Here is a 243,001-nt window from a genome sequence, read left to right as displayed (position 1 = left end):
AGTTTTACTTCTTTTCCTCAATTTCAATATTTCAAAATATAAAATACTTGCAGTGCCCCATATTTTGTCTCAAAGTCTTGGAGAATATGCTGCAACCCTAAAGTCAAAGTCCTGTGCTATTGCATATGTGCATAGTGGTTTGAAAAATTTTCAGCCTTTCGCTTGCAAAGCAATCAGGAAAACAAAACAAGAGCACATGCAGTAGTTTTACTCACAAGCCCTTGAGTAGCCAGTGGCAAAGCTGGACAATGTGCTAGTGAAGGAAACAATGAAGGAGTGCTGCAGCAGCTGGCAGCAACCAAAAACCCTCTTGAGAGATGTCAAGAGACATCTGCAGACATCTGGGTTCCTCTATGCTCCATCAAAAACTCCAAGGACAGCCCCCTGGTCAATAACTTTAGCCAGCGTACACAAATATCTCTCAGTCCACTCACATTATGAAGCCCGTTAAAAAACACTAGAACCACCAAAGTGGGTCATTTTGGCCCTTTTGCATTTTAAAAATCACATAACTCTGTTAAAATTTAAAAAAATTGTCTTTTCCTAAAAATCAGATCACAGTATTCATCAAATAGTGAATCTTGGGGTGTGTGGGATTGAAAAGCCCATTGTTCATCAGTGCTGTTGGTTTCAGTCATTGTGCAAATGTACTGTTTATAAGTTTGGGGAAACCTGCAGTCAGCTGAGACTGAAGAAGTCACCTGGATGAGTGATGAAATGTTTCCAGATTAACAGAATCAACTTTTTGGGAAACCATAGCCCCCAACTACTCCCCAGCACCAGTGAACTATCTGAGGATTAATGCTGTTTTCCGCTCTAAAATGAACACGCTGTAATGTTTGGACATGCTTCCCGAGTCATTTGGAAAAGGCATGCTTGGGTAAGAAACTTCTGCCATATTTGGGGATTAATTTACAGTGGAGATGTTGATTCCCGTGGAATTGTGAGATTATGTTCGCCACACTACATCTGCCTGAGTGTGATAAAGCAGTAATCCGCCCAGCCTTTAGCTGTGCCAGGGATTCAAGTCTGACTCAGGGGTCCTCATGCTTCCGACATACCCTCTCTGCAGCTCTCTCATCCCCTCACACTCTCTTTTGGTGATTACTTTAACCAATACGGCAGCCAAGTAAGTCTTCCTTACCAGAGTAAGAGTCTGACAGTTCCCTTCAATGCTTCAGTGCAGCACATTTAAGCCTACTAAATCTAGAAATTCATGGAGATGGGTTAGTAAAGCTGTTACAGTCATTATTTTCTTTTGTTTCAAATTTGATAATGCTTTAGTTAAATAAGAGGAAGACAGTCTCTTTAGACACAGCTGTACTATTCATTCAAATTGCAGCAAATACTCCAGCTCTTGGCTGACACAGCTTTGTTATTTGGTTTAGACAAGCAAACTGCAGTTCCTTAATTAGTGAACTTCCTGGGAGAGGTGCTAGTCTCGTAATTATGGTGTTTTGGTCGGATCATAGCAGAGCAGCACCTATATTTTTTCCCTGTTTGCAGCTTTTGTGCTGAGCAATGCTAACTAACTAACAGATAAGAGATTCCTGTTGCTCTATTAATCAAGTACTCACCAAGAAAAGGAATGCATAGGTCCCAGTTTGAGCTACTTCAATGCATTTGGCATTTATCCACTATGAGAATAATAAAAAAAAAGAAGAATTATATTACTTAATATCTGTGAAAATCTTATTCACATAAAAAATGTGGCTATTTCAAGTCTCTGGCATTAATTATGTGATATATATTGTTAGTGAGGAGTTGAGTGAATTTGCTATGGAGGATAGAGCCAACTCTTGTGCACTTATGACGAGGCCTGAGCTGCAGCCTCCCGCTAAAAAGAAGAAGAAAGAGTCAGCTGCTTGCACATGTAGAGTCCCTGTGGCACGATAGACTCCTGTAACACCTCGAGCACACACAGATCTCAGCCCCTCCACCAGCTGGCCATCTCTGTATCCCACCTCTTCTCTCTCTCTGTGCACTTTAACCTTCCTGCCTTGGTATATATAGTCTGTGTGACTATCAGAGTTCTCCTGGCAGCCATCATGAAGGGTGCAGTCTCGATCTGTTTCCTCTCTCTGCTGCTTTTGCAGGCCACAGCAGGTAAGATTCAGAAGCAATTTGGTAAAACTTGCTGTTTTAGGTGAGCTGGTGCACCGTGGGCGTGAGAAATGTTTGTGTACAAGTACCGCTGATGATTGAAATGGTGATGTGGCATAAGTTTAGAAGCAGGGTTAATGAATGGTTAATAAATAGCACCATATTTGACTGCTTTGTCAGCTTGATACTTCAATGGTTCCTCAAAGATTCAGAGGATGGCCAGAAATGGCCTGTCATATTATTGAAAACAGGCTGTCCTGTAGGTTTTTGTGTCTATTGTAGGGTCAGTTTGGCCACAAATGGCACTGGCTTTTAGAGGCAGAGTACAGCACCACCCAAGGATAAGGATAGACAGACAGAAATGTTACCCCAGCCTTTCTTTACCACCAGGCTAAGCTATTTAAATCTGTCCCAGTTTATAGTTAAAAAGCTGGCACGTGTTACAGAGTTGTGGATTTACCTGTCTCTTTCTAATGCTCTTCATTATTAAATCAAATGTTTCATGGCATACTGGAACAGCCGTCACTTTTCATGTATGAACAAATCGCGTTTGGGCGAGTTTCTGAAGTTCGGGATTATTCAAAGCCGTTCGGCCTCCACTGTGGACTGACAGCATGTCAGCTGTCCTAATGCACGGCACCAGCTGATGGAAAGTCTTAGTCTAACCAAGGAGACGGGAACGGCCACGTGGGAGCCTGAATGGACGCTGAGCTTTTTCTGCACGCGCTAATTCGGTCTGTTTGCTTCATTCTTCGGTTTCACCTGCTACAGTCTGAAGAATGACAACCATAACACCAAAACAACATACATCCTAACTATATCAAAGGGCACCCATGGAGCTGAATGTCACAGCGAGCTGATCACCCATAACTGCGCCCAGATTACCCATTCTAAAAATGCGGACTGGTCTCTAGGGCTGGACTAGCGCGGGTATTGTTACCCTTGTCTGTCACCCCTGTCCGTCCTTGGGGTGGCGTTCAGCTCCACAGCCGGGACCCAGGCCTCCATATTCCAAGCTGCTGTCAGGTGTCTAAGATTGGATGGGCTCCTGAAACCCAACCCCAAATCCCCCCCCCCCCCCCCCCTCCCTACAGCTCCTCCCTCCCTCCTCTAGACCCTCTACCCTCCCCATCCCTCCTGAATCGTCACCCCTCCCAGTTCCATGCTTCCCTTTAGACACACTGCACAGCTGCTGCACTGTCACAATCATAATTTATTCCCAGCAGTTGGCCTTTTAGGGACATGCATTCTCCAGGCTGGAGGGGCCGGGCCGTGGCTTGCAGCTCAAGCTTTCGAAGAGCCCTTTTTTGCAGGCTCGTGCAGATGTCTTACGGTGGCCCCCTGTCTGTGAATATTTTCCACAGGCATACTGTGTATTGATTTTTGCTGCAGAGCTAAAAAGGACTTTATGTTGAAATACCCCCAGGGTATGGCAACACTGAGTCATGAACTCTTTTTGTCTCGGTGTGTAATTATGGTGTTTTTATTTGGTTCAGTCAACTCTCAGGAATTCCACTGAACTCTACAGGATGGACACGAAGGTGTAACCGCCCTCGAAAGCAATGTGGTGTTAATATGCTATCATTTTATCACAGGCTGCCTAGCATACAGATTTATTAATCCACCAGAAAATCTTATATCCTTTTAAAAAAAATACACCTGAAGGCTGCATCAGGGCTGACATATTAACACAGAAACTGATCATGTCAAATCTTATGGAAAAAGCCTAAAGCGGCTGATTGCATGGCCAGCATTGATCGCCTTAGCTGATTGATTGGAGTATCCACATTTTGATATAAAGCAAGAACACCAAATGATGCAAGTCATCTTTTAAGCTTAGATATCACTCGGCTGATGTGCAGCAATGTGAACATCTTATAAACCAACAGTAATTTTTTTCTCACCTGACATTAACATGCAGTCATTAAAAAGCTAAAACTTTTCACGAGCTATGTTTTTGGCAGCGTAAACAAGCTGCTGGAAGTTGCAGGTTTCTTGTGTGGATGTGACACTGCTCAGTGTTGGCATGTACTGAGAAACATAGGCTCTGTAGGCAGAGAATGTTTTGTGTGAATGGCTACGATTGACCATTCAAGGACTACAATTGTGTTTGTTACATTATAGCAAACTTTTGGGTAAACTGTGAAGAGGCTTAAAATTTCACTTTACTATCTAAAGTACCTTGAGATTGGTAAAATTGTAGTGAATTAAAACAGCCGCTGGTGCAAATGTAGAAAGATTACTTGTCTAACAGGCAGCGCTCAGAACTTGAGAGTCAGCAAAAAGGACAAAAGTGCTATGTGTAGAATATTTCTGCCCACATTAAATAAGCACTAACAGTTCTTCAGCCGTTTTGGTCCTTCAGACTATTTCTTCACACTGCTGTGTTTATAGTTGGTGGCAATACTATCCATCCTCACTCAGTAAAAATATCTTTGGCCTCCTCACTTTGCAGAGGGGAGACACTGAAAGTTAAAGGAGCACGGTCTCCATGTGATTCTCCTCTAATGGCACGCAGGACATCCCTAGGCTGGACGTAGTGCAAGGGACACGCCAGTCATACTCGGTGACTTTATTACACACGCTTCCTTAAGACGAGCCGCGCAGCCCCAAGGGCACCTGACGTCCTTTCCTGGCTCTAAAACAGGCGAGCAGGGACTGAGGCATCAGATCAACACTCCAGCGTAAAGCGCCTTTGCCCTCGAACCTTTCTTTGAGCCTGTCCCTACCCTTGATGCAACCCCCCCGGTACTGTTTGGTGGCTTGTTCATTATTGTATGACATAGTAAAACTAATGAAAAAAAAAGAAAAGCAATAACAGTGATAATTGCTAAGTGATAAACACTCAATTCCATTACTTGTTATATTTTCAGAAATTTAATTAGCGCATACAAGCAAAGCCACGCATTTGTAGCACATTTAAATTTACATGCATCATGCTTTTCACTTGGCTAGCCTGTGTACTACACAGTCAGTTTGTAGGGTGAGGATATCTCTAAAGTCTCCAAACTGACTAACAGTCAAAACCTTAAAATAGGCAGCAGTCATTTTGCCACCCCTCCTCTGTCCATCTTCTGACCCATTGTAGGGCTATTTTTGACTGTGTGGGAGTACGAGCTGCAAGCAGTGCCACCTGTTGCCATCTGTGGTATCTTCTCACCACACCCTGCACAGCTGTGCTCTCGCACCTCTGACCCTCACCGAAGGAGGAAACCGGCATCCTTATAGGCTGGCAGCAGGCTTATTTTCACATTCATCTGCTTTGGTTTAAGTATGTTTCCTGCCTTTCTGAAATGGGCACTAGTGAGAAAGTAGTTTTGCTTAATTGCATTCATGAATTTTAAATGAGAGCGGAGGCACTTTACAAGCCATTGGTCATGTAAACATTTTTTCTTTCTCTTTAAATTTGACTCGAATCATTGCTTCTCGGTGGATCTTTCTGGTGGAAACATTCTGCCTTCAGATTAGGGCTGCTTGTGCAGGATAAATCCTTTAACTGGGGTTTCCAGGGCTGCTACCCTCATCATGTTCACTTTAATTCAATTTACTTCGACTGTGCTGTAAGCATAATATGATCCCGGGGGTTCCACAGTTATACAGATGGTCATTATATACAGGCACATATCAGCACGCACACAATCTCAACAAAGTGATTCTTTGCCCTCAATAAACATGAAGCTATAATTTTGAGTGAAATACGGACTGATGTATTAAAGGTTTATTTATTCAGATAATCAGTCATGAAGGAAAATATGCTTGATATACATTGAAAGCATAGCAGTTACATTTTATCTGTTCAGATTCCATTAAATTGAATATTTTACACTGTACTTATGGAAGAAAATTACATGGAACATTTACATGTAATCAAATTACTTAAAATCAGCATTTTGGGCATAAATATTTATTGAGTGTTTGGAAAAGACCACAACATATATCAGGATAATCAGAGCATAGATTAAAGATGGATTAAATTTATCTTCTTTAGTCAAAAGAAATTAACCTTGTGGGTTAATGTAATTAAATAGGAAAGCGAAGCATATTTCAGGCTGGTTTCCAATGGCTGGTAGGTCATAAGAGATCTGCCTATAATTGCCGCAGTGGACGGCTTAGATGTTCAGCGGGATGTACCGACGCCACCAGAATGTTTCTCCAAACTGTGGTGCGGTTGTGTGGCAACGAGCTCAGCGAGGACAGGGTTCAGCTCCCCTGCCACCTTCAGGGTTAATTTTGAGCACTGATGCAAGGCCCACTGTCCACGGGCAACATTACCTCTCTGATCTTTGCGGAGCTCTGTCCTAATTAGGGATCGACTGGATTGGAAGGTGTTAACAAGTTCACAGCCGCTAAGGCCCTCTCGAGGAGCTAGCGTTAAAAGACGTGACTTCTCTGAGTGATGAGTCAAGTTACAGAGGCTTTAGCAATCCCTGTAGTACTGCAGTGATGGCGTGTGGAAGAGATGGGATCTGGTCATCGACAGCCACTTTAGTCCTCAAGTGGAATCACCCTCTCTGCCCTCTGGTGGGTTTCATCAGAGGGCACATCCCCTCTATTTTGCAATATGATCACATTCTATTCAAAACTTGTAACCTGCTCAGATAACCGGAGCTATGTGGCTCAGATTCAAATGCAACCAAGCGGTCATGGATCACAAACAGATGACATCACTTAGTGGTGTTCTAAAGGTCACATGAACAAAAGCAGCTTTGCGCAGGCTGTAGTTGTTGTCAGAGCTAAATCCGATTTATTATAAAGTCGCTGTGGAAAAAAAGTTGCAGAAGGTTTGATGTAATTTGTCTTTAACATGTTTAACATGTGTTCGAATAAACACTTCTTCCCTAAATGCTTGCATTTTTCCAAACTGCCAAACCCAATGAAACAGTGCTCCTTTCGCCTCTTTGTGTTTAGTGCATATGTGCACTATATATTATTAAACTTGGCAGAATCAAAAATGAAGAAGTGTATTATATACATGCAAAACACAGTGGTTACGCCGAGCAATATTTTCTTTACTTTCCTGAAATGCAAACAAATAAAATAACCAAACTAAACTAAGATAAAAGTAATGAGCATATAAAAGTAAATAAAATAAAACAGTACTCTCTGTACAAAAGGGTAAAGTGTTGTCACAACATAGGAAGTCACATGAGTTCACATTACTGCATCTCTGCTTTCATTGTGTTAATCCACTAGAATAAAGACAGGGCACACTTGCCATTAGGAGTTCACACGCAAGAAATGAATGTAATTTTTTATTGTATGGGCTGATTAAGGAAGGCTTTCTGCCTGATACTATGTAGCCACATACAATATATGGGTTAGCAGTGTTGCTCGTACCCTCCTTTTATTCTGGCTACTAACCTTTTGGTTTCTCTTGTTCTTGCGTCGTGCCGGCAGAAACATTACACAGGCTTATTTTTAGCAGGTTGACTCGGTGAGAATCAGCACTGTGTCACTGCCTCCACGCAGCAAAGGAGAAACCTTTCGGGTTTCAGTTAAAGCCCCAGAGATTTGTAATTTCGGGGGTCTTTTGTGGTCGTTTATTGTTTTTGTATGTGCACATACTGAAATGCTCCAATTGGATTTCTGTGATCAGAAAATGCGGGCTGCATTTTTCATGAATGAGAAACATTTATATTGAACTCAGTTCATTTCAGTGAAAGAGTCGATTTACAAGCCTCGAGGCTCATAAATATAAACATAAGTTTGCTTGAGGCTTGTAAACAAACAGGCCTTCGGATGATTTTACTTGTCATTTGATGCAGCGTTGGATTCATCCAAAGCGACGTGCCATTCTGACGCTTGGCCAGAAACACTAGAAGTCATTCACCACATGGCCGGTGGCTTTACTCGAGGCTGTGGCGCAGGATGCTGCAGCAGCACTGCCCTCTGAGGGGGTGATGTTTATCAGATGTTTAAAAGAACATCTGCTATGTGACTTTGCTCTGCAGTTTTGGTTTTGACATTTTAAAAAGGAGGCATTTTTAAATATTATTTCTGAAAGAAAGCTTTCTGTTTGAGAGAACATTGCTGATGAATATGGTCTATGGTGACACCAGAGAGTTGGAGGAACTATAGTTGAGTTTTTCAAAGAATATTTAAGTCACCTTCTGATTTTTACTCACTCCACCCACAACTTACAGCCAATCAACTTTCTCAAAAAGTGTGTCAGTATCTGTGAGAAACGCCACTTATTTCACAATAACAGACGGACTGAGAGGATCTTACATTATTCAACACTGTACATGAAATGATGTGTCTGCAGTTCTAGTCTGGAAGTTTTTTTACCTTCCCATTTGAGCACCTCTGCTCTACCCCCAGTCACTTTTTCAGGAGCATTACATAAATGCCAGGATACGATTATTTCTTCACAGACACCAGCTGAGATCAGAGGGTTGTGCCGCCAGCGACTGAACCAACTTTTCATTCTTTTTCTGATCCTCTGTGCAAGTGGTGTTAGTTTTATATAACTGCAATAAAATTGTGTATTTTTACTGAGAAAGTCAGGTAAAGTGCAGGCGATTATATGAGCTTATATTCATTTTTCTCTGTGCTGCTTAAAACATTTTGAACTTATCAGCGCCAGTAAACTGAATTTGCTGGCAGAAGGTATGCATGTAATTGGTTTAAGAACAAGATCAATATTCTGTGCTTTCCACAGTCTTATTTACAACTAAATGACTGCAGTTAATAATTCAACACTCTTAAATACCTTTAAAATTCTTTAACAGTTCTGTTAAGGGGGTGTCTGGTAGCTTGGATGCTCAGACCCATAAGCTCCCAGGGCATGGAAGTGTGAACCAGGAAGACTTCCCAATTGCTGCTATATATATCTTGTGGCAGGTTGGCGTGTGGGAGGCGTTGTGGAAGGGGTCTGTACTGAGGCCTGGGCACACAAGGACAGGCCTCACAGCCTGATGAGCCTGTGATTGGTGGATAAATATAGATGAGAAAAGACAGAGGATTGCACACCATTGTCTCATGTATATTATTGTTGGGAACACTCAGTCCGGCTTTGAGTTCTCCTCCTCGTCTGTTACGAAACCGGGGAAGTCCCTCTCTCTGTCAGTCTGCCTTATCTTTGCTGTTGTTATATAGCCCGCGCTGATGCCAAACACATGTCTTTGTTTATTTTCAGCATTTGCTTTCTAAATTAAGACCTGATTGTACTAAGAGCTGTGATCTAAGTAATCCGACATGTTCAAAAGTGGACATGACTGGTGAGCAAATATTTTCTCTTGGTCATTCTTTCTCTCTTACACACACGCTCATACACGGACATGAAACAAGCTTATAGCTCAGTTAAAATGTGTATATTGACATGCAGGACCTACATCTGAATGTAAATGCTAACTTAGCAACTATATTCCATTTAAAGGGGGGTTGGTTAGAATGTCAATACCTTAGATGGGCTACTATTTAGTTCACTTAACCAACAGTTGGTGTGTCAGTTGAGAGCTTCTACTACATCAAAAAATATTTGCCCTCAATGAATAGTCATGCAAAAAAATGTAATCTAAAAAGGGAATATTTAGATACTAATAACTACAAATCGAAAGTGTTTAGTTGGTGGATTGTGCGGGGGGAGTTTAGGTGCTTTAATTTCCTAACTTCACTTGTTAAAATCTGAAAATACAGCAAAAATCATTGAATTGCTGATTTTATTTTTTTTTGTTTTCTTCCATATAATGCCTTTATACAAGGCTCACATTAAAACATTTTATTTATTTGCATCCACTACAAAATCAGTCAAGTCTTTCTTTTCACTGATCTTTGGCCAGACAGACCGTCATGTAATAGCAAAGCTTTAATAAACATGGCATGGCACCTGTCAACAAACCCAGTGTCTGCTTCTTTATTAAACTGCCGTTGAACAAATCAGACCTCCCATGTTTATTTTCTTAAAATATCAAGCTGGCCATTTAAGGCATACGCTGAGGTCTTGAAACAAACTGAATTTGCTGTTGATGTTTGTGATGTTTCTGCAGAAGAAGAAGAAGATGTTACCTCCGTCCTTAGAGACAGATCTCACATCGATGAGACGCTGCGGCTTGCAATGGAGGAAAAAGCAGGAGACTATGCAGGTGAGGATTGAAGGTGAAAGAGGCATGTTACAAATCTGACTGCTTTAATTTTCTTAATTTTTTTCCACCTGATTTCCCTTTAACACTTTTGGGGGAGCAAACTAAATATGACAAGTCAATAGGATTTTTATGCTATTTAAAACAAACAGTGTATCCAAAGAAAACACTGTTTACCTTATTTACCTTACTAACATCCTTTTGATCATCTCTGGTCTCCTTTTTCTTCAGCGGCTCTGGAGAGGTTGCGGAAGATCTACCATACGTCCATCAAGCCGATGGAGCAGGCCTACAAGTACAACGAACTGAGGCAGCACGAGATCTCAGGTATCACCGAGCTCACCGGCTGCAGCTTCACTTTGCTTCACTTTCTCCTGTTGGTGTGGAGTTTTCTGTTTGAGTTGCTTTAGTAACTGATTTGTTGACTTGTTTGCAAAAACACAGCATCTTTACACCTCCAACTGATGCATTAACAGCAATATGTTCTCCTTTGGAAATTACCTGTAGCCTCTCTTTATATCAGGTTTAAGGGTGGGATTATAAAAGTAAGAAGGGTAGTGTCTTTTTTTACCCCTTCTGTTAAACATTGCACTGTTCCCTGTTTCTTTACAGTGGACTCAACACTCCAAGCTGTACACTGAACTGCCCAGAAAACCCCACTTTCCTACAATGAAATAAAGTTATCGCCCTCTTGTGGCTTTTCAGGCCTGCATGCAAAAAAAAAAAAAAATCAACTTCTATTTTCAATGCATATGTGCGTTTTAAAGATGGGAGTAAATCCCCCCCCCATCACCTGACTACACGGGCATGTCCTCCATCTGTTTACAGACATGTTTGACACTTCGCAGGTCAAATATGGGATTAGACTCCAGCCTGGATCTCCCACCTGTTTATGTACATTTTTACTTTATCCCTCCATGTTGCTTGTAGAAACATCACTCCCTCACTGAGCTTTCCTCCACCTCCTGTTTCCCTTCACTTCTCTATACTCCACCCTCTCCTGTCTTCCACTCATCCCCATCCCCTCCACTCCCTCTTCCACCCATCATCTAACAGCCTACCCGGGAAGAACCCTGGGGGACTCAGCCACAGGTGGGTGTGGCCAGAGCTTACCTGTGCATGGCAGTGCCTGCAGTGCTCAGCTCTTTCTTTTCAACCCCTTATTTGTCTTCATACATTTGCCCTGAGTGGGTTGCAAAATTTCAAGCACGTTTCACTTTGGACGACACTCGATATGACTGAGGTGTAGTCAAAAGTGATCCATGGGTGAAAGCTTCATTTTACGGAGAGTGAATAAAAAGAGAAGTAAAAACACTCTTAACATACTTTAAGTGTGATAATGTTTAAATTGCACATTATTTAAACTTTTTTAAAAATGACTTACCATTACTTTGTAAAAACAATATATATATATTTATATAAATGGGGTTGCATGTGCAGCTTTGGTTTTAACAAAGGATACAGAGGTTTGAGGAGGGGACACTGGTGGGAGAGGGTGGTCAGTGTTCAGCTAGGAGTGAACTGGTTTACTTTTTCACTTTATTTTTTAATATTATTATTTTTTATCATTTTAAATTCCAGTAGCACCAGGAGTGATGCTTAATGTCTGCTTTTTTGTTTATTCTTTCTCCTTTCCCTTTTTTAATGCTATTTTTCCATCAGTCAGTTGCATTGTAGTACATTGCACCCAGCCACCCAAACACCATGTCCACTCACAACAGCTACGAGACACACAGCTTGTGCTAGACCCGTCGAGTCTCTTTGTCAGAGTATAAAACTTTATCGTGTGTCATGAGATTATGGCTCCTGCATTTTAATGAATTTCCTTTATGCTATTAAACACCCTAACAGCTTTACAACATGTTTCTGTCCTTCCTTCTTAAGTCTTGTAAAATGTGCCCTGTGCTCTGGATTGGCAGTGCTGTTCAGATGTGCTCTTCAGTGAAAAAAATAAATAAACAGATATGCAGGGAGACCTTTCGGATAGATGGTTGATTAGATGACTGGCTAGATGATGATTTCACCACACTGCTGATAATTTAATCAGTGTTGTTTCTTCTTGCCCTAAACAGATGGAGAGATTACCTCCAAGCCCATGGTGCTATTCCTGGGACCGTGGAGTGTAGGAAAGTCCTCCATGATCAATTACCTCCTGGGCTTGCATGACCACCCCTATCAGCTCTACACAGGTACCATAAAGATGTTATTTTTTATTTTGTAAATTAGCAGTAAATAACGTTAAGTTCTGAAATCCAGCGCTGATGGGGGGAAAAAAGGCAAGGTGAAAAGTGCAGTTGTTGCTAAATCTACATCAGATGGGGAGTTGACTGGAGAACTGGGTGCTTTACATCTTACTGAGGTTCAGTGTGTTTTCCCATCTGCTTCTCCTCCACAATGCTAATCTCTTCCTCTCTTCCTCTGTGATGTCCTTCTGCAGGAGCTGAGCCTACTACCTCTGAATTTACAGTTATTATGCACGGGGAAAAGATCCGCTCTGTTGAGGGTATCGTTATGGCGGCTGACAGCTCGCGCTCCTTCTCTCCCCTGGAGAAGTTTGGTCAAAACTTTCTTGAAAAGCTGATTGGTATTGAGATGCCCCACAAGCTTTTGGAGCGTGTGACGTTCGTAGATACACCGGGAATTATTGAGAACCGGAAACAGCAGGAAAGAGGTAAACTCAAGAAGCTCGCTCTCAGGTTTTGATTTTCAGAGACCACAAATCAACTGCGTATAGCTCTTTATGACCTGTGCTTTTCTCCCATTTAGGCTATCCTTTCAATGATGTCTGTCAGTGGTTCATTGACCGTGCTGACCTGATCTTTGTCGTGTTTGACCCCACCAAGCTGGATGTTGGTCTGGAGCTAGAGATGCTCTTCAGGCAGTTGAAGGGTCGTGAGTCACAGATTCGCATCATCCTGAACAAGGCTGACAACCTGGCCACCCAGGACTTAATGAGAGTTTACGGAGCGCTCTTCTGGAGCTTAGCTCCCCTCATCAATGTCACTGAGCCTCCCCGTGTCTATGTCAGTTCCTTCTGGCCATATGACTATGCACCTGACACCAGCCGGGAGCTCTTCAAGCGAGAGGAGATCTCTCTTCTGGAGGATCTCAATCAGGTGATCGAAAACCGCATGGAGAATAAGATTGCCTTCATCCGCCAGCACGGTATCCGTGTACGCATCCACGGCTTGCTGGTAGACCGCTACGTCCAGACCTTTAAAGAGAAGATGAGCTTCTTCAGTGATCCCGAGTTAGTCTTCCAGGAAATTGTAGATGACCCAGACAAGTTTTACATTTTCAAATCCATCCTAGCCAAGACCAACGTCAGCAAATTTGACCTGCCCAACCGCGACGCTTACCGTGACTTCTTTGGCATCAACCCTATCACCAACTTCAAGCCTCTGTCAGCTCAGTGCTCCTACATCGGAGGCTGTCTGCTTGATAAGATTGAGAAGGCAATCACCACTGAGTTGCCTGCCCTTCTGAGCAGCATTAACTCTGGCAAGCAGCCTGGCCTGTCCTCCTGCGAGGCCACCGGCTGTGGTGAGAAGCCAAAGAATCGTTACCGAAAGAACTGAGGAACACAAAATACTCTAAAGGTAGAAAGGAGAAGGTGAAGGTGAAGAGAAAGGGTCTGGTCGATGCCAACCCTGCTTTTTGTCAGAACGCTTGTATCACTAATGGAGACAGAGGCGAGAAGATGCTTTTTTCTTTCCTTTTTTTTTTCTCAGGAGTTTAAGGGGAGGTGCATTTAATGTCCGTAGGATTGAAAGAGATAGCGGGAGGGGTCATCGATAAAGGCAGCTTAAGGATACAAGTGCTGAAGAAATGAGAACATGCCTCTCTCCCTTGCACAACCATTCTGGACTGTCTGGGACTTTGGGATTGGGAAATCAATGATGTGAATAAAAGAGGAAATGGGAAAGATTAAATGAGAAGGAATAAAAAGTTTAAATCCTGAACAAAAAAAGTCAAATACCAGCTCCCTTGTATGTGAATAAAGGAAAAAAGTGGAAACAGAAATGTGTGTTGGACAACTTGTGAGAATTGCATTGCAGCAGGTTAATTCCACACGCTTCAGGAAGCTGTTTTTGAAGTAGCCCCTTGTGTGGGTGCCACACAGAGCTAGACATCCAAACCTTTGCTTTTGAATTAGATTAACACTGCATGTTCGACATCACAAAAGGTGCATGCATTTTCTCTCTGACACAAGCAATAGTCCCTTGTGTTACTGACACCTGCAACACATGTGGCTGTTTTTTTGTTTTGGTTATTTTTCCTCGTAATTTTGTATGCTCGCCAGTCTTGGTTGTTGACAACCTCTGAGAATAGCAGGGGTCAGGGATCAAAGGTCAGAGTCTTCAGTGCAGAGTGGGTGTGTTTACTCTGCTTGTAACTGTTGTTACTCTTTCTTTGTTTTTTGTTTTTTTTTGTTTGAGTCTATAAATTTGCTTTCAGCAGAATTTAAATGCTGTGTTAGCGTTTATTTTCCCCTCAGTGATAAGCTTCTCAGCCCTTTCTTTTAAGTGATCATAAAAAAATAACATATGAATGAGGCTCTAATATATATATATATATATTAGAGAGAGAGATATTTACACACACACACGCACACACCTCTGCTGCAAAATTTTGAAAAGTGCTGCCAAAGTGTGGTCGATCTTTGCAGATTTCCCAGCTTGCAAAAAAAAGAAAATAAAAAAATGTGAGATGGAGGTAAAGGAGGACTCATGAGTTGACCCCTGACCTCTATGGAGAGAAGGAAAGCAGAAGGTAGCTTTTACCGCAAGTTCCTGTGTACTGTGCCTCAATAGATGTCCTAAACACACTTGGACAGTCTGGGCATTGAACAATGGATATTTTGCTTATTGGCTTCAGCTTTGTGGAGTCTCTGCACACCTTAGCATGTTATTTCTTTTTCTTTGGCTTTATAAGTTGTAAAAGACAAAAGATCAAATGTGTTAGGGTTAGCAGCTTCTGACAGAGCCAGGCTCGTTGCTTCCAGTGTGGGTGCTGAGCTGATTCAGTATATTTTTCCAAATTTTTTACAAGAGTGCTTCATACACAAAGCCCTAAATCGTAAAGAACAGGTAGGTGGTTCTAAGCTAACCCAACAAAAAACTAAAGTTGACTCATGGCCAAGCGCACTTCCTGTTTCCTCCACGTGTCCTGCCTCACTAACACCCCTGCTGCTTTTCCCAACTAAACTCTGAAGCATGATTCAAAAGAATATAGCAAACATAACCTCCAAATAAGCTTAACTTTGATTAACTTTTCAGTTTGAGTGTAAGTGCTGCACAGGGTGTTTAGTATGTTTACACTGCAGATTCAGAACATGGCCACTAGAGAGAGCTGTGTAAAAAGAGGAAAGAAAATGCAGACCACTGGCAAAAGTTTATAGTGGGATTGATCGCTCAGGCTTCGTAACATTAGGTGCTTGCATTTTATTTATTTTTTTGTGTACTTGAGTGTAATTTATCTTCATTTACCTGTGAATTAGATATTGAATGGATGTGCATCCCATTAAAGTAGTTGTTGATTCACTTTTTTTTCCTTTTTAAAAAAAATATTTAAGTTAATCTTGGCCTAATTTTTGCAAGCTTGACCATCAAGAATAAAGATTTCTGATGGACCAAGCAGTGAAACTTTGTGGTTATTCAAATAAAATGATCAATCTTTGGACTCAAACAAGAAAATTTGCTGAGATTACATCTTGGACTTGCACATTTCCTGTTTCTCCATCTTGTCTCCATACATTTGTCTGTATAACGTCTCGCTCTGTTCCTTTTGTCTCTCTTACACCAACATCTGAACAGGTCTGATCTCCCACTTTTTGAAAGCATGCTTTTTGTGTTCCACAGCTGCAATGCACCAACAGTTTGTCGTGACTGTGGGAGTGAGGGGGGGGGGGGGGGGGGGGGCATGTATGTGAGTGTGTCTGTGGATGTGTGTGTGTGATGTAAATTGCCTCAAGTTTTGACACATGCACCAAAATCCCCCTTTATACAGTCATATGAACCCACGTGAGCTTCTCTGTGAGTGAACTCCAACTCTTCTGCGAGCGTTGAAATATTCGCAGAAGATTAAAACTGATACAGTGGTTTATGAATAAATCAAGAGAATTCCAGCTCACCACTTTAAAATCACAGTAAATGTTCTTATTCTCCCAATTAAAGACAGAGTTTTGTTTGTTCCCATGCACGAAGGTGGAATGCAAGAAGGTAGCGCGGTTCCCTCTGGGGGTGCTTTCAAAATACAAAATACAAAATAAAGCTCCTTGCTGACTACAGAGGCCAGCTGCTTAATATTTCTGTCAGGCTGCTGAATAAATAAATAATAGAACATTAAACCTGCAGGTTCTTCATTCAGTTTGGCTGCACACTCTGTAGCCTTCATTTCTCATAGTCTGCCTTAAATGAAGTATTCAGAATTAGATATCAGTGCTCCTATTCTGCTGTTTATTTGAAGATACTCTGTATATATCCAGGTGTCTTCTAATTAAGACTTCTTCTACTCTCATATTAGACTAAATGTAGTGTCCTTAAATGATAAAGTGTTTATTCTATTATTTTTAATGGTATAGAGCAGCAGAAAAGAGAGGAGGGTAGGGGGCTTTGTTCACGAACTGAACATATGGAGTTTCGCTGAGTGCCATTAAAAACATACATCCCCACCCCTTCCCTAAAATGCGTGCTCGCTACATTTCACTCTATTGCTTTTTATCAAGTGCGTACACGTTCCTGCACTGTAGCCCTCCCCTCACTCAACCCCTCTTTTCGCCTACTCTGCTCGCAGCGTCAAGTCGATGGTGACCATCAAAACGGAAGAAGAGAGAGGGATTTTCAAAATAGAAGATCGTTAAAAGTAGATTCTTTTAGCGTGTGTAGAGTGAAGCTCCAAATTGGTTGACAAGAGCCTCTAAGGAAACAGTCTCTTATGTATGGAAGCTCGTTTCCGCCAAAAATAAATAATAAATAAATACTAATAATAGGAACAAGAAGAAGAAATAGATACATTAAAACAAGTTTAACATGCTGCTACTGCTACTACTGCACATTCACCCAATGTGTATATATATATATATATATATATATATATATATATATATATATATATATATAATATATATATATATATATATATGTGTGTGTGTGTGTGTGTGTGTGTGTGTGTGTGTGTGTATATATATATATATATATTGTTTTTCCTCTACCCCCCCCCCCCCCCCCCCCCCAATTTTTTTGCACATGTCGAGGAGCATGTCAGGCTACATTTCACTGTGTGTTATACTTGTATAACTATGCATGTGACAAATAAAGAACCTTGAACCTTGAACATAAAACATAAATTTGAAAGATGCCACTTATAGGTAGAAATTTGCGTTTTGCAGTATTATCTTAAGTTTTCAACTTACTAGATCAAACTTATGAGAAAATAACTTAAGAATTTGTTTTATAAACTCTAAATTCTACAATAATAACCTGAGATTTTGACTTATGGATAGCATTTACTTTTCTTTTCTTTCTTTCTTTCTTTTTTTTGTTGAAGCTAAAAAAAATTTTTTTAATTTTATTTAAACACACAAAATAAATCAAACAAACAACAACAACAACAAAATCCCGAAAGAAAATAAAGGGTCTGAATGATTATGGGTTTACTTAAAAACCACAAATTTGTTTGCTGAAGCTTTCTTTTGTAGTTTCATGCTAACAGAGTATTTTAAGGTGACCCTATAAAAAGGTTGTTGTAGAAAGTATGTGTTATATTGACCATGTAATACATGCTAATACATGGATTATTATGACTCTGTGCCTTTTTTTAAACAACTATAAAAGGCACATTTGGGTTTTTATTTTGAAAGGAGAGAGGGGACGTGATATGGTATTTATTCTGGCGTCACTTTCTTTCTTTCTCCCTCTTACACACACACACACACACACACACACACACATACAAACACACACTTCTCTCGGCTGGACGGCTGGAAGCGCACAGAGACAGAAGATGGTGGCGGCTGCTGCTGCCACCGTGTTGCCCGCTGCGCCTGGATTGCGCGCACAGCGTTTTTGCGCACGTGTAGACGCCGGTGCGGCACACAAATTGTGATCAGATAACCCGGTAATAGGATCATTCTATCTCTCACTGTGGACGGCACAAGGGATGGAAAGGCAGGACGGTGCAGCAGCAGCCCTAATCTAGCCTATCATTTGAATCTTGAATCACCTGGAGGTATGACGATATTCTTTGTATCCTGCCCAATTAATCAAAGTGGCCGTATGAAGGCAGCGCTGTGCTTTAGCCTGTGGGACTGTGCTACTGGGGGGAGTGGGGAGGAGGTGTAGACCTTTTAATTAGCCCTACTTTCTCCGGGGCTTTCGTCGTCTGGCGATTACAGGGGGGACCAAGCTGTCGTGGGCAAACTTTACTTCATATACCAGGAAGGACTGGACTTCACGCTGCCTGCTCCAGGGGTCTGTTTGTCTTCGCAGATTTCCGTCTGAGACACCACACAGCCGGGAATGGTCAGGATATTAAGACAATCTGGATATTTTCCTTCTTGGGGCGCACTGACGATGAATTGGCCACAGTTTGGATGTGAATACCAAAGCAGCGCTAACAAAACACTGATTTAAGACTGGCTGGGCTATAGCCTTGAGAGGCGCGCGAATCTGTGGAGTGGTCATTGCCGTCTGAGCTCTTGCAGTAACGCCGAATAGTTCATTCGCATCGCATCTCGCTCCTGCAGAACTCCGTGCACAAAATATCTGCCGAGTTCGGAGACGCAGTGACTGTGGAGACTCTGGAGTGGAAAGCCAGGCGAGGACGGGGCGCCGTCCATGAGTGTGTTGGCGATTAGGCCCTGCGGCAAGGAGCGTGGGGGTATAAAAATAAAAACTCAAGTGGCATGATCCCTGTATCCGGTGTTAACCTACGCCTTAATTTTAACCGCTGACCTTTTGGATCGACACAGCAAACGACAAAAGCTCGAACCACTGCGTCCGACTGGCCCTGGATGAAGTTTTGCTCAGTCATGTAAACTTCACATGGTTTAGTTCACTTGACATCGACGTGTATGGAAGTACAAGCGTGGGTAACTGAGTGGATAAGCGGAATTGGACACGCACCAGCAATGAAAGCGGGCTGAGCAAACACAGAGTACAAAACAACTTGACAGAATTTAATCTGGGTTTTTTAGACACATTTTGAGAGCACCTTAAAATAACTTATCCTCTCAGTCCTATTTGTGTGTGTATGTGTGTATTTTTCAGCATTTCCCTGTACTCACAGTATTGTGTAATTCTGTCCGTTTGGCCAAATAGTTTCCAATGAATGAAGCAAAGAGCTGGCTGCCTCGGCAGAGGAGGCACTGGGTGAACCTTGCAGTTTCAAGTGCGTCGAGTCAAAACATCGGGAATGTAGAGGAATGCAGGGATTGACGTCAAGAATGGCAGAAATGAACTACTCAGAAACTTTGGATGGTCTGCTGGTGTTTCTGCAGCCAGAGCACAGAGTGTGATTTTTCTCTCAAACTTTTTCCCCAACCCTTCCTTTTTTAAAAAAAAAAATTCTAAAGATTGAACAATCATACTGTGTGGCCACAACTTTTTGCCTTACTTCATTTGTGTTTCCCGAGAAATAACTGTGCCTTCTGCCTAGTTTTTGGGTTTTTTGTAATTTTTTTCTTTTTGATAGATTAGAAGAAAACATGGCATCCCCCCAGCATCAGCAACTGTTGCCTCACAACACAGAAGTGAGCTGTGACTCAAGTGGAGATGGAGGCGTATCGGTGAGAATTGGCAGTAGTGTCAAACACAAGCATGGAGGCGGGCCGCTGGGTTCAATCGGGGGAGGCTTCATTGGTGGAGCCAAGCACTGCAAGTACAGCATTTCCTCTAGCTGTAGCTCTGGGGAGTCCGGATTGAGGAGGCCGGTGGTCAAGAGTTTTCGTTCTCACAAAAAGATGCCACAGCTTTTTGAGAGATCTGCCGGCCATTTCTGGGACCCAAAGTTTGACTCTTCTATCCTGGAGGAGGCCTGTAGAGAACGGTGTTTCCCTCAGACCCAGAGACGCTTCCGTTTTGTGCTTTTTTACCTCCTAGCAGCTGCTTTACTCTGGGGAGTTTACTTTGCTGCCAACCCTTCCCGCTGTGATAGGGTTGCTTTTCTCGTCCCCACTGCTTCCTTCCTCCTTTTCTGCTTCCTCCTCTTCCTCTTAACGTTTACCAAACTGTACTCTCGCTGCTACAACCAAGCATCTCTGCTCCTCATCCTTGTAACCTTCATACTGACCCTGGCCCCCCAGATTCAGACATCTGGCTTCAAGGACCCTGAGTCTCCAGCACCTACACTTGATGTGGAAGAATTCAGTGGAATAGGGCCCACATACAACATGTCATATGAAAAATTTGTGGGAGATAGCAACTGGTGTCCCTGTCTTTCTCCTGTAGGCACCTTCTCCCTTTGCATTGAGGTTCTTCTGTTGCTATATAGCGTCCTCCACGTTCGTCTCTATGCCTCTGTCCTCCTTGGGTTTCTCTACTCCATCTTTTTTGAGAGTTTGGGATGGCTGCAACTGACTCAGGTAGGCGAGAAGTGGAGCTTAGCCGCCCCATCAGATTGGGATACTCTAAGGTGGTTGGGCCCAGCAAAAGCCTTGCTTCATCTCTGTGCTCACGCCATCGGTATGCACCTGTTCATCATGTCTGAGGTGCGGTCGCGGAGCACCTTCCTTAAGGTCGGACAAGCTATCATGCACGGCAAAGACCTGGAAGTGGAGAAAGCCTTGAAGGAACGAATGATCCACTCTGTTATGCCCAGAATCGTGGCTGATGAGCTCATGAAGCAGGGCGATGACGACATAGGTGATCATTCTGTTAAACGTTACTCCACCAGCGGGGCTGCTGCTGCCATCTCCAGCCCTAAAAACAATAAACGCAAGAAAACCTCCATCCCCCGAGGCCAGATCATCTTCAGGCCCTTCAACATGAAACGGATGGAGCCTGTCAGCATCCTTTTTGCAGATATTGTGGGCTTCACCAAAATGTCTGCCAACAAATCTGCTCATGCCCTCGTTGGACTTCTTAATGACTTGTTCGGACGATTTGATAGACTTTGTGAGCTCACCGGCTGTGAAAAGATCAGCACTCTAGGAGACTGTTACTACTGTGTGGCCGGGTGTCCCGAGCCCCGACCAGATCACGCCTATTGCTGTGTGGAGATGGGCCTGGGCATGATTCAGGCTATTGAACAGTTCTGCCAGGAGAAGCGGGAGATGGTGAACATGAGGGTGGGAGTCCACACTGGCACCGTACTGTGCGGCATCCTGGGCATGAAGCGCTTCAAGTTCGACGTTTGGTCAAACGATGTCAACCTGGCCAACCTGATGGAGCAACTAGGCGTTGCTGGGAAGGTGCACCTATCACACGCCACTGCCAAATTCCTGGATGAACGCTACCAGCATGAGGACGGACAGGTCATGGAGAGAATAGGACAGAGTGTGGTGGCTGACCAGCTCAAAGGTAAGTGAGAAGAAATGATAAAGTAGAGTGAAAAACATTTGTTGCTTTTCGATCTGCTTTATTGTAGATTAATGCCGATGAACCGACAGCCAAAGTCGATGTGTTCTAATACTTTTACCCTACCCACAGAGGAAATGTGTGCTCACGCCAGCATATTACTATTTCACCCTCCAGGTGAATCAAAGCACTTGTGAGGAAGCATTTGCATTGGTCAAGGTCAGAACGGAGTTTAAGCATCATGTATTATACCTGATGGGCTGGCAGGGCTTTGAGTGTGTTATCAGTGCCCTCTGTGGCACTGGTACTATGTGACTCTATCACAGACAGACGCCATCTTCTTTCCCGTCCTTCCCTGCTCTTTGTTCTCTTCTTCAATTACATTGCCTTCCAGACGTCCTCAGTGTGTTGCGTTCCCGTTACCTTGCCCTGAACCTCTGGGATTGCTTTACAACTTAATGCAACTGTCACCTTTTCTAAAAGAGATTTGCCTGCAGCTATATCCTCAGCCCTCTATCTTGTCTTTTATGCTGCTCGACTGGAGGCTTTTTTTATATGATGCATTTATGCAAAACGCCTCAGTGTGACTAAATGTTGGCTTAACTGCTCTTCTCGTCATTTAAGGCTTTCTGATCCATTATCAGCCATTGTAAGTGAAGTGAAAGTGTCTGACTAAGGTATTGCAGATGGTGTTCATCTGCCCTTTTGAATTAGCATTTTGGGTTTATTTTTGCTTCACTGTGCTGCCTTGAAGGCTGCATGTCAGATTTTGTCCAGTGCATTTTAGGCAGGAATTAGTGTGAGCACAAATTAGCAATTCAAATGTAGACATTAATAATTTGGGCGCATAAATTATCAGTGTATTTATATACACATCATTTCCCCCCAGAGATCAGTGCTGGGATCAGTCAAGGAAAAGGAGCGACTGAAAGTGCCCTTTGTTTACCAGGCGGCAGGGCCGATTTATAGGCCTGCATTTTCCTCTCATCTTTTAGATTAATGAGCGACTACCACTCTTGCTCTTATGCTTCTTTTATTTTTATTCTGAAGATAAATGTCTTATCCAGAGTGCTATCGCCCTATTCGCCTCTTCTTTTCCCCTTATTCATGCCTCCTTTCATGCCTCCATCATGTATTCACTTCCCCCCATAAGATTTATCTTCATCCTGTAGGTTTCCTATGCCAGTGACAGAGCTGGCTGTCAGGAGAGAGTTGTTCTCCAGCGCTGTAAAATTCCCTCCGCTGTCTAGCTCACTCTGTGTAAATCTCTTGGGTACCACTGCAGCCAAGCATGGATTGTGTCTGAGTCTGGTTCCTGTTGTTTGACTCAGAAGTAAATTTCTCCGACCTAGACAGCGATCGCCGTCTGGCTGTCTTTTATGTATCTTTGAAGCACTTTTTGAGTTAGTGTAATGTTTTAGTTTCTGGGTTTTTTTGCAATTGCACTATAAGTTGGAGGTGGGTTTCTGACCAAAACGTGCCTACTTCCAAGTTTATATCCTCTTATTTATATCGAGCTGCTTTTAATATAAGCTGTTTATGGTTCATTGTAAAAAAAGGAAGGTTCATACGGAGGGCAGCCACGTGTGGACAGTTGAGTTTTACAGCTGCGTCCTGTTCCCTCCTCAGCTCTAAACCTCAGTAGTGAGGAGTTTTAGGAAGAAAGTGATGAAATTGGGGCCGAGTTTGCATCCTGTTCTTGTAAGTAATGCGGATATTACAGTTTATTATGAGCCTCTAATTGTTTTCGTTGCACTTGAGACACCTTTGACAGAAATACCTGCTACTGTGTTTCTAAGGTGACGTGGCGATGCCTGTCTTATCTAGCAAGGAGTCAAAAACCTGAAGGTGTGTTTTTTCTAAGCAAAACAAAATTAAATCTAACAAAATTCAACAATAATCAAATATTAGTCTGTAGAAATGCTGAAAAATATCATGAAATTAGTTTGGTCAAGGCAAAAGTGATGATCTGCAACATCAAGTTGCAAGTCTACCCCTGAAATATTCAGTTTGACTGCCACGAGGAAAAAAAAAGGAGCAAATCCTCACTTTAGAGGACATATAACAATTAAATATATATTGCTCATACATGTGAGCAACTAGTAGTTACAGCTGTCACAAGTAATGCCCACACTGCTTTGGATAGTTAGTGAAAACACTTCTGATAGATACTCTTATAATGAAAAAGATGGAAAATGATTGTTAGTAACAAACCCGCAGGGATTTATCATCTTAAATTGAAGGTCCCTTCAGCTTTATAGAGTTTCTTAGTAATCTTTGGAGCTGTCACAGCTTTTTCAGAAGACGGGAAGGCATGTGTTTTCAACCCAGTAGCTCTAAAAACCTACTGCACAGTGCCTGCTCAGCACCAGAGAGCAGACAGACACAGCAGAGCCAAGTCTAATGACCCACATTCATGGGCTTATTTATATTGGTCAAACTCATGTTGTCGCCATTCACAAAAGATGCAGGTCCAGTCCTGGGGGCACTACATCATGTCCATGTATAGCACTGCCCACAATCCTTCCAAAAGATGCTGGCTCCAGATCTGGATTCAAATGTTAATCGCTTCTAAGCTGGGCCTATCTCTCAAACAGACAAACAATGCCTCCCTGGCAGACAATAACTTTGCTGTATAACTGCTGGGTGTGCAAGTTCACCTCGGTGACTTGACTTGCTGCACAGGTGGTATCCTGTCACGGTACCATGCTGGAATTCACTGGGTGAATAAGAGCAACCCATTTTCTTACAAATGTTTGTAGAGGCAGTCTGCATGCTTAGCTGCTTGAGTTTATACACCTGTGGCCATGGAAGGGTTTGGAACACCTGAATTCAATGATCTGGCTGGGTGAGTGAATACTTTTGGCAAAATATTGAAAGCCAGTGATGTGCTTTCCCTGCTCATGACTGTGAAAGGGTCTGCCTGGGTGTGAAAAACTCTGCAGATGTCTGGGTACCCTCCAAGTTGTTGTGACAACACAAACTGTCCTACACAGCCACCAAACTACAAGAGCACCAACAGTGCGTGTGTCCTCAAACAAAACTCCACCCTACTACATATTAGTACGAAGAGAACAACTACTTGTGTCCAAAAGTACATAAATGAATGTTTTTTAAAAAAAGAAATGAAGCAAAATGAGAAGCAGTTGCTCCACTTCACCTAATTTGAACCTCTGATAGCTCTTTTGTACAATAGGCTCTTACCAAGAATACTCATTACAGCGTTCTCACTAACCAGCTGCCTCAAGGTTTAGCATGTTCGTGACCTTTTAATAAGTCATATTGCTGAGCGAAGCTGTGTCGGGCGGCTACGTACAGCATTACCTTCTCTCACCCTGTTTTCATCTCTGTGCCCTGAGGGAGATTTCTAATTAAGCAAGACTGGGTAATCTCCTTGGCTAAAGTGATTAATGTTAGTAATTCTCCATCGTCATATCTTCCCTCACTGGCCTGTTGTTATCCCGACCACGGAACGCATCGGCCGTCTCCCTGCCAGCCCTTTTTATCACAGCAAATGATATTGATTGCTTATAATGAGGCTGTCATAGCCGTGTGTGTTTGTGATGAGGAAACAAGGGAGACAACAGCAACCAGACAGGGTTTGATGTCGTGTAGATATCAAATGAAAATAACCAGGGTTTGTATGCAGAAGGCAACATGTCTCTTTATTTTGTGAATTTGTAGCACCGCCTTTACCCCTTGCTAAGAATTACGTTACGGTATAATTGATTTTTTTTTAGCAAAGACCAAAACCAATTTGCAAAATGTCTGTGTCTCCAGCTCTATTAATATCCTTTAACATTTACGAGTTATTGACAGTTATTTTTGTTTTGGTTAACTCGTGCACATGTACATATTAGCTTTCCCATGTCTGTACCCCTGTGCTGTTCTATAGGGAGCTACGGTCACTCAGCAAATTGCACAATATTTCCTTTAAGCTCAGTGGAAAATTACTTACAATGGTTTCTACCTGTGACCTTGACTGGGATAAATGAGGCTGGTTTTGTGGTTACGCTTAGAGAAGCAGAGAAAGAGAAATGAAGGTGAGAGAGACGATGAAATGCATTTAGCTTTGGTCCTGTTCTGCTGGGAGAGACCTGGTTTTTGACCAGCGGATATTAGTAGCTTAATGAAAGAAAAGAAAAAAGAAGAAGCAGAGATACATCTCTATTGGCTCACTGTATTTTGCATTCATTGGTTTCAGTTTTGAGCTCTGGAGTGAAGCACACATAAACAAAAATTGTCTAAACACATTAAAACCACTGTATTTTACTGCCAACGCGATGTGGACGTGTGTGTGTGTTTGTTTGCGTGCGTCCACTGCCCTTATACTGCTGTACTTGACAAAAAGTTAAATGGTTTGGCTTTTTCACCCTAATATGTATACGCAGCTGTCTTCTCCCCTTGCCAACAACAAAATACCTGGCATAATTTCTGTCTAGCCTCTTGAATCCAAATCAGTATGCACACACAGCATTCAGCCCTACAATTGAAAGACAGGGGTGGCGAAAGTGAAGTGGGCTGCATTTGAGCGCTTGGTGGGGTTATGAGAGGCATACATAGGGCTATAGACATGCTAGACTGTTGTGGCACAACTGTTAGGAAGGTAAGTGCGTTAAATAAGGGGTAGGTAGTAGTGGACTGAAAGTGGGACAAAACTGCACAGAGGCAGCCAGGGGAAAGCTAAGCTGTTATACAGTTTTACAGTGACCAAGCAGAGGCTAGAGCACCTTGGCTTTGCATGGCAGATGCCAGGTTGGCCTAGGGAGTAATGGCATAATACATCACATTGTTTGATATTGTACAGCACATATTATAGTTCAGCACGGCATGGCACTCTAGCCCCCAGAAATGCAATCTCACCATTTGTCATCCTTGGCCTTATCATACTGAACAAGTCTGCAGAGCCTCAGGGTGTCAAGCTCTGCAAACACAGGTCCATTGTGGCAAGGTTATTGAAGGAATATGATGTGGTGATTAGCTGATTATTTCTTCTTTTTTTTAATTGCAGCAATCATTTCGATAATCTTCTGTGTCACACTGTTACTCTGCAGGATTAAAAAACGAGAAAAAAAGCTCTTTTCGTTCAAGAGAGTTGTGTAAGCAAGGGAACTGCTCGCTGTTTTGACCCAGCAAGCAGTAAAAGATTGAGGAGGAGCTGTAATGAGCTTCTGGATCAAGAGCAGGAAAAGCAGAAAACATACTAATGTAAAAAAAAAAAAAGAGCTCAATGAGCTTTCATTTAAGCTGATACTGTGGGAGATTTTTATTTATGTTCTGAAAATCCATGCATCCCCATTGTGATACGCCTCCTCCTGACAAGTGTCAGAGGACCCTGTAGACCTCTCAGCCCACCTATAGGGGACAGCTGTCCTGTAGACTCAATGCTAAAGTGTCCTACCTCTGTCTGTTGTGACAGAGATGACCCAGGGCGAGGAGGATGAGAGGACCTGATATCAGCAGCACAGCTGTCTCCGTGATAAGACGCTGCACTTGCAAGCAGCTGACATGGCTGAGCCTGTAGAATACCATGTGATGTACCATGTGATGTAGTATGTGGAGTGGAACATGCCTTGTTTCATTTTTAAATTTAAGGTAAGGACGTCAACTCAATAGTTTTGCTTACAAAGTATAATTCGCAGGTAACATTTTAATGGTTACATCGTGGATTTTTAATGCTGTGTACTGTAAAAGCCATCCTGCCATGATATTGACTCGATATAATTATTGCAGAATAAATGTAGTGTTTTGTTGATATTGTTAAGGTGACAAGAGTGACTGCTTGAGTGTTTGTGCGTCATGTTACTAGTATTTCCAGATTTAATTCGCCAAAGTCAGGGATAATTTATCAATTCTTTTTCGTTCCTTGTCTCTGGGAAAGTGGTGGGAAATTTTCCACCTTCTCCTAAAAACCTGTTTTTGAATCACATTGTGTCAAAGTGCTTGATTTGTTCAGTAGGAGTCAAAAATATGAAATGGAGACCTGCTGTCTGTTGCAGGCATTGTCATTTCTGATCATACTGATGTCATTGTAGGATCTGTTTTGGTATAAGACGAGAGCGGGCCTCTGTTTCAGCTGCTTCATTAGCCACCATTAAACTGGAGGCTTAATGAAGGTAAGCTAATGTAGTGGAGCCATGCATTGAACTAATGTGTGGAGGTGTTTGTGGACAGATTTGTCTATAATTAGTCCATAACTCAGGAGGTTGTGAGTAGTGGAGGATGGAGGGAGTGCTGATTTGCAGGACTGTAAACATAACTTTATTGTGTGTTACAACAATGTTCTATAACTATAATGTAAACAGTTTTGATACCTTCTCATACTTTTTGCATTTGGAATATTTATTAATATCCTAAAGTAACAACCTTGTAGAAGACCAGAGATAAAGCTATTTATCTATACTCACAGGTTACTTTGGTACACCTATTCAACTGGTTGCTAATGCAATTATCCGTTTAACCAGTCACGTGGCAGCAACTCGATGCATCTAGGGATGTAGATGTGGTCAAGAGGACGTACTTCAGTTCAAACTGAGCATCAAAATGGTAAAGAAAGGTGATTTAAGTGACTTTGAACATGGTATGGTTGTTGATGCCAGACATGTTGGTCTTAAAGTATTAAAGAAACCGCTGAGCTACTGCTGCACACAACCATCTCTAGGATTAGAGGGAATGCTCCAAAAAAGAGAAAAATATCCAGTGAGCGGCAAATCTCTGTGCTGAAATGCCTTGTTAATGTCAGAGGTCAGAGGAGAATACTCAGACTGCTGTGATAGGAAGGGAACAGTAACTCAAATACCCACTTATTACTGAGGTATGCAGAAGAGTATCTCTGAACGCACAACAAGTCAAAGGTTGGAGCGGGTGGGCCACAGCCACAGAAAACCACACTGTGTGTCATGGATTTATCCTTCCTTGTATTAACAGTTCAGTCTTTTGGTGGTGTAATAGTCTAGGGAATTTTTTTTTTTTTTTGGGGGGGGGGGGGGGGGGGGCTTTAGTACCAGCTGAATATTGTTTAAATGCCACAGCCTAACTGAGTATTGTTGCTCCCTTTATGACCACAGTGTACCCATCGTCAGCAGGACAGGGGCACCTCCAGAAATTATTCAGAGGTGCCCATATAGGGGCCACAAATAATATTGGGGTGGTACACCAAAAACAGAATTTTCAGTTTTAAATGTGCTGCTGTCAAATATAGGTCACTTGAAACATATGGCAAAAAAGAGAGAAAGAAAGACTTATATCACTGAAAACAGGTACATATGAAAGCCATATGAAAACAAATCCATAATAATCTGTTTTAATTGATTGATTGATTGAAAACAGATCACCTTCAGATTCTTATCATGGATAAGTAGACAAATCTGCAGCATGTGCTGTCATGTCATTGTAGACCAAAATCCCAGAAGTTTCCAGAACCTTTTTAAATCTGTTCCATGAATAATAACGGCAGTTTTGAAGGCAAAAAGAAGTCCAAACTAGCAAGGTGTACCCAATAAAGTGGCTGGTAACACAATAGCTTGTAATAATGTAAACTTTCTTCAACACAGCCAGAGTTTTTAAAGCAATCTTCTGGCTGTTTTCCATGATTGCATGCAGCAAGCCAATCTGTTACGTGGCAGGAGTTTTCACATATGCAAATGTGCTGAGAAGATCAGTTTGTATATTTCCCTGCATTCAAAATGTTCCCTCCTGCAGCGAAGAAATAATAAAATAGAGCAGAATGGAAGCACGGAAAAGAAATAGCAGCAGAAAAAAGGAGAGGGCATGCAAGAAAGGTATTAAAAAAACGATCCAGTGAGAGACAGACAGATGGATAGATTCCTGTTTTGTTAATGGCTTTTGTGTGTCTGTATTTCATAACACCAACCTGAACACAACACATACGATGAAGACGTTACATCTCCATGCCTGTTAGGAGGAGGATGAGAGAACCAGACTTCCACTTAGTGTGGACAGCTGAACACTCACTGCAGTTATAGTACTTTTTGCCTAAAGTATTATCTGTGTTGGTCTAATATTTCCACGGCCTGGGTGTCAAAGCAAAGACACTAAAATTGACGTCTTGTACGTAATTTGCCGAATCCTGCCTGCGACTTCTGGTAGAACATTGCTATTTGACGCCCTGGTATACGCACTCGCACACATGCGCTTTGCTCCAGCTGTGCACCCTGGGCCTGCAAAGGCTAATTGCCATGGCAACGGGCTATTGAAAGAGGTGAGGGTCAGCTGGCTCTTTTTAAATGGAAGGACAGGTGATTTGACAGAGAGAAAGGGTCCAAATTGACTCCATTCAACTGAATTTCTGGCTTTCATATTTCGGTCAAAGCAATGCGAAGACTTATTTTTGTGCGAGTCCAGCAAGAATAAGACAAACACATGCGGCTATACTTTACTGTCTGAGCTCTAAAGGACACCTACGCAAATAGATTACACACTCCGAGGAGCTCAAAAATTCATACACCCTGAAAAAATGGAAAGAAAGTTAAACAAAAAAAAATCTTTCTTTTTTGTCTCTCTGCAGCTGTTGCTATCCCACTGTGTGCTCTGTGTGGTTGTTTATTTAGATCTCTGCTGGTACACTGCGAGTTGTGAGCTGTGTTATCGGCCTAGGCTAGCTTGCCTCGTGGTTCTGCAGACGCTCTGGTGATAAATTGTTATCATGAGTCACCGATGCATCCTAAGCTTCTTCCCCCCCCTTTGTGTTCAAGGGTACAGAAAATGCCAGCACTCCTTTTTAATAGATGCACACCAGCCTTTACTGACACTGACAGATGGTGCTCACTCTTAAGGTGACACACAACACTCAGTCCACCCACAGCGCACCTCTCAGTCACAAAACACCTACTTTTGCAATTTATTTATTTATTTTTTGGTTTGAGCACGCTAAATGCAATCACCCACACATACAGCCACACCCTTTCCATGTTTGTAGTGCTGTAGTGACTTGTTAGTGTGCACAGCGGGAGTGAGTGTGTGATAGATGGCTATATGAATTATGAATGATGAAAGATGACGGGGAGTCGGTGCTTGCTTAAGCCTGCTACCGTACTCAACATGCACGGATTGATGGAGCGCGTTTGTGTGGGCGTGCTGCATGAAGTAAAAAAAAATAAAAAAATGTTTTCCTCCGTTTGAACTTGTGGGCATATTTGGGTTTGTGAATGCACAGCGGTGAAGTTCTTCATTATTAGCAGCTGGTAAATTCACTTTAGAGTGTCTGAGGCCAATTTTAGCTCTCTCCTTTCAGTGGATGCGGAAGTATTTTGAAATGTTTGTCTCTCACACCCTTCCTGTGTTACTGTTAAGGACATTTCTGTAATATTTTTGACCTTCCTCTTGAACCATTTAGGTTTTTTTTTTGTCACCCTTGTCTCACTTTTGTGTAATGATTTTCTGTTGTGTAATTTTGTCTTACATAATTCAGCAGTGATGTGCTTTAACTTTATTCAAAACCTGCAAAATTAAGTTAAAACTGACTGTTATCTTCCAGTTTACGCACAGTATAAAAACATCAGCAAGAGTTTGAGCTGTCACCTGAGAAAGCTTCTTGCCAAAAACAAAATAAATCAGTTTATACTTGAGAAAAAGAACTGTCGATGCTCACAAAGCAGGACATAGATATACAAAAGTGTCAAGAACTGGAGTGAGAAGTATCACCAAGAAATTCAAAGAGAGCCACAGAGTACAGAACAAGCCTGGCAGAATTAGGAAGTGAAAGATTTCAAAGACTCTGGAAAGAAAACTAGTGAGAGATGTGTCTAAAGACTCCAGAACAACTGCCAAGACATGAGTGAATAGCTTAGCCAAGTCAGTAATTGTAGTCTGAAAGAAGACAATCACTGGAACCGTACACAGGAATGGACTGCAAGGCTACAGATAAAAAAAAAGCTCCACTTCTGTTGGAGAGACACCTTCAAGCCAGACTGAAGTATGCAAAGGACAACCTGGAGAAAGATTATAGATACTGGTCATATGACATGAAACTAAAGCTCTTTGGCTGCAGAGATGCTGCTTATATTTGGAGAAAGAAGGGAGAGATGTACAACCCAAAGGACAGCATTCCCCACGGTGAAATGTGGTGGTGGAAGCGTTATACTGTGGGGACGCTCAGTGCATCTGGAACTGGGAATCTCATCAAGGTAGAAGGAATCAGGAAGAATGAAGACTATGTGAAGAAAGCAAATTCTATCGTGTATCCTCATCATTTCATCAGTTGAATTCACGAGGCTTAACCTAACAAAGAAATGTCAAGTTGGTATTTGTTCTGTTTGTCTGATACAGTCATAAATATGAGCTAACATAATGTCAACTGTAAAATCATTTTTGGCTGAGCTAGTACGTCAGCCACAACATTAAAACCAGCTGTCTCAGACTGCAAGGAGGCTGAAACACAGCGATCCAGGTTTGAGTCCGAGCCGCTCTCCCTCCCTGCTTTCCTATGGAGGAGCAAAGAGAATTAAAAAATAATGTTAACAAACAAAAACACCTGCCTAATCTTTAGTAGCTTCACCAGGCCAGAACAACGTCCACAAGACTGGATGTTCCAGCAACACTGCGTCTTTCTAACAGGATAATTAATGTGTAATTAAGTGAGCACCACAGGCACAAAGGAATGAACTATTAGGTTTTGGCCTCACAGGAAATATGACTAAGATCAGTGAAATTAGTATGAAATGTTGTTTTTAACAATACATAACTTCCACTTCACAGTAATAATTTTTTAAGTGTTTAGTGGTGGTGCAGTGACTAGTTTGTATCCACCAGCCAGCTGATGTTTTTTACTGTGGAGTTTGCGTGTTCTCTCCAGGTACTCCTGCTTCCTCCTACAGTCCAATGACACGCACAGAGTTGGGTTAATTAGCGATTCTAAGTCGGCCGTAGGTGTGAATGTGGTGTGAATGGTTGTCTGTCTCTCTCTGTGTGCTAGCCCTGCAACAGACTACCAACCATCCAGGATGGAAGGCTGCCTTTCACCTAGCCCTCCTGCAACCCTGGATTCTATACATGGAAGAAAATGGATACGGAGCAAAAAGCATCACCAATGTTTCCTTAAACTGCCGGTGTTCCTGGTCTCTCTGGTGTATGAACTGATCTCCCAGCCTTAGCTTCAGGTTTTCCCCTTGGCTTTAGTGTGGTACAGTCCTTCTGCATTTATCAGCTGCTCCCCCGTACACATACTTCATAGCCCCAGGGAATTTCTCTGCTGTCACCTTTTAAAGCTGTTGCTGACTTACAGCACATGTGTGTGTTTGTGTGTTAAGTACCTGATATATCCCCAACAGAGGTCATCCCCCTTTGTTTGCTGCATAACTTTCAATAAGTTATGCAGCTTATTACTCTTACTCCATGCTTCTTTTTTTCAGTTTTTCTAACCTCCATCTTGTTGCTGTCTCATTGTTGAGTCAGACTGCTGCAACTGCTGTTTTTCAAATGGCACCTTCATCAACGCTGTGACATTGCAGCAGTGTTTATCTTCGCAGCCTCCGTATCAAACTGTTCCTCTTCACTGAGATGTGAAATGCAACACAACTGTTAATTATGACACTTGTTAAGAGGATGTAGAAGCAAAAGCATACATGACTTTTGTGTTTGTCTCAGGCGGTATACAGTGGAGGGGTTTCTGGGGTAAGCTGAATTTGTAGTTAGCATCCTCATTTACTTTTGCTGTATCACTTGCCTGTTCTAGTTAGAGAGCCCTCAGGGGAGCGGCACAGTGCTCGGCAGAAGATCCAGCAAATTTCCGTCATCAACCCCCAGTGAAGACACCATTAATCAAAATGTTGAGTTAGCAAAGTTTGTGAGACAGCTGGCGCATGAAAGGGAGGGAGAGGTTGGCCTCTGTCGGCTGTTTGCTTTGATCATTTACCCGGAGCCACAAATGTGGTCGCTGTTTAATCAATAGGGGAGCGCTGCTCATAGCTGTGGGTCAATAGCATCTCTGGCTGAGATAGTTCAGCCTGTAACGAAATCGAATTTCAGTTATGAGACTGTCTTCTGACAATTAATTAAATGTGCAATTTTTCATGGATGTTGGCATTTTATTTGTTTTATTTAAGAGAATGGATGAAGAGAACTGAGTTTCAGACAGCATATTTTAGCATCATATTGTGATAAATAGGAGGAACACCATTAGCTCCTAGCACTCAAACAGCACTTTTCACAGCCAGGAGGAGATACTGGAGGAGATACCAGCATGCTCTTGTGGTTTTGGGGATTTTTAGGTTTTCTCTAAGTTTGTATTTTTGATTGTCTTTGCATTATCGTCCTGTATTCTGTATTGCTGTTATTTAGCTTAACGTTATTTCCCTATACCTGATATGCTTTCCTTTTGGTGTTGTTATTTAGTTTTCAGCTTCTGTTCGATAGAGCTCCTAGTCTTCTGTTTATAGTGTTCTTCTTGCTCTTCTTGTATTTATTTAATTTTGTACCTTTAGTTCCTTGGTTGCTTTAGTTGGTCATAGGTTTGTTAATCCCCTTTTTAATTCCTGTTCTGTGTATTTGTTTGTCCTTTGTCTCTGTCAAGTTTGCTTCTGTGATATTTTCTTTTCCATTTTGACGGTCTATGCCGCTCATGTTTTGTATTTAGCTCTGCTTCCCTTGTCTCATCTTCTGTGATTAGTTTCAGCTGTCCACCCACCCGTTTCCTCTCCCCTCATTACCTGGTGTCTATTTATTTGCCTTACCCCCCCCCCCCCCTCCCCCGAGTTCTTTGTTGCCTGCTGCCTCCTAGTTAGTTGTAGTTTTGGATTCACTATCCTACAGTTGTTTTGTATTTTGTGAAAGCTCACCATTAAAGCTGTTTATGATTTTCAGTTTGTCTCCTGAGGCCTGCATTTTGGGTCTATTTTCTGCCTGCCATGCAGCCGTTTCACGGCAGGTGTGGCGACTTGTGTATTTTAATGACCTGCAGAGCTATGCCATTAGAAGCATGAGCTCCTGGTAGGGACGCTCATGCTGGACAAATCAAAGGGTAAAAGTCAGACAAATTTGAACTACCTCCCCTTGAGGTAAAGGCGTTGATCAGAAAATAAAAACTGGGGATTGCCAAGATCCAGGTGCACTGGCAGGGTACAGGGAGTCATCAATGGCCTATGGTTCTCATAAAGCGAAAGGGCTTAGACAGGCAAACACTGGAGGAGATGGGGAAAGCGTTCCAGGTTAAAAAAATAAAATTAACAAGAAAGATAGTTGTGCCTAAATCTACGCAATTTTTCTCACTGCAGAATATTGGACTTCAAAATGTTTGACTGCAGTCGGGCATTTAGCTTCATTCATCACATTACTGATGTCTTTCCTCCTTGAACACTCGCCTACTCCAAAAAAACTGCCAAAACATCTGCTTTCATAGATGTGCTCACACTTGCTGATGATCAATTAATCAAATGCATTTGGATTAGCGGCACCTGATTGCTACTTATCCTCTTAATTCCTGAAGAAACAGTACCCACTGTGCAGTGTACCCACTGCTTCTGCTCTTTGGTTTCTGTTAAATAAATAATGCCACATTGCAATATGTCATTTTTGTTCATCCGATGTTTATTTCCCTCATTTTAGATCCTGGCATGGGTCAGACGATTTTCTTTTGATATGTGAAACCTTGAAAAGGGGTGTATGTGTGATGGCTGAAAAACTTAAAAAGAGTTAAACAAAAAACGTGTACTGGAAGGCTTGCAGTAGTGTGACTTTTCCTAAAATAAAATAAAAACATGAATCAAGTGCATTATCTGTTGAAACACTTTGGATGGTGCGTTACATCAGTTCACCTACTTAACCTTTAACAATGTTCGTTCGTCAGATTTAAAAAAAGAACATTAAAAGCGTTTCCATAAGAAAAGCTTGCACATTTGGCTATTTCTGCAGCGTAGACAGACGTGCTGAATGGCAAAGAAGCCATATGGTCACCATTATGTGAGCAAGAACGAGGGAATTACCTTTCATTGTGTGTGTGTGGGTGAAGTGTGAAATGTGATGAGGTAAAAAGCAGAAGATGGAAAGTGAGGCTGAGCTTTTGGGACGATGTCAGTCGGAGTGCTTCTTTGTGGAGAAGAGTGCTCTACGCCGATGTGGCGATGAGGCAAGCGGATATCGTTGTGAACACAAAAGAACATGGAGGATATTTGGATTTGTGACAGAGAGCGAGAGAGCGGGCAAGTCAAAGAAAGACAGTGAGCTACAGCAAGACTGACAAAAACAGGCAGAAAATACAGGCCACTGTGCAAAGGAAGGGGGGTGTTAAGAATTTTTGAGGGATGTCAACTGTATCTGCCAGTAGACCGCGGCAGCATGGGATTGTCGGGGATGGAGGGATCGTAGGCACAGAATACAGAAAGAGTGCGGAGAGCGTAAGAGACAGACACAGCCAAGCGAGAGTCAAGACTTTGGAGAGATGTCAAGTGTTTCTATTGTTGTTTTGAGTGAGCTGTGGTAGGGCCCGACTGAATTCAGGAAAAAAAAGGAAAGCCCAGACCAAATGTGGAAATTTAGTGTTAGTGCCACCCCTGTGTGGAACAAAGAGAAAGGAAAAGGATATTAAGAGATTCCAACGGGAAGAAAGGCCTCAGAATGACTTGTTGTGCTGGGACAGTGTGTTTGTGTGTAAGCAGAGAAGTACTCGGACGTGAGTCTCAGTATAGTGACATATTTTTGTCCTGAACCTGGAAAGCAAATGCTGAGAAGGCCCAGGTGGTGTGCAAGACCTGCTGTTTCTTCTTCATTTTTTTTTTTTTTTTTTTTTTTTTTTTTTGAGTACAGGCTTATGTAACTTGTTTTGAGAGGTCACGCTGGTTATCTAGGGTTGAGAAAAACTCTGTTGATTTAGCTGGGCTTCACTGAGTTTGACGTGTACAAGCAAGGCACAGGTTTATTTGTATCCCCGTCTGCAAAACGTAATGCTTGGCACTGATAATGTGTTGTTGTTGTTGTTGGAAAGACTGGCAATGTGCAACACATGCAGATGAGAGTGATGATTTTGCTTGACATGCTTGCTTATGTATACAGTGGCGGTTCCTGAAAGCAGCAGCCTCGTGAGCAGGACAGTAGAGTGCCCTGTCCTGCATAAAAACTACATTCTGCACTTTTCCAAAGTCTTGAGCCACTCCTGATTTCTCGTATCGTGCTTGAAAGGAGCCAGACTTTATTCAAATTTTTAATTTAGTTTTTAAAGTGGTCTCAAGCAACAGTTCTCCAGGCTTTCTGAAGGTCTTTTAAAGTTTTTCTTTGCACATTGGCTGGTTTTTTTGTTTTTTGTTTTTTTATACTCGTTTTCACTCCACTCATTTCACTGGTTTGTTAGTTTGTTAAGCTTCTTAATGTCGCCTATGAATAATACAAGTGTACAAATGTACACATAACAGAAAACTTAACAAAAATACAATTTAAAATTGATTCTGAGGAACTTTAAAAGCCTGTTGGAAAAACGTAATTTGTTCACAGTCCTTTAGTTGACTCTGTGAGCTATTAGCCAAAACTTAGCATATCTTGTCACTGTGTACATAAAAAAAAAAAAAATTGAGGAAAGTGATCGAGTGCAGGATAAAGAAGATTCATCCCAAGCAGCAGCAGGTGAACAGTGTCAGTCATGCTGTTGAGAAAAAAGAAAACTCCAACAAAGACCTGACACAGGACCTGAGAGATGCATCTGACCCTTCAGTTGATCCATCTACTGTTCACTGAAGCCTCGTCAGAAATTGTCTCAGTGGAAGGGTGGCTGTCAAGAACCAAAAAAGGAAGTGCTGTGTGCTCGAAAAGCTTATCTAGAAGTTGCTCTTTGGTAGGGCAGATGCAAACTCAGTCCTATTGACTCTTAAATCTTCATCACGGTCTGATGAAAAGCCTGATAAAGTGCAATATATAATATAAAATATACTTATTGTTTCAATAAATCGCTGCGCTTATTTCCCATTTCCCATAATGAAATCTGGGAAGGCTCAAGACCTTTGCATAGTACATTATATTAAATCGCTAATCAAATGTAATTGTCATGATTCGTTGTGTGGCAGGCGGGAGGACCCAAAATGCAAAACTCACAGACACGGGGATGAACTCAAAAAATCACAGCTTTAATGCTGGAGAGGCAGAACGTAGGAAATACAAAACTAAACTGGGAAAACTAAATTAAAGAGAGACGAGGGCTCATAAATACACAGAGGGGCACACAGGGGGTAAGAGTCACGAAGGGAAAACACTTAGGGAACAACACAACAGGGCAACTCAGGAAACATGGCCTAAGGAACGAAATACAAAAATACAAGGAACTAAGAATACTGGGCCCACATGGCCCAGGACCATGACAGTAATTAAAATCTTTTGAAAAGTTTTACCACCATCTCTGCTTTTGCAGAATTCTTAGATTGCTATTCAGGATATTTTAAGTACTATGTCTTTCTGAATTCTCTCTTATGTCTCTGAAAAAGCAGACTGCATTGATCTGCTTGCAGATCCCAGCGTAACTGAGCACCCATGGGATGCGCCAAAACAAGCCAGGTCCACTGAGGACCAACTAGCAACCCAACTAAACTGCCACTATTCCAGTGCCAGACCTCCCTCTGGAGGGCTAGCATCTGTGCTGCGATGCATCACAGCTGTTTCGGTGGACCGAACGGGCAGATACAATTCTAGAGATGTGGTTTTAGTGTTGTGGCTGATTGGTGCACGTAGTTAATGGAACAATATTTAAAAAACCTGGCCTATATATTATTCAGAAGAGGATGTGTTATTGGCAAAGTCAGCATGTGAAACAGCCCGCTCTCTTTAACCGTCTCTGACATTCTCTGACAGAGGAGGAAGTCTTTCCTACCTTGACATTGGAAATAATTCTGCCTACCTGTCCTTTAAAATCTCAGAAGAAACACTGGCTCAGCACAACTAGAAGGCCACCACTTACTTTCCTTCCCGGTCTCCCATGGATGCTGGGCATAGAGATGTACGCAAATTCACTGTTCTCCTTTACTGACAGATATGACAGCTGAGTCCCTGTGGGATTCCTTATGAAAAATGCATACACGTCATTTATGTTTTCTGACTGAATAGGTTCACTCACATTTTTTTCCTCTTTTTAAACTAATCTCTACCTCTTATGGCTGTCCACTTCACCAGAGCAATGACATTCTTCCAAGCAGCCTGCCATGCCGGAAAGATTTCCTGTTGTTCCTCCTGCCTTTACCGGGGACAGGATGTACAGAATATCTCTGGACGGAGACACAGAGGAAGAAGGAAGGGACGCTTCTTATTGGTAGTGCCAACATGGCATGGAGAACTGCCCAGCCTAGCAGTGCTAGTTACTCTGCACCACCTGTTCGAATGCCCTCCTGCTCAGATACCTGGCCCCGGAAAGTGAACCTGTCATTATGGAAAGATCAGCCGCATGATAGGTTTGTGTGTGTGTATGTGTGTGAGTGTGTGTTTGTGTGCTGATTCCAGTAAATCTGCCAACACTCCTTTCCTCTTTGCTGCCCTTTGTGTTCGGTTGCTTTTAATAAACCTCCCTGGGACTGCAGCATTGGCTTTTGAGTCCCACTTGGGTTGCAAATGGAACTTGAAAGCAAAAGGTGTTGCTTTGTGATAAATGTCCAGAACATTTTATATTTATGGCTACTGTACCTGTTGCATTCATGTGCTATTTTTTTCCCCAATGTGAATTATCTGTTCTTCTTTTCTACTTTTGTATATCCCAGTGGGGAAGCAGGAGGGGTGTTTTTCTATGATAATGATTTGCCTTTCTTTGGTCCTATTCCCTCTATGTTCTGCTTGTTGCATATAGGACAGTGTAAGAGTGTGTGGCATCTATGCTTTTTGTTACTTAATGTTCGCATTCCAATTTAGTTGTCCTTCTCTTTGCACAGATGGATACATTAAGAGTGCCTGAAATGACCACCGCAGTGTGTTTGTGTGCGCGTGCTCATTCATCGTTTTTTTTTTTTCTGCATGTTTTTTTTGGCACACCCAACCTCTGCACTGAGACACTCAGAGGTGGCTATTGTCCCACGAGAGCTTGGACGTGCCATGAAGAGGTGAGAGGAAGGGAGGAGTAGGGCTGATGATGTTATTTGTTTGCAAAGTGTTTTCTCATTTCACCCTCCTCTGTCCTGAACAAAAGGGCTTGGAGAGGGAGATAATGTAACTAGGCTCTCATGGGGAAAGGTTATCTACTGTTCCCTGTCAGCTGATAGCAGAAGACAGGACACTTCAAGTCCCATACCGCCCAGAGGCTGCTGCTAATGATGCTCTTCTATTAACCCAAGGTCATGGGAGATGTAGAAGGGCCAGCACAATCACATACCTGCCTAAGAGACTATCAAACAAATGTACATAGAGTGACAGATGTACTGAAACCTACACAGCAGGAAAGAATCAATTGGATCTCACAGTTTCCTGACCTTTTATCCTGCCACGAGGACTTTAGAGTGCAGCTATACTATGAAGATATTGGACCCTATTAAATGAAGTGAGCTATGTATCCAGCTGCTTATCCGAGCCATACTCTACTGGCTGACAGTGCAATTTCAGCTGCTACAAGGTTAGATGACAGATTGTCCTCAAGTGGTCAGGAGCAGGCACACAAAGCTGCATAAAATCTCGTGTGACCACACTGATAACATACTTGGAAACTTTGCCAGCCTGGGCAGTTTGTTCATCTTGCTCCTCTTCTCTTTTGGCTGATCGGAGGTGTGAGTTGGTTTGTATAATTCTAATGACCTTGAAAGTCAATATTTGATACAAGCACCTTTATTCTTCAACACAGCCTGAACTCACTTAGGCAGCTTTCTTCTAATTTCTTTAAGCAGTCTTCAGGAGTAGTTCTCCAGGCTCCTTTAAAGACATTCATTTATTTATTCATTTTTTCTGGGTTCATCACCCCATCAGACCTGTTGTCACCGATTTTCAGTCCAGGACTTTTGTAATTTGGCATACCTCAGCCTTTTTTTCTTTTCAACTCTTTCTCTTGTATTTCTATTAATGATCCTTTGGGAATCATGTTGTTGTGGCAAAAATATATTCACAAAAGATATTTTTGTGTCAGGCTGTTAGTAGCAAAGTGCCTAAAGATTTGCTACGTTATCTGTCATATTTAAACACAACACTGGTTCATCCTCTTTAGCTAGGTCCCTTTTTTATGCTTGAATATTTCAGAGGTCAGGGTTAAGTGGCTTAACAAACCAAAAAACATTCCTCTGAAAATGGTTCAAAGACTGGAGTGAAAACGAGTGAAAAAGCAGTCCAAGGAACTATTGCTATAGACCATTTTTTAAAAATTACATTTAAAATTAAAAGTAAGTCTGGCTCCTGGGAAGCAAAATATAAAAAAAATAAAATAGAGGCTTAAATTGAAAATGGTAAAGAGACAACTTAGCCACATCAAAACTGAAACATTTTATTCTATTAAAACAAACAAATATTTGAATTTGTGTCACGGTTCTGGGTCATTTTGACCCAGCTTTGTCAGTTTCTTATATTTTGGTATATTTCTATATTATTGATTATTATTCTAGGTTTAGTTCAGTGTCGGTCTGCATCTTTGTAAATTGTTTCTTGCTTCCTGTTTTACTTTGAAGGTCCGTGTCTGGTGTCGGTGTGTTCAGTTTTACCTGCTTCCTGTCTCGTTAAATGGTCTGTCTGTATTTGTATAGCGCTTTACTTGGTCCTAAGGACCCCAAAGCGCTTTACACTATACACAATCATCCCCCCATTCACGCACACATTCGCACACTGGTGATGGCAAGCTACATTGTAGCCACAGCCACCCTGGGGCGCACTGACAGAGGCGAGGCTGCCGGACACTGGCGCCACTGGGCCCTCTGACCACCACCAGTAGGCAACGGGTGAAGTGTCTTGCCCAAGGGACAAGTGTCCTTGGGACCGAGACTGTCGGAGCCGGGGCTCGAACCGGCAACCTTCCGATTACAAGACGAACTCCCAACTCTTGAGCCATGATCGTTAGCCCAATCCCTCCCAGCTGTGTCTCCCTGATGTTTTCCATTCCCTGATTACTCCCCCGTGTATATAAGCCCTGTGATTCCTTTGTTCTCTGTTGCGTCGTAAATATCTACTCACCCTTACGCTATGTGTTCTGCTACCTGTTTTGCTTGCTTGTTAGTTTATATTTTCCAGTTTAGTTAGTCTTCTGTTCTATCAGCAGCCTGCAATAAAGCAGTTTATTCCGAGTTCATTTTTGCCTCCGAGAGTCCTGCATTTTGTGTCCTTCCTCTCTGCCTGCCTGCACACAGCCATGACAATTTGATGCTAGAAACACATTTAACAGTGTCGGGATAGGAGCATGTTTGCCTCTGTGTTGCATCACCTCTTCTTTAAATTTCTAAACTAACAGACCATCTGCTCTAGCACAGAAAGAAAAATATGTGTCGCCCTGACTTTTCTGAAGTGGAGTGATAATGGATCGATATTCTTTGCACTGGCAAACCTGCTCTCTCTGCCTTTTATCTTTTCTGTCTAGTAATTTGTTGCTACACACATTTTCTGTCTTGACATACCTCATTATTTTTAATAAGCTTTCACAGTATTTGGGAATAGAGGCTAAATGGTCCAGGGATTTCTGTTAAGATGAATTTGGGTTGGTTCCCATAATATGCAGTTTTATTATTACTCAGCGGGCGCCTTTGCTTTTACTGCGCGATTTGCATTAATTGAGAGTATAAATATATTAATAAATAATGAAAATCTGGCACTCTCTCTAACTCAAAGGCTCCCGATCTGGGTTGTGAAAATGTCAATAAAAAGGCAAGGCAACAATTACACCACATTTCTCCACTCAAAGTCATTTAAGGCATCTTCTACTTTACCTGCGTCACTCCAGGATGACTTGCGGAAGTTGTGAGAACACTGCATGTCACTGGAACTCATTTCTGCTTCAGAGATACTGATGAGAAAGGATAAAAGAAGACAGGAGAAGCAGAAAGAGAAGGGGAAAATAACCTAGTTGACCCATCAGCAGAAGCAGAAGACGGTGTGTCATAATGGGAGGCAGTGTAGGATTTGATTAGCAAACTAATGAAATCAGTCATGCTGCGTGCGAGTGGTGTGTGTGTGTGTTTGTGTCTCTGGATCTGTCTTTGACACACAGTCACTCTCACACACTCACTCTCGCACATTTTCATTTTCGGAGGCAGTCAAAAGCTCTCCTCAGTTTCCTGCTGCCTCTCCTCATCTGCTGTGCCATTCTGCATCACTGATGCGGGGAAATGGTTCATTGTAACTGCTGTTTACCGCTTTCATTTCCCGTCCTTGAATCTCATCCACCTGACTATCCACCCAGCTACAGTGAAGTCATCCATCTATACTTCTGCTTGCTTTGTGTACGTGTGTTTTACTAAGTGTGTAGGCGTTTAGCGATGCTGTTTTTGTGAGTGTCTCATAAACGGTACATCGATCTTTTTGTATGCATTCTTATTTTTGTGTCTTGCTTCTTAATTCGTGTGTTCATCTTAAACTAAGACTTTGTTCCCTTGTGGCATACGTGTGGTTTGTGTGTGTGTGTGTGTGTGTGTGTGTGTGTGTGTGTGTGTGTGTGTGTCAGAGAGTGGAGCCCCAGGGTGGCTTAGCAGAGCCAGTGGCAGGCCTGTCTGAAGTACTTAGTGCATACAATGCTCAGAGCCTGAGGCTGCAGCTTCACTGACAGTTAAATTATGTAGCTAAGCACACAGTTGCAGGTACTAACCTATGCTGCTGACAAACACAGATAACCTGTTAGTGTGGCTATGACGTGTCACAACAGCAAAGAGTTGCATACAAATACACATAACTTGCAGGAGTAATGGAAATGGACATGTTGATAGAGGCAGGAGGAAGCAGGTGTTCAAATATTTGGCTGTTTCATGGTCAGCGGAAAGGAATACATGAACACCCACACTTACATGCACATGCACCCATATTACGCATATATGAAAGATTACATTTCTCATTATGGAGAAGGTGAAGATCAAGAAGGAGAAATGGAATTAATTCAGAAATTGCTATACGGAAATCCTTCCTCGGGCTATGGGGGAATTGGTGAGAAATTCAGTGGTGTGAAAAAGTGTTTGCCCCCTCCCTGATTTCCTATTTTTTTATGTTTGTCACACTTAAATGTTTCAGATCATCAAAAACATTTAAATATTAGACAAATATTAAAACGTAAAATGCTGTTTTCACATGAAGAAGACATGATTGTGGGCAGGAAATGGGACTCTTGAAAGAAGTTTTACTTGTTTGTATATATCAACTGGAAATGATAGATATAGCATTGGGACATTAACCATTACATTGTGACCCACTAGTTTAGGTCTGAAATGTTTCTTTTTGGTTTATTTTGGGGGTTTTTCTAGTTTTGGTAAAAGAAGTAAACTTTTTCAGCCTCTGATGATGTCACTTGGTATCAAAGTGCTAGTCTTTTTCACACTGTGTGTATTGAAATGACAGAAATGCAAAGACCTGCACAAATGCATCAAAAATGATGATAAAGTTTTGTAAACGTGTAGGGAAACAAAAAAGGATCATGTCTGCAAACTTGAATTTTCCAACTTTGCATAATTCTCTGTGGGGATTTATTCTGGCCACAAACCCTCTGCTGACTCCTAAAACAACTCCACAACTGCCTATACTTTTATCCACAAAAGAACAACTAAGCCCAACTCAGGCCTTTTCCAGTTAGATCTGGGAATAAGAACTGATCTGTCAGTGACATCCTCTCTTTATTTGTTTCCATTTCTCTCTTCAGGCCTAAAGACCTATCTGATTTCTGGCAGGAAGATGGAGGCTCATTCCGTCTGTACCTGTTCCCAAATAGGATTAGCTGGGACGGAGCAAGCAGATCCTTGCTGTCCCACGTCCAGAGTGCACACGCCTGATGGAGCCCCTTCGGCCTGCACCCTTCCCCAAGACAGAGCCAAGGTAAGTTGCTGTCTCTAAGGGAATCAGCTTTGTAGTTAAATATATAAGTATATTTTCTTGGGCTCATCTATCATTGTACAGCTATATCACCTGAGGAAGAACACTGAGCTCTATGTTCTGTCACAATCTCTTCGATGTTCATCTTTGCTCTGTGTTTTTGTGTGGGCGTATCAGGAGCTTTGATAAATATTTTCATTTTTCTTTTTGCATGCATTGAGCTTTCTATTGTCTTGTGTTAAAGGAGCTAAAAAACAGAATTGCTTTGATCCACACCATGCAAAACATCCATATTTTTTACATAAGCTTAACCTTGAGCATATTTGTTAATTTACCGCTTCATATTTGGTGCACTTGTATAAAATATGCTTCTGTTTGCATGGCACCTCAGTGCATATTAAATTCTAAAGAGTATGAATCTAAACAAAAAACACAGAGATATTGTCTAATCATATTAGTTATGCAACAAAAATGCAGGCAGCATTATAGTGCTGATCGCATACAGTTCATAAGTATTTGGCTGGTGACACAAGTTTGGTCATTTTTGACTTTGTGCAACCCCACAGTGGATTAAAAAAAATTAAACAAGCGAAGTGTGACGAGATGCAGACTCCCAGCTTTAATTCATGAGGTTTAACAAACGTAAATCATATCATTGTCAAAGTCTGTATTCAAAGACACCTTCTTTGGACAGATGAAACCAAGATTAATGAGTGATGAAATGTGTAACTGTGAAATAGACTCTAAAGCAACATCCGGGAGACAACAGCTCACAGTTCAGAGTTTATTGCACTGGAAGGTTTTTTTCACAGGGATAAGTGCTGGAAAGAGTCTCTGGTAACTCAGAACAGCAACTCTAGGAGAGAAGAGATGAGAGTTACTTCCAGTCTACGGCATGGGCGAGCACCAGAGTAATGAGCTAAGTGAATGTTTCAGAGTTGCTTACTTGGGATGGGCGCGGAACGAGCAGTGGGGTGAGCCACTGGTTAGGTGTTGGGGAAAAAAATCTAATTGACAGGAGGGTGAGCAGGCAGGTGGTTCGAGAAGGTGTTGGATATTCTGGAAAATTCTGAAGAATTGGATATTCTTTAATGGCCAAGACAGTCATCTGAGCTTGGCCCAGTAGAGCTTGCTTTTCAGTTACTGAGGACAAAACTGAATACAGAGAGACACATAAACAAGCAGCAGTAAAAGCCTGGCAGAGCATCTCAAGGGAAGAAAAACAGCATGTATTGTAGACCTCAGGCAGTCATTGACCGCAAAGGATTTTCATCCAAATATTAGAACAATCTTTATATTCATAATAATTTTAGTTTGTCTGACTGCGTATAAAAATGGCTGTAATTCCTGAACAGTTAATTCGGTACTTTTGTTAAACGCCTTAAATTAAAACTGAAAGTCTTGGTCCTTTATTTAAAATCCCCTATGGTGGTGTACAGAGGCAAGACTATGAGAACTGTGTCATTGTCCACACGCTTATGGACCTACCTGTGTGTCCATCGCCGATCTTCTCCTTATTTCTGCCTTGAAGGGAAATTTTCACATTTGCCAAAATTGTACCGCCATAACATACTCAGCAAAACCCTTAACACATCATTTTTTTTATTAATTAGCCTCAAAAACCTTTACTGCTGTAGCATAAATTCACCCAAATTAATCATCTGTTTGCACCCCGCGATCTCTGCATAGCTCTTTTATCTCTACCCGGACAGGTGGAGAGTGAAGGTGCAGTAGAGAAAAAAGGAAGGCATGTGAGTGGTAGAAGAGGTAGGGCTGGAAGGTGGGGTTGGCTTCTCATCCCAGTATGGAAATGAGTTAACTCAAGCAGAGGGGACCTTGGAAGTACTGCCAAAACCTGTCTGCCTACCACTGATCACTTCTTCATTTGCAGCTTTTCATCTTCAGCGTAGCTCTCACACAAATCTGGATGAGTCTCACACTGAAGGATAAGACATCTTAGAAAAAAAAAAGCTTAATAACTGTGAGCAGGTGAAAGGATGAAACGTGAACGGCAGGCGTAATCACAAATGTTTCCATGTTTTTAATGTGACAAGTAGGTGTACATTATTTGCCATCTCTTTGTATTTACATTGTTTAAGCTACACAGTACTACTTTATGGCACCTTGTGCTTCTCTGTGTCATGGTCAGTCATAGCACAACAAGTATCACACAGATCTCTCGCTCTCGCAGACACACTCGCCTGAAAATAAAGACCTTGAGCCAGTGCAGACCTCCTACACACAACTTGTTAACTCTTTTATTGCCATCACTGTTTTTTAAACATTGAAACATACTATCATAAGTGTTTCAGAGTTTGTTAGATTAATTTAAAACATGTTAGCGTTCCTGCTTTGCCTTTTAATGGCACATTTTAGCTCTTTTGCCCTCACAGCAAAGCTGCATCACACCGACGTATCTTGTTGTATTTTTATCAGCTCGTATGCTCTGCTTGATCTGCGTCACTTACTTCATGAATTCTCTTCCTTTCTTCTCTACTCCCTTTCCTTCTGTGTCACCCGTCTAATCACCCCACAGTCCCCCTGTCTTTCCTGCAGCGTGGCACTGATAGCAGGGGAGGATCAGGTCCTGGAAGAAGGCATGGTGCACAATGGCTGCCATGACGACCACAAGACCAACAGTGGCAAGGTTAGCTAGTTGATACCACCTTAACAAAACAGAGAAAACAATATTAAACAGTCAAAATGTTATTTGTCTGACTTTCACATTTGGAAAGACTCATAGTCTAGTCTACTTTTTGTCATTATGGTTCTAGCAAATATGGGCACATAGAGATATTTCATTTACACATACCCGGCAGCTAAAAAAGGTCTCAAAAATAGTTCAAAGAAGTAGAACTCTATGGGTCCCAGATGAACTGTGCCACAGAGACAACCATTTAAATTGGTGCAGCTGAAGCACAGCCTGTAACTTTCATATTTCCTATTCAGACTCCTTCATACTATTTCTGACCCATTTCCACAGCCACATCACACGTTCTTCTTTGTAAAGTCGAGTACCTCTTTCACCTCTTCACCTCAGGATGCCTCAAATTTGAAGTGCTCCCCAGTGATTTCTGCAGGCTGCAACCCCAAGGCTTTAAACGGGTTGCTTAGTCCTCGATTAGAAGCTTTGACCAACAGCCAGACGTCACTGTGTGAGATGCTGCAGGAGAAGGAGAAGAAGACATGGAGCGGAGGAGCCATGGGGATGGATCATTCAGCGCTCTTACCTCTGCGATCCAAGAACTTCAGGGAGAGGAGTGATGCTCACTTTGTAGATGTTATCAAAGAAGATAGGTAATCCAGCATTAACAATATGCAGTAGTGGCGTACTGTATAAATACATGGGCACCGAAATGAAGAAGAAATGGTCAGTGCATCATGGGAAGCCTCTCAGCACACTGAGTCTTTAGCAACATAATTAAGGGAGGCTTCAGGCCCACATGATCCAGCCCAAACTATATGCTTTATCAAAAAGGAAAGTTTTTAGCCTTAAAAGTAGAGACAGTGTCTGTCTCCTGAATCCAAACTGTGAGCTGGTTCCACAGACGAGGGCCTGAAAGCTAAAGTCTAATAGTTAAGTGCTCACATTGTGGTAACATAGTACTGTGAGGTCTTTAAGACATGATGTGGCCTGTATATTCAAGGTTTGTGTGTAGAGGAAGCCAATGAAAGGAATCTGGAAATATGCGAGAATATGATCTTCTGGATAAGCAGAACATTTTTCAGGAAGCTTTTAGAAGTAAAGTTAAACAAACAAGTAAAGCTGATCTATTAGGCACTTTTCATAGACTATCACAAAGTGTTATACACAAAATGACTAAAATAAATAAGAACACTAAGTGCCATAATAGCCAAAAAGGATATAATAAAACACAATCTATTAAGAGCCAATGTAGAGAGTATAAAAGAGGAGTAGTGTTGGCTCCTGATAGACTCCAATCAGATAAATATAATTCAAACCAGTGCAGAGCATTTCCTTTAATGCCAGTGCTGCGTTCTAGTTTAAGTCATAAAATGTTCAACGTCATCAACAGTATTTAATGCAACACTGAAGTCTAAGAGGACAAACACACAGCAATGTCCACAGTCATAGACTTTAAGAAGGTCATTAGTAACCTTTACTAGTGCTTTTTCGGTGCCATGGTGAATTCAAGACTGTATCCATTCCATTTAACCATTCCTCTGCAAATGATCACATAACTGATTTACAACATTCTTTTTGAGAATCTTTTAAATAATATGAATATTGGAAATCTAATTGGATCAACTTTTAAGCAAAGTTAAAGGCCTCTGGTGGGTAGCCAGTTAGTAAAAATAAATAGAGCACTTAATGGTAAGACTTCTTTGAACAGCCTTCTATGAATGGGGTCTAATAAACACACTGATGGCTTGGATGAATTCATTATAAAGTTGGTTAGGAGAGATTAAAAAGCAATAATTGAACAATTAATACATTTTAGCAGCGTTTATAGTTGCTTTAGTTAACGATACATTTGTGGGAAGGCTGTGAACATATGTTTTTTCTTTAACATTAACATCTTATTTGTAAAGCAATGTCTGAATTTCACATTTGTGCTCTCACGTGCACCTCCATTGTCTACAAAATGCTGAGGGTTCCAGTGAATGTGTGAAAATGGCTGAAAGTACTTGTAAAATGTAACTTTGTGTGTCTCTTGCAGTCTCATGAAGGACTATTTTTACAAACCTCCAATAAACAAGCTGAGCCTCACCTTCCTGGAGAAGAGCCTGGAGTCTGCGTACCGGATAAGCTACCAGGAGGAGGTAGGTGTTTGTGTGTGATGAAATGTTGCCTAACATAGTTACCTTTGGTCTAGCTAAGATCTGAGAGTCATTCAGATAAGCACGCATAGTATGCTTGCTTGAATTTCTATATATTTATCTTAGCTTGTTCATGTTTTCCTCTTTGTCTGTGTCTGGTAGCCCGATAGTGCTGCGTTATGACCAGACCGCTCAAGACTGCGGCAAAGGGAAATCACTGCAGGACCTTAGAAGCAGTTTAGTTTTAGGTTGTGATGTCCTCTGCTGGTGTATCATAAGAAGTGCATCTTAAGGACATGGCTGCTGCTGTTGCTACAGTCTCATTAACAAATAATATGTAACTAATCACAAATAAGATTTATTGAAGCTTGTTAAATTTGTAACATTAATTTTTATTTCTTTTTTTCATTCTATTCAAGGGGGATCCAGCTTTTTTTTGTAGTTGCTCTGTGGTTAAATTTCCTAATATACCACCAGTATTAAGACAGATTTCCTCTAACACCTCATTCTTATTTATGAATCCCCTTCACGCTACCTTAATAAGCATATTTTTACGATTATACTCTTTCTTTTTTTCTTTCCTGCCCTCTGTTTCCTCTTTTCCCATCCTCCCAGGTCGAGACCCAAGCAGCGGTGCAGACATTTGCCAGCCCAACATTCAGTTCTTTCCTGGACATGCTCCTGTGCTGTTTAGTATTTCTGGCTCTTTCATTGGCCTGTTTCCTTCAACCGCTTGTTACCCAGCAGAACCCATCCACACCGGCACTCATTCTCACAGCTGTAGCCACAATTTTGGAGGTCCTGGCTCTGCTGATTGCCATACGGTGAGATACTGAATGCAGGAGAGGCTCAAGCCAGTCAGACATTATCAGAAAGTCTTGAACATATTTTATTAAATTAGGAGTGCAATACAAAGAATAGAATAGATTTATATTCCCTGTTAATAAAAACCAAAACTTTGAGCAGCTCTAGGTGGGGCAGCAGTATAAAAATAGACAAGAAATATGGAAATGAACAGATAAACACAGTGAGATAGTATATACAGAAATAATAGTGCAACATGATAGTAGTCGTATGGTACTGTAAGCACACCCTACCACCCTCACCAGCTGTTGTAGTCCTCACCACACTTGTTGACTGATAGAAGTTTGGCCATCAGGGGATGAGAGAGGTGAGTATGCTCTAAGATCCCAACAGACTAACGCCTCTTATGGGCCTTCCCGACTTGGCAGGAGAGGTGTGTGGTCCAGGTGAGGGCAGCCTAGATGTGCACACATCATCTCTACTTCTTTCTCAAGTATGTTGAGAGAAGAATTCTTGGTACGCTTGGATTTTCTGTAATACCTTATCATTGGGGCATTATAGGTTGTTGGCCCTGCGTGAGACTGGTGGCCTGTCAATGCTGTACCCTACCTCTTTCCCCCTTGACCCTGATAAGGATAAGTGGAGGAGAATGGATGGATGGTCCTTATCATTTCCTTGTTCTTTTTAAGAGGGAAGAGATAGTAGAGACAGTGGTACTCTTATCTTCAAGCTGTGTACAACCCATCTGAGGGCTAAGTCCCAAGCTGATTTTTGGAACTTGTCTAACGCAAGAATTGAGTGGGTGCTTTGCTCACCTCAAAGTATATTTAAAAGATGACCAGGAGGAGAGACAGAAGAAAAAAATGTTGGCATGGTTAATATTGGACTTACAGGTAAAATCTGTGCAGAAAGAAAATGTATAGACCCTAAAACAAAAAGAGAGAGGAAATGTTTCCATCTATTTCATATATAAATCAGCCCTTTAATAATTATATCTGCAGCCAGTTTATTAATCAAGCTGGGATCACATGAGAACACATAAAACTATAAAATCTCTCACATGTCATCTGTATCAGTCATCATTTTCTGGGTTTCTTTTCTCTCCAGGATGGCTTTTTATCTGGACAGTGTGCTGACCTGCACTCGAGTGCTGATGACGGCCATGTCAGGCTGGATAGCACGCCACTTTATAGGAGCTGTCCTGGTGTCCCTGCCTGCTGTGGCAGTATTCTCCCATGTCGCTTGTGACATGCATCACTCCATTCAGGTGAACTAAAATTTCATGTTTATTTTATGCTTTTAAAAAGGGATCTTTAGAGTATTAAATACTGCTACTGTTGTTTGATCAAGTTCTGCTTGTCTTACTTCATCGTTAATTATGTCTTTAACTGCTGTATGCAGTATGTAAGAAGTATTGTAGTTAGTATTGTTTACAGTATGATCTACACCTTTTTGACTGATATTGTGTTCTGTCTCTTGTTTTCCTAGTTTACCATGTTCATCTGCTGTGCTGTCATCATAGCTATTATTCAGTATTGTAACTTCTGCCAGCTCAGCTACTGGATGCGCTCAACACTAGCAACACTGGTGGGACTGGCACTGCTGGCTTTGCTCTTCAGCTCCCCCTGCAGGTATGAGATGCATTTATTTTACTGCGGAGACGTCAATAAAAGGAAGTAATAGTTTTGCTCTTTACAACCCATGCAGTATTTTTTGGCATGGTCATTTGGTCAGTTCACTTAATTATAAAGGATAATGTGATGATGAAAATTTCAAGGAGGGAGGTCCATTCAGTCAGCTTTTGTTTATTTCTCATTCATAATCCATAGAAACACATACATCTCACTTGCACTTAACAATCTTGGTCTCTTCGATAATAAGCTCATGGCGTCATTATACGCTACATGAAGTTTCCGTAAACTTGCTTTCCTGGAATTCACCTACAGATGTGCCTTAAAGTCTGTACATGCATTAAATTTACATAAGAGGATGTTCACTTGTGCATACATCATCAGACATTCCCTATAAATGTCATTGTCTGTCATTTGATCTTTAATAAGATATCCAACATACCTGACCTTATATTATCTGATGGTTTAAACTCTGGAAATCTTTGGTGTTTGCCCTCTTTGGTTTACAAATCATGACAGTACGCTTGCAGGCATTACATCTGATGTCATGTTCCACAACATAACATAACATGTGAAGGAGCTGCTCTAGACCAGCACCACTAGGACTAAAGAGCACAAGACCATCTCCATAGATAATATGATTGACTAGCAAATTGCCAACCCTGCACCCAGTTTTTACAGTCATCATCACAAAGATTAAACAAACTGGGACAACATTTTTCTTTGCCTAACTCGACTGCTCACTGCAAATGGGGCTGAAATGGTGTCTTTCAACATCTGGTTGCCACTTCAATAAACTCTCACATTGTATTTAGCACCCTTCTTTAACTCAACTTGCAAAATAGGGTGTGAGCGCAATCCCCAAATAGTTGCCACAAGAAGAATTTGTTAGTTTTACAGTGATTTACAAAAGTCGTGCTGTTTTCTAAATGTGGTCAGGTTCATTTCGATATCAAGCGCAAAAATTAAATATCGATGCAATTAACAGTAAACTGTGTGTCTTAAACATTAGTAAATCGGTTTGCATGTTTGATTTAAATGTTCTCCTCCCTATATTTTGCACCCTGAAAAATGAACTCTTGGAAATACATACATAACAGGGTCAGTCGCAAAAATCTCTGCCTCAAAACTTGTGAGGCATCAATGACAAACATAAAAACTAATGAATTCTTTCCTCTTTACAGTTGCGTGCCATTTCATGCTATGAACAAGTATAATGTCCGTGAATTGAAATCATTTTTGATGTTCTTATTTCATGAATTAATGTTGCTTCTGCTTTTTCTCTTTCAGTGTCACTAAGAGTCTGTTTTTCTGGTAAGTATGATTATTGTTGATGTTTTGAAGTGCATTATTTCTCACTTCTCATTTCACATTAAAACTGGACAAAAAGCTTCAACTGAATGGGCTCGGTTATTATTCCAACCAAGCTCTTTAATCCATGTCAGCTTCCTGCCTACTTCCTACATTTGTCTCTCACTATCAAATAAAATTAAAGATAAAACAAGACAAAACACACTATGCCTTCAACAGATAGTGATAGTGAACTGAGATTGAATGGGTGAAATAAGGACACCAGCCAGACTCTAGGCTCTCTGCCACTGAGGTGCTCTGACTTTCTATTCTGAGCGATGGCAGTTTGATTTTGGTGAGATGCATTGAGTTTATAGCAAATGCTGCATTTGGTTATTTGTAATCGTAACAGCTGCACTATTTCTTAAAGTATTCTAAACTTTCCTTTCCCTCTTTCTTCTCTTTTTTCTCTTTCTTCTCTTTCTCAACCAGGTCTGATGGCCAGAACAACAGCAGCAGCAACAGCAACACCTCCATTGTCATGTCTGACAGCCCACTGGAACTTGACCCACAGACCCACCCACAGGACCTTCTCGGCCGTGAGGCCTGTGTGGCCTTTTTCCTCCTCCTTCTCTTGGTCTGGTTTCTTAACCGTGAATTTGAGGTCAGTTACCGTCTGCATTACCATGGCAATGTGGAAGCTGATCAACACCGCATCAAGATCCAGAACATGAGGGACCAGGCCGACTGGCTGCTACGCAATATCATTCCCATACATGTGGCCGAGCAGCTCAAGGTTACCCAGAGCTACTCCAAGAACCATGACAATGTGGGTGTAATATTTGCCAGTATTGTTAACTTTAGTGAATTTTATGAAGAAAGCTATGAAGGAGGTAAGGAGTGCTATCGTGTCCTCAACGAGCTGATTGGAGACTTTGATGAGCTCCTACGGAAGCCCGTCTTTGCTAATATAGAAAAGATCAAGACCATTGGTGCCACTTACATGGCAGCAGCAGGACTCAACGCTCAGCAGTGTGCAGATGCAGCACATCCTCACGCCCACCTCCGAGCTCTTTTTGAATTTGCCCTTGAAATGATGCGTGTGGTGGATGACTTTAACAAGAACATGTTAGGGTTTGGCTTTAAGCTTCGTATTGGATTTAATCACGGGCCTCTAACAGCAGGCGTAATTGGCACCACCAAGCTTCTTTATGATATCTGGGGCGACACGGTCAACATTGCCAGCCGCATGGATACCACAGGCGTGGAGTGTCGTGTCCAGGTCAGCGAAGAGAGTTACTGTGTTCTTAGCGGCATGGATTACGAGTTTGATTATCGCGGCACAGTTAATGTCAAGGGCAAAGGTCAGATGAAGACCTTCCTTTATCCTAAAAGCAGCGATAGTGGCCCGGTGCCTCAGTACCAGCTCTCAGTCTCTCCAGAGATCCGAGCACAGGTGGATGGCAGCATCGGGCGCTCACCCACTGACGAAATTGCAAGCATGGTCCCTGCAACCAGCACCACTGCAAGCAGTACTAATACTATGGTACCCAGTGCCAGCACTGGTTCCCCTAGTACAACAGGGCTTACTCACGTGAAAGAGGTAGATAGCCGTGAAAGACGTCCCACTGCAGAAACTTCTGCTGCCAGGCGATCAAAGTCTCACACTGGCCTGACATCTGTACATATAACCAATCTTGAAGGACCCCCTTCTTTGTCAGAAAACAAACAACTTATCATCTCAGCCCAGCAGGATACATCCCAAAGGTCAACAAATCCCCTGAAGGATATCAAGAAGGACAATTGCGAGGATGAAACTGGCGGTAATGTTGGCGAGTTAACCAGACTCTAGAAATCGTCAAGTGTGCCGCTTTCATCATCAATCCTCTACCCTTTAAGCTCTCATTCCTTCCAGCTGGCATGTGTAGAATCACTGTACATTTGGTCCTACTTCAGTTGGCGATGGAGGATGTGAAAAGACCCCAAGCTCTCGCCTCACCAGCCAAGAAGCAAGTTGTTTTTTTTTGTGTGTGTTTGTGACAATATAGCCATTTTCACACATGCACTGCAGTACATAATTTTTACTAGACATTACCCAATTGAGCTGCATATAGGAGCACAAACATTTGATCAGACTTCAAATTGGCTTTCCACAGTAAGCTCCTTATAGCACAAAGTGTAGGCAATGTCCAGTTGGGCCTGTGTAAAGATAGAAAAGGCACTTATCCTGAGAATTCGTGGCAAAGGATGGACGTTATGTGTCCTGCTTCTTGCACATGCTAAGAAAGCAGCACCTTCATCTAAACCAAAAGGAGTATTTCCAGCAGCGTGAAGTGGACTGTCACCTGCAGCATGTGAGAAGGGACAATTGTAGATGTTCTGGTGGGATACAGTGGGGCAAAAAAGTATTTAGTCAGCCACCGATTGTGCAAGTTCTCCCACTTAAAATGATGACAGAGGTCAGTAATTTGCACCAGAGGTACACTTCAACTGTGAGAGACAGAATGTGAAAAAAAAATCCAGGAATTCACATGGTAGGATTTGTAAAGAATTTATTCGTAAATCAGGGTGGAAAATAAGTATTTGGTCACCTCAAACAAGGAAAATCTCTGGCTCTCACAGACCTGTAACGTCTTCTGTAAGAAGCTTTTCTGTCCCCCACTCGTTACCTGTATGAATGGCACCTGTTTGAACCCATCATCTGTATAAAAGACACCTGTCCACAGCCTCAAACAGTCAGACTCCAAACTCCGCCATGGCCAAGACCAAAGAGCTTTCGAAGGACACCAGGAAAAGTATTGTAGACCTGCACCAGACTGGGAAGAGTGAATCTACAATAGGCAAGCAGCTTGGTGTGAAAAAAATCAACTGTGGGAGCAATCATCAGAAAATGGAAGACATACAAGACCACTGATAATCTCCCTCGATCTGGGGCTCCACGCAAGATCTCATCCCGTGGGGTCAAAATGATCATGAGAACGGTGAGCAAAGATCCCAGAACCACACGGGGGGACCTGGTGAATGACCTGCAGAGAGCTGGGACCAAAGTAACAAAGGTCACCATCAGTAACACACTACAACGGCAGGGAATCAAATCCCGCAGTGCCAGACGTGTTCCGCTGCTGAAGCCAGTGCATGTCCAGGCCCGTCTGAAGTTTGCCAGAGAGCACATGGATGATACAGCAGAGGATTGGGAGAATGTCATGTGGTCAGATGAAACCAAAGTAGAACTCTTTGGTATAAACTCAACTCGTCGTGTTTGGAGGAAGAAGAATACTGAGTTGCATCCCAAGAACACCATACCTACTGTGAAGCATGGGGGTGGAAACATCATGCTATGGGGCCGTTTTTCTGCCAAGGGGACAGGACGACTGATCCGTGTTAAGGACAGAATGAATGGGGCCATGTATCGTGAGATTTTGAGCCAAAACCTCCTTCCATCAGTGAGAACTTTGAAGATGAAACGAGGCTGGGTCTTCCAACATGACAATGATCCAAAACACACCGCCCGGGCAACAAAGGAGTGTCTCCGTAAGAAGCATTTGAAAGTCCTGGAGTGGCCTAGCCAGTCTCCAGACCTCAACCCCATAGAAAATCTGTGGTGGGAGTTGAAAGTCCGTGTTGCTCGGCGACAGCCCCAAAACATCACTGCTCTCGAGAAGATCTGCATGGAGGAATGGGCCAAAATACCAGCTACTGTGTGTGCAAACCTGGTAAAGACCTATAGTAAACATTTGACCTCTGTTATTGCCAACAAAGGTTATGTTACAAAGTATTGAGTTGTATTTTTGTTATTGACCAAATACTTATTTTCCACCCTGATTTACGAATAAATTCTTTACAAATCCTACCATGTGGATTCATGGATTTTTTTTTCACATTCTGTCTCTCACAGTTGAAGTGTACCTCTGGTGCAAACTACTGACCTCTGTCATCGTTTTAAGTGGGGGAACTTGCACAATCGGTGGCTGACTAAATACTTTTTTGCCCCACTGTACATGTGTGAAAACGGCTCACAGTTGGCTGATGTTATCGAGAGTGGAGGGTGGACCACAAAGATGGTCTTAGGCAGTAACGCACAAGAAAAGGGAAAATGTGACAGCTGACTCTGGACCTTCTCTTGCCTGTCGCAGATCCCATTATCTGCCATTAACTTATTTGATTATCTTTAAACCTTTAATCTTGATTATTTCTTTCATATGTCTTTTTAAGTGCCTTTAGAGTAGAATATTATGTAGACTAAGCCTTTATAAATAAGGGAATAACAACATAAAGGGAAAATTGTAAATTAGAAAGCTTTTTGGGAAGAAAAGCTTTGCTTTTGTTACAGGTTTACTTTTTAAACTATGTTTTGCTATGATAGTTTTGCCTTTTATTAAAAAGAAAAGCAACAATGTGTAAAACATCACAATATGTGACAAGCGAAGGGCAAAATTATGTACGAGTAAAAAAAAAAATGCACCGCACTAAAATCCTGCAGAGCCTGTGTCCATGTTGTTCTTGAAAACCAGAAAACGCATCAGGAAAGGCACAACGGGAACAAATCGGTACAGGCTAAAGGCAGACGAGGCTGAGCTGTGAGTTGTCGAGTGAGTGTATTGCTCTTATGCAGTGTGTGTCTGTATAGTAAGATCACTTAGGCTTTAATAAGGGGAGGTGCCTATGAGTTACTCAAATGACTGAAACTGCAGGTTTACAAATAGAAACTTGTTTGCTGATGTGGCAGCTTTTTCTCTGGCCTCAGTTAAGATCTTTGCATTGCCTCAGCACTGAGGCATGATGGTCTAAACTGCATTTAATCAGCATGCTCGCAGCATCATAGGCTAACTGCTACTAGTGTTTGTGCCCTCTGCACATCCAGACTCTTGTAGGAGCTCAAACTATCTAACTGTGTTTAGTGAGTATTTTAATGGGTCCTACAAGATGCTGGCGTACCTATAGAGTGTCTTAAATTGTGTCTTAATTTCTTTTTTTTAGATGGATTAGAGAATAAAACTGCCTGGGTTAGCTATGGATTACACTGTGTGTTAGTTGATTGTGTTTTAGGACATGGATGATCAAAGTGGAATGTCACAATAAAAATGTGTTTAATAGTGTTAATTGTTACACAAAACTTGAACTTTCTATCTGAGGCGTCTTAATCTACTTTCTGTTATCTAAAGGACATTACTGGATGCAAACATCTGGACACTTTTACAGCTTCATACTTTCAGTGACATGAAAACTTTACATAACGGCATTGTAAATGCAAACGGCAGTGCACCAAAAGGTATTTCATAGAAGGGTCTCTGTGCTTTTCGCTTTCCCTTTAATTTTTTCTATCTATAATGTCAGAACAGTTTTCATCTCTCTTGCTGTTACATTTTCTTTCTTCTGCTGTTTAAAAAAAAAAGGATTGTGTGCTCAGACGTAAAAATGGTTTCACCAGTGCACCATTTCTTGACCTGAACTCAAGTAATAGAACAAGCGTTGCAAATAAAAATAATTCATCATCAAGTAATTTATGTAAGCTGCTGCAGCTAACAACACCTTAATAGTTAAATAGTTTGCTCGCATTGTTTTCTAAGTGTGGAGTTAGGGTAGCTTGTGCCTTTTAAATTTAAACATGTCATATTTTAAAGTTCTGTTGCTTTTCATTTCTCAAGACACTTAATATTGATCAAAATTTAAAATACTGACGCTTGTGCTTGAATCATTTAATTTGATAAAATATTGAAAGATGAGATTTCAGCAGTGCCTTTTCTTGACATGTATAAGTAAATATAAATATGCCAAATATGTGACATTATTTGGATTTATTGCGGATTTTAAATTCCTTTTTCTCTTTTATTTTATAATGTTATAATAATTTACTTATGCAGTTGGTTTAAATGTAACAACAATGGTTTAAAAGGGAAAATAACCTTCCTTTGCTTATGAGCACACAACCCTTAGCACCATTCCATTTTTTTTGGTTTTTTTACACTGTAATAAAGGGAATAACCATTACTGTTCATGGTTAAACACTTAATAGTGGTCATAATTCTTGAGTGTTGAGCTACCTTTTAAATGGAATTTTCCTTAATAATTTTGATAAGCCCTGTTGAATAAGCTGTTTGTTTGTTTTTTACTCTGAACAGGTGAAAATCTGAAAGGTGTGTTAACTCACACTTGACATGCCTTCTTTTTCCCTTGTGTCACCGCAAACATGAGCGCATCTTTTGATTTGCTGTGATTTAATGAGATGTGAGTGGCATTCTGAATCAGCAGAATGGCACAAATATTAATGCCAAAGAGTGTCATTGCCATCTCTTGGATTTTCTCTTTTTGTTGTCTTCTTAATTTGCAGGTATTTTGTGCACACCTTGTAGTCATCATATACTAACTGGTAAAGGCGCTCATTTTTTAATGTGCGGTATGCCTTTATATTGTATAGTATCTGAGCATTTTCTAGAATTTATATAAGCGCATGTATTAGAATATTACTTGTCTTAAGAACTGGGTAATTTTAACAATGTTGGAATAATACTTGCATGTGTGTTTAAAAAAAAATGTGTGCATTTGTAAAACTTTGTGATTGTGTGTATTTTGGAAGAGATGCTCCAATCCTAGCAGGAATGTGAACAGTGAGGCTTCAGTTGGTAGAGATTTAAGTTCCTTTTTAATCCAAACTAGCCAAATAAAACTGTGGAGACGTTGCAAGACCTCTCTGGTTGGTAGTATTGAAAAGTAGCCCGCTGTCGATCCCTCTAAGTTTTAAAGGGGGCCTATTATGCTCTTTTCTGGGTCATTATTTCGATTTTTGCACTCTAGTAAAGTAACTTTGGATGATTCACAGTTCTTTATCACCTTTACCCTACGCTATATGGACACATTACACCTACAAGAGCTGCTCAGCCATGTAAACTGATTTCATGAAGCTCCCAGTTTACAGTTTTTGTGCTGATGTTAATGCAAGAAGAGGTTTGGGACTCTGCAGTTACTGAGTCAGCAGTAGAAAGTGTCTGAAACCTGAACTTTGGGCTTAAAGTGAATTTTTTTTTCTTTTGTACATCAACCTCATTATTCAAAACTTTTTGGTTAGTGTGTCTGATATTGTAACATAAAACAATTATATATGAGAGAAAAGAAGAAAAGCATAATGGGTCCACTTCTATGAACTGTTGCTTTCTTTGGATATGTTTTTGTATATAGCACGCTAACAGGTGAAGTTAAATTTAATAATAAATAAAGTCAGTTGCTGGGAAATGTTGTCCTAATGAATTTATAGCCTGTATACTACCAGTGATAGATTGAAACAATAGACGTACATGGTACAAGTTTTTGTTTGTTTGTTTTTTACTTTACACTTACCCTCAAATGTATTTCATAAGCAAACTGTGTACTTTCTAGTCCAATGCATTTAACTGAGTGCAGCTTTTTAATTATATTTCTTAACTGATTATGCTATCCACCAATACAGGCAGCTACAAGATTTCATGCAACTTAAACATTGGTGCATCGATACACATTTATAACAAAGACATAAGCTCGACTGTGTGCTTGGCTAGTACTTCATTGTAGTTTTCTGTTTTCTAGTTAGTTTATATATATATATATACACACACTCATACTCTGAAAGGTGCTTCTTCCCAAAAATTAATCATCTACTTTCACACTTCACAGAGAATCTTCACTTGATTTTTATATAAGTAAGTAGACATAAGTTTGATGGGATAATATGTAAGTTTTTAAAACCTTTCCTGTAAGCACCAATAGTCACATACTGGTTTATCATAGCTTGTGTACTTGATAGTGTATTCGCTAAAAGTAAAGGCTGCTTTATCTGTTTCTATATAACAGTGTATAGCATTGACTCGCGTTTTAGCCTGCGAAATACAAAAAAAAGTTCCATTTCAGGTAGCGACTGTTGGGTGTTTGAAAAGTTTGAAACAGGTAGCTCGTTTTTTCTGTGTAATCCACCCCTAGAGGCAACTTCTCGTACGTCCACATGACGCACGGTGGGGACACAGGTTTACGTCAGGGCGTCAGCGCGCCTCCCCCCTCCCCCCACAGTCTAGCTGGGAAGAAAAAAAAAACTTTTTTGTATCGGAGGAATCAACAGCCGCCATCTTGACGCGGCTCATAGTCTGGATTTCGGGGGGAGCATTAAATTAAAAAACCGATCGGAGCCACACGGAGCGGACTCAAACGGCTTTTTTCGTGCAGAAAATCGAAGCGTGAGCTCTTCCGATTAGAAATAATGCAAATATGTGAGGGCTAAGTGGGGTTTTGTCGTCTCGAAAGCCCTCTGTATATTTGATTTCCCTTTTAGAGAGCGCCGCTTCTCGCCGTATCGCCGTCCCGAGACGCTTTATTTATCGGGAGACAGCGACCAGAAAAATAATCCGTCTCATAGAAAATATTTTTCGAATTTTGATCTTTTTATTTAAGCCAAAAACGGAATTTATGGCTGCTCGTTTCGACTGCGAAAAAAATGATTCTGTGCGGACGTGAAATCGGCGATCTGCGGAGAAAGGGATTCGCTTATGCTTCGTGCCATATTTTATGATTGATTTTTATTTATTTTTCTCGGACTGAAATAATTTTTGGACGTGATTATTGAGGATAATTATGTGGGTGTTGGGTGTTGGATTATCATGGGGTGATCTTAGGTGGCGAAGCGTGGCGCTGTTGCCTATCTTTTGAAATCCTTTTTCTCCAGGCGGCGTTTCGCCAGTCTGCCAGTCAAAGAAAAGGAGGAAAAAACTGTTAAATTGCTCCTTGGCGCCTAACAATACAAGTGACCAGCGACTGCAAACCGGGGGGCGAAGATTTGGACTGATTTCTACTTTTATTCGTCGGTGTCTTTAAGCGCTTGTAATATTTGCCGACGAGGATGGCTGACAATCTTATGGATGTGGGACCCCCCACTGCAAAGCGACCCAAGATCAATTCACCTCCCTCAGGATCAGATGGCCCAGGTAAGGACAGGGCATTGTTTTTAGTGTACCTGTTGTGACGAAGGTGTAGTAGTAGTAATAGTGGTAATCACAGTTTTCAAGCTACACTGTGCACAGTTTGTGCCCCTCAACAGAAGTGAACGCATCATCTATGTACAGGAAAGCGGTCACTTGAGCGGACTGCAACTTTTCACAGGAAAACAGCACATGGTGATGTTATAGGAATAGTTTGCTTTAATCTATAGATCACAAAATAATGGCTGTAAAAGACAAATGGCGTAAAAGGGGCTCAAGCTCAATGCATTTCCATCACACGAGGTTTTCAGCTGCTCAACAGGCAGAATTTGCTCCCAACTTTTCAACCTTTGTTGGGATAAATGTTAAATGCCTAAATTGTGTTTTATCATCATAATATATCTTAAGATAAGGAAAACTACAGGGCTCTGGCAGCACTGATGAAAATGCTGCTTCGGTGTCTGGAGTTGAATCGCACTTTGTGTCGTGCTCCTTGACACTGGAGCCGTGCAGATTCGTGACAGCACAAGCTGTTGATAAACCTGCTGTTTGACTGAGTGATAGTCGGACTGCCAGTGAAAGATCAGGTCTTCCTCACATGCTGAAATAGGTTTTTTGCTTTAAGTTAGTTTAGAACACGAACTGGACAGCAAACTTTTCTGCTGTTTTTTCTTCTTCAGGGAAGCATATTTGCATATCCTTTCCTGTTGTAAAAAGCTATCATGGGGAAGTCTGAGGCGTTTAGAGGGTAGCCCAATGGTCTGCCTGTTAAGCGGTGAAACCTGAAGAGCAACTTTGCTGATCCTACTCGAGAAAGGACTTTCGAATAAGACGGAAGGACTTTTTTTCTTTCCTTTACACGGCATGCCTCCTCCTTACAGGTTATGTCACCCTGTGATTTGTGTTTGTGGTTAGGAAAAGAAAACATAACAGTCTATTGGCTTGTTTGATATGATGAGCTTACTTTTTATTTTTGTCCCATTAAAATAAGAAACGAACGCATGACTATAGTAACAATGCAAGGATTGCTTCGCAATTACATGGGGACTTTTTAAACTTGAGGACATCCTTTCTTATTATGTCTCTTTAAGGTACACCTCAAATAGTCCAGTTGTATTGAAAAATACACTTTTGAATCAGAGCTGTGGAAAAGTAATATGCACTATTTTCACTTTGCTGAAAAGCTACTGCTGCAGAAGTACTCTGTATATACTTTCCATCTGTATACAGTGTAGTTGTCTACCAATTTAAGCCTTGATGACGTTAAGGGTTTACTCGTTGTAAGCATCAAAAAAGCATGTAGGGTCTTATTTCAGTGAAGACTTGCATTTCATTGCTGGGTTTGCATTAGTTAATCGATTCCTAATAAGATTCCTAGGTAATGCTAAGAATCTTAATCTTCAGGTGGCTTATTAAGCTGAAGCATCAATTTTCAGGAATATGTTGAGCTGTCAAACTTAGAATGGTGAAATGAGCTGCTCATATATTAAAATGCATGGCACTAAGGTGCTACCAAAGATGTGAAGGGGAAAGAACACAGCATGTTGTGGAGATAAGCAAAAAGAAAACCACCAAAAAATACACTGAGCAGAAATTAGGTGTAGCTTAAGGGGAGTGATAAAACACAGTCGGGGTTAATGTAAAAACTAATCTCCAGGTCGCCTACCCAGAAGGGTAGCGGGAACCTTCAGATGTTTCTAAATCTCCCTGTGGGAAGCACTTAAGTAGAGAATCTCTTTAAGTTTGAAATGCAATTTTTTTTTGGGAATGCTCAATAAGGTTTAAACCCATGTAGGTCACCCACCCAGAAAGGTGACCGAAACATTCGCTGGGCAATAAAGCAGCCCTACCTGGGGCTTCTTCCTCCTCCACTGCAGTTGGAAACTATCTGTTTTAGTTGATGTTCACACAAAATGTATGTTTTTAATAAGCCATTGTAGGATGTTTAGTGTTTTCCACAGGAGCAGTAGAGATGCAGGTAGATGGTTGCGCACCCATGTTTTCTTTAAAGAATTATTAAATGTTATGTTTCAAGAGGTGTCCCTTTGCATGTTTAAGTGGGGCTATATGTTAAAAATAAACAGGGCAATAATGAGCTGCATCTTTCGGATATTTCTGTTCTGCTGGTTGGATTCAGCATAAAGATTTTGCTCAGCAGCCACCGGGGGTTTGTTGCAGGAGCGCATCAAGCATATTTCCACACTCTTTGGGTTCTGCTTAGGGTGGACACCCCTCCCCCTGACCAGGAGGACCACTGCAGCAGTGCTAAACAGCTAACCCTCATATTTCCCTGGTTTAAAGGGAAACATGAGGGTTAGCGGTGTAGCAGGCACACAACTTTTAAATTAAGAGCAAGGCGATCGTCCACTAGTAAATCAATAGAGGAGCGTGTCACTCGTGGTGCAACACTCATTTTCTCTCGGAGACCTCCTCTAGTTTAAATTGTGGCATGCTCGAGGGATAAAGACCAACTTTAAAAAAACGATTGTTCTGTTGCTCGTCAAATAAACGGAATTCATATTAATTCCAAAGTAAATTGTGTGAATGCAGTCCATTCAAATTTCAACGCTAATTACTGACTGATCATTTAAATATTGTGGGGCTTCAGCGTGTTTGTCCAAATCATCCTGACTGTTATTTACACATTATATTGCCGACTGAGTCACCTTGGTAACTATTATTAGTAGTTGGGCCGATAGGAACGACATCACCCTATGCCACATCAAGCCAACTGTGTACAGAGCTGATGTTCACAGGCACAAATTAACAAAAACATCAAATACTGCTAATGTGTGACTTTTTTGTTTTTGTTTTTTCCCCCATGGTGCACTACTCTCTTGTCAGTATGTGCCTGTGGCTTCAGGCCAGTGTCGCTTGTTTTCATTTGTATGACTGAGTGGGCGTGTCAGCACCACAGGCAGTAGCAGCCATCTTCAATCCTACCGCTCACCTAACGGGTTTCTCTCTTCCTCTTTCTGGCCTCGGTGTCTAGGAGACTACCAACTCCTGGGTGTATTGGTAGTAGAGATGGCACGATACCACTTTTTTATGTCCGATACCGATACCGATATCATAAATTTGGATATCTGCCGATACCGATATGAATCCGATATAGTGTTTTTTTAATCAACAAAACTGTTTTTTAAATATCTTGCTGCATTTTGTATAAGTTCATACTCAAGTTTAAAACAACAACTACACTAAAGCTATTCTGTTATACCTGTATGCAAAAAAAATATTTCATAGTTCAGCAATACTGATCAATCTAATAAACTTAGACCTACACCATCCTCCCTATTCTGGTATTTTAAAGAGTACTTAGCGTAAATATTAAGCAACCTAACTAATAGGGTTCCAACTCCCAGCAACAACAAAAATAAATAAATAAAAAATAGGGAACCACCCCTCACGCTCCACCTCATGATGCTTAATCGACGTAATCAACCTTAATTTGATGCAGTGTGAAAAAAAAATTGCACAGAAATCAATTATTTTTCAAGAATAATTAAATAGATTCAACATCTTTCTTCAACAAAATTGCAGACTGCACAGATGGTACCTTCCCAAAGGAAAAAGTACTATAGCTTACTAGGGTATATTAGACTTAACAGTTACTATATACAATAATGGACTTCTATACATTTTACATCAGATTAAAACTTTGGGTGTAAGATTCAGATAAATATTAAATAATTAAAAGCTCGACATTTTAAATGAGAATAAGAAAGAAAATTATGTCTTTGTGCCCCCTTTTCCCTGTTAATGCCCTATCGGCCCCCCTGGCTAAACTTTGCTAGATCCGCCCCTGCACAGTTACCAGCCGTCAGCTACGTAGAAAAAGATCCTGGTGTAGAAAGTAATATTAAATAAATTCTAACAACAGCTGATCAAGCTTAAACGTGCTGCTGTTGTTCAGCCGCTGGTTTCCTCTTTCTGGTGCAAAGTGGGCCAAAAACAAACAAGAGAGACGGACTTGCGACAGAAAAGCCGATCAGCTGATCATTAGCAGTTTCATGATTGAAGTAGCAGCCGGAGAGCGAGAGGCAGTCGCTAGTTAAGCTTAACGCAGGAATGCTTTACAAACATTCAGAGATGGACTTACACACTTGCTTTACTTCTCTCGGGGATAACTTTGTCAGAGATGAAATGCCGGGTTGCTAGCGAAGCTCCACATGCTATCCAGACCACCGACAGGTCCCGCATGCCACAGCCGCTCTATCACGTGATGCATACTGCTCCGACGTGCTAACGTTCTGAGGTGAGTTATGGCGTGTTGCAAGTTTTGTGAGGTGCTTTCGTGATATTTAATGGATCGGATTACATTTTTTATTTTTCTCCGATATCCGATCCAGTAATTTAGGTCAGTATCGGACCGATACCGATACGTAATATCGGATCGGTCCATCTCTAATTGGTAGTGTTCAAGAGTGCTAAAATGTGCTTTTCACAAACCTCTGGATGTGCTGGCTGATGTCTCGTGTGGCGTAATTGGTGGAGATGAGAAGCAGGTGTGGCACTGGATCGCTAAAATCCTCTGAGAAAGTATTTTCAGCAGTTTAATTCATTCAGTTCCTTGCCCCAAAATTAATAAAAAAATTTATATTTTGTGATCTTAGATCGTTTTGCCCAGAAATTTTCTTGTCCATTTCTCTAAATGGTTGCGGTTTTTATAAACACACGGCCGCAAATGATTGCAGCCCCAGCTTTACATGTTTCGTGGGCAGCTAATTTTGAACATCTTGAAATCATCATAGTTCTTATAAAACACCATATTAAAATTTTTACAGTTGCAGTGCCACTCAAATGAGTGGAAAACAGCCCACTCGCACGTTTTCTCTTCACATACAACAGTACGTTTCCTATATTTCTTTGTTTCATCAGTTCAGAGGTTTTCTTTGATCATCATACCTAATTAAAAGGGAGCAGATTGTCATATTGGTCTTTTAAACAAGATTTAAATGTATAATTAACATAATAAAAATAATTGGTACAGAATACATTAACAACACACAAACAGTGTTTTGTCAGAGGTCATACAAGATGTTAGTAAGTATCGTGCTCTCACTATGTACCTATAATTTTTATACAAAAAACTTTGGCGTATATTCAAATAGAAATCTTTTAGAAACAAGTTATGTCACTCTGCAGCCATGTTGGTAACACCTTGGGGCAGTTATTTAGAAATAATAAGAATAAGCCTCTAGGTGTTGTGTGCCATGGGTTTTATGATAACAATGTTACAAAGGAAATGGCAAGAATAAGCAGCCGAATGAACCCATTGTATGTTCTTTGGCCAGTTTTTTGAGTGTGTGCAGTAAATAATTTTTCCCATACACCCCTGTTAAGGTCTGCCCTTTGCATTGCTCACACTCTAAAGCCCCTTTTCCGTTAGTACCTACTCAGATTGACTCGGATCGGCCGGTTTTCCATTATGATCTAGTACTACCTAACCACATGCGTGGTTGTCGTCATTGCAAAGTGTTCGAGCGTACTGCGCCATAATTAATATGCGACATGAACGCTACAAAAAAGGTGGACGTTGAGGCAAGAATATACCTGCAGCTCGGTCTGTGGTGGGTTTTTTTTGGGTTTTTTTTTTCCTTCTTGGTACATATTTCCCTCGTTGCCGGGTTTCAAAATTGGCAGTTTTAACTTTCGTGAACTTAGATACTGAGTAGACTCTAATGGAGAAGGGCCCTTGTCCACTAGTAACTACTTGGGTTGACTTGGCACAGCTTGAATTATTTTTTAGGATTTTCCATTAGGTGATGGTACCAGATACTTTTGTAGTGCCTACTCAGCTGGAGTTCCAAGTGATCTGAAAATTTTATGTCAACAGACTGCATACCACGGATTGGCAGAGGTGCCATTTGATGAGTCTTGAGAGTGTCTCCTTCACGGAAATCAAAACCGCCATTTTTAAAAACCCGGAAACGAGCACAAAAAATACTGACAAAAAGCCGAGCAGCAGGTACACCATTACTTCAACATTCTGCTTTATTGTGGCGTTTGTTTGTTTGTTTGTTTGTTTTTGTTCTTTTGTGCCTGTCCCGTTTGGCTCTTTTGCCATCAGAATTGTTGTCTAAAGGCAAAGAAAGATGCCCAACGGATTTACTTTACCAAATTGACCATCCCAGCCTTGCCATAATGGTCCATTAGATTCACCTTTTATTGTTTATTTTATTTTCACTTACTGAATATGGGACAGACTTGACTGGGGGAAAGAAGGGGAGAAAGAAAGAGGGAAAGAGAAACAGCTGAGAAGAGGGACGGGGGAGAAGGGCAAAAACCAAAAACCAACAGAATGAGCAGAAAAAAAAAAATGCATATATCAATCACCTGGGTCACCTGCTGAGAAAGAAAAAAGAAAACAAGCAGAAGAGAACAAGAGTAATAGAATAAACAACATCACAATGATATATGGGAATATGACAGTAAATACTAAACATTATTGTGCAGCACATAAGATCAACAGAACACAGTGTGCTTTGAGGTAGGAGCCAAAAAGGGTGTAGTTTGTGGGTGTGATCACCCGTGTGTACACCTGTGAGCATGGACGCGTTTGTTTTTTGTTTTTTTAAAAGGTTCCTTCATGTAATGATCTGCTAGAGGGTGTGGGGGGGCCACAGCCCCGTCCTCCAGGGCATGAAGCAGGTATGGAGGAGATCAAAACTCCAGACATCCAGAGGCCCCCAGAACACAAGAGACCAAGGAAGACCAACAGAGGGGCAGCCGCGCCACTGTCCCAGAAAGAGCTGAGGAGAGTCCCAGATGAGGGCTCACTCAGCAGCCGCGGAGCAGAAGCCAGGGGGAGTTGCAGTGACGCGCCCGTGAGCTCCGCCGGCAGCCAGCCGTGCCTGAGTGACCGAGCCCCAGGCCGAGAGGCCGGGGGCACCCCACCTCCGAAGTGGCCCGAGCAAGCCCCAGGCTCCAGGCCCCGATAAGCGGCCGCCAAGGAGTGAGCCGGTGTGTACCTGGACGCCCACCCCCGGACACAAAGAACCACCAACGCACCGATGTCTGAGGGAGTCCGCCACTGGCAGGGGAAGTGGTGGTAGGGGGAGATATTGTGGCGTTTGTGTCACATACAGATAACGTCACGGGACTTTCGGCTGTGTTGCTATAATGACCCCATGGACATTAGGTGGTAAATGATTGTAATGGAAAACAACCAATACCGGTTTGAGTTTTGTCCAACCTCCTCGCTTTGAGCCAAGTAGGAACTAGTAGACAAAGGCTATATGTGGGATGTCCAAGGCAGCAAGCTGAACTGAACAATGGGCTTTGGCTAAAATTTTCATTTTATTTTATTTTGTTTTATTTTTTAGTCAATGTGTGTGAAGAAGGCAAAATTGCTCCATTTTCCTCATTTATAAAGTCTTGATTTCATTGTTGGTTTATGTCATTTTTTTATTTTATTTTATGTTTGTATTTATTTTTAAAGAGCTGTAGTGGCTTCATAGTGTAGTGGTTTACACAATTCCCTAACATCCGTCATTCAATTCTGCGAGGAGAGACGGATCCCTTTGCAAAAGGCATCCAACGCTACCCGCTGTGGTGACACCTTGTGTTATCTTTTAGTAGCTTTTTTATTAAGGCAGTATTCGCATGTTGTGGTTGCCAGTGCCGCAGCATACACGATACATTTGTCGTCAAACTTGGTGCACTCCAAAGTTTCCTCCCTTTCAGGAGGTTACCTACCTTAAAGGAGGAACTATAGGAAAAGCAGCTTTTCATATCAATGGTCACTAAGTCATAAAAACTGCATTTAGCGAATTATCTGATAATAGAGAAAATTGATAAATGCCAGATAAAAAGTTTGGTAACTGAATAAAAATAAATCTAGAACCTCCTGCAGTTTATACTTCCACTCCACATGTGCAGTTTCACAACGCAACTTTAATTTACAACAAGTCCAACAAAATTGAGGCCTCTCATCAGTGTTTGAACAAATGCCATGCTAATTGATGGTGTATGGACAAAGAACAAAGCACAAACGCAGGTCGGTTCCTGCCACAGAACATTGGCTGAAAAGGCATGCAGTGATTGCTGCTACAGTTTAAGTTACCGCAAGAAACTTGTTAACTTGTTGGCGAACTTGGGTTCTAATTCACTCACATGTTGCCTGCATATCTAGATTAGATTAGGTTAGATAGAACTTTATTAATCCCTCGGGTGGGTTCCTCTGGGAAATTCGATTTCCAAAAAAAAGCACAGCACCGACAGAAGTTACAGAGTTACAGAATATTTTATATATATATATATACACACACACACACACACACACACACACACACACACACACACACACACACATATATATATATATATATATATATATATATATATATATATATATATATATATATATATATATATATATATATATATATATATATAAATAAATACAGAGACAATATAAATAAAATATACGAAGGGGATAAAAAGAATAAATAGGAATAAAAAATAAAAATACAAGTGAATTGCACATTTCAAGTATTGAGGTCTATTTGCACCATTGACTATTTACAAAAGTGTTGCACAAAAGGTATTTCACAGTGAGGTGAAGAGGCACTACAGCTTAGTTGTTCCCCCCTCCTTTGTCCTCCTGTTTCCCCTCCCTCTCCCCTCCAGAGAGGAGTTAAACAGTTTGATAGCGTGTGGGACAAAGGAGTTTTTAAGTCTGTTAGTTCTTGTCTTTGGGAGAAATATCTATAGCTGATATAGCTCTGCTGTTTATCCAGCGTTAGAAAGACGCCCCATATCCACATTATCATGTTGTTGTTTGACTGCTTTTTGCAGCGTGGCGTTCTTTTCGTGCTGATGTCTTTTTACTGTCTCACATTTTCATTTTTTTCAGAAAAGTCGTCTTTCCTTGTTTCGGCCTTACATGCGTTAGGCACATAACCATGTTGGCTTGGAGTGATTGTGTAGATAACAGCTGAACACATTTTACAGTCTTTACTTCACCCCCTCTGCAATTAAAACAACAATCTTGTGACTTTACTGATTTTGGAAATTATTGCACTTAAATGAAAGGGGGACAAATGCCCACACAGCTTTGAGCCATCTAACGCGAGCTTGCCTGTGATTACCTGTTTTCCAGAAATTGTAATCTCTTCGCAAGAACTAATGACACTGTCTGTATGTCCTGATTTCTAATAAGCATTTCTATTGTGCTATATTCCTTTTTTGATGAGAGGGGACGCTTCAGATCCAGCTCAATTTCTACAACAGATGCTGGAACCATCTTAGCTGGATGCAGCTGCTGTTTATATGACCCAACACATTGGTATAAGTCAAATTTGTTAAGTTTGCAATTAAAACCGTTTTTGGCTATTTTCTCTTTTTCATAAAATGAAGCTGCCAGTAGGGCAGGGCAGTATGACCAAAAATATTTATCACGATATATATTTGAAAATTTGCGATAACGATATAACTGACGATATAATTGACGTGAGAGAAAAAATACTTTACAACTCCACAACTTTATTACTGCAAAAAAAACCATCAATGTATTTTCACTTAAACAAACAGCTGTTTTTTATGTGCATTAAAGCTAAATAAAAATTTAACAGTGAAAATGCTAATTCCTTGCCGACCGTTTAACCAAAAGGCATTTCCAGTGGAATTTGGCCGACATATCCTGAGCATAACCATGTATAATATCCACAAAACTTAAAGAGGTTACACACACACACACACACACACACACACACACACACACAATATGGTAATAGAGTGGGGCAAAAAAGTATTTAGTCAGCCACCGATTGTGCAAGTTCCCCCACCTAAAATGATGACAGAGGTCAGTAATTTGCACCAGAGGTACACTTCAACTGTGAGAGACAGAATGTGAAAAAAAAATCCATGAATCCACATGGTAGGATTTGTAAAGAATTTATTTGTAAATTAGGGTGGAAAATAAGTATTTGGTCAATAACAAAAATACAACTCAATACTTTGTAACATAACCTTTGTTGGCAATAACAGAGGTCAAACGTTTACTATAGGTCTTTACTAGGGGTGCAACGATATTCGTATCGATATTGAACCGTTCGATACAGTGCTTTCGGATCGGTACGCATATGTATCGAACAATACAACATTTGTAATTTATTTTATCAACTTTCCTTCTGACGATGCTGTCTGTGTTGAGCGCTCAGTGAATCTGCGTTCGACTACTCCGCCTAGGCTGCACTGTCGAGCGCAGATCCACTGAGCGCTCAACACAGACAGCATAGTCAGGAGGAAGAGCGCAGGGCAAGCTAGCTAGACAGAAGTTAAGCTCTCCTTGCAACATGGACCTCCCCCACCCTCATTCAGATCTGGCGTTTGGAATTATTTTGGTTTTCATGTGACGTATGACCCTGAAGGTAAGCGAGTCATGGACTAAAGTAAAACAGTATGTTGGATGTGCCATGGAATGCTTAATTACATTGGTGTGAACTAGTGTGTTAGCGCAGTTAGCTCGTTAACGTGTTGGCCGTCTAGCCCCATGCACGGGGCGATCGGCGGTAGCTCGTTAACGGAGATTTGCCGTGTTGTGGCGTTAAGGTCATTTCAACGAGATTAACCTGAAAGCACTAGTGGGAACACAACGAATATGACTGCACATTTACGCCGACATCATCCTAGTGCAAAGACAAAAACAACAAGCATGCTACTAACTTTAGCCGAGTCATTTAGACAGCTGTTAGCACGTGATTCTCCTTATGCTGCTGAGAATATAGCCCAGAAGAAGCGGATAGTATAGCTTTTATTTTGGAAAGAGACATTTCTCTGTAATAAACTCTCTTTTCCAAAGATGAGTGATTCCTCAATCAGATACAGGGCTTGCAAAATCGCTAGCCCGACGTCCCAGAGCTAGCGATCTTTCCAGTCGGGCTACAAAAATCTCTCTGCCCTGCCCGTCGGGCTATTGTAGGAAAAATATATGTCAATGCTTTTGCATTCTTTCAGAAATGTAGCTGGGTAATTATGTCATTGGCATCGGTGAGCCACTGTCAATATGTGACATATTGAAATCGCGTTTGAATTTGCGCTTGTTTTTTTGCTTTCACTTTGCAATGACAGCACTGATCTGTGAGTGATGATAATTTGTGCACCAATTCCTCTGACATCGTCTTATTAATCGTTAGCTTACTATGCAAACATGACAAGTGAAATCTCCCGCAGCTTAAACATGTGAGAGGTTGATCGCGCAGAGAATCGCTGAGCTTATGTGAGTCCGTGTGTAAAAGTAGCAGGATTTATATTTCAGCTCTGCTGAGCCAAATAAGACAGGTCGGGGTGAAGAAGTGACAGCCAAAGAAAAGCTTACCACAAAACGGAGAAGTTATGACAAATGAGACTATAAGGCAAAAAGAAAGTGCAGCTTTATGGTTTCATGGACAAAAGAATTTCTGTGGCTGCAATATGACGAGCTAAATAACCAGGGGTGCACATAAGTGGTCCGCAGGTGCGCATTCGCTGTCAAAATAAAAAACGCGCACAAGGGTTAGGGTTAAATTTAAAAACTGTACTTTTGAGTTAAAATATATATTTATAATTTTAATAAATGACAAATTAAAAAGGCATGAACATTTTTTTGTATCGAAAAAATATCGAACCGTGACACCAAAGTATCGAACCGAACCGAACCGTGAATTTTGTGTATCGTTGCACCCCTAGTTTTTACCAGGTTTGCACACACAGTAGCTGGTATTTTGGCCCATTCCTCCATGCAGATCTTCTCGAGAGCAGTGATGTTTTGGGGCTGTCGCCGAGCAACACGGACTTTCATCTCCCGCCTCAGATTTTCTATGGGGTTGAGGTCTGGAGACTGGCTAAGCCACTCCAGGACTTTCAAATGCTTCTTACGGAGCCACTCCTTTGTTGCCCGGGCGGTGTGTTTTGGATCATTGTCATGTTGGAAGACCCAGCCTCGTTTCATCTTCAAAGTTCTCACTGATGGAAGGAGGTTTTGGCTCAAAATCTCACGATACATGGCCCCATTCATTCTGTCCTTAACACGGATCAGTCGTCCTGTCCCCTTGGCAGAAAAACAGCCCCATAGCATGATGTTTCCACCCCCATGCTTCACAGTAGGTATAGTGTTCTTGGGATGCAACTCAGTATTCTTCTTCCTCCAAACACGACGAGTTGAGTTTATACCAAAAAGTTCTACTTTGGTTTCATCTGACCACATGACATTCTCCCAATCCTCTGCTGTATCATCCATGTGCTCTCTGGCAAACTTCAGACGGGCCTGGACATGCACTGGCTTCAGCAGCGGAACATGTCTGGCACTGCGGGATTTGATTCCCTGCCGTTGTAGTGTGTTACTGATGGTGACCTTTGTTACTTTGGTCCCAGCTCTCTGCAGGTCATTCACCAGGTTCCCCCGTGTGGTTCTGGGATCTTTGCTCACCGTTCTCATGATCATTTTGACCCCACGGGATGAGATCTTGCGTGGAGCCCCAGATCGAGGGAGATTATCAGTGGTCTTGTATGTCTTCCATTTTCTGATGATTGCTCCCACAGTTGATTTTTTTCACACCAAGCTGCTTGCCTATTGTAGATTCACTCTTCCCAGTCTGGTGCAGGTCTACAATACTTTTCCTGGTGTCCTTCGAAAGCTCTTTGGTCTTGGCCATGGCGGAGTTTGGAGTCTGACTGTTTGAGGCTGTGGACAGGTGTCTTTTATACAGATGATGGGTTCAAAACAGGTGCCATTCATACAGGTAATGAGTGGGGGACAGAAAAGCTTCTTACAGAAGACGTTACAGGTCTGTGAGAGCCAGAGATTTTCCTTGTTTGAGGTGACCAAATACTTATTTTCCACCCTAATTTACGAATAAATTCTTTACAAATCCTACCATGTGGATTCATGGATTTTTTTTTTTCACATTCTGTCTCTCACAGTTGAAGTGTACCTCTGGTGCAAATTACTGACCTCTGTCATCATTTTAAGTGGGGGAACTTGCACAATCGGTGGCTGACTAAATACTTTTTTGCCCCACTGTATTATGTTGAAGCACGGCACGTATTACTCCGCGAGGCTCCTAACTACGGTAGCCATAATTCAATTGTCACAGCCAGTTATTATGAATACAGAATTTGTGAAAAGACGAAATGATTAAAAAAAATAATTCCCCATGTCATGCAAAAACACCCCTTTTGCTTTACAGTGGGATGAAAATGGAGCCTTTGGGGAACAAGATCTTTCTAGAGGAAGTAAAGTTCACAAGTTTATAGTAGGGAAACCTGTTAAAGGATAATTAACAGTTGATTTTGTCTCCATTTCACTCATGGTCTCTTCATTGGTTTGTTTTCGGCAGCATGAAATACTTTGCTTTTAGCGTTGGCTCTCTGTTACACAACCTGTGGCTGCAGTACATGTTTTAAGAGGCATACAAGTCCATCCATCCATCCATTTTCTTAACCGCCTATCCCACCTGTCTGCGGCCAAATTATATTCATTTAATTAGGATGTTTTTCAAACACTTGCCATACGTAAAGCCTTTCTAATGGTTATAGGGGAGCTTGTGTCCTTGTGCTTTCATCTGGTTTGCAGTGCAAATTAATTACTTAATTACACTTAATTACTTTGATTTTCTCCATACACGTTTATCCAGGTTTCTTATAAATCTAATGTTGCTTTAGTACTGCTGTAATTGCTCAGATTTTTTTTTCTTCCTTTGTTGTTAGGAGAAACTGAAGCACTTTACAACTGTCTGCTACCAGATGAAGAGAAATTAAAGATTTTAATGTGACTGCTGAAAACCTTTTGGGTGAATTATAGCCGATCGTAGTCTGTCGTCTCCAGAGAGAATAGTGTGGGATGGTGGAATTCTCTGAATAGTGGTTACTACCATTTCCCACTACTTGGCATGTAGTAGTAGTAGTCTGCTTCAGACCGTACTTTTTATTTTTTGGATATGGTCATCATATTGAAGGTCTTAAGCGAGGCCTGGGTGCTTGCTCTTTGCCTACACCTAGTTCACATAGTTTTCTTGGTCCACCAAGTCTTATTCCTCTAACCTTAAGCTTACCTCCGGTATTTTATTTAATGTTTGTGACTAGAATATTTAAGCTTTTTGTAGTATCTGCCACATATCATTGAGGAACAGGTTTGATTATACTCCAGTCGTAATTACCTAGTGGCCCTAGACATTGAGCCAGGCGTGCGTGCGGGTGTGGTTGTGGTGCTAGTAAAATGTTTATTGGCTGGCGTTCACAGCCACGCTCACGCCCCTACGTTAAGGACCTTGGCATAAATGCGATTTGGACTATAACCTTCATTAATGTTATCTGTGTGTTGAGTATTCATGTTTACTCATTCTTTGCACCACGAGTGCTCTGAGTTTCAGAGCAAAAGGTCCCCTCTGTATGATTTATTTTTTATTTTTTTGTACCCAGTGTTACTGTAAGGTCACAGCTGGGGCTGTGTTACTTTATTATTTTACTTTTAAGTTTGCTGTGTGTGAATGTAAACATTGCAGACATGCAAGAGTTCATCTGCAGTTTAATTATTTTCTCTGTTCAGCCTGATTGTTTCTAAACTGAAGGTTAGTCGGTGTGAAATTTCAGAAATGCCCGCTAATTGTCTAAAGTACTCACTCACCTATACAAATCATGGAATTCAGGTGTTCCAATCACTTCCATGGCCACAGTTTTAAAGTCAAGCACCTCGACATGTAGACTACATCTACAAACATATGTGGAAGAATGGATTTCTCAGTGAATTCCAGTGTGGTACCATGATGGGATACCACCTGTGCAACAGTTCAGTGATGAAGTTTTCTCACTACTAGATATTCCACAGTCAGCTGTTAGTGGTATTATAACAAAGTGGAAGCGATTGGGAATGACGGCAACTCAGCCACAAAGTGGTAGTCACATAAAATCAGAGAGCGGGGTTACTGGATGCTGAGGTGCATAGTGTGCACAGGTTGCCAGATTTCTGCAGAGTCAGTTTCTACAGACCTCCAAACTTCATATTTGGAAGAATGGCCATCCAAACCTTACATCACCAGTACAATGCTGAGCGGCAGATGCTGTGAGTAAAGCATGCTGCAGATGATCCGACTATGTAATAATGGAAATGGGGCTTTAGTTCCAGTAAAAGGAACTCTTATCGCCTCAAAGACATTTTTGACAATTTTATGCTCCCACCTTTGTGGGAACATTTTGGGGATGACCCATTTCTGTTCCAGCATGACTCCTCAGCAGCACATGATGCAAGGTCCAAAAAGACTTGATTGAACATGTTTGGTGTGGAAGAACTTTACTGGCCTGTACTGATTCCTCATGGATCACCTTTGGGATGAATTAGAGCAGAGACTAGGAGCTAGGCCTTCTCATCCAACATGAACATCTGTTCAAATGCACCTCTGGAGATTGGTCTAAAATTCCTAAAAAACACACGCATAAGTTGAAGTTGTGAAAACCCCCTCAAAGGACTCTACATATGCTTAAAAAGGAAAAATGATTAGGTTATTGTTTTGTATTTTTATGGCTCCATAGTCTAGTGATTTTCACGTGCTTCTAACAAGCAAAAGATCCCCTGATCACTCCCAGGAGGGAGACATCAATCTCTTGAGGGTTGTGTCACAAAAGGCATTCGGTGGAAAAATCTGCCAAATGAAAATATGTTGAGCCACCCACTCTGGTAGCCCCTTCTGATTAAGAGAGCAGCTAAAAGTACCTTTTATTGTTCAGTAACTTCCATGAAGACATTGATTCACTCTAAACCACTATGTACTTTCCCCCCATTGTTTTCTGAATGAATGAATATATAAATAAATAAACGAAACATTGCTGATTTCCTTTTTTTTGTTTTTTTTTGCCTGTCCCGTTTGGCTCTTTTGCCATCAGAATTGTTGTCTAAAGGCAAAGAAAGATGCCCAACGGATTTACTTTACCAAATTGACCATCCCAGCCTTGCCGTAATGGTCCATTTGATTCACCTTTTATTGTTTATTTTATTTTCACTTACTGAATACGGGACAGACTTGATTGGGGGAAAGAAATTGCTGATTTCCAATAAAACCTTGGACGATAATGGACGATATTTCTAATGTAAAAGAACAGAGCTTCTATACAGCAGGGCTTGCAAAATTTCAAAATCACTGGTAGCCCTTCGGGCAGGCACTCTTCGGTTTTTGGTAGCCCAAAATAAATTTAAGTAGCCCGAATAAAAAAAGAGATAATTTTTATTGTATAATATTGTAAAGGAAACAAAACATCAATCAAAAAAAATTTGTTAAAACACAAATTACAACAACTGTATAAAAATGGCAATCATCAACTCAAATATCTGGTTTTAAAAGTTTCTGTGAACTTGTAAGAACTGTGTGGAACAGGGGTGGGCAATCCCAGGCCTCGAGGGCCGGTGTCCTACAGGTTTTAGATCTCACCTTGGGTCAACACACCTGAATCACATGATTAGTTCATTACCAGGCCTCTGGAGAACTTCAGGACATGTTGAGGAGCTAATGCCCTCCATTTCACTGCTCTTTGTTCTTGTCGGGGTTTTATGATCCAGGTGTCTTGAACCTTTCAAGAAAACATCCAGAAATGAATAGACTTGTCAGGGCAAAAAGATTCAACTGTTTCCCCATTAATGGAGAGTTGCATGCAGTCATTTAGTGTTTCAGGGTGTAGAGAGGTACGATGTGTTGTCTTCACTCAGTTCATGCAAGAATATCCTCTCTCACAGATGGCTGTTGATGGAATAAGTGTCAGCATTAATTTCACCACCGCTCTTTATACACAGTTTGTGCGATTGCAAAATGAAAGTGAAAGCAAAAAACAAGCGAAAATTCAAACGTGATTTCAATACATCACATATTGAAAGAGGATCATTGATGCTAATGACATAATTACCCAGCTAAATTTGCAAAAGAATGCAAAAGCACTGACACATTTTTCCTTCCTATGATAGCCCGACGGGCAGGGCTGAGATAGATTTTAGTAGCCCGACTGGAAAAAACGCTAGCCCCGGAACGTCGGGCTAGCGGTTTTGCGTGCCCTGTACAGTCAGCTAATAACTAACTGGTAGCTTATTGACTAATTCTTGTTTTCCTTTCTCTCTTCTTTAGATCTTGTCTCACTGTTTGACCTGGAAAATGACCTTCCTGATGAGCTCATACCCAATGGAGACTTGGTAATGGGAATGTCCTCTAATGGTGGCCCAGGTGCTGGTCCTGGTCTTAACTCAGTGGTTCCTGATGCTGCTGCGAAGCACAAGCAGCTGTCTGAGCTCTTGCGACCGGGAAGCTCAAACAATTTAGGAGGTGGCCTGCCACAAGGAAGCATGGTGGGAAACCAGCTAGGTGGTGTGCATGGTAAAAATACACTAGGGCAGGGATCCCCCAATCACCAGTCTCCCCAGGGCCAGAAGGGAGGTCCAGGACAAGGCAATGGAAGTGCAGGCATGGGCTTCAGCCAGCCTATGGGCCAGGTTCATGGTGGCATGAGCCAGACAGGACAAGTGATTAATGGGGCTATGGGACCAGCAGGGCGAGGGAGACCTGGTCTTGGCATGCAGTACCAGGGCCAGCCCATGCAGGGGACACAAGTGGGTGCTGGAGCTGGAAGCAGTGTGGTGGGAGATGCACTCACACAAGGAGGGCCACAGATGGGTGCGCACAACACGATGAGTGCACAGCAAGCAGGAAACATGAATAAGGTAAGGTTTGAAACTCTGCTCAGCTAACTTGAATACCATATTTTTCAGATCATAAGGCCCGTTAAGCGAAACAAAACAACCAGATAAGTCAAGCTTTACTCAGCTCATTTTTCTTGCTTCCTCCACTTCCGTACCATTGATTCATTAATGTTGAATTCTCTCGCAGCTGCTCTGTTCACATGTTTTTGCAGTATATTAATGACTAACCTCGTGTTGTGAATGGATTATTTTAGCTGTTCTCCTGACTGAAGTTTGGTCCGTTTACAGCATCCTGCCATGCGATTGCATTTGTCGCTAACCCTCACATTAACTTTTGAGTGGAAAAAAGTTATCATTCATCCTCCAGCTTCACTATCGATATAACGATATGTATCAGATGACGATATAAAAACGTCTATCGTTTCATTTTACGCTATTGTTTGTTTCGTGGTGTCGCAAAATAAACTGTTTATGGCAATATTTGCCACTACAATGACCAATTGTAGTGGCAAATATTAATTTCCTAAAGTTCTCTCTTTCTCTTATATTTAATATAACCACACTACGGACGGACAAGTGCCTGTTTTTATGCGTTGTCGTTAGCAACAACGACAGTAAAACATCGCGTGTCCGCTTGTTTATTTTCCACATAAACCTTTCACAATAAAGCTCAAGATCCTGTTGAGACTTTTCAAAATAAACTGAACCATGTGAAAGATTATGCAGTGTTTACGGATGAGAAGCAAAAAAAGAGCCGTCAGAACAGGCTTTTCCCCGCAGCACCCTGTGTAATAAATACTCACAAAGAAAACGGCGGACGTTACAACGTATGTCTAAAAATGTATACACTCGAATCCAGGTACATGACGTGCAGCTGGAAACACTTCACGCAAGTCGAGCTGCCCGAGATTCACTTGAATTTACAGAAAATGATAAATTTTTGTGATTTATATCGTTATCAGTAGGGCTGCTCAATTAATCGAATTTTAATCACGATTACGATCTGGGCTTTCAACGATCATTAAAAATGACTGAGCCGATTATTAGCCCCTCCCTCATTTATCCGCGACACCTTAAAGGCCGGTCCGTGAAAATATTGTCGGGCATAAACCGGTCCGTGGCGCAAAAAAGGTTGGAGACCGCTGATTAAGAGGACCCGAGGGAAGCTCGGAAAGCTAAGCAGAAGTTATTTGGAGAGGAGAGTGACTGCCGTTGGCTGAAAAGAGAGGTTAAAAAAACTTCAGTGGTGTTGCACACTATTTTATATTATTTTTTAAAGTCATTGTTAACCCTTTAAAGCCGGTCAGAGCAGCACGCTCCGTTTTGTGTAACTATTTTTTAAATCCCTGTAGAACCTGAACCGTGTAAGCTAGCACAATAATTTGTTTTGCATATGAAACCGGAGGAGTTGTACTTACATCTTATGCCATCAGCTTGTCCTTGGTCACGGTTTCCTTCCACATAAAGTTTTGCAAAAATTGCATAAAAAGCGCTTGCAGGAACAAAAACATAATATTCCAGAAACACGCTTTGCCGATCCGATCAGCTGTTCGTAACACTTCCCACAGTGAAACAGACATCAGCACGAACTGTCGCATGTCCGCCTTTTCCTGGCCGAAACCGGAAGTGACGTCATTTTCGCGGAAATTGTAGTTTTTTACTTGTAGGCCTTAAAAGCCTATACTGGTCATGTTTGACTTTTCTGAATAGTTGCTGGGATGCTTAGAACTCGAATTGCACTGCTGGAAATAGTTTATTTTGATGCACATGCTGTTTTCTTTGCAAATTTGCATCATAAGATTGTTTTTTTGTTTTTCCTGCAGTATATAAAAATTGGTGTATCTCCAAAATAAAACTATGAAGACACTCAAAATAAGTTTCCTGTTATTGTAAACTATTTTTTGCAACTTTTTTGTATTTAAAGCTTTGAGGGATAAGCCTCTTAAATTTCTCCAAGTAGAAATATATGTAAAAAATACAAAAAACGATTTTCAATTTATTTGTAGTTTATTGCACCTTTTTTGCAATTAATGTAGTTACTATGGACTTAATGCATACATATTATTAAAATATGGGCTATAACAGTTGTATAGCAACTTGAAATGCTCCCACAAATGGCACTACAGCATGTAAAAATATAATATAAGCTCTGGCGGACTTGGTTCTATAGTAGGTCTTAAAGGGTTAAATAAATATCGTCAAATAATCGAGATCTCAATTTCAGTGAAAATAATTGTGATTATCATTTTTGCCATAATCGAGCAGCCCTAGTTATCAGGACGATAGACGTCCTATTTCAGGATATGAGATTTTGGTCATATCGCACAGCCCTAACTGTGTTTATGTTATGCTAACATAGCTGTGTTGCTAGCGATCATGCAGCACATCATTATATACCAGCTAGTCCAAGTCCAACCCTACAAACGTAACTGCTGTTTAGTTTTCTGTCTTCATTTATGCTGGAAGTGACAGCAGAGCTGTACGTTTTAATTTTTTCAGAAATCTCTGTCAGAACATGCTAAATCATGTTTGGGTAGAAACTAGCGAGCTAACTTCCTGCTAACTTCTAACTCGGTTAAATTTAGCAAATTCTGTTTTCATGGATGCCTGAATGTTAAACTTTATTGTTCCACCTGGTAAAGCAGCAACGCTGATCATTTTATTAAAGATCAAAGAATTTAGACCGTTTTTATCTCTCAATGATGTTGCAGTGTTCGTTTGACTTTGGGACCTGAAGCAGAGTTTACACCCACACTGTTGATTTTTGAGAAAATTAAAGGATTTTAAGTGCGCCTTATAGTGCAAAAAATACAAGTACATACATTCTGAATAGGAATTTGTTGACACAACCAGGGCAAATGTGACGAGACCTGAAAATTGTGTCATCGTACTTCTACAAAGCGAGTCAAAGTTTGTGAATGAAAAATAATTTCCATGATGTGCTGCTGGTGCAGTTGGTTGTGATAATCTTTACTTTCACAGACTTTGAAGTGCTCATTGTGAGAACATGTCTTTCCTTTTGTCTGAGAGCTTTGCGGTTTGACAGGAAACCAGGGTTAAACCAGCAGGCTAGTTCTCACTAAGATTATTTGAACAGACATTGCCACATGAAAAAAAGCCCCTCCTTTCCTCATATAGACACATACGCAGTAATATAGGACTGTTTGTGTTATTTCATTGTTTAACAACGTGCATTGCTTTGAATCTCTCTTATATATTATGTCATTTGTACGAAACTGAAACTGTCACCTTTTGATCGTACTGAGACACCATGATTATGTTTGAGGTGAGGAAATGGGGTAAGAAGAATAGGTCGATTTGAACCAGCTTGTGAGCAGTATGACATGCGATCAAGAAGTTTTGTGATTCGATTTGTAAAAAGGAAAACGTACTGTACCTTATTTCAATATGGCTGCTGTCCTCGCCATAGTTGTCTACTTGTGGACCGAGTGTAGTCTGATCAAATTGTTGTGATTTTTGTGAGGAAAAAGGTTAATTTAAAGTAAGATTTTTTTTTTTAAATTATTTTTGTTTCTTTTGTTTGGGCAGATATAGCTAACACAATTTTTAAATATGGAGCAATTTTTATCTTTTTGACCAAACAATTCATGTGAGCTGCAAGTAACATAGCATGATTATTTGAATTTTTTTTGAAAGAATTAAATTGAATTGCCATCATACAGTAAAGTGGCAATAGACAAAAAAACCTCCACTTTAAAATAATCAGTTAATTTTAGTACAGCATTTTTACATCTGTCATAAACATTTATTAATCAGACTGTAAATACTTAAAGAAGATAAGAAAATTAGATCCACTGAGAATGAGGGGAAAGAGTCGGTGCTTCGTAAGGCCGCTTTTATGCTCAACACACTCAGCACTGCTGTTTCGGAGTCACTTTAAGTAGCCATGCACCGCTGCCGCTATTGCTAGGTTGACAATATGTCAAGTGTAGAAGCTAAGAGATTAACAGGTTACACATAAGGAGATTTTGACTTCTCAAATCAATGCTTCCGGTTTTGACCTCTTCTCTTCCTAAATCAGCGGTGATGTGGCAGTATTTGTCTCCAGGTGTGTGCGAAGCCACCACTTTTATTATGGTGTCTTTCCTCAACTTTGCTCGACTTGCAAACAAAACTTGTTAGCGCTGAAATGGAAGAAGTTGAAATGTGAAACAAAGCGTTTCTGGACCCTTTAAAAAAACGTTTTCTGCAGAAGTTCTCATGTTTTCCAATTGTTGCTGCAATCTCCCACTAAGCCATCTGGAAATCTTTGTACTCCTATCGTTGAAATTCATGTAGAGACCAAACGGCTCACGCTCTCGTGTCTCCAGCCCAGCTGTGCTGCGCGGGCCAGCTTACAAGCTAAAACAACACCAAAGCGCACTGCACGGAACAACAGAAGCTGTCACGTCATTTTTGGCGCGTGCCACCGTTTGCAGGCAATAACTGCCTGTAATACGTACAGATCATCAAGTGGGGGAATCCATGTGGGAGGCAGAATGTGTGAATGAGAGAGCGGCAGCAGGAAAGCATCTGTGTCTCTCTGTGTGGAGAAGGGGGAGGGGCAGGCAGCAGTGCAGTGCTCTGCTCAGCTGTTGTGCAAGCTTTGTGTTGTCACCTCCTTTTTTTTTTTCCTGGGCAAGCCCTGCCCAGCAGCGAAAGCAAAGCAGACTGCTGCTTTGGCCACCACAGAACAGCGTCAAGCAGAAGCAGCAGAACGGTTCAAGTTGAGGGTATCAAAGGGAACAAAAAGCTAATGTCGGCTGTGGTAATAAATGGTGGTCGGAGCTCTTGATAAGGAAGTATCTGTATGTGTGGCCTTAATGTTGTGTGATCAAGTCTGTAAATTTTGCTCCTGGTGAAGCCTGCCAAGACGCGGGAGATGATTGAAACTGAAATTTCATCAAAAAAAAAAAGGAAATATGTAATTTTAAGAAATTGAAATAAGCTTCTGGAACACTCTTTTAAGAAGATGTCACACTTGCTGGCTAATAAACGAGTGTTATGTACCTTGAGCTAATTTTCCAATACGCACACAACTTTGGTAACATAGATACTGAAGAGTATTTGTAACCACATGCTTTTGTTCTTGCAGCTGGCACACTAAATTGTCATTTTAATTAGTTCTACTTTCACTTGTTTTCTACAAAACACGTTCTCTGGGCGGCAGTGTTAATCGAAGCTGCAGATTCATTAGTTGTAATTAGATTACTATAACTTATGGACACGTCAGGATTTTCCAAGTCTGCTGCCAACACGTCTCACCAAAAGTTTCCTTCGTTGGCTGGGAAAGCAGGACGGTCTTTCGGTCTCTTCATCCATCTTCATTTTGTTTGGGATCATTTTCTGTGGACGATGGCGCAAATAAATATGGCCAACCGTTTAAAATCAAATGACTGATTGTCCACATAGTGGTATGTGGAGTAATCACTGGTGGGGGAAGGGGTTTAACCAAGAGGAAATGCTGAACTGTGTGTGTCAGTGATTAGTTCGGCTCGCGAGTTTTCATGCAAGGCAGCTAATTTCTGTTTACCTTCAGTCAGACGGAAGACAAATGATTCGTATAAAAATCTGCTGGTTTGAAAAACTGCATGGAGCCCATGCTAGCTCCTTCACACAACAGCATTTACAGCTTTTTTTGTGTCATTCCCTGTTTCCCTGTGTCTCCCCACAGTGGAAGTGAAACATGTGGAGTAGAGTCATAAAGCCAAACACATGGTTGAATTAAACTGGAATTATCCTTTAATGTGACTTTTCTTTACTGGGAAACACTGATGAGAAGACTGACCATCATTTTGTAGACTTTGAAGGATTTGTTTTTTACCTGCGCTTTCAACATAAACAAAAACAACAACGAAACTTTATAACAAGCGGCAGCAGCAGTGCTCCTTTTCTTGAAAGGAGAGTGCTTGAATTTGTTCTGTGTGTTCGTTATCAGATTAACCTCCTACGGTGCCCAGTAGGAAAACTCTTCTTGGGCTCCTGTTGACCTTCATTGGATTTGCAGTGTATGTTACAGTCTGTCCCATTTGCAATGAGACACAAGTGAGTGGAGCGGTAAAGGAGCTGTCCACTATGAGGGTATGCTGCACGATAGGTCTTCTAACTAGCCTGCATCCTGTTACTCACTGTAGATGCCGATCCCAGGAGCTCCATTTAGCCAGCAGTATGGCCAGCCTGGGGTGCAACAGATGGGGGCAGCGGGGGTCAACGCCCAACAACTGCAGAACAAGACAGCGATTTCCAACAACCTTCCTCAGTTCCCTGCTGATTTGAAGGGAGCTGGGAGTGTGCCAAACATGGTGAGTGTCCATCCGTTGTTTAAAAAAATAATAAACGAGGGTAAACGTCCCAGGCTTTAGTTTAAAGTTAGTTTGTCCTTGCTGCTACACATTAAATTCTTATTTTAGCTTTTTTACTCTGACACAACTTACTGAGCCCTTCCTGAACTTGTACCTGTTGGCCTGGTTTCAGCGTTTTTTCCACTGTCATCTTCCTGTTGTGGAGATGAGCACCAGGAGCTAAACTTCAGCAAGTCTGTTTCAGCGTACTTACAGGGAAAGTGACTCAGTCCTAGTAGAGCTGTTGCTTTTGACTGGTCAACCACAGCCGTCTGTTGTTGATCATCAAACAGATGTGACGTTGCATCTGGTTTTGTAGGTCAAGCAGGGACAGTAAAAACAGTGTTTGATAAACCGCGTGGTCTGCCTTACAATGCATTTCGTTGCACTTATGGTTATTGAGCATTTCATGTTCTCCACTGTCTTCTGCATTGCTTTGCACTTTGAGTATGTCAACACCATGAACCAAGTTTAGTTGCAGGAAGTCCCCGGGCTTCGCTGTTGCCTTTTTAAAAAATGCATCCAAATGGTTTAAAGCGCACCTCTTCTAACTTGGTGCTATCCACCCACCCTAATGCGTACTGTGGCTAATTGGGACTTCATAGATGGACCTCTCACTGCTGCCACTGGTAAGAGAGGGAGAGAAACATAACAGGAAGTTTATTTCATGCTTCCAGCATGATGGCATAGTAGCATAAGTTTGTTCTCATTGAGCAATGTATGTTAGTCAACCCTTATTACTGACCATAAGTGGACAGCAACCAGGATAAGAGGTTAAACTGTGTGAAATGGTATTTGGAGGGTTCTTTGTTTTTAAACATCTTTGTAGATCTTACAGTCTTTTATAAGATTTTTGGCAGTGTTGGCATGGTAGTTTGTGAGGTCGGGGATGGAGGATGGAACAAAATTTGTTTTCTTTAAAGTATTTAGTGTTGGAAATAAATCAACTTTTGTCCAAATTTAGTGAAGACTTGAGAAAGAAAGGATGACTTTTGCTTTAACTTGGGTTGGGTGTTGAATTTTCCAGTCACAGCACGCCTTAAAGTAAATCTTCTGTAGCATTTTAATAACCTTAATTAGCTTGAGACTATTAATTGGCCCGTTGAAGTTGAGTTGTTTTAATGTTATCATTAAAATGTTATCAGTAAGTGATCATTCACTTACAAACAAGAAAAAACAGACGGGGCATTTCTTTGGGTTTTTTTTTAATTTTTTTAAATTTTTTAGTTGGAGTTTAATGTAGCTGTGCACTAGCAGAGATGGTAGGTTAACTCCTGTGTATTTGTTGGTGAAAGAGAGTATGTGTGTGAGGAGGGTTTGCAGTGTGGTGGGGGAAGATGGGTGCGCTAGTTTTTATGTGTGTAAAAACAGATTAAAGTTGGAGGAATTATATCAGTGGGGGGAAAAACTGAAAAGAATAGACTCCGGCAGATGACTTACGGTATTATTGTTTTAACTGTTCTGTCCCCTCATGGTCAGTAAAATTATTTTTTTGTGTGTGTGTGGTTAATGCTGGAAATGGGAAATTGTTTCACTTTCTCTCTCTCTCTGTTCATCTGGTTCTCTCTGAACACGCTAATGTCTGCGACGGAAATATGTAAGCAGAGGCAGACATATTTGTCCCTAAAGTTTTGTCACTATTTTGCATTTTCCCTCATCGTCATTCCAACATTTTGTCATCTCCTTCCAGGAATTTGCTAATATCTGCGATTCCTTACAGTGGGGGCAATAATTATTTGATCCCCTGCTGAATTTGTAGCTTTGCTCACCTATTAGAAATAAATGTCTCTAATTTTTAGGTAGTTTTATTTTAAATCGAGAAAGAATATCAATCGAAGTCCCAAAAAAATATGACACACAAGTTATAATTTTGTTTGCATGTCAGTGAGTGAAATAAGTATTTGATCGCCAAGCAAAATTTGGAGAATGTGGGAAAACCCTTGCTGGCAAACACATGCGTAAGATGTTTTTGTAGTTGGACACATCTCAAGATTTAGGTCCACTCTTCTTTACAGAAACTTTCTAAATCCTTTAGGTTTCTCAGCTGCCGCTTGGCAACTCAAAGCGTCAGCTGCCTCCACAGATTTTCTGTAAGATTGAGCTCTGGAGACTGGCTAGGCCACTGCATGTTCTTGTAGTTGGTCACCAGGTTTGGCCACATCTCAGGAGGGAATGTTCTTCTTCTTTAGCCCCTCCTTTTTGCCTTGGCAGTATGCTTTGGGTCATTGGTCGTGAATGGGTCTTCTAAGGTTACAATCTTCAGTCTTCTGGCTGTGGGAAGCTTCTCAGTAAAGATTTTATGGTATTGGCCCCTCAGTGTGGTAAACTTGTCCTGTAAACTTAGCAGAAACACAGCCTCAAAGCACAATGTTTCATCCCTGACTGTGGAGAGGTGTTCATTGGGTTATACTTAGCATTTCTCTTCCTTCAAAGATGACAGCTCAAGCTAGCAAATTTAACACGGGCTTGTACATGTGCCTTCTTGAGCAGGTTGTCTTTGAAGGTGCTGATTACAGTTTGATTGATTACAGCATAGTGTGTTGCTAATGGTGTAATGCTTGGTGACTGTGGTTCCAACTGCCTTTAGATCGTTGACAAGCTCCTCTGTATTTTTGGGCTGATCCACCATCTTTTCTCATCATCATCCTCAATCCATGAGGCAAGAGCTTGCATGGAGTTCCTTAACGAGTACGAAGATTTATTTTTCTTCCATTTCTGATTAATCTCACCAAGCTGCTTCTTGATGGGTCTTGCAGCTCATTGCAGCCTTGTGCAGGTCGACAGTCTTGTCTCTGACATTCTTTGACACTCTTTGGCCTTGTCCATGGGGGTACAGACGATAGATTGGGGGGAAAAAAAATGATTCTGTGGAAATCTGCGTTTCATACACTTAAGTTGTAATCAGGAGTATCTGCAAAAGACTTGTTGTAAAGGGAAAAAAACCTGATTATTTATCATATTGAGGTGAAAGTTGTACAAATGTAAAAAACAACTGCAATTAAAAAGTAGCCAGAAATGCATACTGGCCTGCAATGACATGTGTAGTTGCATTTCCAGGGAGGTGCACATCAGGTTACCGCGTAGATCACGTTGTGGGGTTTCATACCTATGATAAAGACTTAATTCTAAGGCCAAAAAAATATGCATAGCTTCAGTCAGAGGAATAATATTTTTCCTCTCCTCACGCTATGATCAATCATATATCCACATTTAAGTTTTTGCCTCCCGGGGTTTCACATCTGTGTCTGAGTTTGCACCTCTGTGCGTATCCATCACTAACTTGTGTGCGTATTGTGTGTTTATCACAGATGCCGCAACAGGTAGCATCAATGGTCCCTGCTCCCGGTGGTGTGTCCGCAGGCCCAACGGCCGACCCTGAGAAGCGAAAACTCATTCAGCAGCAGCTGGTCCTGCTGCTGCATGCACACAAGTGCCAGCGGCGGGAGCAGGCCAACGGGGAGATGAGGACCTGCACCCTGCCCCACTGCCGCACCATGAAGAACGTACTCAACCATATGACCCACTGCCAGGCTGGCAAAGCCTGCCACGGTGAGTGAAAGTGATGAGTTTTTAGAGACTGAATTAAAAAATAAATAAAGAGAAGCCTTGGATCTACCCATATGAGCTTTTATGTGACCGTGTTCTTCTAATTTGCTATTTTATCTGCTAACTGCTGCTAATAATCTCATAAAAACGAGATTCAGCTTCTAACAGATGGGTTTGCAGCCATAATTAGAGCCTGTGATGTGGGCCTGATGCCATTTCATTTAGCATCTAAACAAAATGGCACCGGGCGTTGATGTCTTGCAAGTTTCATCCAAACGACAATAAACACCTGTTTCTTCAGACTCGCACATATACCATTACCACAATAGTTTTGAGTGAAATTTCAAAAAATAAAAAATATCCATGAAATTTGCCTTTTTGAAAATTACTGACTTAAAATTTTAAAATGTGGCTTTAAAATAAAATGCTGAGGATTACAATTGTGTCACTTTTCGATTTATTGCTTAAATGGAGACAGTTCAATTGTTTCATTAACCAAGCCTCAGTGATTGACATTACCCAACAAAAGTTGAATCTTAAGTTACAAACAAGTTTCTCCTACAGTTTGGTCCGTGTCTGTTAGTCAGTAGCTTCACTCTGACAGTTGTTGGTAGTGATGAAGGCATCCAAGAGTTATAGACTTGGAAATTTGTCATTTTATATTTTTTTTCTCCATTTAACCAGCACCTGTTCTTCACTGTAGTGTGTAGATATTGGGGTTCAATAGTCTTGCGATTTCTCCTGAATTAACTGTCACCAGCACCTCACTCTATTTTTCCTATTTGTGCTTTATTTTTCTCCAGTTGCACACTGTGCATCATCCAGACAGATCATTTCCCACTGGAAGAACTGTACGCGGCACGACTGTCCGGTGTGCCTGCCTTTGAAAAATGCAAGTGACAAAAGGAATCAGCAGCGTAAGTAACTTCAGCAGCTCCATAATTTTAATCTTAATTATTCATTAAACCCATATGAAAAAACCCCACATGGATTATAAAGCAGATATCTGAAATGCAGGTAACTTTTCAGTAAAGCAGTCATTACTCTGGGATAAGCCTCTCATGTTTGTGGTATAAAGTGGTGCCACCTGCAGGTTGTTTCACTGCCACTTCTCTGCTGGCTCGCAGACTGTGAGGGCTCGAGCTGCAAGAGGATTCCTCTAGAAATACTGGGCCTGTAATGTGACACCCAGGGGAGGGGCTCAGTGGCGCTTTTAACACTGGGGGCAGGTTCTTGGGACAGCATGCTCTCTAATTGGTTAAAAAGCCCTATGACAGATTTAAATCCCCCACAGAGGCAGCATGCTCCCTGTCAGCTATCAACACAGCAGGGAGCAGCACAGGGATGTCAAAGTCCCAAAAAGACTATTTGTAGGGGTTTTGTTTTTTTGTTTTTTTTTTTAATTTTCACATAAAAAAACAACAACAAGTTTTTCATTTTTATGTTTAAAATTGTTATAGTCATATACTAATCTTATTTTTTTTTCTAACAATTTATAGGCTGACATTATTAATACAGGAGAGCATAGAAGCACATCTGAAGCCGCATTTACTCCTCAGTTATTGCAGGCTATTACTTGAGTTAATTCTTTAATATAATATTTATAATGCAAAACCAATTATCATCCTGTTTTCTCCCTACAGCTACGCTAAGTTCATCTGGAGCCAGTCTACAAAATGCCATGAATGCAGTTGGACCTGGCCAGCCCAGTGCAACAGCCATCAGCAGCGCTGCAACACAAATTGACCCCAGCTCCATGCAGAGGGCCTATGAAGCCCTGGGCCTGCCATATGGGAACCAGTCTCCTGCTCAGGTGCAGGGCCAGGGTCCATCTCAGCAAAACCCACAGGGCCCCCAGCACCAGCAGATGCGAAATATGAACCCATTAGGTATGGAATAAAACGAAATGCCAGTTTAGAAGTTTGTGTATAATTGCTTCTGTGCCAGCTTTTCATAAATTCTTCTGTGTTTTTACCAGGCTCTAATCAGATGAATCAGATGGCAGGAAGCATGGGTACCCCCTCCTCAAACCAGACTGGCATGCACTCTGATTCCTCGTTGTCTGCGCTTAGCAGGTAAGACTTTTCATTCCTTCTGCATCACTTGAAACGAGGTCTACTGTACTGCCCTTCCCAAAATAAATTTATGCCTCTCAAGTCAGTCATAAATATGTGTTCTCAGTCTCTTCTGTAATTTTATTTTATTTTATAGAAGATTATTTTTCAGTGTTATTTACAAATTATGTTCAAATTGCGTCCGTCGTACAGTCAGCTGATGCCAGATGGGTCAGTAGTAGGAGGCATGGGAAACCTCCCCGCTGCCACCCCTCTGTCTGCCACAGGGCTAAGGAAGGCCTGGCATGAACATGTTACTCAGGACCTGCGCACCCATCTGGTGCATAAACTGTAAGTGCAACAATAAAACAGCTGTGTTTGTAGATAGATGAGTTCTCATATGGTACAACAGGTTATATTTGCTTATTTTATTTTATTTTATTTTTTTCATCAGAGTACAAGCCATATTCCCAACCCCAGACCCAGCAGCACTGAAGGACCGACGCATGGAGAACCTGGTGGCTTATGCACGCAAGGTTGAGGGTGACATGTATGAGTCGGCTAACAGCAGGGTAACTTGATAAAGCATCTTCACGCTATTCCACCTTCATCCTTTTTGAATATCTTTAAAGCTCTTTGTGCAGCTATCCTTGCGACTGAGATGAAATCATTTTTAAAATATCCCCCCCTTTGTTTTTGTTTTTTTGTTTTTTTGCCTCCTCACTAGGATGAGTACTACCACTTCCTGGCAGAAAAAATTTACAAGATACAAAAGGAACTGGAGGAGAAAAGGCGCTCCCGGCTTCAGAATCAGCCTAGCATGGGACCAGCTGGGCCACAGCAGCCTCAGCCCAACCCCATGGGCCCAGGACAAGCCATTCGACCTCCTAGTTAGTAACTTAAATTCTTAATCAGCCGTTGACTGTCCTAAGTTGACAGTACCAAAATACCTTATGTTATAATTACTTTAATGTTTCATCAAATCTCTGTTTTTATCTGAAAGAATCTTTTAAAAGAACCTCGACTTATCCTGTCTTCTCAGATGGACCTACACAGATGCCTAACATGCAAAATCAGATGATGCCCCGCATACCACAAGGTATGTGTTCATCTTCTGGTTTTTGTTTTGTTTTTTGGGGGGGAGGGTAGCACTTGAATTTGCGTCTTTTATTTCTAACATGCTCTAGTGGTTTGTCTGTTGAATGCCACTTTTATTTGTTTCATTTGTCCACACCTGTTAAATTGCTCTGATACAGGATATCAAATTGATCTGGTTAAGTCTCCCTTATATCCCATTTGGTTATGCATTATTAAATTATATTAATTCCCAAGGATCTTAACAAGATATGTACTTGTCCCCCACAGGAATAAATCAGTTTAACCCAATGGCAGTGCAGAATACACAGATGCCTCAGGCACCCATGGGAGCAAGGACTCCCTCCCCCAGGAACCATCCACAGCAGATGAACATGAACTCCATGCCAGCGGTTAGATACACTCCTTTGTTTCGTTTTGTTTTTGTGTTTTGTTTTTCTTTCCCTTTTCTCTTGCCTTGAAGCAGTTATTTTTCTCTGAGCTCACTTGCTTGCTCCCTTAAATTTCTTTTCCCTCTTCTTGACCGTGAAATACGCGAGTCTTTAACTGTATATTTAGTTAATGCTCTGTTACTATTGTCACACGGAAGCATCAATACAAAATGTGTTTCCTGTAGTTCACACAGATCTTGATTCATTTATGAACCAGCTGCTAATGAATAATCTGTACTGAAACTACTGCCCAGGCCTGGGCTTACAGCCGTCCCAGGTGTAGTTTGCGTCTGTATTCTTCTTTGAGTCAGCCGAGGCTGTTAAGTTTACACCACAGGACCTTCAGAAAAATAGCAGGATGCCCTTGTGGTAGCTTGCATGTTGGTAGCATTTCCTTTAGAAACAAATGATTTTACCTGGCAGACACCTTCATAATAGGTGTTGTCTGTTGTTTTGATTTATCTATTTGATCTCTTTGACTTTACAGATGGGAATGTCTCCATCAAGGATGCCTCAGACTCAAGGAATTATGGGTAGTCATGCCAATAACATGGTATCTCAGCCAGCCAACCAAGGCCAGTTCCTGCAACAGGGCCAGTTTCCTGTAAGTGCGGGTGGAGCGATGAATGTGAATATAGGTTTGGGACCTGCCATGTCACAGGCTAGTGTCACACAGGTGAGAAAGATGCTGAGGTTTTTTCTTAATTCTCCTAGACTTTTTATTGCACATTGCTTGTTTCTTTTTAAATATACAATCTTTTGTGTGTGACTTTGGTGTCACACGCTTTGTAAATGGTTGGTAAAGTTATTCTAATAGTGCGCACACCTTTGTTCCAACAGCCACAAAACTCTAACCTCCCTCTGAATGCACTGAGCTCCATTGGCTCTCAGCTGCCCTGCGGCCCTACAGCTCAGCCTGCCCTGGGTACCACCCCTCCACCCAGTGCCTCTGCCACCCAGCAGCAGCCGCCGCCACCACCACCGCAGCCACAGCCACACCATACTCCCACCCACTCCCAGATGCTTCCACAGCCCTCCACTCCCGTGTCCACGGGTGGGCCCTCCTCCACCCCAACCCACATACCTAGTGGCCTCCCTCGTCCCCCCTCAGCCTTGGGGACACCACCTGACCCTTCTCACCCTCTCACACCCCTGCAGCCCCAACCTGAGCCCTCCAGCCAGATGCAGCAGCCCTCCTCTGTGCAGGCACAGCACCCCAGCACGCCGGTGAGATACTAGTTTTTCCCTGAAAAGCTACCACAGCTCTTGAATTGCTTATGCCTTTTTCACTTTCCTTTAAAGCACCATCCAGGTGTTTTAACCAAACAATATTTCAAATTTTATTTAATAAAATTTAGCTGTCAATATTTTAATCGCAGGAGGGGAAAAGTTTTTTTTCTTATAAATCAGAATTATTTTTTAAAAACTGGCAGCACTAAACAGTTTCTGTTTCTGCTTTAAGTTGTCCCATCAAACAGCAGCGAGCATCGATAACAGAGTGCCTACCCCAGGCTCTGTGGCTGAACTGAGTTCCCAGCAGGCCCTGCCTGACATGAGCAGCACTGAAGCCAAAAGTGAAGTAAAAGATGAAGAAGACGACAGCAGCTCTCTGAAGACGCAGAATGATGTAAAAATGGAGGTATGTGCAAACTTTCTCCACCACAAATAAACCAGTTCTGTCAGTAAATCTGTCTTGTGGGATTTCAGTAACTTAATCTAAGGCGTTATGCTTCCATGGGTGTCAAGTGCTTGATGGTTTGCTGTCTTATCAGTGTTGGATAGATGGTTAACAATCATTGTGTTAATATATAATCAGGAGGAAGAAACCAAACCCCCAGTGGTGAAGAAAGAGGAGCCAGATGCAGCAGAACCAAAGCAGGAACCAATGGAAACTGAGGAAAAGAAGCCAGAAGTGAAGACAGAACCCAAAGAAGAGGAGGAAAGTGGGGCCAACAGCACGTCAACTACCACCGCTCAGAGCCGCAAAAAAAGTAATGTTACTATATTTAGATATAAGGTGTAAAAAAATTAGACATAGGATGAAATAGTTTTTTGGTATTTTTCAGCACGCTTGAACACCCAAATGCTTGCTCTTCCTTGGTAGAGTGCTCAAGTTAAAGGTGTTATACTTAAACAGCAGCACAAGGAAAATGGCTTTTTCACTCACTCACCACAACACTTTCACTAAAATATCAATGGATGCTTTTCTGTGTATATAGGAAGTACACTCTTGGCCTCAAAATCTTGTTTAGACCCTTTTAGCACGACGGTCTTTGTGCAAGAGTTTTGCGTGATTGTCCACAAGTCTCATCAGACAGATGAAAAGCTACATGTTAGCTAGCTGTAAATGTTCTATTGTTGAGGGTTGTTTTGCATAGACTATTTAAAATCACTCCACAACATTTCAAAGGAAATAGCCTATCTTTCACAAAAATAGTTGAGCTGTGAGCTGCCCAGCCCCGGAGGCAGGTCGCTGGCCTCAAACCACAAGATTTTTTTCCATCATACTTAACAGGTGGTCCAAGACGCTTCCTCTGAAAAGCCACTTTTGGTCCGAGCCTAACGACTGCTATTGTTGTATTTGTTTGTCCAGAGCATGTTCTTGTCAAAAGCCCTTTCTTTTGTATTCACTGGCAGACTGTAGTTTTGCGTTAATGCTTTAATAGGACAACAAAGAATTTTCTGGCATGTCTCCTGTACATGTTAAACGTATGTGATCTCTAATGGCTGATGCAATCTGGTTCTTATAGTGGAATTCCAATGAGCTGCTGTTTTAATTTAACAGATAAAGTAACTAGTTGTTTGAAGCCTTAGCCACTTGTAGATCATTTTCCTCATGGTGGAGCAATTTATTTATTTGTACATCTTTTTAATCCTTTGCCAGACTTATAAAAGTATCTAGAGACTATTTTCTGAAGGTTTTTTTAAATTCCTGGCATGATGACAGCAAACACTTCAAAAGCATAAAGAGAACTGGGCCCTGGATGTCAGAGGCAGGTTCCACTTGTCACTTCCCAAGAAGGCTGTAATCATTGACACCTAATCGTGATATAAGTGCGATTCCTTTTTTTTTTTTTTTTGTATTCGTCCCTTTTGTCAATGTTTATCAACAGCATTATCTACTGGCAGCGTTTTTGAAAAAAGAACAGCATTTGCCTTTCAGACATTTTAACATGAAGTCAAATTTTTTTATGGGTATTAGTATTTTGTGTGTATGTGTTTTATTTAAATATTTAAACTAATTCTGGAGTGGAAATCTATTGAACAAGACACAATTTTATGCCTGCATCACCAGGCATTTAATTTGTAAACCCAGCTGCACGCCACTGATCAGTACTGAGTCCATTTAGTTAAGGAATGTCACGATTCCTTAACTACCGGTAAATGGCTCAGGCTCAGGGGGTTGGGAAGCGTATCCGTAACTGGAAGGTCGCCGGTTCGATCCCTGGGCTCTCTGTCCTGGTCGTTGTGTCCTTGGGCAAGACACTTTACCCTACCGCCTACTGGTGTTGGCTAGAGGGGCCGATGGCGCGATATGGCAGCCTCGCTTCTGTCAGTCTGCCCCAGGGCAGCTGTGGCTACAACTGTAGCTTGCCTTCACCAGTGTGTGAATGCGAGAGTGAATGAATAGTGGCATTGTAAAGCGCTTTGGGTGCCTTGAAAAGCGCTATATAAATCCAATCCATTATTATTATTAATAATTATTTTATTTTTAGACATAGGTATGCTGTTTATGTGTTTTTCCTCATGGGCTTATTCTTGTCTTTAGTTTTCAAGCCAGAGGAACTGAGGCAAGCCCTAATGCCAACACTTGAAGCCCTCTACAAGCAAGACCCAGAGTCCCTGCCTTTTAGACAACCTGTAGATCCAATGCTGTTGGGTATCCCTGTAAGTATACTTAATGATGTGCCTTTACTCAAAGCTTCGAATTGTTATGGGTCATTTGCTCAATCCTGGAATTGCTTCCCTGCTTCTGCTCCTGTAGGACTACTTTGACATAGTAAAGAATCCCATTGACTTATCCACCATCAAGCGCAAGCTGGACACGGGTCAGTACCAGGAACCGTGGCAGTACGTGGAAGATGTGTGGCTCATGTTCAACAACGCGTGGCTGTACAATCGTAAAACATCCCGAGTCTACAAGTACTGCACCAAACTGGCAGAAGTGTTTGAAGCAGAAATCGATCCTGTCATGCAGGGTCTGGGCTACTGCTGTGGTAGGAAGGTAAGATGGCACATCCTGGATAGTCAACACAAGCTACTTAGGGCAGCACACCATTCTGCTTACTGATAAAAGTCACTTACCCTTAGTTTAGTCTTTATTTGGCTGTTGACTTTAGATGAAAGCTGATTGTCACATTTACGTGTACCTTAATGTTTTGTGGTTTTTTTCCCACCCTGCAGTTTGAGTTCTCACCACAGACACTGTGTTGCTATGGCAAACAGTTGTGCACCATCTCGAGGGATAGCACCTACTACAGCTACCAGAACAGGTAAAGGTGCATGCTTTCTCTGCTGAAGGGATTGGCATGGGTAAAGAGGTGAAGAATTAATTATACAAAGTGGGTGTGAAGTTAAACCCTCAAAAGTACAGCATGACTAAAGATCCCACTTCACATTCACCATTCTGAAAAACTATAACCCAGGAATGTGGGAAAAAAACTTTGATCTTAAGTGGGCCGGACCAATAAAACTTCCCTTTTTCTCCTTGTGTGGAAGTTTAACTTCACATTGAATCCCTTAGATACTCAAAAAAGTACGATTCCAATATTTATTGTTGCTGTTTTGTAACACCCCCCCCCCCCCCCCCCAAAAAAAAAAAAAAAAAAAAAAGTCTGTCTGATCAATTGCTGTCATTGAGTTATACATGGCCATGGGGAGGTCTTCATCAGCAGGAAAAGCTGTAATACCTATTAAAATACAAGTCTAATACAAGTTTAAAAGTCCCAAATTTATACCTTTTTCGCTGAAGCCAATCTGTGGGCAGGGTTTGAGTTTTTACCTGGCCAATGCTGGTCTCTGGGCCTTATGTTTGACACCCCTGCTCTAAGGACATAATTCTCACCGGCTTTCCTTTATAGGAGTATTGCACCACAGTTTGAGTTGAGTGAGTCATATAATTAGGACAAGCAAAACGCATGATGGGTCCATCCCTCACATCTATCCCTTTAATTTCTTTCTAGGAAATGAGCTCCAAAGCACCCCCTTCTGTGCAGAATATGTTATTGCAGCTTAACATTAGTCCAATGGAACACACTTTAGTTGTAGATAATCAATGCTAAATGCCTCAAGATTTCCCAAATTAGAATTAAAGACTTGGACACTGTTAAAGGGAATTTAGTCATGTTGTTTCTGCTTAAAGGAACCGGCACAATTGTTTTTGCATCATCACTCCGGTCTCTTCTGACATGATCATCCATTCATCAACTCTTAATGCATGTTGCTTCTCATAAATGATTTCAGTGTAAATGTCTTTACCGTTTTGATTTTGCAGCATGCATGTTCGATGACGATGTTGAACACGAATTTGTTGTTGACGACAATCATTTAATGTCCTTAACATAGCATCTGAGCATGTTTCCCCACATTTCTGTTCCACTTTGAATGAGAGTGGCTGAATCATGACCATTTTGACTAACCATGTACCTCTACCTGTGTGTGTGTGTGTGTGTGTGTATGTGTGTGTGTCCTTCCGTCTGTCCGCTGCTCATGCTCCATCCTCGGTTGTTGCTGTGTGCTCCGTTCACTCTGCATTCTGCCACCCGTACGCCGGTTTGCCTGTGCTGCTACTGTGTGTGCTGGCTGCAGTTCACCCAAATATGGCCTTATTGCCGACAGGTATCACTACTGTGAGAAGTGCTTCAATGAGATCCAGGGCAACAGTGTGACCCTGGGAGATGACCCGTCACAGCCACAGACGTAAGTTCCTTGGTCCCCGGATGTCTGAATATCACCCCGTGATCATCGTGGAACCATTTGCTTTCTGGCTCTTGTTCTCTGGAAGGGAATAAATAGTCACAGATTTAACATGAAGATCTCTCTTTTTGTGCAGGATGATATCTAAAGATCAGTTTGAAAAGAAGAAAAATGACACGTTGGACCCTGAGCCGTGAGTATTCTCTAGACAGTTTCATTTTGATGTGTGTGACTGCAGTGTTGCTTCTTTGCTGCTTTTTACCGAACAGAAAGAAAAAGCATGTTTTTGTCATCGTAGGTATATTGAATGTAAAGACTGTGGACGAAAGATGCATCAGATCTGTGTGCTGCACTATGACGTCATTTGGCCGTCAGGGTGAGTATAGCTTGACTGCTACGCTAGACAAATATCTTCAAGCACATAAAAGAAATGTTTGACCGTCATAGAATTTATATTTGTTAGTTGACACTAAAAATAATTAGATTCTCGTTTCAGTTTTATCTGTGACAACTGTCTGAAGAAGTCTGGTAAAGCAAGAAAGGAAAACAAGTTTTCAGCCAAGAGTAAGTTACATATACAAGTAAAACAACTTCTGACAAAGAATGTCAGTGTTTAAAACATGTCTTTGTGTGTTCGTTAAGGGTTGCAATCCACAAGGTTGGGTTCATACATTGAAGACAGAGTTAATAAGTACTTGAAAAGGCAGAACCACCCTGAAGCTGGTGAGGTGTTTGTGCGAGTGGTCGCCAGCTCTGACAAAACTGTGGAGGTTAAGCCTGGCATGAAGTCTAGGTAAGTGTCACACCTGCTTTACAGCGCTTATTTTTAAAAAAATTTTCCTTTGGAGGGTCCAGATGCATAAAAGCATCTGATAAATCTTCAATAGCATTGTGTTTTCAATCTTTTCAATCACGCGGCTGATTCCACATTTATCTCAGCTAGAAACTGAACTGCATAATGCCTCAGAGAACAGTTTTTGTATTTTGCAGCTCATAGAGTAGAAGGACCGATGAGCTTGTTTCTCCTACAGTATTGGGCAGAATTTAATCAAACTTGGACACCATGGCATGATGACAGCAAACACCAAAATGATCACCATTTTGGGTTATTACCAAATATCCCAAAGGTTTTTTTTATAGGGACTCATCACTCCAGCTGGACTATTGATCAGGATTTAATCAAATTTAGATACAATGATCACGTAATTGATCACCAAAGGCATATTTTTCATTTTATGAGCAATAACCTGGATCGTTTGCTGAATGCACTGTGCCAGTGATGTGCTAGTTTTAGGAAAATGTTGTTGGATAGCCTTGGCTCAGAAGGTAGAGCATGTCATCTACCAATCGGAGGTTGCTGGTTGGCTGCTCCAGTCTGCATGCCAATGTACCCTTGGCCAAGATACTGAAGCCAGAGTTGCTGTCAGTGTGTTCATTGGAGTGTGGATGTTGGATAGAAAGCACTCAGACAAAGAAAAAAGTGTGTGTTTGTGTGAATGGCTGAATGAGATGTCTCAAGTATAGTAGAAAAGCTCCATATATGACTAACTAGTCCATTTGCCTGTCCATTTGTGTATTTGATGCCTTGTGCAACGTCACAATGTCGATACATAATGCAATTTGTTCAGATATAAACAGAAATCTCCATGTTCATACTTTCATATCAAAGATCTGACTGTGGAAAGGGAATTGGTTCCGGAAAACATCAGAGTTATATTTAATCTTATGAAAATTGATTTACTTTTTTTTTTTTTCTTCTTTTCACAAATGACTTGAGTTTGTCTTTTAAATGCTGTTGTATCCATCCATTCAGTAATGCATTTTAAACTGCCTGTCCAGGTCTGAGCTGTCTGGGCCTCTCAAGCTAGCTGAGAGATACAATCCCTACAGCATGTGCTGGGTTTGTCATACCCGAAGCATCTCATCTAGGTGATACTCAGGAGGCATCCTAGCCAGATGCTTCAACCATCTCAACTGCTTCCACTGGGCTTGAGTAGAGCCTTTATTCCTCCACACCAAAATGACCTCAGCCCAGACACTCTTCGAAGGAGGCTAATTTCCTCCACTTCCTATCACTACTCAGTTATTGCCAATAGGTGATTGTAGGAACATAGATTCACCAGTAAAGTGAAAGCTTTGCCTTTGTGCTCACCTTTAAACAGCATTTACATTACTGTAGATGCTGTGCTTATTTCTCAGTCTCCCACTCCACTCTTCCCTCACTCATGCACAAATCTTTGAGATATTTGCCCTCCTTTGCTTGAGGCAGGCACTTGTTACCAACCTGGAGTGGGAAATCCATCCTTTACCGGGTGGGAACCACGGCATCTGACTTGGAGGCGCTAATCCATGCCAGTTTGTAATGTGCTGCAAACATCCCCACTGGGAGCTGTAGCCCATAGCAGAGTGAAGCCAGCAGAGACATGTTAAGACCAATGAACATGACACCCTGTGCCATTTGGCTACGCCTAGAAATTCTGTTCATAATAGTAATGAACAGAATCGGAGACAAAGGGCAGCCCTGGTGGAAAACAAGCCTACCTTATTGCCAGAAAGATGAACCCAATGACCCATAATCATGAAGCAACCCCTGAGGGGGCACAGTTGAATTGCTTCTTCAAGTCAGCAAAAGTATCTGTAGAGTAGTTGGGGGCAATACCCCACACACATTCATCTATCATCATAGAGGGCACAGAGCTGGTCCAGTGCTCTGCAACCAGGTTGAAAACCACATTACTCCTGTGAATGGAGGTGGACTTTTCTCCACAGGGGAAGGGAAGCTAAAAAGTGTGATTTCCTGTTGAAGTTGATACCTCTGGCTCCCCACGGCCTACAGTGTGGTCAGAGAACTGCTTTCACCTCCCGAGTTATCTGACTTGAGGTTGCTAGATTTTCTTCAAGACTTATGGGAATCTTGTTCCATGGCTCTATGTACCAAACCCCTCCCACACTCGAGTTGGCGTAGTTGGCGGCTAAGAACGCTGTCTTCTGCCAGTACCAGTCAGCTGCTTTCAGAGTTGCACAAGTTAACCAGTCTTGAAAGAATCCCTCCCTTTTGATTGAGAACTCCCTTCACTTATGTCCATCTTCTGCCAGAAGCCATCGTAGGCGGATACTGCGTCAGGCACCAACAACTTTATAATCACAGTTCTGTACATCTGCGTCAGCAATGGAGGTGTGGTACACGGTTCATTCAGACTACATGACCCCAGCTTCCCCAAGGATGCTGTTGACATGCCTCTGCCAGAAGCTCTAAGAGCACCCTGACTATACGTTGAGGTGTACTCGATCTGTCCATTGCTGCTGTTGCTTACACCTTCTCTGTTTCCACAGGTTTGTAGACTCAGGTGAGATGATGGAAAGCTTCCCCTACAGAACCAAAGCACTTTTTGCATTTGAGGAAATAGACGGGGTGGACGTTTGTTTCTTCGGAATGCACGTCCAGGAGTACGGCTCAGAGTGCCCCTTTCCAAATACCAGGTAACACGGGCAAAATGTTAGAGGCATTGCTCTAAGTTTCCTTTTAGTTTGTGTGCATTATTCTCACATCACATATTCTGTATCTCTTTTTCAGACGGGTTTACATATCATACCTCGACAGTATTCACTTCTTCAGACCGCGTTTGCTAAGGACTGCAGTATACCATGAGATCTTAATAGGATACCTGGAGTATGTGAAAAAACTTGGGTGGGTAAAAAGTAACTTTATGCAGTGTTGCATTTTAGCTCCTTTCAGTCATGTATTGATGCATGTTTAATTCTTCTAAGTGCTAAGTGAGTCATAACTTAATTCCTGACCAGGTATGTGACGGGTCACATTTGGGCCTGCCCACCCAGTGAAGGAGATGACTATATTTTCCACTGCCACCCTCCGGACCAGAAGATCCCCAAGCCCAAAAGGCTTCAAGAGTGGTACAGAAAAATGCTGGACAAGGCTTTTGCTGAAAGAATCATACATGATTACAAGGTCAGAAAATTATACCAGTAAAAATAACTTTGTAACCACCTGTGCATGTTATGTTTCTCAAGACATTCCCAGCTATAATTAACATTTTGAAGTCTGGTGTTGGCGGCAGGCGGTTACCACGCTGTTCAGCTGAACTAACGTAGTTTGCTTTAGGAATATAAATGATTATCTTGTAAGACTCTGGAGTGGCTGATGGGCACATTTACACTGGAATATCAGTGAATTAACATTTATTACCAAACGACTTAGACTTGATGTACACTCTGATGGGAGTGACTCCCCCCCCCCCCTCATTTTTCATAAATCCAACTTGACCCAATTAGAAGCTCTTGTTGCCCAATTCCATGATAAGAGCCTTTGTGTGTCTGTGTTCAGGACATTTTCAAGCAGGCAACAGAAGACAGGCTGACCAGTGCCTACGAGCTGCCGTACTTTGAGGGTGACTTTTGGCCTAATGTACTGGAGGAGAGCATCAAGGAGCTGGAGCAGGAAGAGGAAGAAAGGAAAAAGGAGGAGAACACAGCCTCCTCTGAGACAACAGAGGTGAGTTTGATGGATACATGGATTCAGAATATTTTTATTAATGAAAGAAAGCCTCTTCTGATCCCAGAATCAACAGCCCAGTGTTTTAAGTCCTTTGTCTCGCCCCAGATTGTATCATTCTCAACTACCCATTATATAAATGCTTTTGGCTTTCTGGCACTGTATAAACCACTCTGCTTAATTGCATAATCTCATCTTGCCAGTTGTGCAATCTCAACTTCTCTAAATGTCCATGTGTGTCTTTTTACAAGGGAGCCCAAGCTGACAGCAAGAATGCCAAAAAGAAGAATAACAAGAAAACCAACAAAAACAAGAGCAGCGTCAGTCGAGCCAATAAGAAAAAGCCTGGAATGCCAAATGTAGCCAATGATCTGTCCCAGAAGCTCTATGCCACAATGGAGAAACATAAGGAGGTGGGAAACCCTAGCAACTATAACAGATTTTTTTTTTTTTTTTGTCTCTGCTAAATGAATAAAATTTCATTTCATGTAACATTTCAGTAACTTGACTCTTGTTTTAAAGCTTGGGGAAAAAATTCAGACAAAGCTGGTAGATTGTTGTGTGTGAAATTCTAAGTACAGAGCAGCGTCTCTCTTACTGTGCTGCTTCCTGAGGATAATTGAATTCCACATGAAAATTTTCTTCCACACAAGAGTTATGGAATTTGTCACATTGCACTACACTTCAGCAATGCCTATAGCTAACAGTGTTGCTTCCCCTCCTGCCACCAGGTATTTTTTGTTATCCACCTCCATGCTGGGCCAGTCATTAACACCTTGCCACCCATCATGGACCCTGACCCTCTGCTGACTTGTGACCTGATGGATGGACGTGATGCGTTTCTGACCTTGGCCAGGGACAAGCACTGGGAGTTCAGCTCACTGAGAAGGTGTAAATGGAGCACAATGTGCATGCTGGTGGAGCTGCACAACCAAGGCCAGGACCGCTTTGTGTACACTTGCAATGAGTGCAAGCACCATGTTGAGACTCGCTGGCACTGCACAGTTTGTGAGGTAAGATACAGTTGTGATCATTGACCGTGTTTTAAAAGCAACATCTGCATCGGTTTTGAATTAACACCTAGTTTACATTTTTAACTAAGGTTAATGTCATCTCTCTCCCCTCTCATCAGGACTATGACCTATGCATTAACTGCTACCACACTAAAGGCCATGATCACCAAATGGTGAAGTGGGGTCTGGGCTTGGATGATGACAGCAATGGTCAAGGTGGAGAGGCCTCCAAGAGCCCTCAGGAGAGTCGACGCCTTAGTATCCAGCGCTGTATCCAGTCCCTGGTGCACGCCTGCCAGTGCCGCAATGCCAACTGCTCTTTGCCGTCCTGCCAGAAGATGAAGAGGGTGGTTCAGCACACCAAAGGTTGCAAGCGCAAGACCAATGGTGGCTGTCCTGTGTGCAAGCAGCTCATCGCTTTATGTTGCTATCATGCCAAGCACTGTCAGGAGAACAAGTGTCCCGTGCCCTTCTGTCTCAACATCAAACACAAGCTTCGACAACAGCAGCTGCAGCACAGGCTTCAGCAGGCTCAAATGATGCGTCGCAGAATGGCCACCATGGCTGGAAGGGGTATGCCTATGCCATCTCCACCTACCTTAAATGCCCCAGACACTCCAAATTCTGTGCAGCAGCCTAATACACCCCAGACTCCCCAGCCCATGTCCAACCAGCCCCAACAACAGCAACCACCAAACCCCACCAATATGTCCCAAGGCTTTCCCAGCAACGGCCGCAGCAGTCAGCCTCCAACACCAGTGCCGCAAGGTAAACCGGGGCCTCAGTCATCCCCTCTCCATCAACAGCAGTCACCCATGCCCAACATGCCGCACCAACAGCAGCCTCCACAGCCTCGCCAGCAGCAGCAACCGCAGGAGTCATTGATGGAAGCCCTGAAGGTGGCCAGACAGATCGAGATGTTAGCTAAGTCAAAGCAGCCGCAGCAGCAACAACAGCAGCAGCAGCAGCAGAAGCAACAGAATTATGCAATGAATGGGATGCCAATGAACCACCCACGCATGATGGGGCCCATGCCAAGCCAAATGCAGATGATGCAGGGGCCACGCGGGCCCCAGGTGATGCAGCAGGGCCAGTGGGGTCCGGGGATGCAGAATCCCCAGGGTCATCAGCCACAGGTTCCTCCTCAACAAGGCCCCATGCCCCCTCAGCAGCCTCAGGGAAACCCAATGCCCCAGCAAGGTCAGCCCATGCAGAGGCCCATGATGCCCCAGCAAGGTCACCAGATGTCTGGGGTCATGCCTACACAGGGCTCCTCACAGCAGGGCATGACACCACAGCGACAAAACATGCCCCGAGGTATGGCGGGTAACATTGCTCCAAGTGCCCTGCGGGAGCTATTGGACACCCTAAAATCACCCAGCTCCCCACAGCAGCAACAGCAGGTCCTGAGCATCCTCAAGTCTAACCCCCACCTCATGGCCGCCTTCATTAAACAGAGGACGGCAAAATACCAAGCCAACCAACCACAGCAGCAGGCCCAACAGCAGAACCCTCAGGCCATGCTAGGATCCCAGCCAGGAATGCACACAATGGTGGGCATGGCAAACCAGGTGCAAAGGCCAGGAATGGCACCTCAACAGCAGCCTCCTCAGCAGGTGGGACCCCAGGGAATGCCATCCATGGGCACCCAAGGCCAGATGGTACCAAACGGAAATCAAATGTTCCGCAGACAGCAAATTCTTAGGCAGCAGCAGTTGCAACAGCAGCAGCTGCTGCTGCAACAGCAACAGCAGCTGCAGCAACAACAGCAGCTGCAGCAACAGCAGCTGCAGCAGCAGCAGCAGCTGCAGCAGCAACAGCAGCAGCTGCAGCAACAACAGCAGCAGCAGCAGCTGCAGCAACAACAACAGCAGCAGGGAGGTTTGCCTCCAGCCCATGGGCAGTTCCCCCAACAGCAGCCGGGACCAGGAAGCTATATCCGTATGCAGCAGCAGCAGCACATGGCTATGCAAGGAGGTGGGGGGCCTATGGGACCGCTCCCTCCCACATCTCAAATGGGCCAACCTGGGATGGGAATGGATGGACAGCAGAACTTCCAGCAACGCATGCTTCAGCAGCAACAGCATCAGATGATGAAGCAGCAGATGGGCTCTTCGGCACAGGCCAACTCGATGAGTCCACAGCCTCACATGCTCCAAGGCCAAGCCCAGGCAGGAGCTCACCTACCTGGCCAGACAATGGCAAATACCCTGGGAAGCCAGGTACGCTCTCCAGCCCCAGTGCAATCGCCCCGCCCACCTTCGCAGCAGGCACCTCATTCCAGTCCCTCCCCTCGGATACAACCCCAGCCGTCACCTCAGCATGGCGCACTTCACTCCAACTCTCCCCATCCCAGCTTAGGAGGTCCCATGTCAGGGTCCATGGAGCAGGGTCACATGGGAACACCAGAGCAGAGCGCCATGCTCCCGCAGCTTAACACACCAAACCGAGGGGGGTTGAGTAGTGACATGGGTATGGTGGGTGACACGACGGGAGACACACTAGAGAAATTTGTTGAAGGATTGTAGCATTTTGAGACAGAAGAAAGGCATTGTTCTGTTTTCAGCTGCAACATTTTTCTATTTGCTGATGTAAAAAGCTAAAAGAAATCACAAAATAAATTAGTCTTACGAGGCCTACGGACTGTGAACCAAGGACTACTTTTTCAAGTACACAGAGTGATTTAATAATTGCTGTTGAAGAAACAACAAAGACACAATGAATATATTTTTGGTTCAGACCAGCCTTGCAAGATTTTGCCCTGGTCTTTGTGTTTTAATTTGTTTTTCATTTGTTATTCTCTGGTATTGACTTTTTTAAAAAACCTTCTCTAAAAAAAAAAATTTCATTTTATTATTTTTTATTTTGTACGTTTGCAAATTAATATTGTATTTGTGTAAAGAAGACTGTAAAATTATTTGTGTGGGAATTGTTTTTGCCAGGCTTCACCTCTTGCTCAGTTTCTCTGTTCCTGGCTAATTTATTCTAATATGCCATTTTTCAAAAAGGACTGCCTTTAGGAAAGCCTTAATTTCTTTCCTGTTTGCAGAGTCTAAAGGAGATTAACGTATTTGTATAGATCTAGGAACTATTGCACACACCCAAACACAATTTGCAGGTTGAAGGTAAACCTGCGTTGACTCTTCATGTTCACAGGTGCAGGAATGTTCTTTTTACTGGCCTGGGCCCAGTGTTCGTCTTGCAGATGTTCAAAGATTGCTTTGTCTCTCCTTCAGTCTAAAGAAATTCTCATTAAGTCCTAAACCTCTTTCGCCTGTGGTGGGAAATTACCTTGTTTGACTGCTGATTTGTGTTCAGAGAGTTTTGTGCATCATTTTCTCTCGCATTAAACTTGACTTGATGATGAACTATTCTCTAATGTAAATCATGCAGGTGGACAGTACTGTAAATATGCAGAAATGAAATCACTGTACAAATTGGTTCAAATGGCTCATTTCGTACTTATATACCATATTGTTAAATAAACCTGTGTGCCACAGACTCTGCCTCGAATCTTTCTGCATGGGGGAAATTTGTATGTGTTCAGCAGCTGGGCTGATTTTTATTTGCTCAATCATTTCTCTATATTAAAAAATAAATAAATAAAACGATCCATTAGATTTTCATCAGTTGCGTGTGGAAGCTTGTTTGGGCCACTGAAGAATTTGTTTGTTTTGGTTTTTGTTTTTTTTTTGGGGGGGGGGGTTGCCCTCCTTAAGTCAAGGTTTCAGGTAAATTCAAATGATCACTGACATTTCAAACTTAGTTGGACATTAACATTTTGAAATGTGTAACCTGAAATTTTGAGAGATGATGAAATTATGAGATGTGTAACTTAAAGTTTTAAACTGATAACCTGAAGTTATTGAGATATGTGAACTGGAATATTGTGAAATGTAACTCAAATTTTGAAATAACCTGAAAATTCGAGGTAAGATTTTGAGAAAACTGAATTTTTATGTAGGTAAGAGGACAAATTGAAATATAAAACTTGAAATTTGGAGATGGGTAATTTGAAATTTTTGTTTTATTTTTTTCCCCCAGTGGTAACGACAAGCTTTCATAGTTTCCAAGAGTTTATTTTGATGTGAGAACAGGATCAAGAAAAATCTTCACATTTAAAAAATATTGAACCATCAGATTTTTGCCATTGACAATTTGAAATGTAACAAATTGTTGCAAAAAAAAATGCTGCTTGCATGAACATAACGCACTACTTTTACATTCTGTTTGACCTTGAATTGTAAATTGGGAACAAAGAAAAAAATCTAAATTTTAAGTAATCAGAAAACTCTAATAAATAACCGTACTAAAGATGAATATAAATATATACACATATAATATACACAGGTGATTAGCCGTGTATTATGACATAAAATTATGCACTTACAGTTTAAAGAGCATCCTATTCTCATCAGGCAGATTGCGGTCGGCCTTTTGGCGTCATTATCGCGCGCAGTCGCAGGTCCTTTTTCCGCTGTAGTTCAGCGTGTGTCCCTGTCGGTCAGTTGACCTGTCATTTGTTTCGTCTTTGGGTCCCACCTGAGTGTCAGCATGTCCCGCTGTCTCGCGCTGGCTCGGTTCGCTCTCGGTTCCTCTCAGAGGGCCAGCTCGCGGCTGGTGTCATCTACACGCGGGCTGAGCAGCCGACCTGTCTCGCGCTCCTTGACTGGAGGTAAGCTGTGCTTATTAGCCAGCCAAGTTAGCCTAGCCGCCTAGCTGACAGCACCAAGATTTCAGTTAAATGTAAACTCTGCTTCGGCTAACCTTTGTGGCCATGTTTTATAAACTAACCTGCGGCTCACGTGTCTTACAGTAGAAACCGATTAACGGTTAAAAATGAATTTAAAGCGATTCGCTTATAAATTTTATTGCATGGTTACATCACACTAAACACAATAGATTTCATTTATCGTTTAATATCCCCCATCTTTGAGGAAAGCTTACAGAAGTACCATACCATAAACCCCTGAGAACCGAGGAAAAAAAGTGTCTTTCAGTTGAACCTTTTTGGTAATTTCCTGCCTCTTTGGAGCAAAAAGAGGCCACCCAAACAAATAAGATATAATTGAAAAGGCCAGGATGTTCTCAATTGAGAGGACACCAGGACTTAACGTTACTGTTACACAAACACTTAAAAACACAAAGATGAGACCCTTATTTTTTTTTTGAAAGAAGGCTCATGCACACTGCTCAAACGAGTAAATCCATTTCACCTGCTTTGTTTCAAATCAAAGTGGCAGCAAGATGGAGCCCCCCTCCCCAAAATAAGCAATGGTTGTGCAGATGTTGACTACAGACCCTTGCTCGGAACTTACTTTTCTCTAGTTTTGCTTTTTGCTGGTGTCTTTGTGAGTCCTGGTAGCATGAGACGTCACCTACAGCCCAACTGCAAAAGCCCGATCCTCTCTATGCTTTAATCTGCTTCTCAGTACACCTGGATACAGGAGTCGAGCTACAGCATTTTGAACAAGCAAGAGATGTGAACGCAGAGCCTGACTAATGCCCAAATATAAGCTAGTGTGATAACTAAGCCTGGATGACACGAAGCCATGAATCACTTTCTTGAAGGTCTGTTTTGCTGTAGGCAGCATTCGGGCATTGTTTGGGTAAACTTGTGGCCTCAGAGGGTTAAGTAGATCCTGATTAGAGAGATGATGAGGGATCTAAAATGCTACTGCTTCCCTGTTAAATGGCCTCACCATCTTTACTTGTCATGCCATCAGGTTTGTCGGTTGGACAGCTGCAGAGGTGGAGCAGTCGCCCCAGGGTGTGGAGTTCGCAGCAGGCCTGCCTTGGCGTTAGCCCACAGTATTATTACAGCACCCAGGAAGCAGAGAAAGAGCCAGAGGAGGAGCCTCTGCACAATATCATCAGTGATACAGAGGCTGTGCAAGGTACTGGGACAGCTGCAGACATATTTCCTATGAAAGCTTGTTCTCAAATTCTGAATGTTGCTCTGCCTTTGATCTTTCAGGTAGTTTCCACAAACATGAGTTTCAGGCTGAAACCAAAAAGCTGCTGGATATTGTCGCCAGGTCCCTGTACTCAGAGAAAGAGGTGATGTAAAGTTGGACAAAAGCTACTATCATTACAGTTTACCTTCACTGCTCTCCTCTGACTGACTTGTCTTTCTTTCAGGTCTTTATCAGGGAGCTCATCTCTAACGGCAGCGACGCACTGGAAAAACTGCGCCACAAATTGATATCAGCAGGTGGTGAAACGGCTCCAATGGAGATCCACCTGCAGAGTGATGCAGCAAAGGGCACCTTCACCATTCAGGTACACCTGTTTACTGACTTTAGAAGTTTTGGACAAGTTTTAGAACAGGAAGAGTAACATTAGATCAGAAAGCGAGTCGTAATCCTAGCAGATCAGCTGAGCTCGGTGCCAGCAAAACACCAGCCGATGGCTCAGCTGTTACCTTTCCATGTATCCTGTCTTAACCAGGATAATTCTAAATTTGTTCAAGCTGCTTTGCAACCCATCTCCACCCCAGGTCCTCCTCTTTTCTTGCATTGTTACTTACTTAAATCAGTAGCATATCTCTGCTTTTTGTCCTGAGATCCATACAGCCAGCTATAAATAACTATAGCAGGTTGTTCCTAGTGCTTCTAGTGCACTTGAAGCCCTGAGATGGTTTACTGCCCCCTGCTGGTAAATGGGATACAACACACTAGGATAGCTTAACTCTTGAGTGACTGATTTCTATATTCAAACAGGACACAGGAATCGGCATGAACAAGGATGAGCTGGTGTCTAACCTGGGCACTATCGCCCGCTCTGGTTCTAAGGTGAGTGCTTCATTGTGACATTACTTATCTGATATAGCGCTCCTGTTTGGCTTTTAAAATGCAGCATCGTGTTTTCTGATGCTCACTCCTTCTGTCATTATTGTAACTTTCTCCCCACTGTAGGCGTTTTTGGACGCTCTTCAGAACCAGGCGGAGGCCAGCAGCACCATCATTGGTCAGTTTGGTGTTGGATTCTACTCCGCCTTCATGGTGTCCGACCGCGTGGACGTGTACACTCGCTCGTCTGAGCCCGATGCACCTGGATACAAGTGGTCCTCAGATGGGTGAGAGCAAAGAGTGGCTGTAGAGAGGTATCCTTGGTTTGAGAAGGGCTGCTGTGAATCAGAAGTGTAATCCTCAATATTTCACATGGTCTCCCTCAGCTCTGGGGTTTTTGAGATTGCTGAAGCCACCGGCGTTCAACAAGGAACAAAAATCGTGCTCCACCTGAAAGACGACTGCAAGGAGTTTTCCTCTGAGGACAGAGTTAAAGGTAAAAGTGCTGTCGCTGCTTTGGTAACTGTAGGACGGCTGCAGTGAGGAGACGTATTCATGCATCAGTACTTATTGTTTCTGTTTCAGAGGTTGTAACAAAGTACAGCAACTTTGTAAGCTTCCCCATCTTTCTGAATGGACGGAGGCTCAACACTCTGCAGGTGAGCTGCTGTTCTTCTGTTTTGGATGCAAAGGTTGTCACTGAATGGTCCAACCTCACAAAATAAATGGCACAATTGTACAGTACTGTGTAAAAGTCTTTAGCCGCCCCTGATTTCTTGATATTTTGCCTCCAAGGAGCCAAACGTTTGCTCCTTGTGTTTGTCCTCGTACCTGACAATTTTAACCAGAATGTTTTTGTTTGTTTGCTTTTTAACCCTGACCTAGGAATTATTTATTAAAAGGCACTAACAAATAGTAAAACTATCGTTATTTCTTTATTTTATTTTACCTTAGTTTGTTGTACAAGTTCCAAAAAAACAATTCAGTTAGATTAAATGTTTTCAAAAGTGTAGTTTTTGCCGCTCAGCCCTGAAAGGCTCATGGGGTATTGTCATCACCCGACTGGGTGGACAGGCATGTGGTGTGGACACCTAAGTTTGTGAATTTAATAACTTGAGAAAGAGGTGACGTAGGAGCTTCAAATTGATACCATGGGGTGCATCTACTAAAATACCTGGACGAGTTCAAATCTTGGTGACCTCAACCTGAAAGTCACTGTAAGCTTTCCGAAAATCTGGTGTATGGGATAACTTAAGAACAAGACGACGTAGGATTTTGACATGAATACCATGGGTGTGTCTACTAGGAGGCTGAGGGGTAGCACTGTCAGTCATTAGTATTTATTTAGTTAAGTTGAATTTAACTGTAATAATCTTGGTGTCTGTTTATAACAGATGACTTGGCAAAGAACCCGTTTTATATTGTATTTTGTGGCATTTTGTTGCTAGCATAAAAATCCAAAGACAGCAAGCATAAAATAGTATTTTTGCACCAACAAGCTGATTCCCAAAGACCTCTCAGCCCAAATTTGATATACATCGTAGCTGTGTATGTTGTGCAGTTTCCTTAAAGAATTTTAGGCACCTGGGGAGGTGGGAGACAAAAGAAGAAGTATTAAAGAAATGTAATGATTTAACTGGGGTTTTTTTTTACCTTTATTTATACAAGTAGTTTCATTTAGACTCAGTGTCTCATTTACAAGAGAGCCCTGTTTCAGACAAACATATTAAAATTACGACAATGAAAATAATAATTTTTAATAATCGCTGTCTGTCTTCCTTCAGGCCTTGTGGATGATGGAGCCGAAGGAGATCAGTGACTGGCAGCACGAGGAGTTCTACCGCTACATCGCTCAGGCTTACGACAAGCCACGCTACACTCTGCACTACCGCGCCGACGCCCCGCTTAACATCAGGAGCATCTTTTATGTCCCCGAAGCGGTGCGGAGTATTTCGCAATGCAAACTTTACTTCAGTTGCTGTTTGGTTGCAAAGCTCTGTGAGAATCTTCATTTAGGAAACCGGCTGGTGTTCAGGTCCAGTACTGATAGATGACGTAAACTTTACAGCTTTATAAATTGTTCTTTAGCGACCTTTCAGCAGTGTTGAGTCGAGGAAGCTGGTTTCCTGTAACGTGTGTGACAAAAGAATGTATTTGCCAACAGAAGCCATCCATGTTCGATGTGAGCAGGGAGATGGGGTCCAGCGTGGCTCTGTACAGCAGGAAGGTCCTGATTCAGACCAAAGCTACTGACATTTTGCCCAAGTGGCTGCGCTTCCTTCGAGGTTTGTTCCTCCTCAAATGCTTCTAGCATGCTCTGTATTTTTTTCTTCACGCAACACTTTGCAGAATGTTTTTGTTTTGTTTTTAGGTGTGGTGGACAGCGAGGACATCCCTCTGAATCTGAGCAGAGAGCTGCTGCAGGAGAGCGCCCTCATCAGGTACACTAGCAGTAATGCAGCTGTTTTAGGAATAAGTTTGGTTTAATGAAGGAAACGTACTGTACTCCATATCTGTATTTTTATTGTGGAACTTACTCTCCATTAATCAAATAACAGTCCCTCATGTCTCAGGCCACATCTGCATACATTTGCATTTTAACGGGGCGATAGTGGCTCAAGAGTTGGGGGTTCGTCTTGTAATCGGAAGGTTGCCGGTTCGAGCCCCGGCTTGGACAGTCTCTGTCGTTGTGTCCTTGGGCAAGACACTTCACCTGTTGCCTACTGGTGGTGGTCAGAGGGCCCGGTGGCGCCAGTGTCCGGCAGCCTCGCCTCTGTCAGTGCGCCCCAGGTGGCTGTGGCTACAATGTAGCTTGTAAAGCGCTATACAAATACAAACCATTTACCATTTTAAAACGGTGTTTTAAAAAAAGGGACTGAATTATCTCCCAACACGGCTGTAACCACGCATCTCATTGACCGCTCACCTTCTTCTGGAAACCGCTCCACACAGAGTTTCGTGACCTCAGAGGAAACGACTATAGTTCGTTACAAAAAAATCTCCTCTAAAATATGCATGTGCAAAATCAAAGCCATGACGGTAACCTGTGCTTTGACTATGCATTAAAATAGACGTTTGACATCACTAGAGCATATCAGCGAGAAGACTGACCCCTTACACTAAAACCGTGCAGTCAATTTTTCCGTTCTTCGCTTGTTCTCCCCTCGATGTTTGCTCATTCCTCTACCGTCTCCTTTCTTTAGGAAGCTTCGTGATGTTCTGCAGCAGAGGGTGATCCGCTTCCTGCTGGACCAGAGCAAAAAGGAGCCAGAGAAGTACAGCAAGTTCTTTGAGGACTACGGCCTCTTCATGAGGGAAGGCATCGTCACCACACAGGAACAAGATGTCAAGGTTTGCACCAGAGCTTTGCATTGAAATGACACAGAACTTTAAAGGTTAGCAGAAACACTTTGAGTCTGAGTCATGCTCCGTGCCCTCGCTCTTTGTAGGAGGATATCGCAAAGCTGCTGAGATTCGAGTCGTCGGCTTTGCCGGCCGGCCAGCAGACCAATCTGATGGAGTACGCGTCCCGCATGAAGGCAGGCACGCGTAACATCTACTACCTGTGTGCCCCCAACAGACATCTCGCAGAGCACTCCCCCTACTACGAAGCCATGAAGCAGAAGGACATGGAGGTAAGACTTGGACTCGAGTTAGCCAGCAGCCGGGTAACCCGAGCTGATCATTATCCTGATTAATCAACAACAGGTGCTGCTTAGAGCTTCACTATAACAAACTGCCGTGTCTCCATTTGCGTGCGTGCACGTATGCAGGTGCTCTTCTGCTACGAGCAGTTCGATGAGCTGACCCTGCTGCATCTCAGAGAGTTTGACAAGAAGAAGCTGATCTCAGTCGAGACCGACATCGTGGTCGATCACTACAAGGAGGAGAAGTATGAAGACAGCAAGCCAGGTGTGCCCGTCTTTCACAAGAGCCTCTCGCTGTTGCAGCTGTAGACTTGACTCCTGCTCATCGTCTTTTCTTCCTCGCAGCATCCGAGCGCCTGACGCAGGAGCAGGCTGACGACCTCATGGCCTGGATGAAGAACTCGCTTGGACCCCGTGTGACTAACATAAAGGTAAGAGAGGAACATTTGCATGCCTGAGATACCTGAAATGACTGTTTCTGAATTCGGCTGATGGGTTCTTGGAGGCTTGTTGGTCGTCTCTATCCGCACCTTCGATCGCTTTGTTTCCTTTCTTTTTTGTCCTTTTTCTTTCTGCACAGTTGTAGATTTGTAAAGTTTTGTGGGAAGAGCGTGAACTTTAGGTCCTGAAGGAGGGTATGATGGGAAAAGTTAAACACTTTCCTAAAGTGCTGGTTAAATCAGATTGGGAGCTGTGGTGAATGATCGGCTGATTTCCTGTCACGGACTCAATTTTAACCGTCGTGTCGGTAAATAAAAACCAATGATGTGGAAGCTTGCTTCCTCTATGTGAACTAAGCAAAGTGTGACTAATTCTGACACAGTTAGGGCGACTCGGACCTTAGTTTTTACGTTCGTAAACAGATTACAAGCCAACATCTTCACAGAAGCTCCAAAGCTTCACGTCAGGAATTTCAGGATGAAATCGGCTTGAAAATGCGATTATTTGTGAGTTTGACTCAGTTTATAATGTGAATACATGAGAGACATCAAAGTTCAGCACAACCAGGCTTTCTTTGGCTCAACAAAACCTAAAACCCCAGGTGGAGAGAACGGATCAGCTTTCTGCTTCAGGCTCTGTATGAGGAGTTTTGTGGGTCATGGGACTCTTCTTTCACACAGTGATCAGTATGAGTAGCACCTGCTCTAATCACAGATGTTATCAGAGGGTGATAATGAAATGGTGATTAAAAATCTATAAGGAACATAAAACACACAAAAAGGACGAGACAGTCCGAGCAGAGGACAGAAGATCGTTAATCAGAGGACAGGAAATCACCTGATTGGATTTTTCTCTGTACAGAGTAGTAATAAAAACATTTTAAGTTAATCATTTTAATTGCTTAATTATTATCAGTGCTAATAAGGTGACGGCTGCACATTAAAGGCCTGAAACTTTAAACTACATTTAAACATTTAAGGTGACTGTCACACAGCGTGGGAATCGATTTGGCTGAAAACGATTTGGCACATTAGAATCAGGTTTCACATCATCACCTGTGGCGGCAGACGGCCGCCCCTCGCTGAGCCCGTTTCTGCTGGAGGCTTCTTCCTGTTAAAAGGGAGTTTTTCCTTCCCACTGTCGACAGAGTGCTTGCTCACAGGAACTCACCTGATTTTTGGGGTTTTCTCTGTAATTTTGCAGGGTGTTTAACCTTAACTGTTGTTGTGATTTGGTGCTATATGAATAAAACTTTAAGGGAAATGAACATTTACACATTTCCTGCATCATTAAATGGACATTCCAGTAACAATGGGCGTCACAGTTTGTCCTCGGTTTTGGTAACAACCATTTCATGTTAAGCACCTTTAGAAACAGATTTAAACGTCTCTTTGTTACCACCGTGTGCTGTAGTTAATTTTCTCCTCTGGCACTTTAGCTGACGCCTCGTCTGGACACCCACCCGGCCATGATCACAGTGCTGGAAATGGGCGCCGCACGCCACTTCCTCCGCACCCAGCAGCTGGCCCGCACTGCTGAGGAGAGAGCCCAAATACTGCAGCCCACACTGGAGATCAATGCAGGGTGTGTGTGTGGACAAATTGTACTGGGTGGAGAGTGGGAGAAAGTGGGTTTTTGTCCTCTTCTGACTGCGCTCTGCTTTCTCACAGACACGATCTGATCAAGAAGTTGTTCGCACTGAAGGACACAAACTCTGAGCTGGCTGGATTATTACTGGAGCAGGTACTGTGCTCAGTTATTTCATCTCTATTTGCTCTTTGCCCATTTTTTCCATTAATGATTTCTAAACCAAAAAAAACAAAAAACGCCATATCACAATTTTTAACACTTTCCTTATATTTAGAAGAACAAAAATGAAATGTCAAATGTGTTTTAATGAAAAAATAAAGGCTGCGTTGTAGTGCTGTCAGATACTGCAAATTTTGGTAAATACAGGGCTAATATTGCCAATACCGATACAATAAGCATGTTATTATCAGTGTAAAACGTTGCCCAGCCTTTCTCTGCAGGCAGGATGCCATTAGCTTGTTCACTGGAGAGATTTTATGGTAATTTGTTTTAACTGGTAGCAGTGCAGCTTCTATAGTTTTACTTTTATTTTTTCCAGATCTATGACAATGCCATGATCGCAGCCGGCTTGAACGATGATCCTCGACCGATGATTTCCCGCCTCAACGACCTCCTGACCAAAGCTTTAGAGAAGCACTGAGAGCGGCCCGCAGACACACTCTGCTTTGGTGAAAGCGGCCTGTAGACTGGAGCATTCGCAGCAGCTCAATGGTCGATAAAGCCAGAGAACTAGACTTGATAAAGAATACGCCACCTCTTTTCCCCTCTCAAGACTTTCATTTCCACCGGTGCAGCAGGCGTGAAGGCTGAAACAGGAACTGCCTGAAGATTCTCCATAAACACTTCAGTGTCTCTGTGCTTTGTGTTCTTTGGTCCTGCCATTAACAGGACATGAAGGTCATGGTTGCACCGGTCTGTTGTTACAGTGTGACTTTGCCATTACACTCACTCTTAGTGTACTTTCAGTTAATAGCCAGGCTCATTCTTAATCACATCATGAATACTCCAGGCTTCTCAGTGAGCGCTGGACTCATCTTAAATATCTGATATTTTTCCAAGTTTGGATTTATAAGCTTTATTGGTCTTCCTTTTGGAAATGTGCCACTTCTGGTTTTTCAGAGTAACAACCTCGTCTTTGAGGTACAAATTGTGCAGAAAAACGTTGTCCAGCTCAACCACAAGGACACTTAAGAGTAAATCTTCACCTCTCAGCACATTTGAAATTCAGCCTGGTAGTTTGTAATCTTTCGCTGTTCTCACTTTTTTTGCTTGAACCATTTTTCTTACGCTCGTTAGTTTTGCGGTGTTAAAATGTTTCTGAGCAGCGGTTTGCGCTCGTACTCTGAGACTCTGCTGCATTCAGGAAGCGGTAAACGTCATTTCAGATAGTGTGAGGATTTATGGAGTCTTGTCAGCAAATAAACACTGATTCAACATAATGCCCGGTTAAAGAAATGAAGCTGTAATCTGGAACTTCTTTAAAATACAATTTTACTGCATTTCAAAGTAACATCTCTGCTGTGAGAGAGAAAATAAGATGAACCTCAGTTTTAAGACTTCATCCTTCTGTGTGCAGTCTGTCTGCACGGCTGTGTGACCGCACAAGTTCAAGTGGTTCTCAGGAGTTTCTCTGTCCACCGTTATCAGCACTGTCAGTCCATTTCAACCACATCTGGGCACTTTGACCCATCAGAACTCCCGCCCAGGCTTCCTCTTCTTTTGTGAGCCGTCATCGCGGTCTCACCTCCAGACTGTCCGAGAGCATCGAATCCCAGAGGAGCATCAGGAGAGCTTATCTATGTTTTCTAAGAAGCGTTGGGCCCACCATTCATCCAAATCTATGGGCACAAAGTCTGAGAAGAAAACAGAAATTAAACCATTAGATACATCTTTGTCCATGGCGTGGATGGTTGAGAATAAATGTCAAAAGGATGAAAAATAAAGAACCACTAAATATTACGCTTTTCTCTTCATCTATAAAATTTTCCTTACCACCTATTCAATACACTACTCCACTGCTGCATTTAGCCCAGTGGTAAAAGGTAATCCACTCAACCTGTGAGCTAAACCATCACAAACTGCAACAACAGCATTTTAAATGAGTCTTCGGTGCCCTCTTGTGGTCACAAGGAGGAACTGCGACGGTGTAGTAAATTCAAAGTAAACGCATTTTTAAATCTCATTTAAAAATAAAAGAAATGAGAAACGTAAAAACTTCAAAAATAAATACTAGCATCTTTTACATCAAGCTGTCTTACATAATGCTACGATATATATTTAACACTGCCGACTTTTATCAGTTACGTCTGCCTGCTGGGAATCTAAAGTGATCATCGCCCTCCGGTGGTCATAAGGCGGAACTGCAACAGCTCAGTCACACCACCACATTAAAAGTTAGAGAACCAACGAGTTGTATTTAATGTATTTTTATTTGACTCATCTTATTCATGAGTTTTGGATTTTTGTTCTGGGCTAGAGGTCTTAGTATTATTATGATCACTGTTACATTTAAAAAACCTACAAATACCATGAAAACGTGTGTGAGCTTTGCCTATGCATTGCTATAATAAAATTTTAGAATGAGTCAACAGATTTGACCCGTGACTTTGGGCTATGCTATTTGGCTGTTATAAACCAGTGCGACCTTCTGCACAGGTTGCAACAGTTACAGGCCTGTGAGCTGCAGCTAGATGAAATATGATTGTTACACTTGCACTAAATAAATAAAATCTCAGGACTTTTTTTTGTCACAGTGCGTAAAAAACACAGACTTGGGGTCTGAAGATAACACAAAAAGGAAAAACAGTAGCTATACTCACCGTCCATGTGTGGGCTGGGAGTGGCCTCTTTATAATGCACTGCTTTCTGTGCAGCCTGGCCCACCTCCTGCTGTAGCACCTCCTGCCAGGCTGAAAACACAAGACTTCGGTCAGTAAAGCCACCATGAACACCAAAATGTCCTCTGTCCAGTCCTACACTCCAGGGCCACACCCACAGTGCCTAACAAGTAAAGTCCAGCAACTGTTTCAGAGACATACCTCTGACCAATGTTTGTGTTCCAAACAGTGAAGCACGTGGTCACAAACTGTGTGTGTGGTTGTACACTACGATTGAGTTCAACTCTGGCAGCTGTCTCCAGGTCACGACTTTGAGGAGCCCCCAGTGGATACGTTTGATTATACAATTTGTATTTCAGTGAACAGAAAAGAACCAATCCAACCTGAACAGAAAGGCGGTGTCAGGCCTACTTTGTGCCCTTGTCCAGTCAGTGCCAAGGTTACTCAAGTCGTTTATGAGCTGCTGTGACTGAGCTTCAATGCCAACAACAGGACACACAGTGTAAGAACCACTGAGCCAAGTGGGGGATCTCCTGGAGACCTGCTGGGTTTGTGAATGTTAAAAAGAAGCCCAAACTTCAAATCCGGGTCACCAGACCCAACAATCCTGTCAGAACGCTTTGGTGCTCTTCTTTAAAGTGATGCCTAGATTTAAACCCCAAGCCTGAAATGTCATTTCTTTCAGCACATGTGCCAGCGTGGGTCAAGAGGAGATTGATGTGGGCGTGAGAGCATTTTTCTGCTCAGTGCCTATCAGTGTCAGAGCAGCTGTGTGGGTGAGGCCTTGGAGGGAAGAAGGGGCTGGTTAGCATCTTGATAGTAAAACAATGTCATTCACAAAACAGCAAGTGAGGAATGGGTGTAACGGTCTCTCACTTTCTTACCCTCAGAGACAAACTTGACATTTTCTTCATGTGACGGGGTGAAACTCTCTTCGTGATGATTGTGTGCAGGCGGAGCTGGAGCAGGGTGATGGTATTTCTTACCATTCGGACGGTTGAAAACGATCTTTGGAGCGGGAAGTCTGAAAGGGGGACAAGAGAAGTACTGTGTTGATTTCTGCAAGAAAGAAAGTGCTCATTATCATTCCCAAGCAGGAACTTTCTTAAGTGATATCCTATATCCAAGAAAGGCTGGTTAAGCAGGAGTAAGAAGTTACAACAGCTGAATGAGGGACCTTGTGATCCAAGGTCACACACACATGAACAGGGCCAGTCTGCCTGGCTGGTTCAAACCAAAAATCATGAAAACCCAACAGAGTAGGCAGGCCAAGCTCAGAGAAAATCAGAGCGGAGTTTTATTCAATCACCAAGGCATCAGCTGATGAACAATTGCTGCGGTCTCTAGCTGATGACGTCCACAGCTGCTAGGTCACAGTCATTCACAATCACAACCAAAAGTATCTGAAAAAACTATAATGCAATCATTTCTTTACAATTGTCTCCTTTCACGACCTGTGCACCTACCCAGGCATATTCCAGGACGTTTGTTTGTGCTTGAAGTCACTGATTTTGCTGTCCAGCTGCTGTGTGGGCCCTGGAGAGCAAGACAAAGAGGATAAAACAACTTGTTATCAGCAGTCCGGAGAGGTGAAAGTGGGTTTTCCGGTGTGCCGTGCTTCATAGTTTAGCCCCACAGTCTCACCTGTGCGTCGCTGCGTGACCAGTTTGCTGGGACCTCTTGTAATTGTGTACATCATGCGCGGGCGGCTTCACCTGTGATCCCCGAGTTCGACACTTTGAAGTGTGAAGCGAAGCACGTACATCCAAGAAGCTCTTCTGATGTGAGAAGCTGATCAATCCACTGAGCTGGGGCACAAGAGTGTGCAAACTGTTCGGTAACCTCGTGAAGCAGAGCAGTGCGCCACGCGTAAAAAACACAACAACCCCAAAAACTAGCGACCAGTGCACAGTCAGAGTCCCGTCTCTCCGTGTGCCCCGATCACTCACAAAATGTAAGTCACTTTGGTGCTAAGGTGTCCTGGCCGGCCACAATGTCACATAACCTGAAACAGCGGCAGTCATTCGTAAGACACGAGACGCACACGGTCACCGTCTCGACGTGCCTACACGCCTCCTTTGGCGCTTTAAAGCGACAGCGTCCCCCGAGTGTGAAGTGAGACATGCAGAGGTGTAATGAAGCTTGTTTCACTAATTTGCCTCAGGTGAGAGCGAAAAGGCAGGATGATTTCACGTTATCGCGATGATTCGGCCTCACTGTGACGAATAAGACACTAAAATCGGGTCAGATGAGTGACGTGTATGTGCTTCAACAAGCAGCAAATGCGCCAACGATGTCTGTGTTTACAGTACACACAGGTGAGCACAGGTGCACCAACAGTAACACATCTGTGGGAGTTCTCCCCCAGTTCAATTCTGAGGCTTAAAAAGTTAATTTTGTGCGTTGGTCTGATATTGTTTGCAGCATTTCGCACCATTAGTGCGTCAATTCATGATTGAAATATATTTATTTGCGTCCTGGTTCTCAGTCAGAGTGTAACCAGGTCGATCCCAAGCCCGGGCGGGAGTTCTCGATACCAAGGCCCCTTTTTGTTTCTTCTGTAACCTTTTAAGGGGAAAAAACTTCCAAATCTTTCGATGTCTGTATCTCAGATGTGTTGCAGTTAAAGACAAAACAAATACTGCTGTTTTTGATATATATATATTTTTTACTTATCTTTACACGAGTACAACTCAAGTGTTCATTAAGAAAGTAAGAAAGCAAACTTTGACCCTGTAAATGAAACTATTAGCAGCAGTTGGACACAGAAACACACCTGAAACATCAGAGGAATAAATATGAGTTACAGTAATGAATGAGATGTTCTGCGTGTGTCACCTCGCATGATTCATGACCCACTTTTTCTCAGATTAAACAAAACCCTCTTTTATTGACACACGCATTAAAACAATATAGAAATATTTGAGTTGGTGCTTCTGCTTGCACTTTTGAATTGTACAATTAACCCATATTATCACTGTCTTACATGCAGCACAGTTTCTTGTGTTTTTGTGCAGCTGCAGGATTAAATAAACATCACATAGCAGTGACATGAGATCTTTTACCATTATGACAATGTCATCATGACAAGCAGTAAATATGATGCCTAAATGTTATGTAACCACTATATACATACATTGTTGTCTCTTTAAAGGTGCAGTAAAACCTGTGGAAGATCAGCAGCACAGCAGGTAGAGAAAATGCTTATCCCTGGTCCAGGTGAGGTGGAGGTGTTACTGCCGGCAGTAGAATAAAGGTGACAAGTCTGCACATGTTCCTTCATGGTGTCGCATGTTTGTATAGCCTGTGTGCCAGCTACAGGTAACTAGAAGAAGAGTCAGATTTTACTGGAAGTTTTCAAAAGGTGGTCTTGAGCAATAGTTCTTTGGGCTTTCTGAAGGTCTTTCAAAGTTTTTGTTTGGACTTTGGCTGCTTTTTCACTCATTTTCAGTCCAGTCCTTGTACCTGATCATTTTCAGGGGAATAATTTCGGTTTGTTTGTTTTTGTTAAGGGACTTAACACTTGACCTATGAATAATTCCTATTGTATGTGTCTACACATAACAGACAACTTTGCAAAGAACCCATTTGAAATTGTGTGTTTAGGCACTTTCTTTCTAGCAGATATAAAAAAGTATTTTTGCACCAACAAGGTGATTCCCAAACAGCCAAAAATGGAAAAATCCCAGCATGGTGTGCAGCCGGTCCTTACAGCATTTGAGGAAGCTGGACAAGTGCAGGATAAAAGAAGATGTAGTAGTTTCTAAAAACTATATATATCTACAGCATCTGCAGATATATATATGAGCAGGAACAGTACATGAACAGTATGTGAAAGTCATCTTCTTAAGACATAGGAAAGAAAATTCAGGTTTGATACAGAACTTGAGAGATGCATCTGAACCTTCAGTTGAGCCGTCTGCTGTTCACTGAACGCTCATCACAAATGGTCTCGGTGGAAGGACGGCGGTCACGGAGCCATTTGTAAGGAAGGGAAAAGAGGAGAAAAGGCGGAGGTATGCTGAACTACACAAGAACTGGACTGAATGATGTGGACAGCATGACAATGATCCAACACACTCCCAATGCAGTAAAAACAACATGGATAACATACAATAGGAAACTATCAATCATGGATCGGCCTCTGCAGAGCTCGAGCCTCAACTTTACTGAAGCGTCTTGACACAAAAGGCAGAAACATCCAAAGAAGAGCTTTGAATGTCCTTCAAGAAGCCTGGGAACTACTCCTGAAGATTACTCAAAGATATATAAAGAAACAAGTGTTAGCTCAAGACTTTTGCACAACGCTGTAAACCGGTGTATTTCTGTGGAACTGGTTGCCATCACAGAATTAGCTAGCACCAAACTTCTAGCTTTATTCCATTTTATAATTTATCTTTCAGTATTATCAACACTCTCACTTTATTATATACGATTTTTAGGATTATTAAAAGGAAAAATGACGTGTGTTGCTATTCTTTAAAAATAATCTGCACTGGTTATGAATCTGACTGATCGCCACCTAAAAGTCAGCTCCTTGTGAGGCGCTGCAGCACTTCAGTCGTGACCACTCGTTCTTGTGCCTCTTTGATTTCACTACACACCACGCACGCTCATCATTTTTGCAGCACCGAGCAGGTTTTGAGCTGTGACTGTTCCCATCCCAGGCTGACACTGTTCACTCTGAGGTGTACTGTAATGTCCTGAGATTTCTGAGGGAATTCAAGTTGAAGGGTCACCATTTTGACACAGAGGAGATTTATGGAAGAGCAAGAGGACTTCCTAAGGAGGCTGCCTTGAAGGGGAGATTAACCACTTTAAATCGGGTATGGTTTTTATTTACTTGTACGCAGGAGTAGAAATGAATGATTGCACTTCTTAATTATACCCTTTGTCAAACCAACGAGTTTCTAAGATCTAATTTGGTTATATTGAGAACCTGTAAGTCTGGAAGATTTCTGTGAGTGTGGCTGTGTGGTATCGCTCAATAATGAGGATCACAGTCCTCCAGCAGACTGTCAGTCATGTAGCTGATCTTCAGCAGGTTTTGGTAGTACTCCTTCTCCACAGCAGTGTTAACAGTCCAGCCCACCACCTCCACTCCTCGCTCTGCCCAATACTGAACATAGTCCCTGATTGAAAGGAAAGAGAACAAACTCAATTGTGCAATTCTCACGCAGCAAAAATATTTCAAAAATCGAGAGGTGGCTCGAGACTTTTGCACAGTACTTTTTAACACTAAATATGAAGTTAATCATTTATGAGTAACAGATGAATCAAAACCACCTTCCTGTTGGTCACCGTTGGTCTGCAACAACACAGTCTACGGCAAAATAAACTACCTGTCAACTCTCAATTACCGTGAGATGAAGTCTTTCTGCACAAGAATGGCAGAGATCCCACAAAGTTTCCACAGTACGCGATGGTGGGCCCAGTCCAACAAGACGTCCAGAACACCGGTCCACAACTGGCTCCACGTCGACAGAGAACGAGGCGTGCCGTCTCCAAAACGGCTCAGTCTCCAGGGCCGGTGGGTGAGAGCTGTGATCACGTGGGGGTCAGTCTGACGCATCTGCGGACCAGAAGAGGACAAAGGTCAACACAGTGCAGGTTTTAGTAGTTAGTAGAGCCTTTTATTTCGTTTAAACAAAAACAGTGGATTGAATTCAATCTGTACCGGTGGTGAGCAAGAAAGTCTTGGGTGATAAATCTCAGCAGGGCCCATCACTGCCACACAAAATGACATCACTGCCTCCATAAAACAGAGGCTGATTACGAGAAGCTGAAATCACTCACAGAATTCCTCCTCCTAAACATTATCCTAAACCGTTATGATTGGAGTTGTTTTTGACTGATTTTCATGATTAGTGTAATTCAGGAGTTTTTGAATTACCTTGTAGATGACTTTGGGTTCAAAGGAGGAAACGACGCTGGAGTTGTAAAGCACCGGGAACTTCTTAAACATGTTATGAAGCACTGATACAGCCTGTAAAGCAGGGGAATGAACAACACAAGTACTATAACTGTGCGGTAACGTCAGTCTCTTTCTTTTTTTATTACAATCATTGCATTAGTTCAGCTAGCGTGTAGTTTTTCTCTTTTCTTCGAGAGCCTTGTATGTATGTTAAGTAATGTATCCATAAGCCTGTTAGGTTAGCGCTTAGTGTATGTAGTACCATATCAGGTTGACCTTTGACATCAAAGAAGATGGTCAGCTGGTGCCTGATGCATTCCTCCACAGCTTCCTGCAGAGTTGGAACCTTCTCTACATTAAATCTGTCCCTGCAAATTAAAAGAAACCATTGGAAAACTGACATAACTCCCTGTTCTTACTGGTTACTGGTCTATGAACTACATCTGTGTAAAGCTGGTGGTCAGAAGTTTGCATCAACTCATTTATGCTTACAATGAGCATAAATGTCTCATTGTAAGCATAAATATATGATTTCTTTGAGCTGTTCTTTTTCCAGGATGATTTCACATTACACATCTTTAATGACTTTGAAAGCAAGAAGTGGGTGCACAAGTTTGAATTTATTTTGGATTTTCTCTAATCCACACACGGTCAAAAGTATAGATACACACCCACTAATATTTGGTTAAATGCTCGCAGTAAGTTGCACCTCAAACAGATGCCTTTGGTAGCCATAAACAAGTTTCTTGCTTCTAACTCAAACTGGATATTTGACCACTCCTCTTGACTGAATTGACAATCTACAAGTATAACTGGCAGCAAAAGAGCCCCAGAGCTTGATGCTACCACCACCATGCCTGAAATTTGGTATAGTGTTCTCAGGTTTGCAACCACAAGATATTTGACTCATCCGTGTGGAAAGACGCGAGAATAAAGGTGTCATTTTTGGAGCATGATGAGTGTATGTAAGGTTTTTGACCACAACTGTGTACATTCTATTAGTTTTATTCTACGTCTATGAAAAGAGATGCACTATTAAATCATTTTGTTGAAAAATACACATATAGACAAAAATAAGGAGGAAAAAAAGACAAAAAGAGAACCAAAGTTTCTGCATTTCTAAAACTGTGAACTTTTGGTGAAACACACTTCTAAGACTCCACATTGAGCAGCTTATTGTTCACAAACACTTTCCCCTTTTTAATTAGCCTAAACACGCTTGAATCACTGATCAATAGGCAGCCTACTTCATCCTGTGGTGAGCAGCAGCATTGAGTCTCCTGAGCTGAACAAACTGAAGTTTGCTGATTGGTCCAGACCCATTGGTGGTTCGGTCCACGGTCTCATCGTGCATCAGGACTGGGACTCCGTCGGCTGTGAAACTCAGGTCCAGTTCCACTCCGGTGGCCCCGTTCCTACTAGCCTAGAGCAGATGTAATGGGACAGACTGATACAGTGTGAACCAATGTATGATTATATACATGGATGGATGAATTCTGCTGTCCAGAAGACAGATAAGATTTTATCTTTGCTTCATACTCATAAAAAGCTGAAAACCAGCCTGTTGAAATAAAAGAAGCATTTCATCCAGAGGTTTAGGCATCTGGATAGATGCTAGGAAGAGAAGGCATTGTGAGATGGAGAGCAGATCTTCATCATAAAGATGGCATCAGATTATAAACGGCACAGGAGCAGAATCAGGTGCAAGATGAGTCTGACCTACTTCCACTTATTTCTAACCCCCCCAAAAGCAGGTGAAAAACACCAAGAAAACCTGCTTTTACTGCAAAAGTAACAGCGACAGCATGTCTCAGCAATGGCTTTTAACCCAAGGGGCTGTTATTCCAGATAACACCATAATTAAATGTCCCTGCACCTGTCATTTGCTGCAGGTAGATAAGAGACAAGAGGCCTGTGGTTATAAATCAGAGCACTACAGCTCTCACCTCTCTGATCGCTGCCAAGGTGTTCTCCGGAGCGTCGTGGCTTCCTCCGCGGTGCGCCACCACCGGGACGCCGCCGCCTGAGGAGAGAGCGCCGGGCCGCAGGACTCGAGCGGCCCGGTCCGCCGGCACCGGAGGGAAGCGGAACATCACCATGAAGATGTAGAGAAACGCGGTGAGGAGGGTGGCCCAAGTGGCGCTTCTAGTTACCAGTACAACCAGCAGAAACACCACTGAGAAATACACCACCTCATCTCCGATCTGCAGCATGGTGAAAGAACACAGGACGGGATGTTTGTGTCACGGCCGGCTGGGTGGATGCAAAAGTCGCTGTTTAGACACGGCATGGATGGAGCTCTGCTATCAGTACGCGGGTGGCTACATGTTGGAGGCAGATCTCAAATAGATGAGCGAGAATCAGCAGATTGTGAAAAGGATGGATACAGGAGCGCTGCTCTTATCAGTGTGGTGCTGCAGAAATCTATAATGTCCTATTTAAAGAATCAGATTTCATGAAATATAACCTGGATTTAAACATCCAATCAAGTCGGTTTGGACAAATATAAGAAAAGCTTGTGCTTTTATTTTGAAGGCAAAAATCACATGACCAGCTCCTCTGACCGGTTTAGTACAAACAGGATATGCACAAACAACCAAACATACACCATTTTGAAAACATTTTTCTTAAAATCAAACATTAGAGCCAAAGGAGTGCAGCCGAGGAATGAATGCAGAACACAGCAAATTAAGGAGACTGTACATGAATAAAAAGAAATTATTAAAAAATCTTTTCTTTTTTTTTTTTTAAAGAAAATTTAGTCATAAAACTCATAGTACTTTAGAACAATGGTGAGGTAATGAACAGGTCTTGGAAATGTTTTCTACTCTTGCTAAAAAACAAACAAAAACAATTAAATAGACTTCAAAGAACAGAAAGTGAACACTTTTTTCACAGTTAAGGCACAAACATCTGTCCGTTTCTCCGTGTGCAGCGTCACTCCGTGCAGCTTGCTGTGGACTCTGTGGGCAGTGAGCTGATGTGCTGGAGCAGCTGATCGCAGTAGACAGGACTTCGCTGTTTGTCCCGGACAGCCTCCACCTCCTCCTTCAGAAGTGCAGGGTGCACCGAGCTGCCTTTCTTCAGGATTTCTGCGCACGCACACACACACACACACACACACACACACACACACACACACACACACACACACACACACACACACACACACACACACACACACACACACACACACACAGAGAGAGAGAGAGAGAGAAACAAATTCAGAAAGATAGCACACATTAAAGTCAGCGTTCTGGATTTGAGCTGAACATCAAATACTTAAAAATTTGGGCCCAAAAATAAACATCTCCCATGATCTTCAATTCCACTCTACACTAAATAACAACAGCGAGCTGATGCTGTCACTCAGTGAGGGGTGACAGTTTTAACAAGCTCAAAGCCACTTATAATATTTGCACCATCATCATACTTAACAACTGGCACACTGTACTTCTCTTAAAGTGCTGCCTCATATTTATCTGTGAACATAAAAATAACTCAGTTTAAAGTTTTAACTACTGGCTGGATGTGTTTTTAAAAGCACTCTGGCTCATCAAGATGCTGCACATCTCACACAAATTGCAGCTAAGGTTTCCTTCCAGCATTTTTCCTGCCAGTAAGAAATTCTGACATTCCCACCCCAAAACGTTTTAGCCAGACCCAAAGCAAAATCTCTTTCCCCCATTCAACTTATAATAAGCTATTTTTAAAAAACCTTTTATGCTTAGGCAGTTTACAAAATCATAATGCACATTTTTGTTCAGTAAATAGTCATAAAAAAGAAAGAAATGCACAGATTTCTGTCAAACAAGGTAACAGATTGATGATGTGCAGGGTTTTTTTTCCGTTTTGTTTTTGCACTTCAAGTTTTTGCAGTAAAGAGTTGACAAGAAAGAGTCGGAGAAGATACTTAGCAACGGACTGCAGGTTGGATTCGAACCCTGGATGCTGTACAGCCATAGGGATTTTCAACCAGTGAGCTAAACTAGCACGCACTGATGCGCAGTTTTAATCTGAAAATTTTCATGGTCTTCCAGATCTCGTTTTCCATAGTCCCCTTAATTTAACAACAACAACAACAACAACAACAACAACAACAACAATAATAATAATAATATTTTAGCTAATAAAGGTGGGCGAGGCACTGTTTTTATAGCTTTACAGCCTTTCCTTATTTTATAGGCAAGCAAAGGCTGTAAGTTGACCTTTGAGCTCCAGGTGGATGCCGTCTGTAGAACAACCTAACCACGCATGCACTTTAACTACAAGCTCTGTGGTTTCCACGTCAACAGCACTTTTATGAGTTTTATTGAATTTGTTCTCATGTTCTCTTTTATCAGCTGGAACGCTCACTAAACCTAACCCCCCCCCAAAAAAACAGCAACAGTGTAGCAAAATTGCAGGTGTGACCCTGAATCATCTTCATAACCTGTACAAGGTAAGGACAGGCCCAGCCTATCCTGGATGACTCTAGCCACCCTTTCTCAGAGAAGTTTGCCATTAGTCTTGTGAATAGCACGCTATTTATTGCATTTTGCTTGTTGATTGTGTGTTTTTTGCTGACTGTAAATCAAATGACCCTTTTGGAGATAATACAGACCTCCATGACAGCTTTTTTGAACATTCTTATTCGCTTAAAGGACTGAGCACACCAGCAGGTGGCAGCGATCAACTATATTATAGACGCCAAGTGTGCAGATCCTTAAAGAAAAAAAAAAAAAATCCACCAGGAGGCGATAAGTCACTGTTAAAATCCTCTCCTCCATTGCTCCCACACGCTGTGCTGATTTTCCAGGTATATTGAATTACTTCTATTGCTGTCCCAGTGGGTAAACACTCCACAAACAACAATGCAAAAGCGCTGTTTCAGTGGTGACAGAATATCACTCTGGATGAGTTATTGCATGTAAGCTAATCATTTGATACCCACCTTTGTTCTTCAAGGGGATTGAGGGGATTCTTAGCTTTTGTGTGTCCTGTACTCAGTTGGGATGGATGTGGTGGGGAGAGGCGGGACTTTGAATTAAAAGAGAACAATGATGGCTTGTGAGAAGCAAGTTACGCCCGTGCCAGCAGTGACAGAAGGAGGGATGGGAGTGTTGTCCATCATTCTGTCAGGACATGCTGCAGACATCAAGACAATTCGCAGATATGCGTTTGAAATACAAGAAGCGTAAGAATGGGATCAGCTATTAAAGGAAGAAGTAGAGAGAGATAGAGGGAAAAACAGAGGGTGGGAGAAAGAAAGCTTCAAACAGAGCCATGCATGAGAGGGAGGAATGCTTCCACCAGGATATGGGCTGGTTATGGGTGCTGTCAGATATAGATCACTCAGCGAGACGCGAGGTCGTGTATTCCACAAAGAGTCTCTGAGCACAGTTTGAAGAGCCCGACTCACAACCATATACTTAAACTGCTTGAGGCACATCTGCTGAAAAGAATACGTTCTAATGCTCTTGTGTCATTTATTTCAGCACTTCTAAAACACTTTGGAGCCTCTTGGAAATTTGAGAAATTTCCAAAAACTGTAACATCATTTAGGTACCATTCAAACCATTGGTATTCCAAACCCTTTCAGCCTAAATGCTTCAGACACACGTGACACAATTTTACACAATTGTATCAGAAAATAAATCTGGATTGAAAAGATAACATGGGTGAAGGTGGAATATATTTATTTTGTTTGTGTAAATGTCCCTCATTTTTTCCATTTATAACAGCAATGTGCAAAAGTCCTGCGCCACCCCTCATTTCTTCAAATTTTGCTTCCAAGGAGCCAGTGTTGTGTCTATAAATAACACACAATTTTAAATTGTATCTTAAGGGAATTTTTTTACTGGCAGCCTGCTGCAAAACAGATAATTTGTTACCATTTCTTTAGTTGAATACATGAAAAATACCAACGATAATGCAGTTTGCCAAAAAGCATTTTTGCATCAACAAGGTGTTTTTACAAAGCGCTATTAGCCTAAAACTCCCTAGATTTCGGCACTGGTGTGCATTGTGTCCTTAATAAATTTGAGGAAACTGGACAAGTGGGGGACAAAAGAAGATGTAATAAGTCTTAAAAAATATCCAGCACAGACCTGACACAGGACCTGAGTGGTGCCTCTGGACCTTTGGGTGAACCATCGGAAAAACTGGAATTATGCGTTTGTACAATCGGATTTTGACCCATCATGTATAGAAAACGTGATTGGCTACAGCTTCCTTTTTCAGCATGAAAATGATCCCTAATACTGTGCCAATGTGGTAAATGAATACTTGAATTGAAAAAAAAAACAAAACCCACACAATGAAACAAAACTATCACTGTACTTTTTGGCATCAACGATGGATGACCCCAGTGTGAGAGTCACTGGTTTCAGCTGAAATAACTAAACTAGATATTTAAACTTTTAAATATCAATTAAAAGAAAAATCTATTGTCTGTCACAGTATGTTGACCTAAAATCAGCCAATAATGTTAAAGAGGGCTGATGCTTTTTTTATACATTGAAAAGACCAGCAGTTGTTTATAAATTTCATTCAAACAGTCTTTTTTGGTAGTTGTGAGTGCTGCATCAGAGTCTCATGGCCAAGGAAAATGTAGGAACACTTCACCCAGTGTGACTCATCTATCACACAGAGATCTAAGACACGGAGTAAAGACTTAACAGGCTTTGGCTATGCAGGTACTAACTGCTAGCAAAATAAACCCAACAGTGATGTGGGACTTTTCATGGGATTTGTTGCCATTGTGTGAGATACGCAACTGTTTCGTGTCCTGGATAAGTTGAGACAGTAACCACATCCTCAATTATTCATTTCATGATTAAACTGAAACAAACAGAATCAAGGCCATGGACATCTTTCTCTCAGTTTTAAAGAAAGTGAGCAAGATCCAGGCCAGCGCTCTTCCTAATGCTCCACCTCCACAAGTGCGGCTAAACGAACGTCCTAGCCTTGCCAAGAGGAATCCCATTATTTTTTCCACCCACCAAGGAGATCCTTAAAAAAATAAATACAACACAGAAACTGCTCTCAATAAAAAAAAGAAAAGAAAAAACACTGAATGTGGGTGTGCATATAGTAAGTCTCCATCACAGAAACAAACAGTGTCTTTGTAAAGTCCTCTTAAGTGTGAGGCTTCATGGTATTGAGGCTTCGGCGGCATTGGGCGAGTATGAAAATGCTTCTTTTTTAAACCCAGAGAGAGAGAAAGAAAGAGAGGTCCCCTAGCGAGGCCTCCCTCTCGCTCATCACTGGCAAAGGCATCAGCACTCACCTGCGTCCTGTCAGAAGCAATGACAGCTAACATCCATATGAGAGTGGGAGGGAGTGCAAGTCCAGAGGAGCAGAGGCTTGGTTAGACAGTTCAGGAGGGAAAAAAATGTGCTCAGACTTTCCACTGATACGTAAATAAAACACAGCCGTGGACAACAGAGGGCACGAGGAGGAGGAAGAGAGAATGACAGATAAAAGATGAAGGGATTAAGTGGGATGTGAGGGCAGATGTGAAAAGGTGGCGAGGGGCAGAGTGGTCTGAATGTGGTTTTCATTTCGTGGGAGCGTTGAGAAGAGAGATCCTGAGCAGAGAGGCAAACCACACACACAAACACGCACACACTCCTGTGCGTGTAGGAGGGAGTTAATATACAGACATTAAAGCTCACATATTTAACCTGTGAAATGAACATCTTAGGTGGGGAGGTCTTTATCTGCAACCCCTGAAGCCCAAGAAAAGCCCAGCTCTTAATGGTCTTAAAATACTTTGACAGGGGAAATTGCACATGCTGCTTCTGGTGATAAACTGTGTGGAAAAGAGGGATAATGGTAAGCTTTGGAAAAAGGGAGCAGAGGGTACACTGGCCGACTGCCAGTAGCACAGTCTAACGTTTGATAGAAGACACCCCAAATTCCTCTCATCCCTGTCCGAGTGTTTTGGACACAGGGGGCTGATCTGCAGAGCGTCACACCTAAACTCTGCTTTCACCACTGCCTCACACTCACCATCATATTTCTCAGATAATCAAGATCGTAAGATCCGTCGCACATCATCTGAAACCAAACAGCGCACACGCAACTTGAGAACGGTGCGCTTAATGTATCCCAATGAATACAGTAACAGTCTTGCACTATTCTCACAGCATCAGGGACTGTTGATGTCAAGAAAAAAAACAAGCTGTACGAGAGTTTGTCATTGTACGTCAAGAGTTATGGTTTGGATTAAGAGTGCAGACCCAGAAGGAGCTACAGCACATTTCGTTAGCAGTAAAACGTCAAATTTAAATATTTTTTATTTGTTTTAAAAAGCAGGTTGAGGGCATGTTTGCGTCCTGCTATCAACACTCTGTCCTCGTCTCTAAACCCCACCCAGTCTTACCGAGCACTTGGTCCTGCACTGAACTGTCAGGGTCATCCAGGTGCAGGAGCAGCTGCTGAAAGAGAAGCTGCAGATGAGCACCGCAGAGCACAGGGTTGTAGTCTTTGGTCAGGCTGGAAAACCACAGCCCCACAGCCTGCAGGGCCACACCGCGCACCTCCTCGCTGCTATCATCCAGACGCTTCAGAAGCTCTGTGGTAATAAATAAATAAATAAATAAATAAATGTTTTTGACTACATCAGGTTTATAATGAAAAATGTCAGGTACTGACAGGTACTAGAAAGAAAGAACATATTTCACCCATACTGGCTTCTTCCAGGCTCTTTACCTTACAATTTAAAACACCTTAAGGCAACAGTTTTGGTGCGATATAAATAAAAATGACTTGAATCGAGCCTGAACTGCATTCACACAAAATGACAGTGCACACTGTGACTTACCCGGGTAAATCTTATTGAGAGCCTCGTGGTGCAAACTGGTTCCTGTGAGTCTGAGTATGGAACACAGACAGCGACAAGCCAACAGTCGGCTCATCTGAGAGTCCTCCTCCAGGGCCGACAACACCAGGGGATGCATCCTCTCCTCCAGACTGATCAGCTGCGTACAGAACAGGCAGGGGGTCAAACTACATCGTTTCTAAAATGCAAGCCAACCAAGAAAGAAATTCTATCTCTACATAAGATGTCAAAGCCATTTTCATTTAGGGGTCAGTCAGCACCACATGAGGTTTTATTTGCTTAAATTGCGAAACATCAACCTGAAGTATAGCATTTACAGGTTTGGATGAGTTCACAATCACGTTGAGCTCGAGTCCAGCAGGAACTGATGTTTTAATCACACCGGCAGAGAAACAGACTGATGAACAAGGTGAGGCTCCAAGAAGTGATGGCTAAAACCTCTGTCGCCCAGTCTGTTTGCTATCGAAACCATGCAGGCGAAACAATAAAAAAAAAGTTTAAAAAAAAAAGAGAGCAAGGAGGGGGGGGGGGGGGGGGGTCAAAAAGAGGAGGAAAACTTGGCAGAGAAGTGATCCGGCATTACATCAGTGACAATCTGACGGTGCCAAGTGCAACTGGAGCTGCTAATTGTTTTCACAGGGAGCAGAGAGGAAACAATGTCCTTTTAAACGAGTCGCTGTCGAGTCGCCTGTGGAAAACACACATGACTTTCTGTTCTCGCATCGAACTGGATGTGTTGTTCAACTCAAACCCAAAATTTCTCTTTTCGAGGCTTTCCGCTCCTGCAATCATGGACACGTACGCCTACGTTCACACCGCCCCACCCCAGATATTTGCAGCTAAAGATGTCTGAAAAGACCAGGTGCTTGAGCTAGTTTAAAATGGTCACTCTGTGCACGCGAGGGCAAGTACTGCCAGATGTGCGGGTGCTTGTGCGAACGCACATACTGTAAACTCGGCACATGCTCCGGCAGGCAGGTGCAAGGGCATGTTCCGGTGACAGTTCCTACATATAACAAGGGCCCAGAACAGTGGAAGCATTGTTCCTCTGGGACAAAGGTATGCGAACCCGATTGCCCCCGCGTACACCTGCTACCTGCCGTGGCCAACTCTTTCAGCCAAGGAGAGAAAGATGGCGGACAATATATTTTCCTAAAAGGCCGAGTGGGACCGTCTATTTTGATGTGAAATGGACAAAACAGAGAATCTGAAGTAAATGTCAAGCCCTGATGGATTACAGGAATGCACTACCACATCTTTTCCTTTACAGAGTCAATAAAAAGAAATTTCCTGCAGATTGGAGATCAAAAGTGCTGGAGGGAGCTCACATCCGGTATGTGCCTCCAGTGCTTATGAGTCACTCTGCACAGGTGGAAACAGAAAAAACTGTGCGCATCATACTATACATGTGATGGATTTGCTGATGTCCTTCAGTAAATACCTGTCCAGGTGTGATGGCACCTCCATGCAGCACTGCCAGCAGACAGCTGAGGGCAGAGGTGCGGACGGCAGCGGCGATGCGGCCTGCGTGCCACACCAGGTTAGGAAGCAGGATGTCACTCAGAAACCTCTCTGAATCATCATGGAAACACCTGGGATGACGCACAGGAAGGGGGGAAAAAAGACACGATAAGTCAGCAGGAGTACAGAGAAAACATCTGCTTTAAGTACAATACAGCAACCGGCCAGCACCGAAACATTTCTGATGATGTGCAAATGTAACATGACATGCAGCATTACAGCTATACCATCAATATCATGGACAGTCCTACACTCGCTGTCGTAACGCAGAAGGGGGAGGAAGGCAGCAGTGGAGAAAAAGCCTGACGCAATGACTAGAACATCTGGGTATCCTCCTTTCACTTCTCTCTGCCTCTGGCATCCATACCACAGTCTGCAATGCCCTTAACTGCAAACCAGCACTGGCCACTAGTTCTTCAGCTTATGCCACTAACCTGTCATATGCCACATGCGTTAAAGTGTTGCAACGATTCCCTGCCAGTAGAGGGGGACTGTGTGTCGCAAATACAGCAAGAATTGTGCAGCTGGATGGGCTCAGTCACCTTAACAGCTCATCACGAGTGATGCCAGAGGATGGAAAGACATATTCCCACATTACAAGGATGATGTCAAGTGGTTAGGGAAGCAAGATTTTGTGTTGTACTTACACATCCGTATGCATGCACACCCGTGCACGCAAGTGCTAGGTAATTTTGACTGTATACCTAATGGCTTTATATGTCCTTGAGCAATCTCTCAGAGGTACAGTGGGGCAAAAAAGTATTTAGTCAGCCACCGATTGTGCAAGTTCCCCCACCTAAAATGATGACAGAGGTCAGTAATTTGCACCAGAGGTACACTTCAACTGTGAGAGACAGAATGTGAAAAAAAAAAATCCATGAATCCACATGGTAGGATTTGTAAAGAATTTATTCGTAAATCAGGGTGGAAAATAAGTATTTGGTCAATAACAAAAATACAACTCAATACTTTGTAACATAACCTTTGTTGGCAATAACAGAGGTCAAACGTTTACTATAGGTCTTTACCAGGTTTGCACACACAGTAGCTGGTATTTTGGCCCATTCCTCCATGCAGATCTTCTCGAGAGCAGTGATGTTTTGGGGCTGTCGCCGAGCAACACGGACTTTCAACTCCCGCCTCAGATTTTCTATGGGGTTGAGGTCTGGAGACTGGCTAGGCCACTCCAGGACTTTCAAATGCTTCTTACGGAGCCACTCCTTTGTTGCCCGGGCGGTGTGTTTTGGATCATTGTCATGTTGGAAGACCCAGCCTCGTTTCATCTTCAAAGTTCTCACTGATGGAAGGAGGTTTTGGCTCAAAATCTCACGATACATGGCCCCATTCATTCTGTCCTTAACACGGATCAGTCGTCCTGTCCCCTTGGCAGAAAAACAGCCCCATAGCATGATGTTTCCACCCCCATGCTTCACAGTAGGTATGGTGTTCTTGGGATGCAACTCAGTATTCTTCTTCCTCCAAACACGACGAGTTGAGTTCATACCAAAAAGTTCTACTTTGGTTTCATCTGACCACATGACATTCTCCCAATCCTCTGCTGTATCATCCATGTGCTCTCTGGCAAACTTCAGACGGGCCTGGACATGCACTGGCTTCAGCAGCGGAACACGTCTGGCACTGCGGGATTTGATTCCCTGCCGTTGTAGTGTGTTACTGATGGTGACCTTTGTTACTTTGGTCCCAGCTCTCTGCAGGTCATTCACCAGGTCCCCCCGTGTGGTTCTGGGATCTTTGCTCACCGTTCTCATGATCATTTTGACCCCACGGGATGAGATCTTGCGTGGAGCCCCAGATCGAGGGAGATTATCAGTGGTCTTGTGTGTCTTCCATTTTCTGATGATTGCTCCCACAGTTGATTTTTTCACACCAAGCTGCTTGCCTATTATAGATTCACTCTTCCCAGTCTGGTGCAGGTCTACAATACTTTTCCTGGTGTCCTTCGAAAGCTCTTTGGTCTTGGCCATGGCGGAGTTTGGAGTCTGACTGTTTGAGGCTGTGGACAGGTGTCTTTTATACAGATGATGAGTTCAAACAGGTGCCATTCATACAGGTAACGAGTGGGGGACAGAAAAGCTTCTTACAGAAGACGTTACAGGTCTGTGAGAGCCAGAGATTTTCCTTGTTTGAGGTGACCAAATACTTATTTTCCACCCTGATTTACGAATAAATTCTTTACAAATCCTACCATGTGGATTCATGGATTTTTTTTTCAAGGGTTCAAGGTTCTTTATTTGTCACATGCATAGTTAAACAAGTATAACACACAGTGAAATGTAGCCTGACACGCTCCTCGACATGTGCAAAAATTGGGGGGGGGGGGGGGGGGGGGGGGTGTAGAGGAAGAACATATATATATATATATATATATATATACACACACATACATACATATAGTATATACACTGGGTGAATGTGCAGTAGTAGCAGCAAGCAGGTGAATTCTGTACATTAATATGAATAGACATCTGACTATTTTACAGGATAGACAATATAAACATATTTAAAATTAAAGGAATTCACATTCTGTCTCTCACAGTTGAAGTGTACCTCTGGTGCAAATTACTGACCTCTGTCATCGTTTTAAGTGGGGGAACTTGCACAATCGGTGGCTGACTAAATACTTTTTTGCCCCACTGTAAGTGTCACTCAGAAGACAGCACAGCAGAAAATTGGTCTCAAAGATGGGGAAGGGAACAAGTCTCCTGGGCATCATTGGACAAAGAAATCCACAGTAACATTTCAGCATACATTAAGTGATCCAAAAGGAAAGCTGATCTACTCTGGTCTTTCTTACAAACCCCCATGGTTCCACACGTTACTCAATTACAGGTTTATTTAAATCAGATCAGAGCCTTCAGATGCAGTTGAAAAAAGGTCAAGTGGTTCATTTTCTGGCATGCTCCACATCGCACAACAACTTAAATCAATCATTAATAATGAAAAATGAAACTGAAATTATTTTAATATATATCAATTGGCACATTAACAGAAGTACACTACTGACTGTTTTCCCCCTAAATAAAATCATATGAATTTAACTAGATTTCACTCTATTTTTAATCTGTTTTTCTAGACCACACCTGCAGTCACCCTACATCCCACATTCTGAGAACCACTGGATTAAACAGAAGTGAATTTTGAATCTCATGTGATGCCAAAAGCCATCTTCAGACTGTGCTTTTTTCTGTAGTTGGTCTTATGCAGTGCACAGACCTCAAATAGATTTTGGGTCTTTCAAAATCATCATTGCACATACACAATGTGGACAACAAGATTGGACATCTTAATCTTGAAATCTGGTGTTTTCAGCCCTACTGCAACAAGTGTATAAAAGCAAGGTAGTCATGCAGTCTGCCTTTTCAACCATTTGTCAAAAAAAATAGCTTGTTTGGAAGAGCTCACTGAACTTGAGCATGGTAATGCAACTGGACGCCCCTGTAGCAACAAGTTAGTTTGTACATTTTCTTGCAGCTGAGATATTCCACAATTAAATGTAAGTTCTATCATTGCAATGTGGAAGTGTTTAGGAACCACAGGAACTCGGCCACAAAGTGGCAGACAATGTAAAGCTACAGAGCGGTGTCACTGAGTGCTGAGGAGCAGAATGTGGAAAATTCACCAACTGTCTGCTGACTCAATAACTGCAAACCTCCTCCGGCATTAACATCAGCACAAAAACTTTGCACTGGGAGCTTCATGCCATGGGCTTCCATGGCTGAGGTAGGAAGGTACCCCCCCCCCCAAAAAAAAAAAAAAAAAAAAAAAAAAAAAAAAAAAGGAAGGTACCCCAGCACTTTTGCCCAAATGATGGCGTCATGGTAGAAGGTAGGGCTGTGCGATATGACCAGAATCTCATATCCCGATAAAAGAATTCTATCGTCCGAATAACGATATAAAAATCACAAAAATGTAACATTTTCTGTAAATTCTGTGAATCTCGGGCAGTTCGACTTGCGGGAAGCGTTTCCAGCTGCGCGTCATGTCGGAGTGTTTTAACTCCGAGTGAAACTATACATTTTTAGACATAAGTTGTAAAGGTGGCCGTTTTCTTTGTGAGTATTTATTACACGGCGTGCTGCGGGGAAAAGCCTGTTCTAACGTTTGAGTCTAAGGTTTATTTTTTAGCACCTGGCGGCTCTTTTTTTTTTAAATTCTCATCCGTAAATAATCTGCTCTTTCGCGTGATTCCATTTATTTTGGAAAGTCTCAACAGGATCTTAGGACTTTATTGTGAAAGGTTTATGCGGAACATAAATAAGCGGACACGCAATGCTGTTACCGCCGTTGTTGCTAACCACAACGCATAAAAACAGGCGCTTGTCCGTCTGTAGTGTGGTTATATAAAATATAAGAGAAAGAGAGAACTTTAAGAAATTAATATAGCCACTACAGTGACCATCAAAACCATGAAAAAATATTGCCGTAAACAGTTTATTTTGCGACACCACAAAACAAACCATAGCGTAAAATGAAACAATAGACGTTTTTATATCGTCATCGATATATATCATTATATCGAACAGCCCTAGTAGAAGGTGTATTGGAAGGTTTTTGGAATTTAGCCATATTATTATGCAATATTCATTTCAACTACCCTGTCATTTGTTTCATTCTATAATGTGTTATTACAGGGTCAATTCTGATAAAAGCACAGCTCAGTTTATTCTTTTTTCATGTTACTAATTTATCTGCAATCAAAAAAAAGATAAGAAACCACATTTGGAACAAGAGAAAGAGCTCATCTCTTTTTCCCTCCCGTTTCATATCTTGAAACCTGACATTAAGACTAAAGACGTATCTATTGCATATCGTTCATGCATGAAAGCACACCGTTGTCTTCCTTGTAACTCAGATTATTTTGTCCAGCCGCATACGGTGGAGAACAGAGGCACACACTTTCATTTCTTACACAACACCTTCTACTTAGATTTCATACTCAGCTTTTTAATCACGACACACAAATCCACATGAAACAAAAGTGTTATGAACGTGTGCGGATGAAAGGCACGTGAACGCACACAAACTTTCCCTTTCAGCTTGTTCCATAGCGGCGCTGTCATTATGCCATTTTGGTTTCAGAACAAAGACGAGAGGTTTTCTCTATGACTATCATTGTGCTCTTGATGACATATAGCGCGTGTGTGGCCTGCAATCTGCCAAGCATCAAGACCAGTCCATAAATCATGAGGGGAGAGGACTTTGGCAGAAGGCAAAGCCCCATATAGGATAATTTAAGTTCACACTATATGAATCTGAAACCTTTTGAAGGTATACCATGATTTCCGTCATACTGAGGGTTTGTGATTACAGGAGATATAGCTCAGGGATGAGTGAACCAGTTAGCAGTGCAGGTGGCCACGTTGGAAGTGAAGAGACAGACTTCTTTTGTGCGATATGCCAAATTATGGATTAAAAAAACAAAAAATCTCACGAAAGCTGAATATCCAACTTCCACATTTTTGGCAAAGATGGCAGAATATTCTGGCTCCAGAAGACCTCCTGTTTATGTGATACTTTTCACTGAAATACATTATGTTGCCTTCTGCTGCCGCTGCCAACTCGAGCCAAAGGGGACTTCTAGTGTGTTCCCATACAAAGATTAGCACTAGTTTCTTCCTCCTATTAACAAAACAAACTTTCTGACTGCAGCTTTAAGATTAGTTACACACGACACAGATGTCTCCGTCTGAGGTTTTCTTTCTGATCGACGGGAGCAGCTGCTGCGAGGATCTCGGGTTTAATGCATTCCATCAGACGCAACCCCGAGCCCATACTGAGGGCTGCACAGCTGAGGGCTCAGAGGGGACCCTGTTGGGGTGGTGTTGGCGTGGGGGGTGGATGTCAGACATCCCTGCTAGACCCCCTCATATCTCCTTAAGCAGTCAATAACCATTCAAATTAGCGACGAGAGATTCAGGCAGCATGCGCCGTTTGCTTCAGGCAAGCTGTGAAGTGATTAATTAATCAGCGTTAGTTGATCTAATACTCCCAATGAGACCATCTGAACTCAAATGGGACTCCCCTGCAGTCTGTATGGTGAGTGAGGAATGTGGTTTATAATTTCAGGATGACTGGGCGTCTTACTGATTTTAGCAGACAACATCACATAACCCTAGCTTCTCTCCATTGGCTTCCTGTTTGTTTTACAATTGATTTTTATGACTTTTTTATTTAAAAAAAAATAATTAAAGTATGTCTGGGCCTGGTGCCCAGCTATGGAGCAGAAATTATGACCTTGTGGCTTTGGAATTACCTGCCTGAAGAGAAATGTTTTACAGATTCAGAGATTCTTTTAAATCCCCGGTTCTGGCAGAATCGTTTAGACTTTTTTTCATTGTTTTCATCCATTTATTTATTTTTTTGATGGCATTTTGGAGCCTCCTAGGAGAGCCATTTCAGGCATGTCCTGCCAGGAGGAGGCCCCCAGGAAGACCCAGGACTCGCTGGGGAGATTATATCTGTCGGCTGGCTTGGGAACGATTTGGTATCAACCCACTGAGATTGGTGCCCCAAAGACCCTAGCCCAGATAAGCGGTAGAGGGAGCGAGGAAAGATGGATGGATGGCATTTTGCATTTGTCCTTATTATTTTACATGAAGATTTCTGGATGTAAACATAGTGGAAGCTTTCTGATTTATATTTCTTGTCTGTGTGCAGTTTGAGTCGTACTGACTAATCACATTTGACCAGGCCTTGGTTGCATGCAAGTAAAACTGTCCATGTAGAGAGAAAAAGGAGTACAATTTCACACAATGATGTTTTACCCACGTAAAAATTATTTTCACTAGTAAACAACGACCAAGATGTGAAACTGGAAATCTTGGCCTTTGGAATATTAGATAATTTACATTATCTGATATTCTGAATTTCCTGGCCACACTGAAAGCTCCAAAATATTGGCCGTTGCCTCAGACGTTTTCCTGTTGTGTGTCAAAAACACTCTGCAACCTCTGTTTTTATAGGTGTGAATATAAAGCTAATTATCATTACATATGAATCCTATCACCAACCATCTCAAACAACTTCTACAATTACTCATTTTGTGCATGCAGTCCTAATTATGGTTCCTTGTTAGCATGTTTTGAATGAACACAGTGATGTAAAATCCAGAAAGTGTAAACTAAAACTGATTAGTTGGAAATTTAAAGTCTGAACCTCATCCAGAGAAAAGGATGAAAAAGGAAACAGCAAATGAGCGTGCTGTTAAGTGTGAAATATTCATGAACGTCAGACAGAAACATCTCATTCCCGAGTTCTGTTCTTTAGTGTGAACACGTGTCACTCTCACCCCTGAGAATCCAGTGTTTTGTTTGCATCCAGCAGCAACTTTGCAAGCATTGTGAAGATGCTCATCCTCATCTCTGGGTCTCTGTTTGGTTGGAGGCAGTTATGGAGAAGAGGCATTAACTGGCTCAAAAACTCGCCGATCACTGGACCTTTAAAAACACAGACAAAGTTGCATTACTACAAATAACATTTCTTTTTCTGGTCTAATACACTTTTGCACAAAAAGGAGTTGCATGAAACTGTAGATGCTGACTTTGTGTGGCCTGTATTTTAATCACTAGGCCACCATATGCCATAGGCTCCATTTATTTATGCAAGGACAAGGACAAAGCTATTCCAGGTCTACCTGCTACCTTTGTAATGCAGATGTTTGCAAAAGAACTGGGTGAATTTGTGACAGTGGGGACAGTAAGTATTAAAAAAAGGCTCATTGGTGTACCTCAATATGACCTCAAAACACCTCAAAGCCTTCGCCAAAGGCATACTGAATGTTTTTTTTAATCCAGTGATGGCAAAAACATGACTGTACCCATCTGAACTTCAGTATCTCACTTTAATATATAAACTTTGATACACCACCACCTGACACCATGTGAATATGTAAGGGGAAACTCTGTGGATAGACATGCACAGTGGCACTGCACCCTTAAAATGAAAAGGTTTGTATACGGTATAAAGCTAAAAAACAAATTAAAGTAGTGTAATGCGGCTTCAAAACACAATAAAAGTTCATTTCTATGCCATTTAAAATTCAAGCACTGATTTGGAGGGACAGAATATTCAAACTTGATTTTCACATTTAAAAAAAAACTTAGACTGCCTTTATAAAATGTGTGCAACAGTGGAGAGTGGACAAAAAGGTGGGGACAGAGAGTTAGGGGAAGACACGCATCAAAGGTCACCAGATCGAACTCAAACCCCACCTGCTGCCTTGCAACCTATGCTCACCTGCCCACCCTGTGAGCTAAACTGGCGCCCTAGAAACAGATTTCTGATGAACACGAAAAAGCTGCTTTGCGCTGCCATATTTAATCAAATCTCCTGTGTTCTCATACCTTTCCTCAGACCAGCTGACTGTGCGTTCTGCATTTGGAAAGAAAAAAAAATAACGCACAGATGCACAATGGAAATTTCAGTGTCCAGAAAGACTGTTGTTCAGCCTAATTCTCGCATTACCAATATAACCATTATCACTACTTCAGCAGTGCTTAAACCTGGATTCTTCATCCAAAGGACTGAAGTTCATTCAGTCTTTCAGTCTTATTTTTACCCAACTACTAAATGCTAAATCCCTCCATAAAAAGCAACAGTGCTGGTTTTACAGAGAAATAATATATTTGCGTTTGTGAATTTTCTCAACAGGACTTTGTCAGGACAAAAAAGAAAAAAAAAAGCCCCTGTTTTTTGCTTTGTTCTTACCTTTTTAAAAGGCACTGACCATATTGTTGAGTTATTAAAAACCGTGGACTGGTGAGGCATTAACACTGAGTCAGAGGAAATGAGATGTAAGAAGATCTTTGTGCGCCACTGTTTTTATACAAATGTCTTTTACAGGAAAATGAGAAACTCACCGGGCAAATATCCCCAGTTACATTCATGCCTACGCACGCTTATCCACTTACAGTCTTGCAGCATGTTTACACAGCTATATATAGTGATCTCTCTATGTGTAATGAGCGATAAGTGTCCAAGCCCTGTTTGGACAGACAAACAGAGTTCATGACCTGTTTATACAGACACGAGTGGAGACGGAGGAAATCCTGACATGGCCCGGGGATGCTAGCCAGCGACATAAAAAGATATGGGAAAACAGGCAGGCCTTTTCCATCCAAAGGGAATTTGTGAATCAATCAAGAATGTGTTATTTAAGCAGAGGGAGCTCAAAATGACTACTGATGTGGCAAGGCAGAAACAGAATATTTTGATTATAAACAATTAAAAAACAGTCAGCATCTATTTTATCCTTTAACAAGAGAGAATGGGAGTGAGAGAGATTGTGAGTAATTGTGCCATACTACATACAAGCAGACATTCTGACACCAGCTGGAGAACAAAAGACTGAGGAGGATATGAGCAGGCAATAATTATTCCTGTCTCTTACAAACACAGATGGAGTGTTTGAAGAGCTGATGAGCAAGCAAAATGACCAATTCTCAGTTGTCATATCAACTACCGTCAATTGTCCAAAAGGGACCCAATTTTCCTGAATCACGTGGACATCAAACACAGTGATAAAACGATAACACGACTGTCTGTTTTGCTGCCCGTAGCAAAGTCCTTGGGATGTGTTAATAGAACATCTGCAAGAATGAAGCGAAGCTTAACCCTGGAAAACATTTTGTGCAGTTCTGCTTTTTATTTCATGCTATTTTGGCTGTGCTGAATTAACATAGCTCATATTTGCAAGACAATATATTTTATTTATTTCTTTTATTTTAGAATTGTTGTCTCAGTTCCTTAAATTAGCTTAAAATGGCTAAGCAACGCAAAAACCTCCACATTTCATCCTCAGCCCCCCCCCCCCAAAATGCCCCACTGAAAATACAATTTTTGATCCCGCATTTATCTTGACATCAACTAACAAATTTCTTTATGTTAGGATTTTATTTTGGACCGCTCTTAAATTTTTATATTTGCCCACCAGGTGGCGCTACTTTTTACAATTCAAAGCATGCAGTAAAATTTCAGAGTTTTTTTTCTGTTTCCCTCAAGGATGCCTTGCTACTGAAATCATAAGTGTGTCCAGGTATTGATGTTAAATTATGGTTTGTGTGTGTGTGTGTGTGTGTGTGTGTGTGTGTGTGTGTGTGTGTGTGTGTGTGTGTGTGTGTGTGTGTGAGAGTGCGTACCAAGTTTACACATCTTTGTGGGGACCAAAAATTGGAATTTTACTATACTTGTAGGGACCAACAGCCCTTATGGGGACAATCCCCACGAGTTTGAAGGCATTTTTGAGAATCAAAATGTGGTTTAAGTGTCAGGGTTAGAGTTTGGCTAAGGGTTAGGCATTCATTTTTTATAGTTAGGAGTAGGGTAAGCATTATGTCAATTAGATATCCCCAGTAAATGATAAGTAACTTTACAGAGCTTCAAAGATGTCTCAGCAGCAAGAACAAAAAAAAAAAGAAAAAAATAATTGACTTTTTTGAAAATTTGGTTCTTGCTCAGGCAGTTTATGCAGCTGCACTGCAGCCATGGTTAGAAGTATGAACAGTACCTCATCCTCCTCTGAGCACTCTGAGGCTGACGTGGAGGCCTCAGAGGTAGAAACAGACGCAGTGACAGGTTGGACCTCTCCATCTCCATATTTTGGTTATCCCCATATTTTGTCTCCCACAAAGACTGCAATGCCCTGCTACATCCCAGGAGCCAGAGGTTTGACCCCAGGACCGACACACCCTGCCACCAGCTATGCACTGGTGCTGACGGATGAAATCCTGCAGCAAATTGTGGTTATGAGAACCTGAAAGGAAGAACTGCTTATGTAGAGATGCTCATGTTGGATGGTGTTTATAGGTCAAAAAAAAAAATCAGTTCCAATCTGCAGGGTGCTGCTGCAAGCCCCTTTCATCAGCAAATGTAAGGGCAGTGTGACCTTTGCACAGACAGAAAGAGAAGAGCTGGCAGCACCACGTGGAACGCATATAATACTTTTACAGCCATTTGTTTGTGGAAAGGTGGTATTATTTTCATTAGGATGAGTTAAAAAAAACAAAAACAAAACAAATCTGACTCTGTATTAAAAATAAAAATGGATGAAAATAAATAAATATAATGACAATATAATCCTTGAAATGTAGTTTATTTTATTAGTTTGTTTGTTTTTTTCAATTAAAAAAAAGAGTGGAGCTGTGCAAACATAATGGCCTTTAAAGGGTTAAAAAAAAAAAGAATGATTAATCATCTTTTATACATTTCAGGCTGAAGTAGTTTTAGAAGACTGAGTCATTTAAAGTACAAATTATAATATATAATTTATATAATTTATATATAATATTTCTACAGCGGTTTTTGGGAAAGTGGCATTTTGTCGCTTTAGGGTAAAAAGAGTCCGTTTTTTTAAGGCTCATCTAAAGATGAAAGCATTATTCAATATGAAAACAAAACACACCTTTACACAGACACGCACATGGACACACAAACACTGAGCTTCAAAGTGTCCTTGATCCAGGAGAAGGTCAAGAACAGGCAGCTTTGCTGCTGTTTGATGTAGTGACCTGCACAGGGATCACTGGACTTAGAGTGGACTGGTCAGTAAGTGTGTGAGAGTCTGTGAAAGAGTAAAAGAGAGAGAGCACGTGTGTGAGTGTGTGTGTGAGAGAGAGGGGGGGGGGGGGGAGGATTATGAGGGGGGGGACCCAGCTGCCCAGTCAATTAGAAAGGGAGTAGTGAGATGGAGAAAGAGATGGAGATAAAAGCGTGGTGCAGGGAGGTGGTGATGATAGAGGGTTTTATAGGATAAAGGGGCGCAAAGAGAAGTCTCAGAACCAAACCGAGGGTCACAGCTTTTAACCCTCTGTGTCATCCACATACACACACTCTAACTGCTTTACAAACAGAAGGGAAGACAGAGATGTACAAAAGTCAGGAAGCCAAATTCTCTCCTGTGTGGACAGTCACTCACAGGGATTGATCTTAGACAGTGACACAGTATGCGCTGCCTTGGGAACTGTCAGGTATTAACTAGCATAATTTTTTTATCCTTAACATTCAACTATCGACATGGATTGTGCCGACAGCACTGACATCTGCTCTGACTGCTGAGATTAGGACCTCTCCAGCTTCTCTCAGGAGGAGTTGGGACCAGCAAGAACCAATGAGAGGTGGTAGGATGTGTTTTCATGATTCCTCCTGCTTCTGTGCATGCAGGACAAAGACAACAATACAAACCAAACTCCCCAAAAACCCAAAGCTATCCCAACTATTTGTGCAGTAAAGCGTATGTGCTGCCTTCAATATGGACTACATGTGAGGGACAAATAACTTTATTCTTAAAATATGATGTAGTAGATCATGTCCGAACAAGCTGAAAAATTACTACCACATGAGGTGGACGTGAACCTGCTCAAACTGATGGATGTAGTGATTTTCTTCATGTGGCAATTCGAAGTACCCATGTCTTAAAAACCTTACTGCATATTTTTTTCCTCCACTTTTACCACTGTAGAGTCTATACATGCAAAGACTTCAGCACCTGCAGTATAAAGTGGCTACATCTTGCACACATACAAGCTTCAGCTCTCACCTGATTGTATGACTACGATATGCAGCTGAAGTCTCTCTGGGGAGTAACTGGACCAGGTGTTGACAGAGGCAGACAGCCAGTCCAGCAGCTGGCCCATATGTTGTCTATAGAGCTCCATCACCGAGTCCAAGCCCTGCACCTTACACAAGAACTGCACACTCTCCAACGCCTGAAGAAGAGAGGGGGTAGGTGGAGCAAAATTAAGTCAGCATAAGTTTAGACTGCAAGGTTTACTTGAAATCATGAAGTGTCTATAAAAAAATCAAAAATCAAACAACAAACAAACAAAAAAAGCAGAACTGAGCGGGAGTAAGGCTTAGCAAAGATGAGAGAAAAGTGATAAGAGAATTATTTCAGCTGAACAGCTACTGGTTTCCAATAATTTCAGGAATTCGGATGAGACACAAAAGCATCGTGTGAAGCCATGGGAAGAATAACAGAGCAGACATGACAGGGTCTCACACAGACAACCACTCAGAAACTAAAACATAGATACACAGGATGTCACAAAGGCACAGGAACCGCCAGTACATGCACACACACATCAATAAAGCTGAGCTCAGAGGAAAGGGAAAGAATGAAAGAAAAAAGGGATAGTAAATACTTAGCTGAGTTCTTATGGCAGGGAAACAGACCTATGGGGCACTTAATAATTCCCGTTGTAGTCCCTTAGGGATGGACGGGGACAGATACATTGTTTGAGTCACAAATCGGCTCTTTCAGAAGAGAGCCAGACAACCCTGAGCTGTCCGCTGATGGGAAAGACATGCCCCTTTTCTGGGAAAACAAGTTCTTCTTTTCCTCTGGGTCTGGGAATGCCCAAGGCCATTCTCACCATTCCTCTCTTTCTTAATCCATTCCTTCCCATCTCTTCTCTACTCACTGCTCCCTGTGTGAACATACACACTGATGCAGACAGACATAAACACACTGTCACACTGGTGGCCCATGTGGTGTCTGGTGAGCATCTGTGCCAGTTCCTTCCCGCTCCTCTCCCTATCATTACCCTACGATTGGCGACAAGAAGTTAGATGACATGTTGACCTCAGATGCCACTGGCTTCACTTGTCACTGGTCCTGTTTGTGCTTGGCATGTGGAGCCTGACCACAAGATGAGAGGTAATTTATTACCAGGATATGAGATGGCTTTTTTTCACCTGAGAAGGCTTTATGGAACTAAACGGGGCTTCACTTCTGACACAAACCTGTGTCACAAGTGCAACACAACTCATCCCTCTCCACCCCTATTTCTGTCCGTTTCTTTCATTCTCCACCTTTCCCCCGCCTCCTTTCCACAAAGACTGGATTTAAAGTTCCACTCCAAAGGTGCAATTTCAGCTCCCGTGGCTAAGTGGGTAATTATACAGTTTGAGCCCATGTAAATGCTTACATTCCTCGAATAGCTCTCGTGTCATAAAACCTGCTTACCTTTCTAGTAAAAAAAATTAAAGGGGAAAAACAACAAGTGAAGGGGAAAATTGTGTAATTTCAGAGCAAAATATAGACGAGAGCTGCAGGAAGGATGGATCTGGATCTGTGACTTCATGATGTGGATGTTTTCTCACCTTTTCGCTCAGCTGTGGCTCAGTGGAGAAGCTCTGGACAGCGATGAGCACTTGGAGCAGCTGCAGGCTCCCTGAGCTGCAGTCTGACTCACACTGATGCAGCAGCACATCCACACACGCCAGCAACTGCTCCAAGTACATAACCTGTGAGGCGTGGTAGGAATGCATTATTATTAAGACGGTCTTTTCTTTGTGAATTCTAAGAAGCAATCCCGCTTTTTTAACCTGGTGACATCATTCTGGAACAACTAAATGGCCGCTTGTCTCATGTTTCCTACCAGTAATAACAGATGAACAAGATACACAGTAACACAGAGTGAGAACGTTTTTCCCCTCATCTGAAAACACACAAGTGTGTGTGCGATTGCTGACACTTGTCAGGCAGTGTTGTGGTGAGCTCATGTTTAGACAAAGACCTGCAGGTCAGACTAATTTCCATGCCATCACTGGGACCGTGGCCCTTTTTTCCCCTTGTTTTCACACAGCCTGTCATTAGGGTGTCAAGGGGGTAGAGTTAGAAGGAGAGTGAGGGGTGGAAGGTGTAAGTGTGATTGAGAGTGTGTGATTTTGTATGAGTTGTTAAGAGGAAGAATGCCCTCCAGGTGTTTGCTTTGGTCTGCAGGAAGACCGGTTGGGTTTTGAAATGGTTTTGGTGGTAGTTGGCTGACTAGCACTAGGTGGTGCACTCTCTTTTCCCAAATTTGAATCTTGGGATTAATTTCCAAGCAATCAGGGGTTACAGCAAAGTCATATAGCAATGCAAAAATAGACTAGAACAAACACTTAAACACAACTTGCCTGCTGCACCATACACCGGTCTTTGAATGCATTTCTCATGTCATTGACCAGGGTGGGGGATCCCTTCTTATGACTGAGCTTTTCACTGGGACATACACACAGCAGGGGCACCAGGGAAGCAGTACTGGAAATAACGCGGCACACACATTCAGATGCTGCATATTAAACATTCGCAGAAAACAACGATTAGGGCTGGCCGAGAGTGAGGGAGCGGAAAAAGTGGTGCGGTGTAATGACTAGGTGGACACCTGGAGCAGGTCGAGATACACCTGGTTTTATTGGTCTGGGCACGTTCCAGGGGCCCTCATCACCTCGCGTACGTGCATCTGTCCACCGCTGGATGCATCACTTACGATACTCCTCTTTAAGAAGCTATACTAGGACCTGGAATTTCTATCCAATGGGGAACCCCACCCCACTCCACCAACAGCTACCGACATTGCTATAGAAACAGAAAAACAAACACTGGGAGTAGATGCAATATCGACCCTTTGCAGTGAACTGAAAGTTGCTCTTATGCCTTTTTTGCACTCTTTGTCTGCCCTTCAGTTGAGCAGTGAGCGGTACCCAGCTGTTGCTGATGGCAAGGTGCATGCACACAGGAGACTCGCTAATGTATGAAAGTACGCTTGCTTGTTCAGCAGAATAGTTGATGTTGCGACATTGTGAAGCTTCTCCGTGTGCAGACAAGATGAAAAGACCTTTCTTCTAAATCCTGGCTGTGAAACTCACAGAGCTCTTCCAGCTCTAACTATCTTTACCAATCCACACCAGCCCTGCAGACGTGCTGATGTCTCTATCACCATGGCAGCCTAAAACACAGGGACACCACAGCTGTGAAAGGTGTGTATGATATGATCCACTGCGGCCATGTGGGAGTCATAAGAAAACATAAATTTCACATCTGAACACGGTGGCTTCTTTAACCACCCTCTTTCATGTCCGCTCAAGCTCCTGAAATCATCTTCAATTTATAACCAAAAGTTTTTTTGTTTTTCCACGAAGCATCTGTCATTTATTTTTGTGAGTCGTCCCACCCCCCCTTTCTCAAAATAAAGAAAAGAAAACACAGCTGAAAGAGCCTGTGAGGTTATGTCGTGCAGAAGCATCATATATCAGCTCCTTACAGGGCCTTCAAGTCTGCCTACGCTCACTTTGAAGTTTATTTATATTTAATTTCTTAACAGGCTTCATTGTGTTCAAGTCAGACTTCACCTTCTCCTTTTTCTCTGCCTCTTGTTCAGGTGCCACATAACTCTCTGAAGACTGCACTTATATTTTAAAGTCCTTTAAATGTCTATATTTATAAAAAAAATTAAGAATAAAATAAGGTTCTGAGTGTGCCTTACTTTCTATGCTGCCATTGTGCCTGCAGCTGAACAAACTTTTATCCAATAATAATCAAAAGCAGGTCAATCTAAAAGGTATTTGGCATTTTAGCGCAGAGAGATCACCGGCATCCTGAACGCAGGTGGTCCTGTCTCCGTTGGTGTTATTTACAGCTACACGGAGATCTGGCCCGTCTCCATGCTATGAACTCTGCCTGTTGTCAAAGAATGTTGCAGGTGCTTTGTCTCTGCCACCTCCCCTGAGCAGTGCTCTGTGCTTTGCCCTCAGAAACAGTGGAAGAGACTGACAGAGTAAGATAGATGGAGAGACAGACAGAGAGGAAGCAGAGGTCTCCCTGCATCTGTGCGACAGCATGTGACTGTCCCATCCGGTTAATTCTTTTTCTGGTTGACCCCACCAGACAGCAACGAGGGAGGACAGAAGGAGGTCAGTTTCCGTATTCATTTATCACCAGCCTTGACCAGTCAGGCTTTGAAATTTCAGGGATTCCTTGAATGGCATGGCTGAACTGCAGTCTGGCGCTAGGAGCTCGCCTGGCTATTAAAAAAACAAAAAGAAAAAACCAAAGCCTTTGCGTTGCCTTGCCTGCTCAGAGGGGTCACAGCAGTCATCCTGGGGTCACATGAATTAGTGATTTTTTGTTATTATTATCTCAAGGAGGAAATTCTTGCAGGGCACTATGAGAAGGGATGGGGTCATGTAGGTCCATATAGGTAGGCCCGTCGTGCGGTTATCTGGCAGACAACTGTTATTGTGAAAGGGAAACATATTTGGCGCTAGAGGAAAAGAGGCATGGAAATGTCTGCTCCGCACACGATAGGAATTTTCCTCTTATTTACAAAGAAAGCCCAAATGTATTTCAGTCACAGTTCATAGCTGCGATTGAGCAGAGGCGGTGCCATCAAAGTGCAATGCTAGATTTGAAAAACACCATGTGGCCCTGAGTGTCACCTTAACAGACTTGGCATTTTGGAGAATTCCTCCACAGTGAACCTCCTGAACTCACCCCATACAGTAGAGCTATTGAAAAGCCTTGAAGACTTTCACCTTATCATCAAACTTATTTCCATAACGGACAAATTACACCAGAAATATATACAGTAGACGATTGCTGCAAAGTCACTGCCAATAATAAGAGCGCTAAGGTACACAGAGAAAGCAGAAAATGACCCTTTATGACACTGCCAAGATCATCTAACATGACTTTAAGAGAAACAGCTGGTGCACACAGACTAGCTGGGATGGGGAAAATCAAAACATGGCTTCCTGTGAGGGAAGGTAAGCTGTCATCAAAACAAGTGTGATTTTAATGTTTTAACTTTTTCAACGTGTCCCTCCCTTACCAGTAAACTTCATACTGGAAATCAGCTAAAAAACAGTAAGAGAATGTGTTTGTAGTGGGCGAGCAGGAGGTACATGGCATTACTGGAAGAACACTCATACTCAGGTAAATAAGTTCAAAACAGGCCAACCACAACGAAACCCGAGCTTCCCTCTGCTGACCTGTTGATATCCCTGGCACACATCGGGCTGGGCCAGAGCGTTGGCGACCTGCTGGATGTGTGGTTTAAGGAGGGGCCTGGAGCATCCTCCGAGCACGGCAGCCAGGACCATGAGGGGGGCCCAAGGGTGGGAGGAAGAGTGTGGGCTGGCCACGTGATCCAGCAGCAGTTTGAGGAAAACAGGTGGAGGGACAAAGGTCCCTATCAGTTTAGCAGCTGCCAGACACTGAAGGTGGAAACAGAGAGGAAGAGAGTCAAGAGCAGAGACCTGAGGGAGTGTCAAGGATGATGAGTTTTCCACACATCAAAGATCAGCGTAATCCTCATATGCAAACAGGTGCATCCCAAGTCCTTGAGCCCTGATTGGCCCAGTTCAAATATAGAAGCATGTTTAGACTGACATGAAGAATAACTGCTGACTCAGAAGAAACAGTGCTATTTTACAGTATGTGCAGATGTGAAATTTACTGAATTCCACATTTAAAACAATCAAAGAAAAAAATCTTTTAAAAAGTGATGTATAATGTGCTCTACTTCTCTGGTTACTCACATTGTTGACTACGTCCCTCTCACTATCTGTGCAGGCCCGATAGAGGGTCGCCAATAGGGCCGGCAGGTGCTGGATGCAATGGTCCTCGGCGTGGAGCAGCAGCACTGAGAGAAGCTGAGAGGTCTTAACCCGCGTTGGCACCAGCCAATCGGTCACATCGTGTGTGATAGCCGGTACCAGCTTCCCCAGATTTCTCACAACCAGCTCTCTGCAGCCTAACCCTGGACGCTCCACTGCAAGAGAAATTGAAAAATTCACCTAAGCATACTCTGCCACTGTTTGTAATCTGTATTTTCTTTGGAAAAACTCATGTTTTCCGTCTCATTCACTTAGCATTAAGATGGAGAGTTCCAACAGAAAATAGCGAGAGATTTGCTTTACAAATTTACTGAACACTCTCCAGGATGCTAGGTTGTGATCAAAAGTATCTCAAATATCACACTAATATAGATATCAAGACCCATAATCGAAAATATTTTCTGTTCAGAGTACATTGCATATGCTTAATTAATTTATGTGTAGTCTACGTGTGAAATCATTTTGTTACGCACATTGTTATGAACTATATGAATCCTTAAAAAGAGCATTTACAGCACAAGAAATGCCACTGATTCACATATTTTCAAAAGTGTGCTGAGTGGGCTCCACATTCTCTAGAAAACCCCCCAAAACCACTTTTTATGACTGAGATTCCGCCAAAAGGGGCTTGTCAGAGCAAGAGTTAACACTTTTCCATATAGCCTTCTACATTTCACTTTTGCTTGTCTTTCTTTTCACTAACCTGCCACCTTATTGCCCTTCTCCTATAGGCACACTAATGAGAGAGGAAGGGAGGACTAAAGGAAGCCAGAGATAAATCAGAGAAACACAACAGGACAAGACCAAACAAGGCCCTTTCTGGTTGTCTCTCACTGTTTGACAGTGACCTCTTCACACTGGGAGGCCCGGGAGATTTATGATCACAAGACAAAAATGGAAAGAAGGACAGAGAGAAACGTGCTCTTCCTTTCCTGTCGCCAGGCAGAACCAGTATTCATTCATACTGTCCCATGTGGAGCAGTGTACAGGATCTTCTTTTTAAAAATGCAGACTTGTGCAACCGAGCTGTGCACATATTTGTCCTGGCCCTCTAGGCAAACTGCAGGCCAACTATTGTGGCCATGTTTCAGGTTCATATTGCTACCAGGCCCGAGGCAAACACTAATCTTTCCAAGCCAGTACCTGCCTTGACAACAAAGCTGTCATAGACTGCATCATTTCTTCTTACTGTACATTATAACTATGAACAGCTGTAATAAAGAGACAAGATTTAGTGGAGTAGGGTGCAGCTATTACATTTAGCTTTACGCTGACATGCAGCTGCTTTAAGAACTTTGAGTCTAGACAAGAAAGTAAAACTCCATATACAGAAAACTTTCTAATCCCTTGTCTCACCACCTACGCGGAGTCGAGGTTGATGCATTACACCGATGCCACCCACTCCACAGCTTATTCTTGTCTTATTTACTAAGATCCCTTGATCACAAACAACAACAGCTTTTAGAACTACTGAGATGGAGAAAAATGTCAATGTCAAAGTTCACCATTCACTCTAGCTTGAACTCTTTACATTATTTACCAAAATACCCAACTGGATGACCACACTCCTTAAAAATTGTAGCATAGGGAAGAAACAACACCTTCAGACCTTCTGATGGGTAATGTGGAGGTGGAGTGAGAAGGAAGTCCATTTTGTCCTTGATGTCATCTTCATTCTCCTTCTCCCACTGTGCGCCTACCTGCTTCCACAGATCAACGGCTAGAAGTCTGAAAGAGGAAACGGAAAGATGAGAAATGAGAAATAATAGTATGGTCATTGTTGTTTGCACTATATTTCATATACATCTAGGTCCAGTGGATCATATGGCCACAGTCAGACAGTTTATATGTAAATGAAATATGTAAATGAAAGAGTGTAAAAACAGTACTGCATAACCAATTACAGCCATTTTTATACACACTTGAACCTGCATTTGGCAGCTGTACACTAGAACTCTAAATATGAGGAACAAATGATGTTTGTGCAAGTGAAGGGGGTTCTTCATTAGGCTGAAAAACCAAAATAAACATTATCAGCAAGCTGGCAAACACTTCAGAAATGACACTGACATTGTTCAGCTGAAAGGCCATAGAAGTCAACTAAAGCGCACCATGGCAGAATTCTTTCACTGGCTAAGAAAACATCTAACACAAAAACCCTCTTGAGGAGAAAGGTCTATCCTTGTTAAGGTTCCAAGAGCATGAAGCCCACATTAGCCTTTCCAAAAAAAACATCTAAACAGGCCCGCACAGTTCTGAGAAAATAATAATTTGGACACATGAAACCCAGATTAACTTTTACTGGAATGATGGGAAGAGATAAGTATGGAGGAGGAGAGAAACATAATTCAAAGCACACCACATAATCTGTCAAACAAAGTGGAGGTAGCGTTGTGGAATGGGCATGTATGACTACTAGTGTTTAGTAATCATGTGACTGCTGATAGAAGTAGCAGAGTGTATTTTACAGTGTACAGAGCTCTCTGCTCAGAGACTGATCAGACAACGCTTTGCAGTGCGAATGGATGATGAAACAAAGCAAACTGCAAAGCAAACTGCAAAGCAACCTAAGAGTTTCTCACTACAAAGAAATGGGATGTTCTTCAATGACCAAGTCAGGTCACCTGATCTCAACCCAACAGAGCATGCTTTTTCAGTTATTAAATACAGAAACGAATGCAGAGACCCACAAACAAGCAGCAACTGAACATAGCTGTAGTAAAGGTCTGACAATATATCTCAAGGGAAGACACAAAGCATTTGGTGTGTCCATTTGGTGTGTACAGTCAGTGACTCCAAAAGATTTTCACTCAAGTATTACAAACAAATATAAAATTTGTTAATTTATCAAATTGGAAATAGGAGAATGTGTATAAAAATGACTGTAATTCTTAACCCCCTAAAAAGCCTTGAATTAAAGTTGAAAACATCATGTTTGAATTAAAAGCCGCTGTGTTTGTGTAAAGAAATTGTGTCATGTAGTTTCTAAACAGGAAATTACACTACAGAATAAAACTGTGGACTTTAACCTTATTTCTGGGATCTCATCATTGATGATGCTGAGCAGGAGAGGGATGAGTTTGTGAAAATAAGAATATCTGTCTCTGAAGTGCAACAGCCAATCACCGACGACTGCAGTCACAGCTTTTCTCACCTGGATCCAAAGAGAGAATGATAGGGGGGCAAAATTCAGGATCTTCTAAACATAGACAAAATGGTTTTGAGTTTTAGGACAAAAATGTTAATCCATGGTCATGTTATTCCTGGAAGTTTTTCCCTCCAAAAAACTGAACCTGAGGTGAGTCGTCAAACAGTCTCTGCGCCAGGTGAGAGAGCACGTCATCCACTTTTTTCCCACTTCCATGCTGAATGACCGCCCCAGTGGCTTCGATGACAGAAACCCGTACCCGAGTGTGCTGATGAGCAATTGTCAACATGAGGGGCTTAATGAGACACTCGGCTTGCATGTGAAAGTGCTCTGAAGAGAGAGAAGGGAAAAGGATTGCAGTCCATTCAATTGTCTAACTGAAAGCTGGATCATGCAGTGATATAATACACAACTTATGATACATTATCAGACCAAGTACAGTGCTGTGAGAAGTATTTGCACTAATCCAGATTTATTTCCTCTTTTTTGGATACTTGTCAAACTTGGATGTTTCAGATCATCAAACAAATTTTAATATCAGACAAAGGTAACCTGAATAAATAGAAAGTGCATTTTAAAATGATAATTTCATTTACTAAGAAAAATAAGTAATTTAGGTAGAAAATTGAGCTTAATCACAGCCAATTAATGATTTAACCAGAAGCAAGCAATTCTTTTTCTCACAGGGCCAGGTAAGTTTAAATTGTTTTCCCCTTAATAAATGAAACCATCATTTACAAACAGCATTGTGCATTTACTCGGGTATTCTTTGTCTAATATTAACATTCATTTGACGATGTGAAACACGTCAGTGTGCCTACGGGATCTGTTCAGGCAAAACAAGCAACTACTGACTGCTCTAGTTGCCCAGCACAAAAACGTCACTCTTGCCATTTAATATAAGTGCGGAGGCACCTGCGCAGTACAGGAAAGAGAGCTGTTGGGCCCCAAACATGTCTGCGTGCTTCGAAACCATGGTAACCAGCTTTCTCCACAGCCACAACAAAACCCATTCACCAACCTGGCACACACTTCGCAAAGTTCACGGTGCACTTGCAGCTTTCACGTTTAACATCGGGGAAAGGGTCTACGATGGTTCTCTGCAGTATGTTGATCACTTCGCTCAGATAGGGTGCTAAATTCTTCCCGCACACTTCCACTATTAGAGTTAGCATTTCCACGGCCGACAGGCGAAGTTCCTCCGCCGGCTCCAGGATCTCCTTCTCCCCAAATCGCTGAGCCAAGCAGGGCATGAGATAAGGCAGCGATTCCTCCGGCTTCGGGACACATCGGATAAACTCTGTCAAAACCGCTATAGTAGTTTCTCTGCATCTTTCCATTGGGTCTGACAGGCATTTAAGGAGAGGCTTGATGAGGGAAGAAAAGACTTCCTGTAAGGCGCTGCTGGACAGTCCTTTATCAACCGTCTCCTTCTTGATCGCCTCCAGAGCTCTTTTTCTTGTCGCCTTGTTGTCTTCGTTCAGACAATTTAAATGTCGGGCGAGTCCTCTCAAAACTTCAGAGGAAGCATGCTCGTCTCCAGTCGCCATCGCCGCCATCTTGGCTGTCGTTATGGCAACCGGCATTCGCACGACAAACAAACGACTGCTTTACGATAGTTTCAGATTCAAAAATATGAAACTTTATTTACATTCGCAAACACAAGACTATCATGGTGGCATCTAGGGCTATTCAGATGTTTTCATATATTATTACAGCAGACAGAAGAGATGTTCCAATACAAACACAAATTAAAGAACAAAAAATAGAAATCAATAAAATAATAATAATAATAATAATAAAAAAACACTAAAACACACACACACACACACACACACACACACACACAAACACAACCCCCCCCCCCCCCCCCCAATTAAAAGTTCACCAAATTGCCAAAACAGAATGAAAATGACATACACAATGATTTTATTTCTCCCAGCTATACAAACTGTATATTCTGTAAATTAGCCAGGTTTGGCTTACAATTAAACTTACAATTGCGGTCAGACACTCATCATGGCCATAAATCTCATGGCTATTTGGAGATTTTAATGACTTCCTTAAACTGTTTGTTTTTCAGTGTTGGAATCCAATACAGTATACATTTATTTAGGATTTTCTCTAATCCATGCAGGTTCAAAAGTATACATACAGGCTCAAATACATACACTTGATAAGTGGTGCTGAAAGTACTGTGTCTTTAATTTGACATGGCCAAAGTCTATTAACTTCTCATCAGTGATCATGATGGACTGCTTATTTCTCTGACCAACACTCAAAACAACGGGAAAATCCACAGAACTCAGTGAAGATCTAAGAAGAATTGTAGATTTGCACAAGTTGGGAAGGTCTCTTGGAGCCAAATCTAAACAACTATGGGCAGAAATCTGTGCCATCAGAAACTGAATTTGAATAAGTTCAATTTGAATTTGAATTGCTCAGATTGAATCTGAATTGTAACTTGAATAAATGCTTTTGAAAACTGAATTTGAATTAGTCTACCGGTAATTTGAAATTGAATTTATGGTTTGAAAATGATCATCACTAAATTGAAATTGCATTTTATATTTTGAAAATGAATTGATTTGCTTTGAAACTGCATTTTATCCTTTAAAAATTCAGCTCTCGAATAATTTCAGTTTCACTTCTCACCATTCAGTTTCAGTTCTACAATTCAATTTCAGTTCCAAAATTCAGTTTTTTTGGACTTACATCCGGTTCCGGTTCAAGCGCAGATTAATAGAACTACTTTTACTAGCGGACCGAAAGTGTTACTGACGGGAATCTACAGCATGTTGAGCTGAATTAAGACTTCAGAAGTCATTCGTCATGTCGAATGACCAGCGGATAAACTCTCAGGTTGGTAATAAATGTATTACATGTATAAGAACAAGCGTCATGTTAACAAATGATAGCCATAAGGTAACTTTTGTGCTTATTGTAGCTGTTAGCTAAAAACGCTAATTTAGCGTAGTTTGCCCTGAATTCAGCTTTGACAAACAAATATGATTGACTGTTTCTAGTAGAATTCCAAGGTTGTCATCTTGGACCCTCTCAGAGTACCCCCTCTGTATGCTTGCAGAGACCCCTACAGTAGGGAAACATGCAAAACAGTGTCCAAACCTTTGTATTTTAGCTTTATTTATGTCTTGCACAGCATCCCAACTCTGTAGCTAACTTAATAACTTTAGCTAAAGTGAATAGTTAGTCTAATTCATTAGTGCAGCATTACTGGGTCACCTCTGTTTGAAGTGATATGATATACAACTATCACTGAAACAGCAAACTTTGTAAATAAGCAAACAACACTTCTCATTCTCTAAACGTTTGGCCACAGCTGTAGATTACACTATCAGTGCTTGTTCACTCTTGACAATAATTACATTTCTAAATTCTCTTTGTGCATTTACAGGTAAACAATATCTAATATTTTATCTAAATGACTGCTTTGTCTTTTAAAAAGGGTGAAGAGCCTGAGGCCAGTGACAGTCCAGTTCTACTCTAAGTACATCCTTACAGTGGCTCACAGGACAAGGCCACATTCTTGTCCTGCCAGAAGAGAAGAGAAACTTCAGAGTCTTCATGCAGTTCAACCACACCTGTCATATTCCATATGACAGGGGTCTCAAACTCCAGTCCTCGAGGGCCGGTGTCATGCAACTTTTCCATGCCCTCGAGGACTGGAGTTTGAGACCCCTGCCGTATGGTGTTCATGCTGTTTTCTACCACACAGTTACAGCATGTCTGACTGCCTGTTCAGCATGTGCAAAAATATATGATGAGTTTAAGCATGTGATGACTAAGGCCTTCCATTATGGTGTTTGTCATCACATGTCACAGACATCTGGATGATCATTTGGAATAAACAAAAAACTTGTTACTTCATCTTTTATCTTTATTATTGTTCTTATTTTACACTTTTCATTGTTAGGCATTAGGTTTATTTGTAGTAGTCCTTTCCAACGTCTTTCCCTCTTCCATGTTACTGTGTCAGCTTGTCAGGATCTATTTGGGTTTGGAAGTGGAACAGAAAGTAAAGAAATCCAAAGTGCCATTAAAACCAGGAGACGTTCTTATATTTCAGAAGAAGGGATTAATTCAAAAGAAATGACCTCAATGCCATATTTTATTTAGGAACCCGAGAGAGCACTTTGCAAAATAACACATTCTTATAATTTCACCCTCAGATGAGCCAAGCTACAACTGTCAGGGAAGGTGATGTAGGTACAGAGCATATGAGAGTGGTTAAGTTAATGTCTCTTGTCTAGATGAAGGCACAATACGGATCAATGGCAAGGCGTAGAGATTCAGTGTCTTCAGTGGACACTCCATTTCTGGCACAAAACACCTGTAAAAGATGGTCGATTTAGGAGGTGACCCGACAACTTCAGCCTGTCAAACATATTAATGGAGCAGTATGCTTTAAAAAAAAAAAAAAAAAAAAAATCAAATTAAGCATGCATTCAGTACCCTAAGAATTATTATGGTAGTTAAACACAGTGATAGTTGTATATCACTTCAAACAGAGGTGATCCAGTAATGCTGCACTAATGAATTAGACTAACTATTCACTTTAGCTAAAGTTATCAAGTTAGCTACAGAGTTGGGATGCTGTGCAAGACATAAATAAAGCTAAAATACAAAGGTTTGGACACTGTTTTGCATGTTTCCCTACTGTAGGGGTCTCTGCAAGCATACAGAGGGGGTACTCTGAGAGGGTACAAGATGACAACCTTGGAATTCTACTAGAAACAGTCGATCATATTTGTTTGTCAAAGCTGAATTCAGGGCAAACTATGCTAAATTAGCATTTTTAGCTAACAGCTACAATAAGCACAAAAGTTACCTTATGGCTATCATTTGTTAACATGACGCTTGTTCTTATACATGTAATACATTTATTACCAACCTGAGAGTTTATCCGCTGGTCATTCGACATGACGAATGACTTCTGAAGTCTTAATTCAGCTCAACATGCTGTAGATTCCCGTCAGTAACACTTTCGGTCCGCTAGTAAAACGTAGTTCTATTAATCTGCGCTTGAACCGGAACCGGATGTAAGTTCCAAAAAACTGAATTTTGGAACTGAAATTGAATTGTAGAACTGAAACTGAATGGTGAGAAGTGAAACTGAAATTATTCGAGAGCTGAATTTTTAAAGGATAAAATTCAGTTTCAAAGCAAATCAATTCATTTTCAAAATATAAATTCAATTTCAATTTAGACTAATTCAAATTCAGTTTTCAAAAGCATTTATTCAAGTTACAATTCAGATTCAATCTGAGCAATTCAAATTCAAATTGAACTTATTCAAATTCAGTTTCTGATGGCACAGATTTCTGCCCAGAGAAATGACCACTTCAATTCACTTCAGTCAATTATGTTCAACAAGAAGTATAGGATTCTTACTTCACAAGGAAGGACAATTTACACATATTGAACAATTTAAGTAGGTGTACAGTGGGGCAAAAAAGTATTTAGTCAGCCACCGATTGTGCAAGTTCCCCCACTTAAAATGATGACAGAGGTCAGTAATTTGCACCAGAGGTACACTTCAACTGTGAGAGACAGAATGTGAAAAAAAAATCCATGAATTCACATGGTAGGATTTGTAAAGAATTTATTCGTAAATCAGGGTGGAAAATAAGTATTTGGTCACCTCAAACAAGGAAAATCTCTGGCTCTCACAGACCTGTAACGTCTTCTGTAAGAAGCTTTTCTGTCCCCCACTCGTTACCTGTATGAATGGCACCTGTTTGAACTCATCATCTGTATAAAAGACACCTGTCCACAGCCTCAAACAGTCAGACTCCAAACTCCACCATGACCATGACCAAAGAGCTTTCGAAGGACACCAGGAAAAGTATTGTAGACCTGCACCAGACTGGGAAGAGTGAATCTACAATAGGCAAGCAGCTTGGTGTGAAAAAATCAACTGTGGGAGCAATCATCAGAAAATGGAAGACATACAAGACCACTGATAATCTCCCTCGATCTGGGGCTCCACGCAAGATCTCATCCCGTGGGGTCAAAATGATCATGAGAACGGTGAGCAAAGATCCCAGAACCACACGGGGGGACCTGGTGAATGACCTGCAGAGAGCTGGGACCAAAGTAACAAAGGTCACCATCAGTAACACACTACAACGGCAGGGAATCAAATCCCGCAGTGCCAGACGTGTTCCGCTGCTGAAGCCAGTGCATGTCCAGGCCCGTCTGAAGTTTGCCAGAGAGCACATGGATGATACAGCAGAGGATTGGGAGAATGTCATGTGGTCAGATGAAACCAAAGTAGAACTCTTTGGTATAAACTCAACTCGTCGTGTTTGGAGGAAGAAGAATACTGAGTTGCATCCCAAGAACACCATACCTACTGTGAAGCATGGGGGTGGAAACATCATGCTATGGGGCTGTTTTTCTGCCAAGGGGACAGGACGACTGATCCATGTTAAGGACAGAATGAATGGGGCCATGTATCGTGAGATTTTGAGCCAAAACCTCCTTCCATCAGTGAGAACTTTGAAGATGAAACGAGGCTGGGTCTTCCAACATGACAATGATCCAAAACACACCGCCCGGGCAACAAAGGAGTGGCTCCGTAAGAAGCATTTGAAAGTCCTGGAGTGGCCTAGCCAGTCTCCAGACCTCAACCCCATAGAAAATCTGTGGCGGGAGTTGAAAGTCCGTGTTGCTCGGCGACAGCCCCAAAACATCACTGCTCTCGAGAAGATCTGCATGGAGGAATGGGCCAAAATACCAGCTACTGTGTGTGCAAACCTGGTAAAGACCTATAGTAAACGTTTGACCTCTGTTATTGCCAACAAAGGTTATGTTACAAAGTATTGAGTTGTATTTTTGTTATTGACCAAATACTTATTTTCCACCCTAATTTACAAATCCTACCATGTGGATTCATGGATTTTTTTTTTTTTTTTTTTTTTTTTTTTTTTTTTCACATTCTGTCTCTCACAGTTGAAGTGTACCTCTGGTGCAAATTACTGACCCCTGTCATCATTTTAGGTGGGGGAACTTGCACAATCGGTGGCTGACTAAATACCTTTTTGCCCCACTGTATGTATATATTTGAGCCTTTATGTATACTTTATGTATACTTTTTGTGGATTTAAAAAAAAAAAAAAAAAAAAAACCTCAAATTAAACTTGTGCACCCAGTTCTTGTTCTCTTCAGTCATTAGAGATGTATAATGTCCAGTCATTCCACCCTGAAAAAGAACAGATCAAAATCCCAAATTACCATGACATTCATGCCCATAATGAGTTTATGTAAACTTCAGACCAGAACTGCTGATAATTAGAAAGCTATTTGTGTAGTGCTTGTGTATACTGGAGTCAAATGTCAAGAGACATGACAAAGGAAAGACACAGAGAGAGGTGGAGTGAGGTAATTAATTACCTATGTGTTTAACAAAACCGCCCCAACACAATAGATAATATAAACAAGTAAAAGCAAGGTATTATCAGTACTGCGGGTTTGTGAGTGCATAGGATAATCATATCACAAAAATATAATCACAATCATATAATGATATGACAATCATATGGAATGATAATATTTTATTATCAGTAATAATGAAGAATGGTGAACAAGGTGGACAACAAGCAAAAATGCATGATGGAGATGACCTTTTAAAAGTCTGAGAAAATGTGGGCGTTTTATATGAGAATATTCATAATGCAGAACCTTTGACACACTTATAACAGAACCAGGTCGCATTTGTTGGGGGGTTGGGCACAGAGACTAGTGTCTCAGTTTTAGATTAGAATGGTTTCTGAGGCTTTAAATCCAGTGTTATTTAGCCGTAGGACTAATCATGTGGTGGGAAAGCATGCATATACGTCATAAAAATGTGATATTAGGCCTGTAGCTGCAGAGCAGTGAGGGTGTAACCCCAAAGACTATGATGGAGACGTTCATACTTGGAAATGAACGCCTCTAAGTAATACTAATACTACTACTACTACTAATAATAATAATAGCAGCACAGTTCTTTTTTGTGTGGTTATTTCCTCTAAGGGTGTTTAATCTGTAAATGCGCTGCCGCGTGCTCGCTGGCCTCGAGAGAGCGCCGCTGCGGTCGAGGAGATGACAGATTGACGTCATCGAGACTGACGCAGAGCGAGCGAGAGGTAGCGGTGAGGCAGAGGCAGCAACAGCAGCATCCCAGCTAACGAAAGGCACCTCATCAATCTCTTACCAACCAGCGAGGTGTTTTTTCCTCCACATCCTCCACAAATAACGGTAGGGACACGAGCAAGGACTGAACCGTGTCTACGAAATAGCGGTGGGGTGGTTTTAGACCGGGCTCGTGATGCTTTATGCTGTCGCCGTAATTCCCCCTTCGTTGTGGTTTGGTTGTCATTGTAAGGTTAGCAACTCTGGCTGTGTTAGCTGTGTATTGAATGCAGACGAGCAGGTGTTCGGTTTCATCACAAGCGCCACAGTTTACACAGTTAAAATTGTTCCGTGTGGACATCGCTGCTGGTGTATTTGTTGTGAATGAAGCTGCAGCCTGATGTCACCCTCAAAGTCATGCTCGAGTCTGGTTTATTATGCAGAAATAACGATACGGTTAACGTGATTTCCCTTTGAGGAAGTGATTCAGGGTAGTTAACTGTTAGCTAGCTACACCTGCCCAGCTTCCTGTCTTGATTTGAGACGTATTGCACAATTATCTGCAATCAGACATAGGCTACTAGCATTTGTTAGTAGTCATGTGTTGTTATATAATTACCATTGCCTCCACCTGCTGAAGTATTTAGTTTCACAAATAAAGGCACTACTTTCCAGTATTTCAATGTTCAGTCATGTTTATCCGCCACGAAAAATAGGCCGTGTTCCAGTGGACCTCCATTGATAGTAAGTTAAGTTCTGTTAGATGTGTTTACATTAACTTTTTTTTTATCGGTTTCAATTACATTGATTTCAATTGAACTTTATTTATATAGCACCAAATCACAACAACAGTTGCCTCAAAGCACTTTATATTGCAAAGTAAAGACCCTGCAATGTTAGAGAGGAAACCCCAACAGTTATATGCCCCCCACCCCATGATCAAACATTGGGCGACAGTGGGAAGGAAAAACTTCCTTTTAACAGGGAGAAACTTCTAGCAGAACTGGAGTCAGAGAGGGACAGCCATCTGCTATAACCAGTTGTGGGCAAGGAGAAGAAGTCAGGAAAAAAAACACCGTGGAAGAGTGTAATAATAATAATAATGGTTACATACAAAGTTGTGTATAAACACATAGTGGTGAGGGAAGAAAAAATGCTTAGTGAATCATTGCCCCTAGCCCCCAGCAACCTAGGCCTATTCCAGCAAACTGCTCTGTAGGGGTGATATAGTACTATGAGGTCTTTAAGATAAAGCACGGTCTGATTAATCAAGATCTTCTAACAAACAGACACAAGAGTTACACTTCTTTTCAACCATCTAGAAGCAGATGATAATATCCTCTATCTTTAGAATCTGTAACTTTATATTCTAAACACAAATGTATATTTTTAGGACAAACACTTGAAAATTGTTAGTGGCAGTAATAACAAGATCAGATTGTCTATTTTGGGCAATCTTCTAAATTAAAACATTCTACCTAGTTCTACAACTTATAGATTTGCTTTGTTATTTATACTTATATTTTGTTTAGTAAAGGGAATAAACTGGCAACAGCCTCTGTTGTCACAAAACGTCATACCTTGCTCGCAGGGTTGCCTTTTTGTGCAAGAAGTATAAAAAAAAACTGGTGAAATTTTAAGTCACCTGCTTCCCACGATCTATTCCCCCTCCAAATCTCTCCCCTGTGTCCGTCATATCTCATTATACACTCCTCATTTTGCCCCTCCTTCTATTTTTCTGCTCTCCTCAGCCCTCTTCTCCCCCCCGCTACATTGTTCTCCCTGCTATCCTCCTCTGGCTTCCCTGCCCTCCTCTCATGGTCCACCCTGTTTCTCTCCCACTGCCACAGAGATAAAAGATAAGATGGCCACCTCCTCCTCCACTCTGGAAGAAGACGAAAGTTTGAAGGGCTGTGAAATTTTCGTGCAGAAGCACAACATCCAGCAGATCCTCAAAGAGTGCATTGTGAACCTCTGCATCGCTAAGCCTGAGCGTCCTATGAAGTTCCTGCGGGAGCATTTTGAAAAGCTGGAGAAGGTTGGTGATGACAAAGTTTTGAGAGTCTCTGTGTCTAATGTGTGGAAACTGTTTTTTTTTTTAATGGGGTGACTTTGGGTTAATTGTGATTGTATTACGTGACATGCACTTTTCCTGCAGTGTAACTCTATTTGTGGATAATAATGATAGTAATGTGGCTGGTTTGAATGAAGTAGTCTTAAGCTGAATCACATAAGGTGGAATTCTTTTTGAAATCAACATCTTCTGTAACTTGCTGGTATTGTATGTGTTTGTGAGGAAAATACACCTTCTTTTTTGGCCTCCTAATTTGTTACATTACATCTGCTCACCCAACGTTTGTACTACTGTATGAATACGTCAGTACCATCCCAGTTAGTTAGAGCATTAAAAACAGACGGTGCCCAAATTATTATCTTGGACTTTTCATTTTCCATCTCATAATAGGAGAATCCATTAGGGAATGCAAGAGGAGCACCCAGTGTCCCGCTTGCAGACTCAGACAGCAGACTTTTTGTATTTGCCCATCTCACTCTCTCAGTCTGTCTGTCTGTCTCTGAGCAGGGAGACAAAAGAGATGGCACATCCATTAAAAGATTAGAGGAGAGTTGGCTGTTTTGAATACAGACAAATGAAAGATCAGAGCTAGAAAACAGGTTAAAACAGGGGGTAATCTTTGTAGCTCAGTCCCTGTAGCTTAAACGCAACGTGACTGCTCAGTGTGTGTGTGTGTGTGTGTGTGTGTGTGTATGCATCTGGCACTAGTACAGCAGTAAGATGTTTTTACAAAAAAGTTGCTTCCTTAAGTCTTCCTTTATTTATAAGACGCTTGTTGAGTTAAATTAACTGAACGGAAGCACATAAAAAAGTTCAAATGTTTCAACCCTCTCTGAAGTGTCATACCTCAAATGCAAATGAAGCACTCTCCAAACTAGGGAATATTTTGGAGCATTTAGCTTAAATGGATGTACTTTCTTGGTGTTTGGCTTCGATCATTCGGAGAATCGTGCGTTTGGGCAGTTCATTCATAAGCAGATCATAGGATTTGTGTGTTTGAACAATGGGCTTTACTCTTACAAGTGGTTCATTAAGATGTGTTATTTGGGACTGAAGGCTATTAATGGTGGTCTCAGGAGGGCTTTGCTTTAGAAATGCATTTCCAACAAGAGAAGTTATCGCGAAGAGAGATCAGATAGAGCTGATAGTGATTCTCACCATGCTCATGTCCGGGTGAAGGTATCCATCTTTCTTCTGTAGGTATGTATGTGTGTTTGTGTGTGTGTGTTTTGCACTGTCTTTGTAAGAATGACTGGATTACACTTAATTCTAAATGCTTGACTAAGAATTTCCCCTCACATTCAAGAAAATGTCTTGTGTTCAGTTGGTTATTACCCTGGCTTGTTTTTGTTTTTTAAAAATCTCTTTTAATACTATAGTTTTAATCTTTAGGACTGAATCAACAACAATGACAAAGTTCAAGGTCAAGCAGGGCTCTTTAGCTTGTATGTCCTGAAATTGTTGGTGTATTTGCGTCTTAAGAACAAAGAGCAGCAAGTTGAGGTCAAGCAGCGTTAGAGTCAAAACGAGAACACTGTTGATATTAGAGCTGCTGCTGGTGTTGATGGGGACTGTAATGCTGCATAGCCAGAGAGGCAGCATGAATACAAATCAATGTGATAGAGCTCAGCAGAAACAAGCTGTTTGTGCGTCACCTTGTGTGTATCCCATTACAATAACAACCTATCATGTTAAGAAAAGACATACTGCACAGTGTGTAAGAAATAGGGATACATTTGACATGAGTGTTTTGTACATGTTTTACATCATTAATAAGTATGTGATCTAAAGTGCTATTCTTCTTAGAGGGAAAGAAATATGAAAGAGAATTATTGTAATACCTAAATAGTGAGCATAGAAAAGAGGATATAATTAATACAAGCTGTAAAAGTGGCTGGATGGAGTAAATGCATGCAACATGCAGGACTGTATAAATGTATACAGTCATTGTGAATGACAGGAGCCTTGAGGCGGCTGTTGTTGTGATTTGGCGCTATATAAATAAAATTGAATTGAATTGAACTATGCAGTACATATCCATCAAAAGTCTTTATAATAAGTAGGGGTGTGGGTAAGAAATATATACAGCATAATATTGAAATATTTTGAATGAAAATACGTTTTCTTAATTAAATTAAAATACTCTGGGGATATTAAGTGTATGAGATGAGCCTTCTTGTTCAATTATCCTGAGATGATGCTAGTTGGGGAACTATCGAATTGGCTCAACAAAAAGCCATCAAACACTGGGCACACTTAACTTGACAAAGCTACCTTGTAATACTGAGCAAGCTCTGTGCTGAGTCCCAAAAGTAAAAATAGGATAGCAACCTCCTTGCGTTAGCAGAAAAATTGGTGGTTGCTTGGTGATTATATTATACATTCTGGGACTGATTGCAACCTGTGGTAAGTAAATGGTTGCTCATTGCTTGAGTGATCACAAAGCGATTGTACAGGTTGCTTGATAGGAGGCAACCTTTCTGCAAACAATCACAGTCTGACTTGGGTTGGCTGCTATCATCTTCAGAGGGACGGTCCAAGATTTGCAAATAATTATTATCTAATTTATAAATGCAGACTGACTATCAACATGTTGCCATTTTTAATCAATGAGTACAACATGACTCAGCAGCCTGCCAGCTGGTTGTAATCTGGTTATATTTCTGTAGAACGGGAAGGCAGCAGAGCACAACTGTAATAGTTAAATGTGAATTTCTGTTAAGTGTGAATTTCTTTCTATGCACACAGCAACATATGTGGTTTTCGATGTTTTATCACAGGTAATTGCTTTATCATCAGAAACAGATTGCATGTAATTACAAACTTGATCGACAAAGTTTAACTTTGAGGGCATTCGCAGTTGAAACAGTATTGTCAGAGCTGTGGGTTACATGCAGCACTTGACCAACTTGCAACCATCTTTGGACTTTTATTATAATATAAGGGAGTAGAAATTTCCCACTGTTCAGTCCTCCCCACTGCAGACCAAGTGTTTTCTGCAGCAAACATCCGATATTATAATTAAAAGCACAATAGCCTGACTGTTCAAATGATTGTAAAACAAAAAAACAATATTTAATTTCTCTTTACATGACAGACGGTTTAATTTTTTGAGGAAAAAGGAAAAGTGCCTCAAAATCAAGAAGATACCAGTGATTTTTACATGTCTTTTACATAAATGTTTTCTGTCAATGTGAACTTAAAATTTTAGATTGTGTTTGTGAGGTTCCTGTGTGGCAATTACAAGGACATGGCCCTGTGATCATTGGTTATCATTGTGTAACTGTGTGCAAGGTCAAAAAAGCATCTTTGTACGGTAACAAGCATATATTTTATTGCTCTAGCTGCAATAGTTGAATTGTTATGTTGTTGAATGTTGGTCTGTGAAATCACTCGGTGTAAACAAGTGGTTCGAATAAACAAAAAAACTGCAGACTTGCAGTCCTCTTTCGCCGACAGTTGCCCAACATGGTTCCAGTCAAGCCATCCAAATCTGTGCTTGTGCTGTGAGGTCAGTCATTTGTGGAACTGAAACAGGCCATGTTTTGGTGACCCAGTTATCTGAGAGGCTTATTGTGTTTCTTTTCTTCTTGCCCACTGTAACTTTGAGGACAGTATTTCATTCAACAAGCCATATCCATTTAATCGGAATTTAGGGCTGCCTTTCTATGTTTGCTAAAAAATATTCATCTTCATGTTTCAAAGTGGACATTTTTCACAGCAGAAGGCCACAAACAGAGGTAGAATATTTTAAAAGCTAAACAAATACAGAAATTGAAATATTTTTCACCACCTGCAGTGTCTGGTCCCTGATCAGGCAGCCTTTTAGAGCCGAATGCTTTTGCTACAGATAATAGAAAAAAAACAACCTTGCCATGCCATCTTTTGGTATATTTCAGCCTCCCTGATTGCGTGTTTCTTTGTCTTCTCTCACCACCAGTTTGTCAGCACTGCTCGCCCACTAGAGGCGGTAACCTAGGCAACAATAGTGGAGAGAAGGACTGTAGTCGATCCTGTGTTCAATAAGCTCTTTTATTCACAAGTTTATCCCCTTTGTCCTCTAATGTGTCCACTTTTTTCTTCTTCTTGTCTCTGTGCCAATTAGATCACTGGGGTATTCATTCTCCTCTTTTTCCAGACCTCGTCAGACCTAACCTCATATCTGCAGAGGATCAGTTTCATACAGCACAGCAATCTTATCTGGAAAATCTTTTCTCTGTTATCTACTCTCCTCTCTTCTTCTTTGGTGTTGTTTTCTTTCTTTCTTTCTTTCTTTCTTTCTTTCTTTCTTTCTTTCTTTCTTTCTTTCTTTGAGAATCACACAAAATCATTAGTCTGACAAGTTTGTTTCTGACTTTTGTTTTGAGGTAATAACACATCTTTTGTTCACAGCTGACATTGTGAATGTGGAAATAACAGCCATCTCTCTCCCTTTCATCCTGTCTATTTATGTATGGTAATGATGCCTTTGATCTCTACAATAGTAGCTTTGGATGGTGTTCTCATCTGCCATCTCTATGAGATCAGCTAATTTTGGCACATAGTACAAAAAGACAAAAGATTATTTCCATGCCACGTTAGCTGACATTTCCCCCCCCTGTTATTTAACAGAAATAGGTTAGAGTTGTTTCTTGTTAACACAGAAAGCTATTATAAGATTACCAGTCTTTTGACATTAGGGCTCCCAAACAGTGATTAAAAATAATTACTTTCTAATACAATGGGCTGATTGTCCTTTGTGAGAACCCATAGAGAAGTCTATTTTAGATGGTTAAATGAATGCTGGACTAACCTAGAAATCTCATGAGTCTCCCAGGTTGCAGGTCTGTCTGAAAGCAGCACTTTATAATAGTGCCAGGAGATAATGTGTTAGTGTGAATTTATCACTTAGAATGAAACGGGCAGCTGGAAGCACAGATGTTTTATTGAATTTGTTATGTTGCATCGTCACTTAGCTTAATAGTGTTTTTTTGTTTTTTGGCATTTTTGGTGCAACTGCTGTTGCTGGTTTTGTTTAACAAACATCCAATATGGAACACCTGGGCCCTGTTTCAGGAAGCCGGTTTAGTGGAAAAACTGAGTAAGTATACCCTGAGTTAACGAAAACTCTGGGTTTTCGGTTTCACAAAGCGAGTTCAGCTGCAGCCTGAGTGAGTCACTATGACGACACACGCCGTGAAGCTAACCTGCCCCCTAGCAGGTTTACCACAACTAACCCTGACTGTCTCCGCCCCTTTGTCGGAAACCTGACAGTAGGAAGTGTCAGACATGGCGTGTCCCTTCCTTGAAGAGCCGGTAGATATCGAAGCCCAAATTCTCCGCAGAGCTCTCCGCCGGGAGAGAGTGATTCGAGCGCGTTTGGACATTTTATCATTTCCTGATGATTTCCTGTGCGAACGTTACCGTTTTTCAGCACAATCTATAATTTATTTGGAAAACATCCTCAGGCCATATATTACGCATGTGACACATCGCGGACATGCTCTCAGTTCTGTACATATTATTTGTATTGCACTTCGGTTTTTTGCAAACGGGAGCTTTCTGTATAATATTGGTGACGCTGAGCACGTTTCCAAGGCTACCGTCTGTCGGGCAGTCAGGAATGTTACAGTTGCACTGAAACGTCTCCTGTACTCGTCTGTGGTGTTCCCCGGTCATAGACCCACAAGATTCATCAAAGAGGGATGCCACAAAATTGCAGGTATCAGGATGAACAAAACTTAATGTATGATGTGGTGATACTTGAACTACTACTTAAATTTTACATTTATTCTCAGGGTTCCCAGGCGTGATTGGCTGTATAGATGGTACTCACATTCCAATTATTGCTCCTTCAGTAAATGAAGGAGACTATGTGAACAGGAAGTCTTTCCACAGCATTAATGTACAGGTACATAGTTCCCTGTAGCATTTCAAACTAACAAATTATTTCATCATAGTAATGGATGCTAATTTGTGTTCTCTGCACTGTGAAGATCATATATGATGCTGCCAACATTATCACAAATGTGGAAGCCAAGTGGCCAGGCTCTGTCCATGACTCACAAATATTCCGTGAATGTACACTGAGCACAAAATTTGGACATGGTGAGTTGAAAATACTTTAAAATATATAAAGACCAATTGCTTCAGGGACATTTGAACTGAAGTGTATCCTTCTGTCTTAGGAGAGTTCACTGGCTACTTGCTTGGTGATAGGGGGTATCCATGTTTACCCTATTTGCTTACCCCTTACCCTGACCCTGAACCGGGCCCACAGCAGCGATATAATCTGGCTAATTGCAGGACAAGAGCCAGAGTTGAAATGACTATCGGAATGCTTAAGGCCCGGTTCCAGTGCCTGCAAAGACTCAGGGTCACCCCAGAAAGGGCATGTGACATTATTGTGGCATGTGTGATTCTTCACAACATTGCCACAATTAGAGGAGAACACTGTCCTTCTGAACCAAACATCAGCAGTGATCCAAACCATGAACATCCTGACCCTCCCACGGACATACAAGATGGAAGCGCAGTCAGAGACACCATATGTCACAATCATTTCCTTTGACCCATCACCTCAACATGTTGAAAGAAGAATAAACAGATTTTTTGTTCAACTGGCTTTATTGGTCGCCTGTATTTCCTGTACACAAAGTATTAAAAGATGTAAACCTCATAAAGTGTCTCTGTTGCTTCCTCCTCTGTAACAGCTGTCAATGTTTCTTCATTATTTTCCTGTAGTAAAGAAATAAACAACATTGCTGTTCTACTGTAAACTCATATAATCTGTGGAGTATTACTCACAACTGCATGTTGGTCTGGCTCAACAGGAGGCTGCACCAGATGCAGTACACCATCACCATCAACTGATAGAATATGAGGTTTATACAGGTCACTTATAACTTACAAGGGACCAAATGGCAATTAACAAACATACCAAGCACCTTACACTTCATTGTCATTATGCTCTCAAAGACAACCAAGACTGAGGCAAGGCAAAATCAGTAGGAAAATAACTTCACTACAAAATAATCCATTATGGTAAAGAGTTTATCAAATGAATGAGTAACACTGCGAAGGTGACTGTGAAGAAAGGATGTATGCACATCATGTATTATTTTGGATTTACCCCCTATGTAGGCACTTGTGTCTTGCGGGGTTATTGACTCAGAGGATGTCCCCGCAGAGATGCCTTCGGCCACAGGGCGCCCACTGTTTTGGCTGAGGGCCAACTGCTCAGCCTCTGTGAGTGGTGGTGGTGGAGGACCCCCACCTGTTTTTCGGGCCTCCGCTTTTTTTCTGTTGGCTATAACGGGTCACATTTGAGCATACAGAGTAAGCAAATATGTACTTGTAATGTGCTCAGATAATTTCAATAAGTGCTTACAGACAGAAAATTAATGTAACCTCTAACTGCAATTGATTTACATCGGACAAACAGACCAAGCACTATGGCTCATAATACAATTACACCTTACCTGTTTGGACTATATTTTTATATTTCATTTTTACTTGCTGCCAGGAACGTTTGGGGCCTGTTGGGTTGCACCTGCGCTCACATCACATCACAAAATAAAATGTATAAAATGTATAAAATAACAAATAAAATAACATATGATAAAATAACGTGTTAAATGGGTGGAAATCCCTAGATCAATGTTTAAATTAACACTCACGCATTGACTCTGTCGGCTATGTTTTGCCATGCATGCTCACTTTCTTTTGCAGCTGTCGCTGTGTTACTTTTTTCCGCGGAATTTGCATGTTATCGGCATATGCTGCCATCAGCATTTCGGCCTCAAGCGCTGTAAAATACATTGACCGCGCCTTCTTTCCCTCCGTCTCCATGGTGACTCGCTTAATCTGTGCTCCGCTTATCAGGGCTTTATGTATCCTCGTCCGCGCGCTTCACTTGGGGTTAAAGCAACTCCGCCTTGATTGAACTAATTGTTATCAGCCTTTCTGAAACCGAATATTCCGAGTTGGACAGTTCGGGGTTACTCAACCGTGAGTGTCGTTTTTCACTCTGGGTTTTCCAAACCGGCTTCCTGAAACAGGGCCCTGGATAGCTTCACTCTTTCTCCTTTACTTTCCATGAGAACATATTTGATGACTTAGGTTGTGTCTCACTCATACTTGTGCAGTTCTTGCTGCAGCCATGTAGGAGTCAGTGCTTTGATCTTTACATAACATGCCACCTGTGCTGGCAACTAAATGTTCAGCACAACGCCAGCCGTGACTCCTCGACTCCATCTGTATGTCTGGCAATCACTCATGCCTTAGCACTGTTCTGTTAACTCTTATTTTCACATCTTATAGCAGTTTCCTTGTTGTGGTTCATTTTTATTGTTATTATATATTTGTTCATTGCAGTGCCTGTTAATTGCAGAACATTTGTGGAATCTTTCCATTAATAGCTTGTTTGGGTATGGTTAGATATGCCCAGCTGCTGTTATTGAAGACTTTTGGGTTATTCTGAGCAATTTGAACATTCATCACATTTATTTTGAAATAGGAAAAATAGTTGACAAACTCCACACTACATACCAATGCTATTTTTTTTTTTTTGAGTGATCTGACTCATAACTTGTCTCAGCTTCTGTCTGATTATGTTTACCTCTTTGTTGTTGTTTTTGTGGTAAATCTTGTTGTCAGAATGACTCATCATGCATTTCTACGAAAAAGTATTTGACCTCCTGGTTCATTATTTTTGGCATATTTTTCAGACTTACGTTTCAGATCAGTAAACAAATTTTAACATTAGACAAAGATAACACAAGTTAATACAAAATACAGTTTTTAAATGATGGGATAAAAAGCTTATTAAGGGATAAAAGCTATGAAAACCTACGGATTCTGCCCTCTACCAGAAAATCCAGAAGAAGAATGTTTGGACATCAGTTCATGCCCTGAAGCTCAAGCACACTCTGCAGGAAAATGATCAGAAACACCCCAGCAAGTCCATCTTTTAACAGCTCAGAAAAAACAAAGTGTTCTAGTCAAGTTTTTGCAGCAGAATAGCGGGCTCAAAATTCCTCCACAGTGATGTGACACATTAATTACCAGTTATTGTTAAATACTTGAGTGCAGTTCTTGCTGCCAAGGGTGGCACAATCAGTTAGGGCTGGGTAGGTTTGGATACCTTTTTTTTTCCCCTTAATGAAATAAACACTGATTTTAAAATAGTGTTTTGTATTCATTCGCCTTATCTCTGTGTAATATTAAAATTTGTTTAATAATCTGAAAACTTAAATGTGACAAATATGTTTGTCGCACACTGTCGTTTTAAAGGGTTCTCCTGTCCCTGTTGCCCCTCATTATTTGATTTTTTTTCTACTTTTCTTCTGTCTTGTATCATCAGACATCTACTCTTGGTAACCCTGCAGAGGACTCATTGAAATAACAATAAATTTAGGTATATTAACTCACTATATTTATTAATTAAATTAACTTTTGTTTTTTAATCTCATCGCAATGAGAGAACAACATCATCCATGTTTGATCTAAGCGTGGACAACTTGCCCCTATTTTAAAAGTGTAGTTGCAGCTAACCAGCTAACTTCATCCCTTCCTTTCTTGAGTTCCCTCCTGGTTAGATCATGATTGTGGTCGTCCTTCCCAGTGAATCTCTCTTCACACGTCTGACAAGCTCTCTCTTGCAGCTTGGACTGCATATCGTGATGTTAGTGTTTGTTCAACAGTAGGAGATCTGATTCATTCAGTTTTAACTAGCCTCCAGGCGTAATTGTTTCTTTGGATCTTAGGGCTTCTAACTTGTAAATGTAAATTAAACACAGGCCTTTTAGGCATTAAATTTATGTGTTTTTGATTTGAGCTGTTTTTGGCTGTGTTAATATAAGCTTTGAAACATGCATTAAAACAAAAATCTTTTCTTTTAGCAACAGAAGCTGATTCTGGATTGAGAAGTAATGTGATATTTGTATCTCTTTGCAAAGGGGCTAGTGTTGCGATGATTTTTCATTGCGTCGTCGTCATATGTCAAGTAAAACAAACGTGCCACATCTCCTTCCGTTTGCATTATGAGAGAGAGTTCCTCACTCTCTGTCATTGGATCAGTCAATCAGTTGCTGTCTCCCCTTCCTATGTAAAATGAGAAGGCTTTCAGTGCTGTTGGCTATTCAGCTGTCACCATAACAACTCCACCATAACAACTCCACCAGTCCCTTCGAAGGGCTCTGATTGACAATTCGTCAGAAGGGTTTGACTGTTTGTTGAGTCTGCTGAAAACATTTAGAGGAGTATTATGAGTAGCTTTGGATCATCTACCCTATCATCTGCTTTCCTTTTTGTTTCTTTTACTTTGCCCCTGCCGTCATTATATTCTTTTTAAGATCAGTCTCCATTTGTGTAATTAAGTTTGATTGCACTAGAAGTGGGTGGATCAAACTAAGTATTGATAATACCAATACCAACACTGATATTTGATTGATACCACATCTATACTAGCGCAAAAGCCCAGTTTCAAAATACCTAAAAATCTAAAAGTTGTGTTTTTTTTGTGTTAACTAGTTTTATGGAAAGTAAAAGTAGAGTATTAATATTGGCGATACTGTTCCTGTATTCACTTGATATTGGATGGATACAAAGTTCAACCAGCCTAGAAAGTTCAATCCATTTCAGCATCACAAACAATACTATGTGCCATGTGTGTCAAGAAGTTCTAAAGTTTTCCATCATAGGCGTAATTAGTACCTCCAGCTTCTGTGTTCATTTGTCACCACTATGTTAAATGGAGGGTACTCTGTCAGATCAGTCTAGCTTTCGTGCACTCACCTGGACTTAAACCTCCTCCTATCTACCTCACCCTGGTCCCTGACAGGTAAGTCGGACCCCCAGCCCTCACTTTATGATGGTCCTTCTTTGTCTTCTTTTACTGGCCTTTCACCTTCACTTTTCCTCTACCACTTTTCCTCTTTCTGTGAAAGACGTTATTTTCACAAGGCTTACATGCTTATTTCAGTAGTTAGTCAATGTTACATTTAGAAATATGACTTGTGAAGCAGTCATTTCTTTGCTATCACTAAAAATGGCTATCATTACTCAGGATATTGTTTTTTCCCCCAAAGAAAGTCAATTAAATTCAATCAAAAATATATGTATCTCAATTTTTTGTCAATTGACTGGAGTTTTAGCTGCAAAAGATCCAGTTTTTAATTTGGACTTAAGCTGCATAGTTCAGTCTAAAATACTAAGTGTAGTATAAGCTGACGGTGCTAACATACTGGGGCTTAGATGTGCATGCAGTGCTGAAAAAAAAAAGGTGTAATGACTCTTTCACTGTTGGGTGTCTTTGTCTGAAAAAATCCAGGAAGAATCAGTAGATATCAGTAGAATCAGTAGAAACATTTATAGGAATGTGCACCTACCCTTGTCTGCTGGAAGGCAGACAAGGGTAGGTGCACAGTATTGCTAAACCAGAAAGAATATCATGAGAAAATTTTGTCACTACTCAGTGATGAAAATACTTATGAGCCCCTGAAACGAGATCCAGGAAGTGGCTACAGGAAGAGGGTGATAGACTATCTGAAGCAGTTAGAACAAGACAAGGCTATTGACCGGACCTTATACCACAGGCTATACCCAGGGGAGTCTACACCAAGTTTGTATGGTTTACCGAAAATACATAAACAAGGTGCACCTTTAAGACTGATTGTCTGCATGATCAACTCTGTCACCTATAACATCTCCAAGTTTCTGGCTTCGATCCTCAACCTGCTGGTGGGCAGCTCTGAACACCACATCCAGAACACCCTGGATTTTGTTGAGAAGGTGAGAGATGTCATTATGGAGACAGATGAAACCATGGTCTCGTACGACGTTACATCTCTCTTCACTTGCATTCCAGTCATGGAAGCGTTGGAGGTAGTTCGTAAGAGATTACAGGATGACACCAACCTCAGCAACAGGACCAATCTCAGCATCGACCAAGTGTGTTTGCTTTTGGAACTGTGTCTTCATTCCACCTACTTCACATACAAGGGTCAGTTCTACAGGCAGAAACATGGGTGTGCCATGGGCTCCCCAGTTTCACCCATCGTGGCCAATTTGTATATGGAAGAAGTGGAAAAGAGGGCTTTGCCATCCTACCCTGGAACACCACCAAGCCATTGGTTCAGATATGTGGATGACACCTGGGTGAAAATCAAATCTCAGGACGTACCACAATTCACGGATCACATTAACTCAGTGGACCGACACATCAAATTCACCAGGGAGGATATGAAAAGTTTGACTCTCATCATCCACTGGAGCACAAACTGGGTGTCATCAGGACGCTACAACACAGAGCGAACACCATCCCCGCAGACACAGTGGCCAGGGAGGAAGAAGAACAGCACATCAAGAAGGCCCTGAGTAAATGTGGTTATCCCAGCTCGACTTTTGTCAAAGCTGGAAAGGCACCTAAAGAAAGCTCCAGCCGATCCAGGAGAGAAGGACAACCGCTGCCTAAGCGAAAACCTGTAGTGATCCCATATGTGTCAGGAGTATCGGAGCAGTTGAGACACATTTTTTCTAAACACCGGGTTTCTGTGGCTTGGTCCACTCCAAGGATCAGGTCCCCCGACACAAACAGAGTAACATAGTGTACGCTGTTAAGTGCCAGGAGGATTGCCAGGATTTATACATCGGGGAAACCAAACAACCTCTGGCGAAGCAGATGGCACGACACAGAAGAGCTACCTCGTCAGGCCAGGACTTGGCAGTCTATTTACACCTACAGGCCAGTGGACACTCTTTCAAGGATGAGGATGTACACATCTTGGACAGGGAGGAACGCTGGTTTGAGCGCGGAGTCAAGGAGCTCATTTAACTGAAAAGGGAAAGACCATCTCTGAATCGAGGAGGGGGCCTAAGGGTACATCTTTCACTATCTTACAATGCTGTGATTGCAGCCATTCCCCAACTCTCTGTGAATGGTACTCATGGCCATTGATCAGTGGGTTTTGGTCAGTGGTTGTTGATCAATGGTCATGAGAATTTGCATAATTAACATTACGGAACTGACCTCCCAGCCCATTGTTCCTTCACTGGACTGGTTTCAGTCATTACGCAAATGTACTGTTTATAAGATTGGGAAAACCTGCAGTCAGCTGAGACTGAAGAAGTCACCTGGATGAGTGACGAAATATTTCTCCCACAAAATGCTACGTCCAGATGAACAGAAACAACTTTTGGAGATTTACTTTCCTGGATGATTGAGAATGCATCAAGACATTTATAGAAATTATTTCAGTGTATAAGCACAATGCTGCTAATCTAGCAGTTTTGCTTTAGAGTTTAGATTTAGTTTTAGGGCTGAGGTCAAAATACCTGTCAGTTCAGGATGATGGGTAGATTTTTAGGGTTAAGATTAGAGAATGAATATAGACAATGAAGAGTTACCGTTTAGACAGCGAGACAAGTTTGTGTGTGCGCTGCAATGATAAATCGAGTAAACATCTTTTCATTGCATTTGCACACCTAATACAGCAGTGAACTTTCTGCCTATTGTACTGTTGTAATGGTGTGAACACAGTGATGAGTAGACTGTTAGCTCCGCTGGTGGATCAGCTCTGCATGCTTCATTACCTGTGTGTGTCTGTGTGTGTCTGTGTGTGCGGCACTTTGCTGTTTTTGGTTCACTCGCATGTTTTCAGTCCCAGCAGTGGCGAGTAAAGCTGTCTGATATCGGACCAAAGGTGGCTAAGGTAATTGCCATGTCTCTTTTTCTCTAACTAATAGTGTTTGTGCAGTTTTTGCAAGAAGCATGATGGGTGGTCTCCCGGATGTGTGATTAATTACTGGTTAGTCAGAGCACTTCAAATCAGGGTTAGTCATATTTTTTTCATGTATACTTGGTGCAGATTGGTTCAGGGAATAAATAAAGCAGTTTGAACTACGTTTAAATGAGTCATCATCTGCAAATTAGTTTGAATTGGAATTGATGATGGCTTTAATAATGATAGGGAGTTTACATGGGACGTGTGTGTGTGTGTGTGTGTGTGTGTGTGTGTGTGCGTGTGTGCGTGTGTGCATGTGTGGGATTGGATTTGTGTCATCTTTTGTCTGTGGCTTCATTCTTTAATCTCTGACCCACACTCACTAATGGAAAGCCCACTTTATAAAGAGCTTTTGTGTCCTGCTTACGCCTGTGTCCTCCGTCTCCTCTCACTGCCCCGTCCTATCTCTCTGGCAAACATCCGCTGATGATGACGCAGGCAGAGCAGAGGAGAAAAGGAGGGAGTGTGAGTCTGATATAGGGCAATAGCACAAAATCTAGAGTAGAAAATGCTATTTATTGGTGAATAAAATTAGCAGATCTGAATGCAGGATATTAATCATGTATTGGTTTGCTTTTTGAATGACAAATGGATTACTATCCTAGATCGAAAAGAAAAATATACTGAAGATGTGTTTTGTTTTGCTGCTGTACATAGCCCTGCGTAGCAGCAAAAGTAGACTTCAAAAGTCATACTAAATGTGTTTCTTGCACCCTTTTAATGGAGCACTGGAATCACAACAATACAAAGACTTGTTGGAGCCAGACACAAAGTCCTCACTTGATTAGTGACCCTCTGACCTAAAAGCACGTGGGCAAAGATTGAAAAACAAAGCAGTACAACTGCAGAACACTTGCACACATAGGGATTGTATGGGATGATTATGCATCCCTGTGGGAATGTTTGAATCCATTCATTGGTGAAAAACTCAAGCACACCATTTGGTCAGAGCAGAAGTCCATCTTGAAGAGTGTCACGTTTTCCCTTGTGTGATCTGATTCACCATAGATGTGCAAGCGAGTGAGCGAAAGCGAGAAGGCGTCAGAACTGGTGTGTACAAAGGTGTGTGAGCCACCGTTCCTTCCTGCTCAGACTCACCAACTATTCAGGATGCTCGCAGTACCCAGTTGTCATAGTGACGGAGTATAGCAAGAGGAGACCGCTCATTGCGCCACCTGATTGTGCGTGCGAGAGAGAGCAAAAGCGAGCGAGAGAGGGAGAGAGAAAGAGGAAAGCAGAGACAGAGAGTTGCGCAGGACCAGTGAAGAGAGAAGCTTTTTGCTGTGATAAGTGTTTTCATCAATAGACTTGTTTTTTGGCTGCTGTGTCGCGGGGATTGCAGACATTTTGTCATTTGCACGCTATCACTTTGTCTCGCACACTACTTGGATTCTCTCCTTACTTGCATGCAGACAGACACACACAGCAGTTGCTGTGCTAGAATGGCAAGATGCTGATGCATTGTGGCATGTGTCTCAGGTGTGCATGAGATGGGGATCAGTGTGTGCTGATACCCATGCACACTTTGACTTGATGCCGAGTGCCTCTGACAGGCTACGGGACTCATAGCCGGCCAGGCCAAGGGGCCCTCCATGCCATGGTAAATATCTCTGATTACAAACTTAACTCTAGTTAGCCTCCTGAAGCTAATCTGTGTACCTAATTGAGACTGAAACAAGTAGTGCAATTCCATAAAAACCTTTTTGCAAGGTAAAGGTGCTTGCCCACTGAATTGTTTGAGTGAAAGTGTGTGCATTTAGGTGGCTGTTAGTCACAGACAGCAGCAGATTAACAGTGTTTGCTAGTTCATGATTCTGTCGAGCACGTTTGTGCGTAAGTGTTTGTTTCGGCTCTGTAGAGGATGCAGTGTGTTACCTGATTGCAGATCTCGCCACCTTGATTAAGCTCAGTTTGGAAGCTCTCCTCCCGGAGACTGCCTGTGCATGTGTCTGCAAGGTTATGTGTGTGTTTATGTGTTTGTGGCTGTATGTGTTCTCTGAATCTGCTCTCTGGTTCTGCTTCTCTTCTCCTCCTCCTGCTGGCTGTGTTCCCGCAGGCAGTGACTCTGCGTAAGCAAGAAGCGCATGTATGCGTGTGCACACCGGAGTGTTTTGCTTGCTTTTCTAACTCACGTGTTGGCATGAGATTTGCATCATCGTACTGTTTTGTGAAAGTGAGCAAAACATTAATACGAGTAAGAGGGTAATGGAGTCAGGCAGAAGGGGGAGTCGAATTGGGGGATGTTAGATGAAAGTACACTACATCAAAGGCTGAGTCAAAGTCTGAGCTAATGAATAACCTTGAAAACAACTGTTTAACTAGCTAGTGTTTTCTAAAATTGTATTGTGGATGTGTTGCCGTTCCAGATTTCATGATATTGTGCTGTTGTAATTATTGAAATAGTTTAGGAAGTATGTACAGAGAAGTGCTGACTTGTGATTTGACAGGTTTGAGTCTCCGTTTTCAGCTAATATGACAGTTTTTCACCATTACCTATGCTCTCCATCCCTTTCTGTGGCATTTTCTGTCTCTCTGCTGCAAGTTGTCTCTTGTCCTCTCTCCCCTTGTCGGTTTTTGACTACAGTGAATTGTCAGGAAATTTCTGCTCCCTGCATTCACTAACCTTCTTACTCCTAGCTTACTTCCAGGTCTTTTTTCTTCTTACCTGTCTTCAGATTTGCAGCAATCATTTCATCTGTTAAACATCAGATAATAGTCAAAAATGCATATTACAGTGCACTAAAGTGAAAAGTGCAAAACTCTATTTTTTCTGAAGTCCTTGAAAAGCAAAAGATTAAATCAAATGTCACTTTAAATTTTCATTTTTGTTGGGTGATTGAATCAGGTCATGTTTTGCTCAACACAGTTACAAATAGGCTTGGAAGAGAGACCACCGACGCTCTGAAAAATCTGTTCTTACAGCAGTTCTCTTTCTGTTTATATCTTGTCTGTCTGGTGTTTCTGTACTGCAGTGTGAGAGTGCCACTTCTTGCCACGTTTGCCTGTCTGGAATCTTGTCTCTCTGAGACATCTTTGTTTATTTCCGACTGCACAGTGGCAATGCACTGAACTAGCAAACAGAAGAAAGCCCCAAGTGTGTGTGTGTGTGTGTGTGTGTGTGTATATATATATATATATATATATATATATATATATATATATATATATATATATATATATATATATATATATATATATATATATATATATATATATATATATATATATATATATATATATATATAAGAAAACGTGTCATAGATATTGTTACTGCACCAAAACATGGGTGGTGAATAATACTGCTGTCAGCTCAGTTCTTACTGTGCTACTAAGTGCATTAATGCATGAAAATCCACAGATTCACACCAGCCATTGTCAGTGTCTGTGCAGGAACGAACAAAGCAGTGGATTTTTGCTACCTTTGCACAAACTGTTTTCCCATTTCCCTCGTCTCAAAGCAGTCTCACATACTAACAAGCGTTCAGTGGTTTGATTGTGTACTTATGCTAACGTGTTAGTCAAGTTTGCAATCAATAATTCATCACCTGCAGAGTGTTCAGCAGTTAAAAGAACAGCCAGCCAGAGGCATCCTGTGTCCCCCTTTGATGTCTCTATTCCTTGTTGTTCATTATCTGAAAGGAGGACAGTACCTGGTTGAGCCTTCTTCGTGCTGCATGGTCAGTTCTGCCAATATTAATATGTGATCCCTTTCATCATACCATGGCAGCCAGGAGTAGGACACTGATGTTTATTCTCTTACAGTGTCTGACCTAAAATTCCACATGATGTTTTGTTAAAATGGTGGTTTGTCAGCTCTCGCTCATGTGATTGTTTTGAAAAGAATAACAAATGCTTTAAGATGATCTTGTTTGTCTTGCTTGAAGTTACTGTAGTCTTTTGGCACTAGTAATAGTATTTGCTGTGTTCCTATGCACATTTTGTTACACATTAAAGAATTTGTCTTGGGTACTCCTTTTTGAAATACCAGCATTTTCTAAAAAAAATATTTAAATAGCCTTGTCCATTTATCTCCCTCTCTTTTTGCTTGCAGCTCAAAAAATCTTTTCTCTTTGCTTTTTGCAGGAAGAATGCAAGCAGATCATGGCACGCCAGAAATCTAACAGCCAGTCAGACTCGCATGACGATGAAGTTTCTCCCCCACCACCCAACCCTGTTGTCAAGGCCCGTCGCCGCAGGGGCGGTGTCAGTGCCGAGGTTTACACCGAGGAGGACGCTGTCAGCTATGTGCGCAAGGTCAGCCTTATGACGGATACATACATTAACATCTGATTGCAGAGACAAACATCTAACGCATAAAGAAGCTGTGTGCACTTTTATACAAAGTCATTAACAGGTTTGCACACAGTTGGCAGCAGGTATGTAGGTTTGTATGTAGAATACAACCAGTTTACTTAAATCTGTCTAGTTTTTCTGTTTTCTAAGCAAAACATCACATTAAACTATGATGCTATGATAGAGTAAAAACAAATGAACAATGAATACCGTTCAGTCAGAAGGTTAGGTGGGGTTTATTATTATTTTTTAATACACACTAGTGTAATCAATAACATTGAAGTTGTTTATTTTCATTCATTTAACACCCACCAAGAAATAGAACATTTCACCAGTGTGAAAGAGGCTAAACGGTGCAATTTTACAAACATTAGTGAAGAGACTTGGAGTTAATTTATTTGCAGCAAAATACTCAAGCGTGTGAGTCATCTATGTCAGTACAGATGCTGAGTACCCAGACTTAATAGCACCTTAAGTATATTAACATTCATACGGAAATCTGGATTAATGTAGCAGGTGGATTTCTGGGACAAGATTTTTATTTTTCATTTTTTTGTGAATCCTAATAAATCTAAAAGTCAAAATCTTCTTCACATGATGGCTGATGGTTTTGGGATCACATTTCACCACTACTGAATTTTTCTCTCTCCACATGGACTGTTCATCTGCGTGCAATCAAAACTTGCTCATGCACGACTGGTCAATATAACTGAGAGTGGAAGTGGGAACCAGAAAGCTTCCAATTTCAAAGGTCTTGTTCGCATATGAATATGCACATATCTTTGTACACAGATTATGCAGAAAATAGACTTGATTCATACTTAGATTTACTTTGTATCACTGGTTAACACAGTGTGGTTAACAGGTAAAGAGGAAGAGAAAGTTCAGTAGTTGTTTTCTCTTTGTGGACAACAAGAGTTCAAGTTATCAGTCTTCTTACAAACTGCCGTGTATCCATTCCTCCATAATTTATTGAAGCTGGAAGAAGGGATGCTCTTGTGCCAGAAACTGTAACTCACCATTACACACAGACACACACTGTTATACACAGACACACACACACACACCGTTACACACACACACACACACACACACACACACACACACACACACACACACACACACACACACACACACTTTAAGTGGTGTAACATTACCATGCTTTTTCAGTTGTAATTAACTTGACACGCCAATAATTGCTGGGTAATGACATAACGGCACGAGCCCCCATCACCACACTGTAATCGCATGCCCAATGGAGCATGCAGTGTGTATGTATGTGTGTATGTGTGTATCAGGTGTGTGCAAACACCCACACATGGCTCTGAGGTCTATACCAGACTCTACAGACATGTGTGATGGCAAAAAGCCTGCCTGCATCTCCAGCCTCGTTTTCTTTACACATCCACGTCACGTCAAATCCGCATCAGTAGCATGTACAAAAAAACTAAACAAAAAAAAGACTTTGTGCTGTTACAACTTAGCCTAACACAACAAATCAACCAGAGAAAAGTGATTTTTTGTGTATTTCTTCTTCTGTATTTCTGGCCATTTATGTGCAGTAAGGTGCCATACACACAACACCAAACACACACAGACTCAAAGCCTGTAATACACGCTTACAAATTCCTACATAAATATTTCTATCAGTAGTCCAGTGTAAAAAGTAACAGGTGATTTATTTGACAATGTCAGTTAGCGAACTGTGCTCATCTGATTAAAATTGTTTTTGTGTGATATCATTCTTAACAAATTATAAGGTCTGCCAACTTGGCCTGGAGATTGTGTTATGAGAATTGAATTGCGTGTTTCACCGCTAACATCACAGTGCATGTTGATTTTGTTTAAAAAAAAAAAAAAACTGCTCTGAAGGTGGAAAGTGTTTTTGTGTTTGTAGCAGATAATTGCTTGCAGGTGTAAATGACTGAACACCAGAGATCCATCTTTTTCTATCTGCCTTTACCTAAATTGTTTGCTTGGACTGAATGATAATTTCTTTCCATTACATTCAAAATGTTAAGCCAGTTAAGCTTTTGGAGTGCAAATGCATCCAGCCGACTGGTAACAGGCTGTATGGAGCGACACTGGATGATCTTCTGGGTGACGGAGCTAGAGATGGATCGGAGGCTGACCTAAAATCGGTGTCCACTTCCAACTGCATTTTCCAGGCCTGACCAGCCTGTTTCTCTTTCTGCCCACTAAGTAGCCAGTTCTAGTTCTAAAATTTGGGTACTTTTTAGTTTGTGTGTGATGTGGTTCTGTGCGTATTTGTGTGCATATTGTGAACAGCACACTGCGGCTGTCTTCATGTGGAGACATCTGTTGCATTAACTTAATTACAGCTTACCCCCTCCTCTCTCCCACGACAAGAGGGACACACACACACACACACACACACACACACACACACACACACACACACACACACACACACATATCACTCCCTCATATTTATATAAGAAAAAACGTCTTTTTGTTTTACTTTTTGCCATTTGTGCTCTACAGTTAAATGAGCATTAGGACATCCTAGAAGAGAGCTATACAGACGGACTGCTTTGTTGTGGCTCCAGACTTTACCATTCCATTTTTTTATGAACACACACACCACAGAGTCTGGGACATGAAAATGCATGTTTTATGAATGAGTTCAGGGCTTTGGTGAATTTTTAAGGCCTGTGTGACATTTTGAGTGCAATCCTTGAACAGATGGGCTTCCCCAAAAATATACAGATGCACGTGTGGGATATTCCTTTCAGAGTTTGCCAGCACTCTGGTCTTTAATTACTTAATTTACTGAGCTTTTGAAGTGGGTTCTGCTTTTTGTTTGTGCTGGTTTGTTTCATGTGTCCACCTGCATGGTGTTGTTAAAGCACACATTCATGTGCTGCCTCTTTCTTTTGCCTTCACAGGTGATTCCAAAAGACTACAAGACCATGACTGCCTTGGCCAAGGCCATCTCCAAGAATGTCCTCTTCGCTCACCTGGATGACAATGAGAGAAGGTACAAAATCTTTCCGTTTGCCCAACATGTGATTCCAGCGACCCAGATGTGTGTTTGAGGTCTGAATGCTTGTTTTTAGGCTGATAAAATCATAAAGAGGCCATTGTTTCAGTCGGGTCTTATGCCCTTGTGGCCACTATGTGCCAGTGTTGTCAGCATCTCATTACCTAAACAGCGGAACATGGACAGATGTGGAAGAGAAGGGGGTGCCGTTATGTGTGGGTAAGGGGCGACTGGATGTGTTTCATTGTGTTGTCGGTTGCCATGGTAAGCGATGTGAGTATCCGTATCATGTTGCGTATATGGGTGGAGTTGCACAGACACAGTGCTCAGTAATCAACGATTCTCCATAGTTGTCTTAAAGAAAAAGAAAGATGCCAGTTTTCTTCTGTCTCCCCCCATTTTATTTTTTTACCATCTGCTCCTACTCAGTGTTATTTCACATTCCCCCTCTCTTCAGACGCCCTTTCACCATCCTTCCATCTGTCCCATATCTGCAGTTCATGGGCTGGGTTTGGCTCAGACAGGGGACGGGGTGTTGTGGGAAAGGGTTTCAGGTGGCCGGCGGGCAGACTCGCCAGGAGGAATAGTGTTTCATTGGCGGGGAGAATCCATTATGTCCCATGAAGAGGAAACACCGAAGCTTTCCTGTTGGCTACAGAGAGCACAGGCCAAACCCAAAACACAGTTTTTCCACTCTTTCGTCAGCTGACAATTTACCGTGCTGCCTTGGCACAGGCACACAGACCTCTGATTGCATGTCAGTGACTCTGAAGGAGCCTCTAGGCGGGTGCAACATGTGATGGAAGTGGACAGTTTGAAAAACCATGCCCATGGGTGGCTGATGTGGCAGATTAAAGTTACAACAGAAAAGAAATATCTGGCAGCAGACCATACCCATCAGGTTTTAATATACTTACAGTCTCTTCCCATGCAAAGCAATGTAATGGCATTGTCATCAGCCCATGAAACCATGCATGATGCAGAATTTATTTGACTGGCTGTCATGTTTGCTGTCTCAATATACACAGCAAGCTTAAACCATTAATGGTGTGCACACAGGAATTTGTTGTTGTGGGATTTGTGGGTGAATGTGCAGCAGTGTCTCGGCGAGTGAAAACCTTGTTGGATTTGCTAGATTTTGCAAGGACATGGCAGTTAGCTGGTTTTGTCTGCCCCTAACTTTCTATCCTAGTTGCTTTTACACTGTCCATTCCTCAATTCTGCTCTTCCTCACTCTTCACTTACAGCTAATGATGCTGGACCACTGGCTGGTGGCTTGGTCGCATTGCAGTTGCATTGCGGTTGTTGTGCCTGGAGTGCCGCTGACAGAAATGTGTTGATCTATGCCCAATGTGGTCTTGCAGCATTAATGAAACGCTGCGCAAAGCAAGCAGAAGGCCTGCACACATGACTTGGTCACTTTAGAGTACACTACAAGTTCTCATTGGCAAGGTTTGCCATAAAATCCTCAGTCATCTACCAGACGACTGTACATTCCTTTACAAACAGGCATCAAAGCATAAAATCAAGTTAAACTGAACTTCAGAGTGAAGAATATTTTTTGCTTGTTTGTGCCTTCTGTTGTTGGCATTGATGGAGTGACAGTAAAGTACATCACCCTCGCTTGATGTGCCAGAACTGCCTTGGACTGACGCAGATTAGCAGATGGAGTCCGACTACATCGCCCCCTCTCTGCCTTTCACTCTGTCTTTCTAGCTCTCCTTTCGTTCTGCAAACAGCTGTCCATTTGATTTATCAGACATTGAGCCATTCATGCACATATGGTCTAATGGGGTAGGAAAACTGGGGAAATACACAAATGCTGAAGTTATGTGTCTGTTTTTGACCTGATGGCGTATTTCTCATCATCACGATGTATCAGGTCATCTAATATTACAGGGAGGGCTATGCATGTGAAATGTTTTTTCCTTTCATTTTTTTTATAATTATTTTCTTGATCTTAAGTGTTTTTTTTATTTTATTTTGTGCAATAATTTCCTTGAGACCTCCATGAAATGGAGGTGAGCGTGTGAGCGGCACAGAGCGGAGAGAAAAAAAGAGGTGCTGATAGCTGTGTGTGTGTGTGTGTGTGTGTGTGTGTGTGTGTATGTGTGTGTGTGTGTGTCAAGGAAACAACTTGTGTGATTAGTCACTCAGCAGTTATGTAAGCCGAACACCACACAATTTGTTCCCCCATTAGCACTATATTATGCTATCATCCCCTTCAGTAATGAGTAAAAACAAAAACAATGAAGCCCTCTTTGTTTTTTGCTGCTCTCTCCAGTGCTCTCTTTTTTTCCTCTCATCGCTTTTTTTGTGGCCAATTTTCCCCTTGTTGTCTTATCCTCCTTCATCCTGTCTCTCATCCATTATCTGTCTCATATAACTTTCTAGAAATTCAGTGAGACTGTGCTGAGCCCTGTGAGCATGTCACTTTTAATAAGCTTAGTAACAGACACTTGTAGACAGGGCTGTTTTATGCCTTATACTTTTTATTCCCATGTTTCCTTTTAAAATGATTCTCTATAGCAGTTAAGCACACATATGGTGCTTTAAAAGTCTTTTCCATTTCATTTTACAGAGTGTAGCCAGAAACGGTGAAAAATATGTTTTGTGTATGCTGTATGCATTAAAACATTAGACATTTGTGTTTAGTTAATGAACATATATCATGCCACTTTCTGACCTTTCTCAGATTATATATTACTGAATAGACTAGAAGCTTATGTCTGGATATGCACACCGATTAAGATAAAGGTTATCTGATTGTATTAGATTTATAAGCATTATAACTCATGCGTTTTCATTTTTTTTTCTCCACCAGTGAAGCTAGTCTATTTGTTTTTTGCTGGGGCTGAGATGGGTCTGTATAATTACAGGAATGAGCCAGACAGGAGGACAATGATGCAGGAGGGCATCTTGGGACAAGAAAAATATTACTTAAACTGAAACGGAGCCAGGTTGTAGTCAGCATTCTGGTTATATCCTGTTTTGTAAATGTCTGCTTCCTCAGCTTTCATTCCAAGCTTTTTAAAGATGTCAGGGTAATGCGTGTTTGCGTGTCTGCTGTATTCACAAAGAATGGCAAGAGAAAAGATACTTGTCTTGTCTCTTTTCAGCTTGTCTGGCAGAAGGACCAATGAGAAATCCATCCATAATTCCGACAAATTGCTTCTCCTCCTACAAAATTTAATCAAACTTGCACACAGTGATTACCTAATGGGTGTTTAGTCAAAGCTGTGCTCAAAGTTAAGATCACATTTGTTGTTTTCCAGGCAATAACCTGTGAATTATGACGGATGTCATGAGCCAGATGAGCTACTACGTCACTGACATTCTGGTTTTAAAATTGCCGAAGTGCAGAGCTCCCCAACCACATGTAAAGGGAGAAAAGGAAATACTGGAGCATTAAAGGGGAAGAGACATGTCATTGGCTCTTTTTGCGCTTACTGCTCTACAATCATGAGATAGCTTTTTATTTTTTTGGGACTTTGCATGATTCACAGTGCACAATAATCCTTATTTTTCCTGTACAGAGTCTTGATCCTCCCGTTATAGCTCCTAAATGCCATACTCCCGTACTTCTGATTGGCTGCCAGTCTCAAACCGAAGATTTGAACAGTATGTGCACAAGACTGCTGTCTTCATGGAGCTGACCATATTAAAGATATTCCCCTCTTTGACAGTGTAAAGAAAATCATTATTATCACCATTTTAAAAAAGTAGTCAGAAACTAAAGGTTTAGAGGGAAGTTTTAGCTTCTGGCTTAAAGGGAATTAGTTATACATTGTTTGACCTCATTATTTGAAACTTTAGCCATGTGTAATATGATCATCTAACTGTATAATACAGTAGATCCACTTTAAACCAAAACAACTGAATTTAGTAATAATATGTTCTTTTAGATTAAATATGTGTAATTCTTTAAATAAACTACACAGAAAGTTGGAAAAGGGTACCAGGGTTAGGCAAAGGCACACACACGTGCATAACCCGGCTCACAAACTCCACCATCACTGCAAAAATTGACAGGCTTTACATTATTATGAGAAACATGCACACACACACAGACACATGGACATTCACACACACGTGTTACAAGTGCATTCTCCAGCATGCATGTGAGAATGTTTTTCCAGTGTGTCTGCTCCAGCTGGGAGCATGGACTCTTTGATTAACACACCATTCCATATGTCAGCCTTCATGACCTCAAAGTTTTTGAGCTGCACCAGCCATGTGTTTGTGCGGTGCATGCAGTCAATCTTTCCTCAGATGCCTGGAAAAGGAGCCATAACAGGTTTTGCGGCCTCACAGCTTTTAACACACCAAAACATTTCTGTGTTATTAAATAGAGGATTTAAAGAGAAATACACACTTTTCTTGCATTTTCATCATTGAAATTTTATGTTTATGCTCATCTTCTAAGGGGTCTAAGTTCTGTTTAAAAGTCAGGGAACAGTTTTGAAGATGCTTCTGCTTCTTTAAATTTCACTGTAATAATAGCATGCACTTGAGCTGCCTGGACTCAGAAAACTGCATAATCTGAAAATGTGTGTTGTCACAGCCTGATTTGAGAGTCTTTCAAAGGGCTTATTGTCATGTCAAGGGTGCTTTGCTTTCGATTTCCTGAAGTGCCCCATGCGTCTGAGGCTATGTGACTATAGAGGAAAGTCCACGCTGGCAAATCACAGGTCACACGTGCAGTTATCCAACTCCTGAAGATCTCAGAAACACTCTTTGATTTGAATTATTTTGCAGTGTTTCACACTTTCCATCATGTTTGTCTTCTTACATTTACCCTTTTGTTAATTCCAGAAATCTCAAAACTGGATTCATCAATACACACTGCCTTTTTCCCCTCCTAAGAAGAGGTTTCCACACTGCTACTAATTCTTGAAAGGTTTATCACCCAAGTGTCATATAGGCAACCTTAACTTATTTTGTAATTTTAGCTTGAAAATTACAAAACAATTCTCATCTTTCAAGAACTATTTGAATTTTCTCCCTCGCCCAAAATGATTGAGGGGTAAAATAATGTGAAGCACACATGGTAAAATGTAGGCGCAGCTGATTTTTTTGTCTGTGTTCACACAGCAGCGCCTGTGAATGCTTTGTGCTACCGTGAAACACTGAAAATCCCCATGAAGCTTGATTTTTGTCTCTAGTACAAAAAGGAGTTAGTTATTTAAAGAGCACTTGTAAAATAAGCCCGCTGCTGGGCCGATTGATGAGTAGTAGTACCAGTAGTTAAAATAAGTTCAAACATTTTTTATGATGATTTTATGATCTTATGATTTTATTTTATAAATTCTGTGTTTGGTGTGTGGTAACATCTACAAGTGTCTCAGCACTAGCAGAAACTTTCTTTATCTTACTTTTTTTTTCTTTTGTATTGTTGTGCATATATAAAATTTGAATGTTATATATATTTATTTCTTGTCTAAATAAATGTAACATTAGTCTAATTCTGAGCAACACCCTTTTTGTGTAAAATAACAGCATACGTCTTATAGCAAGGCTCCCCGCTATCAAAATGCAGCTTTTTGCTGGAAACATCTTAATTTAGCTTTGTACTCTGCTTTAACCCACTGAAATATTATGAGCAGTGTTTGGGAGCACCGAGAGACCAATTCTAAATGAGTGCCACCTTTGAGGAGTGGATCCAAGCCACCTGAGGGTAGTGAACTAACGCTGCTATGACAGATTTTTTTTTTTTTAATGCAGTGTCAGAATGTTGACCCTGTACATATAGCATTCATGTGAAACACCTGTCTGAATGAAGTACAAAGTCAGGAATGCTTTGTTACTGATAAAAACTGATTATCTTCTATGTGCTTATCTCTTTGACCTTGGCTGGTCTCTAAAGTAATGTCTAAACCTCTAACACGTTGCTGCCAGCTAGCTCATGGTCAGACCCTTCTATTTGCTACCCATTAGGTACCATGATGACCTCATTATGATGCGTCCCTATAAACGGACATGTGGTTACACAAGATAAGCAAGGAGCAGGTGTATGGTTTCACATTATAGTCAGTCAAACCAGGCCACGTCAGTGCTGGAGCTGTATTGAGTGAAACTATCATCTTATCTTACTATCTACGTCTGATTATTGTGTGGATGCTTTAAGCATCCACACTATTGAGTTCCTTCTTGATGTTTCCGTACACTTTTCGCCGTGGATCTACTTCCACAATTTTTGTGCTATTTTCACCGTTCAAATTTTAAACTATTCTGCTATTTCTGCTAATGACGGCTATGTCTTTTGGTATTTTTCACTATTATACTTTTTAAAATATTAAGCTTTTTTCCTTTAATTTGAAATGAATGGGAAACTTCTGCAATTCTGCTAAAATTTGCTTGTTTTTGAAACTTAACTACTTCCTCATATTTTCACATAGAGCAACCATTCAAACTTTAAAATGTTCTCAAATTATTGGGCTATTCAGGTATAAATCAGCTTTTTCAAATCTTTTACCGTTTTACTTTTATGCCTCTTAAAGTTTTCAGTTGCAAAATTGTGATTTTTCACAAAATACATGCGTTGTTATGGTTGCTATGCTCTTGGCTTCCAGTGTGCCACTGAAGGTTTTGCAGTCTTCTCTTCATGTCCGAACAACTTCTTGCTACTTGCTCAATTTTCACTCAACTTCCACAAATTATACATCAAAACTTAGGTATTTTTGCTGGCTTTCAGGAAATGTCACCATCATTGTTGTGGGACTTATAGAATGTTTGTAAATCTCCTCAGACCAACACAAAGTCGGAAAACTCTCCATAGAAAGTCAATGGAGAGTTTGTTCAAAATCACCGCTTGATTTCTGTAATGAGAGGCATATTCGAATCGTCATATCTCCTTAACAAAACAAAGTTAAGACATGAGGCTTGTCCCAGTATATCTTCAGACACTCCTAACACTCACAATTCAAGAATTTTTTTCTCACCTATTACCGTTCTGAAATGAGTTAGACTTGTTTGAGGGTAGCAAATTCGTCCTTCGCTCAGATTTCTTCAGATTTCAAACTCTGGAAATGAACCACTTTTTTCTCTCGTCATAACTTTTTGTTGGATTTCCACAGAGACCTGAAAATTTCCATGACTGTTCACCAAATCCTGCTGTCTCTTATGGTGAAAGAATGATATCGATGCTCCAAATAGATTTAGAGTTACAAAGTGTTGTTTGAGGGCAGGTCAAGGCATTTTTTGCTTTGCTCTACTCAGTTATGGTGCATTACCAGTCAAATATCTTTAATAATTCATATTTTAATGATAAATTGTTAACACTTTAAGATTCCCCCATCTCTTCTGAACAAAACGGTGTAAGAATGACCGTTCTAGCCCCTACGGTTAGGAAATTATGGTCATTTGTTTGAGGGGAGTCATCACTATGAGAAATAGACTGTGCAATAATCCTGTGTCTCTCTGTGCTGCGTGCACCTGTTTTGGCGGGAAAAAGTACACAGCCTCTCTGATTGGTGGATTCAAATTCAGCAGCTCCCAGGCTGCTTGACTGAGCTAGAAACTTGCTTCTCTCTCCGTGTGTGTGTGTGTGTGTGTGTGTGTGTGTGTGTGTGTGTGTGTGAGTGTGTGAGTGAGTGTGTGTGTGTGTGAGACAGAGAGAGAGAGAGAGAGAGAGAGCCTTTTTATGGGATGATCTCATTGTAAGATTCAAATTCAATATATTTAGACTGGTTGACTGATTTGGATCTTGTGTGTGTGTCTCTCTGTGCATGTGTGTTTCCATATGTGTCCATATTTGTGATTGTGTGGCTGTTATATATATTTTTTGCCGATTTTTTTCATTCAACAAGTATATTTGAGGGACCCTTAGGATGTTCCGCATTTTTTCAGCTGTCCATTTTGCTTTTCCAATTTTTCTGTTTAAGTTATTACTATTGCGCTAAATCATAGCATTTCTGCTGTTTTATAAGATTTGTGCTAAATATAGTATTTCTGATTAATTATAGTGTTTCTACCAAATCATAGTACAGTATTTTTGGTTTTTATAGGATTTTTATAGGATATTTATATTGCTTAATATAGTATTTCTGCTTATTATAGGATTTGTGCTTAATGTAGTATTTCTGCTAAATCATAGTATTTCTATATATTTCTGCCAGGTCCCCAGGCAGCCAATCCTCTGTGAGGACTAAGGCATTCAAATTTACATATCAGGGCCTGCACGGCTTCCCAGCCAATCATATATGTGGGCTGAGGCATTCAAATTTGCATATTGGGGCCTTCGTGGCTTCTAAGCCAACAAGTCATCGATATCATATATCTCTAAAAATTCATATTTTAATGATAAATTTTCAACACTTGACGATTCCCCCATCTCTTCTGAATAAAACGTTGTAAGAATGACCGTTCTGGCCAATACAGTTAGGAAATTATGGTCATTTGTTTGAGGGGAATCCTCACTATGAGAAATAGACTACAAAAATCCTGTCTCTGTGCTGCGTGTGTGCACCTGTTTTGGCGGGAAAAAGTACACAGCCTCTGTGGATTCAAATTTAGCAGCTCCCAGGCTGCTTGACTAAAAACATGCTTCTCTCTCCCTTTGTGTGTGTGTGTGTGCATGAGAGAGAGAGAGAGAGAGAGAGAGACCCTCTTTAGGGCAGCATCTCATTGTTGGAAAAAAAATAGAATATATTCAGACTGGTTGACTGGCATAGACCCTCCGTGTGTCTCTCTCTCTGTGCATTTGTGTATACATATTTGAGTTTGTGTGTATCTGTTGGCTGTTCCTTCTTGTTTTTTAAATTTATTTTCTGCTAAGTTATTCCATTTTAGCAAAGTTCCTTTGCTTCTGCAAAGTTTTTACAATTTCTGCAACTTTTCAGCTTTTTCAGCTAGTTTTTGCAGACAGCTTCAGCTTTAAAGCATCCACACTGCATTTTCGCAGGAAATGCAAATTTTTCTAGTTGTGTTTTGGTTTCAGCTAATTTACAGCACTTAGATTAGAATATTTTTCAGATTACATGTTTAAATAGGAAAATATCAGGTTTGATAAGAGAATCAGGTCATACTTTCTTTTGCACCAATTTGGATATGGTCTCAGCCACTCAAGATTACACCGCTTGTATATGCATGTGCCAGTACAGTGTGCATGTAAATACAGCCTGTTTATCCAGGTGTGCCTATCTTCCCAACACTTCCTCCAGCTAAATGCCCATTGTGAGGCAGTCTTTTAATATAGTAAATCAAAGCACTGTTGGCTATTTAAACAAGTTTTTCTTATCACACTTCCTCCTGAAGAGCTATGATTTGAAATTAGCTTTTTGATAGCAATGGGCCATTTATCTGTTAATGTTGGCCTGTTTATTTTCAGGGTTTTTTTTTTTTCTGCACACCTGGTTAAACGACCTTGATGACCTCCCACTTTCCTGTGTATAAGAACAACAATTAAGAGAAATCACATTAATTCTTAAAGGGGTATCTCAGGAGCCCGTTTTATATTTCCCTTTACACAAACAAAACACACACAAATAGACTCATCAGGTTGTCTACTCCTGCCCACCTCCATTAGTGCAATGCCCTCACACCACAAAATGCTCTCACGGGGACAGTGCACATAGTAGAAACCATGCTCTCTTACTATCCACATAAATAGTCTGGCAGGCATGAGGAAACCCTGTTTATCCCATTTCTTTAGCTGACTTGGCACAGTTTGTAGTATTTTAAAATAACATTGCCATCTGCTAGCAGGAGTTGTTAAATCTTCTCAGGTCAGGACCTGAATGTAATTCAAGCAAAAGCTGCTCTTTATCTCTGATAAGTAGAGAACCAGAAACTGGGAAAAAAAACAACCTCAAAATGATACTCCAGAACTAAAACTGGTTTACTTCTAACCACAAGAAGCACAACATGCACAACAACAAAACAATAGCAGTTAAAATTTAAGGTTACAATGGGGGGAGAGCACGGTTGTAAAGAGGTGGTGCTTACTTCATCCTGCCTGCTTTAATCCTCAAATTAACTAGTTGAGTAATGAGTTGATGAAGTGACTCATTAGATGGCCTTTGGCCCTTAAACCCTGACCTCTGCACCTTCCCAACCAGCCCCTGCTGATGGACAGGGAACATCTTTAGTCTACGGGCAGTCTTTTTCTTTGTGTGTGTGTGTGTGTGTGTGTGTGTGTGTGTGTGTGTGTGTATGAGAGAAAGAGAGACTCTGTGTGAAGTGAAAAAACTAACAGATAAATTAGCAAGCGACAGAAAACTTAAACATATAAACAAGAGCAGAGGGAAAGACACTAAAAGGGCCTCAGGGAGCTCTGTCTCCTCTTGTGTTCCAGCGGAAGTTTATTTAAGGCCCGTGTGAATGGACAAAGCAACGGAGAGGATGCAAGAGGAGATAGTGTACTGTCTGACCTAATCAGATGATCATAACTGTCATCGTCATATCTGATAGCTCAGCTGATCTGATGTGGAAATTGGGCTTCGTGCTACAGTGTGTTAATATCTGTTATACACGAAAGATGCTTCTAAAATTACATAGGGTGTTTTGCTAAAATGTGACACACAATTCATCTACACAGTTCCTACATGAGCATCCACTTAGTGAAGCTGAGTATGTTGTTACCACATTGCAGCCCCTAGGGGGTGTTTTTGCCACACAGAGATAAAAGAGGTAATAACAGTCATTGGGCTCATTGCTTTTTTTTCCTCGAACAGATACACCTGTTGTACTGGAAACATACAAGATGTGTGCCTGCCTATAGTCATGCACACTTGTATTAGGTGACCCTAGCGGACTTCCGGGCAGTGTAGGGTAAACAGGATGTAGAATAACGTGCTACGTGGATGACTGTTTGGGAGTCTTCTCACACCCAAATCTCTTTTTCTCAAGATTTTAGAACTATTGAGGAAGTATCCCATTGACTTTGCGTGTCTTTTCCCATGATTGTGAGGACGTGTCTCTTTGTGTGTTCGGGTGAAGAAAAGTGAGGATGTTTGACTGTGTCTATGATTTGTATTTTATGGTGGGCAGTACACAGTGTGAACAAATTAGCAGGTTTGTGTTGTGTGCTGTTTAGTCTGTTTGTTTGAATGTGTTTGTATTTCCTGTCTTGTTGGTCCCCTCATTGACACTCTGTGTGTCTTTATGCTTGTTTTCCCTGAGAGCCTGGTGGTCTTCCGTTCCCCCCCCCCCCCCCCCTTTTTCAGAATTCACTACTTTCTCTGTCTTTACGTTTTTCTCTTCCTGTTTTGCTCCCTCTCTCAGTCATGCAGGCTCATTCGCATCTTCTTCTACACTCACATCCACTCCCTCCCCCACATTCATGTGTAGTCTTCTATCTGTCCCCTGCATGGCTTTGTGCTGCTGCCACAATACCAGGGGCCAGGCGATGAGGTCACTCACCACAGGAGACCTGCAGGCCTGACTGAACCCCAACCATCCCCACCACCATCCAACCCTTAGCAAACTAGCAGGCTAGTCTCACCTCCCCCAGCATATCACATCTTTGCTTCAGCTGAGGCAACTTCACCTTTATGCCCATACAAAAACAGTGCACACACTAAAACATATAGTTCGTAGGAAGTCCATATCAGCCAGGCTTTTTGTTTGCATGCTAGCGCAGATAAACATCCAGCTATGCACGTCAGAAAGTGCACACATGCATGCACAAACACAGTTAAACACAGTCATCCGCACAGAAAGCTGGAAACTTCTGTCCTCTCTCATACTCTCTCTGTCTCCCCAACCTTTCCCTTGCTGCCTCTTCCAACCCGGCATCTCTCTCCATCCTTCACTTCATCCAATTCTCATCAAATTCTTCATAAAGTAGTGAGTAATAGAGTAGTAATGGTGTCTAAAGAAAGCTGTGTTCCTTCCAAGATGTACCCCAGAGTCTGTGCAGGACTGTTTTCCAACTCGCATAATTCTTCTCTGCCCTTTCATCTGCTTATAACATCACTGTGAGGATGTTTGTATGATTATGTCTTTTGTGTGTTTGCAGGTGTGTGGAGTTTTTGTGTGCATGTACGTAATGATTACAAAAAACAAAAAACAAAACAAACAAATTTGGGCTGTGCATTTGTGTTTCTTTTCATGCATGAATGCATTACTGCATATCCATGTTTGTGCTGGAGTAAAGTAAAACAGTTATATTTTGGACCTGAGCATCAGTTACATCAAATGTCCACAGTGGAAGAAGCAAGGAGTTGTTTGCAGTGTCTCTGTATGAAATTAGGCTGATAAGTGGTGAAGAGGACCAAAGAAGTAGGCACTTTTAGGCCTCTGTGTGCATACCATAATGATTAACAGTACCTAAGGTCATTTATTATTGTGCACAGTGTCAGGTTTCATTTCATGTGAACACATTCGTAGGGTAAAAGTGGGCTTGTAGATGTCACTGTAGCAAGTGCTTGCCCCTGCTGTGTGGACATGATGTTCCTGCAACCCTTTGGTGCCTTTATAGCTCAGCCATTCCCAAAATACTGCCCACACACTGACCACCACATTGTGACAGAGCAGCCCAGCGCCTTACAGAAGAGGCTCAGTTGGCCCATGGCCTCCTATTGTATACATCCCGTCTGCTTTGTCTATGCTAGTGCGATAGATTCCAGTGCACAGGAACAGACAACAGTCTTGTTATAGTGTGTTAATTCTCCCATGACCTCTTCATTGGTTTGATGGTGTCACTCTCTTTGAGATTTATTTAGACTAGATGCACTTGGCCCATTTGCATGCTTGATAAGCTACAGTATGGGACATCTCATAGAGGTTGTTTAGCATAATTTAAGCCACAGTACAGTGGTTTATCGTTTTAGGAAATATTTTCCTCTAATGATTTAAGATGTGTTAAAATTGCTTTTTTGTACACAATGAGTACTTGAAAAAAATCTGTTGCATGTCATCAATTTACAGCTTGCAAGACTGTATCTTGTATAGCAGTGTAAGGGCAGAAATGAAGACAAATCTGTATGTGCAGTCCTGTAAAAAAGTACGACCCATGATTCAGTAGCTTTTAGAACTACCTTTAGCAGCAGTAACTTGATGCAACTGTTTTCTGTATGACTTTTTCAGTCTCTTACATTATTTTTGCCCACTCTTCTTTACAACATTGCCTCAATTCATTGAGGTTTGTGGGCATTCGTTCATGCAGAGCTCTCTTGCTACCGCATTTCAGTCCAGATGAGGTTTGAACTTTTAACTGTGCTATTTCAACATCATGATTTTTTCTTTTTTTAGCCAAAATTATGTGATATCCTGTTGCATCACCCAATTTCGGCTTTAGCTGTCATATTTGACTCTACAATACTTTGGTATACAGAAGAGTTAGTGGTCAAATCAGTGACTGCAAGGTGCTCGGGTCCTGTGGCTGCAAAACAAGCCCATATCATCACTCCTCCACCACTATGCTTTCTGTGGTTCAAAGTGTTTGTGCTGATATGCTGTGTTTGGTTTTTGCCGAACCTGATGCTGTGTATTATAATCAGGTATCTCAATTTTGGTCTTGTCTGTCCAAAGGACATTGTTCCAGAAGTTTTGCAGCTTTACAAACACAAGCTCTGCTGCAATGTTCTTTTTAGCGAGAGGAGGCTTTCTGTTGGAGATCCTCCAAACAGGCCGTACTTGTTCAGTCTCTCTCTAATTGTACTGAGGCCTGTAGAGTCTGAGATGGGGCTCTTGGGATTTTTGCAGTTTCTCTTAGCTTTGCACGGTCTGACTTTTTACTGGGACGTCCACTCCTGGGAAGGTTATGGTGCACACCTGAATGCTCCAGCACAGCAAACTGCCAAAATGTCTGCTTTTATAGAGGTGCTCACATTTGCTGATGAACAGTTAATGATGTGCATTTGATTAACAGCATCTGGCTGCTACTTACCATGTTTATTCCCATGGAAGCAGTAACAGTGTACTTACAGCTTTGCATCGAGTTTAAAAACTTTCTTTTTCACATGATTTTATTTGAGAGAGAGGAATAGAAGGAGAAAAACAGAGTATATCCGTTCCTAATACAGGAAAAACACTGATAATAAAAATTGAGAATGGTTCATACAATTTCCTGTCAATTTTCAGGACAGAATCCTAAACTGACAAATGTATTATTTTTTAAATTGTTGATGTCAGCATGTACTCTCTCTCACTTTTGGGTTCCTTTTAGTGTTGATAAATTCTAGGTTGAAAGAACATTTTGTATCTACTCCATTGAATTTGGTGTTTTGATAGCCAGAATGCTTCAAGACAGAAAAGTTGGAATATTAATTTAGGGCATCAAGTAGAGTGCAGAAGAAACCCAATTTCAGCTGCTCCCGTATTCACAAGGGGTCGCCACAGCGGGTCGCTCCACATGTTTGATTTGGCAGATTTTTACACCAGATGCTCTTCCTGCCACAAAACCAAAGGGATTTGTGTCTCCTCCCAGGATTGAAATGGGGATCTTTTGCTTGGTAGGCAGATGTGTGAACCACTAAACTACAGTGCCACTACCAAGTGGAGGATATCAAGGATAATGAGTATTTCTGATTACACATGATTTCCTTATTTGGAAAGTTCAGTGAAAACTCGTATCGAGTGAAGTGTTCTGTTTGTTTCTGGTTAATAATTGTCTAACATTTGTGCATTCCATAGTTTTAGCATATTATATACAAGTTGGTAGGTGGCTGCGCTTTTTACAGCTGGAAAGGCCTTACGTCAGTCAGATGTCAGCTACTGAATGTCTCTCCTCTGAAGCACCCAGTGCACCATGACCTCACTGCCCATTGTGAAGGTAGATAATTATAACCACACACACACTATGGTAAACACCACAGTCCTTCAGTCCTTAGTAGTTCCTTCTTTACTTTTTTCCTCCTAGTGATCTGATCTTGCTTGGGGCCCCCAGGTTGTTTTCAGAGTTTTGTCTCTACTTCATTCATGTGTTCGAGCACGTATATGTAATGTGCAGTGTTGTGTAAACACCTCTCAGGTTTAAACCCCAACAAAGGACCGTTTGCATCCTGATCTGCTTCTCAAATGCTTATCTTGTTTTAGCTCTTGTCTTCTGCAAGGTGGGAGGGACAGAGGAAGGGGAGTGCGAAGGAGAGTGGAAAGGAAAAGACATGCCCGCAGGACAGCGGTGAGCCTTTTGATGTTAGGCAACATGTCAAGATTACATGTGCATGCATGTATGTGTGTGAGTATTAGAGAAATGGCTCTTGGCTTCTCTGCAAAATGTATAGGGTTATTTTAGCTTTACACTGTATTTTTTGTGTGCATTCAGTATAATTACGTGTGTCTGTGCACGCTGGGAGAGGAAAAGAGTACGGCTCACTCTCTCTCTTTCACTCATTCCAGTGACATTTACCCTGTAGACACATCAGAGAGGCAGAGGCTTAGTCCTGTCAGCACCTGATTCAGCCTGACCCTTTTTTCTCTTCAAGTGGAGGAAGAGCTCGCTTTTTCCTGCCCTGTGGCGATGAACAGAGAAAGGGGGCATTAGGCAGGTGTGAAAATCCAGTACTGAAAATGTGAATTGCACTGACAGGATGATGAAACTTAGTTAAAATAAGCAGGGGAGAAAATAAGTTTTAATACAGTGTAGCAGTAGCTCAGTAGCCTAACTGGTATACTGAGAAAATCCAGGAAGGAAAAGAGAGAAAGGGCGAGGCAGCAGGGTTGGACAAGTTTGATGTTTTTAGGCTGACATCATGACTGCATCAGCAGGTGGTATGTGTTGGCTCATCAGGTATGCCTGCAAGACAGCCTGTCACATTTACACACAGTACAATACACACAGTGGGCCATTAAAAGTTTGCCAGGAATTCTCTTCCAGTGCCACCAGAAAACTACCAATATAGTCAGAAATTTAATCGAATGCTAAGTTTTAATCAATTTTCTTAATCCAGCTCAGATTTGGAAAACAAGATGCAGTAAAGAAGGAGAAAAAGCATTTGATATATGACTGCTACTTTCCCCTGGAAATCATTCAGCGTTTTCCTGTAATAAAATAAAAAAAAAGTTACAATTATAAACTTTTTGAAGTTTGGGGCATAAATTAACATTGAAGAAACAGCCAAAGTTATACACCCTATTTTCTTCTCACATCTTCCCATCAACTTCTTACTCTTTCTCCTAAGTCTGGTTCTTTCTTCCTCTGCCATGAAACACTGGCTCTCACCTTCCTGATAACAACCCGAGTGTGTATACCTTTGCTCTGTGCGTGCTGGGAGAGAGAGCGTTTGAAGCAGCAGTAATGGAGGGGAAATGAGATTGCTCTACTTTTACACAATTATCACTCGTAGCTCTTAAGACCTTTGGAAATTCTCGTTAAATAGGGTTTGTAAGCACGTATATGAGTATATGTTTGCATGTTTATTTAAAAACAAGTGTGTTAACAAGGTGTTGATTAAGCTTGGTCTGGTAGAAGTCCCAAGTTGTCTGGTACTCCCTGTTTCTGCTGGATGCTTCTCAAAACTCATAAAGAAACTTGACTCTGTGGTTTCTCTCGCTAAACCTTCACATCGCTGTGCAAGAAGAAATAAGGTGAGAGGAAATAACTGGTGCTATTGTAGGTCCCAGGCATGTGAGAAGGTGATAAGGCCATATTGGTCCATCTGAAATGGACATCCACAGTCTGGCAGGGTTTAAGGCGCCAGTTCCAGTTCAGTTAAACCTGATATTTTATCTGACTGACTCAATTAAGTTCAAAGGTTTAAGGAAAGCTACTGTGTCTGTTAGACTTTTCCTCCAGACTGGCTTTTTGTCCCTGTTACCATAGTAACATGGGCTCTTACTTATTTGTTCCTTTTGTCATTTTTTGTGTCAGTTGGGAGAATGACTGCTGGGGTCTAAAGTTGTATAAGGTGGATTTTACAGTAGTTTCCTCTGCTGTGTCCTCGTTCTGTAACTGGACTAATGCACAACTTCTGTTATAAAAATGTAGTTTTCAATGGATTGGATCCAAAGCATGAGCAGTGCAGTTGCATGATGGCACTTTGTATATCACATGTTTGTCAAACACTCTGTGTAGTTTGCTCACTAGCCGAGTATGTTTTTGACAGTTCAGAATCAGAAGAGTTTTGCTCTTATAAAGTAACATTGATGTTCAGTTTGTACTTCACCTACACTGTCAATAAATGTCAAATTGTGTAACATGTCTGAAAGTAAAAAGTAAACACAACTAATTTAAATCATGTTGCCTTACCATGGCATTTGAGTACATTTAAATCCACATAAATTGGATTTAGGAGCCTAAATACATGCTTAGACTTTAACAGTCTGTCTTCAACCCCTTCTTTTTTTCTCTGAGGTGGTCCAATCAGTGCAGGGTGCATAAATGGCAGTTTCCTTCATCAGCATTTCAGTAAAAGTCTGCAGGTCAACCAGATCACCAGCATAAATGCACTGGCCCTTAGGTGGTTAGATTCTCTAGTGTGTACATACTGGGACACGTTTACGTTTTTAAGCAACAGGATGCATTCACGTTTACACCCCTTGTAAACCTGTGGAGCCAGGTGTGAGTTTAACACAGTGGACTGCGTTGCCTCTGTTGGTTTCCACTATTTAAATTGCACGCTATCTGAGTCTTCAAACCATGTGAATGTGAGACTGCACCAGATCTTTAAAATAAAAATATTAGTCTGTTAAATTGTATGGAGAAATGGAGAAAAAATGTCATCTGCCTTTGGCATCCTCCTCTCCCACATTGTTGACCATCCCTAAGTGCTCATTGCCACTAGCCATGACCTGTTATGTCCATGCATGAATGGCTGGGACCACCTCTGTGCTGTGCTGCAAGGTTTCCGTGTGTACTCAGGTCCAATCATCCCAGTAGGTGTAAAATGTTGAAAAATAATTGTTAAAATTGCAGTGGAAATGTTCAACGTTGCATATAATTTTATGTTTAAGTATTATAGCTTTAAATTTAATATACACTTACATACTATACTACTTATAGTGTAACTTTTATACTATAAATAGAATAAAATCTTTGAGTATGTTTAGCCTGCTCTTGTACTGCCATTCATTACACTTTTGATTTGGTTGGAGGAGATATCTGTGGTTTGTTTTGATCAAATAAGACACAGTTTCCTTAGGAGTCTCAAGGCCAGTGTGAAGAAATTGGCAGCAGCTGGCATGACCTGGTTCTTCCACTTGCTGGTGGTGCTTCGTGATGAATAAGGGAGCGTGCTTGGAGCTTTTATGTCATAAATATTCTCCTTGAATGCTTCATTGCTTTATGATTAATCCTTCCTCATCTCTTCCTTTTTGTCTCTCATTCACTCTCTCATACTGTTGCTTGTTGTCAGGGAATGTGCTTTCATGTTGATGTAATTACAGATGAACTGTACTTTTTTTAAAGAAGTAATTGTGTCAAAGGTAATGGTAGGAACGCTGGCTGTGTGTGCCTAACATTAAATGTCACAATGCTTAGTCAGCCTCACAGAGCGGTTTTCTAGCTTACCATGGTGTTTATAAAACTTAAATTTTACATGCATATGATCATGTTTGTGAATATCCTGCTTTACACATCATCCTGACTGTTGGCTGAGCTGCCAACTCAGAGCAGTTGTGTGTATTATTCTAAGCAACCTGCCCCTTGGTGGCTTAATTTCTGTTGACTAGTATGTACGCAGCATACATTATTTACTTTACTTTGTTGTCCCTGAAGAAGAAATTTGTTCTGGACGCCAAATTGCAGATAGTACAGCCATATAACCTGAATAACGATGTTGGCATTGTCTCTGGTGCATTTCCATCTCACTGCTTTCACTTGCATCTTAAAGGCTGTAACATGTCTTACCATAGGAAGTCATTTTTTAACTTTCATTGCCAGTGTACATTTGGTATCCCCAGATCATTGCTTATATAATGGAAATGATTAGACTCGCAAAACAAAGACTATTGTTCTGGTTTGCCAGAGTCAGCAGTCTGAATTACTATCAACTGTGGCAGTGGAAATTAATCCTTCAAGCACTTACAGCATGAACGCTGCAACAGCCAAACCAGTGGCACATTGCTGCCAAGCTGAGACGCAACTTGGAGCAGGGAAGTTCCCGTATGTGGTGGAGTTGTTGATTATTTCAGATATTGCAAAACCTCTCCTACCCAGACAAAGAGCATACTGGATGGGCTCCCCATTAAGGACTTGTGTAACTCAACATTCTGCGGCCCATTAAGAAACACAAAGACATGGCGGCATGCCGTGCCCCTAAAGAGGCCTTTGGTGTTAATGGTATAATGGCAGCGCTGTGTGTTGATGTAGTAATGTAAAGATAAGATGTCTGCTGCTGAACAAATAAACATTTGGGCTGTAGAAGAGATTAAAAAGGAGGGAAGAGGAGAGCGAAGAGGGAGTCTGTCATTGTCAACCTGTAAGAACAACAAGCAGTCCAGCTACAACAAGTAGCGCTTAATTTTATTTTATTAATGACTGAATCCCTCCAAGCTAACCACATTTTTATGGGTGTTTGAGAACAATAATAGGCTGTTGCTGAACTTTTGAGGGCATGTCTGAGGGTGAAGGAGCGTAAAAGCTTTTCCTGTCACAACTGCATGTACAGTACACAGTACATGCATGAATTCACATGCTCAATGTGTGTACATGTTGCAACCTTTCACATTCAGCGCAACACAGCTTAATGCAGGCTGTTAGATAAAAGCGCTGATCTGTTGGCCTTAGCGGTCCCTGCTTTGAACTTGAACTGCTGCTTTATTTTTATGCTCACATTATTCCACAGGTGTCATCTCCACCTGCTTCTGGCACTACAAACAGACACATATGGGCAATGTGCCATCCATGTGATGTCAGCTGCACATGACTTGTGTGTGTGTGTGTTTGGACATATGGTAAAAATTCAGATGAGATCAAACTAATGTGACAGTGTTACCAGCGTAATTAACATCTGGGTTTTTACATGAATGAAATTTTTGGTCTGTTTTAACACTGTACACATGGACGAGTGAATGATTATCCATGTGTGTATGTTTTAAGGAAGAATCTCCACATAGCTCAACCATGACAGAAGCTTTGTCTCCCTCCATTGGGTGGAGGTGAGCTTCCTAGGCCCGTCACAGTCTACAGGGTCTCTTTCTGCCTCTTTCTCCTTCTATCTATCTCTGTCAGAACAGCACACTCATTGTTAGTGGGGTTGCTCTGCCTTTTCATAAGGTCAGAGGGGCTACAGGTAGCGGAAAGGACAAGATTAATCACTTCATTTGAGACACGCAGAGAGGGGGTGATAGACCGAGAGATGGGGAAATGGGTGGGGCAGCAAGAGAATTACAAGGAAGAAAGGGGTAACTGAGATGGGAGATGTAGAGAAAAACCGAGCAGGAACCGACATGGACGAAGAAAGGGAAAGAGAGACGGGTAGAGACAAGGGGAAGTAATTACCTCCATATGCATCTTTGTTGCGCTCACTGATGCATGTACTGAGTGGATGGAGAGAGGCGGTCAAGTGTAATTAGGTAAACTCAAGTTTACTGCCTTTGATCCTCTTGCTGTGGCAGTGTGGGCCAGTCTTGCCCATCCTCCTTAGCCGTTCCCCGTGTGATCAACAACGCATCACCACCACCACAGCTGAATGTAACCATGATGCCACTTATGTGCCTAGTTTTGTCAAAACTTAAAAAGTTCTGAGTTTTGAGTACTTCCAGCACTTTCTCCATGTTTTCTCACTTAATGCATCTAAATTGGTCTACACTGTTAAACCTGGCATTTTCCAAAGTAATTATTTTCATAAGCCACACAATATAAATTGCACATAACCTCAAACCAACTTCTCAAAAGCTCCCTGAATAAACACAGTCCACGCCAAGCACAGGTGGCCACAGATGCAAAGAGAGTTGAGGGCACTCGTGCAGATGTTGACTGACTAATCATCATCATCAAAGTGTTTGAGCGAGCGTGTCATGTCACAGTGCCAGTATGCAAGTGTTCATCAGAAAATATGTTGTTGCATTGTTGTATCAGTGGGCAAATTGCACAACTGTGGGTCTGTGAGTGGATTGGTTGCATGCGTCATTATGGTGTATGGGGGTGTGGCATCCTTTAGTTGTGCGTGCAGACTTCAAAGAGTAAGTGTGTTATTTGAATGTGTGCTTGTGTGTGCTGCTTGTCCTCAAGTATGAGTGAGTCAGTGGCCAGCTGCAATGCACCGAGCCTACCTGTGGGTGAAGTTGGCCCAAATCCATCTTCTTAAGTCTGCTTTTTATTCAGTGTCACATAACAAATACCAGCCAGGTCCATTCACTTCCAAACCACTCAATAACATCCTCAGATCTCTCCTCAACACCTGTTGACCTACGTTACTTTCTTTTTTCTTCTTAAAATGGCAAAGTTTATGCAAAGCAACATTTTTTTAATGTTTGTAGTGTGCTGTAAGTTTGGCTGTGTAAGCCTTTTCATTTCCAAGTACTACGTAGTCTTGTGCACTGTTAGGAGTGCACACTTATTCAACACCCACACATCATTTTGCGCAAACCTGTGTGTTTTCATAGGCAGCGTTCCACTTAGATGCAGACAGACTGGCTCAAGTGCACACATTCAGTGACACACACACACACACACACACACACACACACACACACACACACACACACACACACACACACACACACACACACACAAACATAACTGAGAATGGGCTCTGACTTGTCCCACATTCACTCAGCAGGTCTTGTATGTCTTTGATATGCCTGACCCTCTTTTATTGTTTTCTTTTTTTCCCTATGTTTCTCTATGAGAGGGGTGGTATGCAACTGATTAGATAGATAAATATACCCCGAAGGTGTGAGGCAGGCAGAGAGGAGGAGAGGAAGGATACTTAGTTTTCTCTTGTCCCAACACATCCCAGCAGTGGAGCTTTTGCGGCTTCATGCATTTAAACAGCCTGATTAGCAACAGTCTAACAGGCGCTTTCCCTGGTGGGCTGAAACAGAAATTAAGTGCTTAGACACAGCCATCACTTTGTTTGTTTTCTCAGTGCCTCTAAAGGAAGATACACTCTGAGATATGGGCTTTGATCATGGGCTGAAACAAAACAGTCATTGTTAAGCCTGCGCACAGTACCGGTCCAATGTAAAGAGGCACATGGGGCTGAAATGTTTTAATTCTTATATGTGATGATAATATTCTGATGTGTTTAGTATTTCTACTTAACAAAAATAAACACCAGTAGTAACAGAGTAGTAACAATGGCAATGAACAATTTCAGAAATGGAGAGTAAAAAAAAGTACAATATTGTAGACTGATGATAAAATAAACTGTGGTCGGTTTGTTGGACTAAACTGTGTGTTATAACTGGCATAAATGTGTTCTTTATGATGGCACTAAGTAGAAATAATGGGTGTGTGGCTGGATATGGATGAGGACAAAGAAATCAGTTGTGTACACATTCAGATTCATGTGTCTTGTGCAAGCTTCTCCCCCTCTCTCTCTCTGTGTGTTTGAGTGTGTATTGGGGTCACCCAGAGTTCCCATGCTTGTCTCTTTGGCCTTTTCTGCCTGTTGATCGAGTTTGCAAAGTGATGATGGCTGCTGTCTTTCCCATAATGCCAGTCCTACACAAAAAGTCTTGTGTATACTGTATATTTGTGCATGAAACTCAGCAAACAATTCAGAAAACTGGTGGGATAATATAGCATAATAGCAGGTATGCGTTATTAACTCTCTCTCTTTTCCTTTCTCTTTGTCTTCCAGTGACATATTTGATGCCATGTTCCCGGTCACCCATATTGCAGGGGAAACAGTTATCCAGCAAGGTCTGTATGAATATTTGTTGAGATGAAGATTAAAGTCAGCCTGCTGAGCAAAATCCACCTTGGTTTACGTACTTAATTATAGCAGGAATATGTTACTGTTTATTTTCCTCTGGTGAACAAAAACAATCCTTAAATTCTAATCAAAAAGATTCAATTTGAAACCTAAATGGTTTTTAGCGTCATAACTTGCACTCAGAGGTGCTCCTCTCAACAAGGTTCTGGAAGCATTCCTCAGATATTTGGGGACATACTGACATGATGGCATCACACAGTTGCTGCAGATTGTCAGCCATGTTTAAAATCTCCCATGACAACACATCTGAAAGGTGTGCTACTGTTCTGACCCTAAATTCTGACCCTGCTGCTGTGTGTCACAGCAGAGATCAGTAGTCATCAGACCAGGTAACATTTTTTATAATCTTCTGTTTTTGTTGAGCCTGTGGTAATTGTAGCCTCAGTTTCCTCTGCTGTTGTAGTCCATCATAGAGGCTCTTCTGCATACTTTTGTTGTAATGAGCGGTTATTTGAGTTACCATTGCCTTCCCATCACCTTGAAGCAGTCTAGCAATTCTCCTCTAATCTCTGGCATCAGCAAGGCATTTTCAACTGCTGCTCACACATCATAGATGGTTCTGCAGGAAAATTCCAGTAGATCTGCAGTTTTAGACCACCCTAAGCAGATGGACAGGTATACCTGATAAATGTGTATTATGACCATGTGTATCTATTCACAATCTGTAAAAGGTCTGAAAAGAGAAGCCAGTGCAAAGGTGCCTCAAGCCTACATTCTTTCTAATGGCCAGCAGTGGTATAGAACACTTGTATAGAAGTCCATGGAAAGAACACCCTTATTGCTCACTTGACCTTTGACCTTAGTAAACACTTATCTAATGTATTTCTTAGTCTTACTGAATGATGTTCATTTCATTCATTCTGGTCCCAAGTACAGTAGAAATGATAATGGAACAGGCTGTGCTTCAGGGTGGCGTTACCTTGCACTCTCAAATTCAACTCTTGCTTGTTATATCTGGTTTCAAAGCACTAGAATTATAACAGCCAAAACGCTCAGCTCGAGGCTTCAAGATTAACCATTTGGTGATGTCATAGTGGTTGTAGCCATCTTTGACACGCTGGAATGCTCTGCCATGGTCAGGAGTTACATCGTCTTGATGGACTTAGCCACTTTAATGGAAAGGAAACAATTAAAGTGCTATTCTCACTGATTACCTTCGATGACTTTATCTTAAAGAATACTACAATTGTGCTGCAACCCCTGTTTTTTTTTCCTCTGCCACTCCTACATTCTCTCCTGTTTCCTCTCATTGCCTCACTCAAACATTCCCCTCAGTCTGCACCAGATGCCAGGTCTTTCTCCTCTGCCTAACTGCAGTCATCAAAACCTTTAGTCTAGGCATCCCTGGACTTTGACAGAACACAGATCAGCAGGTCCAGACTGTATTTTTCCAGCGCTCCTCCACACAAGCTCCTATCAAACACAGAAGTGGACACATTTAATCACATATTTAAAACACTGAAAACAAACATTCTCTCACACAAATTCCCAGTTCTAGATAATATTATGTTCACACCTGCTCAGAAAAACATAGTTTACATGTGTGGAGCATGCCTTACAAACACACACTCATACAGACACTAGGTGCAGGAAAACTGCTAGTGTTAGACAAACACTCCCTCAGTCTCTCCCACCTTCTCTTAAGACAGCACCCAGGAGTATATCAGTCCTAATTTGGTGATAATAAGTCTAGCTAACTTTTCTGGGGGCCCTAGTCCCAGTCCCAGACAGTCCATTGTTATATACACTATAGAGTGTGGTATACACTATATGCAGTGCTGATGTCATTGCTAACGTCTGGACTACTGTACGCCATCAAGAAACCAACCACGCCACTGACCACTCACACACTGTTTAGACACAGCTGGGAGTTATTGACTGTAAGGTTTGAGTGGGATTTAAACAGGAGGTGATTTACTGTATTATAACATGCAAAATGTAGCATAGAGCTATTTTCATTGTAATATATTGCTTATAGAGAAGTTCATCCGCTGTTCCTGACATAAACTGTTTCAATTAATAGTAATAAGATGTTTTCAGCGCTGATTCTTGTTCTGTTTGTCAGCAAGATTATGCAAAGACTATAATGAAACTTTGCATAAAAGTAGAAGTCGATCAAAGAAAGATGGCATTAAAATTAGAATCAAATCCAGATCACTTTCTTTAAAAATGCAGAATAGCAGTATTGCCCTTGGTGCCCTACTAATTTTATATGAGGGAAAAAATATTCGAAGATGAAATCAACTTGATGATGGACATGTTTACTTTAATGCTGACATTGTGTTTACAAAGCACCTGAGAGACTGAGGATGCAACCAGCGTTGTCCTTTTCGAGTCGCAGCATAACACCTGAAATAGCTTGTATTGAAACAAAGCCTGTGTGTGTGAGTGTGTCTCTGTGTGTGCGCATTATGGTCAAATATTTGCTTGCACTCACAGAGGGATTGGAAATGATGCAAAACAAAGGATTGGGCACCAAAGTGATAAAAGACAGGAAGAGCAGGAGAAAAGAAAGACACAGTGAGAGGGAACTGAAAGACCGATAGATGAGATGAAAGAGAGAGACAGAGACAGACAGAGGGAGATAGCCAAGGGCCAGGTTGCAGCAGGTTGTGAGTAGGTGTATATATGTGTGTGTCTGAGGTTTCCACTGGGACAGACCTTCAGATAGACAAGGAGCGTTTTGTGTGACAAATAGAGCCGTATGATTAACGAGCCCCCTCCACTCAGTATTAATTAGCCGTGTGAACTCCTGTGAACTTTACTCACGGGGTGCTCTAAGCCTTTCAACTCTTTAGGTGAACATGCACACAGAAACACAAGCACACACACATACAAGCTCACTTTGTATCTGCTAAATGCACACAAATGCATACTTGTGTCATCAGGACTCATGCATCATTACCTGTATGTACCTCTGAATGGATTTGCATTTGCAGTTTGGAGTTGTGGGGAGAGATTTGCGCTGCTCATGTTTGTGGCTGTCAGTCCTTTTTAATAATTTCCCCTGAACCCTATGTAATGGATAGCATAATTAAAGGAACACTTGCCATTTTTTAGCCTTATCTCCAGACTAGATGCTTTTAACGGACATTAACCATCCGGATCCCATGACTCGCTTCGAGGGTTATTGTTCGCTTTGAAATCCCACCACACTTATATCAGTGACACAACATCAGACCAGACAGCACATTTAGTTCCAAGCTTTGTAAATATAACAAGCGGTATTCTTTAATATAAGGAACTAAATAAATTAAGCTGCTGCCTGTGGTTGGTTGCTATACTATGGATCTCTGTTCTTTACACTTCAGAAGGATCTAGCTATGCATGCTCAGACACTTTGGTTTCAGAGCTTGCATTATTAAGCCACCCAAGAACCAGTAATGAACACTGCTGCAGTTGCACTCTTCTGCTTGTGAGAGCCTTATATCACAAATATATTGGCAGGCCCAGTGAAATATGCGTTCTGGAGAAGGCAGTAGCACTTTTGACGCTGGGTGTGCCCTGAAGCTTGAAGTAGGTAATTGACGATCTGAACAAAAATAACATCCAGACAAGAAACCCAACAGTTTCTTTTTTTTGTTGTTTCTTTGGCTTTTCGGAGAGGGCCCAGAACCAAACAGAGACATTCCAGTATTCACAAATCCCCAAAGTTTCTCAAATTATTTGTGTGAATTGGCTTCAAAAATACTTTAATCCTATAATGCTTCAATTTTAGTTTAAAGGTTCTTGATGGAGTTTTTAAACCTCTTTGAACACTACTTTTTTATGAATATGCTCTCTTTTTCTTTATTTGTGTTCATGCACAAGGATGCTCACAAGCGAAGTGTCACACTTAATTGCAGGGGACGATAATGATGATAGAGATGGAGAGAAGATTGCATGCTAGTAAGCAGTTTTAAGAGGCTTATCTTTTTTTTTTTTAATGAAGCAATGTGTTTGTTTGGCCTCAAGGATACATTCTGTGAAGAACATAACTAGATTTGTTTACAAGAAAACATTATAGGGACACCTTTTACTGGTTAAAAAGTCCACATTTGAGAAATAAACAGGAGGTGAAAGTAAAAGGGGAAAAAAGCAAGTAAAGGAAGCTTTCTAAATGGTTTAAAGCTAGCAGGTATTGATGTCTTATCTGTGCTCACCTGTGTTTCTCCTCCTTTCTCCCCTCTAGGTGATGAAGGAGACAACTTCTATGTGATTGACCAAGGCGAAGTGGACGTAAGTGGGTCAGAGCACATTTAGAGTACACTCTTACTTGTACTTTGAATGAGTCAAAGCAAAATATTTAAATTAAAGGGGATTCCAGTATGGTTTTATTTACTGTCTCATGTGTAGTCTATAAGAAGGATTGTGACTCAGTAGAAAAACCCAGCCTTCTTCACTCACGTAGAGATAAAATTTCCTTCTAACAATGGGCAGGTTGTAGGATTGCCCCTATGTTTTGTTCTCTTCAAAGGTCTCTTCCACTCTGATGACAATCTGTGCACTGCTATAGATTTGAACTGGCTGTGAGAGGCACACAAACTGAGAGATCTTTTGTCTTAGCAAGCCTGACACAGAGCGATAGAGTTAAATGGAGGGAGATAAAGCATAGGCTAGTTAAACAGGAAGTGACCTTATCAGCTTACAACAGTGAGCACAGAGACAGTGGGCAAGAGGAGAGAAGCAGGTTGGCAAGCTTGGCTGAAGTTTGACCCACCTGAGCAGGAAGAAGTAAGTGTAGGAGTAGTGAGATGGTGCCTTGATAGAAAGATGGTGTAGCAATGAACCCTCAGAAAGTGAATTGTCAAATATCATTTGATAAGTTGTGGGGCTATTTTTAGATTCCTGTGTAAGAGTAAGGATCCATGGTTGTTTATGTAGTTCAAGATTATATTCACGTTAGATGCAAAGATAGTTGGGAAAAACTCAAAAATCTGTCTACAACAATCAAGACAAAGTTTGCCTGTTTAATCTTATAAAGTTCCCTCTTAAGATTTCTTAATTCTGATCTGATCTAAGTCCACATCTGCATCTGCTCAGTCTGTGCATCTTTTTTTGTTCTGCCGGAGGTCGTCTCCTCTGGACTGACACCACACGCTCCCAAAGCCAGGACCCTGTCACCCTGCACTCCTACCCTCAACCTCACCCCTGTCCAAACCTCGTGTTCATTTGTGTCGCCTTCACCTCATCACCATCGTGCCATCCACCCCTCTATCTCTACAGACAGCTGCTGCCTCCCAGCCAAAGCCCAGGCGCTAAACTGCTTCAAGATCAGTGCCGAGGTTATTAAAGTGTGGAGATGTCTCTTATTAAGCTGGGGTGTAAATCTGCCAGCATCCCATAAACTGCCTGAACGCTGACAACCACTGCCACTACTGTAAACACCCCTCCATGTCTGCACTCAAATCTCCTCACTTACGGCCTGTATTTATATGCGTGCACCGCTAAAGAAATTACAGCTTTCATGCCAAAATGTAAGATGATCTTATCAGGGCAAAGAAATGGTAGCTGTAATTAAATATTGATAGTTGTTTAATCACAATTATTTGGGTAATCGTTGAAATTACTTACCTTAACAGTCATTTTAAAGGAAAGCTTATTTTATTTTTATAGTGGATTTGGCAATGAAATTAATTACATCATGCCAAACAGATGCAGATTTTTTGCTGCACCTACCTGTATGGGCAGCAGGCTTGTGCAGAGAAACAAACTCATGACTCATCTAACCCTTCCAGTAAATTTGATTCATTGGTTCTTTAATTATTCACAGGCACATGCGATTTGCTCTTGAAAATTCACTTATTGTGAGAGACAGCATACAGCATGTTAATCAAACTTTTCTGTTCTGTCATCTCAGCCCCGACTGGGAGTAACTTCACTCTTGCTCCCGTTCAAGTATTAAAGCAGCTCTGTCTATCCGGGATTTGCAACAGAGTGTTCATGAAACTTTATGACACCACATGTACAAAAGTGAGGATGAAACAGTGACTCATAGGTCAGGAGATACCTGAGGACTGGACTGTTAAAAAGCCTGTATGCTACCTGAATGCTCTGATGTAACTCTTTCTCAGCGTTCATTTAATTGCTCTTCTAGGCTTGACGTAACCAAAGTCAGCACTCTGCATCTCTTTGAAGCCATGCCACTGTATAGTGAAGGATGAGTCCCCTGTGGTCTACTCAGAGCATGAATAATGGCCTGCAACAATTCTGGCAATTCACAACAACCACCAGAGAGGAATAAACCCTGCTTCCCTCTGCCTCTCTCTGTGTTATTAAGTCAACAAGATAGTGGATAGTGTGTCGACAGCTGAAACCGTAACAGCCCTAGAGACAGCCTGAATGAGTCTCACTGAGGTTGCATTGTCTGTAGAGCTACAGTGGTTGATCTCAGTAGAGCTGTGCATGTGTGTTCCTGCACATGTAAGTGATGAAGCATCATGAGAATGTGTGTTTCAGATGACACACAGCCCGAACAAATCCACACAGCTTTCCGACCTCCCATCACTTCCAAATCACAGGGATGACTCTAACAAGACAAGACAAAGAAAATAAAAGGGATTGATGGAGAGATGGCAGGGATAGAGGGCATTTTAGAGGGTCTCATCTGAGGGCTTAGTGGGGATCAAATACTTAGGGACAAGCCTAGTGAGAAAATCAAACAGCCCGGAAACTGAAGGGGGATGGGGGAATGGTGGGCCAAGTGTTGGATAAAGTGTCTTTGGATGGGTAGCTGAAATAGCAGAAAGTTTTAAATTCCTACCTCAAAACAGCTGTACCCAGAAAATGTTTGTATTCTTCAGAAGCATCTCATCTTATATATGACCCTCTTTATAAATTTTGCTTTTGTTCTGTCTGCAGGTGTATGTGAATGGTGAGTGGGTGACCAGTATCGGAGAAGGAGGTAGTTTTGGAGAGCTGGCCCTCATCTACGGGACTCCTAGAGCTGCCACCGTCAAGGCCAAAACAGACCTGAAACTGTGGGGCATCGACAGAGACAGCTACCGACGCATCCTCATGGTATGAACTTCGTCATGATGACTCTCAGTATTTCTGTAAACTCCATGGTAACAATATGCAAGAGGCTGGTTTGTAGCAACCATACATTGCAAAACTTGATGGGTAAATTGCTTCCACTGTGCACACATCAGTACAGCTGTATATTTTTTTCTGTGGCTGTACTGTGGTGGTGTAGGTTCAGAAAAGCTTCCAACCTGCTGATGATTGTAGATTAATCAGAATCAGAATCAGAATACTTTATTGATCCCTGGGGGAAATTATTTTTTGTTACAGTGCTCCATTTTAAACCAACATTAAGACAAGACAGACAATACGCTAACTAAGAATAGTACAATATATACATATATATACATACATACATACATAAGTCACTTATAAATAAATATTTGGAAAGAAACATGTGTAGTTGTAGCAGCAAACAGTGTGTTAAGTGGATGCGTTGTACAGGGAGATGGCCACAGGCAGGAATGATTTCCTGTGTCGTTCAGTGGTGCTTTTCGGTAATCTCAGTCTCTCACTGAACGTGCTCCTGTGACTGACCAACATGTCATGGAGTGGGTGGGAGGTGTTATCCAACATTGTCTTTATCTTGGACAGCATCCGCCTCTCCGACACCACCTTGAGGGAGTCCAGCTCCATCCCCACAACATTGCTGGCCTTACGGATCAGTTTATTAAGTCTGTTGGCATCTGCGACCCTCAGCCTGCTCCCCCAGCATGCAACAGCATAGAGGATCGCACTGGCCACCACAGACTCATAGAAAATCCTGAGCATTTTCTGGCAGATGTTGAAGGACCTCAGTCGCCTCAAAAAATAGAGACGACTCTGGCCCTTCCTGTAAAGTGCTGTGGTGTTTTTAGCCCAGTCCAGTTTATTGTCAATGTGTACTCCAAGGTATTTATAGTCCTCCACAATGTCAACACTGACCCCCTGGATTGAAACAGGGGTCAAGTGTTTCCTGGTCTTCCTGAAGTCCACGATCAGTTCCTTGGTCTTTGCCACGTTGAGCTGCAGATGATTCTGCTCACACCACGTGACAAAGGAGTCGACCACAGCCCGGTACTCTGTCTCATCATCCCTGCTGATGCATCCAACCACCGCAGAGTCATCAGAAAACTTCTGAAGATGGCAGGTCTCTGTGCAGTGGCTGAAGTCTGAAGATTAGCTGTAGATGTAGATGTGCGAATGTACGGTTGTCTGTCTTTCTTTGCGTTTCCCTGTGATGGAGTCGGATCTGCCTTGGCTGTGCACTGCCTCTTGCTCTACATCAGCTGGGATAGGCTTCAGCTCTCCTTCTTCCCCTAGTTAGATAAGCGGCAAAGAAACAGGTTGGAGTACTGAATATCTTCTTTCTTGTGAGTGAAATTACAGTATGACAGTTTTGGGACACAAAGTGCTTGCTGTGGTTCTTCGTAGTGTAATGCTTTACACATTTGACTAACAAGCTAAAGACACTTGGTTTGATCACACAGCCCTTAAGGGTTGTGGTTAGGCCGGCTAGCCAGTGCAAAAACTCTGCCAAATCAAACATATGGAGCTGATAGGGTGACCCCCTTTTGTATAAGGGAGCAGCCAAAAGTTTCTTCTTCTTTACGTGTTACTCTCTTGATTACTAAAATAGATATACTGGCTACCTATAAATGTATGCATTTGAGCACTATGGAAATTTCTATATTATATAATTAAAGAGGAATGCTATTACTCCGTTTTGGGCATTTTAACAGTAGTAGACAAATAACCAAAGGGGTTCTAGGTCTGTAGAGCTTGTTATTTGTAGGTAGGTAGGTATTTAAATATATTTAACCCATGAATTGGAAAAGATATGCTATCATAATTTTATGGTATATTTGAAAATATTAAACATTAAAACAAATCCACACTATGACACTGTAGACAAATAATATCTACATCCCATTAGTAGGCTCTCTACGGTCATCAATCACAGTTCTTTGCTTGCAGTATTTCCTCCCAGTCAACCACTTAAGGCTCCTTAAGCACTTAAAACATTTCCTTTCTTTTTTATACTCTAAATACGCTTTAACACACAGAGGAGTGTATCCTCCCATTTTAATGCGTCTACATCTCTTCTTAGATGAAGAAAGCCAAATGAGGGGAGGGAGTGAGAAGAGGAGTAAAAAAAGTCAATATTAATGCCTCCTCTTGCACTTCCCACTCTGGGAGCTTATCTAGCAGGAATGTCGAAATGTTTAAACTGGAAACACAAGGAACTGTGCCCTTGCCCTCATCTTTGCTCATAAGTGCACACGCACACACGCGCACAGATTGGTTGTTATTAGAATGACTAAATATTGTCCATGTGTGTGTCTGTGCCCAGCTAAACACTTCCTCAAATGTTCCTAATACCATATTCCGAATAAATTAGAGAGTTCCCATTTAACTTTTCAAACTACCTCTTGCATTTAAGCCTTGGCCAACTGAAAGTTCAGTTCAGTGTAAAACCAGCAGAGATTGAAGCAGGTTTGTTTTCGGACCTTTCAGCTCAGAGTAAAGTTGGCATTGACCTACACAGCACTCATGTCACCTCTTAAGCGCATAGTTAAACTAAGGGCACAGTCCGCCCTGGTAACCTTTCTTTGAGAGGATTCTCCTTGTCTTACACATTTCATTCCTTCGTTGCTTCCAGCAGCAGCTGCAGGAGGGGAGACGGGGTGAAACAGAATTCAATTATGTGAACCTGTAGTTAATTATTGCTGTCAATGATTTGTAAAGCTGTTTTTACAAAGTGTGGTATTCTGGCAAGGACTTAGGCCAACGAGTGAGCTTTCTCTCTGAGTGTAAATGTGTGTGTGTGTGGTGTGTTTCCCAGTGAAAAATATGCTGAGCGCCTGTGTCTGCAGCTAGTTAGCTGGAAGCTCATAAGGTGCATTGCCACTGCCATCAGGTTCATTGTTCTCACATCTGCTTTCCTGTCCCGAGTCTGCTGTGTCTCCAAATCTTAAAATGATTATGTGTAATTTAAATTACACATAATTTACATTTACAGTCACTAGTTCATTCCATTTCAAGACACATTATTTTGAACAATTATAGCAACAGTTGCATGTTGCATGCAGTTGCATGTTGCAGGCCATGGAATACCAGATAATCTCAGTGCCAGCCCACTCAGCTGATACCCATCTATGCTTTCAGTTAGGCAGATCTCATGTTTAGCTTCTTCATCCTGCACACAGCATGCTAAAAGTTACTGAACACTGCAAATCACTTTGCAACCCACCTAAATCTCAGCTCCTGCTTTTTATGCCATTTCTGACTTTTTTGCACTTAAGTGGCTCTAACTGCATTAGGTTTTTGAATAACCGTCTATATTTGATCCTTAAACTGAATATTAATTTCAACGGATCAAAGTGAAATTCAAAACCAATCAAGCCACATTTATGTGATTTTTAAACTGCATCGTGCGCAGTCTCCTCCCCAGTTAGTGATCCACCAGAAATGTAAATTTTGTAACCAGTTGATCATCCAAGTCACTTAGACCTTTAAAATGGTAAATGGATCAATCAGGAATAAATTTAATATTTTTGAAGAACTATTTGGTTAAAAAAAAGATACTTTAAATCTCAGAACTTTTATAATTTACTATTTTAGTTCTCTAAAAAGTGCTTCTTCTTACTTCTTATATACTTCATATATTTCATATAAAACCTTTAAGATGAGCAGAAATTATTTATAGGTGCCTTTGATGAATTTACTTGTAGATATTTCTCCTTACACCATGCCCAGTGGAAAATAATGACACGCGCACAAGTCATTATATCACAGTTTGTTTATAGTACGGCCATGATTTTATCATGTAGAGCCAAAGAGCCTCTCACTACACCACCCACCCTACCAGCTTCCTTATCAGGGTGTACATTGAGTAAACAGTGTAATGCCATTCCCTGTGATAACCACACTGTTTCTATTGTGTTACTGCCATTTATACAATACCTTCCTTGTTGTGTCATCTTGGTATTTAAACACACATAGCTACAGACAAAGCCGTTAACAAACCGACAGACAACTGTCAACAAACAGAACATGAGACGAAAGGAAACAAGGAGAAATTATACAGAGAAATGAGAGGGGATGTGTGCATGGCGGGTTGGTGGTGTATGTTTTTCCACATTGGACAGAGATGAAGGTGATGGAGATGGGGTGTAAGGTACAGTTGGTTTAGTCTGGCTTCACGCCACACCTCAAGTCTTTGATGACTCTCCCTCAAAGACTGAACAGACACAGAGGCTGGTTCATCTTTTAGCCACAGGAGGAGTGAACACTGGGGCCAACAGGAGCAGAAGAGTTTTATACATGAAACATGTGCTCAGGCCCTCCCAAGTAGACAAGATAAAACAGAAGACAAAGAGAAAAAAGATGTTCACCAACAAAATAAATGACAACTTGAAATTTTAGAAATAGAAATTTGGAAACGCATCATTTTCATTCCTTCCACCGCAGCGAGCCTCTTTGAAACCCTGCGATGTTACTCCGGCCCACCCATAGGTTCCTACTGCACTCGTATAAATCACATCTACTGTATTGTAATGTAATTTCATGTACACATGTTAAGCCTTTAAGCCTTGCAAGGCTGTCTGATTAGCTCTATGGGGAGACTTTCAAATCTGAAGACCAACTTAACATCTCTGTGTAAGCTGGAGTGTGCGTGTGTGCGGTGTGTGTTAGAGGTAGAGCGTACATGCGTTACTGTTTGTATTTGCTTGCTTAACGAGCAAGTTTCATCTCTGCGGAGACGGCAGCAAAACATAAGTGGCAGAACTAAAAACAGACTGCACGCTCTGCCTGCACACACTGACGACACACATGCACACAGACACACAACTCAAATCATTTATCCAGGAGGGAGGCAGCGGAGGCTAGAATTCCTTTAATCAAGTTGTTTACGATTCTGACTTTGACATTGGCTCACTTGGGAACATTTTCTCCCCTTTTAAGACAAAATGTGAAATTATATGAAATTAGAGGCAGCAGCGGGTCTCAGGCACTTATGCACTAAAGACACCCCAAGCCTCAATATATCATTTCCATATGCAAAGGCAGGGCGGACAAGATCGTCTCTCCTCACTTGCTTTTACTCTCTTCATGCTCCCACTCCCTCTGAGTGGTTCTGTGCAGTGAAGGAGAAATGCAGCGAGGGAAGGGGTCCTCTGGGTCTAGACTTGTCAGGAAGCACCTGATTTTCATGGCAGAGGCAGAATGGGGGAAAGTCCCCTGCCTGGTGGGTGGGGTGGGCCACACACACACACACAGACATACACGTATCAGAAACACATTACATACACCTGCATAACCATGACTCCATGAACTGTCATCTATTCATCACAGATTAAAAAAAAAAAAAGTGTATTCATGTTTTAATATTTTGGCAGTATTAATATGTAATATTTGGAGTTTTTTTTTAAAGGTTGGCTGTGGAATGAGAAACATGCAACCCTTTGGATGCTCTATGTTAAAAGGTGCAGATTTTCAGGCTCTTTCCGATATTTGCACCCCAAAGAAATACATTTTTCACAGTTGAAAAACTTTGTCGAAGCAAAGTTGCTGTGCTTTTAACTTTGGTTATTAATAAAGGAGTGAAAAAAATTAAACAAATTAAAAGTTTTAAAGAGTTTCTGATTAATGAGAGTGATCTCTTGGTTTTGGGATAAAAATCAAACTTATGACCAATTGGTGTGCATTAATACCATAGTATTACAACAACTTCCTTAAATGGTAAATGTGTTTGCTTTTGTGTGTGTTACAGGGCAGCACACTGAGAAAGAGAAAGATGTATGAAGAGTTCCTGAGCAAAGTCTCCATTCTTGGTAAGTCTGTGTTAAATATAATATAGACAAGACGTGCAGCATGTTGTTACTGGTGACTATAATGAATTCTTTTACACTTTGTTAATCAATTTGTGACTATGCCGAAGGATATGAGTGTGTTTATACATATTTATGCATTCATTTTACACAGGTCAAAGAGTTGAGAGTGCAGAAAGTTACTTATATACTGTAGATTAATCCACATCAACACAGGCGCACGCTGTCACACCACAAGGCCCATAGCTGAGTGAGGTCTGTGTGTACAGTCCTAATCTTCTCACACTGTTCATGCTAAAGCCAGTCACACTATGCAATGTGTGCAATGTCTCCATGTGGACAATTAAGGAATAGTGAGTTGAGATAAGCCTCTCTTTGCGGCTGGAATTTGGATAACCAGCCTGCACAGGCAATTTGGTTTTCAGGGATGGTGAATGAGATTCATTCAGATTTTGAAAACGAGTTGCAATTGGAGCTGACATCTCATCCCTTTCCACTTGATTGTGTATGTGGTGTATAAAGCAAGGCCATGCCCTCTGTACAGAGTTATTAGCTGGCTGAGTAAACACATACACTCAATCCTGGTCTTAGGAGGATGTCTTTGCGAGGTCCGCTCTCTTTTCATTCAGCTCTTTTCTTTCACAGCTCTCTTTTTGACAGCCTTGTCGAGGCCTGTATTCAGACAGCACCCTCCTGCTTTTCCTCTCCTCATTCGCTTTGCTCGGCCCCTTTGAATTGGAGGAGGAGTAGGAGGCGGGGGTGTTTTTGTTTGTCTTTGATTTTTGAGATAGCCACGAAATTGGGTACAAGCCCTTGATGTCATGGAGTGAAGGGAGTAAAAAAACACAACCTGTTGTTTGTCGTACACACACACACACACACACAGGCCCTAGCATATCCACGGGCAATTCCCTGCGCGTCTACCATGTATGTGTGTAGCATGGTGCTCCAAGTGGTTGCAAGTTCTGTGAAGCATGAAATGTAGGTTCTTTAGTCGGCACATTTGTGTATCATGTTACTGCGCTAGTTGTTAGGGTTCACCTCTATAGGACCTGCTGCCTTTAACTGACAGCCAGAAAGAAGACATCCATCTGGGTCCAGCAGACACCTCGGCCCCACTGGCGGGGGACACTGGACACCTCCAAACCGGCAGGCTTACCTTAACTAATCCTAAGTGCACACACACAAATAGACACACTGGGATCAGTTACTGAGCACATCAGGGACAAAGAGAGTGCTGTAGTTTTACACCTCTAACTCATGTCTGAGTCAAATCAAAACATTGAATCTTTTAGACAAAGCTAAGGATGAGCAGTGCTTTCACTGCAGCAAAGTCACATTCCACGTGTTGGTGTAGCTGCTTTTAAGGCAACAATAATCTGCTCCATTTTTAAAGGATTAGCCGATTCGGTAACCAATGTCTGAATGGAGATGTTTACTTAGTAGCGGGTCCTGTTTCTTTAAGTATCATTTCATCTGAATTGCCTAAAAATCCTTTGGTTTAAGCATTTTTCCCAGTGAGATGTATGACTGTGTTTTTGGTTTCTAGAAATATCTCAGGCTAACCACGTCACTGTTGCTGTGGTTGGATAATCCTAAAGACTATCTGACTCGCTCAGAACAAACCTAGAAAGATGCTGTAAAATGTTTTTAGCAGAACTCCTTCACATATCTTGACCTTTACTTCTGTCTGATCTTTAAAATGATATAAAAGTGAAAAAATATTTTAAATATATCATTTTAATAATTATTAAAGCATTGCTGCTTAAATCGAAATCATATTTATTAGTATATTTGGTTATATTTCAGATAATTTCACTGATGAAGTTAGACTGTAGCTATGAGATCATATTTTGCAACCATAGAACGGAAGTGATGGAAAGGAACTTGATCGCGCCACTTGAACTTGATTGGAGTATAATCAACACAATCCAGAGTGAGTACAACAAAGTTTTAGGAGTCAGTTTTAAGGTGTTTGAGGTCCATGAAATTAGGGAGGAGACAGAGGGGCTGATACAACGGTTCCTCTTAAATTACTGGATTGTAATTAGTGTTCCTACCAGCTTACTGAACAAGGGAAGCCTCTATCTACAGGCCATGAAACAGTAATCCACATTGTATGTGCATCTACTACTGATCAATGTAAATAAGACTGTCTTTTCAGTAATCTGTATTTGCTGTCCTTTCACAGAATCTTTGGATAAATGGGAGCGCCTGACTGTGGCCGATGCCCTGGAGCCTGTTCAGTTTGAGGATGGAGAGAAGATAGTGGTGCAGGGAGAACCTGGTGATGACTTCTTCATCATAACAGAGGTAAAGTCTGTGAAGAATATGATGTTTTACAAAGCACTGGAAGCATGTCTCTGTGTGTGAAAGAGACAAGTTTGATGATGGAGTTTAACCTAGTTCCAACACAGAGCATAAAGCTGATTTTTTTGCACATTGAGTGCTTTAGAAAAAGCATTAAAATCACCAGAATTACAGTGTATGTAGTGGTTTCCTATTACTGTCACATTTCCTGTAAGCTGTAGATGTTGACATACCGGGGCCTAAAATCGTGTGCATGTCATCAGAGTCATCAAGGGGGGCACTAGGGTTGATGTAAATGTCATCATACAGAGACGTTGGTGGGCTGTTTGCTGACATTGCAACTGATCCCAGTTTATTGCCACCAGCAGACAGAGTACCCAGTGCTCCCCTGCCCCAGCCTGCAAACACACAGAACCTGTGCAAAGAATGGCTCCCTCACACTGGAGGCTTTGTGGAACCGAGGCCCCTGGTGTGACTTCATGAAGGGCCCCCTGCCTGTCATCCTAACGCACTTTTTATTAACTCCATACTTATTCGGCTTTCACCAGCATCGAGTCAAAAGGGGCATCTAAAGGGGGTTGGGGCACAATCTGCTGTGGTTGCGTCCTTATTTTCAGACCTGCTCGTGGGTTAGTCAGTCTTCTTCAGAGTGTCATTCTTTCTGTCACTTACTAAGTTTACCTAACTTACTCGTTTCATGTCCATCGATAATAGGAGCAGTACACTGGTTACAGGGGATTGAAATGGCTAAGCTAGAGGTACTTCTTTATCCGGGTTGGTTAATGATGTATCAGCCTTTATCCCTATTTTGGCTCACACAGATTCCCTGCGCCCCTGCAGTACAACACTCTTCTTCATCCTTCTTTTTTATCTGCATTTTTATGCTCCTCACTATGCCCCTCTTAACACATATAATATACATTCATTTTCCAGTTATTTGAAATGTTCTTTTGGCTTTTATCCAGCTCAGTAAATTTGCACGTCAGCCGTTAATGCTCCGAAGGAGATGGGTTAGCAAAATGTAGCACTCATGGTCCCGCTTACATCAGTCTCACTTGCTGAATTTCAAACTTTAGTATATACAAAGAAAGCCTGAAGACAGCCGAACTACAGCTCTAGCAGAGCTTAACCAGGGAGGATATGCTGTCAAAAATGTGCATAAAATTAATATACTAGTTATATTAGAGCTGTTTAGATTTCCTCCAAGTATAGCAACAAAATGTAACTTTTGTAACAAGCGATGTTTACAGGACATTGTTCAAAATCCTAAAACTACTTGAACTACTTGTCATATCAGACCAAATAAGGTTGTAGCATCACTAAAGGCTTTTTATATTTCCTATGAACTTTCCTCACAGATGCTCATACTTTTCACTTGTAGGAAAAACACTGTTTTATGTCTTGTTTAAAGAAATGGCAGCCCCCGGGTACTGATATAGCTCATGAAGTGGTGCAGGTGACCCATACGCTGTGAGGCTGTTACACGTTCAAATCTACTGCTCTCTCTCTTGCCTTTTCAGTCTTTGCTCCACTGTCCTATTTCAATAAATGCTAAAAAGCTGCTCCACATTAAAGCTGAAGATCTTTGACGTTGTAAATGACCTCTGGAACTCCAGGAATTTGTAATAACCGACAGCGAATGTCAGTGGTCTCAGTCCTGTACGACAATGCCAGGATTATCGATAATTTGTAATGCAAAAATTACCCGCACAAATTCCGTATTGCTACTGTTAACCTGTATTTTATCAAATAAAGAGGTCATACTATTAGGTCTTTGAAAATTGGCATCTTGGTGATTTTTATAGAGGGTTTCAACAGACTCAACCACTTTTTTGTTGCATCCTGTGAATCTAGTTTGGTGTGAGGCTCCTGATGTCAATCAGTTTGAGCTCATCACATCCAATGCATATATGCTGCACAAAACACAGAAATTAAACTGGAATTTTTTAAATTGCATGGAATTTATTGGTAATACTTTGAAAATATAGACCTGTACATATAGACTGCACTGTATATATTTGACATACACCTCACATTATCTTGTTGTCTATTATCGCAGTGCTGCTCTAAGTCTTTCAGAAGCCAATTTGCGCAGGAAATGCAAAAGACACAACTATGTATGTGTGACTCATCAATCTGAGACTTTGTACATCCCAAAGAGGAAAAACAAAATAGCAAAATATGTAGAGGAATGTGGGGGGGGATAGCAGGATGGAGAGATGGAGGAGGAAGAGGAAAAGGAAGAGAGATACAGGAATCCACTTTTACAGGCAAGCAGCCCATTGGAGGCAGCTCTCTAGGTCTATGTGAATGTGTCACAATGTGAGACTCATCATTTTACATGCAGGCAGCCACACGCAGCACTGAGGAAGGGGGACCAACACTTTCTAGAATGTGTATATATTTTGAACCTAAATACTGCTTTCTCTTTAATCCCATCACCCCAGCAGCAGCTTGTCTCTTTCTTTAACCCCGTTTCCCTTTCTTCTGTCTATTTTCCCCTTTGTGTCTAAGCTCTCACCCCCTCTTTTCCTCCCTCCCTCCCGCTTGCTCCCCATCTCTCGTGCTGCAGAGCCTGACTTTCCCAGAGCAGGGCGGACTGTGGTGGAATGTGTGTTGCTGACTTTCACACAGGGTCAGGAGCCCTCCTGGGAGGGAGACGAGAGAGACAGACAGAGGGATGAGTCAAAGAGGGCAGGGACATATGGGTTGTGAGGAGGTTGATTCAAAAAGGACCACATGTAAAGAGTTAGAGGACTTTGCGAGTGCGTGTTACAGTAAGATTAGCCTCTCGCTGTGCACTTCTTGTGATTCTTTTTATTTCTTTGCTCTGTGCTTTGCTTAGTTAGTTACTCTTTTTTTTTTTTTTCTTAGTTGCCCACCGTGCCTCTTTTTTCTGTCTCCTTTCACTGTCTTTTGTTGTTTTGTGTGGTTTTGGTAGATGAAGCCAAAGACAAACCCCACAATCACAAATTACATGCTCCTGATGGGGAAGATTAACTAAAAGGAGGTATGGAGAGATCACTTTCTCTTCCTTCTGGGTGAAATGGGGCCCTAATGAAAAGTGACATGTTTACATTTTTTTTTCTCACACTGTACAAACAAGCCTTTACAAGCTCCGGGGGCCACAGAGACTCAGCCTCACCTTCCCTTACGTCAACCCTCTCTGCCTTTTCCACCGTTTGCTCTCTTCTTAAGGGCTCTACTCACCTAATGTGCAGACTCTTATTTTCTCCATGCCATTCAGTCAAGCCTTTGAGAAAAAGGGCCAGTGGTGGAGTGGTGCTTCACCCAAGCACCACTCCACCACCTTTCATGAAATTAGTTTTTGAATAACAAACAGATGAACAGCTCTGATCATATACCAATCACATACCTTTGTAAAAGGAATTATTATGTCACTTTATGCCAAAAAGATGACGTCCAGCTGAGGTTACGAATGTCAGAAGTCTAGCTGAAGTCTTCCACAGCCTACTGAAGTCAGATGTCTCTGCTGCTTCCCACCTTTTTAAAACTGGGTGATGACTCTTGAAGAACGTATCATCCTCTCCGCTGATGTGTTCTTCCAGTCATCTTCCAGTCATCAGTGTAAATGGACGTCTCCCATTTGTTCTTTGACCACACACAGAACGAATCATTTCTCAGGAGTTTACAGGTTCCCTGTGGGTCCCACAGATGGTATATCCTCTGTGGATTGTCTGCAGAATATCTCCCGGTACTCGCGTGTAACCTGCTTGTTTTTTGCTGAAATGCAATTTAGCTAATGGAGATTAATATTGCTTTTATAGAATGAAGATCAGTGCGGTTGATCTGAGTGAAAACAAACAGGTAAAGATTAACGGGCCTCATTAGATTTGAACCATTTTGAGTCATTTTATGTTCAAATAAGAGCCCCTCAGGCTGTTAGATGCAAATCTTGTGAGAAACACTGTTGTCCTACCGTATGTTGAGCAAGTGATCTATGCGTGTGTGCTGGCGTTTGAATGAGAAGGTGCAGACTCTGCTGATGCTGGGTGGTCTCGTGAACAGACAGACTCGGGATATCACCTTTCTCCATTTCTGGCTGCGCCTCTCTTTCTGCGAGCATGTTCAAATTGTTGTCATTTCTTTCATGCAAGATGCTACATTTTAACTTGTCACTACAAGCTGGTGCACTTTCTATGTGGCATGTTTGTTTAAAGTGTGTATACACAGAAATGGATGCAACTGTGACCGGTCCTTAAAATACGTCCAAAAATCATCTGATACTTCTTATTTAAGTTGAGGGCTGAAAGTGGCTCACACGAATCCTTTCTTTGTCTCTCTACTACTTGTTTGTATTCATGTTCATTCATTCATATTCTCTGTTAGTGTTTCTCGCTCTGGCTGACCTCGTCTGCTGTCTTTTGTTGTTACCGGTCTCAGTCTCCCTGAGGCGGGGAGGGGAGGCTCTCTGATGTTTATAAAACAAAATATCTGTGGAGCAGAGCGCTACCCTTGGGGTGGTACAGTGTGAGATGGTTATCGGGACCACACTGGATGAGGCCTGTTCACCAGTGAACTACTGTACTGGCAGCGCTGCACTGTCTCACACACTTTGTTTGGACATGAATAGAAAGAAGAGGTTGTAAACACTCGCGTCTGTGCCTCGTCCACCTCATTCTCTCTCCATTCACATCTTACGGTTTTGGGCTCTCAAACCACAACACTCGAAATTTGCGAGCGAATTTGCAGAGACGGAAGTTTCAACAAAACGTGACAAAAAGTGCAGTGGAAACAAGACTAACAATGGAGATACAAGCGACCTATTAGTCACTCTACTTACGCTCCATTGGAGAGAAGAAAAATATCAAAAAGATGAAAACATCAGATATCTGTGGGCTGAAACACTAGCAGTTTATCTTAATACTCTTATCTCTGTAATGGCAGTAGTGGTCGCTGTTTTTTGTAAAATGGTTAATGGTTAGATGAAAACCGATGGGGGGTTAAGACGGGAAAAGTGTTCATTATATTTTTGGAAACATTTTTATACCTTGCATGAAATTAGGCAGAGTATAACAACAGACATAAAAGAAATGTGATTATTTATGTAGCGCTTTTCTTGCAGTGTTACAAAGAGTTTAACAACTGAAAAGTTTTTTTTTACAATATAAAAAGAACTGTGATCAGCATAAATGCAAATATGCAAAAATACATTTGCTAAAAGAGCCTTTTAAGATGTAAAAAGCCTGATAGAGCTAATTCTGCTAATGCAATTCTTTGTGTAGATGGTGTGGCTGTATACGCTGCAGTCTACAAACCCTCGTCATCTTTATACATGTGCACAATGTGGCTTAAATGTCACAGAGGTTAATGTGCCATGAAAGCCAGCTTGGTCACATAGCAGCATTTTAGTCAACCACAAAGGCAAACTGTGAAGTACCAGCTTTTCCTATGCTGCATGCCCATGAGGAGATGAGCCGCAGCCTGCCACAGCATTAGGATTCAGAGCGGCAGACAGAAATACTTACCTCCACGCAGTGGCTACTCTTTTATTTATCAATATGTCTAATCAGATAAATTTGATTTAGCAGTCAAGCGATTATAATTAAGTAAGTAAGCATAAGCACTTTCCAGTAGCTTACCATTTGAACTTGATCGAATCAAATTCTTTACTTCAAAGTTCAGTTAAAGTGCACGACTACAACAGGAAAGAAAATATATCATTAAGAGCTTTAACTGTTAAGACATTTGCCCATAGCGACGTACAAGTTCAGACCAGGATCTGCTTTTGCTGTTTATTTTGGACGGGACTTCCACAGTAAGCAGTAAATAACTTTGCACAGTAAGGAGTAAGGCCAAGTTTGATAGGGTCATCATCAAAGGCTGCTCCTATAATACTTCTCATTTTTTTGAAGCAAGCCTGACGGAAAACAAATATCTTTTAATTTTGGCAGAAATAAGCTTGTTTCCAAAAAAACTGAGTGCACTAAAAGCAAAAATGTTATAAAACCTCAGTGTTTGAATGAAAAAAACAAGGGTCTCAGATCAGTTGTAGGTTTTCTTTTTGAGAATATCTGACACCCAAAATGTATTTTTTTTTAGTTTAGCAGCCAGCGATATAAAGTAGGCAGCACATGTCAAATAATTAATAATTTTAGTAGAGGAGCGTAAAGTACCACCAGTCTTGCTTTTGATCCAACAAGTTCTCATCCTACACTGTTGTTAATCAGATGTGGGTGTCTCATAGACAAAGCGGCTTTGACACAACTACACTTTCTTAATCCCTGGAAATGAGAATGGACCGCTATACCACGTGGATCATAATCCTAATTTTTGGTGGCTACACAACTACTTAAAACATCACCTTCAGCCTCCGTGACCTACAATATCCCCGCTTTATTTTAATATGGTTAGAAGACCTGTCTCCAGAGATAAAACGACATCACGCCACGGTTTGGCCAGGTATTACTTGGAAGTGGCGCTCTCACGGTGTTCTCCACTTACTTGGACAGTACCCCTCCACTCCTCCACAGCTCATTTCTAGCACAAACCCACTAAATCGACACACACATCCCTTTCTCTGAAATACAGTATTACCTTTGTGTGGCCGCAATGAGTAGCTGGCAGTTTTGAGGTTCTCATTAAGGCTCATTATATTCATATTTAGCATTATTAGCCTAGTCGGCACAAGGAGGAGAGAGCAGAGAAGGATTAGAAACGGAGAGGGAGAGCGTTGGAACCGTCAGGTCTGTTATATGAAGCGATCCAAGACAAGCTGGGAAGTTTCTCTACTGATTTTCTTTTACCTACTACCAATTACAGCAGCTTGTGAGAGTACATGTGAAGGTCCAGAAAATAAATATCTCCCAATACATCTGCATGGCAAAAGGTGGCAGCTGCACTTTAATGTGAATATACGTCATCAGGCGCAGCTTTGAACACGCGTGTTCTGGTTTATGCGTTAAGATAAATATTCAAACATATGCTCACTCACACACACAATTTTGTCAACAGCTGCAAGATGTGACAGCATAAACTGTTATCATCTGTTGGGCAAAGTGAATGGAAATCAAATTTCCTCCCTTATACTTTTTAGATGACTCACAAACACTCAGCCAGCCGTTGGTGGTCAGTCTCTCCAGCAGCTATCAGCTGTATATATGAAAATTGACATTTTCCGAATGTGAGAGTGAGCATTTGAGTCTTCTTCTATCTTCTTATTTAACATTGCGTGGTTGTGTGCACTTGCAGATCTAAAGCAGACCATTAGCAACATGCTATTTGAGCTTTTTTGTGTGTGTACACAAAAGCGCTTCGGTTTTCCGAGGTCATTTAAGGACTGTGTTTTGGAGAACTCTCACTCTTGGACAACGCAGTTGTTTCCATTTAATAGCTGAATGCTGACAAAGGGGATTATGTGATGGAGGAGGAATCAGTTCAGCCTCTAAAAGGCTTAGATGTTTGTATTTATTACACTCTGGAGGAAATAATGCAGAACCAATCAGTTTTTGTATCGCATGCAATTTTGGGATACATGAGAGTGTGTTTCTTCTTCTTCTTCTTCTTTTTTTTTGTTTTGTTTTGTTTCTGCTGTCCAACACAACAGATGTCCATCCCACAGCAAAGTGGACTAAATCCTGTGCACCTGTGTTCTTATGAAGCAAAGGAATTTCTCTTCGGCTTAATCCTCCTGATGATTTTCAGTTCCTCCTTAAATAGCCCCCTCCAGACCCCTCCTCCTCCTCCCCTTCTTCCATCATCTTTCCCTTCTTCACACACTATCCTTCCTCTCCCTCTCTACCTTTTTTCCTACAGCTTTAAACTTTTTTCCTTTTCTTTTCTGTGTTAGGGAATCGCCTCTGTTCTCCAGCGCAGGTCTGACATTGAGGAGTACGTGGAGGTGGGACGCCTTGGACCTTCTGATTATTTTGGTAAGTGTGTCCCTGCTGCTTCTCTGCACCACATAAGTTTGTGAGACTAAACTTGGTTTATTTTACACCTTTTAATAAATATCTTAAATACAAATTTTGCTAGTAGAAGTCAATAAAGATCAATGAAGACAGTACACAGTGATCTAGAAGATCAAACACAAGTCACATTGCTTACTGCTTTTTTTATAGTGTTCCAATTAATTTTAAGCAGTTATGTCACAAACTGGTTTTTAAAGATATGGTAAATAAACACGTTATGAGAAGATGAATCATTCTGAACCAGACTTATTATAGTTTTAATTAGTCTTTATTTTTTTGCTTTTAATTCAGTTTCAGTTAGTTTCCAGAGTGAAAATCCTCGTGTCGGTTTCGTTTTTACCCCTCAGCTGTAAAAGGCTGATGGGCTGTTGTCGTCACCCTGCATGGCATGCAGCGTGGAAACCCACGTTTGTGAATGCGATAACTCGAGAACGAGGCAACATAGGAGCTTCAAATTGATACTGAGTGACCTAAAGGTCAGAAGTCAAGGTCACTGAAAATCTTGTGGATAAGATAAGATAAGGAAGTTGTCTAGGATTATTAAATTAATACCATAGGTGTGTCTACTAGAAAACTGAGGGGTAGGTATTTTTATCGTTTTAAAATATTTAATTTTAGTTTAGTTTTTATTAGTTCAGTCTTAGTTTTAGTCTCTATTAATTATTATTGAATTGAGGGCATATGTCAGAGGCAAAATTTAGGAAAACTACAGTACAGTTATTACATTAAAAACAGAACCTTTGAAAGCAGTTGACTCACAGTCTTGTAGTCAAGTTTTGATCAGATTTTACTAAACTAACAAACAGGATCTTTCCTCTATATTTCTGTTTTGTTTTAGTTTGTTTTCCAAGTTTATAAATTCATTTCAGTTTTTTTTTTAGTTTAGTTAACTTTAATAATCTTGTTCTGAAATATAAATTGTAAAAAGTCTTATTAGCAGTTGCTTTTTACTAAAACACAATACTCGCAAAAATGGCAAATATAAGTATTTTAAAGGGTCAGCTTGACTAAACAGGGTAAAATAGTGTACGAGCACAATCCCCAAATAGTGCTGTTAGGTGTGGTTTTTTTTACTGGTGATTTACAAAATATGCTGGTTTTTAAAATCATGTTTCAATATCAGGTGCAAAAATTAAGACATGCCTTTTTTGGGTTTAAAGATCATCGCAGTTAGTTGTAAATCTCTATGTTTAACTAACTTTCTTTTAATTTGTCACTTAACTGCACTGATTTAGGGCCTTTTGCCCCATTTCTCATACTGTTTGTATTTAATGTTTGAGGTCAAAATTTGGGGCGACGTGCTGATTATTCTCTCTCATCCAGGTGAAATTGCCCTGCTGCTGAACCGTCCCAGGGCCGCCACCGTAGTCGCCCGGGGTCCCCTCAAGTGTGTGAAGCTGGATCGGCCACGCTTTGAGCGCGTGCTGGGTCCTTGCTCCGAAATCCTCAAGAGGAACATCCAGAGATACAACAGCTTTATCTCTCTCACTGTGTGACATGTGCCCCCTCCACCATCTGGGCCCCACCAGCAGGGGTGTGCAACATCAGCATCAGAGTTTTGGTCAGTGGGTGGGAAAGGGGTGAGGATGCAGGGTGAAGGATATGGGTTTTACATGCCCAGATTTGGGGCGCTCATTTCCTGCCTTTTTCCATTTTGCGCGTTTCTCTCTTTTGACCTTGTGCACTTTGACTTGATTCTGTGCTGTCACGTAGCTTTATGTCAAAAACAACATGCAGGGGTGTTTTAAAAAAAGAAAAACAGAGGGCAGAGATTATTTATCTTGTTTCATATTGTAAATGAATCATGCATACAGTGTGTCGGCTGTATACGATGCATGCTTCAAGACTGACAGAGAATGGCGTTTGCACTTTCATTCGTTAACAGGAGGGTACGGATAATTTCAGGAAATAAGAAGGAAGTAAAGTCATGTTTACGTACGGCGGGGGAGGAAGACGGACCAGATTTGGTTGCACGCTGGCTGAGGTTTGCCTTTTTTATTTCTGGAGGTCGTGTTTCCATTTCTACACTGAATCAGAAATGCACTGCACAGATCTCTGTTCCCTAAAATGTAGCTGTTAAAGGTATGAAGAAGATTAAATTACTTGCTGTTGTATTCATTTTCAACGCTTCTTGAGCTTTTACCTTTTATTGAGTTTGGAGGCTGTTCGAGGCCTAATTGAGTTAAATTCTAACTTTGTTGGTATTCTGTATATTTCTTTTATCGAAACACCAAAACAAACACTTACTTTATTGTGCTGAAAGTATTGTGTGTGTATCAAACGCATGTAAAGCCTTAGTCATCCAAAGCACACAAAACACAGGAAAATAACATTTCAAGGCACACCTGTATTCATATCTGTGCAAAACTGCCTCTGTGTCACCTGATGAGTTGTCGGATCTTTTGATTATTGGCGGTTGAAGGAACTTTTGGAAGCACATTTGCTCTGGAGCTCTCATTCTGCATAAGAGTAATAAGAGACCAGTCCACTAGCTTATCACTGTCCTCCACTGGTTTATTCGACACCTCTACGCAGTCCAAACGGTCTTCCTGCATCTGGAAAACTCAACATCTGAAAAAGTGCATGAACAAAATGGGAAAATGAGTGCTTACAAAGTTCATTTAACAATTCATTCAAACAAGGTATGATTGTCACAAAATCACAAAGCACACCCAGACTTACCTCATGGCACAGCATCCATGGATGAGTGAACAAATATATTTAGACCATAGTTTGTTTAGGAACAGCTCCGTGCACTATTGATGGCACTTACTTTCACTGTGTTTCTGGAAAAATTTGCTCACAACATTTTTTCACTTAGCCTTTTCATCATATCGAAATTTTGCGTTATTAAATGTTGGTTTTAGAAGTTGCATTTCCAGTGCCAGCGTGGTTCCTGGGAACAGATGATTTATTGCTTTATCCCTTCAAATCCTCGTTTTCCTTAGTTTGTTCATCTTGCTCAAAGGCTGAAGTGTCTTATTATCCACGTGTCGTCATGTCATTACTTTGTCACATACAAGCATCAAACCTACTACAGTGGTTTTTATGAGGAAAGTTTCGTCAGTTCAGCAGTGCAGCTCAGTGATGTCCTTTAGTTTTTCAGTGATAATGGAGCTCGGTGGCACAGAGGAATTAACCGAAGCTTTTGATACACAAACAATACTTGTTAGTGAATCAATTGTCGCCAATAAAATAAGAAAAATGTAGGAAATCACCAAAGTTTATCCCCTAAGATTTTACAATGTATGTTGTGTCAAAATAACTGACAAGTTGCTTTTTTCCCACCTTGATATTCTCAAAGCAGACAAACACAGTTATAAACACACTAACATGAAACACACACCCACACTGTATATACGTGCACTGTCTCAGGACTAAATACATTTTCGACACACACACACGTTTTACCTGATGCTTTTTTTTTAAGCTGATTTTGTTCGTTGTTTGCTAGATGAAAACTTTTGCACCACTTTTAGAGTTTGTACCATACAGCAGCTTGATTTAGGTGTTTTTAAGACATCAGTTCTGTGTTCTGACTGAAAAAAGTTACGATATATGAATATATACAAACTTGTGTTGCTTTCCTTTGATCTGCTGTAATCTGTCAAAGTTGCACAACTGACCCAACAACTGATGTTGTAAAAAAAACAAAAAACTTTCTGTATTCTCTCTCTCTGTATCTTTTTCTTTGAAACCATCTTGAACAAATAAAGAAAAGCTTCTGAAATCTCTCTGATTTGACTCATTCTTTTCTTCCTTTCTGTTTTTTTCCGCCTCTATATTTTCGTCCTTTTATCCCAGATCTTAGTTCTTTCTTTTTATCTATACCTCCTCTAAATGTTCCATCTTTGTTAATCTTCCTTTTTCTTTCCCAAAGCTACTAACTGTCACCCTCAATCACACTTTTCATATTTATTCCTGCAGGTACCTAATCTCCTTTTTGGCCTCCCTCTGCTCCATCTGGCTCCCTCCGCTTGTCTCTGCTCTCCATCCTTCTCACATTAAGCCAAGTGTCAGTCATCTGTCAGGCCGGCCTGTCAAACCTCAGAGCTCCTCCCAGCCAGTTTACATCTTAGTGGACTTAAAGCCTCCGCAGCTTTGACACATTCCTCTTCATCTTAATGCCCACTAAATCAACTAAGGAATGTGCCCCCGACTCACTGACATCGAGTTTAATAGCCGCCCCCTCCCCACTCATATACACACACTGACCCATACACCTTCTTCACTTTGACAATACACAGTAACGCACATGAACTTGAGGGAGGTCGGGGTTTGTACCTCCGCGAAGCACCCCTTTGCCTTCAGTCTTGATTGTAAGTGCAGCTCCTTGCGTGTAGTGCTCGACTTTTCGTTTTCTGACACTCATCCTCAGCGGCAGGTCTTCAGGTTGCTTTTAGACCAAACTCACTGTTGTGCAATTTGGATCCATTATTTTAACACTGCTGACTCTGTTTTTGGATGACAGGTTTAATACAAATGTTGTTTGGGCTTCCTAATAAGGATGGAGTTCAAACTAAACCTGCACTATAGCTCACAGTATAGATCTACAGTATAGATCAGTATAGATGCCTAAATTAAAGTCTATGTGTAATTGTACAGGTTAGACAAAATGTTATTTCCAAAAATTAAAAGCAAAAATTTCTAAACTTCATTTCTTTTAGCCATCATGCACTCTTTCAACTGAAAGCAGTTGGGGGAAAAAACAGGCGCTGAGCCTGCACGTCACCATTCATCTACATGACAAATGAGCAAAAACATGTCAAACGCTTTAAAACTCTAAAATAAGCAAGTGAGTGGACCTTGAACGGGGTTTGTTCAGTCAAACATGCTCCAAGTTCATGTCTACCAAAGAAGCAGCGACATTAAAACTAGTTACACCAAAATGAGCAAAATAAAAGCTGTCAGCGTGGAGACTGTGTGTGTGTGTGTGTGTGTGTGTGTGGCCAGAGTTTTTGATTAAGCACGGCCATTAGCGGGCATTCTGGGTGGGCCAGTTAAGGGCAGAACTTGGCACCGTCACATGAGCAGCAAGATGAAACTTTGATAACGCTTCGTTCTGCCAGGGGCAAAATAAGAAGGTGCTAACACGTACACACGCTCCTTTACTGACTTTTAATTTAGGTCGCTGTGTTTGGTTTTCCTTTATGCTTTTATTATGTCATAATCTATCATAAAACTCCAACTTTGTAACACTAACGATGACATTTCCACGAGCTAATCTGTTTTCACACTGGATCCGATAAGGGAAAAAACCCCATCTGTCCATTACCAGTCAGTCCACAACCTGCAATTAAAATTTCACTTTTTTTTTCTCTTTTGCACAGCGATCCTACAAAAATAGCTAAACGGTGAATCAGATTCATTCCCAGTATATGTCTGTTAAATCTTTTAATGTTTAAACACAGCAGATCACGTGATTATTTGGTTCAGTGAGTCTTTTGGTAACAGCTACTCTGTTTCCTTCACAGAAAGCTCGTCTCTAGTGATTCTGCTACTGCCAAGTTTTAAACCTGCCTCTCTTTTTCTAAGCACAACAAGAGGGAAATGGTCCATCAGACAAGGAAAGTATGACTGGATACATGACCCCAGTTGCACCATTACTTCTACTGCCTCCATCCATTTTTATCTGCACGGTGTAGCTCCAACTTACTTAAGTGATCTTCTTCTTTCCTATCACCCCAGCAGGTCCCTGAGGTCTTGTGACCAGGGGTTGCTGGTTGTCCCGCATACAAGGTTAAAAACAAAAGGTGACAGAGCGTTTGTATCAGTGGCTCCCAGACTCTGGAACTCACTCCCTTTGAGTTTGAGATCTGTGGACTCAGTCATGTCTTTTAAAAAGCAGTTAAAAACCTGTTTAAACTCGCTTTTGGTTGATTTTGTTTTGTTTTAGATTTTAATGTCTGTTTTCTGCCTCTGTAAAGCACTTTGTGATTTTATCTTGAAAGGTGCTATATAAATAAAATTTTATTTATTTATTTATTTATTTATTTATTATTAATTTGCTACAAGATATAACTAGCTGCTCCTACCGTGCAGGTATGTTTGCAGAATCCTTAGCTGACCAGCAGTTGATGCTTAGTGAGTTGGGGAGGTTGGGTTACAGGAATCAGACAAGATGTGGAGAATAACCGTGGAGGTGGAGCAGATGGTGAACATGCAGGAGGTGGAAGTGGAAAGTAAAGAAATCCTGGGCCAGCTTCACTGACAGTTTGTAACAGGCTTTCTACTCACTCCTGATTAAAGTCCATTGAGATTTACTGACATAAATGTGAAAGAATTTATCCCACCATGGAAACATGCCGTCTCCTCATTACAGGATGACTTCTTAAGTGGATCCCTCCCCCAAATTCCAAGTTTTATTTAATGATTGCCAAAAATTTACAAGATAAGATGGCCTCTAGGCATTTGGTATGTGTGTGTGCATGTTTGGATGTTTATTTGCTGCATCCCATGCTCCCAGGAGAGCATGTTTTATTTGGTGGTGCATATTTAGATCTGGCACAGTGACTCTGGCCCCTGGGTATTTGACCGCAACAGCCCCTCTGCTCACAACGCCTCCCTGATTCTCTCTCTTTTGTTTCCTGGCTTGTTGCGCCGAGTTCCCATAGATGCCATCTCCTCTCCGCTCTATCCCCCTCATTGGGGAGATTCAGGCTAATTAAAATGCCTACCAACCTCCACTGATTTGTCTCTCCTCTACGATCTCCACATCCTGGTGGAAAAAAATTAATCAACCCCCAACCGCTGGCGCTAATGACCAGCGCCCTTTCATACACAGCTGTCTAGAAATATTGGGTGTGGCGACCTGTCTGCTCCGGGGCAGGGTTCAGCCTGGTTGAGCTGAAATTCTCAGTTCAGAGGCATCCCATCTCTGCCTAGTTCCCTCCCTTCTCCACCACTGCTTCTGCTGCTCTAATTCTCAGCGCTAATCATGGCTTTCTTAGGTCAAAGGTCACTGCCCAGGCCTGGTCACAGGTGACTGAGCAATAGTGAAGCTGATGGGATTGAAAGGATGAGAGGGGGGTAGAAGGAGAAAAGAGTTAAAAATTGGGTCAGGAGCTCATCACAAGGTCTGCTTAAGTTAAACAGCAGCAGTTGTTGTACACTGAGTGTGTTACCACAGCAAAACAAAATGTCCCTCAAACAATTTTGGACTCAATCTGTGTCGCATTGTGAGACGCAACAGCTGGGCCTATATTACACACAGTGAAGCTGTACTGATTACTCGTCTTTGTTCCGGTGTCAAAGGGTGGGCAGCTTTAGCTCAGAAGGTAGAGCGGCTACTCTGCCAATCACAAGGCTGGCGCTTCAAACCTTGAAAGGATGTGGTGACCAGGGGGCATATAAAGTAAATGACAAAGCAACTATAGGCAACGTACATGATCAGACCTTTTAGTGCTCCCTCTGCAGCAACAAGACTTTATGCAACTTCTCACAAAGTAATAATACTCCCCTACACCTTTAATCTTCCCATTTCTTAAGCCATACAGCCTCGGTCTCTCCTCAGTTTCCTTGCAACCTGTTCCTCTTCCTCCTTAACCCCTTCCACCTGAGATGAGAGTGGAAAGTGTGGGAGGAATCATGAGGAGTGAAGTGTCTGGGCAACGGCCATATTATTTTGTTATGGTCTACTGGGGTATTTAATGATCCCTGTCAGATAAACACAAAAGGGTTCATACCTACTTGTATGTAAACTAGAGTCTAGTCTAGTTTACTCTAGAAGACTAGAGTCGCGTAATTCCTCCAGGAAACCTCCTCTCTTCTCAAGATACATTTTAGCAACTGAGATATTATTTATCATGGTTCCACATATACTTATTACAGTGGGCCAAATTTCTTCCACAATGATGTAACACACTGATAAAGTCATTCACAAAGCAGTTACTTCAGCTTTTTGCTGCCTAAGGTACTTAAGGAAAGGCCTGAATCTTGGGCTGTACTTAAATTTTCAGAGGACTGCGCACAGTGCTGTGAAAACCTGTCACAGACAGGAAGGCACTGAACAGGTGAAACAACAATTCACAGAAAGAGAGACATAAGAAAAGCCTCCTTTAAAAAAACACACTCATTTTAACACATTTTTATACGTGTGTTAAAATGAGCAAATCAACCATCTCTGCTGTAAAAACTAACAGGTCTGAGTCAGGCATGATTGCCTGGAATTATTTACTTTCGAATTATGTTCGTCTTTTAATTTGACCC

General features: G+C 41.6%; 8 protein-coding genes across 12 annotated transcripts; 5 read left to right on the top strand and 3 right to left on the bottom strand.

Moving 5' to 3' along the window:
* The first annotated feature begins 2,021 nt into the window (after positions 1–2,021).
* srlb (sarcalumenin b) lies at positions 2,022–15,816 on the top strand. 2 transcript variants are annotated; one of them, XM_085454239.1, is made up of 7 exons: positions 2,022–2,106; positions 10,092–10,187; positions 10,416–10,511; positions 11,241–11,276; positions 12,257–12,373; positions 12,622–12,855; positions 12,951–15,816. In XM_085454239.1, exons 1-7 carry the CDS (start codon positions 2,049–2,051, stop codon positions 13,760–13,762), a joined length of 1,449 nt encoding a protein of 482 aa, XP_085310365.1. In that variant the 5' UTR covers positions 2,022–2,048; the 3' UTR covers positions 13,763–15,816. The 2 variants fall into 2 exon arrangements, with proteins under 2 accessions (XP_085310365.1, XP_085310366.1); XM_085454240.1 differs by lacking the exon at positions 11,241–11,276.
* Positions 15,817–18,148: 2,332 nt separating this feature from the next.
* On the top strand, positions 18,149–55,872 carry adcy9b (adenylate cyclase 9b). Its single transcript, XM_085454238.1, has 10 exons — positions 18,149–21,703; positions 44,415–44,587; positions 47,121–47,231; positions 47,625–47,881; positions 49,267–49,369; positions 49,982–50,190; positions 51,278–51,437; positions 51,659–51,801; positions 53,092–53,115; positions 53,584–55,872. Exons 1-10 carry the CDS (start codon positions 19,891–19,893, stop codon positions 54,941–54,943), a joined length of 4,353 nt encoding a protein of 1,450 aa, XP_085310364.1. The 5' UTR covers positions 18,149–19,890; the 3' UTR covers positions 54,944–55,872.
* Positions 55,873–61,171: 5,299 nt separating this feature from the next.
* Positions 61,172–108,090, top strand: crebbpb (CREB binding lysine acetyltransferase b). 2 transcript variants are annotated; one of them, XM_085454235.1, is made up of 31 exons: positions 61,172–62,033; positions 79,115–79,704; positions 85,818–85,985; positions 89,333–89,573; positions 90,374–90,487; positions 91,214–91,459; positions 91,549–91,645; positions 91,838–91,975; positions 92,079–92,196; positions 92,352–92,514; positions 92,667–92,723; positions 92,990–93,111; positions 93,638–93,826; positions 93,991–94,377; positions 94,613–94,789; positions 94,967–95,141; positions 96,920–97,038; positions 97,136–97,375; positions 97,555–97,643; positions 98,989–99,069; positions 99,203–99,259; positions 99,365–99,442; positions 99,563–99,630; positions 99,709–99,859; positions 102,400–102,546; positions 102,641–102,754; positions 102,868–103,033; positions 103,409–103,576; positions 103,828–103,989; positions 104,308–104,589; positions 104,709–108,090. In XM_085454235.1, exons 1-31 carry the CDS (start codon positions 61,949–61,951, stop codon positions 107,115–107,117), a joined length of 7,398 nt encoding a protein of 2,465 aa, XP_085310361.1. In that variant the 5' UTR covers positions 61,172–61,948; the 3' UTR covers positions 107,118–108,090. The 2 variants fall into 2 exon arrangements, with proteins under 2 accessions (XP_085310361.1, XP_085310360.1); XM_085454234.1 differs by having other exon boundaries at positions 98,959–99,069.
* Positions 108,091–109,067: 977 nt separating this feature from the next.
* trap1 (TNF receptor-associated protein 1) lies at positions 109,068–118,017 on the top strand. Its single transcript, XM_085454236.1, has 18 exons — positions 109,068–109,264; positions 110,316–110,486; positions 110,567–110,649; positions 110,731–110,871; positions 111,312–111,383; positions 111,507–111,667; positions 111,767–111,876; positions 111,966–112,039; positions 113,165–113,320; positions 113,545–113,665; positions 113,752–113,821; positions 114,584–114,731; positions 114,830–115,015; positions 115,154–115,292; positions 115,373–115,458; positions 116,907–117,052; positions 117,139–117,211; positions 117,597–118,017. Exons 1-18 carry the CDS (start codon positions 109,144–109,146, stop codon positions 117,696–117,698), a joined length of 2,160 nt encoding a protein of 719 aa, XP_085310362.1. The 5' UTR covers positions 109,068–109,143; the 3' UTR covers positions 117,699–118,017.
* A 166-nt stretch (positions 118,018–118,183) lies between these two features.
* LOC146711391 (MAPK regulated corepressor interacting protein 2-like) lies at positions 118,184–122,031 on the bottom strand. Its single transcript, XM_085454237.1, has 5 exons — positions 121,540–122,031; positions 121,362–121,431; positions 120,780–120,919; positions 119,878–119,967; positions 118,184–118,911 (listed from the first exon to the last, which is right to left on the bottom strand). The coding sequence occupies exons 1-5, from the start codon at positions 121,592–121,594 to the stop codon at positions 118,841–118,843; spliced, it is 426 nt and encodes a 141-aa protein (XP_085310363.1). The 5' UTR covers positions 121,595–122,031; the 3' UTR covers positions 118,184–118,840.
* Positions 122,032–122,544: 513 nt separating this feature from the next.
* Positions 122,545–128,273, bottom strand: LOC146711390 (glycerophosphodiester phosphodiesterase 1-like). Its single transcript, XM_085454233.1, has 6 exons — positions 127,756–128,273; positions 127,057–127,232; positions 126,072–126,177; positions 125,789–125,881; positions 125,256–125,467; positions 122,545–125,027 (listed from the first exon to the last, which is right to left on the bottom strand). Exons 1-6 carry the CDS (start codon positions 128,020–128,022, stop codon positions 124,880–124,882), a joined length of 1,002 nt encoding a protein of 333 aa, XP_085310359.1. The 5' UTR covers positions 128,023–128,273; the 3' UTR covers positions 122,545–124,879.
* Positions 128,274–128,315: 42 nt separating this feature from the next.
* On the bottom strand, positions 128,316–159,294 carry dnaaf5 (dynein axonemal assembly factor 5). The gene is made up of 13 exons (XM_085454232.1): positions 158,723–159,294; positions 157,847–158,031; positions 157,583–157,707; positions 156,163–156,281; positions 154,476–154,708; positions 153,927–154,151; positions 150,276–150,419; positions 148,711–148,879; positions 143,467–143,614; positions 136,078–136,228; positions 134,619–134,775; positions 134,178–134,369; positions 128,316–128,901 (listed from the first exon to the last, which is right to left on the bottom strand). The coding sequence occupies exons 1-13, from the start codon at positions 159,285–159,287 to the stop codon at positions 128,747–128,749; spliced, it is 2,568 nt and encodes an 855-aa protein (XP_085310358.1). The 5' UTR covers positions 159,288–159,294; the 3' UTR covers positions 128,316–128,746.
* A 6,491-nt stretch (positions 159,295–165,785) lies between these two features.
* Positions 165,786–238,527, top strand: prkar1b (protein kinase, cAMP-dependent, regulatory, type I, beta). Of its 3 annotated transcripts, none has more exons than XM_085454228.1 (11): positions 165,786–165,963; positions 167,688–167,875; positions 185,758–185,928; positions 188,877–188,968; positions 211,603–211,664; positions 215,909–215,955; positions 218,578–218,736; positions 224,495–224,555; positions 226,744–226,865; positions 234,673–234,754; positions 236,117–238,527. In XM_085454228.1, exons 2-11 carry the CDS (start codon positions 167,702–167,704, stop codon positions 236,287–236,289), a joined length of 1,143 nt encoding a protein of 380 aa, XP_085310354.1. In that variant the 5' UTR covers positions 165,786–165,963; positions 167,688–167,701; the 3' UTR covers positions 236,290–238,527. The 3 variants fall into 3 exon arrangements, with proteins under 3 accessions (XP_085310354.1, XP_085310355.1, XP_085310356.1); XM_085454229.1 differs by lacking the exon at positions 165,786–165,963 and adding an exon at positions 166,015–166,581; XM_085454230.1 differs by lacking the exons at positions 165,786–165,963; positions 167,688–167,875 and adding an exon at positions 182,910–183,274.
* The last annotated feature ends 4,474 nt before the right edge of the window (positions 238,528–243,001 follow it).

Source organism: Copadichromis virginalis, linkage group LG4 (assembly GCF_057382275.1).
Source record: "Copadichromis virginalis isolate Kocher_CV1m ecotype Utaka linkage group LG4, C_Virginalis_male_GT1.1, whole genome shotgun sequence".
NCBI lineage: Eukaryota > Metazoa > Chordata > Actinopteri > Cichliformes > Cichlidae > Copadichromis > Copadichromis virginalis.
This window is presented reverse-complemented; position numbering and strand designations above follow the sequence as displayed.

What these genes read in the sequence shown, in the direction of transcription:
- srlb (XM_085454239.1), top strand. Translation starts at nt 2,049, where the DNA reads ATGAAGGGTGCAGTCTCGATCTGTTTCCTCTCTCTGCTGCTTTTGCAG. An exon ending in GCTTTTGCAGGCCACAGCAG is followed by an intron (nt 2,107 to 10,091) that starts GTAAGATTCAGA and finishes ATGTTTCTGCAG; the next exon opens with AAGAAGAAGAAGATGTTACC. An exon ending in CCGGAAACAGCAGGAAAGAG is followed by an intron (nt 12,856 to 12,950) that starts GTAAACTCAAGA and finishes TCTCCCATTTAG; the next exon opens with GCTATCCTTTCAATGATGTC.
- adcy9b (XM_085454238.1), top strand. Translation starts at nt 19,891, where the DNA reads ATGGCATCCCCCCAGCATCAGCAACTGTTGCCTCACAACACAGAAGTG. An exon ending in GATGTTATCAAAGAAGATAG is followed by an intron (nt 47,882 to 49,266) that starts GTAATCCAGCAT and finishes TGTCTCTTGCAG; the next exon opens with TCTCATGAAGGACTATTTTT. An exon ending in GGATAAGCTACCAGGAGGAG is followed by an intron (nt 49,370 to 49,981) that starts GTAGGTGTTTGT and finishes CCATCCTCCCAG; the next exon opens with GTCGAGACCCAAGCAGCGGT.
- crebbpb (XM_085454234.1), top strand. Translation starts at nt 61,949, where the DNA reads ATGGCTGACAATCTTATGGATGTGGGACCCCCCACTGCAAAGCGACCC. An exon ending in AAGCAGGAAACATGAATAAG is followed by an intron (nt 79,705 to 85,817) that starts GTAAGGTTTGAA and finishes TACTCACTGTAG; the next exon opens with ATGCCGATCCCAGGAGCTCC. An exon ending in GCTACTGCTGTGGTAGGAAG is followed by an intron (nt 97,376 to 97,554) that starts GTAAGATGGCAC and finishes CCCACCCTGCAG; the next exon opens with TTTGAGTTCTCACCACAGAC.
- trap1 (XM_085454236.1), top strand. Translation starts at nt 109,144, where the DNA reads ATGTCCCGCTGTCTCGCGCTGGCTCGGTTCGCTCTCGGTTCCTCTCAG. An exon ending in CCCTGTACTCAGAGAAAGAG is followed by an intron (nt 110,650 to 110,730) that starts GTGATGTAAAGT and finishes TCTTTCTTTCAG; the next exon opens with GTCTTTATCAGGGAGCTCAT. An exon ending in TACAAGTGGTCCTCAGATGG is followed by an intron (nt 111,668 to 111,766) that starts GTGAGAGCAAAG and finishes GGTCTCCCTCAG; the next exon opens with CTCTGGGGTTTTTGAGATTG.
- LOC146711391 (XM_085454237.1), bottom strand. Translation starts at nt 121,594, where the DNA reads ATGATGTACACAATTACAAGAGGTCCCAGCAAACTGGTCACGCAGCGA. An exon ending in GGTCACGCAGCGACGCACAG is followed by an intron (nt 121,432 to 121,539) that starts GTGAGACTGTGG and finishes CTTGCTCTCCAG; the next exon opens with GGCCCACACAGCAGCTGGAC. An exon ending in TCCCAGCCCACACATGGACG is followed by an intron (nt 118,912 to 119,877) that starts GTGAGTATAGCT and finishes TTTTCTTCTCAG; the next exon opens with ACTTTGTGCCCATAGATTTG.
- LOC146711390 (XM_085454233.1), bottom strand. Translation starts at nt 128,022, where the DNA reads ATGCTGCAGATCGGAGATGAGGTGGTGTATTTCTCAGTGGTGTTTCTG. An exon ending in GCTGCTCACCACAGGATGAA is followed by an intron (nt 126,178 to 127,056) that starts GTAGGCTGCCTA and finishes TTTAATTTGCAG; the next exon opens with GGACAGATTTAATGTAGAGA. An exon ending in AACCCAAAGTCATCTACAAG is followed by an intron (nt 125,468 to 125,788) that starts GTAATTCAAAAA and finishes TCTGGTCCGCAG; the next exon opens with ATGCGTCAGACTGACCCCCA.
- dnaaf5 (XM_085454232.1), bottom strand. Translation starts at nt 159,287, where the DNA reads ATGCCGGTTGCCATAACGACAGCCAAGATGGCGGCGATGGCGACTGGA. An exon ending in TGTTTGACGACTCACCTCAG is followed by an intron (nt 157,708 to 157,846) that starts GTTCAGTTTTTT and finishes CTTTGGATCCAG; the next exon opens with GTGAGAAAAGCTGTGACTGC. An exon ending in AGTGCAGGACCAAGTGCTCG is followed by an intron (nt 128,902 to 134,177) that starts GTAAGACTGGGT and finishes GTGCGTGCGCAG; the next exon opens with AAATCCTGAAGAAAGGCAGC.
- prkar1b (XM_085454228.1), top strand. Translation starts at nt 167,702, where the DNA reads ATGGCCACCTCCTCCTCCACTCTGGAAGAAGACGAAAGTTTGAAGGGC. An exon ending in TTGACCAAGGCGAAGTGGAC is followed by an intron (nt 215,956 to 218,577) that starts GTAAGTGGGTCA and finishes TTCTGTCTGCAG; the next exon opens with GTGTATGTGAATGGTGAGTG. An exon ending in GAGCAAAGTCTCCATTCTTG is followed by an intron (nt 224,556 to 226,743) that starts GTAAGTCTGTGT and finishes GTCCTTTCACAG; the next exon opens with AATCTTTGGATAAATGGGAG.